General features: G+C 44.2%; 5 protein-coding genes and 1 non-coding gene across 8 annotated transcripts in view; 2 read left to right on the top strand and 4 right to left on the bottom strand.

Moving 5' to 3' along the window:
- smo (smoothened, frizzled class receptor) overlaps nucleotides 1–4179 on the bottom strand; it is a 174668-nt gene extending 170489 nt beyond the window's left edge. The window contains exons 1-2 of the mRNA XM_080268125.1: nucleotides 3958–4179; nucleotides 1828–1953 (exon numbers count right to left, since the gene is read on the bottom strand). Coding sequence (XP_080124251.1) covers nucleotides 1828–1953; nucleotides 3958–4179 — 348 coding nt within the window. The remainder of the gene's footprint in view (nucleotides 1–1827; nucleotides 1954–3957) is intronic.
- A 42474-nt stretch (nucleotides 4180–46653) lies between these two features.
- Nucleotides 46654–123299, bottom strand: Surf6 (Surfeit locus protein 6). Of its 3 annotated transcripts, none has more exons than XM_080268031.1 (9): nucleotides 123137–123299; nucleotides 110960–111346; nucleotides 104685–104784; nucleotides 97329–97391; nucleotides 84017–84070; nucleotides 66233–66403; nucleotides 62305–62477; nucleotides 50913–51011; nucleotides 46654–47119 (listed from the first exon to the last, which is right to left on the bottom strand). In XM_080268031.1, the coding sequence occupies exons 2-9, from the start codon at nucleotides 111323–111325 to the stop codon at nucleotides 46898–46900; spliced, it is 1248 nt and encodes a 415-aa protein (XP_080124157.1). In that variant the 5' UTR covers nucleotides 111326–111346; nucleotides 123137–123299; the 3' UTR covers nucleotides 46654–46897. The 3 variants fall into 3 exon arrangements, with proteins under 3 accessions (XP_080124157.1, XP_080124156.1, XP_080124159.1); XM_080268030.1 differs by having other exon boundaries at nucleotides 123131–123299; XM_080268033.1 differs by lacking the exon at nucleotides 123137–123299 and adding an exon at nucleotides 112324–112365.
- On the bottom strand, nucleotides 115595–117418 carry LOC145394147 (uncharacterized). Its single transcript, XM_080268126.1, has one exon. The coding sequence runs from the start codon at nucleotides 117416–117418 to the stop codon at nucleotides 115595–115597; it is 1824 nt and encodes a 607-aa protein (XP_080124252.1).
- A 4087-nt stretch (nucleotides 123300–127386) lies between the features above and the next one.
- LOC145394148 (dynein regulatory complex protein 1-like) lies at nucleotides 127387–188423 on the top strand. Its single transcript, XM_080268128.1, has 15 exons — nucleotides 127387–127524; nucleotides 130013–130080; nucleotides 133616–133808; nucleotides 140260–140464; nucleotides 141949–142142; nucleotides 152013–152225; nucleotides 154827–154997; nucleotides 155391–155573; nucleotides 173434–173511; nucleotides 174443–174511; nucleotides 179189–179356; nucleotides 184496–184587; nucleotides 185704–185804; nucleotides 186184–186417; nucleotides 188332–188423. Exons 1-15 carry the CDS (start codon nucleotides 127387–127389, stop codon nucleotides 188421–188423), a joined length of 2199 nt encoding a protein of 732 aa, XP_080124254.1.
- Nucleotides 188424–257108: 68685 nt separating this feature from the next.
- Nucleotides 257109–257435, top strand: LOC145394149 (protein FAM200B-like). Its single transcript, XM_080268129.1, has one exon. The coding sequence runs from the start codon at nucleotides 257109–257111 to the stop codon at nucleotides 257433–257435; it is 327 nt and encodes a 108-aa protein (XP_080124255.1).
- Nucleotides 257436–259763: 2328 nt separating this feature from the next.
- Nucleotides 259764–259882, bottom strand: LOC145394258 (5S ribosomal RNA). The gene has a single exon (XR_013896345.1). It is a non-coding gene; the product is annotated as a 5S ribosomal RNA (ribosomal RNA).
- Between the last annotated feature and the right edge of the window lie 28476 nt (nucleotides 259883–288358).

The following is a 288358-nucleotide window of genomic DNA, read 5'->3' on the forward strand; positions in this document are numbered from 1 at the left end:
TGCACACTTCTCACAACGTTAGGTATTTTTAAAACCTTCAGTGTCCTCCCCCAGTGCACACTAATCACCAAGATATACAACACAAACATAGAGAACAACACCAAACACTGGCTTGCCAACTGTTTATATGGTAGACAAGCACGTTAAATTCCAAGGCATGTCATAATGAATATGAGACTTCCCTAAAGGAGTTCCTCAGGGTACCATTCCCTCACCCACTCTTCAGTCAAAACATGGATGACATTCCCACACCCAAGCTGCCCACAAACACTTCCCCATGTGCAAATGACATCACCGTAACAATCGCACACCACATTGCAGACACTGCCTGCACCCTGTAACCGGACTGTTTTTACTTCCACATACTGCAGACTTGGGTAACGATAACAGGCTGACAATCACCCCAGTCAAATCGACCACCACACTCATCACCAACAGAAACATGAACACTACACTCTCTTCACATCAAACTTAACAAAGTACATGAGCCACTTCCTCTTCCACCAAGATCCTTGGAGTGACATGTAACACCAGACTCACCTTCAAGAACCTTATACATGACATCAAGAAGCAATGCTCCTGCAGACTCCATGCACTCAGGGCAACCACAGGACCATACTTGAGGCCAACAGAAAGAAACTCTTCTTACTTTACAAATAATACATTAGATCAGTGATATCCTATGCCTCCCTGGCATGGGCTCCCACCCTATCTAATACTCACTACAACGCCTTGCAAACTATAAAGAACAACATCCTATGCATCACCACTGGCTGCACCAAAACCACTTCCACATCTTACTAACATTCTGAAATTAAAGTCCTCCCTGTCAGAGACTACCTTTATAGGAGAGGCACATGGTTTCATGCAGAAGCCTGTGCCAATACACAACATCCCTGCAGAGACACACTACATGCATAAGCACATAAAACAATCACCAAACAAACATTATCAAACCTTCTACAAGAATATCCAACCTCCAGACATTTTAACACTAGCAATGATGAAACACCAAGATACCCACTTCACAAACAGTGTAATACAATACCTCAAGTGAATACTATATCACAGACCCCCTTCCCTGACATCCAACCACTGGAGATGACCTTAAACAGATATGATCATGTTCATGTAGCTAGGTTTGGATCAGGACATCACCCAGCCCTCCTCTGCTACCAGCTTAGATTTGGGAAGAATGGAATCACAGATGACATGTGCTTTCTCACAGAACAGGCCCACACAACAAATATAATGGATCTACTACACAGCATATGCTGAACAAAGACTCTGTAAGGGCAATAGCATACCTATGGTCGACAGGTCTGCTCAATCAGATGGACCAGGGTTGTGTTACAACATATAATAGATGGTCATCTCTGACTCCCTCTACAGGCACACTATGCTTAGAAATAATTTTCTGCACATTCCACCACATAACTACACTCACTGTACTCTCAGACATTCTCTAAAAGCACCCTATGCTCTAGAAATTATTTTATGCATCCTGCACCACATAATTAGTTACACAATGTGCTCCTTTTAAAAACTCTCTACAAATGTTGTATCCCCAAGTAATCATTTTTTGCACACTCCATCCTCACATACTCAGTGCACTGGCAGTGTTCTTGAACAAATATGTTGTGTGTGTGTGACAAGTTTTTTACTCTGGTGACCAGGATATTTCCTATGAATATTAGAGGGACATCCAAAACTGTACCAATAACAGAAACAGTAGACCTTTCATGAATCACTTTGAAAATGCTACAGTGAACAAATGGTCAGACCATACTGTACAGCTAGTAGCTACGTGCTAGTACAAGTAATTACCCTAGCAACAGACTGTGATGGTAGTCCTGTGAGGATGCGGGATGTGTGAGAGTACGGCAGTGGTACACCCAAGCATGTGCGCTCCTCCAGCACCTCACACTCACCCTGGCGCTGGCATGGATCCATCTGTATGTATCAAGTGATACATTACATGAGCATCATCTAATATATAAAATGTGATTAATGTTTTTGCATAAAACAGTGAACCTTCATTATATCAAACCCTTCTATACTAATTTGAGGATATACTGTACAATATCAAACTCTGAGCCTACAAAACAGTCTTCTCATAACCCAAACATAGGTTGGTTTATCATGATGACACTGCCCACCAGTTCAAAAAACCAAGTGAGCAGCTAGTATGCAGGCCACTAGGCAGGAGGCAAAACTGCAGCGCCTCAAGCTTGCTCTGCCCATCACATTTTGAACATTGTTGCCACTGCCACTTTGCCACTTACCAAGCTATTTCTTTCAGTATTGTAGTTTATTATGGGTGCTCACCATCCACTCACTTGATGTTGTGCTGCTTTGGGTATCTGTCCTCTCCTCTCTTCCTTCCTCTTCTGTCTTTCTTTCCTTCATTCTTTCCTCGTCCTTCTGCCTACGAATGACTTTACACTTCCTCCTCTGTCTTTCTTTCCTTCATTCTTTCATCTTTCTTCTGCCTATGGGTGACTACACTGAGTGACAAGCCAAATGCTTTTGTGTACACCAGGAAACCATTTACTATGCTGGGTGGTAACCACATAACCAAATTATGGTGCCTGGTGGTTTAGTGGGTAATTAAGGCACTCCAATCGGATTGAGCCTGTGTTGGTTTATACCCATGGGATGGTTGGGGTTTATTGCTAATGTACTGCCACTCAGGGATGAGTGGGGCTGGTCACTCTCATCTTAAATGTCAGGACCAACTTGCCTAGTCCCAGGTTCCTATGCTCCTCATGGGGTGACACAGGATTAGATGTTAGATGGATGGATGGATTACTAAATTAAAATTTTTAATAATTACCAATACAGTCTGTTTACAGTATTAAGCAACACAGTTTAAGATCCCACAAAAAAATGAGATAACATAGCCGAGAATTAAGCTTTCATTAGATACCAACCAGACAAAAGTTAGCATAAACTGAACCTGGATAAAGGGCAGCAGGGTAATCATGTCTGTCTACATAAATTAAAGTATTTTGGTGTAAATGGCATTAAAACCTTCAAATATTAAACACTGCTGAGAACAGAACATTGCAAGATATTAGAAAATCAAAAAGTGCTGAGAACAGAACATTGTGAAACATTTTAAAATCTTGTAGCATACACTGATTCAATGTTAAATCTAATGAAAATGTATTAACAGCATCAAAGAGCACAAAATTTAGTGTACAATGAGTCCCTTGGTACAGTTGCCTCAAGGAATTCCAATACCTCCTGTCAAGATGTGGCACTCGCGGTAGTAGTGTAAATATCCATGAATGAACAGGCATTCGTGCTGTAGCGATGGAAGCGAGTGGTGGATATGTATGCCAGACGTCATAATGAGTGGCAACATTATGTAAACAGTATAGTGATTACAACATCACCAGAAACCTTCATGATACTTTTTTTGCCTGCATTTATATTCTTATTGGTACAGTATTCTGTATTAACACACGTGTAATAAATGTTTCTGGTGATGTTTTAATAACTCTCCTATTTACATAATACTGCCAGAAATTAAGACATCTGGCATACATATCCACAACTCACATCCGTTGTTACAGTATGAATGCCCATTTATTCATAGATATTTACACTACTACTGCGACGCTGCCACATCTTGACAGGAGGTAACACATGGGGTATAGGAACTCCTTGAGGCAACTGTACCAAAAAATATCATTAAATATGGTTCTCCTCTTCACAAATGCAGATTTCTCTAATTTCAAAACAATCTGCAAAGAGAGGTGTGACTGGAGGCTATACATCACCCCATTATTTAGTCATATGGTTACCATCTAATTATGCAAATGGTTTCCTGGGTTACAAGAAACCATTAGACTTGTCACTCAGTGCACTTACAGGCAGCAGTACATTAAGTGACTGGATGATGGGCATTCCCACCTCTATCGTTTTAATACAGTGAAACACAGTACTTACAATCTGACTCTCATTAAAGCTTCCAGCTAATGTTCCATCTGGTGAGAATGCAAATGATTCTACATCAAATCTCTGATTCACAGCACCATGGCCAGGAATAATATAAGCAGTCTGTGGGGCAGGAGATGAGGTCTGTCTTGACTCTGGCTGACCTTCTTCTCTGTCAACTCTTGAAACCTGGGTGGTACTAGCTGGAGTAAGGTCTGATGCAGCTGGAGTCATGTTTACATTTTGTTCGCACATTCCAGTATCTCTTACTGACATCAACAGCACAGCAACGACACACACATGCAGCCTCATCTTCCTGTAAGGTGAGATTATAATACAGTACCATTCTTTGGGAACATTATAGAAACATTTGGGAGAGAAAGGCATGGAAGAAGATGCTACAACAAATTTTTCAAAGATAAGGAAACACTGACATACAAGCATTAAATGTGCATTATACAGTATATATATACACACACACACATAGACAGATAGATAGATAGATAGATAGATGGATATATATATACATATATATATATATATATATATATATATATATATATATGGATACTTAACACTTTCCACAATCCTTGTCTATCCACCCTGTCATATGAAGACGAAGGGGAGCTGCAAGGCTTGGTGGATGAGTTTGGGAGAGTGTGTAAGAAACGGAATCTAAAGGTGAATGTAGGGAAGAGTAAAGTGATGGTCTTTGAGAGAGGTGAAGTCAGTGAATGTACAGCAAGGTTGGATGGTGAGGAATTGGAAAATGTGAGTACGATTAAGTACTTGGGCAGTGTGATGAGTAAGGATGGAGGTTTGGAGGGTGAAGTGCTTGAAAGGGTACAGCAGGGAAGAAAGGTTGCTGGTTCTTTGAAAGCAGTGATAAGAAACAGGGAAGTGAGGATGGAAGTGAAAAAGTTACTACATGACAGTATTGTGATTCCAACTCTAACGTACGGAAGTGAAGCTTGGACGTTGTTGGAAGGACACAAGTCAAGAGTGAGAGCAGTGAAAATGAGTTTTTTAAGAGGAGCCTGTGGAGTCACATGGAGAGACAGGCTGACGAATGAGGATATAAAGGAGCGTTGTGGTGTGGATGTGGATGTGATAGGAAGCATTATGAGGAACACACTGAGGTGGTTTGGCCATGTGGAGAGGATGGAGGGTGAAAGACTGACGAAGAGAGTGTATGTGAGTGAGGTGGAGGGGGGGAGAGGGAGGGGGAGGCTGAGGATGAGATGGAGGGATGGGTTGGAGAGGTATATGAGAGAGGGGGGTGTGAGTTGGGAGCAGGGGAGTGAAATGGCGGGGGACAGGGCGACTTAGAGGCGATTTGTTTGTGGCCACCCCAAACGGGATTGAGGCGTCTGGCAATAGATAGATAGATAGATATATCGTTTTGTTTTTAAAGGCTCCAACATGCTTGCATGCGTCGGCCCCAGTCACCTAATGGCAGCACTCCATGCTGCATGATCTAATGCAGCCTCCCTGTTCAGTCCCTTAACCCTGAGGTCGCACTTAATGACCTCGTGCCACGTCTTTCTCGGTCTACCCCGCATAACCCCACCCCAAATACAGTATATACAATTCTCACCTTCCTCATCCAATTATCATCCTCCATCCTTTCCACATGCCCAAACCATCTCAATCTACCCCTCCTCATCACAGCACCAATACACTCCAGTCCCATCCTACCTCTCAACTCTTCCATCTTAAACCCAGCCCCCCCAGACCTTGGTCACAAGGACAAACTACACGTCCACCTAATCATTGTCATTTCTGTGTGTCTGAGCCTGCGAATATCCTCCTCCTTTACTGCCCAGGCCTCACTACTATACAGCATTACACTCCTAACACATGCTGCATACAAAGACCCCTTAGCATGTAGGAAGAGTCCTCTCAAAGTCAGGAGAGGCAAGAGCTCCCTGAACTTCTTCCAACCACTTCTCACCCTAGCCACAGAGCTAGCTCCAGCCCCATTTCCAGCACACATGTCTCCCAAATAACAAAACTCTTCCACACACTCAAGAGATTCATCACCAAGTTCAATCCTTTCATGCCTGGCAATTTCCACCTGCTCTCCCCGACACGCCGTGCACATAAAATCAGCATTATCTTGCAGTCTACCTCTGATACCATTACATCTCTTGTGCACCCATTTATCACAAACACCGCACAAGATGGAATTACTTCCCATGTCCTTGTGGCAAACTGCACATGGCCACTCTCCCTTGTCTTTGACAGTACTGCCACCAACCCTAGATATTTATGTATATTTGGTGGGAAAGGAGGTCCGAATGCTATGTATATATACACTGTACAGGTATATATGTATATACAGTGCTCGTCAGAAGTATTGAGCGCCCTGTGTCCCTCCTACGAAACAAACCTTTCAACATTGAAAAAACATATAAATAATGCATTTTACTTACCTTTAGTGCTTCGTAGGGTATCCTTTACGCTTCTTCCGGGACCTGAGACGTCTTGGAAGTGAAAAGGCAAGGTTCCTGAGGTGCTGGAGGGGTATTTTGTCCCAGGAAACACGAATGGCGGCTTCCAGCTTAGGCATAGAGCTCACATCCTTCCCTTGGAGATTCTTCTTTACGAGGTAAAAGAGGTTCTCAATCGGGTTGAGGTCTGGGCTATTTCCTAGCCAGTCTTTCATGAATGATACCTCGCAGTCACGAAACCAATTGGTGACCGATTTGGCCTTATGAGCAGGTGCACTGTCCTGCTGAAACACTCGTGCACCTGTTAGCTCGAATGACTCAGGTAAATGATCACACAGAAGCTCCAGATAAACATCCTGATTCACTCTGCAGTTCTTGGGAAGCACAACAAGCTTCCCCAAACCTTTACCAGAAAAACAACTCCATACCATGAGTGAATCAGGATGTTTAACTGTGCTTTCAACATACCGTGGGTCAACTGGGTCACTAACTTTGCGCTGGTACACACGTGCTCCTCTGTTACAGGTTACACTAAACGTTGCCTCATCAGACCACCACAACACTGACAACCATTGCTCCTCACCCCAATTAAGGCATTTGTTAGCAATGGCAAGCCTACGAAGTCGCTGGTTGCTAGAGTGAAGAGGCTTTCTCACAGGCCTGTGACTTGTGTAACCAAGTTCATGGACCCTTCGAGACACTATGCACACAGAAACCTCACCAAACACTTCCGGGTTGCTCTCCTTTATTCTCCTTGCACTCACACGAGGATTGGACTCCACTGCACGTTTTAAAACATTAACAGACCTCGGGGAAGTTTTCCTAGGCCTACCAGACCGCGGTTTCTTTGTGGGAACATCACCACTGTTTTCCACTCGAAAACGCACGCACCACCTACGCACTGTCGATCGAGCCACGCCAACCAATTCGCTAATTTCCTTCACTTGGTGGCCTGCCTCCTTTAGAGCAATGATCTGGGATATGATTTCACTCGATAGTTCACGGGTAGGTGCCATAACAAAGTGGTGAAAGCCAAAACACTGAAGGACACTCGGTAAAAAATGGCGCAAAAAGAGAGGGAGACGCGGCAGAGTTCCTCTCTCTCAGGCAGCCCGTAGGCAACTGAGGCAGGAACCAACCAGCGCGTAGGAAGGCCTCAGGGTACCGTGATGTCATGCTAGCGCCGCAAACTTCTGGCTCAATTTTTACTACCAAAAATGGGTGATTCTTTTTTAGCCATACATATTGCGTGCCCGGCCACAGGCACTCGATACTTCTGACGAGTACTGTATGTATGTACAGTATATATATTTATACAGTAAGACCTCACTATAACGGACTAATTGGGGCCCAAACCATTCTGAAATGCGAAATTCCGATAAAAGCGACATCTGGACTTCCCCCTGCTAATCCGGATTTTTTCCGATATATCAGACATTAGTCCAGATCGCATGAAGAGTTTTTAAACTACTGTATTTTGACTACTACTGCAGTACTTTACTGTGTTATAACTTCACTACATTAATCAAATGGTATATTATATATAATAATACAGTACTGTACACTGATATACACATAATTTATTTACATTATTGTGGTGAACATAACTGAAGTGGCCAGGCAGTCCAGACTGCTTCTGGCTTTATCGGACTTTTTCCGATATACAGGTATAGGAATTTAGTCCGGTAGCTCCTCAAGTCCGATAAAAGCGAATTCCGGTCTATTGAAGTCCGTTATATCGAGGTTTTACTGTATATATATACATATATATATATATATATATATATATATATATATATATATACTGTATATATATATATATATATATATATATATATATATATATATATATATATATATATATATATATATATACTGTATATATATATATATATATATATATATATATATATATATATATATATATATATATATATATATATATATATATACTGTATATATATATATATATATATATATATATATATATATATATATATATATATATATATAGCAATTATAAATTCATTGCGAGAACAAGGAGAGAATGAGAACATTGTAACTTTCTCGAAAATATACCCGGTAAAGAGGGAACTGCTAGAGTTAAATTACATAAAGACTCAGAAAAAATTAAGATCGAGAAGGGCGTGCGTCAGGGAGATACTATCTATCTATCTATAGCCCGACGCCCTAATCCCGCAAAGGGTTGCCGCAGACAAAACACCTCCAAGTCACTCCGTCACCCACCATTTGAGATACAATTTCACCAAAATTATTTACAGCATGCCTAGAAAGTATTTTCAAAAAACTAGACTGGGAAAACAAAGGAGTGAACATTGATGGAGAAAAGCTAAACCATTTAAGATTTGCAGATGACATTGCCCTAATCTCAGAAACAGCAGAGGCATTGCAAGAAATGTTAAATGACCTGAACAGAGAAAGTCTGAAAGTAGGACTGAAGATGAATCGAAGTAAAACTAAAGTAATGTTTAATCCACAAACACCAAAGAGCGTCATCAGAATAAGCAATGAAATTCTTGAAGAAGTTGAGGAGTACAACTACGTGGGACAAATACTAAAATTAACGAAAGATCATGATAGTGAAATAAAAAGACGCATTACAATTGGATGGAAAGCTTTCGGTAAACATAGAGACATTATGAAAAGTAGCTTGCCTGTTTGTATGAAACGAAAAGTATATAACGAATGTATAATTCCAGCTATGACGTACGGTTGTGAGACCTGGAAACTTACAATATCAATGGAAAATAAATTAATCCGTTCTCAGAGAGCAATGGAAAGGTCAACGTTGGGAATATCTTTAAGAGACAGGAAAAGATCAACTTGGGTAAGAGAGCAGACTAAAGTTAAAGATATTATAGAAGTTACAAAAGAACAGAAATGGAGGTGGGCAAGCCATATAGCAAGAATAAGGGATAACCGATGGAGCAAGAGGCTGACTGACTGGACAGCAAGATAATGTAAGCATAGCAGAAAAAGGCCAGACAGGAGATGGAGAGATGAGATAGAAAAATTTGCAGGGAAACGTGGAAAGACTGGCTCAGTCAAGGAAGTCGTGGAAAAGGTTGGGGGAGGCCTTTGTTCAGCAGTGGACTAGTTATGGCTGATGATGATGATGATAATATATATATACACATATATATATATATATATATATATATATATATATATATATACAGTGTGTGTGTGTGTGTGTGTGTGTGTGTGTGTGTGTGTGTGTGTGTGTGTGTGTGTGTGTGTGTGTGTGTGTGTGTGTGTGTGTGTGCATACTGACAGCAGGGAAAGAGGCAGGATGCACGTGAGGAAGGCGGAAGGTGTCTAGGTTAACTACTGAATTGCTGAAGGCCTCAGCAGATAAGAGTGAAGTTAGTTGCTGATTTGATACGATTATATATGAATGTGTTGTCCCAAATGACTGGCTAAAGTCTATGATTGTAAATGTATACAAAGGGAAGGGTGATGCCCTGTAAATAGGGAATTTTAGAGACATAAAACTTTCAATGAGATAATGAAGGTAATGGAGAGTTACAGAAGGTATGCTTAGAGGAAAACAGAATAGTGATACGATGCAGTTTGGGTTCATGCCAGGCAAAGGGACTACTGATGCCATATTCATTGTTCAACAGCATCAGGAAAAATAAAAAGGAAAAAAATGGGAGCTGTACTTTGTTTCTGTTGATTTGGAGAAAGCCTTTGACAGAGTCCCTAGGGAGGTGGTGAAGTGGACAATGAGAAAGCTTGGGATCTAGGAGTGGCAGGTTAGAGTGGTTATGGCTACGTATGTGGGTGCTCACATCCAGGAGAGAGTGAATGGAGAGTAGAGTGATGAGTTTTCCATGATTGCTGGTGAGCATCAGGAGTCAGTTTTGCGCCCCTTATTGCATGGTGTTTGAAACCCTTTCACTTGACTTCATAAATGGACTCCTATGGGAGATGTTGAATTCCAATGATTTGGTGTTGATTGCAGAGAATGAAGGGGAGGCAGAGGAATGATTTGGGAAGTGGAGAGTTGGTACTGGGCAGAAGGGCCTGAAAGTAAATGCAGATAAAGCAAAGGTGATGGTATCTAGGGGTGGTGGTGATACTGTCAAAGAAGAGTGAAGCAGTCATGTGCGGTTAGCCACAAGGGCATGGGAAGTAATTCCACCTTGGACAGTGTTTGTAATAAGTGGGTGCCTAAGAGATGTAGTGGTATTAGAGGCAGACTGTGAGATAATGCTGATTTCATGTGTGCAGTGTGTCAGAAGAACATGTAGAGATTGTCAGACATGATAGTACTGATCTTGCTGGCGAGTCTCTTGAGTGTGTAGACGAGTTTTGTTACTTGGGAGACATGTTATGCGCTGAACATGGGGCTGGAACTAGCTCTGAGGCTAGAGTGAGGAGTGGTTGGAAGAAATTCAGGGGTCTCTTGCCTCTCCTGACACAGAGAGGGCTCTTCCTCCATGCTATGGGATCTTTGTATGCGACATGTTTTAGGAGTGTAATGCTGTATAGCAGTGAGACCTGGGCAGTAAAGCAAGAGCCTATTTACAGGCTCAGACATAATGAAATGATACTGATTAGTTGGATGTGCAGTGCGTCCTCGAATGCGTGGCCTGGGTGCACTAGGCTTACAGTGGAAGATCTAAGAGGAAGGATGGGACTGGAGTGTACTGGTGTTGTGATAAGAAGAGGTAGACTGAGAGGGTCTGGGCACATGGAGAGGATGGGGGATGACAATTGTGTGCGGAAAGTCAGAAGTGTGGACATTGGTTGTAGGGTTGCGAGAGGCAGACCGAAGAAGACCTGGGACGAGGTCTTGGTGTGTGACCTCAGGGATAAGGGACTGAATATGGAGGCTGCCAGAGAACAAGCTATGTGGACAGCTGCCATTAGGTGACCAAGGCCAACACATTCAAGCATATAGGAGCCTTTATCAATGAAAACAATATTTATATATGTATACAGTGTAAGTACTATGGTGATATGTACTGTATATACCTGGTATATATATATATATATATATATACTGTATATATTTTTTCATATGCTAGGAAGAAGGAACCAAAGGCCACGAGCCCGGAAAAACTGTTCCTTCTAAGGGAAGAACAAAATACGAGAGAGCAAAATTCAAGATCAGATCATTTCGAGATGTCTGGACACACTGCTTTTGAAAGACTGGAGATCATTGGAAGCTGGAAACACAGACAGAGGGAGACAGTTCCAGAGTTGACCTGTTGCATAAATGAAGGACTGGGAGTAACGCTAACTCTTGCATTAGAGAGTTGGACAGAAAATGGATGAGAGTTTGCTGCTTGACGGGTGCTAAGCGCCCATCGTAGAGGTGGAGCAATGCATGCAGAGAGTTCAGAGGAGCAACGACCATTGAAGCAGTGATAGAAAACAGATAAAGATGCAACAGTGAGGTGAAGAGACAGAGGTTGAAGGGAGCCAGTAAGAGGAGGAGAGTTAATGAGACGAAAAGCCTTTGACTCCACCCTATTGAGAAGAGCTGTATGTGGAGAACCTCCCCACACATGCGAGTTGTACTCCACACAGGGGCGGATAAAATCCGTGTACAGAGTCAACGGATAAAACCCATGTACAGAGTCAACAATTGTTTTTTTCATTCATTCATTGCCAGACGCCATGTATCCCAAACGGGGTGGCCAAGGGCTCAGAGTTAATTGTTTTACAGGGAGGGGCACTAATCCTCCACCAACCCCACCTGACACAATTGTGCAGGGGTAAAAATGGAACAGAGATGGCTTAGCACACCTAACCTCTCAGAAGCAGATTTTACAAGAGATGTAATATGATCTTTCCAAGATATGTCCCAAGTGAATGAAACCTCAAGCATGTTCAAGGATGATGCAGGATTAAGCTGAGTATCATTAAACATTAGTGGGTACACCTGTGGAAGATTTTGTCGGGTTGATAGGTGTAAGAACTGAGTCTTTGATGCATTAAAACAAAAAAGATTATTTTCACCCCCGTCAGAGATACGAGCCAAGTCAGACATTAGGTGCGCCATAGCCTCATCCCTTGTTTGTTAAAATAACTGCTGAGATGGACGTTGTGGGAACCGAATGGAAAGGTGAAGGGTGGAGTCATCAGCATACGAGTGGATAGAGTTAGATGTACAGCTTAGAAGATCATTGATGAATAAAAGGAAGAGAGTTGGTGAGAGGACAGAGCCCTGAGGAACACCACTGTTGATAGATCTAGGAGAAGAACGATGGCCGTCTACAACAGCGGCTACAGAATGACCAGAAAGGAAGCTATAGATGAAGGCACAGATAGAAGGATAGAAACCGTAAGAGGGCAGTTTGGAAATTCAAGATTTATGCCAGACTCGATCAAAAGCCTTAGAGATGTCAACTACAATGGCAAAGCTTTCACCAAAGTCCCAAAAGGAGGATGACCAGGAGTATGAAAGGTAGGTGAGAATATCGCCAGTGGAGCGTCCCTGACAGAACCCATACTGATGATCAGAAAGAAGGTTGTGATAGGAAAGATGCTTTAAAATTTTTCTATTAAGAATTGACTCAAAAACTTTTGAGATACAGGATGTTAAAGCACTTGGACAATATCCGGACCTCCTTTCCCACCCTAGGACAGGGTGGGGTGTATATACACTACTGGTATGTATACATACATGCATATATATCTTACAGGTATTGTATATTTATGATTACATATTACATATAAGTTTATATAAAAATAATTATTTATATATATGCCATATACCTGTATGTATTTATATACCATAGCATATATATATATTTATATATACCATAAACTGTGTATATATATATATATATATATATATATATATATATATATATATATATATACTGTAAACACAGAGAGAGAGAGAGAGAGAGAGAGAGTATACACCAAAAGGAAAAAAAAATTAACTAAATAATGCTGACCACAAAAGGTAGTTGCAGTACAAGAAAGCATCAGTGACGGATCAGTCCACAGACTACAATATTCATTTAATTAGACAAGACATTTTTGTTTATTGCTGTACAGTAATCACTCCAATATCCGGAGTAATAGAGCCATCGGTAGGTTCGGTTATTGGTTTCATCCGGATATTGGGCCCCAGCTTATGGACTTGTACTTATGGACCCTAACTCAGAGAAACACCTATACAACTCCCTCTGGACATGCATAGCACCTATTTAACACCCAAATCACACCAATAAGGCACATAAATGACTGAAATAAATGCAAAAGAAACATAAAATGAGGGTTTAGAAGTATGTTCACACATTAATAAACATTCTGGTACTTATGGACCCTAACCTAGCCTAACTCTGAAAAACACATTCCTACTGCACATGCATGAGGTAAGTATAGTATGGAAAAAAGTACAGTATGAAACATTCTGGTAAGTATAGTATGGAAAAAAGTACAGTATGAAACATTCTGGCTACATACAACAAGTCCCTGGCCACCTCGATGAATAACCGCCTCCTCTCGGACTCTGACAGTAAGAACGATTTCCTGAAGCACTTGCAGTACACTCTTCCTGAAGTCTTGCACTGAACTTAGTCAATAACACACAGAAGTCCGTTCTCTTCACAGTGTTCACTTTAGTCCAAATAATGTTCCATTTTAATTTAGTGTTGCACATTAACTTTTCCCAAGTTTTTTTTATTTTCCAAAGCCAAAACAAAGAAGGTTAGTTACGTTAAATTTCTTTTCTACTGAGTCTTTTCTCTCAACTTGAAAACCTTAACACAACACACCGTTTTTTTCACTGCACAACACTCAAAATTCCCGTGTGGTCCAGTGGAGAAGTTCTTGCTGTTTATTCACTGTCAGAGTCCGAGAGTATCACTGGCAGGCGACCAAGGGGTTCATCGCTGGGTAGTGGTGATGGCGTACCGACTGCAGAAGACTCTCAGGAAAGCCGCAAACTCACATCGAGCGGTGACTCCACTGTAGCTGACGTGCTGGGCTGTGGCTCGGAGCATGAGGGCCTGTCTTGGGGAGGCAACGGAGTGGAGCCAGGGCTTGGCACAGCGGGGGTCACGGGCCTGAAAAAACTGTCAATCGTTGACTGACGCAAGGACCGACGATTCTGGTGATTGATGATGCGCTGCCTGAAAGCACGCACTTCCTCCACGAGTCCCAAGGGCCCCATCTCCCTGTCGCAGTCCGGGTGTTCCAGGTAGTCTAGGACGAACTCTAGATGTTCCCGGAGTGCGCTCAGCTTGGGGATGGCTGGAGTAGTGTCCTGCTGAGAGGAGTCCGCATCATCGTCGCCTTCGTCGTCGGAATCTTCAACTTCGGGACTGACACCAGCAACCGAAGACGTGATCTCGATATCACACAACGTCTGATACCCAGGATCGCCCTCGTCGTCGTCCAACCACTCACGTACATCGTCCACATCAACAACGTCGCCGTGCGTACGTAGCCGTGCATGGAAGTCATCCACGTCAAAGCCCAGAAAATCGTACTCCACATCTGTTCCAAGAAGCAAATGAGACCAACCATTTTCAAGAGTTTTCACAGGGACTTCCTTCCATGCACTAGCCCAGTTGTACAGCACAGACTTGATGTTGTAGCGGCGAAGGTTTTCCAAAGTCCGCTTGCCTCGAGTGTCACGTCCTTCCCTGCGCTCGTCCTCGTCCTCGAGAACAACCATCACCTCGTCCAGGAACTTCCGACGGTACAGGCGCTTTATTGCCACGATCACTCCTTGGTCCATGGGTTGAATGAGAGCAGTCGTATTAGGTGGCAGAAACATGCACCTAATACGGCCATTCTCAGCAACCAAGTCCTTGTCGCATGGGTGGGCAGGTGCATTCTCGAGCAGAAGGAGAGCCTTTACCTGGTCGCGAGGGATTCCCAGTGTCTTCGTCTGGTACTGGATGACCTCCTTGACGAAGTGACGGTGAAACCAGTCTTTGAAAATCACAGCTGTGAACCATGCTTTCAAAGAATGGTACCATACGACAGGAAGGACATCCATCACCCCACGAAGGCACCGAGGCTTCTTTGCACGGCCAACAACAACGGGCTTAAGCCGGTGCATGCCGTTAGCACTGGCACAACACAAAGCAGATATCCGTTCCTTAGAAAGCTTGCGGCCAGGTACACGCTTCTCCGTCTCCTCGGCTAGAGTGTTCGTTGGCAGCGAGCAATAGAATAGGCCAGTTTCATCTGCGTTATAGACTTGACCGAGAGTGAGGCCCTCCCTGTCAATCAAGCCTTTCACCTTGTGCCGAAACTCGTCAACTCCATCCTCGTTAGCCTCCAATGCTTCGCCATGTGCTTTACGGTTAGTAAGGCCATGTCGCAACTTGAACGCAAAGAGCCAACCCTCGGATGCCTTGAAGTCTAGGGCGTCGTGAAGCCTTGCAAACTTCTCTACTTCAGCTCCGTTCCACATACCATCACACCAGCTGCATGTTGCTGTCGGTACCAAATCAACATGGATCGGTCGATTTCTGCAAACTTGGGGGTAAACATAACCTTCCTTTCCACGTTGCGTTTGCTTCTCGACGAGAAGTCAGCCGTGTACTGCATGGGTTTGTCTTGGGAACGTTTGATATCGAACAAAGTCGAGCGGGCCAGGTTATACTCGTGGAGAATGCGTGAAGAAGACCAACCCGCATCAACTTTCTCCAATATCTCCCTCTTCTTTTCCAGAGTCAACACCACTCTCTTCCTTTTCTCAGGTGGCGGGGCCATCATCACACACACTAAGAGGAGGGCCAAGAGCAGCAGGAGGCCTTGCAGCAAGTACGGCACCACCACAAAAGCGAGCACGTGGGCAGCCATTGCAAAGAGCGTAGGTCCAGTCGCGGTGAGAGACAGGCGGGAAGTGGGGAGGATGCAGCGGCGCTCTATCGGACGTCAGAGGAATGACGAACCAAAACAATGCTCTCCCGCGGCGCGCGCGACAAGTTCAAATTACGGACGGCAAAAAAAAAAAAAAAAAAAAAAAAAAAAATAAAATAAAATAATTTTTTTTTTTTTTTTTTTTTTTTTTTTTTTTTTTGAATGTTGGATCCCAGGACGATAAGGTCCGGGTAGTGGGGATGTTCGGTTATTGGGCGTCCGGATATTAGAGTGATTACTGTATTTGTATACTCTGTAGTGTGTTGTAAAAAAGATAAATTTTCAAGAATACAGTATATGAATTGAATACATTTGCACACCAGGAATATTGGTGTTTCAAAATGCACCCATGCAAATTCCCAATTTTCAAAGAGTATAAATTGCACAGGGCAAGATCACTTTTGTATCGTATCATGCTTTGTATCGTGCTTGAGGGTGCGAAAGTTGATGTATGCGGAATAACTGAAACTAAATGGGGAGGCGAGAGTGTGAGAGAATGGGAGTATGGATGGGGTATATGTGCAGGAGTAGGTGAGAATGAGAGGGCAAAAGAAGGAGTATGTACAGCTGTGAGTAAAAGATGGAAGAAGAGCATAGAAGAGTATGGATCTGTTGGGTCAAGGATTGTGTGGGTAAGATTGAAAGTTGGAATACAAATGTGGGCGATTGTGTGTATGCATGCACCAACGCAATATCGTGCAAGCAGAGTGAGAGAAGAGTTCTGGACAAATGTGGAAGTGTGCATGGAAAAGTTTGGAAGGAATGAGAGAGTGTTTTTGATCGGTGATAAGAATGGTAAAGTAGGGAATGTGAAGGTGGATGCAATAGTTGGTGAGTGGGGTGTACCTACTGAGATAGATGAGGATGGCAGTGCATTAGTGGACATTTGTGCTGGGAGGGGGTTGGTGATAGCCAATACCCTCTTCAGGTACAAAATGATCCACAGGTATACATGGCAAGGGATGAGAAGGGTGGGTGGTGAACTGAATGAAGGGAAGGCAATGATTGATTATGTGTGTGTGGATGAAAGGATGGAAAAATTTGTAATGGATGCAAAAGCTTATAGAGGTTGGGGGAGTGGACATTGTGACCACTACTTGGTGGTGGCCAGAATCAAGATCCATTTAAGATGGAGAAATAGAAGAAGGTAAGGACGGGAAGAAGGAGTATTTGTAAGGAGCGTGGAAAGGTTACAAGAGGATGAGAAAAAGGCAGAGTATAAGAGAGAAGTGGAAGAACGATTGGGCAAATATGAATTGGAGCAGATGGAGGACGTGGAAGGTGTGTGCAGGATATTCACAGAAGAAATATGTGCAGCATGTGATGTGGTGTGTGGGATGAAAAGAAGACGGAGGGGTGTGCAAGGAACAGCGTGGTGGAACACAGAGGTGAGACAGGCTGTGGCACAAAAGAAGAAAGCATATAATGAATGGAAAAGAAATAGGGGGATGAAAGAAGTTGAGAGGCGGAAGAGAGAGTTATATGTAGAAAGAAAGAAAGAGATGAAAAGATTAGTAAGAGAGAGTAAGAAGACAGTGGATGAGGAATTTGGAAGGAACTTGAGTGTAAAGTGGAGGGACTGTAAGAAAATGTTCTGGAATGAGGTGAAAAAGAGTAAGACAGGGTGGAGGTGAAGTTAGCAGGGGAGTGAAAGATAAAAATGGTAGATTACTAGTGGAGAAGGGAGAAAAAGTGAGCAGATGGAGAGAACACTTTAGGGAATTGTTGAACATAGAGGATGGAAGTAATGAGAGTGTAAGTGGCTGGGGAATGGCTGGGAGAAGGAGGGAGGTGAGAAGACAGGAAGAAATCAGTAGGATAGAAGTTGTGGAAGCAATGAAGAAATCTAAATTGGGGAAAGCTCCAGGAATTGACGGAGTGTGTGGTGAAATGCTGAAGCATGGGGGAGAGATAGTAGTAGAATGGATGTGGAAAATGTGCAGATTGGCCTGAGAGGAAGGTAGAGTCCTGGAGAATTGGAAGTCAGGTATAATTAGTCCCTTGTACAAAAGAAAAGGGGAAAAAGAAGTGTGTGGTAATCATAGGGGAATTTGCCTTCTTAGTATAACAGGAAAAGTGTATGGTAGGATACTTATTGACAGAGTTAGAGAAAGACCACAGGAATTAGTTGGAGAAGAACAGGGAGGCTTTAGGAAAGGAAGAGGTTGTATAGATCAGATATTCATTCTTAGATTTTTAGTGGAAAAGTTTCTATAGAAGGGAAAGAAGTTGTATGCGGCTTTCATGGATTTGGAGAAAGCATATGACAGGGTGGAGAGACAAGGATTATGGAAAGTATTAAGAATATATGGAGTAGATGGGAAGTTGTTGAATGCTGTGAAGAGTATGCATGAGGGTGCTAAGGCTGCAGTGCATGTGGATGGTGAACCGAGTGAATTTTTCTCTTTGAAGGTTGGGTTGAAACAGGGATGTGTCATGTCCCCATGGCTGTTCAATCTGTACATGGATGGGGTAATAAAAGGGGTACAAGGTAGGGTAGTGGATGTTGGAGTGGCCCTCGTGAGAGAGGGTAGTGTTTCGAAACTCCCTGTACTGTTCTTTGCAGATGATACTGTGTTGTTGAGTGAAGACGAAGGAGAGCTGCAAGGCTTGGCGGATGAGTTTGGGAGAGTGAGTTAGAAACGGAATCTAAAGGTGAATGTAGGGAAGAGTAAAGTAATGGTCTTTGAGAGAGGTGAAGTCAGTGAATGTACAGCAAGGTTGGATGGCGAGGAATTAGAAAATGTGAGTACGTTTAAGTACTTGGGTAATGTAATGAGTAAGGATGGAGGTTTGGTGGGTGAAGTGCTTGAAAGGGTACAGCAGGGAAGAAAGGTTGCTGGTTCCTTGAAAGCAGTGATAAGAAGCAGGGAAGTGAGCATGGAAGTGAAAAAGTTACTACATGACAGTATTGTGATACCAACTCTAACGTATGGAAGTGAAGCTTGGACGTTGTTGGAAGGACACAAGTCAAGAGTGAGAGCAGTGGAAATGAGTTATTTAAGAGGAGCCTGTGGAGTCACATGGAAAGACAGGCTGACAAATGAGGACATAAAGGAGCGTTGTGGTGTGGATGTGGATGTGACAGGAAGCGTTAGGAGGAATACACTGAGGTGGTTTGGCCATGTGGAGAGGATGAAGGGCGAAAGACTGACGAAGAGAGTGTATGTGAGTGAGGTGGAGGGGGGAAGAGGGAAGGGGAGGCCCAGGATGAGATGGAGGGATGGGGTGGAGAGGTATATGAGAGAGGGGGGGTGTGAGCTGGGAGCGGGGCAGTGAAATGGCAGGGGACAGGGCAATGTGGAGGCGATTTGTTTGTGGCCACCCCGAACGGGATTGAGGCGTCTGGCAATAGACAAATAGATAGATAGATCATTCATATTGTTTAAAAAGGCTCCAACATGCTTCCATGCATCAGTCTTGGTTACCTAATGGCAGCTCTCTACACTGCTCAACCTCTGGCAGCCTCCCTATTCAGTTCCTTATCCCTGAGGTCACTCACTATGGCCTCATCCTTGACCTTTTTCGGTCTCTGTCTCTTGCAACCCTACCCCCAACATTCACACTTCTAACTTTCCACTCTCAACTGTCATCCTTCATCCCCTCCACATGCCCAAACCATCTCAATCTAACTCTCCTCATCAACACCGATACACTGCAGTCCCATCCTTCCTTTCAACTCTTCAATCGTAAACCTAGCCCCCCCAGGCATTGCATTCAAGGACGTACAGTACCACACATACTGTACATCTAATCATTGTTATTTCTGTACATCTGAGTCTCCAAATAGCCTCTTCCCTTACTGCCCAGGTCTTACTATCAAACAGTATTACACTTCTAACACATGCCGCATGCAAAGATCCCACAACATAGAGGGAGAGCCCTCTCAATGTCAGGAGAGGCAACTGCTCCCTGAACTTCTTCCACTCATTCCTTACCCTGGCCACAGAGTTAGCTTCAGCCCCACCTCCAGTACATAAAATGCCCTCCAATTAACAAAACTCTTCCACACACTCAAAAGACACTAGCAAGATCAATCTTTTCACACCTGACAATCTCTATATGCTCTCCCCGACACACTGTACACACAAAACATTATCTCGCAGTATACCTCTGATAACCAATACAACTCTTGTGCACCCACTTATCACAAATACTGCACAAGATGTAGTTACTTTCCATACCCTTTGGCAAACTGCATATGGCCATCCTCCCTCTGCTTTGACAGTACCAACATGGTAGGGGGGGGGGGTGAGGAGGGAAGCTATTCAGCAATCACATAAGTTTGTGACACACTTCAAATGAGGCTGAGGTGTTATTAATCAACAATCATGCCAGCTAAACAGCACTGTCTCACCTTAACACTTGCATTCACTCTCCCTTTTATTCTATCATGGGCACTACCTGCAATGGTTCAAACACAGAAAGCCTTTACTCACAGTCATCCTCCAATACTATATACAGTAATTTTCACTACCTGCCACAAGACATCCCAGTCAAATCATCACACTCTTTCTCCTTATCCATGAAGAAGCCAGTTTTTCAATTCATCAGATGGGTTTCAACTATAATTATCCATCCATCATCCAATCCTACATTGCCCCATGAGCAGCGTAGGAGCCCGGGGCTAGGCAGTTGGTCCCGACATTTTAAGATGAGAGTGACCAGCCTCACTCTTCCCTAAGTGGCATTACATGAGCAATCAACCCCAACCACCCCTTGGATATAAACCTTCACTGGCTCAATCCAATTGGAGCGCAGTAATTACCCACTAAACCACCAGGTGTCAAATTTGGTTATAAGGTTACCACCCAGCGTAGTAAATGGTTTCCTGGTGAACCGGTATGGGAAACCATTTGGCATGTCACTCAGTGATGAGTCAAAAGAATGAAGGAAAAAAAGACAGAAGAGGGAGTGTAAAGTTACCCGTAGGCAGAAGGACAAGGAAAGAATGAAGGAAAGAAAGACAGAAGAGGATTCAGCTACAATTATCTTCTGCATAATTTCCATTATCACTCCATTATACATCCTCCCTAGTGTGATTAACTGACAAAATGCTCTCCAGTATATCATAAAGGCTTCAACACACTTGCATGCATTGGCCTTGGTCACCTAATGGCAGCTCTCCATGCTGCTCAAGCTCTGGCAGTACAATCTTTACCATGAATTCTTTTTTGCCTTCCCCTTAGTCAATATAAAAGCACAATATCTGCCCTTCCCAATCTCCTGATACAACCCATATTCTACACTACTCAACAGCTACCTAGACAATACATATCTGCACTGCAAAATGTACTATTGTATACTGTAAACCACTTTTTCATCCCTCTGTTTGAAGAATTTTGCTACTTCACCATCCTTTCCTGTTGTCTTTTCCAGTTCAAGTCTATTTACTGCAGATCTGACAATCATTTACTGTGGCTTTATCCTCCCTCTTCTCTTGTACATTCAGTCCTCATTTAAAGTTGCCTCATTATGGAGTTAGCTACAGATGAATAAACACCTATTGTTCACTTAAAGTTCATTGTGATTCATTATAAAGTTACTCTGATGTCAGAAATGAACATTTTTTATGCTTTTAACATTGCAGTCATGAAGGAGAAACAGGTCTCATTTTGCCTCCACACATCCAAGTCTTTACTGTTAAACTGGTATAAATGGGCTGTGTAAAGTACCGGGTATTCCCAATAACTTTCATCTATCATTGTCTTAATCTATTGCTTCCCCAGCTACCGTACATTTCAAGCTTTTCCAATGCAGTTTTTTCCATAGGAAAAGTAGTCCCATGTACTCTCTCTCCACTTTATGCTGGCAAAAGTTAATACTGCCTTCTCTCCATCCTGAAGGCTGAGCTGTAACAAGAGACTGACATTAGAACATTGTGCTAGACATAAAGAAGTACTATGGAAAGGATACAGGGTTGTCATATTATGGTACCTTGCTATTCCACTGAGCTACAGTAACCAAGCTGCAATAGGACAAAAATCTCCACCAAATTACATTTATGAACTGTAACTGTACTATGTTATCCAATACTATGAAGATCATCTACAGCACCTCTCTCATATCCCACACAAACTCTATCAGCTTATCTAATGGTGTACAACTATTTAAAGAAATATACACATTCATAAAAAGCCAAAAAAGGGTGCTGCATGGAGATATAATACCCTCAGCAGGTGAGGAAATAAACCATGCTGTTCTTATCCTTTTACTTCAGCAAAGTAGTTCATATTTTATGATGCTTGCATATGGGTCACATTCCCTCTGTGATGGATATTGCTTGACTCAATGCTGGGTTTATTTGCATAAATGTTTTTTCGCCATATTTGTTTGACACTAGAATGAGATGTGCATCATGTCAGGATTGGCTATTATCCATCCTTTGCAAAGCTCAAGAAGCAATTTAAGCCTCAGAAAGCACGTGTCATCAACCACTCATTTACTTGAGCCCATCTCGTGGCCCGACATGCTCTAACTTACATATATGTGAAAGATTAAGATGCGTTTACATACCAGTTGGAAGTAAAGAATTTCCTGACAAAGCTTAAACATACCTCGCAATACAATGCTTTTGCCTTCTTCCTTTACACCATCTTCGCTTAATGCAACAATTATTGTCCTTCTAGTGAATGATAAACACAAAACACTAACCTTGCTCTTAACTGACGCCTATGGAGACCCACATATTCAAGCCAAGAGAGAAATGACTCAGATTTCTTTTTGACTGAGAAGCGGACCACACACATCGTTTTGTTTAGAGTTCGAAGACGATGATATCACGTGGATGTAGGATGATATTTTTCATTATTTACCTTTCCAAGGTGCCTATGATTTCCTTGCCTCTTATGTAAATTTATTTCAACTTTCAAGCTACTAACATAAAGATAAAATCCGCAATTGCTGAAACACCAAAGCCAAAAAAACATTTGCGAAGTCATGATGCAGCATTGAAACTCTTTGATGTTTACCACCCACATGCTGACCGACGAACAGAAAACGGTACAAGAAATTGGTAAACTAATGTAATATCAGTTTACTCAATTTCCCTCGGAGATTTGGCAAAATGGACGGTACGACAGTATTATATTTTATCGCAAAAATATGGTATATGAAGATCAATGTAAGAAAAAGTAAAAACATAAATAAATGGGAAGCGTGAGTGGAAAGAAGTAATCGGAACAGCATAGGATGGTGGTGTATGTTGGATAAGAAACCCTATGAATATGGGCGTTGATTTTTTTTTTTCTTAGTGAGTGTAGTTTAGCGATGACATTACGGTGTCACATGCACCAAGATCGTGCACATCCAAAATACCCAATGCTCAAAGTGCTTAGTGCTCTACTGGGTACCTTTTGCAAAAAGTACTCCATACCACATTCTCATATCTTTGGGCGTATACTAAGCCACTAAGCAGAGGGGAAATTTGTATGTAGTAATAAGAATATGTAACTAAAATGCAGTATAATATCACCGAGGGCAACCCAACACCTCCAGAAGGAGCCCACAGACGAGCATATACAGCGCGCCTGGACTCCGGGCGACAGGGACATAAGTCCGCCCGGGCTGCGCCCCTATGACCCGGAACTCGCCCGCCGCCACCATAGCAGGAATACGAGACTACCTTCCGGGCAAGCCGACCACCGACAACCACGGGGTGGAGCTGTTACGCCAGCTCCAGTCAGCACCCCTGAGACAGCCAGTAGCCGCTCAACCCTCCTACAGGAGACAGCTTGCAGCTGCTCTGGAGGTAACAAGGAGACAGCTGGTAGCCGCTCCCGCCTTCGTCAGGAGACGGCCAGAAGCCACTTTGAAGGTGCCCCTAACGAGACAGCCAGTAGCCACTCAACCCTCCTACAGGAGACGACCTGCAGCCGCTCCGGAGGTAACAAGGAGACGGCCAGTAGCTGCTCCCGCCTTCGTCAGGAGATGGCCGGCGGCTGCTCCAAATGTGCCCCTGAGTTGGCCTGTAGCCACTCCCTTCCCCAGGCCATGGCCAGTAGCCAGGCCTTAGCAATGGTCGGTAGCCGCGCCCCTAGAAGGCCACGGCCAGTAGCCGGGCCCTACGGTAGGAGATGGCTGGTAGCCACTCCTCCATCAGGTACTGACTTCTGACCACCAACCTACGACCCAGAGGGAGCCCCCAGCCTAGAGGAGTACTGGAGAGGCCCCGTGAATACCACCGGGCTCTTCTCCCTGCAGCCAGTTCCTGAGAGGACTCATCTGACAGACCCCAGTGTAGGCCGATGCCGCAACCCCCTCCTGACAACGTCCCCGACCACCGGAGACCGCAGCCCCTGGGACCTCCAGACCGCCCCCAGGATCCCCAGACGGGACCTCCCTACACCCCGATGTCGGAGATCTTTGTCCTCCATCAGGTGCCTGAGCGAGAAGTTCAGGCAGCTATTCGGCCCCAGCCCTGAGGGCCAGACTCCTGCCTCAAGCCCTGAAAGTGCGGGACCCTTCGTCGCCAGCAGCCCCGGACGAGAAAGGACGCCCCTACACGTGATCCCGTGGCCCCTGAATACAGAGGCCCCCAGCGGAACTCAGCCCCGTCAGCAGTGAGGCTGTCACCTCCGCCGCCCTTGTACCTGACCACCACTACGCCCAGACCCGAAAGTGAGTGATAGTGAAAGCACAGTGTCCGTGACATAGTGAAGTAAGGGCAGAACAGTCAGTTAACAGTATAGAAGTCAGTGAGAAAAGCATCAGTAATAATATAAAAGAGTGGTGGAATAAGCAAGGTAACAGTGATACAGTGAACACGGCAAGGCAGTGAAACACGGGTCTATCTCAGTGAACACGCTACCAGATGGTAACACCGCCTCACACTAAGATCATAAGGAGGCCGCAGTGCAAAAGTAATAATTAACGACCCGACCAACAAACCCGTTAGCCTACCCGCAGTGAAATAGTGCCACCACCTCCACCAGTGCACAGAACCTAGACTTTCCTACAATAATAGTGCATAACCTCTCTGCCCTAAGTGCTATTCACCTTACCCGATCTTGTCCTGAGTAGTATCGTGCGCGATACTAACACCGCATATCTAGGCCTTAGAATCATAATTGTCCAGTATACCTGTATTTGTGACATCTGCCCATTCCACTGTAGAATTTAGCAATACACATGTAAAGTTGTTGCCTTGAGTTTTTGTGTCCTGCCTCTCTCTTTATTTGTCTAAGCTCCGATCTAGAAAGAGAACCCAGCTGCACACTAGGCATTAGAGGGACGGGAAGCCGACCCTAAAACACCTAGTATTACAGTAACTTTATCTTTTTGGGCAATCACTTATTTAGGATTATATGACCAAAGACCAGGGATATGGTGTACTGAGATTCTTTGGTGCATTGGGCACATTGTGCATTCACGAGCTTTGCCTGTGAAAACAATAAGCATGTGCATCTCTTACGGGTATTATAGGCTGCAGGTCTCACCCACAAGTTTCCGTCTTTAACCAAGCATGCACTCATGACGGAAAGACACCTCAGCATTCCAGAGTTTATTTTGGACACACACATGACCTTTTCTCAACACACAAATAACATAAGTGCAAAGGCCTCTCGTAAAACCGATGCCTTGAAAGCATTCACATGTAATTTTTGGATAACGGAAAGAATTCATTTAAACTGTTAGAACAGCCATAAGCTGTCAGTCTAAACTGAGCCCCAAACTTAACCAGTACAGACATAGACTGAAATATCCACCCTAAGGAGAGACCACAGGGAGGCGTGTAAAGGGCCCCTCTTCCCCTCAAGCCAGACCAGCACTCGCCAGGATCGGGGTGGGACTTGTGTACTCACAGTCCCACGTAGGACAGTGACGACGCCCATCGTGCTCGTCAGGGAGGGAACGTCCACCGTACTTCACTCACCTACAAACTCAAGCGGGATCGAGACGACGCCCATCATGCTCGTCGGGGAGGGAACGTCCACTGTACTTTCCTCACCTGCAGCCCCCGCTGGGAGCAGGACCACGGCGACGCCCACCGTGCTCACTGGGGAGATGATGTCCACTGTACTCCTCTCACCTGTAGTCCCAGGGTCTAGTGAACCACGGCGGCACCCACCGTGCCCACCAGGGAGGGAACGTGCACCGTACTTCCCTCGTCTGCAAACCCCCACGGGGAGCAGGACCGCAGCAACACCCACCACGCTCGCCGGGGAGAGGACGTCCACCATACTCCTCTCACCTGCAGTCCCAGGGTCTAGTGGAACCGTGGCAGAGCCCACTGTGCCTGCCGGGGAGGGGAACGTCCATCATACTTCCCTCATCTGCTACCCCTGTGGCTTCCTCCGAGGGCAATGCCCCTTGCTCGCCTCACTTCTCCGGAGGTCAAGTATGGGACGCTCCTCTCACTCCTCCCCACACCCCAAGGGGTGGAGCTAGCTCCCTAGCAGAGTCCCTGTTGGAGAGGGTCTGGAGTGGCCCCACTGTGAGCCTGGGAATGCACTCACTGCAGCCAGCACCCTGACGTCACCAGTCGCTGCTGGACTCCCAGAGGAAGAGACGCTGCAGGCAGCCCCTGGCGGCCTCTCAACTCAGGCAAGGCCGCAGCCCCCAGCCACTGAGGGATGCCCCCAGAATTCCCGGCCGAGACCTGCTCAGACCAGCCGGCGAACCGTCCTCCCCCAGGAGTAGGCGCAGAGCAGCGAACTTGCTCGCCCTATTAGGCCGCAGTCCCGAGGGCTGACAAACTCACCGAGGCCCTTACTCTACGCCGCCCCGTAGCCCACACCAGATGATCCAGCCTATTACAGTGGTCCTGCGCCTCTCTCGAGAATGCACACTTGACGGGACGCCTCCCACACTTTGGCGACACCTGCAGCTACCCTATCACCTGTAGTCACGACTCCTTTTCCATGTGACCTGATAGTGTGTATAATCTGTTATACTGTGCTGTGCCCTGCATCTGTATATTTATATGGTAATATACGTGTAAGATTGGTTAGCCTGTGTTTTTGAGCCTTGTTCCTTTGGTTGCATGCTCTAGACCCGGTCTTGGAAAGAACCCAAATCAGTTGCTCGTACTCAGGGACAAAGAAGTCGAGCTCTGAGCACGTAGCATAACAATATCAAAATAGAATGACTGGGATTGGAGTTAAGAAATTTTAGAGTGGCTGAAATTAATGAAAAATTTTCATGCCTAAGTCATAGCTGAGGTCCCATATTCCTGGGCTGGATGGCGGCGCCCTTGTGTTTGGTGGTGGCGGTGCGGTGGTGGTTGTTGATATGGGAGGTGAGGTCGCCGGGGGTTTGTGGGGGGTCTGTGGGGAGGATGTGGAGTTGGTGAGGGGCATGGTGGGGGACGTGCGTGTGGAATGAGGAGTGAGTGAGGATGAAGAGCGTGTAGGTGTGAGACAGCACACGTATGAATTAATCACGTTGGCGGGGGAGGTGAGTGGTGGTGCGGCTTGCTGGATGGGATAGTGGGTGCGGTGTGGTCGAGAAACAATAGGTGAGGTGGGTGGTGAGGGGTGGAAGAGACGCACGTGGCCATTCCGATTTGTGCGTGGAGTGTTGTGATGTTGGATGGTTACCTGCTAGGGGCTTGGAACGTTGATGATTGTGTAGAGTCCTGAGAATCGGGGTGTTAGTTTGTTAGGGAAGGGTAGTTTTTTTTTTTTTATGCGAGGAAGAAGGAACCAAAGGCTGAGCCCACATGAACGCTCCTTCCAAGAAAGAAAGGAAAAAAAACGGAAACGATACAAAAGACAGCCAAATTCAAGATCCATTCACTTCGAGATGAATGGACACACTGCGTTTGAAAGACTGAAGATCATAGGAAGTAGAAAATACGGACAGAGGGAGACAGTTCCAGAGTTGACCTGTTGCATAAATGAAGGACTGAGAGACACAGTTCTCTCTTGCATTAGAGAGCTGGACAGAAAAGGGATGAGAGTTTGTTGCTAGACGGGTGCAACGCTCCCGTCGTGGAGGTGGAAGGATGCAAGCAGACAGTTCAGAGGAGCAGTGACCATTGAAGTAGCAATAGAAAAGAGATAAAGAAACAACAGTGCGGCGAAGAGACAGAGGTTGAAGGGAGCCAGTAAGAGGAGGAGAGTTGATGAGATGAATAGCCTTTGACTCCAACCTACTGAGAAGAGCTGTATGTGGAGAGCCTCCCCACACATGAGAGTTGTACTCTAAACAGGGGCGAATAAAACCCGTGAATAAAGTCAACAACTGTGCAGGGCTTAAGAAGGAAGGGAGTCGGCTTGGCACACCTAATCCCTTGGAAGCAGATTTTACAAGAGATGTAATATGATCTTTCCAAGATAAGTCCCGTGTGAATGAAACCCCAAGCATGTTCAAGGATGATGCAGGAGTAAGCTGGATGTTATTAAACATTAGTGGGTACTCCCGTGGAAGATTTTGACGGGTTGATAGGTGTAGAAACTGAGTGTTTGATGCATTAAAAACAAGATTATTTTTGCCCCAGTCAGGGATACAAGCCAAGTCAGACATTAGGATTGCCATCGCCTCATCCCTTGTTTGTTGAAGTAACTGCTGAGATGGAAGTTGCAGGAACCGAATGGAAAGGTGAAGGGTGGAATCATCAGCGTACGAGTGGATAGGATTAGATGTACAGCTTAGAAGATCATTGATGAATAAAAGGAAGAGAGTTGGTGATAGGACAGAGCCTTGAGGAACACCACTGTTGATAGATCTAGAAGAAGAACGATGGCCGTCCACAACAGCAGCCATAGAACGACCAGAAAGGAAGCTAGAGATGAAGGCACAGATAGAAGGATAGAAACCGTAAGAAGGCAGTTTGGAAATTAAAGATTTATGCCAGACTCGATCGAAAGCCTTTGAGATGTCAAGTGCAATGGTAAAGCTTTCGCCAAATACCCGAAAGGAGGATGACAAGGAGTCTGAAAGGTAGGTGAGAAGATCGCCAGTGGAGCATCCCTGACGGAACCCATACTGACGATCAGAGAGAAGGTTGTGATAGGAAACATGCTTTAAAATTTTTCTGTTAAGAATCGACTCGAAAACTTTTGAGACACAGGATGTTAAAGCAATTGGACGATAGCTAAAGGGTTGGGAATGGTCACCCTTCTTTGGAACTGGCTGAATAAGAGCAAACTTCCAGCAAGAAGGAAAGGTACAAGTTGAAAGACAGAGGAGAAAGAGTTTACCTAGGTAGGGTGTAAGCACAGAAGCACAGTTCTTGGGCCACCATAAATGAGTTGCCAGGCTTGTAGGGATTGATGAGGGTGATGTCAGGTCTTGTTGGTTTTGTATGTGATGCAGTTGGCGCCTGAGGCGGTGAAGGGGGTCGGATGTAGGAGACGTGGAGGGGGACTGTAGGTGCTGTAGGAGTGGTAAGAGAAGGGGAGTTTCTCCGAACACTCGTTCATGAGGGGTAATGCTGTCTTCCCTGGGACAGATGTTCATCCCCCACTGCACAATTTTTACGTGGGCTGGCCAGTCTTCGTTTTGTGTTTCCTCTATTCTGGCTTGTACTTGATAGAGGAGGGTACAGTGACTTCCTTCTTATATCCCATTTCCCTGTGGCCAGTATGGGGAAGAGTGAGAGAGCTTGTATCCGAAGTTGGTGGCAAGTTCTTCCCATATTGTGCTGGTAAACTCAGGGGGCATTGTCAGAGTGAAGGGCCTGGGGAATGCCGAAGTAGGGAAAACAGTAACAGACGAGGACGTCGGCCATGGCAATGGCGTGGTGCTCCTTGGCCGGGCAAGCAATCAGGAATTTCAAATAAGTGTCCACGAAAGTTATGATATACTTGTAGCCTGCTTTAGGAGGGAGGGGCCCGACTACGTCTATTGACAAAAGTTGCCACGGCTTGTGAGCAGTGATGTTTCCTGAAGGGCCTGGCGTCCGTGTCACGTCCTTTCCTAGCGCACAAGCACGGCAGGCCTTTATGACTTGTTTGGCCAAGTTGGAGGGGCCGGGTGTCCAGTACATACCGTTAAATACTTGCAGGTGTTCTTGGTCCCCTGAGTGTGAGTCATCGTTTCAATGGCAGTGTCAGGATCGAGAGCTGTATGTCCAGTGTGGGTGAATAGGTGGTTGCTCTGTCGGTGTAGCTTGGAGAATATTTGTGGTGGTATCCAGTCGGGGCAATCTTTGCTTTGCCATTTTGTAGGAGGCTGGTGGCAGTACTGATGGCTTTGGTGGGCAGCCGGGACAAGGCTTCGGCGTTTGTATGTAATATGCCAGGCCGATTTGCTATATCGAAATCAAATTCTTCAAAGGTTTCTCTCCACATGATTAACTGGGCGTTGTGGGTCTGAGACTGGCATAGCCATTGCAAAGATTGGTGATCTGTTATTATGGTGACGTGAGTGCCCACTAGATAGGCCTGAAAGTGGTTCAAGGCCCAGATGATGCCTAGGCATTCTCGTTTGGTGGCAGCATAGTTCTTTTCTGCCTGACTGAGAGTATGACTGGTGCAGGCGATGACGTGTTCTTGTCCTTCCTGGACTTGGGCAAGGACGGCGCCAATTGCTACTAGGGGTACGTCAATACACAAGCGAAAAGGCAGTGTGTAGTCAGGGAATGCGATGATCAGGGCGGTGATGAGCTTGGTCTTGAGGGTGTGAAAAGAGTTGATGCAATCATCTGTCCAGGTGAAAGGTTTGCCTTTTTTAGTCATGTCATGGAGGGGTTTTGCGATGTTAGTGAACTCTTTAACAAAGCGTCGGTAGTAGGACGTGAGCCAGATAAAGGCACGGACTTCGTGGACATCTCGTGGTAGGGGGAGGTCTGCAATAGCACCCAGTTTGTCAGGATCAGGTGTTATGCCTTCCTAGGAAATGACGTGTCCTAGGAAGGAGACAGACCGTTCAGCCAGGACACATTTCGACAGCTTGAGCTGAAGCTCTGCCTGTCGGACACAGATGAGGACTTGTTTAGGCGCTGGAGGTGGTCGGCCCAGGTTCGGCTGAAGATGATAACGTCATCTGGGTATGCAAAGCAGATTTCCCAGGTGAGGCTATTGAGAACTGATTCTATCAATCGGGAGAATGTTGCAGGGGCATTGCAGAGTCCAAAGGGGAGGACACTGAATTCGTAATGCTTTCCGTTGCTGGTCGAGAAAGCTGTTTTTGCTCTGTTCTTTGGGTGCACAGGGACCTGCCAGCATCTCGATTGGAGATCCAAGGTGGAGAACCGGGATGCTCTGTACAAGGAGTCGAAGGAGTCATCTGTCCTGGGTAGGGGGGGTGGCATCCTTTGTGGTCACGTCATTAAGTCGTCGGTAATCCACACAGAAGCGCATGGTGCCGTCTTTCTTTTTTAACTACCACGACTGGAGAGGACCAAGGGCTGGTGGACGGAGATACAACAACACCATCAAGCATTTCCTGGACCTGCTGGTCTTCCTCAGCCGCTGATTAGGGTTTTTCCTCCAAGACGGTTGGCGAATCGGTGGGCCTGTGGTGTGGATTTCGTGTGTCAGGTATGTGGTGTGGCCGATGTCCGCAGGTCCTGATGAGAACAGGTCTTGAAAGCCCAGGAGGAGGCGTTGGAGGCTGTCGGCTTGGTGCAGTGTCAGGTGTTCAGGTAGAGGGGGAAGGGTGGCAGGGGAGGAGTGGGGGGTGCACATGGTTTGGCTTCTTCCATCTCTCCGACCACTAATCCTTTAAAGAGGGTGAGAGGGGTAGTGGAAATGTAGGCAATGCATACCACCCCGAGGTGGGGGGGGAGAAGGAAGGTGCAGACGGAAGACAGGAGGAGATGGTTGCAGAAGGCAGGTTTGGGGAGAATAAGATAGAGGTACCGGTGGCCCTGTTAAGGTGGAGCCAGGCCTCGTGCTGGAGAGGGATAGTAAAGGAGGAGGCGATGGAAACGGGGCAAATGGTATGCAGAGGAGCGGGAAGGGTAGGAACAGGGGGAGTAAGGTAGAAGACATAGCGGAAGGAGAGTGGGACGAGGGAGAGGGTGTGGGAGTGCACGTGCAGTGTGGCTGGGGGGGGGGGGCTGGAGACTTCTGGAAGTGGAGACGTCGCTTGTGACAGTCGATGCTGGTGTGTACTTTCTGCATGAGGTCCAGTCCTAGGTAGCCATCATAAGCACGGCAGGCTGAGTCAAAAATGATGAACTGATGTTTGGCTGATATTTTCTGGCGAGTGTCGGCTCGCAAAGCCCAAGTTTCCCCACGGATAGGCAGGGAGCCATCTTCTGCATCTACGAGATGAGCTGAAGTGGGGAGAATAGTGGGCCAAAAGCCGAGGCATGGCATGAGTAAAAACGGTAGTAGAGGCAGGATCTGGCCATTCCCGTGTCAACCAGTAGCTTCGCTTTCACCCCATGGTGAGGTGGTCCCCGCCACCATGGGGAGGTGCAAGGATGGTCCTAAAATTCCAGTTGTTGTGGGGCGTCTTCTTCATCCGCCTCTATTTCACCAGGGTCGGAGTACTCGGCGGAGGGTGCGTTGTCCTCGCTGCAATTGTCATCTATAGAGGAGACCTTGCGGCGCCCTTGGGTAGGTGTTTTTCGTCAGGCAGCTTTAAGTTGTTCCCATATGTCATGAATGGGGCACCAGTGAGTACATGCTGAAAACTCCCACGGATTTATGGAGATCAGGTTGGTATTTTCCTTAGGAGGGGGGCGCATTTTGGTGGGAAGCGCCCTGGGCATATGGGTGGCGTTGGTAAAACTGTGCAGGTGAGGGGCATCCGTGGTTTTGGTTGTTGTGCTTTATGCGTCTGAACTCTGCTCACTGCGCTGATGTGTCGTGGGGCGGTGAGGGCGGCGAGAAGACGCCTGACTAGTTGAATGTCTCTGTCAAGGTCTCCTGTTGGGTCATAGATTGTGAAGTGTTCTCTTACAGTGCTGGGGAGGATCCTTAACAGAGTGTCGAAAATATGTTGTTCCTGGGTGGCTGCGTCGGCTTCAGGGTAAGCGGCGGTGACTAGTCTCCTAGCCTTGTTGAGAGTGTCGTCCAGGTTCCCGTTGCAGGTGAGGGCATCGAGCTGGGACAATGCTACAACTCTTCCCAGTGATGGTGTGACTGCTTGTGTAACGATTCGTGTAAATCGTGCACATGTCAGCTCAGGGATGATCGTGACAATGCGTGAGACTGCTTTTCCCGGGTGGGGTAGTGTTTACAGCTGTCTTTTCCTTGTCGTGTTCAAATCCATTGTCCAATAGTGGTTTAATCATACACATGTATAGTATGTGTCTCTATCGCACTGTTCAGGGTCAAATTTTGGTAATTGTACATGTGGTTTGGCTGCCATTTTGTCAGAGTTTCCCTCTGCGTTCCTAGTTGCTCTCTCGATCCTGACCGGATCTAAAACCACCGCTGCCACCAGTGTTATGCCACGTACTCATAGATCAACTTCTTGCTCTCTGATATTTAGGTCTAATATTGGGTTCTTTCGAAGATTAGGTCCAGAGCATGCAACCAAAGGAACAGGGCTCTTAAACACAGGCTAACCAGTCTTTCACGTATATTACTCACAAAGAATACAGTGACAACACATTACGATATGACAGACTATACACACTATAGGAAGTATAAGGATCTGAGTCTGAGACTACTGTAGTGGGGTGATAAGATAACTGCAGGTGTTGCCCACGTGTGAGAGGTGTCGCATCAGGTGTGCACTCTCTGAAGGGGCGTGGGACCACTATTGTACTCCGGATCGTCGGGTGAGGGCTGCTGGGTGGTGAAGAAGGAGGCCTTTCACTGGAGGGGCCTCTGTTGGTGTGTCAGCCCTTGGGACTGGGGCCGAACGTGTCAGGTAGGCACGCTTCCTTGCGCCTGCCCTTGGTGGAGGACGGTTCGCCAGCTTGTCTAGGGAGGTCTCGACCGGGAGTCCTGGGGGTGTTCCTCTGTGGCTGATGTCTGCGGTCTTGCCTTCGTCGGGAGTCTGACAGGGGCTGCCTGCAGTCTCTCCTCCTTCGGGAGTCTGACAGTGGCTGGTGACTTAGGGGCACTGGTTGTAGTGAGTGTACCCCTGGACTCACTATAGGGCCACTCCAGACCTTTTCCAACAGGGATTCTGCTGGGGAGCCTGCTCTGTCCCTGTGGTGCAGGGAGAGCGAAAGAGGCATCCTGCTCGGCCTCTGGAGGAGTGAGGCAAGCAAGGGGTGTGACCAGCTCGTCCTCTGGAGAAGTGAGGCGAGAAAGGGTCGTGACTCTCTGTAGGTGCCGAGGGTTCGGTAGATGAGGCCCACACGGTGGGCGGGGCCTCCCCGGCGGGCACGGTGGGCACCGCCGTGGTTCTGCTAAGCACTTGGACTGCAGGCGAGAGGAACACAGTGGGAGTCGGTGGGGGCTGCAGGTGAGGGAAGCACGGTGGGCGTTCCCACCCCGACGAGCACGGTGGGTGTCGTCGTGCTCCTGCTGGTGGCTGTAGGTGAAAGAACAGTGGGCGTCCTTTCCCCAATGAGCACGGTGGACGTCGTCGCGGTCCTATAGGAGGCAGTAGGTGAAAGGAGCAAGGTGGGCGTCCTTTCCCCGACGAGCACGGTGGCCTTTGTCATGGTCCTGCTTGAGGAGTCTGCCAGAATACAGATCCTGCCCCGATTCTGGTGAGCACTGGTCCAGGTAGAGGGTAATGCGACAGAGCGACGGAGTTGTACCTCTCGTGGATTCCGTTGAGGGGAAGAGGGGCACGTGGTGGTCGGGGACGTATGTCTGTCTTGTCCTGGTTGTTTGTTCTCTTCTCGCACTTGTATGTGGTCTCCCCTTGGTACATATTTCAGTAATAAGGGAAAAACATTATTTATTTATATACTATTAGGGGGCCCCAAATGATCGCTTGTATCACTAGTACCCAGAACCAACCCTGAACTGACCAGAGCTTGATTGTAATTAACCTTATACCCCTCACAAAATGGGAAGGAGGAGATTATACCTGGGGTTTCTTATCCCCTTGATTCATGTCTTGCTGTAGGTAATCTCCCTCCACGTTTGCCAGTGCAACTTGAGTCTCGGTCCCCGATTGTTTACATTACCCAGCGTCGGATCTATATTCTCTTTTCAAGAGCCAAGTAGGCATTGGAAATAGAATATGATAGGACTTCAGGGTGAGAAAGGCTGCATGTGGCATGCAGACAGGTTGGGGGACCTACAATTTTCAAAATCAAATTTTAACACAGACCTAATGTGATTGTAAAACAGCACAACTCAAGGATTCCAAAGTCTTGATATGTAAATGAATGTGTGGCCCTTCTAATTGGGTATGTTGTTGATATTTATTTAAATATATTTTCTGTTTCCTTTTTCTGAATCTTACTTCACCCCATTATTTGGTACAAAAAAAGATTAGGATGATGATACTGACCACCACCAATGGCTGAAAACTAAAAAGTCTCAGTCTACAAGGTTTCTGCAAGAGGGTCAAAAACTGTTCCTGGTCACATCGGAAGGGCACCAACATACTATCAGGCCTAACTGAAGGAGAAGCGTAGCAGGGCATGTACTTATACCCAAATGGATCTTGAATTTGGCTCTCCGTTAACTTTTTTTTTTTTTCTTGGAGGGAACAATCTTGCAGGCTTCTGACCTTTGGTTCCTTCTTCCTTGCATTAAAAAAAGTTAAAAACACTTTTGAATCACCTTGTCCCTTGGGTCTTTAGGTTGTTGAGTTTTGAACCACTCAGGGATGAGTACCGTAATTGGTCCCTTCACTTATAGTGTCTGAACCGGATAGCCTAACCCTAGGCTCTTACACTTATGATGGGGCAACACAAGATTGGATGAAGGTTTGATGGATGGATAACACCTGTATAGCAAAAGAAAACAGGAATAAGTGCAGAATATACATGGGAAGTGAGATGCTTGGGAGAGCTGGTAGCTGCTTTGACATTGTGTATAATGGCAAAATGGTATGGGAAGTGGATGAGAGATCATTTCATGGGAGAACTTTCATGCCCAGATAAGCCTGGGGTTGCAACAATACTACTATTACTACTACATACCCAGTCCCTTAACTTGATGACACATTTCAGCATCAATTGTCAACTCTTATTAAGTGTAAGTATAATTATTCCCCTGTACAAAGGGAAAGGGGAAAAAGAAGTGTGTGATAATCATAGGGGTATTTGTCTTCTTAGTGTAATAGGAAAAATATATGGTAGGATACTTATTGGTGGAGTTAGGGAAATAGCAGAGGAATTAGTTGGAGAAGAATGGGGAGGTTTCAGGAAGGGAAGAAGTTGTGCAGATCAGATATTCATTCTTAGATCTTTAGTGGAAAAGTTTCTAGAGAAGGGAAAGAAATTATATGCGGCCTTCATGGATTTGGAGAAAGCATATGACAGAGTGGATAGACAAGGATTGTGGAAAGTATTAGAATATATGAAGTAGAGGGGAAGTTGTTGAATGCTATGAAGAATATGTATGAGGATGCTAAGGCTGCAGTGCATGTGGATGGTGAACTGAATGAATTTTTCTATTTGAAGATTGGATTGAAACAGGGATGTGTCATGTCTCCATGGTTGTTCAATCTGTACATGGATGGGGTTATAAAAGAGATACAAGGTAGGGCAGTGGATGTTGGAGTGGTCCTAATGAGAGAGGGCAGTGTTCGGAAACCCCCTGTACTGTTGTTTGCAGATGATACTGTGTTGTTAAATGAAGACGAATGGGAGCTGCAAGGCTTGGTGGATGAGTTTAGGAGTGTGTGTAAGAAACGGAATCTAAAGGTGAATGTAGGGAAGAGTAAAGTTATGGTCTTCGAGAGAAGTGAAGTCAGTGAATATACAGTGAGGATGGATGATGAGGAAATGGAAATTATGAGTACATATAAGTACTGTACTGTCCTTGGGTAGTGTGATGAGTAAGGATGGAAGTTTGGATGGTGAAGTGCTTGAAAGGGTACAGCAAAGGAAGAAAGGTTACTGGTTCCTTGAAAGCATTGATAAGAAACAAGGAAGTGAGCATGGAAGTAAAAAAGTTACTGCATGGCAGTATTGTGATACCAACTCTAACATGTGGAAGTGAAGCTTGGACGTTGTCGGAGGGACACAAGTCAAGAGTGAGAGCTGTGGAAATGAGTTATTTGAGAAGAGCATGTGGAGTCACATGGAGAGACAGACTGACAAATGAGGATGTGAAGGAGCATTGTGGTGTAGATGTGGATGTGATAGGATGCGTTAGGAGAAACACATTGAGTTGGTTTGGCCATGTGGAGAAGTTGGAGAGTGAGAGACTGATGAGGAGTGTGTATGTGAGTGAGGCAGAGGGGGAGGGGGAGGCCAAGGATGAGATGGAGGGATGGAGAGGTATATGAGAGAGGGGGGGGGGTGAGTTGGGAGCAGGGCAGTGAAACGGCGGGAGACAGGGTGACATGGAGGCGATTTGTTTGTGGCCACCCCGTATGGGATTAAGCGTCTGAGAATAGATAGGTAGATAGACTTAACTCACCTTGAATGAGGGGTGTGATGTTCTTTTATACGAAGCAACCTGTTTATATATTTCAGCACAATCATCCTCTTTAGGTTGTGCATCCATGTATGCTACAGACTATTTGTTTTCACTCATATCATCATCATCACCATCAACTAGACTTCCTTTCCCACCCTTGGGAGGGGTGAGATAGGATCCAGAGAACCAGGGAAATCTTGATACAATGAGATACTGGCCAAGTTTGCACAGCAGAAGGGGTCATACTTCCATTCACCCACCACTGAGGCTCCCAGAATCCTGGCTTCACCTGACAGGATAGTACAGCTTATTCCACATACAGAGTCACATCCACCCATTTGACCATTAATATGATGACTGTCAAGTTAACAAAGGGTGCCAAACTTGGGTCATACATTCCTCCACACAAAATTCAGCTAGCCAGCTCTCTTTTTGGTTCCCTAGCTTCATCAGCTTTCATACCTCTCTCACACAACTCATTACCATATCTATCCACCTTCTTATAGCCCTACCATTCTTCCTCCCACCTTCAAACTCACACATAAACCCCTTCCACTACTCTGTTCAAACTCATTCTCTCCATATGACCATACCAACTAAGGTCACTTTAACACTGGTGTCCACAGACATCCTTACTTGATATCTTTCATGAATTAAATTACTTTTTATCAACTCTCTGCACTCCACACACATTCCTCAACATGCCCATCTCCACTGCTCTTACTCTTGACATTTCTTTTATGTCACACCAGTCTCATGCTCATATGATAAAAAAGTGGATACTAAAACTCCTCCATGCAGGCCTCTTGCAGTCACCACACTCAGATCTCTGCATCATATCAGGGCCTTCATAGCACTAGCAATTTTCCTTCGCTGAGTCATTCTACCTCCATTCCTTTTGCACATTTACCATTCTTTCTAGTCATTGTATCCAGGTATGGTACTTAAACTTTACCATCAATTCAAGTCACTTTCCATTCATTTTAACATCACATCATGTCACCACTCTCAACAACCATCACTACTTGTACTCATGCCTACATTCACTTTTAAGGCACAACACTCACACACATCTACAAAACTCTGCACTACTCGACCAACTTCTTGTCCACTATCTGCAAGTATCACTGCATCATGGTGGTAGGTGGTGGTGACCATCATCCACTCACTTGAAGAAGTGCTGCCTACTTCTTCATTCCTCTTTGTGATTATGCCTCTGTGTCTGCCCTCCTCTCTCCCTACTTTTCCCATTCCTTTCTATCACTTTTTACTACAATATTTTCTTTCCACTGCAGGTGGTTCTACCCAGGAAACCATGTACAACACTGGTGTCAGTATCATAACAATCAATCAATCAATTGCCAGACGCCATAATCCCGTAAGGGGTGGCCATTGACTTTGAGTTATTTGTTTTACAGGGAGGGGCACTAACCCTCTACCAACCCACTTGTTGACAAGTATGGAGCACATATGGTTTGGTTATATGGTTACCACCCAGCATTGTAAATGGTTTCTTGGCTTACAGGAAACCATTTGACTTGTCACTCAATGTAAAGCCACCAGTAAAGGAAAGAAAAGCAATAAGAAGAGACAGGAAAGATGGGAGAAATAGGAAGAGAGAAGGGCAGCCACAGAATAAATAAATAAATAAAGGCTAAGGAAGAAGTAGGCAGCACTCCATATCATAACACTATACATAATTGCTAGTAATGTATATATGTAACACAGAGGTTAGATGAAAGTCATACTAGGGCTAGAGAAAGTGGCATTTGCATTCTCAGGTAGGAATGTCACACACAGCAAGGTGTGACGCCTGATTGGACAGTCCCCAGGCTCAGGAAGGTTCCACACAATCATGCCTTACACATGACACAACCAGTCATATCCAGGGGAAATGAGAGAAACAGAGTAGAAAGGGTTTAGGAGAGAAGAGAGACGGTGAGGAGAGGCAGGAAGGAGCGCAGGGGGTTAGCATGCATAAACTGCTCTCACCTCAACATACTGTGAGACTGTCTATTACTCAGTATTGTATTACTCATGAGATATTCCCTTTGAAGAAAATAAACTGCAATCAACCCAGGCTCATTTTTATCTTTCTCCTGCCATCTACGATGAGTACAACGAACAGTCTCTTCTTTCATAAAATCCCAACAAATCATCTCACTGTTACAATAGCTTGGCGACAACAACGATATATCTACAATTGTGATATATTATATGGTGGTAGCAAGCATATGAACCACGTCTGCGAGTCTACAGTTGATTCTACATTGTCAAGACAGAAAACAAAAAAACATTATAAGTTCAAGCCACACGACGCCTCACAACTTTATACTGGCAGTGGTTTGACAATATATTGTTACAACCAACCTTCCAATTTCTACATCAATCAACAATCAGTGAACCAATGAACTACAATACAATCTACTTACGCCTCACGATTTTATCAACATTCAACATTCAGCTACAAGCTTCAGTTCTACGATTCACGATAAACTACAAGTATCTACGACTGCTACAAAACAAGCAGGCGAGATGGTAACCTACATCATCTTCAAGTTCACACCATTAAGCAAGAAACTACAATTAAACGATGTACAAGATCATCACAAGCATCTCAAGAAGCCTACAAATCTACGATCAAGTTACTACAACCACTACAAGTTAAGAAACAGAGCTGTAGGGAGAGCACTGACTCACAACCCACAACCACATCGACCCCCACCTGACCCCACCCTGCTCCCCAACCACCCTCCATCTCCACCACCATCATAACTACCAGGAGGCGCTGATCACCCTCGGAGACTCAGTGCCATCATGATGGATCAGAGTTGATTGACGTGTTATGATGTTCTCAGCAAATGCTGGCACAGTGCAAAGTCGACTTCTCATTCTGGTAGCTTTAGTGGTGAATGAGGAACGATGAGTAATGGTGAGTGGGTAACGATGAGTGAGGAGTGGTGAGAGCGGTTTATGCTTGCTAACCCCGAGCGCTCCTTCCTGCCTCTCCTCACCGTCTCTCTTCTCTCCTAAACCCGTTCTGCTCTCTCTAATTTCCCCTGTATATGACTGGTTGTGTCACGTGTAACGCATGGATGTATGGAACCTTTCCGAGCCTGGGGACTTTCCGATCAGGCATCACACCTTGCTCTGTGTGACATTCTTATCTTAGAATGCAAATGCCACTTCCTCTAGCCCTAGGCCTGACTTTCATCTAACCTCTACTGTATATTACATATATATGTTACTAGCTACTATGTAGTGTTATGATATTAACACTGGGTGGCAACCACATACCCAAATTACTGGGTGAACTGGAGCCTGCTATGGTGCCTCCATTTAGTGGATAAAGGGACCCAAATGCTGCATCCATCCCGGTACCAAACTTTCATATTATTCACTGTGTCTCGCTGAGGCAAGGTGCTGTTGTCCACAAGAAAACATCAGTTCACTACATGGAGCAGCCCTGCAGGGATGATTCCTCGCTTGCGGCTGATGAATCTGCAAGACAAGACTGACTGGGGCTGTTCAGCAACAATAATGACAGTTATGGCAATGATGATGTGCATCTTTGTGATAAAATATGTATTACAATATTGTACTAATGCATAACCTTTCCTAACACATCCTTCAGTCACCTTCCAATAACAATCAACCCTGGTATTCATTAGCAATTCACTGAATCATTCACAGGACCAGAGTCAACTTCCCTATTCAGGACACCCACTATGAACTCTACAACTTGCAGACATCTGTCCTATCGCTCTATTCAGCTGGTTCCTTAACCGGCCTTTTTCTTCCTCAACCCTATCATTGCAGGGTAAATACACAAGCCATTACCACCTTCACCTCAAACTGGAACTAGACATTAGTACATCTCAAGGTGACACATTTGTAATCAATCTTCACTCCCCTCTGCCTGTCATTACTAATACACAGTACAACTGCTTCCATACATTATATGTGTGGGCATCCTTTTTTTTAACTTGACAGTCATCTGACTGCCAACATGATAGTCTCCTCTTGAACTGAAACATTGCCCATATTCTCTTTCGCTGACAACTACGCATCTACAGTAACAAACAGCCAAGTCAAATAATACTTATCTGCATTATCACTCGGCCCATTTTTCCTACTTAAAGATTAGCAGGAAGTAGGAAAAAAAAAAAAAAAAAGTGCAAGAGTACTAATACTAAAACAATAACAGTCTGAGGTGATTCCAAAATTTTATTTTACCCATAACAATGTACTCACCATTAAATCTGTATTAAGAATACTCTATCCGTTGTTTCAAATAAATACATCTATTGCTTTAACAGCAGGCTATTTCTGAGCCATTAACATGATTATATAAATTTCTGAAAGTACCGGTATGACACCTTCATGACCTCTTCACTTGAAAGAAATTTTTTCATTCAAAAACTTCAAATTATATATATATATATATATATATATATATATATATATATATATATATATAGGATTGGATGATGGATGGATGGATAATATATATATATATATATATATATATATATATATATATATATATTCAGACTTTAAGAAACAAGTTCTTGCCAACAGATGGGATCATCTGGCACAATAATACTGTCCATATCAGTTATCAATCTCTCCCCCTCTCTTGCCCACACACACATTCCTTAACCTTTCCATGGATTGTTAATGGCAAAATGAAAATAAGGGATAGAATAGTAGAGAGACAGAAGGCGAAGTAATACATAAAAAAGGGAAGGGGGAATAAGTGAAATACTGAATGTTAAGCTATAATCAATATTTGTAATGAAAGTGGATCTACCAACTGATTGATATAGTGCAGTGAACCAGCAACATAATGGACACTATATTATGGACCCCTCCTTTTACAGACAATTTTAGCATTTCAACAACATATACAGTAGTAATTTGAGATACCTGCTGCTTGGCATCAAACTGTCTCTTGTTTACAGGCAGCCTTCCTTTGTGGCCTGCCCAAACAAACTGCACCCTTGACCTGAAATCTGTTACAACACTGAACTTCTCAATTACCATTTTGTGCTTTAACTTCGATTTCTGCATTATTTATTTTTTTTTCATATTACCCTATAATAGTGCTACCTGTGGGTTTTGCTTCCTCAGCACACAAGAAAACTAAGAATTAGCATACAGTAATATATTATGCATAAAGCTAAAGGTGACAGAAAAATATGACCATAAGTAGTGCACACTGTGGTTGTATTGTAATTGACCTTTGGCAATAACAAATATGATTTCCATTCGATTACAGTAGTTTTTTATAATGAAGGTTCACTCTTATTGTTGTTGATCAATCCATGTCTGGCTAAGTAGACCCATCAATCACAGACAAGCAACTGCCTCTGCAGGGTTGTCCCATGCAGCGAACCAATGCTCCCTTGTGGCTGACAGCATCTCACTGTGGTGAGGTGTGGGTAAAAGTGTGGAGGTTTGATTCCTGGGTGGATGCCGCATGTGTCAACACCTTGTTAAAAGGGGCACCAAAGTAGTCTCCACTTCACCCCGTGATCTGGTTAGGTGGTTACTACCCAGTGTTGCATATGGTTTCATTGGTTACAGGGAACCACTGGACTTATGTAGAGTCACCTGAGGTGATGTGAAAACAAGATTAATAAACAGTGACAGGTTAGAAAGGGAGAAGTAGGAAGAGAAGAGAGCAGATACAGAAATAGAATGATAAAGTGAAGGAAGAAGACGTCAGCACATCAAGTGAGTGGATGATGGATGCCATTACGCAGTATGGGGGGTTCCCTGTAGCTGAAAATGATATGCTACAGTTAATAAAAGATTTGGATAATAAAAAGGCAGTGAGACTAAATACAGTGGCTGGATGGATTCTGAAAGAATGTGCAGACCAAGTGATATTATGTGCCTGATGGACAGAGGAAAAAGTATACTGTTAGTTATCGGCTGGTATCCCTCACCAGTGTTGTTTATTAACTTTGTGAAAATTTTATCACAAAATAATAGATTTCTTTTCTAAAAGCTAATGAGGTAGTAACAGCAAAACAGTTTAGATTCAGGAGGGGATCATCCCATATCACTATAATATGAAGTTTCTACAGCAGAGTGGTGGATACTGTACAAGATAGGGGGAGCTATGTAGACTGTGTCTTCCTGGATATGAGAGATGCATTTGTTACGGTGTCACACAAAAGACTGTTCTGAACACTTGAAAACTACTGGAGGGATGTAAGGGTAATTCCTGAAGTAAATGGAAAACTATCTGACAGAAAAATAAATAAGAAGTTATAATGGACTTTAGTATTCTGAACAGAGGCATGCAACTAGTTGAGTGCTTCAGTGTCAGGTTAATATATGCTTTATACATGTACATTTGTGGTACGTGAGGTCACTCACCATCCACTCACTCGATGTAGTGTTGCTCTCAGGTGCCTGCCCTTTCCTCTCTTCCTTCCTTCCTATTCTGCCTTTCTTTCCTCTTCCTCCTGTCCACAGGTGACTCTACACTGAGTGACAAGCCAAATGGTTTCCTGTACTCCAGGAAACCATTTCCTAAGCTGGGTGATAACTATATAACCAAATTATGGCACCTGATGGTTTAGTGTGTAACTGAGACACTCCAGTTGGACTGAGTCAGTGCAGGTTTACATCCAAGAGTGGCTGGGGTTTATTGCTCTCGTAATGCCACTCAGGGATGAGTGAGGCTGGTCACTCTCCTCTTAAATATCAGGACCAAATTGCTCAGCAGGCTCTTACGCTTCTCATGGGGCAACACTGAATTATATGATGAGAGAGAGAGAGAGAGAGAGAGATGCAATTAAAGGGAAATATGTGCTCTAAAACAAGTTGAATAAATGCAGAAATGGAAACAGCATAACAGTAGCTTCATTCAGGTCAAATGCACTACACATGTGCATATGTGTCCACGCACGCACGCACAGCATAACAGTAGCTTCACTCAGGTCATGTACACTGCATATGTGCATACGTGTCCATGCACGCATGTATGTGCGTGTGCGCACACACACACACACTGTCTTGTACTATCATTCACTCACATACAAACCCTTATATATCCCATACACAGCATCATCATCCCGACATCTTTTCTTACTGAAAGATGAGGTGAAGTTGGGTACAGAAAGCAAGAAAAGCTTTACAGAGGGAGAACTATCAAAAGTACTGCCCAAGTAACCAGACCACACCCACATTCATTTACCATTCAAGCCCCCAGAATCCTCCACCTCATAAGCATTAGCATCCCTCTAATTCTTTGCCATCATGCGCATTACCAGTACTCATAATCCCTATAAGATGACTTGGGCCCTTTGACCCCTTCAGGCTGATGGCACATTCTTTTGTTCATTCTTGGAATCACCAGACAATTATGTTCAAACATGGAAAGATACTTTTTGACTGGAAAACTAGATAAAGCTTTCATTTGCCCCTTCACTGCATGATAAAGAAACTTTTAGGAATGGAAGAGTTAAATTAAGCTTTCATTTATCCCTTCACTGTAAGAAATGGAAAGACTTTTTGGATTGGAGGAGTTACCATAGATAAAGCCTTCATTTACTTCATTGGAAGAGCTCCCCCCCAAGTTGATACAGTAGTCATCTGGATGTAACAAGAGTAAACAATAAAATGCCACCCAAGCTAAAGTAGTAGAAGTCGTCCCCCAGACAGTCTGGCCAAACCGCCCCAAGTCCCTAAGGAAGGCCACAGCTGAGACCTGGCTCTCCCATAGAGCTCTCAAGAAGTGTATGTTGTGTTGCTGGCACAGGTGACTATGTGCAATGCAGTCTTCCATAATGTGCTTAATAGTACAGTATGGGATGCTGTGATACATGCTGGACAGGCATAAGTGACAGAGTCATCCAGCCTCTTCTGAGCTCTTCAGCTCAAAGACTTTTATTTATTCTTGTTGCTACCAGAATCTTACCTACCTTAACCCTTTGAGATTCCAACGACACAATTTAGCATTATCATAAATCCAACCGTTGAAATTCTGATGACTCGAATTAGAGTCATAAGAAACATTATTATTTTTTTTCATGTTTTCCATCTCCTATCTGGCCTTGTTCCACAAACACTATCCTGTTTACCCTTTTCCAACTATATGTTTTTGCAGTGACGAGTACATCAGGCAGATATGCATGGATATTTGCCAGCATGATAATGAGAGCTATCAATTTTCTCTGTGAAAACTAACATAAATTTCTATAACCTATATATCAATAGAAAGGGAATCTACTGTAGATTGACATGGTGCTATCGAATTTCACCTAACTCAAATGCTTTTTTTTTTTTTTTAACAAATATTTATCTACAGAAGGGTTTGCAATTTTTCCTTTTCGGCTAACTTCTACTTGCCCTATTAGCCTTTTGGCTATCGTACTTACCTTTTTCAACCATACTACGATAAAGAGCAACTACTCAGGTTTAAAACAGCAACACATTCATTAGCTTACCATAAAATGTTAGTGTACAGTGGCCAATTAAGTACAAATATCGCTGCATGACGGTGCACTGTGTGTGTGCCCAGCTGAATCTGGCACACGGTGCACTGCGTGTGTGCCCAGCTGAATCTGGCACAGACACAATCAGCGGAAGGCCGAAAATCTCAAAGGGTTAATATAGCAGCCTTCTAGTGAAGTGGTTAATGAAGGCTATACAGTAATTAAAACTCTCCAATTCAAAGTCTCAAACTGAATTTTTAAAATCTGGAAAGAATAAAACAAAAAATATGTCACCGGATTGAAAGGATATGATTCCCCCCTCCCTCCTAAACACCAACAGATGATTTATTCAGCTGAGGGATGCACTCCACTTTATGAAGAATCATGCCTCTAACAAATGAGCCTCCTATGGTCGGTGTAATTCCAGTATTTTACTCCAGCCAATGTGTGGTTATTCAGCAGAGTAAGTGAAGAAGGCATGGAGTGTTAATACTATCAACAATAACCCTCTCATGGTCAGAAAAACACTAGTATTCTGTTCCAGCAAAGGTTAGACAATTTTCTTTGACATAAGAGCCTGACAGAGTTGGCCTCTAAACAACAGTTGGAGCTCTGTGGATTATCTGGCTTCTGTTAAATAAATTTACTCAGCTGCAGGATAATCAAACTAACAGACAACCTTAAACCCTTGTGAATGTTTGCATAAAATTAATTCATACAGGAAAAAGTAAAATATCTTCAGCATTTGAGAACTGGGCAAAAATAAAATTGGGTCAAATTACTGCAATTTCTTACTGACAATAAAAATATTCCTTACATGTCTCAGTACTTAAAACCCTGGTACAATATGCCCCTTCTTCTTCATTTTGCCCATTTTCTTCTTTAACTTTGCATCCTTTCGTGCCCCAAGGTTCTTTGCTCTGGCAGCTTCTCTGTCTAATTTCTTCTGCTCAACAGCTTTCATTCTCATCTCCCACTTCTTCTGGCTGGCCTTCTTGCGTGCTTCCTTCTTCTTGATGGAGTGTTTCAGCATCTCAACATCATCTCGTACCTGAGGGGTACATGAATCTTAGGAAAGAGACCAAAAGAATGTAGATTAAAGAAAATAACAGAAAAAAATTGTCATCATAACCCTATCCTTCAAGTAATAAAAGATGTCTAAGATCCAGAAATATGGAAAAAGAAATACAAAAGCAAGGTAACTAGGGGCATACTCAGATATTGGGCAGGAGGATTTCCAAAAAATTGAACTCGGTGCAATATATAAAACTGAATCCTACATTACTCTCTTCAAGGTGTAGAGGCCTGAGGGTATGCTACCAAAGTTCGGCATTAACCCCTGCTGAGCTGTAGACCTTATATGAGACACAATGAAGGTCTGCATGAGCCATAATGCAAGCCTCATATGAGGTACAATTTACATTTGTAATGAAAAAAATGACTCAGATGAGGTAAACTACCTTTCAAAGAATCAGCATGGCAGAGGTAAGAGCAGAAAACCAGCCAATTTCCCCTGATGGCATTGTATGACTAATAAACCTCCACTCACCTCTTGGGGATCAAGTCTATGTGCATGGCTAGACCATCACTCCCAGTGGGATGCTCTAACCATTCAACCAATATGGGACAACCTATCTATCTATCTATTCGTATCTATTGCCAGACGCCTCAATCCTGTTTGGGGTGGCCACAAACAAATCACCTCCAAGTCGTCCTGTCCCCCGCCATCTCACTGCCCTGCTCCCAACTCACACCCCCCTCTCTCATATACCTCTCCACCCCATCCCTCCATCTCATCCTCGGCCTCCCCCTCCCTCTTCCCCCATCCACCTCACTCACATACACTCTCTTCGTCAGTCTTTCACCCTCCATCCTCTGCACATGGCCAAACCACCTCAGTGTGTTCCTCATAACGCTTCCTATCACATCCACATCAACACCACAACGCTCCTTTATATCCTCATTCATCAGCCTGTCTCTCCATGTGACTCCACAGGCTCCTCTTAAATAACTCATTTCCACTGCTCTCACTCTTGACTTGTGTCCTTCCAGCAACGTCCAAGCTTCACTTCCGTACGTTAGAGTTGGTATCACAATACTGTCATGTAGCAACTTTTTCACTTCCATGCTCACTTCCCTGTTTTTTATCACTGCTTTCAAAGAACCAGCAACCTTTCTTCCCTGCTGTACCCTTTCAAGCACTTCACCCTCCAAACCTCCATCCTTACTCATCACACTACCCAAGTACTTAAACGTACTCACATTTTCCAATTCCTCACCATCCAACCTCGCTGTATATTCACTGACTTCACCTCTCTCAAAGACCATCACTTTACTCTTCCCTACATTCACCTTTAGATTCCGTTTCTTACACACACTCTCTCAAACTCATCCACCAAGCCTTGCAGCTCCCCTTCGTCTTCACTCAGCAACACAGTATCATCTGCAAACAACAGTACAGGGAATTTCCAAACACTATCCTCTCTCACCAGGGCCACTCCAACATCCACTACCCTACCTTGTATCTCTTTTATTACCCCATCCATGTACAGATTGAACAACCATGGAGACATGACACATCCCTGTTTCAACCCAACTTTCAAAGAGAAAAATTCACTTAGTTCACCATCCACACGCACTGCAGCCTTCGCACCATTGTACATACTCTTCACAGCATTCAACAACTTCCCATCTACTCCATATATTCTTAACACTTTCCACAATCCTTGTCTATCCACCCTGTCATATGCTTTCTCCAAATCCATGAAAGCCGCATACAACTTCTTTCTCTTCTCTAGAAACTTTTCCACTAAAGATCTAAGAATGAATATCTGATCTACACAATCTCTTCCCTTCCTAAAGCCTCCATGTTCTTCTCCAACTAATTTCTCTGTTCTTTCTCTAACAATGTCAATAAGTATCCTACCATACACTTTTCCTATTATACTAAGAAGACAAATGCCCCTATGATTACCACACACTTCTTTTTCCCCTTTTCCTTTGTACAAGGGAATAATTATACCTGACTTCCAATCCTCTGGGACTCTACCTTCCTCCCAGGCCAATCTGCACATCTTCCACTTCCATTCTACTACTATCTCTTCCCCATGCTTCAGCATTTCACCACACACTCCATCAATTCCTGGGGCTTTCCCCGATTTAACTTTCTTCATTGCTTCCACAACTTCTATCCTACTGATTTCTTCCTGCCTTCTAACCTCCCTCCTTCTCCCAGCCATTCCCCAGCCACTTATACTCTCATTACTTCCATCCTCTATGTTCAACAATTCCTTAAAGTGTTCTCTCCATCTGCTCACTTTTTCTCCCTTCTCCACTAGTAATCTACCATTTTTATCTTTCACTACCCTGCTAACTTCACTTCCACCCTGTCTTACTCTTTTCACCTCTTTCCAGAACATTTTCTTACAGTCCCTCCACTTTACACTCAAATTCCTTCCAAATTCCTCATCCACTCTCTTCTTACTCTCTCTTACTAATCTTTTCACCTCTCTCTTTCTTTCTACATATAAGTCTCTCTTCCGTCTCTCAACTTCTTCCATGCCCCTATTTCTCATCCATTCATTGTATGCTTTCTTCTTTTGTGCCACAGCCTGTTTCGCCTCTTCTGTCCACCACGCTGTTCCTTGCACCCCCCTCCGTCTTCTCTTCCTTCCACACACCACATCACATGCTGCACATATTTCTTCTGTAAATATCCTACACACACCTTCCACATCTCCCATCTGCTCCAATTCATATTTGCCAAATCGTTCCTCCACTTCTCTCTTATATGCTGCCTTTTTCTCATCCTCTTGTAATCTTTCCACTCTCCTTGCAACTACTCCTTCCTCTCGCCTTTCCCTTCTTCTATTTCTCCATTCTAATTGGACCTTGATTCTGGCCACCACCAAGTAGTGGTCAGAAAGTCCACTCCCCCAACCTCGATAAACTCTTGCATCCATTATACATCTTCGCATCCTTTCATCCACACACACATAATCAATCATTCCCTTCCTTTCATTCAGTTCATCACCCACCCTTCTTATCACTCGCCATGTATACCTGTGGATCATTTTATGCCTGAAGAGGGTATTGGCTATCACCAACCCCCTCCCAGCACAAAAGTCCACTAACGCACTCCCATTCTCATCTACCTCAGCAGGCACACCCCACTCACCAACTATTCCATCCACCTTCACATTCCCAACTTTACCATTCATATCACCAATCAAAAACACTCTCTCATTCCTTCCAAACTTTTCCATGCACACTTCTACATTTGTCCAGAACTCCTCTCACTCTTCTAGCACGATCTTGCGTTGGCGCATACACACACACAATCGCCCACATTTGTATTCCAACTTTCAACTTTACCCACACAATCCTTGACCCAACTGATCCAAACTGTCTTATGCTCCTCTTCCATCTTTTACTCACAACTATACATACTACTTTCTTTGCCCTCTCATTCTCACCTACTCCTGCACATATACCCCATCCACACTCCCATTCTCTCACACTTTCTCCTCTCCATTTTGTTTCAGTTATTCCACATACATCCACTTTCGCATCCTCAAGCACCTGGACGATCTCTCTCTCTTTCACCTCATCATTCGCTCCTCTTACATTCCAAGTACCAATTACCAAGTCCTTTGTCCGGTCCTGGGTCGTCATTGTTTGGTCAGTCCTTGTCCGAGGCTTATTGTTTGTTTTTTTAGTTAGTTGTTTTCCGGGGAGGGGCACTAACCCTACGCCAACCCTTTTAGTCGCCTTTTACGACAAGCAGGGATACTGGGGGAGTATTCTTGAAAAACCCCCCTACCCCCAGGGAAACAGTGACTAACCTTAACACCTTCAGCTTTCTGTAAGGCACTTGTCCATGCACGTTTCTCCACCATATCAACTGCAGCATCCTTCAGTCCCTTTTGCTCTAACTGCTTTGCCTGAAACAAAATAATTATCATCATAACAAAAGTATCATAAGTTCATAAGTCAGGGAAAAAAAAAAAAAAAAAAAAAAAAGGGGGGGGGGGTGGGGGGGTCACCAGAAGAGGTCACAGAATGTGACTTCAGGGATAAGGGACTGCATAGGGAGGCTGTCAGAGATCAAGCAGCATGGATGGCCACCAAGGCTGACCAACGCAAACATGCTGGAGCCTTTACAAAAGAAATGAAAAATACATGGAATGATAACAAAATAGCAACCCACGTAATTTCTTACATTAAGCACTTACCATACCATAACGCATCTAATGAATCTGGATTCATAAATTACGATGATTACTATGATGTTCCTTCTGAGAACAACAACTGGATGACTGCAACATTACTCACTGAAGGCAAAACATTTTTGGAAATGCACAACTAACTTTAGCTCCCTACATAATGACCACTCCCTTCTACTATGACTACATAGCTTTTGCATATCTGTTAATGTTTACCCAACCTTTACCCTCCTCCCCTCTTCCAAGTAACTCCCATGGTACTAGTGGTGTGGGAAAGTAAACAATGAGAAAACAACTGACATTGATGCAAAAACTGAACAAAGACTTTCTGATGGCAGTGATGAAGAAAAAGCAGGAAAAAGCAGCAATCACTGCTCTGAAACCTCTGTGTGACATCGACCTTCTCTTCCTCCCACCCTCATGCCTTTTGGTCTCACATCTCATCACTACATCAACAGTGCCACTTTCATGTCATTGCCAAAGTCCAACCATGGTAAGTACATGATTTTTTTTCTGTCAGACTTTAATATTATCAAAACAGGCCAACACGTATAAAAGAAAAAATGTATTTTAAAAATGACTCATACCCACATCTGGGACATGGACAAGATCAAAGGTGTCAAACAGTTAATGAACTTTCATATCTGATGTCCCTCTGTTCCCTCAGTTAGTCTGTCATACATGGGGTTTACTGCACTATACTAGAACGTTTTGACCATGAAAGGGTAAATGATACCATTTTTAACACTTTCAGGCCCCTATAAGCTCTCAGCTGAATAAAATTATCATCAGTAAGAGAAGAATACTGTAGCTGTCCCGAACATGAGAGGATCAACTTCTCATTTTTACTTTTTTTTAGTTTTATGCCATGTCCCCTTTTTTCGATAAGGGCTAAGACATCGGTCCTGGGTAGTAGTTCTTCCCTAGGCAGCCTGGCCGAACACCCCCAAGTCCTTTAAGAAGGCCATGGCCGAGACCGGGCTTTTCCACAGAGCTCTAAAAGAGTGTATGTTGTGTTGTTGGTGTAGGTGACTGGGTGCAATGCAGTCTTCCAAAATGTGCTTAATAGTATGGGGTGCTGTGTTGCATCCTCGACAGGCATCAGCGACGGAGTCATCCAGCTTCTTCTGGTAGCTTAAGAGGGCTGGATGGTGCCCACATCTCAGCCTGGCCAGGTGGACCCTGTCCTCACGAGGAAGATAGGATTCAGAAGGGTGGATGTCAGGAGGCCGTGCATGCAGCTGTGTGTTGTCTTTAAGTGACTGAATGGAGTGGCAAGTGATCTGAGTGTGGATATGCTTCTGGAAGCTGGTCTGAGGTGAGCGAGAGGGGAGAGATGACAGTATTTGTGTATGGTATCGTGTGCTGGGTGTTGTTTTGATGTTCCTTGGTGTGGGTGGATGTGCTGCCATGTACTGTAGTGGATGTTGTGGGTTTGTGGAGGCTGCAGCAAGAAACTGGGAGCCTCTCATGTCTAGGTGATCCTTGACTTTGAGGACTTTGGTTTCTTAATGTAGGTGGTCTGTGGGTGTAGTAGCTGTGCAGCCTGTGATTATTTTTAGGGCCCTGTTCTGTATGGTCTGTAGAGTGTTGTAGTGTGTTTTGGTGAGGTTAGAAGCCCAGGCAGGGCTTGCATAATTCATCACTGAACGTATGTATTGTTTGTATACTGTGGTGGTGGGTTCTTTGTTGTGTCCGAATGTTGTATGGGCAAGTGACCTCAAGGCATTGAGTCTTGGTGTTATTTTATTTTCAATGTTTGTGATGTGTTGTTTAAATGACTTTGATGTACTGTATGTTACACCAAGGATTTTGGGTGTGTGTGTGTGTGGTAGGGGAGTGTTGTTTATGGTGAGATGTGGGATATGACTGTTCTGCTTGTCCAGTTTGTGAGAAGAGTCACTGTAGATTTGGCTGGGGCTATTTTGAGCCTGTTTGTGGTGAACCATTCGTGCAGTGTGTTGCGGTACGGTTGAATGATGTGTGCAGCTGTGTTTGCGTTTTGGTGAGTACATGTAAGTGTTATATCATCTGCATGGGAAGCTATGTGTATCTGTGGTGTGTGGGGTGTGGGTAAGTCGTGCATGTATAGCTTAAAGAGTGTAGGGGACAAAACAGATCCTTGGGGGACGCTGTTTGTGAAGTTTCTGATGTTAGAAGACTGACCTGCAAATGTTACGTGTGCACATCTGCCTGCTAAGTAGTTTGCCAGCCATCTTTTTGTGTTATTGTGCATGTTTATGAGGTTGTGGTGGGGGATGGCATCAAAAGCTTTCCTAATGTCTAGTGTGATTAGGATTGTTGTGTGTGGTGACCTAGCTGAATTCATGCCATCAAAAACTCTCTGTGCAAGGTCTGTAAGAAGGGTGTTTGTGGAGAGTAGTGGCCTAAAGCCATGTTGTGACTGGGCTAGGGAAATGTGAGGTGTGACTAGTTGTAGTACCAGTCGTTCAGTGACTTAGAGGGGGTACAGAGGAGTGTGATGGGGCGGTGTGAGGAGGGTAACGTGGGGTCTTTGTTGGGTTTAGGGGTAGTGATGATATTGCCATGCTTCCAGATGCTGGGTATTATGTTGTGTGAGTAGCTGTAGTTTGATATGTTGGTGAGTGCTTGTATGCCTTGTGGTCCTAGGTGTTTAACCCGCGGCGTCCCGTCGACGTGAATTAATATCCACACATTTTGTCACTGCCAATCCTGTCGACGTACATAAACGCGAATTAATTGCAAGGTCCCTAATTTGCACAATTTTCAATTTTTGCGAGTGATTTTTGGTACATATACATGGGACACCTTCCTCTACAAGATGCCAGGCAGGGACAATGCCTTACCCAGCATGACCTCCTCCCCCCCCTGCATGCCATTGTCTCAGCAATTCACCTGTTATCAGTGACCTGGCCAGTAAAGCCGTGTCATGCCACGGTACGAAATTCAGGGCCAGAGTGATTCCCCAATCGATGACAATATGGAGGACAAACATTAGAGGAAGAAACAGTCAGAAATGATGATCAGATAATGTGGCAAAAAAAGGTCAGGTATGGTGATGAGTTAGTGAGTGAAACAATGCTTATAATGCCTATATTACTGTTTGAAAACCAATATACTCTCGTACTACATATAAATTCGTACCAAGTAAATAAATAAATACCGTTTATGAGTGGTGTGAAATAGTTACCCTCCCACAGAACTCGTTTTCTTTGGTGCCAGCCTGTTAGAAAACCCAGTAAGGTAAGGAGGTAGTCCTACCTGGATCGAGTATTTTAAACCTCAGGTGAGTGATTTCTCTATGAATTTTCGATGTTTCTCACCAAAAGTGGAGGTTTGAGCCAAAAAAAAAAAAATTTCCAAAAATGGTCGGGACTGGGGGGAGTCAGTTGTGGAAAAGTGGTCGGGATGGGGCGGATTTAGGTGAATCTTGCTTATGTTGTCTGGTCCACAGGCAGATGAGTGCTTGAGGTTGTTAATGATGTGCTTTGTCTGGTTGTAAGTGAAAGGTGCGTAGTCTGGGTCTGTGGGGAACAGTCTCTTACATCGGATGATACGTCGGTCTTCGGGATGGGGGTTTAGATGGCTGACTTGTGAAAAGTGATTGATGAGAGTGTTTGCTTGTTGTTTGTTTGCGGGTATGGTGTCTGTTGTTGTGATGGCAGTGTGTGATTGTGTGGTGTTGCTGCTGGAAAGTGTGATGCTGTTTAGTGTATTGTAGAGTTTGCTGATGTTTGTTTTGTGGTCAAGTGTTTGGAGGTAATTTTTCCAGTTTAGTGTTTGCTGTTCTGATATTTTGTTGTTTATCTGAGTGTTGAGTTCTTGTATTTGTTGTACGGTGTCTTGTGTATGGGGTGTTGGGGAATGTCGCAGTGTGTCCAGTTGTCTGATGAGGCCTTGAATTTCTGGTGTGAAGTTGGGGTTGTGTCTCTTTCTGTTGCCTCTAGGGATGTCTTTTGTCTGCGTTTTGACAATTGTATTGAAGGTGTGCACAGCGGTGTTGATGTTCGTGATGGGTGTACTGTTTAGTGTTTTGAGATGTTGTTTCAGTTACAAAGGACTCCCAGTTGGCTTTCTTATAATTAGCGTGTGTGTTTGTGGCCAGCTGAGGTGATTCTGGTTTTGGTAGTGATGATGATTGGGAGGTGATCAGAGCCTAGGGTTTTGACCACTCTCCATGATGTAGTGGGGGCGAGGTTTGGGGAGCAGCAGGTGATGTCTGGAGATGATGGGAGGAAGAGGGATTAGTGTGGGATATGGGTATGTTGGTCTAGACTATTTAGTATGAAAAGGTGGTTTGTCTGGGATTGTAGTACCAGCCCTCTGTCTGCGTCAGGGTTGTTGACATGCCAGGCCGACAACCTGGCATTGAAATCACCACCCAGGATGATGTTGGGTATGTTAGTGATGTGGTGTATCTGTGGAAAGTAATTGTGTGGTACTGTGGGGGACGACTGGGGGGGAATATATGTGTTAGCAATTGTTATGTGTAATTTGTTGCCAGTGCGTATTTTAACTGATTGTATTTCTGTTGTGGTGTCACATGGGGGGAGAAGTGACTTTGTGTGTGCACTGGTATCTACAAAGTTGATGGATTTGTGTACCAGGGTGATGAGTCCACTGCCACCGCAGTTGGCCCGGTTTTGTCGAATGGTGGTGAAGTTATTAAATGTCGGTGTTTTCTGTTCTTTGTGTAGTTTTGTTTCTTGTAAGATGGCAATGGGTATGTTCTGTTGTTTGATGAATTGTGTGAGTTCTTGTTTTTTGGTGTTTATGCCATCTATGTTTAACTGAAGGATGTTTATGTTGTGTGTGCGATGTGTGTTGGCTGCTGCAGCACGGGGGGGAGGTGATGTGGGAGGAGGGGAAGGGGTAAGAGGAGGTTGTGATGGAGGTAAGAGTTGAGGTGGATTAGGATAGGTTGGAATGGGAGGAGTTGGGGGACTGGATGGTGTGGGAAGGGTCGGTGGGTTTGGCTATAGAGGTGTGAAGGAAGTAGGAGTAGGATTGGAAGGGGGGTTGATGGGTGGGGGGAAGGAGCATAAGGAGCAGGTCCAGGTGTTTGTTTAATGTTTTCTGGATGCAAGTGTTGTGCAAGTGTAATGGGTCCAGTTCTTGCAGGAATTGCACTGAACTGAACCCTTTGTCTGTCGGCTAGACGTGATAGGTTTTGAGCATGTTGGACATATGTATTTGTTGGTGGGTCCTCGCCCCTGGGTAAAGGACTCTGGTTTTGGAGCGAGTAGCACTTTATGACTGGATACCTTTCCTGATGTCTACCAATGACCCTCGGGTGGCCTGTAACCTACGACCCTTCAGTCAAAGTGCTCTAACCCATTGAGCCACAGCTGCTAAAATATATATTAAAATACATATACAGTGATCCCTCAATTATCCGGATGCTGGGCCTTGGCTCTATTAAACCATTATCCGAATTTGCTTGCTATTATCTGGACATAAAAGTGCCCAAGAACTTTGGCCAGCCAGCCAACATGTCCAAACATTCGGCATTATGGCCACTGGGCTCGAGCTGTGAACGGGAAGTAGTCTGTAACCCACAACCAGAGCTAAAATGTCCGTCTGACCCTGCACTGAATAGTCAAAATCGCGCTCTTATCCTATCACTCCCAATGAACCTTCAGAACCCAAGTAATACGACTGTAACCCACAAGCGGTGTCAAGACATCCATGCGCATTCCTCACTGAGTGTCTAATATCACGCGGCCACAGGGTCTAAGTCTTTCCCAGCCACCACCTCCATTGAACACAGACCACAAGCCACAAGTACATGTTCGGCAACAGTGGCAGTCTGCCTCTCTATCAAAGGCTGATAAGTTTATGATCTTCCGATCTCGATGTGTTGTGTTTCCACATGGACACTCGGCGTCTAACAGACTGCAAACCCCAAGTAAATGTACGACAAAAGCACCCGTCCGCCTGTTGACAGAAGAGGGAGAATCTTGCCCACAGCCTCACCTCTCCCCCTTTCCCTCCCCTCCTGGCTCCCCCCTCACTCCATCAGTCTTTACCCTCTTCCGTGGTGATTGCACTGACTCGTGAGTTTTCAAGGTTTTTTGCAATTTATTCAACTACTATTGGCCCTATGGAATTCCATGAAAAAGGTCATGAAATTCTGCATCTAGACATATGCTTAACTCTTGGAAGATGCGACAAAATTTTGAATTAGGATGGTGGGAAGTTACATGAAGGTAAGTTGTGAGGTGGTGTGTGGGGTGAAGAGAAGACAAAAGGGGGTGCAAGGAACAGCATGGTGGAATGAAGAGGTGAGATAGGCTGTGGCACAAAAGAAATAAGCATATAATGAATGGATGAGAAATAGGGGCGTGGAAGAAGTTGAGAGATGGAAGAGAGTTATATGTAGAATGGAAGAGAGAGGTGAAAAGATTAGTAAGATTAGTAAGAGAGAGTAAGAAGAAAGTGGATGAGGAATTTGGATGGAATTTGAGTGTCAAGTGGAGGGAATGTAAGAAAATGTTCTGGAAAGAGGTAGGGAGAGTCAGACAGGGTGGCAATGAAGTTAGTAGGGGAGTGAAAGATAAAAATGGTAAATTACTACAGTACAATCCCAGTTAACCGGGCGGCTTGGGGAATTCACCTTCCCGGTTACAGATTTTTCCCGTAGTTCTGATATTCAAATCTATACAAAGGCGATCATTATCACAGCAGTAAATACAATTCAGGTACTCACCACTCACATCAGGGGGCACACCAAGAGATTCCACCAGAAAAATTGCCTCGCAAACACACACGATGGTCATAGTGGACGTGCATGCAATGCCTTGCAGTACCGGAACTGCAAAATGCACAAGTCCATTCTGTTAACTACCGAATAATTTCTTGTATGTACTGTACTCATGTGGAAAACTAAAGAAATAAAATTCTGAATATTTATTGGTAAATTATCACGACACCTGTACCCCCACATCAGCTTTGTTTACGATCCCGGCCCCAACTGACCGCCACCATTCCACCACTGTTTTGCACCATTGTTAACTACCGAAGTATTCGTTGTATGTACCGTACTCATAAAAGTGGAAAAATAAAGAAATAAAATCTTGAACATTTATTGGTGAAATGATGTTAAGACTGCACTGTAGAATTATCACACCTGTGCCCCCACACAAAGCTTTGCTTACGGTCCCGGCCCCGACTGACCTCCATCATTCCACCCTTCACCTGCCGCCAATCAGCTGTTTTGCACAAAATAAAATACATGATGTACTTATGAAGTGCAAGCATATATGTTTTTTTTTCTTCCAACAAAGTAAACCTTCATTCCTATTAACATTTTTGTTTTTTTCATCTCTGAAAGCACACATGCGTTCTAAGATGAATTTATGTGGTGCAAGTTAGATTTGGTCCGTTAGGAAGAAAAACACCGGCGTTTGCTGATTTGCTCTCTCCCGAGATGTCTGGCTTACAAATTCCATGCCTGTCTTTGAAACGATTTAACCATCCAACACTGAAATCACATTCGACTTCTGTATTCATTTTATTGTGAAACTCTCTTGCTTTTTCTTCGATAAGAGGACCAGAAATAGGTGCTCCCCTAGATCTTTCTAAGCAAAACCACTTGAACGATGAAGAGTATACCTTTTTTCGATGGACTTACTTGTCTCGCTTTTCATGAAAAATTCATTGAGCTTAGATGCTGGGTCTTTATATAAATCGTTGGATTTCCTACATTATATTTGGTCATCAGTGTTTTATGTTTGCCTTTTTCAAGTCTATTGCATATGTCCAGCTTCTGTTTCAAGGTAGGCACGACATGCTTACGTTTAGTTTGCTCTTTAGGCATTTTGGAATGTTGAAATTACCGTCCATCAGAGCAACACAACAGCAAGAGAGCTTGTTTACTGTCTGGTGGTAAAAAGCAGACTGGTGATTTGTGGAAATTGTGGAGGGTGTGGAGGATGACTGAATTCAAGTAGGGGAAAGAGGGAGGAGGAGGGCTGGTTAAGAGGATTTACTAGGGATTTACATTAGCCAGAAATGCCTTCACCTCGCTTAGTCCGACTTCACCCAGCCTCGCGTGACATGATAAAACGGCGATTTGGCGGTCCATTCAAAATGGCGCACTGTTATAACTTACTGACGTTTTTACCAGCCCTTGAATTTTCCCATTTTTCTGAGTATTCCATTTGTCTGGATACCGGATAGCTGGGATTGTACTGTAGTTGAGAAGGGAGAAAAAGTGAGCAGATGGAGAGAACACTTTAATGAATTGATGAACATAGAGAATGAAAGTAATGCGAGTATAAGTGGTTGGGGAATGGCTGGGAGAAGGAGGGAGGTGAGAAGACATAAAGAAATAAGTAGGATGGAAGTTGCAGAAGCAATGAAGAAAGTCAAAATGGGGAAAGCCCCAGGAATTGATAGAGTGTGTGGTGAAATGCTGAAACATGGAGGAGAGATAGTAGTAGAATGGATGTGGAAGATGTGCAGATTGGCCTGGAAGGAAGGTAGAGTCCCGGAGGATTGGAAGTCAAGTATAATTATTCCCTTGTACAAAGGGAAAGGGGAAAAAGAAATGTGTGGTAATCACAGGGGCATTTGTCTTTTAAGTGTAATAGGAAAAGTATATGGTAGGATACTTATTGACAGAGTTAGGGAAATAATAGAGGAATTAGTTGGAGAAGAACAGGGAGGCTTTATGAAGGGAAGAGGCTGAGTAGATCAGATATTCATTCCTAGATCTTTAGTGGAAAAGTTTCCGGAGAAGGGAAAGAAGTTGTATGCGGCCTTCATGGATTTGGAGAAAGCATCTGACAGGGTGGATAGATGAGGATTGTCGAAAGTATTAAGAGTATATGGAGTAGATGGGAAGTTGTTGAATGCTGTGAAGAGTATGTATGAGGGTGCTAAGGCTGCAGTGTGTGTGGATAGTGAACTGAGTGAGTTTTTCTATTTGAAAGTTGGGTTGAAACAGGGATGTGTCAAGTCTCCATGGTTGTTCAATCTGCTTATGGATGGGGTTATAAAAGAGATACAAGGTAGGGCAGTGGATGTTGGAGTGGCCCTAGTGAGAGAGGGCAGTGTTTGGAAACCCCCTGTACTGTTGTCTGCAGATGATACTGTGTTGTTAAGTGAAGACGAAGGGAAGCTGCAAGGCTTGGTGGATGAGTTTGGGAAAGTGTGTAAGAAAAGGATTCTAAAGGTGAATGTGGGGAAGAGTAAAATTATGGTCTTCGAGGAGGTGAAGTTAGTGAATGTACAGTGAGGTTGGATGATGAGGAAATGGAAAATGTGAGTACGTTTAAGTACTTGGTAGTGTGATGAATAAAGATGGAAGTTTAGAGGGTGAGGTGCTTGAAAGGGTACAACAAGGAAGAAAGGTTGCTGGTTCCTTGAAAGCAGTGGTAAGAAACAGAGAAGTGAGCAGGGAAGTGAAAAAGTTATTACATGACAGTATTATGATACCAACTCTTAACATATGGAAGTGAAGCTTGGACCTTGTTGGAGGGACGCAAGTCAAGAGTGAGAGCAGTGGAAATGAGTTATTTGAAAGGAGCCTGTGGAGTCACATGGAGAGACAGACTGACAAATGAGGATGTGAAGGAGTGTTGTGGTGTGGATGTGGATGTGATAGAAAGCATTAGGAGAAACACACTGAGGTAGTTTGGCCATGTGGAGAGGATGGAGAGTGAGAGACTGACGAGGAGGGTATATGTCAGTGAGGCGGAGGGGGAGAGAGGGAGGGGAGGGCCAAGGATGAGATGAAGGGATGGAGTGGAGAGGTATAAGAGAGTGGGTGGGTGGGGGGGGGGGTGAACTGGGAGCACGGCAGTAAAATGGCGGGGGACAGGGTGACGTGGAGGCGATTTGTTTGTGGCCACCCCGTATAAGGGATTACGGCATCTGGCAACGGATAGATAGATAGATAAAAGTTTTACTCCTTAACACTTTATTCCTGCTTGAATTTCGCACTCTTACCTGTCAGTTTTATGTGTTTTTATTAGCTTAGCTTATAGTATAAACACCAAGATGATGGTAAATGATCTATACCATCCATCCATCATCAAATCCAATATAACTAAATTTACAGTGGCATATTAGGCCATGGAATTTTTTTTTGAGCCCCATGAGTAAACACTCGTCACAGGCAACAGATTTCGAAACCGTCATCAGTTTTTTTGTGGATTTTTGTTGTTTATCCATTGTTTTCATGATGTTTAGCATTAATATGGATAATCATGTGTGCTTTGATGTCTAAATATGGTAGACTGACCTGAAAACAGTGCCAAAATTAGGAGGGGTACTGTACATGCAGTCGTCAACAGGTGGGGTGTTTTTTGGTTTTCTTTTTTTTTTTTATGGTTTTCTTGGTGTTTTGCATTACTTTGGATATTCCTATGTGTGTTTTGATGTCTAAACATGGTAGAGTGACCTGAAAACATTGCCAAAATTAGGCGGGGTTCTGTACATACAGTAGTGTATAGGTAGGGTGTTTTTTGGCTTTCAGTGGTCTTCTTTCATGGTTTTCTTGGTGTTTAGCATTACTTTGGATATTCCTATATGTATTTTGATGTCTAGATGTGGCAGACTGACCTGAAAACAGTGCCAAAATTAGGTGGGGTACTGTACATACAGTGTATAGGAAAGGTGTTTTTGGCTTTCAGTGTATTTTTTTTTTTTTTTAAGGTTTTCTTGGTGCTTAGCATTACTTTGAATATTCCTATGTGTGTTTTGATATCTAAATATGTCTGAATGACCAGAAAACATTGCCAAATTATGCATACGTACTGTACAAATAAGTTAGGTATAGGCTGGAGGTGGGTATACAGTAGGTAGGGTCTGGGTGTGGTAGGGGAATAGCGTTCATTATCCGGATGTTGCCACTATCCGGACATGCCTTTGGCTCTATTATGTCTGGATAAATGAGGGATCACTGTATACTCAAGTTTTAATTTTTCAGCATATCGTACCAAAGACTGCTGGAAATAAACTTAAGAAATTCAATCTACATATAATTACCCAGCAACAAAACTTAACTGAGATCACCACATACCTTTTCTTTCTCTTTCAGAGCTTTAGAGAGCATCTGCTTCAGGTCTTTTGGTTTTGGATCATCATTTGCATCCTGGCTATTTTCTGAGAAGTCAAACTTGCTGAAGACCAACTCTCCATACTTGTTATATATAGGCTTCTGGGGTTTACTTGTACCGGGTTTAACTGTATTATCTGAAAAATTCAAATACTTCACAGTTGGATTAAGCCAAAGAAGTAACACTTCCCTTATCTTACCCACTTCTGCTGTACCAAATGGGATGTGCAAGATCAGACAGAAGGAAAATATAAACACAAAAGGAGGCACATTATTAACACAGTGTTCAGGGAAATCATCCATACATCCAACTGTATTCAACATTTTTGGCTGCAATATACAGATAAATATAATCTATGCCACACTGTGCTGGTATACAAGCTGAACTGCCACACCGTTAATCTCAAATTTTAACCCGCGGATTGTGAGCCACAGCTCAGGCTGGGTGGCATCGTGTTGCAAGCCACAGCTCAGGCTGCACCGGCTATGCATCACCATAACTTGACCCCTACACAAACTTACCCATGGCGCTACACAAAGATGGAAAGACGGAGAGAGAGATTTTTTTCTTTTCACCAGATGATGCCCTGGATGTTTATCTTCAAGTTTATAATAATAATAAAAAAAAAAATTCATTTTTCCACTACTCCCGTAAGGAAACTTACGCATGGCCCTACACAAAGACGGAGAGAGAGATGTTTTCTTTTCACCAGATGATGCCCTGGATGTTTATCTTCAAGTTTACAATAAACAAAAACTAAAAAAAAAAAAAAAAACTTTACTTCCTTCGTTTTTTGTGCACCACAGGGTGGGACAAAAAAAAAGAAAAGGTAATTGCACATGCCACAGGTTAAGAACCCTTCAATACAACAACATATTATCTTATTGTACTGTTGCCATTATCCACATTCTATTGAGTTTATAAGAGCACCACAGTATTTATGGGGCTAATGAAGACTATATTTAACTCCTTAAGCTCAAACAGACTCCTCTAAGCTAAAAAAAAACAATCTGAAGACAGGAAAAATTAAAAAAAGAATCAAGACTAATGAGATATAAAAGTAAGCAAACTCTGAATTTCTTACTCATACTGTATTCTATTTGTCTATACTGTACATAATATATATGGGCAAAACAAGCTGAAAACCTCCACAGTATCAATAAAAATGATCCAATCACCATAAATATATTGTACTTTAAGCAACTACTGTATATACTTACTCCTGATCTATCTATCTATCTATTGCCAGACGCCTCAATCCCGTTTGGGGTGGCCACAAACAAATCGCCTCCAAGTCGCCCTGTCCCCCGCCATTTCACCACCCTGCTCCCAACTCACACCCCCCTCTCTCATATACCTCTCCACCCCATCCCTCCATCTCATCCTCGGTCTCCCCCTCCCTCTTCCACCCTCCACCTCACTCACATACACTCTCTTCGTCAGTCTTTCACCCTCCATCCTCTCCACATGGCCAAACCACCTCAGTGTGTTCCTCACAACGCTCCCTATCACATCCACATCAACACCACAACGCTCCTTTATATCCTCATTCGTCAGCCTGTCTCTCCACGTGACTCCACAAGCTCCTCTTAAATAACTCATTTCCACTGCTCTCACTCTTGACTTGTGTCCTTCCAACAACGTCCAAGCTTCACTTCCGTACGTTAGAGTTGGTATCACAATACTGTCATGTAGTAACTTTTTTACTTCCATGCTCACTTCCCTGTTTCTTATCACTGCTTTCAAGGAACCAGCAACCTTTCTTCCCTGCTGTACCCTTTCAAGCACTTCACCCTCCAAACCTCCATCCTTACTCATCACACTACCCAAATACTTAAACGTACTCACATTTTCCAATTCCTCACCATCCAACCTCGCTATACATTCACTGACTTCACCTCTCTCAAAGACCATCACTTTACTCTTCCCTACATTCACCTTTAGGTTCCGTTTCTTACACACTCTCTCAAACTCATCCACCAAGCCTTGCAGCTCCCCTTCATCTTCACTCAACAACACAGTAATCCCCTTAAATCTAGGTACAGTAATGTCTATAAAGGCTCCAAATGCTTGAATACGTTGGCCTTGGTCACCTAATGGCTGCTCTCCATGCTGCTCAATCTCTGAAAGCCTCTCTATTCTGTCCCTCATCCCCGAGGTCACACTCCATGACCCTATCCCAGGTCTTTTATGGTCTGCCCCTTGCAACCCCACCCCTGGGAAATCACACCTTTCACCTTCCACACCCAACTGCCACCCTCCAGCCTCAACATGCCCAGACCATCTCAATCCATCCCTCCTCATCATACTATAACACCAACACATTCCAGTCCCATCTTTCCTTCCAACTCTCTAATTGCTTTCCCAGTCCCCCTACTCCCCCTCAGGCCCCCTATTCAAGAATGCACTACACATCCATGTAATCATTGTCATTTCTGTACGTTTGAGCCTATGGATATCTACTTCCTTTACTGCCCAAGTATCACTAACATACAGCACTACACTCCTAACAGGCAACATTTGACCTGACTTATTACATTATTGCATATTAATGGAGAACTTGCTAACTGACTGAATTTCATGAGATTCACTGCTCACTATCCAATAACATACTTCCATAACATTTTAATTGCAGATGGAATACAGTACTGGTACTCTCATGCTTGTTCTCCTGGTGGTTACGTTGGAGTAAATGTACTTTTCAAACTTATGATATGTGACAGTCCCATATCAGACATGCCCATGCCCTTCAACTCCATACTCAAGGGTTAACTACGAATCACCTCCACTACGGTAAGTTAGAATGCTTCACACAGTTTTTATTACTATCAGAATACATTTTATTCACATCTCTAGTACACTTCCACGGATAGCTAATGCTGTTCTTCAGTTTGGTAAATCACTTACCAACTTACCATACTACAAGCTGGTTGTCTTTCTTTTATATTTCATCAACACAATGACTTAATTTCATCATCATCACTGTCATCAACTTTTTTCTTACTTAAGAATTGGGTGAAGTAAATTCAGAAAATAAGAAGAAATAAGGAAGAAGGGAGATGTAACAATGGCATGCCTGGCGAAATGAGCAAAACATTCATACATAGATCACTCAAGCAGTTATCAATCCTAGCTACGAAGCTGTTGAATGGACAGAGTATTTGAAACCTTGTGGGCAACTGGCACCAACTGATTCAGGTGCTTGTCCATCCTTTAATGAGAAGCAGATAAAATGAGCACTTATGGCAATGCTTGCTGGGAGGTAACTGTGGTACCTTGGATGATGCAGTTGCCTTGCACCCTGGAATACTGGCAGAATAAACCACCACATGCTCAAAGACCTAAGTTACAGAGATATGCATCATGGCTAAGTACCTCATTGTGTCCACCTCCACTTTCAGCTTTCTTATCTTAGTGATTTATTTTGAATTTTTGGCCCAGAATTCTCTCATCTTTTGCTTATGTCTCTTCTGTGGTAACTGACAGCTTAAATCATTTATAACAGACCAGTGATTTGCTGTATGCAGAAATAAAAGGAAAAGGAACACTCACAAGGGAGCCTCATTAGCCAATGAAAATACAGGAATGCCTCATTATAAGCTCAGGGATGCTCAAAAACACAACTCAGTGAATACTGTAATTTTAGGGAAATTTGCATACAGACTTTATAGGTTGCAATGAAACTTTAAAGTTCCTCTAGTGAATAACTACCAAAAAATACATGTAAGTAAATGAAGAAACAAATAAATAAAATAAAAAGGGCATTACAATGAAGATTTACTGTACTGTGGAAACATTTGTTGGTGGTCAGTAAATAATACTAGGCTACAGTGTATTTCCTAAGTTCTACAACTTTATCCAAAATGGTTAGATAGTCTGAGATCAACTTACTTTTACTAGAAGTCTTCACACTCATGGTATCTCCTCCAACAAAATTATCAGTGAGAAGATTTGACTGCCTTGCTCTTCTTTCAAATTGTTTATTTATATTTCTAAGCTTTTTATTCAACCTTGTTTCTTTTCTTCTGGATACTACATCCCATGGCTTCGTTTTCCTTGACTCTGCAAAAAAAAAAAAATAATTAATTAATTAATTAATTGCAGCTGCACAGATGAGCTGCATGACAGTATTAGAACCCAATGTATTACCCATACTCTATCTGGGTGTTGTTGCTGAGACCCCAGGCTTGACCAGAAAACATATGTGGGCTGTGTGTATGGAAGTACAACTGTCACATACAACATTAAGTACCAGCACTAATGATGATGCAGTATTTAAGTCATGCACTTCCATCTTGCTGAAGGACTAAGGCAATACCCATTTAGAAAACTTTTGTTGAATTGTGTTGCACTTCACAACCCAACGACCACTGGACTGTACAGGACTGAATACTTGAACTATGGCTAATAGTGTGTGCTCTACCCATTAGACGTCAATGGCCAACAAAAAGGAGATATGATTAACCCTTTCATTCTGTGAATGTATTTGTTTTATATTACTCTTTCTGTCACTACATGACTATAATCAGGATGGAGTAAACAGGTCAATGATGGCTATATCAACCCCCTACATATCTAACCTCTCCAGTTGGAAAATCTCCTGAACTGGAGATTGCAAGAATAAATTATAAATTAATCAAGATGAAGGAAATAATAGGCAGGAGACAGAGCTTAGCTAGGGCCAAAAATGGATATATGTATAGTAAACCCTCAATATAATGAACTAATTGGGAGAAGGGGTGGGTCGCTATATCCGAAAGTTTGCTATATACAAGGGGTCGGTATTTCCGAGGGATTCCTGAACTCAGTTCGCTATATAAGGGCGAGTCATTCAGTCCCACATGCTCAAACATAATCTAAAGTAAATCTATGACATTCTACAAGGAGAATTCAATGGTTTATGAAGTTGTAAATGTAAATACAATAATGCATGAAGTTGTACATAGAAATACAATACAGGTAACTCGCACGGAACACGAGGGTTTCGTTCCTACTGTGCCGTGTTAGGTGCGAAATCGCGTATATTTAAACTACTCCGTATTTTGCTCCCTAGACCCCCCAAATGTGTTGTTTTGCTGTTATCTGTCACTAGAAAGCACTTTAAGTGGTTAGAAGGTTTATTTAATGTTATAACTCACAAATAGTGTACTCCTGAGCAAAACTTCAACACACAAATACTGTACGTAAACACAAGGAAACATTCCGCCGCCGATCATAGGTAATAAATTAGGTTAACTGGTACCAGTGCTTTAACTTACAAGTACATACCAGAACAGTACATATTTAACTTAGAAATGCAGTACTGTGATATCGAATGATTTCAGTACATAATCTGTTAGGAATGGCTGGAAAAAAAAAAAAAGTTATGAATACATTTTCACCTTTTTGATATATGTTTATGGTAGTTTCGAGTTATTTTTTATGTTATCGTTGTGCCCATGCTTGGAAAAGGGAGCGAAAGAGTTGAATTTTCAGTCCTAAATGAGAAAACTGCACGTCCTCCAAGGCTAGACTCTGCCACGGGAGAATAAAGTGGAGGGTCAGTCCGATTAGCAATAAGGAAGTTGTGTCACAACTTCCAGCTCCCACACCACGAGAATGACTAAAAATAGAATCGTAATGCAGTTTCAGAACTAACAATAAGTCTAATTATTACGAATACAGATACAAAGCAGAAATAAATACGTTTACAGACAGGGAAAACGTATTTCTTCCGTCATAACATGTTCATCTTTCTCAATCATTTTACGTTCATCTTTATCATTTTACCTTGTTATTTTCGCAATATATATTGCTGTCTCGTAAACAGGGTGGTTGTTTGTGTTTTGCAAGGGAGGAAAAAGGTTGTATTTTCTGTCTGGGTCGAGATAATGGGTGTAACTATGTGTGGTTAGGCATGGCCACGAGCGAAAAAATCGTACATCCACTCATCACGATAGCCGGTGATGAACTGACAGATGATACATGAGATGATGAAGTCAAGGTCATGTCCCAGATTTTCGTTCACTTCCCGAAAGTTTTCACAGTTTTCTACAAGTTGCAAACCATTACAGCAAACCTGAGCAAATAGGTAAAGATACCAAGACAAAAATGTATTTTTCTCTTATTATAAGTCTTTAACGAACAAACAAAAAAAAAGGCAATATTCCGACGCCGATCATGGGTAATCATATAAATCAGGTTAACTGGTTACAAGGCTTTATTTAATGCTTTAATTGCTTACAAGTACATACCAGAACAGTAAATATTTAACTTACAAATACAGTACTGTAGAAGAGCAGTACAGTAAGAGTTTAACGAACAAACAAAAAAGGCAATATTCCGACGCCGATCATGGGTAATCATATAATTCGGGTTATCTGGTTACAAGGCTTTATTTAATGCTTTAACTTTATTTAAGTGCTTACAAGTACAGTACATACGAGAACAGTAAATATTTAACTTACAAATACTGAACAGCACTGTGGAAAAAACGAACAAATAAAAAAGGCAATATTCTGACGCCTATCAGGTAAACTGGTTATAAGACTTTATTTCTTGCTTTAACGTTATTTAATAGTACTTTAAGTTGCACATAAACTTACCAGAACAGTACAGTACTGTAAATATTTAACTTACAAATACTGTGCTACTGTACTCGGGAATGTCTCACTCGCTGAATAATTTCCCGCCTAGATCGTCACGTAATCAAAACAAACCGCGCGCTGCGGTGACGTTCGAGGATTTGATCTTTCAAAGGCCTCTCCTGCGTTAATTTGTAGTTTTCATAATGGTTTTTTAATCTTACGTTGTCTTATATGTATCCCAGCCCTTACCGTGTATAATTGCGAGCGCGTTCCGTGAGATCGTGTTCCGTGCGAGTTACCTGTACTTATAATAAGAATACAGTCACTACTCGTTATACGATGGGGTTACGTCAGGCCATACCTTAACCCCTAAAACGCGGCTGTGTACGGCCGATCCCCCCGCTGTGGCGGGGTTGTAGCGGGGTCTGAGTACCTGTGGGAAAATATTTGCCAAAAATCATAGATTAACCCTAGAGCATTAAAATTTTTATGGCATATAGTACTTACATTCAGCTTTCTCCTGAGCCACATGTTGAGCCTTCGTTGACTACCCAAGGACTTGTGGAGACTTGCAAAGTTGGGTAACCAAATCTTCACTTTCACACCTCCAGCAACCCGGTTTCCCCTCTACCACAGCCTCATTCTGTCACAGTAAACTTTATACTACAACGTAAAGGTAGTTAGGAATCCGTATTTGTACAATAAGCACTGAAAATAAGGCTAAAATCAACGGAGCGTACGGCCGACATGCACTGTGGCGGCGGTCTTCCCATCACTCAACAAACATTTCCATTTTCACAGCTAAAAACATGTATACTACATTATTTTCAATCATATTACTTCCCAAAAGATCACCACGGCGCGCTTTTTATTCTGCCTTACGTCCGCCACTTTATTCTCGTTCCTGTCGGCCGCTTGCACTGACTGGGAAGAGCTAGAACTCGCCATAATCTCACTTTGAAAGCCTGCAGTAAACTGACGCTAAACAGAGGCAAACCGTGAGAAAAAAAGCTAGTGTTACAACTGGGGAAACAAGCGTTTCCTAGTAGCATAAACTGCTTGTGAGAGGAGATCGCAGATTTACAGTTCTGAGCGCTCAGAGCGCTGCCATGTATCACAGCCAGGCTGGCCGGGCCGTGGTGGGGGGGGGACGGGGGGAAAACGCGATATTTGGCAACAATTGAGGTCAGTAGTACAAAGGTAAAGTATGCTAGTCGTAGCTAGAGGGTGGTGGTACTGATAGACAATACCAGCTGGAGCCTGCTTGCCCGCGGTTATTCAAAATTTACTAAAATCGCAAACGCGACGACCCGCCGTTCTGCCCTTATGGCCGAGCGTCGCAAACGCAACGATCCGCGTTTTAGGGGTTAACGTATAACAAGTTTATCGTTAACCCCTAAAGTACGCAATTCGCTCAGCAGGTCTGTCCCTCCAACCGCAAAACAGGGTCGATTTTTTTACTTTCACCAAGGTAAAAATTTTTCTTCCATATTTCAAGAGACTGAATTTACACACCTGAAAATGTATGTTTCAGCCAGACTGACCAAATAGTTATTGCACAATTGCCCATCAAAGATGCAAAAAAGGTTACCGATCCCCCATGGGTGAAAATAGACAATGTACAGAAAATGCATTATTTACGGTAAATAATTATACATACATAACTAATGTCAATGTGAAGTTGGCAGGACAAGCTGTCAGTGTGACATACGCCCATAGCAACAAAACAAGCCAGGCGAAAAGTGGAGGAGGAGTGTGTATGGCTGGAGGGGGGAGAAGGATGGAGGGATAGGGGAGGGGGGAGAAGGATGGAGGGATAGGGGAGAAGGGATAGGGGAGGAGGAAGGGGAGAAGGGTTGCTATGCACACACACCGCTGTAAGGGGTATGTTGGGGTATGGTTGGTTGGGAGAGGACAATGTGGAGATGACGAAGTGGGGCTGAGGGAGGTAAAGTGATGGTGGTGGTGGGGGGTTCCTTCTGCCCCACCTTAGGGGGCCAATCATGCCATACCATCCCAGACACTCTAGCTCTCATTGGTCTGATCCCATATACATCACCAAAGGAGTGAGGTTACCCTCCCCTAGCTTTTTGTGTGTCTTTAGTGATTGTGCGGGATAGGCTGGCCTGTTAAAATACACAAAAGTACGATCGCGCGGCATTGGTCTTGAGGGGTTAATCAGGAGATTGAAATACATCATGAAAGGGGGGTTACATCAACTCAACTTCCCAAAGTCACCAACCCAAGACTGAAACAAAAATGAAGGCCCACCTTAATCACTTCCTGTGTCGGTCCAAGTTGTCTCCTAGACCAAAACAAACACTATCACACCAATACAGGCAGTGTTACTCACGTACAGTAAATCGTCGCAAGAACACAACAGTCACACTTGCATAACGTTGGCCTGGTGCCACAGGATGTACAGGCCTACTGTAGCAAGATGCTTGGCTGAGAGGTGACAATAGCAGGGGGGAACACGTGAACAAGTGGAAAAGACGGCTTTGAAAGGGTGGTGGGAACGCAACTGAACCAAAACAATGCTCTGCATGCTGGGGCCACCATCTTGCCTGAGACAAGCGACGGTTGCCTTACGTGTGCCTGGCACTTCGTATGAAATTTTCCAAGAGCAATATTGTTATAGTGGGAAATTCATCATAAATCGGATTTTGGGGTGGAACTTTTCTGTAATTGTTGTAGCGAATTATCGTGTACCGGATCAACGTATAATGAGTAGTAACTGTACAGTATAATGTAGTACTGTTACAGTACACTTACTGTGCCAGGAAGGGATGCTGCTGAAGTACACTTACTGTGCCAGGAAGGGATGCTGTTGAAGTACACTTACTGTGCCAGGAAGTGATGTTGTTGTCACTATGGGCTGATTTCCAAACTTCCCCCTCATTTAGAGACCTTTGTTCGCAAAATCCAGGGGGAGTTCGTTCGTGATTTGGCTGTTCATTTTATCCGAAATTCACAATACCAGGGTTCGTTATATCAAGGGTTTACTGTGTGTGTGTGTGTGTGTGTGTGTGTGTGTGTAAAAATATATATATATATATACAGTGCTCGTCAGAAGTATGGAGCGCCCTGCGTCCCTCCTGAGAAACAAACCTTTCAACATTGAAAAAACATATAAATAATACATTTTATTTACCTTTAGTGCTTCGTAGGGTAGCCTTTACGTTTCTTCACGGACCTGAGACGTCTTGGAAGTGAAAGGGCGAGGCTCCTGAGGTGCTGGAGCGGTATTTTGTCCCAGGAGTCACGAATGGCGGCTTCCAGCTTAGGCAGAGAGCTCACGTCCTTCCCTTGGAGACTCTTCTTTATGAGGTACCAGAGGTTTTCAATCGGGTTGAGGTCTGGGCTATTTCCTGGCCAGTCTGTCATGAATGATACCTCACAGTCACGAAGCCAATTGGTGACCGATTTGGCCTTGTGAGCAGGTGCACCGTCCTGCTGAAACACTCGTGCACCTGTTAGCTCGAAGGAGTCTGGTAAATGATCACACAGAAGCTCCAGGTAAACATCCTGATTCACTCTGAGGTTCTTGGGAAGTACAACAAGCTTCCCCAAACCCTTCCCTGAGAAACAACCCCATACCATGAGTGAATCAGGATGTTTAACTGTGCTTTCTACATACCGTGGGTCAAGTGGGTCACTACCTTTGCGTGCTCCTCTGTTACAGGTAACACTAAAAGTTGCCTCATCAGACCACAACACTGACAACCATTGCTCCTCACCCCAGTTTAGATATTTATTAGCAAAGGCAAGCCTACGAATTCTCTGGCTGCTAGAGAGAAGAGGCTTTTTCACAGGCCTGTGACTTGTGTAACCAAGCTCATGCACCCTACGAGACACTGTTCTCACTGACACCTCACCAAACACTTCTGGGTTGCTCTCCTTAATTTTCCTTGCACTCACACGAGGATTAAACTCCACTGCACGTTTTAAAACATTAACAGACCTTGGGGAAGTTTTCCTAGGCCTACCAGACCTCGGTTTCTTTGTGGGAACTTCACCACTGTTTTCCTCCCGAAACCGCGCACACCAACGACGCACTGTCGATCGTGCCACACCAACCAATTCACTAATTTCCTTTGTCTGGTGGCCTGCCTCCTTTAGAGCAATGATCTGGGATATGATTTCACTCGATAGTTCACGGGTAGGTGCCATAACAAAGTTTTAAAGGCCAAAACACTGCGGGACACTCGGTAAAAAATGGCGCAATTTGAGAGGGACACTCGGCGGAGTTCCTCTCTCTCAGGCAGCCCGTGGGCGACTGAGGCGGGAACTAACCAGCGTGTCGGAAGGCCTCAGGCTACCGTGACGTCATGCTCGGAGCTCAAACTTGTGGCTCAATTCTTACCCCCAAAAATGGGTGATTCTTTTTGGGCCATAAGTACTGCGCGCCCGGTGGACAACGCTGAATACTTCTGACGAGTACTGTATATATATACTGTATATATATATATATATATATATATATATATATATATATATATATATAAGTAATCCCTCTAATATCCGAACGCCCAATATCCAAACATCCCCACTGACCGGACATAATCGTCCCAGGATCCAATATTCCCAAAATGGCCAAAAACCGCAAAAAAAATCGAAAAAAAATCTGACTTTTTTCCCACCCGTAATTTGAAATTCCCGAGTGGCGCCGAACAGCTGTTACACCATGGTCCCTTCACCCCTTCCTTCCTCCCCTGTCAGGGTTGCCATTTGGTATTTTTCATTACCAAGTGTGGGCCAATTTGGTAATGAATCAGAATAATGCATTACCAAATGGATTTTTCACATGTATGAGGATACACAGGATGGAGATGGTGGATTGTTTGCTCCCTCTGATTAATTTGGTAGCCTATATAGAGTGATAATAATCAACATGCTGTTAATTATAAGAAGAGTGATTACATGTATTTCCACTTGTGTATATAATTAGTGAAGAATAGATGCTAGCTTTACGAATTTGGTAATGAAAATTAAAAATGGTAATGAAAATTGAGGAGTTTGGTAATGTGGCCGTTGCGATCTGGCAACACTGTTACCCCGCCATCATCAACAGTCACAGCCTAACTCCGATCGAGAGCAGATGCTTATAGCAGTGCAAGCCACAGGTGCTTGTTTTTTGTGAATGAACAGTGAATAAACTGAAATACCTCGCCACTAGAACACACGGGAATTTAGTGTGTTGTGCAGTGTTAAGAAATTAGAATTTAGAGTGCAGAGGATTAACTGTGGGCTGCAAACTGGTGGTTCAAACCAGTCCAGGAGCCAGGGACTTGTAAGTACCCAGAATGTTTAATATTGTATAAACTCACCTCTAAAACCTCATTTTATGGTTCTTTTGCATTTATTTCCTTCTTTTATGTCCCTTATTGGTGTGATTTGGGTCTTAAATAGGTGCAATGCATGTCCAGAGGGAGTTGTATAGGTGTTTTTCTGAGTTAGGGTCCATAAGTACAAGTCCAGGAGGCTGGGGCCCAATATCCGGACAGGATCACTATCCGGACATGCCTTTGGCTCTATTACATCGGATATTGGAGGAATTACTGTATATATATATATATATATATATATATACAGTAACCCCTCCAATATCCGGATCAATAGAGCCATCGGTAGGTTCGGATATTGGTTTCGTCCGGATATTGGGCCCCAGCTTATGGACTTGTACTTACGGACCCTAACTCAGAGAAACACCTATACAACTCCCTCCGGACATGCATAGCACCTATTTAACACCCAAATCACACCAATAAGGCACATAAATGACTGAAATAAATGCAATAGAAACATAAAATGTGGGTTTAGAAGTATGTTCATACATTAATAAACATTCTGGTACTTATGGACTCTAACCGAACCTAACTGAACTCTGAAAAACACATTCCTACTGCACATGCATGAGGTAAGTTTAGTATGGAAAGAAGTACAGTATGACACTTTCTGGTAAGTATAGTATGGGAAAAAATACAATATGAAACATTCTGGTAAATATAGTATGGAAAATAGTACAACATGAAACATTCTGGCTACTTACAGCAAGTCCCTGGCCACCTCGATGAATAACCGCCTCCTCTCGGACTCTGACAGTAAGAACGATTTCCTGAAGCACTTGCACTACACTCTTCCTGAAGTCTTGCACTGAACTTAGTCACTAACACACAGAAGTCCGCTCTTTTCACAGTGTTCACTTTAGTCCAAATAACGTTCCAGTTTAATTTAAGTGTTGCACATTAACTTTTCCCCAGTTTTTATAATTTTCCAAAGCCAAAACAAAGAAGGTTAGTTACGTTAAATTTCTTTTCTACTTAGTCTTTTCTCCCAACTTGAAAACCTTAACACAACACACCGTTTTTTTCACTGCACAACACTCAAAATTCCCGTGTGGTCTAGTGGAGAAGTTCTTGCTGTTTATTCACTGTCAGAGCCCGAGAGTATCACTGGCAGGCGTCCAAGGGGTGCATCGGTGAGTCGTGGTGATGGCGTACCGACTACAGAAGACTCTGAAGACAGCCGCAAACTCACGTCGAGCAGTGACTCCACTGTAGCTGATGTGCTGGGCTGTGGCTCGGAGCATGAGGGCCTGTCTTGGGGAGGCAACGGAGTGGAACCAGGGCTTGGCACAGCGGGGGTCACGGGCCTGAAAAAACTGTCAATCGTTGACTGACGCAAGGACCGATGATTCTGGCGATTGATGATGCGCTGCCTGAAAGCACGCACTTCCTCCACGAGTCCCAAGGGCCCCATCTCCCTGTCGCAGTCCGGGTGTTCCAGGTAGTCTAGGACGAACTCTAGATGTTCCCGGAGTGCGCTCAGCTTGGGGATGGCTGGAGTAGTGTCCTGCTGAGCGGAGTCTGCATCATCATCACCTTCGTCGTCGGAATCTTCAAGTTCGGGACTGACACCAGCAACCGAAGACGCGATCTCGATATCAGACAACGTCTGATACCCAGGATCGCCCTCGTCGTTGTCCAACCACTCACGAACATCGTCCACATCAACATCGTTGCCGTGCATACGTAGCCGTGCATGGAAGTCATCCACGTCAAACCCTAGGAAATCGTACTCCACATCTGTTCCGAGAAGCAGACGAGACCAACCATTTTCAAGAGTTTTCACAGGGACTTCCTTCCATGCACTAGCCCAGTTGTACAGCGCAGACTTGATGTTGTAGCGGCGAAGGTTTTCCAAAGTCCGCTTGCCTCGAGTGTCACGTCCTTCCCTGCGCTCGTCCTCGTCCTCGAGAACAACCATCACCTCGTCCAGGAACTTCCGATGGTACAGGCGCTTTGTTGCCACGATCACTCCTTGGTCCATTGGCTGAATGAGAGCAGTCGTATTAGGTGGCAGAAACATGCACCTAATACGGCCATTTTCAGCAACCAAGTCCTTGTCGCACGGGTGGGCAGGTGCATTGTTGAGCAGGAGAGCCTTTACCTGGTCGCGAGGAATTCCCAGTGTCTTCGTCTGGTAATGTATGACCTCCTTGACGAAGTGATGGTGAAACCAGTCTTTGAAAATCACAGCTGTGAACCATGCTTTCAAAGAATGGTACCATACGACAGGAAGGACATCCATCACCCCACGAAGGCACCGAGGCTGCTTTGCACGGCCAACAATAATGGGCTTAAGCCGGTGCATGCCGTTAGCATTGGCACAACACAAAGCAGATATCCGTTCCTTAGAAAGCTTGCGGCCAGGTACACGCTTCTCCGTCTCATCGGCCAGAGTGTTCGTTGGCACCGAGCGATAGAATAGGCCAGTTTCGTCAGCGTTATAGACTTGACCGAGAGTGAGGCCCTCCCTGTCGATCGAGCCTTTCACCTTGTGCCGAAACTCGTCCACTCCATCCTCGTTAGTGTCCAATGCTTCGCCATGTGCTTTACGGTTAGTAAGGCCATGTCGTAACTTGAACGCGAAGAGCCAACCCTCGGATGCCTTGAAGTCAAGGGCGTCGTGAAGCCTTGCAAACTTCTCAGCAGCAGCCTTCAGCTCCGTTCCACGTACCATCACACCAGCTGCACGTTGCTGTCGATACCAAATCAACGTGGAGCGGTCGATCTCTGCATACTTGGGGGTAAACATAACCTTCCTCTCCACGTTGCGTTTGCTTCTCGACGAGAAGTCAGCCGTGTACTGCATGGGCTTGTCTCGGGAACGCTTGATATCGAACAAAGTCGACCGGGCCAGGTTGAACTCGCGGAGAATGCGTGAGGAAGACCAACCCGCATCAACCTTCTCCAATATCTCCCGTTTCTTCTCCAGAGTCAACACCACTCTCTTCCTTTTCTCAGGAGGAGGGGCCATCATCACACACACTAAGAGTAGGGCAGAGAGCAGCAGGAGGCCTTGCAGCAAGTACAGCACCACCACAAAAGCGAGCACGTGAGCAGCCATGGCGAACAGCGTAAGTCTTGTCGTGGTGAGAGACAGGCGGGAAGTGGGGAGGATGCAGCGGCGCTCTATCGGACGTCGGAGGAATGACGAACCAAAACAATGCTCTCACGCGGCGCGCGCGGCAAGTTCAAATTACGGACGGCAAAAAATCGATTCTTTTTCCAATTTTTTTGGATTTTCGGACCATTTTGGGAATGTTTGATCCCAAGACGATAAGGTCCGGGTAGTGGGGATGTTCGGTTATTGGGCGTCCGGATATTAGAGTGATTACTGTATATATATATATATATATATATATATATATATATATATATATATATATTCATTCATTCATTGCCAGATACCATGTATCTCAGATGGGGTGGCCAAGGGCTTAGAGTTAATTGTTTTACAGGGAGGGGCACTAATCCTCCACCAACCCCACTTGACACATAGGGAGAATATAAAATGCATTTAACTTTAGGCAAAGACTTAACAGCCTGTTGCTTAAGGCCCAGCAGTCCTCCACATACACCACCACAAGTGTCAACTTTAGCATTAACACCCACTGTCCAAAATGATTACTGTACATGCTAGGGCTGTCCCATACCCAAACAATGTACTGTACAGTAATGCATTTGGTATGTCACTCTTCACTATAATGATCAGTGAAAACTCATACCCAGTTTCTGCCTAACGATCACAAAAATTGCTTATACAGTTTCAGCCTAATGATCACAAAAAATTTTATATACAATTTTGCAATGGTGTGTACAATGATCCCATGTGGACACACTGCCACCCAATCATGCTAACAGTCATACACTTGAGCCAAGACGGTCGCCCCATTTTTACATGTGCAGAACCTTCTGAGGCCTCTGTATACACGTCCTCCTTCCTGCCACTTCTTGAAGTACCCGTGTTGCTCATCCACTCACTCATGTATCCTACTGCTGTGATCATCTCCCTTCCATTCCGTTTTACATAAGGGGGCGTCCACACGTGTGCTCAAACATATGTTGGCAACACAGCTGGCAACATGTTCGGGAACATGCTTGCAGCAGTATTTGGAAAGATGTATGCAAACATGTTTCAGTGCAGTTTCGAACACTGGCAGCAGAGGTGATGGGATAAGTGTGTCCATATGAGGCAGCTGAGACTTCATCATGATGTTGCCAACATGATCTGGACGCTGCTGCTCCCAACATGTTTGCAGAATGTTCATTACTGTGTTGCTTACATGTTGCCAACACTTGTTTGAGCACATATGTGCCCTTTGTCTTGCATGTGCAAGGCCATCAAAACACTATTGCAATCACAAAATAACAGAAAAAGCGCACAATAAATGTAGAGACATTTTTAGCGCGTGAAATGCTGAAACTTGAGACATGGAAAACGTGTCAAGTAAGAGTGCTAACCTCAGTGGAAAGTGTGGTGCTACTGAGGGCACCAAGGGCAGGCCAAAAAGTACCATAAGGATGGGCATGGGGTTAATAGGATTGCAGATGCCTTTAAGCTGCCCCAGTTCAAGGTCCACAAAAAAAAAAAAAAAAAAACTCATAGCTGCCTCACCACATCAATTCTCCCACTGCCTAATCGCATAGCTCCCCACCTCCCACACTGTTTTATTCTCCCTCAACCTCACCTCTTTGCTCTCCCCATCATTCATCATCTCCTCCTGACGACCTGGAGTGATCGTTCAGGTCCTCCAGCTGTCCCCCTGTCTCGGAGTGGGGAGTGGGGGACAACTTGGATTGGCCTACGACATACCTCAGGTGGGTGGCAGAAAACATTTTCTGAGATTTTTGGGTTATGTGGCCCTTGAACCCAATACATTCCCAATGGACCCATGTTAAATTAACTCATTTATGATCAACTGGTATGCAATTGATTCTTACTTGACGTAACTTAAATAAACATCTGGTTGTTATTGTATTGGTTATTACAGGTGTTTTTACATGTAGGTGGGTATTATTATTGATCACAACAGTCTGTTATACAAAATTCATATACTTCAACTGTTCCCCACCCATATCAGGAATTGAATTTGTACTTGTTAAGACACAGGGTGGGATGAGAGAGAGAGAGAGAGAGAGAGAGAGAGAGAGAGACCTACTGATTTACCCACAACCTCCATGGGAAGCTAATTATGGATTTTATGAGTAAGTTATTTTCACTTCCCTACCACCTTTTCCCTTACAGTGAGAGAGAGATACAAGACTAGATTCTGCCAATATTACTGTAGTTTACTGGAGTTTATTAACAGGGCCAGTATTACCAGAATTAGCCTATAGAACTGGAACTGGACCAGACTAGGTTTTCAGTTTAAAGATTAACAAGGTCACCAGACCCAATCATATTTTCACTATGACTGCCCTGCTATTTTAAATCTTTTTCATAAGCAATATCACACAAACAGAACAGGTATGATTAGGGTAGTGAAAACACTTAACCCCCAAGGCGTAGCGAAGGAGGGGTGCAGAGGAGGCGGCCGCCCTTCCCCTGAGGGTCTTGAAATCGTATAGGGCTAAAAAAAATAATAAATCTTTACAAATAAATAAATAAATCACTTGAGAGAGAGACAGACAGACAGACAGAGAGAGAGAGAATCATGGTGAGTCAGTGTCATACAGACATAATTTTGGATCAGTTCTCAGAGAAAAGCAAGAAGATTGAACCTATCTACCTATATATTGCCAAATGCCTCAACCCGTTTGGGGTGGCCACAAACAAATCACCTCCAAGTCACCCTGTCCCCCGCCATTTCACTGCCCTGCTCCCAACTCACACACCCCTCTCTCATATACCTCTCCACCCCATCCCTCCATCTCATCCTCGGCCTCCCCCTCCCTCTTCCCCCCTCCACCTCAATCACATACACTCTCTTCGTCAGTCTTTCACCCTCCATCCTCTCCACATGGCCAAACCACCTCAGTGTGTTCCTCATAACGCTTCCTATCACATCCACATCCACACCACAACGCTCCTTTATATCCTCATTCGTCAGCCTGTCTCTCCATGTGACTCCACAGGCTCCTCTTAAATAACTCATTTCCACTGCTCTCATTCTTGACTTGTGTCCTTCCAACAACGTCCAAGCTTCACTTCCATACATTAGAGTTGGTATCACAATACTGTCATGTAGTAACTTTTTCACTTCCATGCTCACTTCCCTGTTTCTTATCACTGCTTTCAAAGAACCAGCAACCTTTCTTCCCTGCTGTACCCTTTCAAGCACTTCACCCTCCAAACCTCCATCCTTACTCATCACTCTACCCAAGTACTTAAATGTACTCACATTTTCCAATTCCTCCTCCTATGAATATACAGTACTATAATGGCATGCAAAATTGCTGACAGCATATATACAGTATGTCTCCAGAATTTTTTTTTTTTTTTTTTTCACTTTAGCTGATATAGCAGTTATAGATTACCAGTATGAATGAAACTAAATTTATTTGTCTGAGTTCGACAATGTCTTATGTTTTTGTTAATCGGTGTTTCCTTCCAATTTAATTAATCATAACTATGTTTTCTTGAGGAATATCTGTTCAAAGTATGAAAACCATCAGTGCTAGAGTGCTAGAGCTTTTATTGCCTGTGATCAGAGTAGAAATCAGGTGTGTATGTATATACTGTATATAGCAACTCCTTGTTATATAATGTCTCATTATACGATATTTCGCTTATACGATGTCAACATTTTAGTACCCTACGCTCGCTGTCCGATGGGAACGATTCGCTACAACGATGGATCGTCCATGGCTCAGTGAACAGCAAACGCAGCGCAAACATCCAAAACAGTCGGCGCTGGACAACACACACTCGTCCACTAGTCCAGCCTCATCAGCCAGCCCTGCCCAGCCAGCCAGCCAGTTCTGACAGTGATGAGTAAGGGCTGTGAGGCCCTTACTGTCCCTTAGCCTTGGAGTCAGGACCATTAGCCGTCAAGTCAATTCGCCATCAGGACGATTCCCCGTCATTTACATACATATCAGTTTATTCAGCAAGTACACTAGTTTTTGATTTATAAGAGTTATAAATGTGATGGTGGTTTATTGTTTTTATAATAAATGTAAAGTATGGCATCAAATAATGGGTATTAACTGAAAAAAATATAAATATACTGAAACACGAATCAGGCGATTTACGATCTTTCCTTCATCGTTTAACATAAAGCTACCTACCAGACATTGGCATTTCTATAAATGCCTAATGACCTTAAGTGAACGACATACTTTGGAATCATACAAATAATCTTCATATTACGTCTATACAAACATTTCGGGACAATTCGCCATCAGGGCTTTTCGCTGTCAGGATGATTCCCCATCGTTTATTTACATATCAGTTTGTTTAGCAAGTACACTACAGTAGTTATTGAATACTTGTACCTCTTCAAAGTCGTTTTAATACATACCCAGGATGTTTTAGTACCAATGAAAATTAATGAAGACAGCTATGGGTGATGCTACAATATAATTCAAAGTCAACTACAGCAAGGTAGAAACAAGTTAATTATTGTCTAAAAGTGCAATTTATAAATGATATCCCAAGCCTACGCTATTGAATGAACATAGACTTCGATAGATCCCCCTGAAAATTAGTTATCAGAGTATCAATTAATTAATAATAAGTACTGTATATTTATAGAATGACGGGGAATTGTCCTGACGGGGAACTGTCCATATTCTGACGGTGAATTGACTTCACGGCGAATTCACTCAGAACCACATCAACAACCCTACTTGCTTCAGTAAAGGTACGAACTACTGTATACCAAAGTTTTCATGTTTTTCCTCTTTATTCATTATTAACGCGTTACTTTAAATGTTTAAACATACGGATATTTCATGTATTTGAGTGCTAAGGTGTGTGTATGAGGGAGTTAAGGCAGGTCTGGGAAAGTATCCCCATTGACTCCATGTTATAATGGGCTCACTATACGATGGGGTTTTCAGGAACGGTACCCCATCGTATAACGAGGGGTTACTGTATATACACTATATATATATATATATATATAGTTTAACCAAATGGGTAGACTTCCAATGCAGAGCACATTTATTATTAAGACTGATGTATGGATTATGGAAGTGGTTCTTAATTATGTGATACTTGAGTCTTGAGATACCAAGAGATCTGTGAAATATTTAAAATCATATTGCTTTCCTTTAGAATACAATAATACGTTTTTGTTACCACTTTTGTCAGATTAACTTTGACATTTCCAAGATCCAACTAACTTAGCTAAGATTATTATGCTCTCAAAAGCGAGGACAATGCACGTGAGATTCCCAAATGCATAATTGTTCTTTTATTCCATAAGGATAACTAAAAAAGCTTCTTTTGTCAGCCACAATCATTTTCTTGCTCTATTTTTCGCCATTTTCACTATAATGAGTTATCATCTGAATACTGCAATACATATTTTCATAGGCCTCAGAAAACCCCTAAAAGTACTTAATTTTCAAAAAATTTCCTGGGGGGGCTCAGCATCCCCCGTAAACCCCCCAGCTGTAGAGGCTCGTTTCGCTCGCCTCCCACCACCTTCTCAAGAATCTAGACATCTTTCTGCAACCCACCCTTGTGAACTTTCTGGCTACGCTCCTGCTTAACCCTGTAAATCTATGATAATTGGTCTTTTTCTACAACCAGATGATTCTATTTAGCTTAGAAAAGCCCTCAAGCAGTAAAGGATTAAATGAACGCAATATTTAACTTCCCCAATTTTAAAAGTCTCTCTAAGCTGAATAAACTCATCTGGGGATAGCAAGAATTAAAACAGATATCATATTCAAGAGGTTAAGTGCAGCAGATGAAAGGGAAGATGTGGTAAGCAAAGCTGACAGCATATCATACATAAAAGGTGACAATGCATGGTGTGGAATCTAGGCTAGCAAAATAATACACAACTAAATGATACTGATGACTGAAGTTTACCAGATTTACATGGTAAGGTCAGTTTCTCTTTGTTATCTTGATGGTCTTGGACCGCACTAGGTCTTCCCTCAAGATGTGTATGCAATTTGTGGATGTTGTTACCCATGAAACAAAGTCAACACTTTTGAAGGTATGAAATGACAGGTAAGACAGAGATATATTTGGTTAAAACAGAGCATTAGGAATTCTGCTGGTACTTGGATAAGATTAAGATAAAATTAATTACCCTCTGCATTTAAAAAACAAAAATTATGCAAGGCATTATGCCCAAATGAGCTTACAATACCCAAACTATATATTAGGTTATATTAACAACTACCTCACTGTATACACAACTTTTTAATACCTCATCACAGGTCAGCCCCATAAAAGCCCAATTATTGTATGCTAGGTGGTGGGTGGGGGGGTCAGCATAAGAAACTCTTGATTTTATTCTGGCCAACAACTGACTACTGTTAAAGCACACATCCACAGATCACAGGCACCAGACAGTATCTCACTTACCATCATACTACCCTGGATATCTTTTTAGTTTACATGGATTTTGTAACACCACTGTGCTGCATGGTGTAAAACATACCAAAATACAAAAACAGTGATCACTCTACTAAACTAAATACCAAACAAGACTGATACAAATGACAGTAAGTTGTCCACATTTCCACAACATTACTCAATCTTACAGTGCCAACATTCACAAATGTCAGATCCCTAAAACTCTCAACTAGATATAACTTTGAATCTTGGTATTCAATGCCAACACATTGCCACTTACTTTGTAAGGTTTCCAAATCTTTCCTAAGCTTGGCTTGTAGTTCCTCCAGTTCACCTGAGGATGAAGAGACATTATTTCAAAATCAGAATTAGCAACTGCTTTCCAGCCAGGACTTGACAATTGCCTAAATGCATATATGAGAAATTTGTAATAATGTACACTCATGGTCCCCCTAACAAGGGTTGAAAGGAAGTCAGTCAGGGCTTCCACTGAAAAATGACTTGTTGTCGGCAGTATGATGCCTTTTCACACTGCCCAAGCAACAATGTCATTGTTAAACAAACATTCAAGTACAGCACTGAACTACTGCCTTAACACTTGACAGTAAGTTTTGGTTAGGTGTGAATCTCCAACTATGACTTCCCTCCAGCCAAGGATAGTAACAGAGAGTGAGCAGAAACCATAACTCATAACTGTAAATACTTGTTCCATCTCAAATAACCAACTCCAACTCATTAGTCATGGGTTTTAAGTGTACACTCAGCCACTATAAACACCTTTTAAAGAACAGTGTAAAAAAGGAGTTCTAATGTAAGATGGAGTGAATATATTAAGACACACATGAGATTATCATCACCACCATCATCCCAAACTCTGTCCCATTTATGGATGAGAGAGGTATGGTCCAGAAAACAATGAGAGAAACAACGACAGAGGGAGAACTATTCACAGCATTTCCAATGAAATGGGCCAAGTACTAATTCACTCACCACTAAACCCTGGGAATCCTGCTCCTACCTCACGGGCATAACCACCTGCACTTGTTTTAAGTACAGCTACCACAAATTGACTTAGGACCTCCCCCCCACATGGTATTAAAAAAACACAGAAATCATAGTATATCATAATGTTTGTTCATGAAATGCCATTCATTAATATGAAATCATGTTTCCCTTGTTTTTCAGGACCAGTTGGAAGGGTTTTGGCATGGAATAACTTAGATCTCTAAAGTAATCTAAGGACATTTCTTTGCATCAAACATTTGTCAATTCAGTCTTGAGGTTGTCCAAACTGGGTATCTTCTTCTCTACCATGATTTGCTTCATCTTTGCCCAGCAGTTTTCTGTCGGATTCAGATCCAGATTGTTGCCAGGCCAGGCGAGGACCTCAATCTGATTATCCTGAAGCCATTTTGTCACCTTTCTTGACTTGTGACATGGAGGTGAATTGTGCATGAATAAGTCACACCCATGAATAGCAAAAAAGTATAACAAATGATCTTTCAGAACTTGAATGTACCAGCCACCATTCATGACCAAGTTCTTAGGAAGTAGATGCCTCCCCTTCCCATTTCACCTGAGAAACACTCCCATTGATTGTGGGTACTTAATAGTCGGCACAGTGTAAGCAGGGTCATATCAACTACGGGAGGCAAGGCAACGAACCTTGGCAGAATGCACCTGGAACACTTGAAATGTGCTTTCATCGGAAAACATAACTTTTCTCCACTCATCTGATTTCCAGTAAGCATACTTCTTGGCAAACTGAATGCGCTGCTTCTCCATGCGGTCAGTGATAAGCAGTTTCTTTGCTGCAGTGTGGCTTGACAAACCCAGCTCCTTCTGCAAGTGGTGTCGGATAGTTTGAATTGAGACGTCTTGTAACAGCTGGGGATGCATTCTCTTCAATTCTGTTGCTGTCAGTTGAGGATTCTTGATTAATTCCTTCTTCAGAAGTGTATCTGTACCTCTAGAAGTCGTCCTCTTCTTTCCACCGCCATGCTTGTGCTCTGGTATGATATCAGGTGGCAGGCCGCACGCTGCAGCAAGAATCCTCATGAAGATCGACGTTGTGCGTCCAGTACGTTCACAAATCGTGTTGATAGGGACATTATCCTGCCTTCATGCACTGATATGGACCCTCTCACCCCTTGAGCAGTACTTTCTAGGCATGACAACTTTACTCTAGGAAAATAACAGAGCAAACAGTAATGCATACGAAAAAAGAGGGAGGTGCAAGCTTGGAGCGACGGGACCATAAACTCCCACTCTTGCTTCTGGGCAAGCACTGACGTGCTGAGTGTTTCACCACCTCCCGCGAACACCAGAGGAGTTGCCAGTTACTTCTTAACCAAAAAATTCACTTGGTAGAGGTGGAAACAAAGCACTCTCCCATAGCAATTATGTGCGTAAGTTCTAAGTTAATTTGCGGTGGGTGTATATTTACAGACTCCCATGTCACATCTGAATACTTACCCCTTACTGAGACATTTCTCTGGTGCAAGGAGATCAAGGATAGGCATTCATGCTGCATGCTGATGCAGTAGCCCTGCTGCTACTGCTTGCCAAATTTGATCTTTAAATGCCTGGCGATCTAGTGAGTGAAGATACTTCAACCATTTGTGGCCCATAAGGATCTACTTACAAAGGGTAGTTCATATTGTATTACTTACACAGGCTCCAACATGCCTGCACGCGTCGGCCTTGGTCACCTAATGGATGATCTCGGTAACTATCTCCATGCCATAAGCTAGGGTCTATTACTCACGGAATGCCACTTGAGGGAAAATGGCTGGTAACGCCTTAAATGTCTGGACTGAGTTGCCTTACCCAGGGCCCCTAAGCTCTTGGTGAGGCACTATGGATTAGATGATGGATTACTTGAGGCCCTCTGTGATGGAAGGTATGAATATGCCATTATCAGAAAATGCAAACAAACTTGGGCACTCTTCAAATAAGAAAAACTTAGTCATTTTTATTGATATTCCCTTCATTTTTCTTTACATAAAGCATTTGCTGTGTACTTTCTAAATAACTAAAGTAGTTGTCACAATCACAGACTTCATCACAGCTTTGTAAATACAAACGCATTATTACCCCCCTTTGTTTGCTGCAACCTTTACCATTCCATGAATGCATTTTTGGACCTTACATGATAGATTTCATCAGAAGTAAACACACTATGCTTGTAGGTGTGGTGATAGTTGATGAATGCATTGGCTGCATGGTCTGATGGATATTGGTACCTTACATTACAGAACTTTGCCAGAACATCGGGGCAGCATGGTCAAGTGGGATATCCGGACCTACCATTGTTAAACTTTACTCCATGGCTTTGGAATGGGGAAAAGACTTTCACAAATAGGAAAAGATTCTCAAGTCAGTGCAGCTAAAAGAAGACAGGTTGGAATTACATTTGCTGCAATAAAGTGCATTTCAGAAAATGTGGTTTGCTGGTTCTTTCTATTGTACAGGGCCTCACTTAAAGAAGTGCTTCACACTCCCTGCTAGATATGCATCAATCTGCTATCAAGTATATATATATATATATATATATATATATATATATATATATATATATATAAAGTTAAACTGTAGTTATATGCTCCTCTGTAGATAATTTATCCAAACAACTCAATCTCCAGTCAGTTTCCTTGCTACATTAATTTTCACATCCCCATTTCTTAAAACTCCTACACCATATCCATCCACTCTCTTCTTGTTTGCCACACCTCCTCCCAACTCCACATCCATTAAGTAGTAGTTGGATAGTTACCATCAACCCTTGAATGTGCTACTATGAGTGATATGTTACAAAGTTACAGAGTTGATAACTATCCACATAATTAGCATTTTCATGAAAGAAATATTCAGCTACTAGTAAATGAAGTCCAAGCTGAGACTCCAACTACTTAACACCATATTACCCATTTTAAATTACTTTTTTCCCCAACAGTTTCCAGCAATGGCTGGGAAGTAACTGGGTCATATCAACATCCAATCTCTCCTTGCCATCTAAGCACATACTCTTCTATGCAAATTCCTATTATCAATATAATTCCTTACCCCGTATCTTTCACAAATCTATCTATCTATCTGTCTATTGCCAGACGCCTCAATCCCGTTTGGGGTGGCCACAAACAAATCGCCTCCACGTCGTCCTGTCCCCCGCCATTTCACTGCCCTGCTCCCAACTCACATCCCCCTCTCTCATATACCTCTCCACCCCATCCCTCCATCTCATCACATTATCAAATATATCATCCCACCACTCAATGCCGTTCTATACGTGTTACTCAACAATACTGCTTCCATAAATGGCAAACAGAAAAATTTGATACTTATGATAATATCTCAAAAATAAATGTAAACTACCCTGAAAATTGGACTCTATAATGAAAAGCAGTGTAAAAATTAGTAATGACAGTGAAAGGGTGTGAAATGGATATGGGATGGGAGTGGATGGCAACCATCAAATGGAAGCGGAATATGGAGATGGAATGAGTATCTTGAAAGGCTTATGAAGAGGAATGACGAGAAAACGGCTAGGTACACAAATCTGGTCTTGGTGGTGCACAATGAAGAAATGTGGTGCCAGAGCATAAGAATAATTCCGTGCAATGGATGAAGAATGAGAAAGCAGTCAGAGGTAATGAGAAATAGACTGAGATACAGTAATCAAATGTAAGGGAAAGTCCATCCATCCAACTGTCTGTCTTACAGTGTATCTGTGTATCTATGCATCTATCTATCTGTCTATTTGTTTTTTCATTGTGAGAGTGTCAGGTTTGGCTGACGTGCCATCAGTGTCACAGTAGTGGAAGGGGCGAGAGGGACCAGTTGGAGCTGCCAGCCCCACGGTTTTCACACCCAGTTCGGCTAGGGGCCGTATTACACCTACATTACTGATGTCAGGATTTCCTGACTTTGAGACAGCTCCCTGTTTGTAAATCTATTTATTTAAGTGGCAGGTGGGGACGCTCACCATCCACTCACTCGATGTAGTGCTGCTCTCAGGTGACTGCCCTTTCCTCTCCTCCTTCCCTCTTTCCTTCCTTCCTCCTTTCTTTCCTCTTCCTTCTGTCTATGGGTTACTCAACACTAAGTAACAAGCCAAATGGTTTCCTGTACACAAGGAAACCATTTACTATGCTGGATGGTAACCATATAACTAAACTATGACACCTGGTGGTTAAGTGGGTAATTAAGGTGCTCCAACCAGATTGCACCTGTGTAGGTTTATATCCAAGGGGTGGCTGGGGTTTATTGCTCACATAATGCCACTCAGGGATGTATGAGGCTGGTCACTCTCACCTTAAATGTCAGGACCATCTTGCTTTGCCCCAGGCTCCTACGCTCCTCATGGGGCAACACAAAATTAGATGATGTTTGTATTGTATGTATGTATGGTACGTATGAGAGTGTGGGATGAAATGTTTGTTGTAAACATGGCAGAAAGTGTGGATGAATGGAGCCATACCAGTGGAGTGGAAAATGGCAGAGCCTATGCCGGTGCACAAAAGTAAAGGTGTTCAAGGCGAGTGCAAAAATTTATCACGATGCACGTCAGCCGAATGCTGCTGGAAAGTATACAGAATACTGTGTGGTCCTTTATACTGTCTTCCAAGTGGGACTCAACCTCTCCATTATGGATAGTTACAACCAGGAAACTTTTCCACAATGGCTTAGGAGATGCACAAGAAAGATGTGGGGTACCACTAGGAGAGTTGGTGTCTGTCTGCACATGATAGTAGTCTGTAATTTCTCCCCCCCACAATATGACCTGCCTAGTTTATTTACTTCCATCCAGGCACTGATGAGGAGCCTTCACATGATGGCACTGTCTGTGCACCCTGGATGGAACTAGGCACATCCATCCAAGGGCCAATCTTTGTATTTCCCTGCACCTCACTACAGGGAAGGACCCTCTGGTCCAATCCTGGCGAGGTGGTCTGCCACAAAGGGGCACCAGTTCCCCACACAGCGTAGGTACTGTACTGTATCTATAGGAAGGTCCCTGTGGTCAATGGAGCTGCTTGGCCAGACAAATTGGTTAAGCAACAACTTCCAAATCTCTATTTCAGTTCTAAGTACAAAAAGACTGGGGCAAAAGGAGGCCCTGTGTAAAGGTCCCGTGAACAGACAAGAACTCATACTCTGGACCCCTCGCTTAAGGTACGCATACTTCGGTTACATCACTGCCACCCCAGGAAAGGTATAAAGAATAATAATTCAAGAGAAGAAGAGAAACGTACCAGAATGTCAGGTGAGTAAAACTGGGTGTTTTAGAAGTGATAGGAAGTGTATATTCTATCTATCTATTGCAAGACACGTTAATCCTGTAAGGGGTGGCCACAAACAAATCGCCTCCATGTTGCCCTGTCTCCCGCCATTTCATTGCCCTGCTCCCAGCTCACACCCTCCTCTCTCATACACCTCTCCACTCTATCCCTCCATCTCAACTTTGGCCTCTCCCTCTCTCTCCCCCCTCTCCACCTCACTCACATACACTCTCCTTGTCAGTCTCTCACTCTCCACCCTCTCCACATGGCCAAACCACCTCAGTGTGTTTCTCCAAACGTTTCCTATCACATCCACACCACAACACTCCTTCACTTCCTCATTTGTCTGTCTGTCTCTCCATGTGACTCCACATGCTCCTCTCAAATAACTCATTTCCACTGCTCTCACTCTGTCCCTCCAGCAAGGTCCAAGCTTGACTTCCATACGTTAGAGTTGGTTTCACAATACTGTCATGTAGTAACTTTTTCACTTCCATGCTCACTTCCCTTGTTCTTATCACTGCTTTCAAGGAACCAGCAACCTTTCTTCCCTGCTGTGCCCTTTCAAGTACTTCACCCTCTAAACTTCCATCCTTACTCATCACACTACCCGTGTACTTAAACGTACTCACATTTTCCATTTCCTCCTCATCCAACCTCACTGTACATTCGCTGACTTCACTTCTCTCGAAGACCATCACTTTACTCTTCCCTATATTCACCTTTAGATTCAGTTTCTTACACACTCTCCCAAACTCATCCACCAAGCCTTGCAGCTCCCCTTTGTCTTCACTTAAGAACACAGTATCACCTGCAAACAACAGTACAGGTAGTTTCCAAACACATCCCTCTCTCACCAGGGCCACTCGAACATCCACTGCCCTACCTTGTATCTCTTTTATAACCCCATCCACATACAGACTTAACAACCATGGAGACATGACACAGCCTTGTTTCAATCCAACCTTCAAACAGAAAAATTCACTCAGTTCACTATCCACACGCACTGCAGCCGTAGCACCCTCATACATACTCTTCATGGCATTCAGCAACTTCCCATTTACCCCATTTATTTTTAATACTTTCCACAATCCTTGTCTATCCACCCTGTCATATGCTTTCTCCAAATCCATGAAGGCTGCATACAACTTCTTTCCCTTCTCGAGAAACTTTTCCACTAAATATCTAAGAGTGAATATCTAATCTACACAACCTCTTAACTTCCTAAAACCTCCCTGTTCTCCAACTAATTCTTCTGTTATTTCCCTAACTCTGTCAATAAGTATCCTACCATATACTTTTCCTATTACAAAAAGAAGACAAATGCCCCTATGATTACCACACACTTCTTTTTCCCCTTTTCCTTTGTACAGGGGAATAATTACACGTGACTTCCAATCCTCCGGGACTCTAGCTTCCTCCCAGGCCAATCTGCACATCTTCCACATCCATTCTACTACTCTCTCCCCCCCATGCTTCAGCATTTCACCACACACTTCATCAATTCCTGAGGCTTTCCCCATTTTAACTTTGTTCATTGCTTCCACAACTTCCATCCTACTGATTTCTTCCTGTCTTCTCCCTCCTTCTCCCAGCCATTCCCCAGCCACTTATGCTTGCATTACTTTCATTCTCTATGTTCGACAATTCCTTAAAGTGTTCTCTTCATCTGCTCATTTTTTCTCCCTTTTCCAGTAGCAATCTACCATTTTTATCTTTCACTCCCCAACTAACTTCTTTGGCACCCTGTCTAACTCTCTTTACCTCTTTCCCGAATATTTTCTTACATTCCCTCCACTTTACACTCAAATTCCTTCCAAATTCCTTATTCACTCTCTTCTTACTCTCTCTCTCTTACTAATCTTTTCAACTCCCTCTTCCTCTCTTCATATAACTCTTTCTTCCGTCTCTCAACTTCTTCGACGCACCTGTTTCTCATCCTTTACAGCCCAGGTCTCACTACCATACAGCATCACACTCCTAACACATGCTGCATACAAAGACCTCTTAGAACGTAGGAAGAGTCCTCTCAATGTTAGGAGAGGCAACAGCTTCCTGAAGTTCTTCCAACCACTTCTCACCCTAGCCACAGAGCTAGCTCCAACCCCACCTCCAGCACACAACATGTCTCCCAAATAACAGAACTCTTCCACACACTCAAGAGATTCACCAGCAAGTTCAATCCTTTCACGCCTGACAATCTCCACCTGCTCTCCCCGACACGCCGTACACATAAAATCAGCATTATCTCGCAGTCTACCTCTGATACCACTACATCTCTTATGCACCCATTTATCACAAACACTGCACAAGATAGAATTACTTCCCACACCCTCGTGGCAAATTGCACATGGCCACTCTCCCTCGTCTTTGACAGTACCGCCACCAACTCTAGATATCATCACTTTTGTTTTATCTGCATTTACCCTTAAGCCCTTTTGCCCCATACCATCTCTCCACTTCCTAAACCTTTCCTCCGCCTCCCTTTCATTCTCTGCAATCAACACCAAATCATCAGCATACAACATCTCCCACGGGAGTCCATTTCTAAAGTCATGTGAGAGGGCTTCCAGTACCATGATAAACAACATGGGTCTCAAAACTGACCCCCGATGCACACCAACATTCATGGAAAACTCATCACTCAAATCTCCATTCACTCTTACCTGGGTGTGAGCACCCACATACATAGCCATAACCACCCTAACCAGCTACTCCTCCAAGCCAAGCTTTCTCATTGCCCACTTCACCACCTCTCTAGGGACTCTGTCAAAGGCCTTTTCCAAATCAACAAAAACAAAATACAGATCCCCTCTCCTACCAATATATTTTTCCTGAAGCTGTCAAACAATGAATATGGCATCAGTGGTCCCCTTACCTGGCATAAACCCAAACTGCATTTCATCAATATTCACTCTTTCTCTAATCATACTTTCTAAAACTCTCTCCATTACCTTCATTGTCTGATCAAAAAGCTTTATACCTCTATAATTTCCTCTTTCCAGGGCATCACCCATCCCTTTATACACATTTACAATTACACTCTTCAGCCAATCATCTAGGACAACACACTCATAAATAATTATATTTATCAGGTCAGTGACTAACCTCACCTCTATATCTCCTCAGGCCTTCAACATTTCCGCGGTCAACCCAGACACACCTGCTGCCTTCCCCACCTTCATCCTGCCTATTGCCTCACTCACAGTAGCAGCATCAATCAATGGCCAAGGGCCAGACACTGGATCTGCTGGCTCCAAACCTTCCCTGTCCCAGTCAAACTCCTCATTCAACAACCGGCTGTAATGCTCTCTCCATGCATCTTTAATATCCTCACTGTTCACCACTATCCTTCCTTCATCATTCTTCACACACTGCTCACCTATAATATCCCGATTATCCCTCTTCATCTGATTTGCCACCTTAAATATCATATTTTTCCTTTCCCCTCCTCCACTTCCCATTTACATTTTGCCTTTTTTCCATCCTCTTGTAACTTTTCCACCCTCCTTGTAATAACTACTTCCTCTTACCCTTCCACTGTTCTATTTCTCCACTTCATTTGGACTTTGATTCTGACAACCACAAAGTTGTGGTCCGAAAGTCCACTCCCCCAACCTCTATGTACTCTTGCATCCATTACACACCTTCTCATCCTTTCATCCACACACACATAATCAATCATTGCCTTCTGCTCATTCAGTTCACCACCCACCCTTCTCATCACTTGCTACGTATACCTATGGATCATTTTGTCTGAAGAGGGTATTAGCTATCATCAACTCCCTCCCGGCACAAAATGTGTAAAATAATAATTTAAAGTAAGACAGATAAGTTACTGGATACAGCACGTCTGGACTGTAATATATTTAGAGCATTTACAGAACTTGAAAAAGCTTATGTCTATCCAAAAATAAAAATATTATACGAATTTTACATATATATGGTGCAGATGCTTAACTGTGGAATACTTTGGAATGTTCTGTTAATGATAATTTCAAGTAAGACAGATAAGTTAGAGGATAAAGCACGTTTGGACTGTAATATATTGAGAGCATTTATAGCACTTGAAAAAACTTATGTCTATCCAAACATAAAATGACTACTGGAGTTTTACAAATATATGGTACAGATGCTTAACTGTGGAATACTTTGGAATGTTCTGATGGTTGTGAAGAATTTGTATGAGTACCATACGTGGATGTTTAATCCATGGATTGCGAGCCACAGCTCAAGCTGGGCAGCATCATGTTGCAAGCCAGAGCTCAGGCTGTGCTGGCCGTGCGTCACCGTAAACAACTTAACCACTATGCAAATTTACGCATGGCGCTAGGCAAAGACGGAGAGAGACAGATTTTTTTTTCTTTTCACCAGACCATGTCCTGGATGTTTATCTTCAAGTTTATTTAAAAAAAAAAAAAAAAAAAAAATCACTTTTTCACTTACTCCCGTATGTATACTTATGCATGGCCCTACGCAAAGACGGAGAATAAGAGATGATGCCCTGGATGTTTATCTTTAAAAAAAAAAAAAAACTTTGTTTTTTTTTGCATACCAATCCACGGGTTATGGGAAGGAGACTGCAGTGACGTTCATATTCATTCGATCTAGCTGCTTTTCTTATATGTGGTGTGGGGTTATTTAAATGACGAAACCTATAAGTTTCATTCAATTTGGTTCATTCGTTTTCTCAGAAAAAAATTAAACAGGTAAAAAAAATACGTAAACAATGTAACTGTAAAGGAATAATTGGGTCACTAAATTTCACCTGATTTCACTGAAAATTGTTCCTCTTATTAACCAAACCACAGCTATAATTTCCTTTTTTCTGTCTGTTAATAGCTAGTTTCACTGCTGGGGAAAAAAAATCGTACCGGTAAGATCATTTTTTTTTTAACCCAAACTTTGACGTTAAAAAATGTAATGCACAGTCAAAAAAATAAAGGAGAAAAATTTTCTCCTGCCATTTCTTTATGTTGACATATCTTCACATTTATGATGCTTCAAACAGAAATGTCATGATTATGGCTAATAAGTGTGATACCTTTAGTTTTCAGATATCAGCCGTTTTCTATGAAAGCGCAATATTATTGAAATTAGATGCACAGAAATAAATACTGAATAGCGATGATATGATAATCTACTAGTTATGATCAGGGTTGGTTTTGAATGTCAAAACCAATCCTAATTAGCACCTGGTCCCCATCTGTAATGACCTAATTACAGAATATTATCACACGCCCATGGGGTTTCAGAAGGCATCACCATCCTCTTTGTAGCCATGTGTTGGATCCAAGAATTTTGATGTCAGAACTACATTCCCAGCATGTGTCTATGACATGAACTCTTGCAGCTGTGATTTTGTCAGGATGTTGCGTTCTTCGTCCTCTGGTGGCACATCAACATTCCCAGTAAATAGCCAAGTTCATAACTTTAGTTTTGTCTGCTCAGGTGCAGCAACTTCTAAGTTGGTGACGCTGCAGTAGCTGATGTCAACGTAGAATGTGCAGATGAGGTTGATAGCTGTGGTGGTGAAGAAAGTCAGTGAAATGATGGTGGTGATGATGTCGAACGACAAGGTGGTACTGGTAGTGTGGCGAGTTGTGTTGTGTCACTCACACTACTCCCATCTTGCTGTGCTCTTCTCAGTCTCTGACATTCCAGGAGACTTCTCATAGTCTCTCATTGTTTTTTAATATTCTTAGAAGGTCATCCCATCTTGTATGAACTTCAATATGACAGTAGAAGTCTCTAAAGACTGGGAAAGGGTTAAGCACCTGTAGTGTTCTTCCTCTCTGTGTGACAGTTGGGCCCTGGCTGCATTCTTCCCTCCCCCACCTACCCTCAACCCTCTACACATCCCGTGAGTTGCTATTTGTAGAAGAATGCATAATTTTATATATATATATATATATATATATATATATATATATATATATATATATATATATACACATAAAACTTCAGACCTCCTTTCCCTCCCCAGGGCAGGATGAGAAGTAGCAACAATCCAGACAGTCTAAGTTTGCCCAAGTCAATGGGCCATGCTTCCTCTGAGTGCAGAAACCGCAAGAAACTTAAATGAACGTGTGTGTGTGAGATTTTAGTGTGCCATGAAAATGGAAAGTCATGAGTAAGAGCAATGGAAAAAGGATTATTTACCAAATGTGTGTGAAATGCAAACACTGGACAGGGTAAGATAGTGTGATTCATTCAAGATGTGGCCTAAAGAAGTCGGCTGACAATATGGGTGAAAACTAATAAGATGGTATAGTCATATACTGTGAAAAGATGTTTATACAATGGCAAAAAGGAGTATGAGTAAGTCAGAAGATGGGAAAAGGCATGGTAGGCCACGTGGAAGGTGGATGGATATGGCAAATTAATGTAAGAAAGCAAGATATGGAAGCTGATGAAGCCAGAGAACCAACAGGTGATCATGCTAGTTATATATTAATGAGACAACTCAGGACAATTATTTGGTACCCCCATTTAACTCAACAGTTGACAGAATGACAATCTGGCTTTAAGTTGTAAATGAACCTATACAAAAAAAAAAAAAAGTGCATATGGCCAAGCCTATGAGGTAAATCCCTGACTCAAAGGGCTTGAATGGTGAGTAAATGAATACAAGGCCCAGATCTCTGGGTACACTGTTGATACTTCTTCCTGTATTGAACTTTTTCTTTCCTTGCCTTCTGGAATATACCTCACCTTACCCTTAGGAGAGGAAATGAGGTCAAAATTATATGATGATGAGTTAATACTCTACAATGACACTATCCTCAAGATATTTATGTATTGCATCTAAAAAAAAAAAAAAAAAAAAAAAAAAAAAAAAATAGAGAGAGAATTAATACTGTACAATGGCACTATCCTCAAGCTATTTGTGTACTGCATGTATTTAAAAAATACATATATATATATATACACAGAGGGTTTTTACCAATGAGATGGAATCATAATGCTGAAAGTCAGAACAATGAGTGAGAGTGGTCTAATCCACTGTCCACTCTGCTAATAGTTTCCTACTTTTATACTTTCTCTCTCCTATTTCTTAATTTTACACATGCCATTCTTTTTAGTGTGAATGGTGATGATGATGGTGATGGTGATGGTAATGATGATGATGATGATGATGATGATGATGATGATGATGGTGATGATGATGATGATGGTGATGATGGTGATGATGATGATGATGATGATGGTGATGGTGATGATGATGATGACTGATGATGATGATGATGATAATATTATCCCAATTCCTCAACACAGACATTTCCAAACTCCAAACAATGTTATACTCACTGGTGGATTTCTTAGCTGTAAGTCTTGGCGTTGTTTTAATGTCACCAGTCCTTGTCACAAACTCTGTAAATATAAATAAAATTTACAATTCTGCATCACCAATCCCCTGCTAAAACTTTCCAAAAGTACAATACAGTACAGTATGGTGGGTTCACCCACAACGTGCTCTTCTTAACACCGTTTGTGTTTAGCATACACACACACTTATTGGGTTGAAAATGTTTTCATAACACAAACAGAATGTACATAATGTGTGAAGCATGCCCCTAAATGATCAAATGACATTTCTGGCCATTACATGTACCCCACCTTCCCATAGTGTATGGCATGTGATTATTCAAAAGCCCATTGCACACTTCCCTCATCCCTCACACCCAACCTGATTTATTATGGGTCATGTAAAGTACAGTAAGTGTACTTATACATAAGTATTCATCATGCTTCCTTTTGCATGTTCACTGCTTTTAAGGCCAATTTTGGAAATGTTAGTGTAGGTTTATGGGGGACACTAACCCTTAAATGTTGGGGTACGCCATATGGCGTCGTTTAGAGCGTGTCGGGATACACCATATGGTGCTGTTTAGAGCATGTCAGGATACGCCATATGGCATACTGAATTTACTTTCACTGTTTTGAATTTGAATGACAGTCTTGTGTCTCTAGGGTACATATATAAATAGCAAAACATTTTTAAAGCATGCAAGATGTGTCTGAGCGACTGAAAAGCCATACCCTTCCCTCCCTGCTCACACAAACACTGCCTCACAACCATCCACTCAGCCTGATTTGACCACCTCTGTTCACACCGCCACTGCAGCCACACTATATGTCCAATGAAGCTCATTCAGGTCTCACCTGAAAGTTGAAGGTTAGTAGTTTGTAATGGTATTTTCATTTCTTCTCTACTTTTAATAGTTACTAAATTACCTATTATCAAAATTAGACAAAAAACAGCAAATATGCCCACATGACATGGGAGGCATTCAGACTAGGGCCAACATCAAAGGGTTGAGGGTGACGCTGGGGAAAGACGCAAACCAAATTCCTTTTTTCCAATTGGCTCTGTCTTCAGTAAACACCATTTTCCATCTTCTTCAGTATGCTGCCGATTAAAATACAGCATTATAGGCAAGCCCAGTGTATTACTAAATTCATAAATTTACATCTACAGTCAACACATGCAAGCAGGCTTTCTCAGTAAGTTATATACAGTTTTAAAGTGTGTGGTTTCATGGTATGTAACTAACATGTGCGTAAAGTTTATTGTGTGAGACTTGTACTTTTTATTCTTGTTTTAATTTTATTCTTACTATGTGGTAGCACAGCCTTTGACGTTACAATACCAGGATGAAGTACCGTAATGAAACATGCAAAATAATTTCTACTCCAATCATCACCCAAATTATGGTAAGTTACAGCTGGGCAACACACAAACCCAATTTCTTCTCACCCCCCACCCCACTCCTGCCTTATAAGTGCAACTGCAGACATAGATGTCAATCCACTGCATTACAGAAAATACTGGGTAGCATGCAACGACTTCAAAGTCCAGTGATAATCTTCAGAGGCCAACAAACTTTTCAGATTATTAACCCCTACACCGCGGGCTTGTTTACCAATGACTTGCATGTGCCGCGGGGTTATTTGGGCTCCGACAGACTCTCAAAAAATATTTGCCAAAAATCAGTTATTAGTCCTAGAATAATAAAATTACATATGCTTATGGCACATACCTTCAGCTTTCTCCTGGAATGATTGTTGAGCCTTCGTCGGTTACCATAGGACTTGTGGAGACCTCTGAAGTAGGGTAACGAAGTCTCCACTTTACACTTCCCGACAACCCGTAATATGATTACCACAGCCAGATACAAACACTATAAACACTATTCTACAATTTTCAAGTAGTTTGGGATCCATACTCAAAAAGAAAAACACTGTGAAAGCAATGGAAATTACGAGCGCGTCTGATCGTCGCACTGGCACTAGTTCGCTCTTGGTAGTCTGTCATTTATTATTCATAAAACCCCTCACACTTTATATTTCTATTACAATATAACACTTATATATATCTACAGTCTTTATCCATAAGTTTCCTACAGTAGTATTAGTTTATTGTCACTGTAGGGATTCAATTTCTTTCAGTAAAATACGTAGCATTCACTTTCTCGTCCTGTATACTGGCATTGAGAGTGAATGTCACTTTCATCTTCACTCTCATAACTCATAGCATTCAGACATGCTAGAGTGAAACTTTCACTTTCATTACTCCTAGAGTATATACTCGTATTCTTATAATACTACTCATTTACATTTCTATTTACGTTCTCTATTTTATTTACGTTATTTACATTTCTATTTTATTTACACTGTGTTGTGCACTGTCACTTGAAATAACTTATAAAACTATTTTCCATTGTTCACGTATATTTACATTCATTACTTTCACTTGCTGTTTACACATTATTTACAATTCCACTTGCACTGTTTTACTCAATAGAAAGATCGTAGTCACTCTTTTATCAATTGTCAGCCCTTTACCTCTTTCCACACGAGGTTTAGTAGGGGGTAAAGGTCACAGGGCCATTTGCATGGGGGTGAAAAAAGGCCTTGAAGTCAGCAAGAAGAAACATACGTACTCTCACTTCGGAAGATGAGAGTGAACTGATAACGGAGGACCAGCGTGGAGGCCTGCTAGGGGTTATTCAGAGTTACCAATATTACTTCTTGAAACAGCTAAGTCTAGCACTGATATGATTGGCAGGAAATCTAGACAATACATTATAAATTTGGTAGTTCCAGGTGAATGTAAATATCACTTAGGCTTCTCCCTTCCCTCCTTACATGTATATTTATTATGAAAATAGATTAGAGGCCTACTTAGGAGATATATATTCAGAGCTACCAATGTTAAATCTTGAAACAGCTTTGTGTAGCACTGATATGATTGGCAGGAAATCTAGACAATACATTATAAATTAGGTAGTTCCAGGTGAATGTAAATATCACTTAGGCTTCTCCCTTCCCTCCTTACATGTATCTTTATTACGAAAATAGATTATACGGCATATTTCAAGGGGAAAAAAACAGCGAAAATTAGCGAACGAGTCCACGTGAGGTGTTGTCAGGTGATAATTAGCCAATTCCAGGTGTATGGCACTCTCACTTACCTTATTTCTTTCTTGTATATATTATTTGGTATAAGAATAGGACATAGGGCTTATTTCAATGGATGAAATCAGTGAAAAATTCCAGGGAAGATTTACTTAGCGTAGCACGGCCGGGCAGGCGAGAGGATAGGGTAATGGAGGGGGGGTAGGGAGGGGAGTCAAGAACGGGGAGAAATGGCTAAATTGTCAACAATGGATGGGAGTACAGATGAGATTAGGAGTGCTGACTAGTGTTGGACATTGGCAGTACTGATAGATGATACAAGCCCCCACTTGGAAGCCCGGGTGAATTCAAAATAACACAGAATCACAAAAGCGACGCCCTGCGGTATGATCCCTTGCTCCCAAGCGTCACGAAAGTGACGCCCCGCGGTTAAGGGGTTAAGCAAGAGTTTCATGTGTCTATTTAAACAAAACAAAACAAAAATGATAGCATTATCTGCAACTTGGGTGGTACCAAAATGACTGCAGCTTGCCAAATGCTCCGCCCACCACTTTAATCCCTCACCCCAAAGACATAATTTTAGTTTATTCCTGCTATCTACAGATGATTATATTCAACTTAAGATATAATGTACTTTTCAAACTGGAGAGGTTACATATGGTATTCATTAACCCCTTCAGTATGAGAAGCATTTCCTAAACTGAGCAAGATCATCTGCAGACACTAATAATAAAGTAAAATATACTTCACTGGATTCAAGTGGTTAACACAAAATGGACAGCTTGTGTTAGCTTACTTACATTATCATCAGTTTACACACACACACACACACAGGGTACTATACGTCTATGAATCCATGGAATGATTATTGTTTCTATGGCTGACAGCCATCGGAATGTGCCTTGTGCATTATGGAGATTATTCTCTCAAGCATGCAAGTATAGAGTCCATTCTCTTATCCTGTGACTAATGAAAGAAGAAAAAAAAAAAATGGTTTAATAACTTTTTTTTATATAACAGAACAGAGGAAGGAAAAACAAATGAATAAAAAAAAAAAAAAAAAAATCCATGCACCAGATTACTGGTGTCCTCTGTTCATAAAATATCTGTAATAGTTAGACTTGAACAGCAGCAGGTTGAAGTTTGGAGGGAAACAACTCTGGGGAAACGAGTTCCAGAGAGATGCAGTTCGGAGAATGAAAGAATTCTGATACAGTGACCAGCCTCACTCATCCCTGAGAGGTATTACATGAGCAAAAAACCCCAACCATCCCTTGGATATAAACCTTCACTGGCTCAATCCGACTGGAGCGCCATAATTACCCACTAAACCACCAGGCACCAAAATTTGGTTGCTGGCATACAGGAAACCACTTGGCTTGTCACTCAGTGTAGAGTTACCCATAGGCAGATGGAACAGGAAAGAATGAAGAAAAGAAAGACAGAAGAGGGAGTCTAAAGTCATCCATAGGCAGACGGATAAGGAAAGAAGGAAGGAAGGAAAGACAGAAGAGGATGGAAGGAAAGAAGGATGGAGGAGAGGAAAGGGCAGACACCTGAGAGAAGCACTACATCGAGTGAGTGGACTGTGAGTGCCCCCACCCCAAGAATAATAATAATAATCATAAAAATAAATTTTAGGTCACTGGAAACCCCTCAAAAAATATATATATACTGTATATTTTATTCATGATGTTCTCATTCCCTTGGATAACTGCCACAGCCATGAAGTCTGATTAGCAACTCCTGGCAGACAGTTCATGGTACTATCACAAGCAATAGCTCACCGATAATCCCCTGCCAGCAATGTGTCCATCTGTACCCTCGATAAAAAAAAGTGTCGATATCCTCTCAGTATCTGACATTATGATACATGGACTACGATTTACAGGAAATGACACAGTCATGTCGGTTTGTACCCTTCATCTCTGTTGTTATCTTATATTTTACAGATATATACTGTAGCTGGATTCATCATAGCAACATTGTACTACATGGCAACTCAACCATTTTAGTGAATTACACAGGCATGCCAACAATATTGATTGAACCAGAGACGACGCATTTCACATCTTATCCGGCCCCAGGGTGCCGATACTTTTTTTTTTTTTTATCGAGGGTACATAGTTTTCATTTTTCCCAGAATTCCAGAAAGTAAGAGGCATTCACCATCCACTCACTCAATGTAGTCCTGCTCTCGAATGACTGCCCGTTCCTTTCTTTCTTCCTCTTATGTCTTTCTTTCCTTCATTCTTTCCTCTTCCTTCTGTCTATGGGTGACTACACTAACTGGCATGCCAAATGGTTTCCTGTTGTTTCCTGTACACCCGGAAACCATTCACTACACTGGGTGGTAACCATATACTGTACAGGTATACCCCTAGATGTGATACCTTGGCTTAACAATAAGGGTAGAAATACCACCATACCCCACCTAACGATGGATAAACCCCAGTTTAACGATGGGTTTTGATTTTCTTTTACCAAAGCAGATATAACAAGTGACGATATCTAGGGTTGGTGGTGGTACTGTCAATGACGAGGAAGAGTGGCCATGTGCAGTTTGCCACAAGGGCGTGGGAAGTAATTCCATCTTGTGCAGTGTTTGAGATAAATGGGTGCACAAGAGATGTAGTGGTATCAGAGGTAGACTGCGAGATAATGCTGATTTTATGTGTGCGGCATGTCGGGGAGAGCAGGTGGAGATTGTCAGGCATGAAAGGATTGAACTTGCTGGTGAATCTCTTGAGTGTGTGGAAGAGCTTAGTTATTTGGGAGACATGTTATGTGCTGGAGGTGGGGCTGGAGCTAGCTCTGTGGCTAGGGTGAGAAGTGGTTGGAAGAACTTCAGGAAGCTGTTGCCTCTCCTAACATTGAGAGGAATCTCCCTATGTTCTAAGGGGTCTTTGTATGCAGCATGTGTTAGGAGTGTGATGCTGTATGGTAGTGAGACCTGGGCTGTAAAGGAGGAGGATATTCGCAGGCTCAAACATACAGAAATGTCAACGATTAGGTGGATGTGCAGTGCGTACCTGCGTGCAAAGCCTGGGGGGGCTGGGTTTACAATGGAAGAGTTGAGAGGTAGGATGGGACTGGAGTGTATTGGTGTTGTGATGAGAAGAGGTAGATTGAGATGGTTTGGGCATGTGGAGAGGATGGGGGACGATAATTGGGTACAGAAGGTGAGCTGTATTAATACTGGGGGTGGGGTTGCAAGGGGTAAACTGAGAAAGACGTGGGACAAGGTCATTAAGTGCGACCTCAGGGTTAAGGGACTGAACAGGGAGGCTGCCACAGATTGTGCAGCATGGAGAGCCGCCATTAGGTGACCAAGGCCAACGCATGCAAGCATGTTGGAGCCTTCAAAAACGAACACAAAACGAAAAAGAATTTTGATTAGACTTAAGTTTTGTGTTTGGGCTGATTTATAAACTGTTGTTAGACTTAGCTTAATGTGCTTTAGTCATAGGTGGAGTGAACATTGTTATTCTGGGATACAGTTTACTATGTGTGATTTTTTCCAGACTTATATTTAACAATTTTCAGATTTTATTTTGGGATTTAGGTGAGTTATAAACTGCTTTTAGGCTTAGTTTAGCTTGTTTTAAAGCTATTTGGGGGTTTAGGTTAGCTAAAAACTTGTTTTTGGACTCATTTCGGTGGGTTTAGGACTTGGCGCGTAAACACAAAGCTCAAAAACGCATCCCTACACTTTACATATTAAATCTATCCAGAAATACGATACCCCACCTGGCAATGGGTTTTTACTTAAACAACTGCACTGTTAAACCGAGACAACTGTAACCAAATTATGGCACCTGGTGGTTTAGCGGGTAACTAAGGCGCTCCAATCAGATTGAGCCAGTGCAGGTTTATATCCAAGAGGTAGTTGGAGTTTATTGCATATGTAATACCACTCAGGGATGAGTGAGGCTGGTTAATCTCATCTTAAATGTCAGGACCTACTTGCCTAGCCCCAGGCTCCTATACTCCTCAGGGGTAACACTGGATTAGATGATGAATGAATGAAAATTTCCTTCTCACACTCTTTTGTTGGGTGGTTCATATTTTATATTACATTAAAATCATTCATATAGCTACAGTAAATAACATTTATTACCACTGTAAGTAAAGGAGTCTTAGTCTCTCTGTCTCTCTCTTGATTTTCCTCATGAAAATACATGTACCATACATGCTGGAGAGGTTAGGTTAGGTTAGACACTGAAATACAACACACAAACCCACCTACTGCTTCTTCTTCTGTTTTCTCATCTGCTTTGGGGACAGGGAGCCAATTCAACAAACTAGACACAAATTTGCTTTCTTCCAATATAACAGCCTCAACCTGAAACGGAAAAAACCTTGGTACAGTAATTAACACTGAGGCTCCCATGACTTGCTCTGATGTGGATAAAATTGTCTGATGGTGACCCAAATAAAATTGAGTAACTGTACTACAGCTGACACAACCAATATAGGGTTAATGGAAAAAGCATCAACACTTTCAGGCTCCTATGAATATGCTACCCTCACCTGAAGAAACTCATTTGGTGTCACCCCAAATTAAATGCAGTAAAGCATTAGGGTCTGAATGACCAGAAGAGGCTTAACAACAGTTATACTTCAGCAATTTGAAATAGTCTGTGTGTTTCTTCTGCCAAATGTGCTACCATTTGCTGCTGTAATTTCGTAACTGATTGGTTAACCATCGACAGTTTCTTGAAGTTATGCAAATCTATCCTTCATGGTAGATTAAAAATATCAATATACAGGCAGTCCTCATCATAAGCATGGGATGAATTCTAAACTATCATAACTTCTTCAGTACAATTAGGCAACTCTATAAATAATGGAAAACTGATAAATCAGCTTTACAGATAAGTAGCAGGCACTTTTCTTTCCATATCAAACAGCAAGGACTTAAACACAAAATAAACAAACAAATAAATACATAAACATCTACCTATAACATGGAATGCCTCTACCAATACCAGTTGCTAAATTACAAAAGTAACCTTTGGAGTCTGTACTCACGTCCATTGTGAAGGCTACCTAACACTCTTCCCTACCAGTTTATTTCTACATAAAGCACATCCTAATTCTCTTGTATATTTTTTATGCAACTTATATGTACTGTATTTTAAGTGGGGTTGCGGAGTCAGAGTCATGGAGTCATCTGTTTTTGGTTGGAGTCAGAGTCAGAGTCAGTAAAATTCCAAACACTCTGACTCCGAACTCTTGGTTCTGAAGTGGTATCAATAACATCTTTTCAATACTTTATTCAGTTTATTTTATAATCCTGTATAACACTTTATTTATTATGCAAGCACTACAAGTAGAAAATTAAAGATTAAAGAACTGCATATATCAAAATTCATGAATATTATTCATCTACCAGCATCATGACAAAGTGCCACATTTTTAGAACTGTATAATGCTTAAGTTGGTTTCGGAGTGGTAGTTTTAAAATTTCTGGAGTCGGAGTCAGGAAATACTATCACCAACTCCATAACCCTGATTTTAAAGCATTCTGTATAGTTTAAAATACAGAAAGTAGTAACTTGTTGTATGCAAAACTGCTTAGAAAGAGATACCGAACATGAACAGACTAAACCGATGAAAATAAGGCCCCGGGTCTCATTTAAATCATTACAAGTGAATAAAAGTTAAATGATTAAAAATATTCAGCAATATATTTAGATCAAAACAGTATACAGTAAAACCTCGATATAACGGACTTCGACAGACCAGAATTCGCTTTTATCAGACTCGAGGAGCTACCGGCCTAAATTCCTATATGCTGTATCGGAAAAAGTCCGATAAAGCGAGAAGCAGTCCGGACTGCCTGACCACTTCAGCTATGTTCACCACAATAAGGTAAATAAAAGACATGTTTATTAGTGTACAGTACAGTATTATTATATATATTATACCATTTGATTTCTGTAATGAAGTTGTAACAAAGTACAGTACCACAATGGTAGTCAAAACAGTTTAACCCCTACACCGCGGGCTTGTTTACCAATGACTTGCGTGTGCCGCGGGGTTATTTGGGCTCCGACAGACTCTCAAAAAATATTTGCCAAAAATCAGTTATTAGTCCTAGAATAATAAATTTACATATGCTTATGGCACATACCTTCAGCTTTCTCCTGGAATGATTGTTGAGCCTTCGTCGGTTACCGTAGGATTTGTGGAGACCTCTGAAGTAGGGTAACGAAGTCTCCACTTTACACTTCCCGACAACCCGTAATATGATTACCACAGCCAGATACAAACACTATAAACACTATTCTACAATTTTCAAGTAGTTTGGGATCCATACTCAAAAAAAAAAAACACTGTGAAAGCAATGGAAATTACGAGCGCGTCTGATCGTCGCACTGGCACTAGTTCGCTCTTGGTAGTCTGTCATTTATTATTCATAAAACCCCTCACACTTTATATTTCTATTACTATATAACACTTATATATATCTACAGTCTTTATCCATAAGTTTCCTTCAGTAGTATTAGTTTATTGTCACTGTAGGGATTCATTTTCTTTCAGTAAAATACGTTGCATTCACTTTCTCGTCCTGTATACTGGCATTGAGAGTGAGTCACTTTCATCTTCACTCTCATAACTCATAGCATTCAGACATGCTAGAGTGAAACTTTCACTTTCATTACTCCTAGGGTATATACTCGTATTCTTATAATACTACTCATTTACATTTCTATTTACGTTCTCTATTTTATTTACGTTATTTACATTTCTATTTTATTTACACTGTGTTGTGGACTGTCACTTGAAATAACTTATAAAACTATTTTCCATTGTTCACGTATATTTACATTCATTACTTTCACTTGCTGTTTACACATTATTTACACATTATTTACAATTCCACTTGCACTGTTTTACTCAATAGAAAGATCGTAGTCACTCTTTTATCAATTGTCAGCCCTTTACCTCTTTCCACACGAGGTTTAGTAGGGGGTAAAGGTCACAGAGCCATTTGCATGGGGGTGAAAAAAGGCCTTGAAGTCAGCAAGAAGAAACATACGTCCTCTCACTTCGGAAGATGACAGTACACTGATAACGCAGGGCCAGCCAGCCTAGAGGCCTTTTTAGGGGTTATTCAGAGTTACCAATATTACTTCTTGAAACAGCTAAGTCTAGCACTGATATGATTGGCAGGAAATCTAGACAATACATTATAAATTTGGTAGTTCCAGGTGAATGTAAATATCACTTAGGCTTCTCCCTTCCCTCCTTACATGTATATTTATTACGAAAATAGATTACAGGCCTACTTAGGAGATATATAATCAGAGCTACCAATGTTAAATCTTGAAACAGCTTTGTGTAGCACTGATATGATTGGCAGGAAATCTAGACAATACATTATAAATTAGGTAGTTCCAGGTGAATGTAAATATCACTTAGGCTTCTCCCTTCCCTCCTTACATGTATCTTTATTACGAAAATAGATTATACGGCATATTTCAAGGGAAAAAAAACAGCGAAAATTAGCGAACGAGTGCACGTGAGGTGTTGTCAGGTGATAATTAGCCAATTCCAGGTGTATGGCACTCTCACTTACCTTATTTCTTTCTTGTATATATTATTTGGTATAAGAATACGACATAGGGCTTATATCAATGGATGAAATCAGTGAAAAATTCCAGGGAAGATTTACTTAGCGTAGCATAGCCAGGCAGGCGAGAGGATAGGGTAATGGAGGGGGGGTAGGGAGGGGAGTCAAGAATGGGGAGAAATGGCTAAATTGTCAACAATGGATGGGAGTACAGATGAGATTAGGAGTACTGACTAGTGTTGGACATTGTCAGTACTGATAGATGATACAAGCCCCCACTTGGAAGCCCGGGTGAATTCAAAATAACACAGAATCACAAAAGCGACGCCCCGCGGTATGATCCCTTGCTCCCAAGCGTCACGAAAGTGACGCCCCGTGGTTAAGGGGTTAAAAACCGTTCATGCGATCCGGACTAATGTCTGATGTATCAGAAAACTCCAGGTTAGCAGGGGGAAGTCCGGGCGTCGCTTTTATGAGAATTTCGCATTTTTCGGAATGGTTTGGACCCCAATTAGTCCGTTACAGTGAGGTCTTACTGTTTATACAGTGATGTACATAGTACAGATGTAGTAGCAGTAGTAATAATTGCAGTGCCAAGTTCATTTGAAATGTTATACCAATGGACTACAGACTGATGTAATGCTTCATCAACAGTCCATCTTCCCCCTTACAGGGGTCAGGAAGAATGCTGAGGGTCATCAGTGTATCAATGCAACTGCATGACGCTGTCCCTTTCCAGCATCACATACACAGTACAGTAAAATCTCATTAAAGAATACTGGAGCAAATGGGACAACCCATCTAATGAAAAATGCAAGTTTCCACTACAGTACATCCAATTTTTCTTAGTACAGTAGACCCTTTTTATCCGCGGAATTTGCATCTACGGATTTAAGTTTCTGCAGAACAAACTTATTTTAATACTGTGCTATACACTGTTACTTAATCTGAAATTGGTGTGCAACTCGCACTTCTTTTATGGCTACAGTTAGCATACCCGCACCCACGGGCATTCCCGCCATTCCGCCAGTCTTATTGTAAACTCCAACCAGTTCGTTACTTACGTCATCATCATCCATCTCGTGTTTACAACTCTACTGTACTTCATTGTGTAAGAGAAAAATGGCTCCCAAGAAACAAGTAAAGGATAAAAGCAATCCTTCTAAGCCAGAGACAGAGCATAAGGTGTTATCTGGTGTCCTGTCAGAAGGGTCAGACTAGACTCATAGTTTACCTACAGTGCTGCCACACATCTCGTCGCCTCACCACATTGGCACTGTAGGAACTGCACTACAATCATCGCCGTCATCATACAGCAATCATTGTCATCCATACAACAATCACCATCATCATACAGCAATTGTCATCACTGTACAAAGGTTATGAAAAGAACACACAGACTTTTGGTGAGTGTTAACATGTATCTGCAATATTTTACAGTTTTTATTTTTTCAAGGATGTGCTTATGTGGAAATAATATGCCATTTTGTGATGATGACTTGAGTATCCGCAGAATTTGCCTTTCGCAGGGGTCTCTGGAACCTAACCCCCGCAGCTAACTAGGGTCTACTGTACTGTACAGTAATCCTTCTATTGTCCAGACAGCAATTACCCGGACAGGCCATTACCTGAACGCCGTGATCTGGCTGTTCGAAACCATTACTCATAAACTTTTTCAAAATATCTAGAACAAATGCTTGTATCCGGGCGGAAGTATGACCGCATGAACATTTGTCGCCTGGTCGGGGGGAATTGCCCGGCTGCATCGTTCTGTCTGGCTGGGTAGTTCACCCTGCGACTGCTAGAGACCCCTTCAGTCAATCTCAGTTCCCGTGCGGCGACAGTGTAGTAAACATCTCTTGGATAGTTGTTATGGCAGTGCATGTGGTGGCTTTTGTGGTTGTTTCATGCCTGCTTCAGGCCTTCCTATTCCTTGCATGCCTCTTCCTAGGGTGTGTGATGATGGCCCCTTCACCAGGGAAAAGGGAGAGGGTAGTGATGACTCTGGAGAAGCAGGAGATCCTGGGTAAGATTGATGCGCGATGGTCGAATCGTGAGTATTGACTTTAATTTTATTTTTTGCTTACTGTACTGTAGCATGATTTTATTCTCCTCTACCATTATGTTTTGTGTGCCCACTGCTTTTTTTTTTTTTTTTTTTTTTTTTTTTTAAATGTTGCTGCAGGGTACTGCCCTGCAGTGGTGATTGCTTGTCTATGGTTGATGGGTCTGCTTGACCATGATAATTGCTTGGCTGTGAGTTATAGGTCTACTTGACCAGACAGAGCAGTGTTAAACAACAGGAATAGGTGTTGTACGATGTACTGCAGTGGCTTTTTACACTGGTTTTCAAAGTTTGGCTACATATGAAGGGAGGACAGGGGAGAAGTCCATTATCCAGACAGAGCCATTACCTGGGCGTGCCTTTAGCTCTTTTACATTGGATAATCACGGAATTACTGTACAATGAAGCTAGAGACGGGTACCTTTGCATGGTGGCACCAACAACCATGCAGCTCCACTTTTCAATTATTCAGAAATCACTCAATTTGCTCCTTATCATCTAGAAAATGATAATGGGCTTCAGCCTGCAGTCAGCTGGGTTCATATTCAGGTGAAACTGAGGGCGAGAAACTTACTGCTAACTGATATATCAAACTACAGCTCATATAGGAGGAAGAAATCCAATACAACCGCAAGAATCTAAAATCCTAAGGAGAAAAGTACTCTATACTGGTTCATAGTAAAACAATGCCGGACACAATTGGACAACAAAATAATAATTTTCAAAAGCTACTGTGCTCTTGGTTCAGGGCATTATCAGAATCATAATCTTGCCCCCCCCCCCTTTTTTTTTCCCAACAAAGGATGGGGTAAGGAGACAATATAAGCAACAACTGATATATTAAATGAAAAAAAAATAAAAATCATATCTTACCTGTGGCCAGTCTGTTAGTTCTCCCATATCTACTGGTGCATCAGCAATGCAACCACTATCGATACTTTCTGCAGCATCCTCCCCCTCTCCCTCTTTACTTGACTGCGATGCACCTTTCTGAATATCCAGGGGTTTGCTTTTTTTGTTCTTTTTCTTCTTTTTACCTTTTAATGTCCCAAGACCACTGACTACCAGTCCACTGTTTTCTCCATGACTAACAGCTGGGATAGGCCTACCCATGTCTACAGTTTCCAAGCACTGTTGCGCTGCACCAGTTTTAAGTACACCATCACCAGGAGTCTTCTTCTTCCTTTGCTTGGTTAAGTCTTTCATTGACATTACAGAGCTGCAGCCATTTTCCGTCATTACTGATGACCAAAATGGAATCTGAAAACATAAATGCAATAAAAACATCAGCAAACTGCTACTTGCTACACATTAAATCTTCATTTACAGTTACGGTACTGGTTTAACAAGCAAGCATCTGAAATACCACATCAGCCAAAACAGTATTTTCTGTGAAAGTACATGAATAACATGACTTAAACTTCTGACCCCCCAAAAAACTCCAAGTCTTGAAAGTTAAGGTGACACCAAAGTGGTAACGAAATTTTAACAAGGGTCAAGAGAGATCCAGGGGTATCTTGACTTTAACAGTTTCACATTTTGGTATTACTGTTGTGGCACCACACTCATTTGGACATGAAACCATGACTGAAGGCTGATGCTTTTTTCCTGAGGTCTGACATCCTCCTTTAAGGGGACTGGAAAGATGTTGGACTTGCGTACAAGAGTAGCTCCGCTACCTCATTTTTGTATGTTGGTGCCAACATGTGAGGGCATCCCTCTCCAGCACTTGACTTGTGATACTACTTTCACTAATCTTAATACTGACTTAGTATGTAAACATACCTCAATCCATACTGTTCCATAACACTGTATACTACAGAATACAATGTATGCCATTTTGTGCAGAAATCAATCAATCAATCAATCAATTGCCAGATGCCATAGTCCCGTAAGGGGTGGCCATTGACTTTGAGTTATTTGTTTTACGGGGAGGGGCACTAACCCTCCACCAACCCACTTGTTGACACGTAGGAAGCACGTATGGTTTGGTTATATGGTTACCACCCAGCGTTGTAAATGGTTTCTTGGCTTACAGGAAACCATTTGGCTTGTTACTCAATGAAAAGCCACCTGTAAAGGAAAGAAAAGCAATAAGAAGAGACAGGAAAGATGGGAGAAACAGGAAGAGAGGAGGGCACCCACAGAAAAAAAAAAATAAATAAATAAAGGCTGAGGAAGAAGTAGGCAGCATTACATCAAGTGAGTGGATGATGGTCGCCACCAGAAATGCTTACCAGTAATTCATTGTGACATGGTGTCTTCTAAGCAAAAGTGCAATATTACTGTACTTCTCAACCTCTCTGAGACTAGATGGAAGCCTCGAGAAAGTAAATCAAATGACCCTGACTTTCTAAATTCTGCAAAAAATACAACACAATTTGTGTACATTACACAATTATTTCCATATACTGTATTTGCAAGTACAATATGGTAATCTATCCTTATTGAAAGTTGTTTCATTATTATGCTGCTGATAAATTAATGCCTTTTCTTAACTTAAAGTTTCTTGCAATTAATCATAAAGTTGCTCTGAAATCAAAAGGAACATTTTAACCTTTCGTACGCCAGGTGAAAAAACGTAACCCGGAACACCATGCGTAGTCTCCAAAGACCCCAACTTAACTTTCGGATTCCTGTCATATGCACAAAGTTACAAATGTTAAAACTTGTCCATATGTTGTTCAGGACAAGGTATGTGTAGCCAGTCCACCAGGTGTCCTTTTTGTGATTTTTAATGAAAGTAAAATTTTTATAATTTTCTTCAAAATTTTTGAAAGTCTGCACCTGAAATGAATAATGTGGCATTTATTTTTAGGTTACATCATTCTTTTTCATTCAGTATGCCCTTAACATATTAAAATAAATGTATTATCAGTTATAATACCATAGAAAAAAAAATCATCATCATCATCATCCACTCCTACATTGCCCCAAGAGAAGTGTAGGAGCCCAGGGCTAGGCAAGTTGGTCCTGACATTTAAGATGAGAGTGACCAGTCTCACTCCCCCCCCCCCCGAGTGGCATTACGTGAGCAATAAACCCCAACCATCCCTTGGATATAAACCTTCACTAACTCAATCCCACTGGAGCACCATAACTGCCCACTAAACCACAAGACACCAAAATTTGGTTATATGGTTACCACCCAGCATAGTAAATGGTTTCCTTGTGTACAAGAAACCATTTGGCTTGTCATTCAGTGCAGAGTCACCCACAGGCACAAGGAAGAGGAAAGAATGATGGAAAGAAAGCCAGAAGAGGGAGTGTAAAGTCACCCATAGGTAGAAGGACAAAGAAAGAATGGAGGAAAGAAACACAGAAGAGGATGGAAGGAAAGAAAGATAGAGGAGAGGAAAAGGCAGACACCGAAGAGCGGAACTACATCGTGAGTTCATGAAAATGAAATTACCCAAAAAAATTGGTTGAATATATGTTCAGAACGAAACAAGACTGATATTTATGGCTATTCAGAAAACCCCTGAGTGATTTACAAATCAAGTACAGTAAATATAAAAATAAATAAGATTACCAGTAACATATTTATAATCTGAAAACCCTTGAATGATTTTAACATCAGATAAATCACTGCAGGTGTTATTATCAGAAATGGGAGGATCTTCTACGATTCTCCCCCACTGGCTGTAGAATATCTCAACAATCAGTGACATGGTCAATAATATTCTGAACATGGGGAAAAAAAAAAAAAAAGTTACACAGAATTCTAGATGGGGTACTGGACAACCCCCCAATGAAGTTTGTGCCCTCCTGACTCCTGAACTATAAGAGCCTTGCCAAGTTCTATCTATCTATCTATCTATTGCCAGACGCCATAATCCCGTAAGGGGTGGCCACTTGACTTTGAGTTACCTATTTTACAGAGAGGGGCACTAACCCTCCACCAACCCACTTGTTGACACGTAGGGAGCACGTATGGGTTGGTTATATGGTAACCACCCAGCGTTGTAAATGCCAAGATACCATTCAAATATTGTGTGCTTATACACTAGCCAAAGACAAACAGTCAGGTTTGCCAGATCCCTAAAACAATAAGTGGCTGAATGGCATCATTTTAAAAAAATGTTGGGGTCAATCTGACCCCACATGGCACACGAAGGGTTCATGTGCATCAATCAATCATATATATGAGAAACCTAATGATCCAGCCTAAAGCAACATACTCTAACCTAGTTGATTCTAACCGGGGGCATTGCCCCCACACACCCCCACCCCAATGAGTCTGTGCCCTCCTGACTCCAGAACTACAATATAAGAGTCTTTCCACTCAAATATTGTGTGCTTATACACTAGCCAAAGACAAACAGTCATGGTTTGCCAGATCCCTAAAACAGTAAGTGGCTGAATGGCATCATTTTAAAAAAATGTTAGGGTCAATCTGACCCCACATGGCACACGAAGGGTTCATGTGCATCAATCAATCATATTTATGAGAAACCTAATGATCCAGCCTAAAGTAATGAATCCTACCCTAGCTGATTCTAACTGGGGGCATTGCCCCCACACTCCCCACCCCTCATTTCAACCACATAGGATTGCCACTTAACCTAACCTAGAGTTCCTAAAATACCTATCAGACCTAATCCCAATCTGAGTCCTAACTAACTAAACCTATCATTACCCAGCCTATTCTAACTTAACATAGCCTATCCTATCATATTCTAACCTAACCAATCCTCATTAAACTGAAATTATCCAAAGCTAACATTCATTTCATTCATTGCCAGACGCCATGTATCCCAAACAGGGTGGCCAAGGGCTTAGAGTTAATTGTTTTACAGGGAGGGGCTTTGAAGTTATACCGGTAATGCCAGAAGTAAGAAGTACATTAGAAGAATTTGGCAGCAAGTTTTGTTCTGGGTGGTAACTTCATCAAGATGACTGTATGATACACAGTACTGGTAAACAAGTCTTTCCATATTTCAAAGGTAATATTTTAAAACTGCCCATTATCTATGGTAATCTAAGAAGCACTACAAATAATCTGTCAAACGATTGTTTCAATACGAAATATGGAAAGGTAATGCCCATGTGGTAAAGAATTAATAGGTAAGGTAGTTACTGGGTAAGTTTGAAAATGGCACTCCAAGATGGCCGTCATGAGGTTTGGTAAGGACTGGATAACAAGGCTAGCTTAGGATAATCTAGGCTAGATTAGGTTATGGTAAATCAGGCTAAGGTCATAATAAATCAGTAACATACAAAAAGAAGTTACATCAGTGCCTAAATGGTGGTTGGATTCCTTCAGTGTCACTTGAAGAACTGCAATTGTGAACAAAGACTGCTATTCAAACAAGATTCACTAATTAGAAAAGAAATAATGGTAAATGTTTACACAATCATAACACCAGATTCCTATGAAATAATAACAGACCAATATTTTGCACAGTTGTAACTTGTAAGTCAAGTCTTGGTTCTTGGTGTTGAGTTAGGGTTTCGTTTCCGAGGGGGTCGGAGGATCCCTTCCGGTGGCTTATGGAGATGTCTTGGCTAGATGCGATGCAGTTGCCTGGACTTCCTTAAGAAGACACACACCAAGTGAATGACATGATACCTTAGGGGATTGTTTAGACCCACACCTCCAAGGAGTACTGGAAGAGTGAAGTCTCGTACACCTAAGATAGACAGACGATCCCTCAATTCTGTGTGCATGGAGTGAAATCTTGGACAGTGCAAAAGAAAGTGAGCAATTGTTTCCTCTTGATCTCTGCACCACTGGCAGTAAGAGTCCAGCGCCAGGCATAGGCGGTGGAGATGGGAAGCCAGACCAACGTGTCCAATGCGCAGTTTGGTGAGTGCAACGTCCAAGGCACGAGCAGTGGTACGGGCCCAAGGGTGACAAGAGGAGTCCATGCGGTAAGCCCCTAAGGTGGAGGAGGGGAGCTCTGCTGCCAAGTCTGGGTCCCAGGCCTTTCCACTAGCAACCATTAGAAGCCTGCTACAAGTTGCCTCTTGAAGTGGGAGAGTCTCCACTGCTGCTGAGGTCAAAGCCAGCCTTTCAGCCCAGTCAACAATCTCATTGCCCCTGATGCCCACATGAGATGGTATCCACTGTAGGCGAAGTACCCAATTCTCCTGGAGAAGTTGACTCAGCAGGGTCTCGATCTCATAGAGGAGTTGTCTCGCTGACTGTGCCTTGGGGGACACAATAAGGTGCAATGCTGCCAGACAGTCTGTATAAATGACCACCTTCTGGGGTTGGAGATGTGCCTTGATGAAGGCCAAGGCCTTGAAGAGGGCGAAAAGTTCTGACGTGACACTATCATGAAATGCAGCCAAGCGCCATGTCTGGCAGAGGGAAAGGTCCACTAAGTATATTGCCGCGGCAGATGCTGCGGGTGTTGTGGTGTGTGAACCGTCAGTAAATACTGCAAAGTATCCCGCATACACCGTGTCCGACAGCTCCCTGTACAATGCTGGTGCTAGATGTCCATCACAAGATTTGTCAGAAGTCTCCGACAGGCAGAATGATACAAGAGGTGAGAGGTCCCTCCAAGGCGGTGTTGGGGGCACTGAGGGGAGGGGATGACGGTGTGGTGGTGGCAGCGAGAGGGACCTGTACGCCCAGAGAGCCCTGATCAAGAGTGGCTGGCGGGACCTCACAGGCCAAGCAGGATGTGACAAACTGACACCTGCCTCCTCGAAGAGCAATGGCAGAGGGTGGTGGCGGGAGGAGTGTTGTATGGCCTGGTAGCGGCAGAAAACGAGCTTCGACCTGGTGACATGTAGAGGAGGGACACCACTCTCTGCCTGCAAGGACAGCACGGGGGAAGAACAAAATGCGCCCAGGGCAACGTGTAGGGCAGCGTTTTGTATCGGGTCAAGTTTTCGCAACTGAGTGGAGGATGCTGAACCATAAACTGAGCACCCGTAGTTGATCTTTCCCAAGATGGCAGTACAGTAGTAGCCTAAAAGAAGGTCACAGTTGGCACCCCATTTAGACCCTGCTACGCCCTTCATGACGTCTAGCCTCTTGGCACAGGATGTTCGAAGGTATTCTATGTGGTGACGCCACGTAAGGATTGGCCCATCCAGACGAAGTCCCAAGAAGGTGTGAGTACAGACTACAGGAGGAGATTCAGTGCCTATCCTGACCACCGGCTGAGATGGCATGCGGCGCAAGGTGAAGGCCATCATGGCACACTTTGACACACCGATCTCCAGATCCCATTGGTGAACCCAGTCCTCTAGAGTTGAGACAGCCGCCTGAAGTCTCCTCTGTGCACCTTCCATGGTGGTGTCCCTGCTAATGATAGTCACGTCATCTGCATAAACTAATGTGGAGACATCCGGATGGTTGGGCAGGTCTGACATCAAAACATTGAAAAGCAAGGGGCTAAGAACTGAGCCTCAGGGCACCCCCCTACGGATGGGACGAGGAGAGGAAATGGTCCCACCAACAGATACGACATAACTCCTGCCTTCAAGATAGTTGACAAACCACGCCAACACTGAACCAGAGACCCCGAGCCGGGAGAGCTTATACAGGATGCCAGTATGTGGCAATGGGTCAAAGGCCCCCTTGATGTCCACAAAAAGGGCCAGCATATATAGCCCCTTGCGGTATGTGTCGTGGATCAGGTATTCCAGCTGGCAGAGTATGTCCAAGGTGCCCCGGCATGGGCGAAAACCACACTGTTCCTCTTTAAGAAGGGATCTAGATTCTAGCCACCATGACAGGCGACGAGCCACCATCCTCTCCAGCAGTTTCCCTACACACGAGAGAAGGGAGATGGGCCTGTACGAAGATGGCATGTTAGGGTCCTTGCCTGGCTTGAGGAAAGGCAGCAGCATTGAGGTCTTCCATTCCGCCGGGAATATCCCCTGGCTCCAGCTGCGATTATAAATGTGAAGGAGGCAATCCTGCAGGTTGGGTGTCAGTCGCTGGAGGAATTCATTAGTCACCGAGTCCGGGCCTGCCGCCCTGCCTGGCCGAAGGGCAGACAAGGCGGAGACAAGGCAGTGAAAAGATTGTCCAGACCAGCAGTTGCAGGGGAAGAACTGCTTCGTTGTATTGCCTCCTCATACACCGTGGAAGAGGGCAAAGCAGATGGATGGCCGAACTGGGTGTCGAGGAATGACGCCAAATAGTCGGCCTTGGACAGGTCATCAAGGAGGCACAGACCATCCCTGCGGAGTGGATAAGTGTGGGCAGTGGGGCGTCCTGACATGGCCCATAAGAATCTCCAAGTGCGAGCCGTGGAGGTGGAGAAGGAAAGGCTGGCACAGAAGGAGGTCCAGGCTTGCCGTTTTGCCAACTTGATGGTTCTGGAGCAGATGGCATTAATCCGACGGTACTTGCGCCCCAGTTCTAGGGAAGGGTTGTGGCTCCACATGTGCCAGGCTCGATGATGGGCCCTGACTGCAGCAGCACATTCGACTGACCACCATGGGACTCCTGCTCGGTGTACACAACGGCGAGTTGAACCCTGAAAGACTCTGCCCCCCGCCTCAACCAAGAGATGTGCAAAATCCTTAGCCGACAGTGGAGGGGAGCCCCAGCTGCCTGGAAAACAGGAAGCCAGTTCCGTCTGGAATGTGTCCCATTTGTCTCCCACCAACTTCCATCTTGGGCGACAGTCTCCTGACTGCAACGTGGAAAGGCCCGGATAATCATAGAAGACTGGTAGATGGTCGCTGCCCATATAGGGACCCACCTCTACAGCTGGACACTGGAAGGCTGCATCTCCAAGGCAGAGGTCCAAGACTGATGGTCGTCAGGAATGGGGGTCATATCGGGTGTACAGGCGAGGAGGTGTGAGAAGACCGATTCACGGGGAGTCTAAGAGTGCCTGAAAAAGAGACGATCCCGATGCATTATTGATGGTTAGTGAAGGATCCCAGAGGTGATGATGGGCGTTAAAATCCCCCATGATGAAGGCAGGGGCTGGCAGCTGATGAAAGTAATGTACTAATTCCTCCCGGGACACATCCTGACATGGGTTGTAACATAACAGCACCGACGCCCATCCAGATCTAAGAGCCACCCTTACCGCCAAGACTTTCATCAGGACACTGGGATATTGGGTAAGAGGCAAACTCACACTCTGGGAAGTCTCCTGGACAGCCAGCAATAGGCCCCCACCCCTCCCTAGAGGGCGGTCTGACCTATAGACTATAAAACCCCCCAGGGTGAGGCAGATGCGGGGTTGTAGCCAGGTCTCACACACCCCTACCACATTTGGTTCCCTTTCAGCCACTAAAATTTTAAAATCCTGTGACTTGTGGACTAGTGAATGAGAATTCCACAGCAGGATTCTTAAGCCACCTGTACCCCCCATGACAGTATTAGGGACAATAGCCGCGGCCAAAGGAGGGAACAGATTTCTATGAGGGACTTCCCCTTTTGGTGTAATGCCAGTGCCTCGGTGAGAAGTGCTATAAAAGAGTTCCCAGAACCTGGACCCTCATCAATGGAAGACAGAGGCTCTCAATTTCATTGATGTCCTGGATGGGTAGAGTGAAGTCTCCATCGGCCCAACAAAGGCAGGGCAGGGATGGGGCCAGAGGAACACTATCGGGAGGTACCATCGTTCCCAAGGGCAGCCATAACCGAATCCTGTGGAGGCACCCCCTAGGCTTGAGGGCTGGCAGTGCGGTGATGGTTGTGAAAAGCAGTGTGGGGAGGTGATGGTGCCTTATTCACATTGGTATCTGCATGGATGATGACCTCTGCCACTGATGCGGGGTGGGTGGAGACTCCCAGTATGTCAGTCAATCCTAGGTCCTCCTCCTGAACATCATCAGCAAGGACTGCATAGCGGTTTGAGGATACACAGTTAGCATAAGTCTTACCTTGCTGAGGGCACTGCGGGGGCACTGCGGGGGGCCTGGGAAGGTGTCAGTCGACCCGACCCACGGGGAGTCAGGGTGCTACGGGACGCAGTGTGTAGTTCACAAAGGCACTTGTTGATCTCCGCAGAGCTGGCTCCTGCCTTCCTCATGGTCAAGTATATATCGCTGGCCTTCCTGTAGATGGGGCAGACCTTGGACACCACCCTGTGTTCATCACTCCCACAAATAAAACACCTGGGGTCTCTGCTGCATTTCTGGCTGTCCTCTGATCTTGCCCTAAAGGGGTGGTAGCCACTACACATGGAGCACCTAACCTTGTTTCTACAAGTAAGTCAGGTATGACCAAACAGATGACAATTATGGCAGCGTAATTCGGGGCGGGTGTACTCACCAACCGGGAACGACAAGTACCCAAAGAAGACCCTGGAGGGAAGGTGGCCACGATAGACGAGTCTTATCCATTGTGACTGGCTGGAAGCACTGGGGGCCAGAAAGCGAACTGGAATCCTGACCTCCAAGAGTTGAGAGGCATGGTTGTCTGCAGGGTGCAGCCTCTCTGCTATCACTGAGATGTCCAGTTCTGGGGAAATCGGCCCAATCTTTCCCACTTTTACTGCACCTCCGGGTTCATAACTGGCGCGCCTGCACACCACAGCCCAAGGTCCCAAGTTCACCATTTCCTCGGGCTGTTGCTGGAGCTTGGTCAAGTTAGCTGAAAAGATTCCAAAGGATAGGCACGATCCATCCCCCAGTGGCTTGGTGGATCCCTCCACAATGTATTTGGCAAAAGGAGATTCATTGAGGGCATCTGTCACCCTCTGTGGGTGACAAAACACTTTGGATCGGTCATGGGTCCGCACTATGTAAGTCACCCTTGTCTGCACTGCCACACCATCCTCTGGAGCTTGTCCACCTTCAGTGACGGACTTGGACTGTGGCAACGTTTTCCTGGCCTTCTCAGTCGATCCCGAAGACTTTTCCTCACCCGAGGTTGACATATGGTGGGGGTCTTTTCCTGTCCTGCCAGCCGGTGTCCATATCTGCTCCTCCACTCTCCCCTTCCATTATTCACCACTACACACACACACACACCTCCCCTCCACACAAGAGGTACTAAACACTCCACCCCGTATAACACACTCTATGGTAAGATGTGATAGCAACGTCACTCCGAGCACCAGGACCAGCAAAACGCACCGTAAGTCAATTCTCTTCTGTGATGTTTCTTCTCCAAATAAGCAAGATATTGATGGGTCTTTAATGTGATGTTACGGTTTTGTAAATATTTACCCCAAACTAGTTCTTTATAATGGTGAAAATAAAGAAACTCACGAATTTCATGCCATTTTAGGCATTAGCCTACCCAAACGCCATTTAACCAAGCCCCCCGTCATTCATGCCCAACCGAGACCAATTTCCAATCTTATCCTCGGTCGACAGAGTACGTCTTGAATCTGGTTTCAAGTATGAACAACAGAAGACACACACTTCCAGCACTCTGACTGGCTGAATAAGGACTATAATGCTATCTATCTATCTATCTATTGCCAGACGCCATAATCCCGTACGGGGTGGCCATTTGACTCTGAGTTATTTGTTTTACAGGGAGGGGCACTAACCCTCCACCAACCCACTTGACACGTAGGGAGCACGTATGGTTTGGTTATATGGTTACCACCCAGCGTTGTAAATGGTTTCTTGGCTTACAGGAAACCATTTGGCTTGTCACTCAATATAAAGCCACCTGTAATGGAAAGAAAAGCAATAAGTAGTGACAGGAAAGATGTTGGAAATAGGAAGAGAGGAGGGCAGGCACAGAAAAAGAATAATAAAGGCTAAGGAAGAAGTAGGCAGCACTACATCAAGTGAGTGGATGATGGTCGCCACCACCTACCACCACTATAATGCACTAGTGAAAAAAAAAAAAAAAAAAAGGATACCACCTATGATCATCATGCACCACCAAGAAACAAAAACACACTGCATTTCATGACTGAAACATGAACAAATCACCAGCACAGGCACATATTAGAGACCCCAAAGCACCTCAATTTTCATTTGTGGAAGAAACATCACAGAAGAAAGTTGACTTAAAACTAAGTAACATACTGATTCCTATTATTTCTTTGGAATCTGGCATTATGGTTTTATGACAGGAAAAGGTTTAGAGGAGAGGAGACAAAATGTGACCTATGTGACAGTATAAAGGAAGATTTGACTCACTTTATTATGTGGTGCCCAGCATACAATGAGGAAAGGAGAAAGTGCATTAGATTACAGCAGCCTTATGAAGAAAGTGTGAAAAATGTTATTGGAAAGTTCTTATTTGAAAATGAAAATATAGATGAAACAAAGGAAAGTATTTATTCTTTTTGGAAGATATGGGAAAAGAAAATGGGACATAAACAAGATTAAAGAAAAGTGTAACCAGACAGCAACAATAACATCAGGGACTGCTGTTAAAACGGCTATACTCCCGAACATTACCTGAACCTGAAATCAAAACATATCAAAACCTGAAAATGCACTTAAAAAAAAAAAAAAAAAGGAATATACTACAGGATTTTAATAAAAATTTAAAAACACTACAAAATAAGGCAGTTTCCTGTCGCATTACCTGTGACTCGGTATATCTGGAAGAGATCTCTAACCTCTTTCTGGCAATCTGATACTAGAGGAAAATTTTAACTGGTAACCTACTTCAGAATTAATTTCGCCCACATAAACAAGGCTCACTGAATTTCAGGCAATTACAACTTCAGTGAAAGTTAGGAGAGTGGTCCAGTTCTCTCAGATGAAAAAAAAACAGCTATAACAAGTGAAGCAGATAGGCCTACTGTACGGTTATTTGGCCATACTGGTACACAGAGTACTGAAGCTTCATCTCACACAGCAACATATAGCAAGGCATGGTGTTTTCATATTCAAAGTGGCTGTCCTTCAAAATAAACATGTCAATTTGAAGGTTTACTTTGTACTTATCCTCCCAACACTTCGCTATTGGCCTAAGTTAATATTTTACCGCCTTGAAATTACCTACATATTTCACATCACTAACATACCATATACGCATGAAATTTAATAAAGCTAACAAAAATTATGTCTTACAAAAGCATTTTCCTTATTCCGAGTACGTAATCTATTACTTTTCCTCTTATTAATGGCATTATTTTGAATACATGATCTATAAATCCACGCGGCGAGTCTAGCTAAGAGTTTCTGCTTCCTTACCACAACCTTACACTGAAGATACCCAGGAATTCTGATGTCACTTTTCCTGTCTCCTCGCCACTATGGTCAGCACTGATGTTTATGTGTAATTTATATGGCCTTTCTTCACTTATAAGAACAAAAACCCGACTAAAAATCGTCCCACAGCATATTCAAGAACACACATGTGTTGTCGCCATCATTACTGCCAAACACCCCAGAACAAGTATTTATATCACATATTTTTGCATTTAATTTCCCACATTTGAGGTTTCCAAAAATTTATTGCAATAATTTAATTTTTAATAAAAAATTTGGCAATAAATATAAAATTATTTTAAAAAATTAGTGGACCTGCGATTGCTGAGAAGTGTAACCATGGCAACGGCGTCACTCGGTGGCTCTGACTGACGGAAGATATGGCAGAGGAAAATCACACTCGAAAAAAAGGGTATGTTGAATAGTTTCTTACTCCAGAACTTGTAACCACACCACACAGCCTATCAGTTTAACCATTCACTGTGATTACTTTTCGTTTATTTTGGCCACCCCAGTGTGCAGTTCAAAGCTTTACGTTTTATATTTCCTTCTCAATCTTTCGTAACATCAGTATATTAGCAACAGTATACCATTATCACTGTATTATACTAGTACATACATGAGTATATTATATTAGCATATATTAGTGTATTATTTATTTCATTATTATAGTTTGCAGATGATACTGTATTGTTCAGTGAGACGAAGGGGAACTGCAATGCTTTTTGAATGAGTTTGGAGTTTGGGACAGTCTGTAAGAAACGGAATCTAAAGGTGAATGTAGGGAGGAGTAAAGTAATGGCCTCCGAGAGTCACTGAATGTACAGTGAGGTTGGATGATGAGGAAATGGAAAATGTAGGTAAAATACCGGGAATAGTCACCGAGGGCATCACAACACCCCCAGGAGGAGCCTACGGAGGGGCAGACAGAGCGCGACCCGACCCCGGACGACAGGGACATAAGTCCGCCCTGACCGCGCGCCCCTATGACCCGGAACTCGCCCGCCGCCACCATAGCAGGAAACGGAGACTACCTTGCGGGCGAGCTGACCCTCGACAGGATCGGGGTAGAGCTACTTCCTTAGCTCCAAGCAGCACCCCAGCGACGGCCAGTAGCCGCGCCCTTTGTGAGATGGCCTGTAGCAGCTCGGAAGGCTTCCCAGAGACTGCCTGTAGCCGCTCTGCCCTGCAGGAGATAGCCTGTAGCCGCTCCTCCTTAAGAGAAACGGCCTGTAGCCAGGTTCAGGTGACGGCCGGTAGCTGCACCCTTTAAAGGCCATGGCCTGTAGCCAGGCCACACGGCAGGAGATGGCTGGTAGCCACTCCTCCGTCAGGTGCTGCTATACCCCCCTAAAGGAACCAGCGACGGCTGGTAGCCGTGCTGGGGAGAGAAGGGCACGTCCCCTCTCCTCCTGTAGTTGCCCCAGAGGACAGGACACAGGCAACGGCCAGAAGCCATGCCCATTGGCAGGAGATGGCCTGCAGCCGCTCCTCGTCAGCACGTCATCCTTCATACAGGGCTCAGACGATGGCCAGTAGCCGCACCAACAGGCAAGTGATGGCCGGTAGTTGCACTTCACCTGTATCCCCATCAGGGAGTCGGGCCCAGGCTACAGCTGGTGGCCGCTCCTACGACGAAGGGACGGCCTGCAGCCGCCCTCATTTCATTGCCCATGGGAACCCAGCGACGGCCAGTAGCCATGCCCGGGAGGAGCACCAGAGCCCCTTGCCCCCTGTGACTCCACTATGAGAGGGCGTTCTGCTATCAGACCTGCAGACTGGCGAGGGCGCAGACGACCCTACTGTCCACCACCAGCAAGGCAATCTTCAGGAGGAAGGCCTCAGCCCTGAGGATCCGTGGAGAGGTCCTGTACTATCCCCAGGGTTATTCTCTGCCCAGCCGGCTCCAGAGGGACCCTACCTGATGTAGGCTGATGCTGCAGCCCATTCCTGACAGCGTCCCCGACGGCCAGAGCCCACAGCCGACGGGCCCCCGAGGCCACCCCCAGGACCCCCGGACGAGACCTCTCCCCACCCCGATGCAGACGGCATTCGTCCTCCTTTAGGTACCTGAGTGAGTACTTCAGGAAACTCTTCGGCCCCAGTCCCGAGGGCCGGACCCCAGTTCCCAGACCCAACAGTGCAGGGCCCTTCGCTGCACACAGCCCTGGACGAGAGAGGACTCCCCTGCAAGTGATCCCATGGCCATGGGACACTGAGGCCCCTGGCGGAACTCGGCCCCCATCAGGAGTCGTCGGGGTGTGAGCTCTCTCGATGCCCTCCACCAACGCCGCCACCCTACCCAGCCCCGACAGTGAGTGACAGTGGAAGTGTGGTGACAGTGAAACAGTGACCCAGGCATCAGGCAGTGTGTTAAAGATATCATAGGGAAACTAAGGCCAAGTTCTATCAGTGCTATAGTGCCAGAAATGCAGACCAACAGTGAAATAGTGACAGAATGAGAGTAGCTGAGCAGTGATAACAGTAACCTGAGCGAGTGTGCATCTAGCCCCTAGTAATATAATTCTTCCGCAACATAAGACCTAGAGGCAAGATGTCTATTCTAACCACAGTGTAAAATTCCCTCAAAGTGATAGTGACCGATCTCCCTACCTAAACACCTTAAGTGTTGTTTATTGTACTATCCTCTTTTATCCAGAACTATTGTCCGAGCAGTATCCTGAGAGATACTACTATCCCCAGTCTCAGTATATGTTATATGATTGTCTAGATTCCTGTTTGCGACATCTACCTGTTCCACATTAGAATTTACCAATATACGTGTAAGGTTGTCGCCCTGAGTTTTTGTGCCCTGTGTCTCTCTTAGTCTCCTAAGCTCCAGTCTAGAAAGGGAACCCAGCTGCAGAAGAGGCATTCAACGGACGGGAAGCTGACCCTTAAACACCTAGCATAGCAGTGAGTGCATTTAAGTACTTTGGCAGTGTGATTAAAATGCCAGAAAAAGTAACCGAGGGCATCACAACACCCCCAGGAGGAGCCTACGGAGGGGCAGACAGAGCGTGACCCGACCCCGGGCAATAGGGACATAAGTCCACCTGGGCTGCGCACCCCTATGACCCGGAACTCGCCCGCCTCCACTATAGCAGGAAACGGAGACTACCTTGCGGGCGAGCTGACCCTCAACAGGATCGGGGTGGAGCTACTTCCTTAGCTCCAAGCAGCACCCCTGTGACAGCCAGCTGCCATGCCCTATGTGAGATGGCCAGTAGCTGCTCAGCTCTTCAGGAGACTGCCGGTAGCCGCTCAGAAGGCTTTATAGAGATGGCCTGCAGCCATTCTGCCCTTCAGGAGACAGCTGGTAGCTGCTTCCCCTTAAGAGCCATGGCCTGTAGCTGGGCTCAGGCAACAGCTGGTAGCTGCGCCCTTAAAAGGCCACGGCCTGCAGCCAGGCCACATAGCAGGAGATGGCCGGTAGTCGCTCTCCAGTCAAGTGCTGCTATACTCCCCTACAGGAACCAGCGATGGCCGGTAGCCACGCTGGGGAGAGAAGGGTACATCCCTTCTCCTCCTGTAGTTGCCTCAGAGGACAAGACACAGGCAACAGCCGGTAGCCGCTCCTCGTCGGCACGTCGTTCTCTATACGGGGTTCAAGCGATGGCCGGTAGCCGCACTTCACCTGCTCCCCCATCAGGGAGTTGGGCCCAGGTGACGGCCGGTAGCCATGCCTATGACGAAGGGACAGCCAGCAGCCTCCCTTGTTCCATTGCCCATGGGAACCCATTGACGGCCAGTAGCCGCACCAGGGAGGAGCACCAAAGCCCCTCGCCCCCTGTGACTCCACAATGAGAGGGCACTCTGCCATCAGACCTGCCAACAGGTGGGGGAGCAGACGACCCTACTGTCCACCACAAGCGAGGCAACCTTCAGGAGAAAGGCCTCAGCCCCGAGGACCTGTGGAGAGGCCCTGTATTATCCCCAGGGTTATCCTCTGTCCAGCTGGCTCCAGAGGGACTCAACCTGCTGGACTCCGACAAAGGCCGACGCCGCAGCCTGCCCCTGACGGCATCCCCGATGGCAGGAGACCACAGCCGACAGACCCCCGAGGCCGCCCCCAGGACCCCTGGACAAGGCCTCTCCACACCCCGACGCAGATAACACTCGTCCTCCGTCAAGCGCCTAAGTGAGTGCTTCAGGAGGCTCCTCAGCTCCAGCCCCAAGGGCCGTACTCCAGTTCCCAGTTCCGACAGTGCGGGGCCCTTCGCAGCACACAGCCCCGGATGAGAGAGGACGCCCCCACGAGTGATCACGTGGCCACTGGATACAGAGGCCCCTGGCGGAATGCAGCCCCCACCAGCAGCCGGGCTGAGTTCACCTGCCGCCCTCTACCCACGCCACCACCGTACCCAGTCCCGACAGTGAGTGACAATGAAAGTGCAGTGACAGTGAAACAGTGACTTAAGTATCGGGCAATGTGTTACGTTACCAAAGGGAAACTAAACCCAAGATCTATCAGTGCTATTTTGACTAAAGTGTAGGACAACAGTGAAACAGTGATGAAATGAGAGAAGCCGAGCGGTGATTACAGTAACCTCCGTGAATGTGTATCTCGGCCCTAGCAGTATAATTCCCCTTGCCATGAGACCTGTAAGCGAGCCGCCCATTCTAAGCAAAGTGTAGATTTACCCCAAAGTGACAGCGACTGAGCGACTGATTCCCCGGCCCAAAGACCCTTAGTGCTGTTCATTGTCCTATTCTCCATTTACCCTGAACTATTGTCCACATAGTGTCCTGCGCGACACTACCACCCATGATTTCAGTACATGTCATATAATTGCCTAGATTCCTGTTTAGTGACGTCTACCTGTTCCACATTTAGAATTTGTCAATATACGCGTAAGGTTGCTGCCCTGAGTTTTTGTGCCCTGCTTCTCTCTTATTTGTCTAAGCTCCGGTCTAGAAGGGAACCCAGCTGCACACTAGGCTTTCAAGGGACGGGAAGCTGACCCTTAGACACCTAGCATTACAGTGATGAATAAGGATGAAGTTTGGGGGGCCAAGTGCTTGAAAGAGTACGACAAGGAAGAAAGGCTGCTGGTTCTCTGAAAGTGATAAGAAATAGGGAAGTAAGCATGGAAGTAAAAAAGTCGCTGCATGATAGTATTGTGATACCAATTCTAAAGTATGGAAATGAAGCTTGGACCTTGTTGGAAGGACACAAGTCAAGGGTGAGAGCAGTGGAAATTAGTTATTTGAGAGGAGCATATGGAGTTAGAGGGACAGAAAAACTGACAAATGAGGAAGTGAAGGAGCGTTATGGTGTGGATATGGATGTGATAGAAAGCGGTAAAATACACTGAGGTGGTTTGGCTATATGGAGAAGTTGGAGAATGATAGGCTACCGAGGAGAGTGTATGTGAGCGAGGTGGTGAGGGGGAAAAGCGAGGATGAGATGGAGGGATGGAGTGGAGAGGTATATGAGAGAGGGGGGGGGGGTGACCTCGGAGCAGGGCAGTGACATGGCGGGGGACAGGGCGACCTGGAGACGAATTATTTTGTGGCCACCCCTTACAGGATCAAGGCGTCTGGCAATAAATAGATAGATAGACAGTGCATAATATGATAGGCGGGGAAGAGCCTTTCTTTACTATCCTTGACTTATTCTAGTAGTTTAGTTACTCTTGTAGGAGCTGCCTAGCACAAGCCAACTGGCCTACTGCATTACTCCTCTCTTTTATGATCTTATTATTATATGCTGTTTCTAACCATTTAAATGTAAAACAGAAGAACAATGAATTTATGTAATAGCCTAAGTGAGTTTGTCGACCGCGTACTTGTGTCCGTCCCACAAAACCGTCGGCTAACATTAACGTCAGACCAATAATAATTCGTAGTATACTGTGATTTGGGGAAAAAAAAATCCCGTGATCAATTTTGGCTTCTCCATATTGATTCTGGACCTTTATATCTACACGAGGCATATACCATAAGTGACCTAAGGTAAGGTTAGCCTACACCCACTGTTAAAAGTTGTTCGAAATGGTCAGTTCTTATCAACAATTAGCCCATTTCTGCCACTTGAGTTCAGTCAGGCCAGTTTTGACCCACAAAGATCACCTCAGAGTCATTCAGGCTGGGTTAGGTCTACTCAGGCCACTTACAGTTCATATACAACCTTCACATCCGATCTAGCCCACTCATATCAACTGAAATCCATGTAAGTCGTTTCAATCAGTTTAGAGCCACTTCGCTAACTGTAAGTCCATCAAGGCACTTCACATCCATGTCGGTCCATTCAGGCATAGTACAATCCACTCGGGGTTATTCAGTTGCAGTTAAGTCCATTTGGTGATGGAGAGGGACTCCTTCACGTGATGGCACCGATATATCTGGATGACTCCGTTGCCCGGTTATACAAATGTCCCTCACCTCCCTCACTGTCCCCTGCAAGGAGGGTGGTGGACTGCAAGAGAAGGCCAACTTCAGCCCAGTCCATCGAGTTCACGTCTAGATGAGCCCGGTGCCACAACAACACTGGGATTATTTAGGCGCAATCATGTTCACTCGGGGCTTTCACATCCAGTCAACCCCAGCCATATCAGTATAGGTTCATTAAGTCAATTTAAGTTTAGTTGGGCCCATTTAGAGAACTTCAGTCCATCCGCATCCATGCAGATAAGCTTAAATTACCTATAGTAATTCTATTTCAGCTCACCTATAGACAGAAACAAGTAGATTTATTATGGACTACTTTAGTTGGTTTATGTCTCTTTAGGACATTGCATATCATTTCAAGTGTATCACATCGACTCAAGTGAATATGTATTGATAAAGGTCATCCCTATGAAGGGTAGGGTAAACAATCAAACCTCTCAGTGAAGTGACTTTTGAAATGTGACTACTCAGGTCTTCCAGGTCCACTCAGGTCTCTTGAGGGCCACCCGATCACTTCACTTCAGTATAGATCACTCCAGGTCATGCATGTGAAGGAGTGTGCGAAAAATGCATTCTCATTAGGACAGTGGTTTTCGAGATGATGCGGTATTTCAGAAATGGGTGGGGTGGGTGGAAGTGCGTGCGTGAGATGAATTGAAATAATGATGAGTGGTGGGGCATGGTAAGGAAGAAAGCACTGTGGAGATGGGTGTTGTGGGAAGACCAGTTACTTGTAGGTGAAAGTCCAAGGCAAGAGAGGAAAAAAAAAAGTGGGATGGGTGAAAGGAAATTGGTAGGATGAATTAAGATGGTGGTGGGTGGTGTGAAGATAGGTGTCATATATGGTGGGCAACGTTGACGGAGAGAAGGTTTAGGTCACTTAGCTTTTTTCTTTCCTTTTTTTTTTATGTACAGTGTAGGTAGAAAAAGAGAGGGGTGAATGGTAGGAAGTGTGCAAAACACGTTGAAATTAAGATGAACGGTGGGGCAGTGATGGAATATGGACTATATGCTGGCCAGTTCGCAAAGCAGTCATGTGTCCAATAATCATCAGAGAATACACACAAAAAAAGGGGGGGGGGGTGATGGTAGGAAAAGGAAGCGCTGAAATGATTGGGAAAGTAGTGAGTGGTGGGGTATGCCAGGGAACGCAGCTATGTCCTAGCTCAAAGTCAGGGATGTCTTCCAAAACACTACCTTTCCATACAACTGCACTGTAAAATCGTGATAGTAAGGTGGCGATTGCGCAGTACTTGACTGAACTACTTCAGGTCAGAAAACGACACTGAGATAACTTCCTCACGTCCACTGGAAGGATAAACTCCCTCCAGGAGTGTGGTAACACGTAAACAGGATAAGAGGGAAAGTAAGCGCACCGATTGTGTAACAAACCCTGGGGGCAAGGCTCAGGTTTTGATCACCCAGTGGGCCAGTGCCTCTGCACAGTCAAGCCTATCTGCCAGTAACACAGACAGCCTTGACCACCACAGGCCTTTCCTGAGTTCTCTAGTTGATGTAAATATTAATGTGAGAGTTGATCTCTGTCTTTCCATAACGTGTGATGAATTACTTTGTGCTGTAAAAGTAGCCAAATCGACCGCTCTGGTCCAGGATGGTATAACTTATGACATGGTCAGTGCTCTCCTTGCCCCTTATTAAGCTTCACTGCTGGATTTATTCTATATGTCCTATGCAGACAGTGAACCGCCCACGCCCTGGAAGACTGCCATCAGAATTCCGATTCCTAAGGGTATTGGTAGTTATCGCCCTATTTTCCTAGTTAGCTATATTGTGAAAGATTGTTGTATAAGACTGAGGACTAATTGTGTTCTAACTTACATAGTTTTCCGAATGGAGTGTCAACGAGTGATGTTATACACTATGGGGTGTAAAATACAGTATAGTATCACCGAGGGCAACCCAACACCCCCAGAAGGAGCCTATACAGAGGAGCATATACAGCGCGCCTGGACTCCGGGCGACAGGGACATAAGTCCGCCCGGGCCGCGCGCCCCTATGACCCGAAGCTTGGCCGCCGCCACCATAGCAGGAATATGAGACTACCATCCGGGCTAGCCGACCATCGACAACCACGGGGTGGAGCTATTACTCTAGCTCCAGTCAGTGCCCCTGAGACAGCCAGTAGCCGCTCAACCCTCCTACAGGAGACACCCTGCAGCCGCTCTGGAGGTAACAAGGAGACAGACGGTAGCCACTCCTGCCTTCGTCAGGAGACAGCCAGAAGCCGCTCTGAAGGTGCCCTAAACGAGATGGCTGGTAGCCGCTCAACCCTCCTACAGGAGACGGCCTGCAGCCGTTCTGGAGGTAATGAGGAGATGGCCAGTAGTCGCTCCCGCCTTCGTCAGGAGACGGCCGGTAGCCGCTCTGAAGGTGCCCCTCAAGAGACTGCCGGTAGCTGCTCGACCCTCCTGCAGGAGATGGCCTGCAGCCGCTCCGGGAGTAATAAGGAGATGGCCAGTAGCCCCTCCCGCCTTTGTCAGGAGGCGGCTGGTAGCCGCTCTGAAGGTGCCCCGCAAGAGATGCCCAGTAGTTGCTCGACCCTCCTACAGGAGACGGCCTGCAGCCGCTCTGGAGGTAACGAGGAGACGGCCGGTAGCCACTCCCGCCTTTGCCAGGAAATGGCCGGTAGCTGCTCCCGCCTTTGTCAGGAAACGGCCGGTAGCCGCTACCACCTTCCCCAGGCCACGGCCAGTAGCCAGGCCTTAGCAACGGCCGGTAGCCAGGCCCCTAGAAGGCCACGGCCAGTAGCCGGACCCTATGGCAGGAGATGGCCGGTAGCCGCTCCTCCATCAGGCGCTGACTCCTGTCCATGAAACTACAACCCGGAGGGAGACCCCAGCCTGGAGGAGTATAGGAGAGGCCCTGTAATTACCCCTGGGCTCTTCTCACTGCAGCCAGTTCTTGAGATGACCCACCTGACGGACCCCTGACGGAGGTCGACACCGCAGCCCACCCCTGACGGCGTCTCCAACCGCCGGAGACCGCAGCCCCCGGGACCTCTAGACCACCCCTGGGACCCCTGGGCGGGACCGCCCTTCGTCCCAACGCTGGAGATCTTCGTCCTTCGTCAGGTGCCTGAGTGAGAGGTTCAGGCAGCTTTTTGGCCCCAGCCCTGAGGGCCAGACTCCCGGGACCCTTCGTCACCAGCAGACCCGGATGAGAGAGGACGTCCCTACGCGTGATCCCGTGGCCCCTGAATACGGAGGCCCCTGGCGGAACTCAGCCCCGTCAGTAGTGAGGCTGAGTCGTCTCCGGCGCCCTGGTACCTGACCACCAGTACGCCCAGTCCCGACAGTGAGTGACAGTGAAAGCACAGTGTCCGTGACATAGTGAAGTAAGGGTAGAACAGTGAGTGTCAGAATATGGAAAGTCAGTGCGCGAAACATCAGTAATAATATAAAGGAAAGGTGGAATAAGTACCACCAAGTAAGGTAACAGTGAAACAGTGAACACGGCAAGGCAGTGAAATAAGGGTCTATCTCAGTGAACCTGCTACCAGATGGTGACACCGCCTCACATTAAGACTATGCAAGAGTATAATTAACGACCCGACCGACAAACCAGTTAACCTGCCAGCAATGAAAATTGTGCCACAAACTCCACCAGTATACAGAACCTAGATTTTCCCAAAATAATAGTGTTTAGCTTCTCTGCCCTAAGTGCTATTCACCTTACCCGATCGTGTCCTAAGTAGTATCCTGTGCGATACTAACACCCGATTCCTAAGCCTTAGAATTATAATTGTCCAACATAACTGTATTTGTGACATTTGCCCGTTCCGCTGTAGAATTTAAAATACACATGTAAGGTTGTTGCCTTGAGTTTTTGTGTCCTGCGTCTCTCTTATTTGTCTAAGCTCAGGTCTAGCAAGAGAACCCAACTGCACACTAGGTGTTAGAGGGACGGGAAGCCGATCCTAAAACACCTAGCATTACAGGTTGATAACTGAAAATTGTCGCAGAGGAAAAAAAAGGGGGGGGGGGAAGGGATGACAATTGTTTTTTCCCACCACTTACAGGTGGTTCACATATTTTATAACCTCCTTACCAACAGAGAGGATGGTGTCGCGACGAGTGAGGCCCACGGGAAAGTGCAGTGGGCGGGCGGGAACGAGGAGGCTGAGTGGGCGGGTGGGCGGGAGGAAGAGGGAGTGGAGCGGGCGAGGCAGTCTGGCCAGGCCCTCACCGACGCCCTCACACAACATGAACACGCCCTACACGCCCTTCTTAAGCACGGATGCACCATGGTTAGTGTCGCCATGATGTGTGTGTGTGTGTGTGTGTGTGTGTGTGTGTGTGTGTGTGTGTGTGTGTGTGTGTGTGTATGCATGGGCGAGCTTGACAGACCATCACATAATACTGTATAATAGTTTAAGATATAGTATGTTAAACAATGTGATATATTTTTATATTTCTCGCTTAGTTTTTGTAGCTCTTGCTCTTATCCTACTGAATTTAGTATTAAAGATTCAGTATGTTGTATTGAGACACATTAAAATTCTTGGTGAAGATAAATAATGCATAATTCTTGAAAATCATCTTTTCACTGGAGGTTATCTTTGAACTCACAACCCTTACGTGCCGATATTCAAAGACAACTACTTCATCTGGATGTAATTATTATCATGGTTGTGAAGCGGCTGAAGAATGGGAAAGCAGCAGGGACTGATGAAATATATACAGAGGTGATAGGTGGAAAAAGTGGAATAAAGTGTTTATTTGAGGTTACGCAAGATGGCGCGGATGAATGAAATTATACCAGCAGAGCAGAAAAAGGTTGTAATTGTGTCCATGTACTAGAATAAAGGTGAGCGAAGTGAGAGCAAAAATGATCTTGGCATGTCTCTTGAGTGTTGTGAGAAAGAATTATAGGCTAAAAAAAAAAAAAAAAGTAAGGGATATATCAGAGTACTTGGTGAATAATGAACAGATGAGCTTTAGGAGTGATAGTGATTGTGTGGATCAAATATTTGCAATGATACAGGTAGTGGAGAAGGCTTGTGAGGAGGCTTATGAAGTATTTATGGTATTTATGAATCTGGAAAAAGTGTACTATAAGACAAACAAAAAAGGATTTTGGAAGGTTTTTCATATGTCTGGCGTGGACGGTAAACTGCTAGGCGCCGTTAAGAGCTTTTACGATGGTAGTGAAACGTGCATTTAAGAGCTTTTACGATGGTAGTGAAACGTGCATTTAAGAGCTTTTACGATGGTAGTGAAACGTGCATTTAAGAGCTTTTACGATGGTAGTGAAACGTGCATTTAAGAGCTTTTACGATGGTAGTGAAACGTGCATTTAAGAGCTTTTACGATGGTAGTGAAACGTGCATTTAAGAGCATTTACGATGGTAGTGAAACGTGCATTTAAGAGCTTTTACGATGGTAGTGAAACTGCATTTAAGAGCTTTTACGATGGTAGTGAAACGTGCATTTGAGAGCTTTTACGATGGTAGTGAAACGTGCATAAGGTAGGTGGACATCTCGGTAAATGGCTGAAAGAGGGGGTGACTCCCAGTGTAATGTTACAATGAATGGAGAGAGACCTGAGCTGGCTAAAGAGTTGAAGTACCTGGGAGCAGCTAAAGAAGTGGAAAGTAGAATGGCAAGGGAGGGAAACTGGATGGTGCTATGAAGGCTTTGATAAGAAGGCAAGGTCTGGGTGTGATGGCTGCGAGAGGCTTGCATAAGGGAGTTCTAACCTACTTTAAAGTATGAGTGAGAGACTATGGTGTGGCATGAAAATGAAAAGTCAAGAGTATCAGTAGTGGAGATGGAACTGTTGAGGAATGTGTGTCGAGTGCAGAGAGTGCATAGGACAAGGAATAATGTGGTTTATGGAAGATGGAGAGTAAGAAATTTTGTGGACACCTGTGTTGAAGAGACCGTGATTAGAGAGTATAGTCAGACGGAGAGAATGAAAGTGAACAGAGCGGTAAAAATGGTATATCTAAGCAAACATGAAGCTGGGAGACGTAGTAGGCCTAGAAGAAGATGTATAGATACGATAAACGGAGTCCAGGACCTGGGTATAGGGGCCTGTAATCATTTCTGAAGGTATAGTGTTTGACAGTTGATTTGAGTATGGGATACCCTTTGCTTCAACAAACTACTGTACTGGGTGGAATTCCGATATTTGTAGGGCAAACCAGAAACCGTCATTTTCCAAAATGGCCACCGCCAAGTAATAGCCAGATAAGAAATGTGTATAGATTTTGATAGGAACGTAACAGGCAGATGATTTGGGTTTCTTATAGGATTTGCAGACTTGCCCGATACAGTAATGCACCAAAAACCATGTCAGACGTTGCATAGATACCGAAAACCCAGGTAGCTGCCAAGCAATGTCCGTCAAACATGAAATATACAGTATTATCACTGCAGAAAGATAATTTTGGTGTTTTTGACCTGTAATAGTTTAAATATGGCATATATTCAGAAGCACAAAAAGTGGTGAAATAGGCTAATAATAAGGTTAATTACTGTATAATAATAAGTTCATTGAAAGAGATCACACAGTACACTGCAAAGGAAAATAAGAGCATCAAAGCAAATTTAATTAACCCTGATCACTTAACAAGGTTATTTGTCGCTACGTGTTAGTCTAATAAACTTAAATTCTCACTCACACAGAATTTTCTTTGCGTACACATAAGTAGTATATTTTAGTGAACCAAATTAACTTGTTTCATTCGGATACTGGATAAACTATAAAAATTAACTGCACTGATCTACCTGCGTAACTCAAGATGTCAGTGACGTAATGTGCTGGCTAATTATTTCGACACACTACTTGTCGTTGTTTGTGAGAAAAGGTCACACAGTTTGCCTTGCATATTTGCATGGACAGTGTTGTGTCACATTATCCCATGCTTTTACAAATGACAAGCATTCCTTGGGGTAGTACATCTTGACATTTTGCAGGCAAGATGTAATTTTCAGTCATCCAGCCATTGTTCACTGGATCTGGAGTCGAGTGGGGTTCATTTGGTACGCACAGGACTTAACGCACAACAAGAAAATCTCTCTTGATATGGGCATGATTGACACTATGTGGGCGGTAGGGCTTCCAGGGGTTTCTGTGTTGCAGGTCGGATATGTCACCCCACTCGAAACTAGGTGAAGGTCCAAGATTCTGTCTTGGACTTTGCACCATCCCAGACGTGAACAAGATATTCCTCAGCTTTCTGCGCGACCTCTTCAGTTAACTGATCTGACTGCAAGATTGGCTAGAAACTTCTGTAGGTCAGTGGAAAGAGCCACTTGTTTTGTTCCAGTGTTACTGAGCGCATCATCGCCAGTGAGAACATGCGCCTTCACGATGACCCTGCACAGTCCCACTTCCAACTTATCTGTCAGATTATGTAATGGTACATTATGCCTATGCTCACCAGAGCCAAACTTTATTCACAACTCTTGAAAGCCCCAGTCGCGCCACTGTTGTGTCTGTACCATTGACATTTTTATCACGGAGAGTTTTAGTGAGGTCCTCCATGATTATATCTGTTGAGAAGCACAAGTGAGATTCATCAACCCTCTGAATTGGACAAAACTGAATTCAGTTGCCATTGTGATCCGTCACAGATTTATTCACATCCCTATTGTATACCGGCACACTATCATCAAGATTCAGGACATATTAGTAATGACGGTTTCAGGCTTGTGCTACAAATTAGATTCTTGAAGTTAGGGGTATCCCATACTCAAATCAACTGTCAAGCTCTATTCCTTCAGAAATAAACTCGGGCCACTATATCCAAAGCCAGGACTAGTGTGAGAGAGAGAAGTGTATGGACTAGCGAGGTTGGGAAATTGATAAATGATCAAGCTGGCTGGGTGGATTTTGTGCTGAGGAGTGTATGGCTAGGGTTTGGCATCCCGTTTTAACTTGGTTGTTGCTGGATTGATATTGTTAGACAAGTGAGCTATGGAACACATTCTACCCATTTCTCCTTTCTCTGAAATCTTCATTCTAGGATATTTCAATGTTCACCACCACCTTTGGCTCTCTCTCCTTTCACTGATCCACCTGGTGAACAAGCCTACATCTTTTCTATAATGACCTAGAGCAGCTTGTACAGCACCCTACCCGTATCCCAGACCGCCTTGGAGAGAGCTCCAGCATACTTGAATTCTTCCTTACAACTAATCCTTCTGCTTACACTCTTAATCTTTTCTCTCCGTTGGGCTCCTCCGATCACAACCTTATCACCTTAACCTGTCCTATCATCCGGTACGGCCTGTGGACCCTCCAGGGAAACGTCGTCTGTGGCATTTTGGGGCCGCGGATTGGGAGGCCCTCAGGCATTACTTCTTTAATTTTCCCTGGAGTGATTATTACTTCCATGGCCGGGAGGCATCTGACTGTGCCTTGCGCATTACGGAGGTTATTCTCTCGGGCATGGAAGCATACATTCCTTTCTCATATCCTTTGACTAACGCAAGAAAGCCTTGGTTTAATCATGCTTGTTCTAATGCTGTCCGCAACAAGGAGAGGGCCTACAAAAGGTACCGGAGCCAACCCACCCCTGAATCACATCATCTTTACGTTTTTCCCCGGAATCGTGCTAAGTCTGTTTTTCGCTCTGCTAAAAATAATTTCATCCATACTAAATGCTCTCAACTCTCCAACTCGAATTCTTCCCACTCCTTCTGGCACCTTGCCAAAAACCTTTCTAACAACTTTACCTCATCATCCTTCCCTCCTCTTTTATACTCTGATGGTTCTGTAGCTATTTCTTCTACTGATAAAGCAGATCTCTTCGCACAGACTTTCTCCTCCAATTCCACCTTAGACGATTCCGGTGCTGTTCCTCCGTCACTTCCCCCCTCTGACTTGCTCATGGCTGTCATTAAAATTTCTTCAGCTGATGTATTTTCTGCTATCACTGGCCTCAGTACTAACAAGGCATATGGGCCTGATGGAGTCCCTTCTGTTGTTCTCAAGAACTGTGCTTCTGTGCTTACACCCTGCCTAGGCAAACTCTCGCCTTTGTTTGTCAACTTGTACCTTTCCTTCTTGCTAGAAGTTTGCTCTCATTCAGCCAGTCCCAAAGAAGGGTGACCACTCCCAACCCTCCAACTATCGTACAATTACTTTAATGTCAGGTATTTAAAAAGTTTTCGAGTCAATTCTCAATAGAAAAATTTTAAGGCGTCTTTCCTATCACAACCTTCTTTCTGATCGTCAGTACAGGTTCCGTCAGGGACGCTCCACTGGCGATCTTCTCACCTACCTTTCAGACTCCTGGTCATCCTCCTGTTGGGACTTTGGCGAAAGCTTTGCCATTGCACTTGACATCTCAAAGGCTTTCGATCGAATCTAGCATAAATCTTTAATTTCCAAACTGCCCTCTTACGGTTTCTATCCTTCTATCTGTGCCTTCATTGCTAGCTTCCTTTCTGGTCGTTCTATTGCCGCTGTTGTGGGCGGCCGCCGTTCTTCTCCTGGATCTATCAACAGTGGTGTTCCTCAGGGCTCTGTCCTATCACCAACTCTCTTCCTTTTATTCATCAGTGACCTTCTAAGCTGTACATCTGGCCCTATCCACTCATACGCTGATGACTCCACCCTTCACCTTTCCATTCGGTTCCCGCAACGCCCATCTCAGCAGTTACTTCAACAAACAGGGGATGAGGCTATGGCACACCTAATGTCTGACTTGGCTCGTATCTCTGACTGGGGTAAAAATAATCTGGTTGTTTTTAATGCATCTAAGACTCAGTTTTTGCACCTATCAACCCGATAAAATCTTCCACAGGTATACCCACTATTGTTTAATAATATTCAGCTTAATCCTGCATCATCCTTGAACATGCTTGGGGTTTCATTTACTCGGTACTTCTCTGGGAAAGATCATATTACATCTCTTGTAAAATCTGCTTTCAAGAGATTGGGTGTGCTAAGCCGACCCCGTTCTTTCTTTACCCCTGCACAATTGTTGACTCTATACAGGGGTTTTATCCGTCCCTGTGTGGAGTGCAACTCCCATGTGTGGGGAGGCTTCTCGTCTCATTGACTCTCCTCCTCTTACTGACTCCCTTCTACTTCTGTCTCTTCGTCGCACTGTTGCATCTTTATCTCTTTTTTATCGCTACTTCAATGGTCACTGCTCCTCTGAACTCTCTGCATGCATTCCTCCACCTCTACGACGGGTGCGTAGCACCCATCTAGCATCAAACTCTCATCCCTTTTCTGTCCAACTCTCTAATGCAAGAGTTTACCGTTACTCCCAGTCCCTCATCTATGCAACAGGTCAACTCTGGAACTGTCTCCCTCTGTCTGTATTTCCTGCTGCCTATGATCTCCAGTCTTTCAAACGCAGTGTCCAGGCATCTCGAAATGATCGGATCTTGAATTTGGCTCTCTATTGTATTTTGTTTTTCTCTTGGAGGGAACTGTTATTGTGGGCTCGTGGCCTTTGGTTCCTTCTTCCTCGCATAAAAAAAAAATACGTGAGGAACTTTTTTTTTTTTTTTTTTTTTTTTTACCAATCAGGTGGAACTAGGATTCCGGGGGTTGAAGGGTGGGTGAATGGTAGTGTAGCTCATTTAACTGGGCAGACCTTGGTTAGTATCTCTTTCTGTTATTTTCTCTGGCTCTCTGGACCCTGCTTCACCCCACCTTGGAGTGGCAAAGGATGAGGGTGATGATGATGATGATGATGATTGTTATGATAATTATTATTATTATTATTACAGGTGGGCAACGTGGAGGTGGCTGCTGTGAGTGGCGAGGTGGTGGCGGTTGTGGAGAGCGAGGCACGGAGGGAGGCGTGGAAGGAGGCGCTGCAGAAGGACGCTCAGGGCACCCAGGACGCATTAGCAAAAATTAACCAGCACTGGGAGGATGTTATTAACCAGAATATACCAGAGGAGCTGCATAAGGGCCTTTGTCAGCTTAGAGGTTAGTGAGAGAGAGAGAGAGAGGGAGAGAGAGAGAGAGAGAGATGAAGGGATAGTAATTCGTTCTAAACTGCCATCTCCTTTTTCTTTCTCTTCCTCATACCTCTCTCTCTCTCTCTCTCTCTCTCTCTCTCTCTCTCTCTCTCTCTCTCTCTCTCTCACACACACACACACACACACACAGTCAGGTGCTAAAGAAATGTGCCAAATAATAATAATAATAATAATAATAATAAGTGCTCGTGGGCCCTTCTGGCCCCTTGCACTTGCTCCTGCGGAGGGCTCTCGCTCTACTATAATATAGTCATAGCTATGAGCAAAAAATTCTACGGAGATCCTATGCCGGGCGCCGGGAGAGGAGTTTTTTGGTCAAAATGTGATCGCTCATTAAATATAGTAAAAGTTTTTCAATCGTGATGGGACCAAGTTTTTTCACATCAGCGAATTTTTTGCGATTTTTGTATCAATTTTGGTGCGATTTGAATGTGTAGTTTCGGCTGCCCAAAATACACACACACACACACACACAGACACACGGCAAGTGCTATAGTATATCAGATAATAGTAATAAAGAAATGTACGATGGACAAGTAAAGGAAGACAGTACATTACAACATGACTCAGTTCAGTAAAAATAAGATTGTGTAAGAAAACACTCGATTTGCTTTATTTTTCTCTTCCTCCTTCACACACTCTCTTCCATCCACTCTCTCACACACTCACACTTCCACCCCTTCCTCTTCCACCTCTTCTCTCACACACTCTCTTCCACCCCCTCTCTCACACTCTCTCTTCCACCCCGTCGCTCTCTCTCTCTCTCTCTCTTTTTTCCATTCCCTCACTCACTCACACACTCCCTTCCACCCCTCACTAACACACTCTCTCTTCCACCCCCTTCAATCACACACTCTCTCTTCCATTCCCTCTCTCACACACACCCTTCCTCCCCCTCTACCACACACTATCTCTTCCATCCCCTCGCTCACACACACTCTATCCACCTCCTCTCTCACACACCCTCTCCCACGCACTCTCTTCCACCCCCCCGCTCGCACACTCTCTCTCCCCACCTCTTCGCCCTCACACTTTCTTCCACCCTCTTGCTTATATGCACTGTCTCCCTCCACCCCCTCACTCACACACTCTCTTCCACCTCCTCCCCCACGCACTCTCTCTTCCACTCCCTCCCTCACACATTTTCTTCCACCCCCCGTTCACACACTCTCTTCCATCCCCTCTCTCCCACGCACCCTCTCTTCCACCCCCCCTCCCATGCACTCTCTTCCACCCCCCTCTCTCACACGGTCTCTCTTCCACTGCCGCTCCCACGCACTCTCTCTTCCACTCCCTCCCTCTCTGTCTCCGTCTCTCTCTCTTTCTTTCTCTCTCACACACACACACACACACACACACACACACACACACACACACACACACACACACACACACACACACACACACACACTTTCTCTCTCTCCCATTCAGAGTGGAGCGAGGAATTACGCGATGAGAAGCTACGTGTTGTTGCTGGCCTTCGCGCTGAGCTGATCACCCTGGACTTCAAGTACAGCACCCAGCTCCTGCAGCAGGCCAGGCAGAGGGGCGAGCTGCTCAGGCGCATCACAGAGCACGTCACGGAGCTACACCAAGCGTACCGGGCCTCGCTTGCTAAGGTCCAGGTGGGAGAGAGAGAGAGAGAGAGAGAGAGGCGTTGGAAATAGTAGCGTGGTTGGGATTTTCTTTTCAGCAGTTGCGCCTGGCGGATTCTGTGACATAGAGACCAGAGAGCCTATTTAAAAGACAGTTTGAGGCCATATTACAATGCAAATTTCAGCAATTGTAAGGTAAATTTTAGATGACTCATTCTACTGTCTTGCCATTTAATTTCTCGAAAGCCCTGACTTTAACAAGAAAAAACTGCAAATAAAAATAATAAAATTCAGGTTAGGCTTACCGGAATGATGCACAATATCCTCTGCCCATTATTCAACACAAAAGCCATTGTGTAATTCCTAGGCTAATATAATAACATATTTTCCATAAAGTATCAGCTTGGCTTCTCATCTATAGAGTATCGGCTGACTTAGATACCTTGATATCACACCACTCCCTCGCAACATTGAAACAGTCTCACCATCTTATACCGTATGGAATGCGTTAGTGAGTTCGACAGAGGGACTTTGGAGTGAGGCATGGAGTGAGGCAATCATTGGTACTGTGACGCCAAAACCGAGGACACACGGTGTCGGAACTATATAGACGGGGAGCTAGCTTGAGTTTAATTACACAATTGCGTACGAAAGGTCTGATGACGGCAATCGATTGATATTAGTCGAGTAACAAAGAAAACCCATTTCTTGAGTTTTGCATTCCTGGCGTTATGGGGTGCGCCACCCCCCAAAACCCCAAAATTTCACCTTCAATTACACTTTTGCGTACAAGTCTGAAATTTATGTCATGAAACTAGTGATTGTCAGTGAATCAAAATATATAACTCAAGAAAAGAAATTGTCTGGGGTTTTTACTTAAGAAGGGTCCTTTTAAGGGGATAAAGGGGTTCAATTACACTTTTGCGTACAAAAAATTCACTTTGCTACTCTTGTCCAATTATACATATATATAACAAAAATAATGCTTAAGAAAGGCTCTTTCCTGGCATTTTCAGGTAAGACTGTGTCTTTTGAACTGACACATGAAACTTTAGGATAAATGGAAAAAATCAAGATAAACTTTCATTTCACTAACAAAACGACTTCATCTTTGGTAAGTTGCTCAGACAATTGATAAATAACCAAACTAAATGGAATTCACTTGCACATAAGAAATACATACTGTTTTATTAGTTTTCTTTGTTTTTAGTAATAAATATTAGGCTAGACGACAAATCAATATGGTTAATTCGGTGATATTGATGAAATGTTCCGAAATACATGAACTTCATTGGTAGCTACTACTAAAGAAAAAAAAGTGCCATACTTATTGCCAATCAAGTAGGTACTGCCCTCTTATCTCCAACAGGAAATATCTTAAAATATTGATAACATATGATAATTGACTAGTAAAAATTGTTTGAAAGACAATTATGTTTCAACAAAAAAATGTATCTTTTACAGTGAATGAATCCTCAGTTACACACAGCTAAACAAACTTTTATCATAATGAACATATAAGAGGTACTGGTTTGATAATGAATGTGTGATGGGTGGGTATCCAATGTCCACTGCATTCAGGCTGATCCTGTCAGGCTAACCTTAATCACTGTCCTCACTATCCTCTTCAGTATAGTAATCTTCTTCATCTTTGCTGTCATCAGCATTTTGAACTGTTTCAGGAACAACAGACTCTGACATCTGTGCCCCATCAAACCATATGATATTATAGGAATTGTTTACCAGTTCCCATCCGAAGGCTGGGTGCTTTGGCAAACTGTTGGTCCAGGCAGCATTCCACATTCTTGCCACAAAGTTTGTTCTGGCAATTTTCTGCTTGACAACAGCCGCACAAGGTGGGATGCCACTAGCATCTATCCCCTTCAACCTTTGGAATGGCTTTGTTGCGTCCCTTGGTCCGTATGCCTTCTCAAATACTCTGAACCGATGATGGTTGATAGGAACAGTTTTCCGTGCACCATACAGAGCGCATGTATAGTCTTCAATTACTCTGCTTGTGATGTCATCCACAGGTCCCGTTGCTACTGCAGAGAATGCTTGCAGGAATCTTTCATCTTTCTCAAGTATGGCAAATGGGCGCTTCTTCCCTTTTCGGACGAATGCTGCAGTGTAGTCACAACCGGTGTTCGCATGAAAACCAGGAAGTGCTGAGCAACACTCAGCACCTTTCCTTGAGGCAATTGCTGAGACATTAACATAACGTCTATTTCCGCGTCCTGATGTTCCCACATCCATCCAGACATTTGATGTGATTCTATGCACGTGGTGTAATAGTATGACCAAAATATCAGTATCAGCCGCCCTAACAACTATGTCACCACTGGGCATGTCACCATCAGCATCGATCATATGAAGACACAGCCTGGTATCTGCTTCTGGGTGGTTACAGTTTAAATGTGCAATCGATTCTCTCTACTCTGCCATTCACCACACAGTACTTGAAGCATTCTCCATCAATACTAGGTAAACCTCTCTGTCACACAATACTGATGCATGATGTTCTGAGGCCCAATCCTTCATAAGGAAGCGAGGAAGCTGTTGCTTGAATGATGGTGATTTGAGAGCTTTTCCGATATCCTTAGGTCGCACTTGGTCTGGACCAGCAATCATGTATATTGTCTCTTCAGCACCCCGACGTTCACGTTCACAGTCCTTTATTGAGGGCTCCTCATAGGCATCGAACACGATATCCACCCTTTTTGATGGATGGGCCAAAATAGTATGCAATACTACACGTGATAACCCGCCATATGATGGAGGTAAATTTGGTGGTAAGCAATAGAGCAGAAAGTTACCATCAATCAGATGTGAGCAGATTTCCTTGGGGTTACCGTGTTCTTGAACCTTTTCTTCCAGCAGAGAGAACAGTGCACTTTTGTCTGTATGTACCATTGTCCCATCAGACCTACATAGTGTGAGTGGCACTGATGTCAACGGATATATAAGTAGGAGCTCTAGATCAACTCGCTTTTTTGTGGCGATGACTGCAATCCGCCCAAGCATATCTCTAGTGCATCGGAGCTGTCTGATGACGGCATCATGTGATCGTGTGTTCTTTGTTCCTTGGTCCACGAAGGTTTTCAGGCTGTTTCTTGGAATAGCCTTCTCAAAGCGAGCTGGGTCATCAGCACATTCCTGAACGAATGCACTGTGCCGTTTCATTCCCTCTTCTTCAGTGCTAAGTAGAGACTTGGATATCTCAATAGTTGCACTTTTCCCAGTATGTATATTTATCAATACTTCAGATTCCAAGTTGAAGGGATCAACAGAAGTCATGATGACGTTCATAACTTTTCTGAGGTCATCATTGTCACGCCGGATACGACTTCGTGATAACTCGGCCTCAGCATCATTGCTCCCTTGCATCCCTGCCATTTCAAGTGCAGCACTAATTATAGCTGCTCTGCTACCCTTGGTGACACTCCAGCAGAGGAAGGCACTGTAGTTGTTTGTGGCAGCAGTATATCCAGTCATACGAGAGGCAGCATCTGCTTTAACAGTTTGTTCCAATGTAAGGTCAACAGGCAGAATACTGAACTGATTACCTGTGCACCGGATGCTGAAAAGTCCAGCAACAAGCATGTTGGTAGCTGTTTATTCTCATCCCTGCTACTGGTTACACATGACTATATATTCTTAGCAGAAATTCTCACTTTATGGAAATCCGGCAGACATCTCAATCACCAATGCATCTGAAAACGATTGACCAAAATGAGTCAGATGTAGCTTGTAACGGGGTGTTCAACATACCCTACACCTGGAAGCACAGCGTGAAGATAATGTGATTATGCTGACATAATAGACCATAGCTATGACCTTTGCGAGGGATATTCGGATATATATTTACCATTTCACTCATTCACAGTGCACTAATACCCATTTGCATTTCATAGACTTATTGTGAGGAAATCAATTAACGCTTTTAACAATGCATTCCCTGCCACATTTTTTTTTTTTCACATAATAGAAGTAGACACAAGGGATAGACCCCTTCTTATCTGAAAATGCCAGGAAAGAGCCTTTCTTAAGCATTATTTTTGTTTTATATACGTATAATTGGACAAGAGTAGCAAAGTGAATTTTTTGTACGCAAAAGTGTTATTGAATCCCCTTTATCCCCTTAAAAGGACCCTTCTAAAGCAAAAACCCCAGACAATTTCTTTTCTTGAATTATATATTTTGATTCACTGACAATCACTAGTTTCATGACATAAATTTCAGACTTGTACGCAAAAGTGTAATTGAAGGTGAAATTTTGGGGGTTTGGGGGGTGTCGCACCCCATAACGCCAGGAACGCGAAACTCAAGAAATGGGTTTTCTTTGTTACTCAACTAATATCAATCGATTGCCGTCATCAGACCTTTCGTACGCAATTGTGTAATTAAAATCAAGCTAGCTCCCTAACTAATATATACATACATACATTTATATATATATATATATATATATATATATATAGAGAGAGAGAGAGAGAGAGAGAGAGAGAGAGAGAGAGAGAGAGAGAGAGAGAGAGAGAGAGAGAGAGGGGCGTGGAAGAAGTTGAGAGGCGGAAGAGAGAGTTATATGTAGAAAGAAAGAGAGAGGTGAAAAGATTAGTAAGAGAGAGTAAGAAGAGCGTGGATGAGGAATTTGGAAGGAATTTGAGTGTAAAGTGGAGGGACTGTAAAAAAATGTTCTGGAAAGAGGTGAAAAGAGTAAGATAGGGTGGAAGTGAAGTTAGCAGGGGAGTGAAAGATAAAAGTGGTAGATTACTAGTGGAGAAGGGAGAAAAAGTGAGCAGATGGAGAGAACACTTTAAGGAATTGTTGAACATACAGGATGGAAGTAATGCGAGTATAAGTGGCTGGGGAATGGCTGGGAGAAGGAGGGAGGTGAGAAGACAGGAAGAAATCAGTAGGATAGAAGTTGTGGAAGAAATGAAGAAAGTTAAATCGGGGAAAGCCCCAGGAATTGATGGAGTGTGTGGTGAAATGCTGAAGCATGGGGGAGAGATAATAGTAGGATGGATGTGGAAGATGTGCAGATTAGCCTGGGAGGAAGGTAGAGTCCCGGAGGATTGGAAGTCAGGTATAATTATTCCCTTGTACAAAGGAAAAGGGGAAAAAGAAGTGTGTGGTAATCATAGAGGCATTTGTCTTCTTAGTATAATAGGAAAAGTGTATGGTAGAATACTTATTGACAGAGTTAGAGAAAGAACAGAGAAATTAGTTGGAGAAGAACAGGGAGGCTTTAGGAAGGGAAGAGGTTGTGTAGATCAGATATTCATTCTTAGATCTTTAGTGGAAAAGTTTCTATAGAAGGGAAAGAAGTTGTATGCGGCTTTCATGGATTTGGGGAAAGCATATGACAGGGTGGATAGACAAGGATTGTGGAAAGTGTTAAGAATATATGGAGTAGATGGGAAGTTGTTGAATGCTGTGAAGAGTATGTACGATGGTGCGAAGGCTGCAGTGCGTGCGGATGGTGAACTAAGTGAATTTTTCTCTTTGAAAGTTGGGTTGAAACAGGGATGTGTCATGTCTCCATGGTTGTTCAATCTGTACATGGATGGGGTAATAAAAGAGGTACAAGATAGGGTAGTGGATGTTGGAGTGGCCCTGGTGAGAGAGGATAGTGTTTGGAAACTCCCTGTACTGTTGTTTGCAGATGATACTGTGTTGTTGAGTGAAGACGAAGGGGAGCTGCAAGGCTTGGTGGATGAGTTTGGGAGAGTGTGTAAGAAACGGAATCTGAAGGTGAATGTAGGGAAGAGTAAAGTGATGGTCTTTGAGAGAGGTGAAGTCAGTGATTGTACAGCGAGGTTGGATGGTGAGGAATTGGAAAATGTGAGTACATTTAAGTACTTGGGTAGTGTGATGAGTAAGGATGGAGGTTTGGAGGGTGAAGTGCTTGAAAGGGTACAGCAGGGAAGAAAGGTTGCTGGTTCTTTGAGAGCAGTGATAAGAAACAGGGAAGTGAGCATGGAAGTGAAAAAGTTACTACATGACAGTATTGTGATACCAACTCTAACGTACGGAAGTGAAGCTTGGACATTGTTGGAAGGACACAAGTCAAGAGTGAGAGCAGTGGAAATGAGTTATTTAAGAGGAGCCTGTGGAGTCACATGGAGAGACAGGCTGACGAATGAGGATATAAAGGAGCGTTGTGGTGTTGATGTGGATGTGATAGGGAGCGTTATGAGGAACACACTGAGGTGGTTTGGCCATGTGGAGAGGATGGAGGGTGAAAGACTGACGAAGAGAGTGTATGTGAGTGAGGTGGAGGGGGAAGAGGGAGGGGAGCCCGAGGATGAGCTGGAGGGAGGGGGCGGAGAGGTAGATGAGAGAGAGGGGGGTGAGTTGGGAGCAGGGCAGTGAAATGGCGGGGGACAGGGCGACTTGGAGGCGATTTGTTTGTGGCCACCCCAAACGGGATTGAGGCGTCTGGCAATATATATATATATATACATATATATATATATATATATATATATATATATATATATATATATATATATATATATATATATATATATATATATATATATCATCCAATCCTACGTTCCCCCATGAGAAGCGTAGGATCCTGGGGCTAGGTAAGTTGGTCCTGACATTTAAGATGACAGTGACCAGCCTCACTCATCCCTGAGTTGCCTTACGTGAGCAATAACCCCAACCATCCCTTGGATATAAACCTTCACCGGCTCAATCCGACTGGAGCACCGCAATTACCCACTAAACCACCAGGCGCCATAATTCGGTTATATGGTTACCACCCAGCATCGTAAATGGTTTCCTGGTATACAGGAAACCATTCGGCTTGTCACTCAGTGTAGAGTCACCCACAGGCAGAAGGAACAGAATGAAGGAAACAAAGACAAAAGAGGGAGTGTAAAGTCACCCGTAGGCAGAAGGACGAGGAAAGAATGAAGTAAAGAAAGACAGAAGATGAAGTAAGGAAAAGAGGGAGGAGAGGAAAAACCATATACCCGAAAGCAGCACTACATCGAGTGAGAGGATGCTGATCGTCCCCACCTAAAACAAATATATCCCATTGGATCCCAGAGCTGCTGGGCGAGGCACCATGCTGGGAGGGTACTAGGCGTACAGCCCTCCGCCTATCGGCTCATAGTCGTGAAGCTCATAGGTCCCTACCCGGGGGTTCCCTGCTTTATTAAGATTTCAAAATTCGCAGCTTTGTCCAAAAGAGTGGACACTGGGCTCCAATGGGATATATATATATATATATATATATATATATATATATATATATCCATCTCATTGCCAGACGCCATGTATCCCAAACGGGGTGGTCAAGGGCTTAGAGTTAATTGTTTTACAGGGAGGGGCACTAATCCTCCACCAACCCCACTTGACACGTAGGGATGCCAACAGCATCTGGTGTTCCCAGGCGGTCACCCATCCAAGTACTAACCAGATATATATATATATATATATATATATATATATATATATATATATATATATATATATATATATATATATATATATGTATGTATATATATATATATATATATATATATATATATATATATATATATGTATGTATATATATATATATATATATATATATATATGTATGTATATATATATATATATATATATATATATATATATATATATATATATATATATATATATATATATATGTATACAAGAAGCATATGCCATTTCAATTGATTCTGGCGTGAATGTCTCCTTAATCTTCCTAAACCCCATCAAGCAATTTTTATTTCGTTCTTGCTACTTCCGTATATTTATTGCTGATAGTACGTCTGAAGGCACAGAGAGGATGGAAGGGAACCAGGATTCCAGGGGCTTGATTGTTTTATGGATGAGTCTGCGGCCCATTTCATTAGACTTGCTGTTTTTAGCTCTCCCAGTCATATACTTCCCCTTTCCCGCCCCTTCCCCACACCCTACACCTGCACTCGGCTTCTACCTTCCTCCGTTTTACTTACATATTCACTCATTTATTTATTACACCTTCATCCTCTACAGGCAGACAAATACTCTTATGAATATTGTTCTATTTTGGAATGAAAGTATTGATTTTGTTCACCAATCTAAAGCTCAAGTTCTGTTTTCGTTTTGCAAGTGAGTTTTCAAAAATATTTTTCATGTCCCTCAAATAAGAACGGTGGTATATTCTAACACCAAATATAAGTAAGGTTAATGCATAGTTTTATGTACACCTTCGAAGAAATAAATGCCTATAAGACATTTAAGCTCAAAACTCAACTACGGTGTTCTAACACAGTTAAACCACAATTTTTTTTGGCTTATTAGTACAATTACTTCCGTCAGTGATGTTGGAAAATATCATATATTCACCCACGTCAATCAGTCTGTATGTTTGTGTACACGATACTTAAAAAAAAAAAAAAAGTTCAGATTTCAATGAACTCTGGTGGATAGATGGGCAGAGGGTCAAGGAACTGTTGCTTATATTTTGAGGTAGATCCGGATGCAGGAATGAATGATAATTTTTGTTGGAGTATGCGGAGGTATGCATCCTCTGAGATTGTGTAACAGGACAGACTAAGACTAGAATTCATTATTTCCGCCAGCGACGTTGGGCTGATGTTGGTTTTATAAATCATAAGTTATACTGACGTTGGCGGAAATATGCGCTGTCTGAGTGCTTTGTAGTTCAACAGTAGTAATTCTAACACTCTGGTTTCTGTTAAATGAATCATTGCACCCTTGAGTGGTTTTTTTCTAGACAGAGTATTTCCCTTGTATGATTTCAGAAAATTATTTGTTTCATCTGGGCCTACGAAGTGCTTGGAGGTGCTGACGATTTGTCATGGCTCTGCCTCTCTTCTTCAACGTTTGATAAAGATCGTGTGACTTAACCTTTGACATTAGAAATGAACTGTAGCTGCAGATGATATGAATTGTTGGTAGAGCCTAAGGGAAAGTACTGCAGACATGTATAAGACGTTGGAAAATGCTGTAGGATATGTTTGCACCACCATTTCCTGGAGTGCAGTTGAGGCCTTTGGGACGCCAGCAATCTGTCACGTACATCAACACGTCAACTGCTTGTAGCATTTTGTTGATAACATGGTTCCCAGACGCTGTTTTTTATTTTTCCACATCAGATTTTAAAAAAAAGTATGAGAAGACATTTGCAGTGCATGGCATCCACAGATCAGGCCTGTCAGATGTTTATTTTACCACATATACGCGTTTTTAGACATCCATCAAGCAATCTGACTGTTAAGCTTACAAATTCACCTATTTATTATGACTCAATTTCAATGCTCCCAAAATAGGAACGTTAGCGCAAACAGCTACAGCTACAAGGTTTTACTTGCCTAATTAGGCTACGATACCATAAATCATATAACTTTGTGATCCTTGTCCCCTGCCAGGCGGTAACAATATTTACCTTCAGTAAGGCTCATATGATGTATAAAGCTACTTTGACCAAAAAAGCTTCCCAAATGAGAGCAGGCTTTTATATTCTTTTCACCTTAACCTGACCAGATTTCCGTCCTTTGGTAGCTTATTTCACGTAACTCAGTGGCAGAAAATACATAATGCTACGGAGCTACAATCTTTCCATAGCATTTCTTCACAACTAGTACCACATTCTCGATGGAGAGGTGGCAATTTTAGGCTAGGTTAAAAAGCAGACTATATGATCATGCTGTTATCTTAATGGTCAGAATGAAGTGGATGGCATGCGTGCTAGACCACGTTAACGTAAATAGAGGATAGACTAAGACAATGCTGTTAGCGTAAAAAAGAGCGCAAGATTAGACAAAGCTGTTAGCGTAAAAAAGAGAATTGGCTAAGACATTGCTGTTTTCTTTATCATCACATCAGCGTAAAGAGACTATAAGATTATGATGTTGTCTTTGTCGTCAGGATGTGGTGGATGATGAGCGAGCGTCGTTGGTGAAGTACTATGAGGGTGTGTGGGAGGAGGCTGTGACAGAACTGAACAAGAAGCTGCACGCCCTTCTCACCCAGCGCCTCCACAACCGGACCTCACGCCTCGACCACATCATTGAGCTCAAGCTGCAGGGAGCCGCACAGCACACCGCCGTCAAGGACCGGTTGGACTCAGACATAGAGAAGGTGCGGGCGTGTTAGGATAAGAGAGTAAAGTCCCGTGTCCTCAATGCCCCAGGAGATATGTAAGAATCTTCAGGAAATTATTCTTTTGAAAATTTTGAGAAAAAAGAAAAGAAGCTATATTAACATGGGTTCAGTTCTCAGCCGTTACAGAGCTACAGTTACTGATGATCCTACAAGTGAATTATGAGTGAAAGCGTTTTCGCCCATAAGGTTATCAGTAATTGTAGCTGTGTAGCGCTTTGTGAATTTTGTGAACTGAACTACGTTGAAAGATAGATAGATAGATATTTAGCTAGCGCGCGCGCGCGCGCGCGCGAGAGAGAGAGAGAGAGAGAGAGAGAGAGAGAAAACGCAACAAAGAAAAAACGTAACCTGATTATCCATCCATCCATCATGCAATCCTATGTTGCACCATGAGGAGCGTAGGAGCCCGGGGCTAGGCAAGTTGGTCCTGACATTTAAGATGAGAGTGACCAGCCTCACTCATCCTTGGGTCTCATTACGTGAGCAATAAACCCCAACCACCCCTGGGATATAAACTTGCACCGGTTAATGACTATAAATAAAACCAAGGGGATATAACAAACCCTAGCATAACTCAAATACTAACAGAAAGCCACTCACTCAGACATCCATCAACATAATAGACTTGGCTACCATCATATCTCTCTTGATTTGTTCGCCAGTTTTCCTTCTACACCACACGCTCTTAAAATCTTCCATAATCCTTCCCTGTTCATTCTACCTTATATATACAGTACTTTTTTCTCTTTATATCCATAAGTGCCATAAATATCTTTCAGTTTTGTATATGCTTTCTCCACTATTTGTGTTACCATACTGGGGACATTTGCTCCTTACATCCCTCACCACTCATGACTCACTAAATCTACTGATATCTTCCATTCTCAGCTCTTGATCTCCCTTATACCCCACAACACTCACTTCCATCACGTTTACTTTAGTACAAAGGTATGATGACATCCTTCACTCATTTCACTTACCTATGTTTTTATTTATATATTTATTTACATTTTTGCCACATACCACGCAAACATTTCCTCGCACTCTACGTTTTTAACACTTCTGTATTTACTGGTCGATACCCAAGGACTACGTTCCTTTTCTGCACACCACCATAACCAATCATATTTCCCACCGAACTCCTCTCAGTATTACCACTCACCAATCTTTGATAATATTCCTTCTATCTGTTTCTCACTTCGCTTCCACCCCGCACATTGTTCACACATTTTCTCACCTGTTGTCTTCCCTTTCTTCATCTGTAAACAATATTTTTCATTTCTTATACTGATATTCTCATGCACTGGACTCCTCTCGTGCATCACCAAACTCAGACATGTTGTATTTACAACTGTTTTACTCTAGTCATTCTCACTCATTATAATTTCTAAATAATTGAATGGCGGCTCAGTGGCAGAGTGCCTGACTGGAGACCGAAGAGTCGTGAGTTCGTGCCGGGCCCCGGTAAGCTGCTTTGCCGGGGAAGGTAGCGCTCTCCTGTCACCCAGCTGGTTGTAACAGCCGTGGCTCAGTGGGTCAGAGCGCTCTAACTGAAAGGTCGGAGATTCGAGCCCACCCAAGGGTCACTAGTAGACATCAGGAAGGGCATCCGGTCATAAAGTGCTACACAATCCAAAACCAAAGTCCTCTACTCAGGGGCAACGCCTTAGCCCTTATTGAGAGAGAGAGAGAGAGAGAGAGAGAGAGAGAGAGAGAGAGAGAGAGAGAGAGAGAGAGAGAGAGAAAAGGACAAGCGTAAAAAAAAAAAAAAAAAAAAAAAAAAAGCTTCCATCTGTTATTTGATAGTATTACTTGATTTCCACTTCTTCTGCACCCATTCCTTCACATTTGCACGTCTGTGTACTGGTGTGGTGTGGTGAGGTGTGGTGTTGTGTTGTGGTGTGGCATGGTGTGATTTGGTATTATGTGGTGTGATGTGGTATGTTGTTTTGTGTTATGGTGTGGTGGTGTTGTTGTGGTATGTTGTTTTGTGTTATGGTGTGGTGGTGTTGTTGTGGTATGGTGTGGCGTGGTGCGGTGTTGTGTTGTTTTGTTTTGTGGTTTGGTGAAGGTTTAAAGGTCGTGCTCTGAGTGGCTTAGAGATCTCGTAACACCTCTTCCTTTGCGATGTATGATTCACATTACACCTCAATATCCTCGTTTATATTACTGATGCAGACTAAGTCGATATTAAAACGATATAAACGTCATCCATGAGAATGTTAAAGTGCATACAGTGAATAAATCGCTAAGGAAGAGGTGTTACGATGCTTCCTGTGCATACTAGAATACGACTCTATGTGGTGGTAAAGGTAGTGGTGGAGGTGATGCGGTAGGCGGTCCAGCAGGTAAAAGGCCAAATCATAATCACCAGGTGTACTGAGGTATGTAAAAGATGTGGGAGGTGTGATGTGTGAGAGGTGTAAGTGTTGTGTGAAAGGTTTAGTGTGATGGGTATAAGAGGTGTAACATTGTACTGAAGTGATACGTGTGAAGACGGTGGTGTGGTGCGGTGTAGTGTGGTAGGATGCAGTGTGAGAGGTGTAGTGTGGTGGAGTTAAGTGTGGTATAATACAGGTGGTGGTGGAGGTGCTGCGTATGAAGGCGGCTCAGCAGGTGGAGGAGAGCCAGTTGCGGTACAGCCATCAGGTGTTGCAGCAGCAGCTCAAGGAAACCACCGCCATGGTCAGCGAGGCAAGACGCACCCTCAACGCACTCACGCCCACACTCAACGCTTACAGGAGGAAGGTGGGTGTTAATACCTCCCACACTCGCTCACTGCACTCACTCCCACACTCATTGCACTCACACCTACAGTCAGTGCACTCCCATCCACACACTCACCCCACACTCGATCATTGGACTCAAATCGCACCCACACACAACACACTCATACCCACACTCATTTAACTCCATACTCCAGCATTACACACACACACACACACACACACACACACACACACACACACACACACACACACACAACGCAGCAGTGTGTAATATGAAGACTATATCGTCAGTGGAGCTATGGAATCATCTGTGCCAACGAAAATATACAGGACCAGGAAAGTGTCAGACTATACATACGCTAAGGAACTGATTGTAACTGGGCAATTATATATGTACTTCAATTACCTTAAGGCGCAGGCATCCGAGGAAAAACGGGCAGCACGTGAGCAGGCCAAGGTGAGGGAGGGTGTGAGGCTTCGGGAGGTGAAGGAGCAGTACCGTCAGCGCCTGGCCCACACCTCTACCTGGTACACTCAAAAAGCACGTCACCTCTCACTCATGCACTACGATAACCTGCACGCCCTCGTTATGAAGGTACGGCAGTTATTTTTCTCTCTTGCACGTATAACTTTTCTCATTTAGGGACAAGACATGCTACTTTCTGAAATACTGAACGAAATGTCTGACACGTTTGATCAATATTGTTGGTTCAATTGTGAAACCGCCAGAAAAAAACTGTAAGCTCAATGTTAGCCGCTAGATGAGTGAGGATAACCGTCAAAGCACATGTTGAAAAACTGGCAAAAAAAAAGTGTCTAACAGCATGCCAGACCCAACAACAGCGATACTGTAAGCTATGGATTAAATGCCTAAGGGATAATAGTCAAATATATTAAGTCAAGTTGTAATACTTTTGTTTCGTTCTCATTCTCTAAGAAATTAAAGTTATGAACTGGCTTCTGCAATGAACAGGGCGACGGTGTCTGCCATACGGTACTGAAGCAATTTTTTTTTTTTTTTTTTTTTTTTTTTTTTTGTAACTGTAGTCTCTTGCAGCTTAGAAATATTAGCCGGAAGAGAGAAGTATGAGATGAAAACGTAATATTAAGCGAACGTTTTAGTTTCTAGCTGTACACCGGCTATCGAATATGTAGCCACATAACTCATCATCCAGAAATTTCTCCAGGCACCTGTTCAACCCTTTCGCTACGTTGTCGTAGTTTACTTTTATTGTTTCTGTCTCCGGATGATTTTTACAAGCAAAAAAATGACCCTTCGAACAGGAGACCTTGCGCTGCTCGAAATCTCCCCTAAACTTAAAAAAAAAAAAAAAAAAAAAATCGTATGGATATTGCGAGAAAAAAAAATATTTCGGGTGTTGGGTTAGTCTGTCAAATCCTTTTCTTCCTCTTCCTTGAATCTCCTGCTAAGATTTCTTACCTACAGGTGTACACACATACGGTATATATATATATATATATATATATATATATATATATATATATATATATATATATATATATATATTGGAGAAACACACAAGTGCGTACATAATTATGAGGAAAGGTTTAACGCTTAAAACCTCGTACACACCAAGACAAAGTCGCGCAACATTGTCTCTGGACTGTCTCGCATGTCTCAGAAAAATCTAAATTTGTCTCGCAACAGTCGCTAGACGCTGTCTCTGGGTCACGTACACACCGAGATACTTTATCCAGCAAAAGTCGCGCGACAATGTCACTAGACTGTTGCACGACTGAATCAGGAAAGTCTAAATCTGTCGCTGGACAGTCGCGCGACAGTCCAGAGACAAGATTTCGGCTGTATCTTGTCTCCCACTAGATACTATGGGAGACAAGATACAAGTTGCTCGGTGCGTAGGGATCTGGCAACGGATGACGATTTTTTTTTTTTTTTTTTAAGTTCGCATTTAAAAATGCACGCCTCCTGCTATAAGGAGTCAGTATTCACGTATTTTTACATTATTTATGCATAACAGTTGTACATACATTGAATAATTATATGTATATAGTTCTCTCCTAAATAATAACAGAGTATTATATACTCTAATTTTGCATAAAAGTTATACATCATCGCTGAAAGATTATACTGTATGTATACGGGTCTGTCCTAATAATAATTATGATATATTTACACGTTTTACATACATCGTTGAAATATGGGTACGTATATGGTTCAGCCATGACAGATATTAGCTTTAGTGATTCCAATGTTAGTTTTGGCAATTATTCATATATATATATATATATATATATATATATATATATATATATATATATATATATATATATATATATATATATATATATATATATATATATATATATATATATATATATATATATATATATATATTCGTCCATAAATGTATATCTTCACATGCACATTTTGCCTGTGACTGGAGTATCACTTCTTGAGTTAAATATGACAAATGTTGGTTGTAAACTGATATTTCCAAATTCACGAGGTGGATGGTTCAATCACGGACGCGCTACAAAGTCGCTGGACTGTCTCTCGATTGTCTAGCAACAGTCCAGCGAGAAAGTAGCAGAAATGTCTAGCGACCGTCTCGCAACAGTCTCTAGACATTCCATAGACAAAGTTGCCTTGTCTCCAGTGTGTCTCTGGACTGTCGCCCGTCTGTATCTGGATTGTCTCGCAACAGTCGAGATACATAGTCACTCGACTGTCTCTAGACTTTGTATCTCGGTGTGTACAAGGCTTTAGTCAGGAATCGAACCCGGGACTCATATATAGGATTCAGGCACCGTGTCGCTATACAACGGCATGATAATAGCTATGTCACATGAATTCTGTGAAGAATCGGGTACATCCATTATGGACGGATATTTCTCAACATGAACCCATATGTGTATATATTCCGTGTATATACCGTACATACGGGGTATGTGTATATATCTATATCTATCTATCTATCTAAATATACAGGAGAAAGAGAGAGAGAGAGAGAGAGAGAGAGAATGGATGGACATTTATAGATACCGCTAGATATAGTGTGTGTGTGTGTGTGTGTGTGTGTGTGTGTGTGTGTGTGTGTGTGATAATTCTGGCTTCCAGATTTTTTTCGAAACTCAGTCCTTTCAGCTTCATGGCGTATTTTTTTCGTTATTCTTGCTGCTACCTGTCGATAATATTCATCCTTGTGGAGACGAATTGTAGTGAAGGTGGTTAACGGATACTGCATCTAACCCCTCCACCTCAAAAAGTCTCTCCAGCTGAAAAAAATGAATCGTTTGAAACAATGCAAGAGCTTCAGGATCCTTCAGTAAATGTCCTTGGTAGTGTGGTGTGGAAGGTTAATTTGTGGGATGTGGTGTGAGAGGGTAGTATAGAGTATTATGTGGTGTGTGGTGTGACTTCGCTAAAGTTTACAGGAGTGAAGCATCTCGTTTCCGAAAACTGTTAGTGATATAGAAGAACATCTAAAAATGTATAACTGGATTAAATTGATCATGAATTGGCTCAGGTCTTGTATTATGAGCTTTACTGTTCACAACAAAATCACGAAATACATAACTGAAATGATTCGCTGGCAAACTGCAACAAAATCAATTAACACAGAAAATCCTATACAAATTTTAAAGTTCATTAACAAACCAAGTTTTTGCACAGATTTAGTATATTACTCATAAAGTTAGCATAATAATGAATGAATTCTTGAAAATAAAAGCTTACCTAACTCATCATCACCATCATCATCACCATACAATTTTGTCACATAAACAGAAGCTCAGGGGCCAAGAGCTAGGCTACTTTGTCCAGACATTTATGGCAACGATGGCCAGCCTCACTAGTCCTTGAGTGGCATTACATGAGCAATAAACCCCAACATCCCCTACATGGAACCCATAAATGGTAAAAGTACTGCCTCGGCCTAGCACTACTCTCCATCCCCCGCATTTTAAACTGGGTAAGAGTGTTTATAAATATTTCTTCTGGGATATTTATGAAGTCCTAAATTTATTTGGAAACAAGGGGCCGGTGCTGGAGAGGGAAGCCTTCATGTGGTGGCGCTGATATAACTGGGCGGTTCAACTGCCTGGGTATACAAACTGCTTCCCTCTCCCCGCAAAAGGAGGAAGATGGAGTGCGGGTGAAGGGGGAAGTTAAGCCTGCAGTCCACCTTGTTCACATTTCAGATGAACCTTGGGGTAAAACTACTACAGCCATTCTACTCTATCTTGGCCTAAAATTACCATCCCTCCATCTTGATTACTAAGCTGAAAGAAGAGATTAACATTAAAGTATGATTTTAGTCAGGAACAGGTGCTATACAGTAGAGAGGACGTAGAGATACTGGATTGTCCCGCTAAGGAGTTACCTGAAATATGCGGCAAAAGGACAGAATTCTAGGTCAGGTTAAAGTAAAACTACAGTGTACTACGGCGCCATCTCTCGCTTGACTTCCATAACGTAGGGAAATAGGCGACATGGCGGTAAATATGGTCTATATAGAGTTAGAGCACAGAGCCGTCTACCGTGTGGCGTGGGAGACTTCATGGCACCTTTTTGTATCTGTTAGGCCCTGTCCACACGAGCGGGCAATGCCTGACGGGCATTCCCCGCTGAGCGTGTATCCCTCGCTTCTTTAGCAGTGTTAACAGATCAAGCAGTTTCTGGTGGCCATTGGTCACTACCGGGCACACTTGTTTTGTTGTCCACACGGCAAGCATTGCCTCCGCAACGGGTAAGGGTGTTATAGATAGTTTGCCAGTGGTTTCCCTGCTTATGACGTCATCTATGCTCATGCCCGCCAGCCACCTTCTAAATGTGTGAATTGGAATGTGACTTGGTATCAATGTTTGCCAGTCAAGCACTGCCCGCTCGTGTGGACTGGGTCTTACGTATATTAAACCCTGATGTTCTCTATGTTATTCTTATTTTTCTAGTATCGGTGTCCTTGGCTTCAATAACGTACAGTATGATTTAAAAAAATAGTGTGATACGCTAAATTAATCGCTGAGGATGAGGTGCCACGAAATCCCCAATGGTGCTAAGAGTGCGGTCTACAGTTACTACTTCATGAGAGAGAGAGAGAGAGAGAGATTCAAACCTATTCTGTCTTCTCAAAACAATGGAGCAATGCAGCTGTGGCCTACCCTTAATACTGACCCATATATACATACCGCCGAGTCAGTTACCTCTAGGCCGATATTCTCGTGGGTTAAGGAAGCTCTTTAACACCTCTTCCTAAGCGATTTATTTTGCTTATTACTCCTTAGTATCCTCACCTGTGTCATTTTGATCATTCCTATACCACCATACTCTGGATTAATAGCATATAATTTGATACTAACCAGCCGTATCAAAAAGTAAATCGCTAAGGAAAAGGAGTTAGGGAGCTTCCTTAACTGACGAGGGTACTATTCTTCCATCAACCTACCCTAACCACGAGCAATGTAAATGCCCGCTAACCCTGATTCCATACTAGTTAGTTCCTCATGTCACGGAACGTACAGTCTCTTGCAAAAGTTCTGTTCCCGTTCCAGTCGTTCAGTAACCCATAACGTCATATTAGCTTGGGTATACTGTAGTTGCACATAGTCACTGTAATTTGTCTCGTTAGCTAAGCACATACTTTTACCTGGTTCACTTAATCACCCTAATTAATACAATAAATAGACTGAGCAACTATGAGGAAGAAGAGGAACGGTAATTTGCAGGCAACTGTACGTGGAGAGATGGAGGCGATATTCAGTTCCACAGGCCAAATTCCGCAGCACACGCACTCATATCCCCTGAACTGTCCCACTCACACGTCATGTCCAATTCAGCTGGAAGGGAAAGATGCTTCTCTTCCTGGTCAGTGGTCGGGTTACCTAAATATTACTGCTCTGAATCCCCTACTCCTGGGTCCGGTACTCGTATATTGTGGATGACTGCTTCTCACAGCCCTATTCTCATCGGTTCAAGGGGTTTTCAACCACCTTTCCGTCACTTGTATTTCTGTACCTGGTACATTAACATGTTCTTTTATGTTATTAAAGCAGTATACCGTGTGTCAATATAAAGCTATAACATAATAAGAAAATATGTCTACGTAATATGCAAAATAATTAATTAAAGAAATGCCATAAAACCTCTTAAGCTGATAAGAACATGGCCCTCAGTCTTCACTGGTGTACCGCCCAGACCTATGATACTGACACAGATGGTTCATGTTAACCACCTCCGGATGCTTCCCTTGGTCCTTTACGTCACATCCGACGGGCATTGCCAAGTGGTTTATGGTTCTTTTCATGAGTTCTGCAGCTTAGGTGATTGGTCTTTCTTCAGCAGAGCATTATACAGCCAGACCTTAACATCACCCTTCTAACAGACCTGCCTTGTTTTTGTATTTTGGTTGTTCTTCATTACTCCTCCCGAGAATTCCAGAGCTACAGAAACTTGGTGGTGGACCTCCATCAACCTTTCTCAATTACGTTTGACATCAGCTGGGGCAGGCATGTACATCTCAGGTGTAAGACCTCTTCAGAAATGACGTCCAGATACTTCTGAAACAGGTGTTCCCAGTTGACTGCTTGGGATTTGTCCAGGCGCTGCAAACTCCCGGCGAATGTCCTGCAAATGATTGTGCAGACCTTTCTCCTGGCTGACCACACTTCTCATGCAAACCTTTCACTGCTGTTCTTTGTCGACCTTTTGGCAAAATATCCTTGCCACTATTTTCTTTGATCGATAAGATAGAATGGCCACAGTGACCGGTGCTTCCATAAACGATGCTTTATGGTTCTTGCCAGCACCGCTCCATCATCCATTATACATTGCTCATTAGGCTTAGCCTCCCAGACAGATACGGAGAGTCCACTTCACCTTGTACTGCAGTAGTATCTAACAACTTGGGGGATATTTCCTGTCTAAGTGCTGTCCCTCTAGAACTTGTACAGTAGGCTTCAGAACATTTGTAACAACTCCCCTTTGACCTACAGCTGCATTAAACCAAGGTTCGTTTAGTACCTGGTAGTAGGAATTCCATGTCCCAGGTGCAAAGGTCTTCCTTATCTGTCATATATACATGTATAGATTTTTCGTCCCCTCCCAGTTTGATGTTGGTGTCCTGTGATTTCCTTGTCCACTCCAAATATGATGTTGGTGTCCATTGATTTTCTCGTCCCCTCCCAACATCAGCTGGTGTCCATGTCCCCTCCCACCTTGATGTTAGTGTCCAGTGGTTTCCTCGTCCACTCACGGTATGATATTGGTACGGTATCCATTGGTTTCCTTGTCCCTTCCCAACTTGGCGTTGATGTCCAGTGGTCCTTTCAGAACTACACAGTACCGTATCCAGTTATCCCACACAGCTGTTACCACGTCTCACACAGGCCCCGATAACTAACCACTTTTGGCCAAACAAAAGACTGTTCTGGACCTGTACTGATCAACAATGGACACTGTATACCGTTCACATTTCCTTCAGCCTGGACACTCGTTGAGGTGGTCGTGTTGCATTTACTGTAGATAAACCACTCTGCCCGGTGACATACGTTATATTTCTTATTTTCCTTACCATTTCCAGACGACCTTATTCAGCTTTGGTGAGACCTTCTGAACGGCAGTGGTTAGAGTATAGCCTTCATTAACTCCTCCGTTACTATAAAACCTTCCTCACGTGAATAAAATCGCCAGGATGCAGCAAAAATTTATAACATCAAAGCAGTTCACGGGATTCAAAAGGTTAATGGTGGGACTCAACACTAGCCATCGCTAGTTTTCCGTTTTGGCAACCTTTTCTTCTTTCTCCCGTTCGGACTCTGTGGACAATCGTGTCCACCATTTCCACACGTCCAACAGTCTCAACTCAGTCTGTGCTTCTCTCTATCCTTCTTCTCTCGCTGTTGTTTGTAGCGGTCCTCCTTTCTTGTGGTTATCTGTTTTGTCCTCTTTGGTCTCGTTTTTGCTTGTAACAATCCTCCTTCCTGTCTTAATTTTTCTCATTGTATCAGCAAGTCCTTTAAACCTCTGTGTCTCTTGTACTAATCCCTTTCCTATCTTAATATCAGAGTTTTATCCCATCCCTGCTTCTGATACATTTTACCCCATGCAGGAGTAAATAATAGGTCTCGAGCCGGCGTGAAAAAGTGACAGACATGACCTAAGTGTGATGTATCAGCAGGGGAACAGCAGGCCAATGTTTGCCCTTCGCTGTACCTCTCACACTTAACGCCCTGTAGAATCCGCAGAGCCTTAGCCCCTTCCTGAATCATCCTGTAGAATATGCAGAGCTTTATTTTCTTCACGAGTCTTCCTGTAGAATCTGCTGAGAATTAGCCCCGTCCTGAGTCTTCCCGTAGAATTTGCTGTGAATTAACCCCTTCCTGAGTCTTCCTGTAGAATCTGCTGAGAATTGCCCCCTTCCTGAGATTTCCTGTAGAATATGCAGAGCCTTGGGCCATTCGTGAGTCTTCTTGTCGAAATCTTCAAGCAACTTCAATAAATGTTTTGTCATTCTCTCTGTTTTTAAATCTTTATTTGCTACTATAGCCTCATATTTAAACTCCTAAAGCTGCTGTGTCTCTTTTCGAAGATGTGTCTGCTCTTCCTGTCTCCCTTTTTCTTTGCTGTTTGCTCTTTGCTGTGCTTTCTCTTATCGTTGCTATCAGCTGTTTTCTTTGTGTCTCTTATTTTCGCCGTCTCCTCATTTCGTTGCTGTCTTCTCTTCGTTGCTGCCGTCTCTTTTCGTTGCTGTGTCTCCTCTTTACTCTCCTGACTTCTCTTCGTTGCTGTCTCCTCATTTTATTAGTGTATCTTTTCCTTTCTTTGCTGTCGTACCTTTCCGTTGCTGTGTCCTCTTTTCGTTGCCGATTCTGCTTTTCCTGTTACTATTTATGGTCGTGTTCTAAGTGGCTTCGGAAGTTTCGTAGCGCTTTCATACTTAGCGATTAATCTGCACATTACGTCAATATCCACTTGTATATTATTGAAGCAAACTATGTCTATGCTAAAGCAATGTAAGTAATATACAAGAGGATATTAAGGTGACCTATGCAAAATAAACAGAGGTGCTGGGAAGTCTCCTCTCCCACTTGGAATACGACTTTCAACATAGCCTATAACCAAACAGATTTCCACCAGTCACAAACACTCTTATGAACAGTGGTATCAAACACCAGTTTTATTTTTCCACCAAGACGTATAAACTCTTATTACCAGTAGCATTATTTAATGAACTGTCAGTATGGTACGCTACTGTCCAGAGGTTACATTTTCTCAACACTTAGGCAATTATACACCTGTATGATATATACCGGTATATAGCCTATATATATATATATATATAACACCTGTATGATATATACCGGTATATATCATATATATATATATATATATATATATATATATATATATATATATATATATTATATAACACCTGTATGATATATACCGGTATATAGCCTATATATATATATATATATATATATATATATATATATATTATACGGGCCACCATTTATTATATGATGGCCTGTATATAGCGCTTCACTAAAAACTCTTCAGGTGCAGTATTTTTTGTGTTAAAGAACGGCTGAGAATGCTGGTATTGGCAAGGATGTGACAGTGGAAGTGGAAAATGCATACCGTATACGATGTACAGTACGGTAGACACTGATTTCGCTAAGATGTCCCCCCAACACAGAAGAAATGACCTGGCTAAGTGGGAGAAGCGTTATTCTCTATATGGGATCCCGTATATATATATATATATATATATATATATATATATATATATATATATATATATATATATATATATATATATATATATGCTTCTTCACAGTTCTTCAGTATAGCCTACCTCCGGAAAGTATGTTTTCCGTCTTTACATTTGAAGCTGTATATGAAATTTTAAAATACGCTCTTCATCTTCCATTAATATAGCAAAAAGTAGGATAATACTGTATATCTAATACACTGTACAGTCAGAAATTTAAAAATAAAAAAGCAAGTGCGTTTACTGAAACCATCGATCATATGAAATGCTTTTTGGAGACAATGTTTAGTGGATAGAAAAATATCTAAACTTTCAAGCTTTACATTCTGAAAGAGCGGACCGAGTGTTTTAAAATGATCTTTTTACGAATGCGTATACCTCTTGTTAACAATTCACAATGAAGAGGGAATTTGATGCAAGAAATACGCTGTCCATCCAGATATTTTTGCATTAGAAAAAGCAAGAAAGAATGAAAGAAACGTGAATACCAAGTACACTCATTGTGAAACCAGGTAGACCTAGTTAATATATATATATATATATATATATATATATATATATATATATATATATATATATTATATATATATATATAATATATATATATATATATATATATTATATATATATATATAATATATATATATATATATATATATATATATATATATATATATATATATATATAAAATCCACTGTACAGTAATGCTCACAACAGTTCCACAGTCAACCAACAACCGAATTATTCCTGGTTCTTTTCCCAGACTACCTTCATAGGCGTATCAGGGAATTGTAAGAGGGAGGGGGTCCAGTATAATAACGAGTGTCCCCTCATACTGGTGACACAGATGGAAGAACAAAGGATGAAAAACAAAGAAAAGACAAATTTATAATTCTCCAGGCACCCTCTTAAAAATATATTCTAACATTTAGAATGCTGTGTCAAAAAGTATAAGAAGTGGTTGTATATTATGCCTATAAGTGGGAAAAGTTGGGGGCTTCCATACAAAACAAGCAGAGAAGTACCAGACAAGAGGGACCAGTATGGGACTTCGCGAAAGTGAAGCACACCATATACAGAACTTCACTAGGGCACCTTGAGTGTTACAATCCTTAGGGAGGAAAGCGAAGTACCATGAAGGACTCCACTAGAGAAGCACAATGTGTGTAAAATTCTTCAGGGAGCTACACTGAAGCACCATATTGGGGTTCGTTACTAAACCACATTGCTCGTGAAAACTGACTGTTCCTCTGCTAGGGCTGATTGACTAGGTTACCCACCCTACATATGATACAGTATACAGTACCCTCCAGGACAGATATTTTCAAACACGCAAACAACTCCCTGCTGTAAATGCATTTTTTTTTTTTTTTTTTTTAGGAATGACCAGGAAAGAGCACAGAAAATTCTCATTGCTCTTGTCCAAAAAAAAAAAAAAAAAAAAAATGCGAGTTACGAGAGGGCATTTATTACAGCTACGTAAATCCAGGTCCCCGAATCGAGTAATAGATCCACCTCCAAAGTTACCTTCCAAAACAAAGACAACATAAATTCTTCTCTCTTACTCTACGGACCTCTAAATAAATACATAAATGGTTTCCTAATTTCTAGATGCAAAAATAATTGCTGCATAAGGCATTATATACTCTCTCTAATTACCATATATCCACAGTTCACATGAAATTAATGAAAACCTGCACAAAGGAATTTTGTAAGAAAATTATGAAAACATACTCTAAACATCTTGTATGTAAAATCCTAAAAGAATTAATTGTCAGAACATGGTTTCACATACCGGCAAACAAATTGCATGTAACTCACAAACTTGCCAAAAAATAATGTGCTACTTGAGACAGAAAATAATATAAACAAACTCTCCTACCTTAATTGATACAAATATTGCCCACATTTACCAATATATTGGTTGCTTAACTGTTGTATTTGATGGGTAAATGAGTAGTAAACGAAAACTTATACAAAAAAAAAAAAAAAAAACTTTTAACTGCCCTAAAACACTTCTTTTTGATAAAGACCAACAATGTATTTAAAATAATGACTACGATATGTTGTAATTATAATACTTTTCCCATTGCTAACATAAAAGATCAACACTTAAACGCGCTTCTTTCTGACGCGCTAAATGATGAACGTTAAGCTGCAATGGCAATATTTTACGTGAAACCTTACTGTAGCTTTGGAGCCATTATTAAAAAAAAAAAAAAAAAAAACTTCTCTTTACTTAACTGAAAGACCAATATTGTATTTAAATGGCAGTACTTTCCAACATATCAGTTGATCCCGCTTTGGAACCCTCAAGAAACACTTCTTTTGATAACATAAACAGTGGCGTCACCAGTGGTCAGATTTTGGGGGGGCTGTAGCCCTGGTGTAGGTAGAAGGGAGGGGGGCGAGCGAAGCGCCCCTATGCAGCTGGGGGGTACGGGGGGGGGGCGCTGTAAGCCCCCCGGAAAATTTTTCGGAAATTGAGCAGTTTTAAGGGCATTTTTGAGGCCTATAGATGAAGAAAAAGTAAAATAAGGTCTCACAGGCTATTAATAAGAAACTTATAGGACACATGAATATTGATGGGCCTAATACCAGGTATCAGTAAGCCTTATGATATACTGTAATGTGTACAAGGTAATTGTATAAAGCTTTTTTGCAGATAATAGTTTTTCTTCAATTGCTAGTATTATGTGGTATCATAACGGTTTCTTAGTCTTACCATATTAAATTTGATAATTCAAAGAAGCTCTTTATTCAATGTATATAGATATAATTGCCAAGATTTATCTTCCATTACGGGTACTATGATAGGAAAACAAAGCCATTCACAAAAAAACAAAAATTATAAAATATTATTCTAAAACAAGTAACTCCAATTCATAAAGCAATTACATTATAAAACCATTTTGATAAAACAAAATTTAAAAAAAAAAATTGTATTCTATAAAAACTGATATCCTCCCATGCAGTGACAATGCAATGTGGATTTTTTTTTCATTTATTTCACAGTATTACTTATCAATGAATGTAAACTAAAATTGCAGTTCATTCTATAAACTATGACCAATCATCATGATTCATGCTCCGGCCCCCATGTTATGCAAGGGACAAACGTCTTTTGGTGGATTCACCTGAGCTTGACTGTGATGGTATTGGGAGAGATGCAAATCTGTCAACTACCAAATCAAGATCAAGTGAATCCACCACAGCTTTTTCGAGATGCAAATCTGTCAACTACCAAATCGAGTGAATCCACCACAGCTTTTTCAACAGAAATTGTACCTAGACTGGTCAGCCGTTCCTGTCCCAATATGGATGCACGAATAAAAGTGGATTGGCGGTAGGGGGTTAGGGGAAAGCTAGGTGGGTCAATGCCGAGCTGCAAGCATACTGTGTTAGCTAGTGATTTTTTATTATTATTATTTTGGGGAGCTGCAATTTACTGGGGGCTGAGTCCTTGATTTGGGGGGCTAAGCCCCCCTAGCCCCCCCCTGGTGACGCCACTGAACATAAAAGATCAACACTATTCAATGGTAATATCTGAAGACATCACTTTTTTTATATTTCTTTCAAACTATAAGGAATCACTCTTCTTTCCGACAACTAAAAAAATTCAACACTATTCAAGTCGCAGTCTTTTACAACAGAACAGCTAAATGTGGCCTTGGAACCAAAAAGAAAAACAAATGGCATCTGTGACGTAAGGAACTATAAACAAAAATTATAACTGGATTAACCTTGGAATCGTACAGTGATAACTGTAACTGTAAACAAAAATTATAATACGAATAACCTTGGAATCATACAATGACAACTGTGAAATAAAGAAGGGCCCATAATGAAAGAAAATCATGAAAAATGGCATATACAGGGACTCAATGAAAAGGCTGTGGCATAAACAATGAACCATAATAGAAATTGGCTACAACTGTGACAAACAAGAAACCATAATATAATGGTGGCACCTGTGACAAAGGAACCATAATATATACAGCTATTCATATATATATATATCAGAAAACTTTAGCATTAACATTAAACAATGACAAAAATGGTGACAACTGTAACAAAGAACCAAAAAGTATATAATGATGGCAAATGTAATATATACAGAAACTCATAAACAAATATGGTAGTATAAAACAACAACTATTATCACCTTAACTTCGATGACGTGTGTATGTATACGATATATATATATATATATATATATATATATATATATATATATATATATATATATATATATATATATATATAGGATCTCTCATAATAAAGATTGTAATTAAGGGTGTATCTAATCCATCCAGTTAAAAAAAAAAAAAATCTAAACAAAATAAATGTACAAAAGGTAGTAAGATATAAAACGTCCCAGGGTGACAGAGTTTGGCAAGACTTAAACGGTCATATTATAAATTGTGTAAGGTGTAGGAGGTTTCGTAATACCTCTTTCTTGGCGGTTTATCATGCCTATTACACCGTGTTCTCTTTTAAGCTATTTATATAATTTTAGTACCGAAAGTTTGCAACAGCATACAGGTGTAATATGCAGAATAAATCACTGAGCAAAATATTACGAAATCTTTAAAGCCACTCGGCGATGGCGGAGACCAGCGTATGCCAAGTCCTGGTTGAGGGGGAAAAGCACCAGGCCATGACATGTCATCCAATAGATAACAGTCACATCCGAAGCCGGACTCACTCCCACAGCCTGGCAAAACCTGTGATAAACACGGAGCAAGTCTTCATTTAACACATGGTCTAATGGGCCACCTGTGATTTCATATCGGCTCTCAAGGAAGGAATTGAAGAAATTCATGTTATCAAAGTAGACAACATTGTCAGACACCGGCAACTGTTCGTATGACTGGTGGCTCTGATCTCTTTTCATTTGGTCACCTTGATCTGTTTCCCCCAACCGCCTGAGACCAACATAAGCATATTTTTGTCCTCTACCATGTCGCCCACCCACTCTGGCGCTTGCTCGTATGCCTTTGCCGCCCAGCAGACGCCCAACCATTACTCGAGAACCAACCGTAAGTTCGTGAGTCTGGCAATATTGTTTGTAACTGTCATAAAACTCAACCGTCGGAACGAGCTGCTTGCTGAGTCCAGTTACCTCATAGTGTTGGGTCAGAAAGGCATTCAAACCTTCCAGAATTTTGGTGGATGTTTTAACCTTTGGATGTTTGTTGTGGATAACCTTAGTACGGGCAGTTGTACGTGACTTTTTTACGACTAATGGTTTGGTGAGGACATCACTGCCAAAGGAAGGGGAAACAATGTTTTTGGGGCTGAGGCCGACAAAAGCGGGTCTTTGTCCCTTACCATTCTTTCCACCCACCCTCGCCCACGCTCTCACACCAAGCTTGCTCAGCAGACAACCAATTTTGAACCTAGTGCAGGCACTATGAGAATTTTGCTGACAGAAGCATTTATACTCACTGTAAAACTGGTCAGTGAGAACACGATCTTCCCTCCGCATCGTCACCTCGTAGTGCTGGGTCAGAAAGGCCTCTAGGCTTTCACCTCCCTTCACAGACTTTAGCTTTTCCATTGGCATAATTATGAAACAATTATCAGAACTAAGACTTAGTGTGGAGTTAGAGCTGGGATTGGGTAGGAATGGAAAACTGTCAAACGAAAACCTGCTCCGTGCGGAGAGAGCCTAACTACCTACAGTCTGCAGACTGCAGAGACTCCTGGGTTATTTTATTTATCTGACAAAAATATATATATATATATATATATATATATATATATATATATATATATATATATATATATATAAAATTTTCCCTTAATCCATTCAGTCTGATGACATTCTCCATTTTATTCTTGCAACTATATTGCGATTTTATTGTTTCAAGGAAGGTACCTTAAGTAGCAATGGGGTTACAGAAGGTCGTTTCAAACAATCTCGTTCAAAAATTTCTCTTAATGAAGCTAAATAAAGTGGTCTGAAAAATGGCAAGAAAAAAATACAATATCGGACTGAAGGAGTTAATAACTGCAGCGTCCGTTGTTTTCTGCAAATATGTGATCTGGATAATCTATCTATTGCCTGCCTTAATTCCGCAAGGGGTGGATATAATAATGGTGGAGTTATCGTGGATGCTGCTTTGTCAAAGACGCCGCTGTCTATTTATGACACACCAGTCAGATGTGGTCTGTAACCTCTCATTCTTGGGGGGGTGGCTGGAGTTTATTGCGCACTTGATTCCGTTTTAAGTCGAGTAACTGGTATGCTCGACTTAATGGCGGGAGTGAATAGGCTTACCCCGCTCTTACGATGTGGAAAGAAGCATATGGCAGGTTGAACACGGAGAGACTGTGGAAAGATGGTGAATGTAGTAAAGAAGGCACGTGTGAGGGTAGGCGGGGAACCCTTGGTGACTGGTTCCTGTGTGGGATCAAATCAGGGATGTGTGATACCACCATGGTTGCTGAATGTACATATGGCTGAAGTGGTATGGGGGGCCAAGGCAAGTACTGGAAAATGGAATAGAAATGGTAAGAAAAGGCGAGAGGTGGGGTATCTCAAACCTGATGGACATGTGATTCAGTGCTGTATGTAAGAAATGAACGAGAGCTGGATAAGTTATGAGCTATCTGAAGGTCTGTGCTTTGATGTCTGAAGATAAATGTGAACAAGAGCAAACTTATGACACTGCAGAAGGAAGGTGAATCATTATGATGGTCAGATGAATGACGAGAGGAACGAGGTAGCTGAGGAATTCAAATACCTGGGTCAATGGTGAAAAAGAAAAAAAAAGTGTGAGAGTAAGAGCTGTGAAGATGGATCTGTTGAGGAGTGAATGTCGTATACGTCTAACGGACAGTGAGGAATAGTGATGTACAGTACGTGACAGGTGTGGAGTAAGAAAGTCGACTGACCAAAGCGTGGAAGAAAGTGCCTTGAAAGTGCATGTCTCTCTCTCTCTCTCTCTCTCTCTCTCTCTCTCTCTCTCTCTCTCTCTCTATATATATATATATATATATATATATATATATATATATATATATATATATATATATATATATATATATATATATATATAATGGTTATGATGCAGGTGGCGAAAAAGGTTTATGTAAGTTAAACTGAAGGAAGGAAGAGGTGTGGGAGGCCAAGCAGAAGGTGGTAGGCCTAAGTGAATAGATGAGAAAACATGGAATGACACTGGATGAAACCAACTAACTGATGCATGGTAGAACTGCGTAGAAGAGGCCTACATGATGCGATGGTGGTGGTGAAATTACTGGGTTTCTCCTCATAAAACCTTAAAACATGGCCTTATAATGTTTATATGGTTGAATACGAAATTCGCCGATCATGAATAGAGCTAATAAGTTTGGTTTCTTTTTTTTAACGTGTGTGTGTGTGTGTGTGTGTGTGTGTGTGTGTGTGTGTGTGTGTGTGAAGATTAGCTAAATATTATTATGGTATATTTCCTTGAATGAACACATAAACATGGGTGCACTGTCACACCTGAATCCCTCAGCGTCGCAAGAAAGCAAAAGCTGCAGTATAGAAGGCTGACGATGAAAAACAGCAAATGGCTCCTCACATTATTATTTTTTTTTTTCACATTACAAATCAAGACAGAAAAAAAAAGAAGTAAAGTTTAAATGAATCATTATTTTGAGACGATATTTGTGTTCAGGCACAGAATCATTCATCCGTTTATCCATACAATACACGTTCAATGCAAGTAGACAACATTCAGGGAGCGCATACCTCCGCCAAAGCCTCTACCAGACAACTCAGATCACCACCAAAATGTAATCAACTCTTCCTTGGCCGATGATCAACATATCCACAAAATTTCATTGAAATTCAACGACAACTTTTTGAGATATTGTTGACAAATTAGCAAAAAACAGTCCTGAACCGGGGCTCGAACTCAGATAACCACCAAAATTTAACCAATTCTTTCTTCGTCCAAGAACCCATGAGTGTTAATACTGGTACAATTAACCCTCCCATCAACGGCACAACTCTAGTATTCTATTCCAGGTATCGCCAGGTGATTTTATTTAGCTGAGAGTGAGTCATAGGAGCCAGATTATTATTACCAGCAGCATTAACGCTGTCTTGGTCAGGACAGTTCTAGTACTTTTTTCAGTTTCTTTGGGTGTTGAAAAGATGCATACAGCACTTGATTAGATAGATAGATAGACGGATACATACATACATGCATACATACATAGACAGAATGAATAATCGACTGATGATGATTGTGATGACGATAATAATGATGATGGTGATGATGAGGGGAAATGAGCTGGCAGGCTCAGTTAGATTCCCCTTTGTGCACCTGTTCACCCATCAGTTTAGTTAGGGATTTGGATGCAAATGTGACTGTTTGGGTCGTATTCTAAGGGAAGATTGTGCCTTAACAAGGATCGTGTTCTATGGGAAGATCTGGACTCACCAATGGCCGTGTTCTAGATAAAAACTGGGACTAAACAAAGATCGTGCTTTAGAGGAGATATGGACTCAAGGGTCGTATTCTGGGGGGAAATTGGAACTTAGCAAAAATCGCGTTTTAGTGGAAAACTAGTACAGTACATAAAAAAGGATAGAGATAACATGAAAGATAATACTGATGTGCATTACTCAGAATGAGGTACTAGACAGCCTCCTACGTTAACGAGAATGCATGCCTAATCCTTCTTCTTCTTGTGTTGAGGTGGTGGACTTGGAGCGCGCCATCCAGCAAGGTGTGTTGGCTCGGGAGTGGGTGGAACCTGACCTGCAAGCCCTCGAGGTAAGCACCCAGACACACAAACAAACTTATGATCAAAACTTTCTCGTAACTTTGGCTTGTGTTTTCGGAAAGATCAAGAGACTTAGGAATATTATCTCACACTCCTAAGCACCCAGATACACAAACAACTTATGATCAACTCTGTCGTATTAGGCTTGTTCAGTTCTGCTTGCAGGAAGATCAAGAGACAGTCATATTATCTCACACTCCTATGCATCCAGATACACAAATAACTTACGATTAGTACTGTTGTAAGTTTGGTTTGTGTTTACGGAAAGATCGAGAGACACATAACTAATTTCTCATTTCTAAGCACCCAGATACACTAACAACGTGTGATAAAAACTCTGTCGTAACTTAGGCTTCCTTTTGTAGAGGAACAAGCTACACAGGAAGAATATCTCACTCTCTTCTTTTCCCTCTTACAAACTCAAAACAACTAATGAGAGGTTTCCTTTTGTAACTAAGATGCATTTTTGCATGAAGAATATGACATGCGAAGATTTTTCACTTACCCTGTCCTTTCTTAAAAAAAAAAAAAAAAAATCATTGTTATAATTGAGATCTGATCGTAAATTCGCGAATCTGCACCAAAATTACCAATTTTTAGCTAGTTAAAGGTCAACGCTATGAAATATATATTCAAAAGTTTATATCTTTGTTTGGCTATATTACAAAGATTTTGGGATTATTTCTAACGATTTCTGGAGTTCTGTGTATATAGCGACATTTTATTATCTAAAAACTTGGACAATATAAAACAATACTATAGGGACTTTGGCATCATTTACTGCGATTTCTGGAATTTTGTGAACCTACATACAACAACATTTCATATAGCTACCTGAGATTTTGTCAGAATTTAGCAATTTTAGACAGAGTCTAGGCAGCGATATTCTAGCTCCCTCTAATTTTGCAACTCCATCTCCAGGACCTGCGCCCGGATCCACACCCGCGCCGCACCCCAGCCCTTGCAGCTGCCGCCAGAATACTCAACCCTGTCATGGGTCAGTGCATGATATTTCACACTCACAGTTAGGCCTATTATACAGTACTACGTTCATTTTAATTTGAACTAAAACGGCTAGAGATTAGGAACATGTTGCTAGTCACGGAGAAATACCATGGAGAGGATATACAGCCACTGAGCCACAGTCAGCTGTTTTGTTCTGTCACTGAGCTACGTGAAATAAGCTCCAACAGAACGAAAATCTCCGCCAAGTTAAGGTGGACAACAGTATTGGATACAGAATAGCAGCAGCTGTGGCATAAAACTGAAAACACTCATCATACTGTCTGACCAAAGGAAAAATTGGTCAGACAAACAGTAGTAATTATGTCACTCGGTTTCACAGTCCTATAAACTATTTAGTTGGAAGAATTATAGCCCCCTCCCCACAAAAAAAAAAAAAAAAATCTTCCTGCCCTCATTTACTCACCTAGGGATAGGATGATGTAGGGTCCAGAAAGTAAGGAAATAGAATGCACGATAGAGTGGGATGTGTCGACAGCATCATAATACACCCTGTAAAACTGGCCAGGTACTCATTTCCTCACCATTCAAGCCCCCGGAATCCTGACTCTGCCTTTCAGACCTATCCATCTGTATACATTCATCAGTTAATCGATTGTCAAGAAAAGAAGTGAGTTCCAGACCCTTGACATGTGCTTCTCCGTACACAGTTTTGTCATTTAACTCGAACTCATGTTAGTTCACACATTAACTTCCATACGTCACTTTCTTACACACTCGTTTACCTTACTCATTCACCTTCTCGGTTTACCACCCCTCCTCCCACTTTCAGACTCATTCACATGCAAAATACCCTTTTCACTATCTAATTTACCTCCATTCTCTCCATCTACAACCAATATCGTCCAAGCCCACGTTACTTAACTTTGTTGTCAACAGACTTCCTTACGACATAGCTTGCACGAATCTTAGCTTGATATTTCTGATCCCATTCTACGGACTCCACACACAAATATCAATAATACTATTTGAACCTGTTTTACTCTTCAGTTTTTGTTCTCCATAATCTTTAAACTATTCCCTGTCTCAGCCGGATTCGAACTTGGGTCCTTTAGTACTGCAGGCCACCTCTCTCCACTGATACAGCCCCATTCATCCAGGCTTTCTTACTTATTTCCAACAAACACATCATTTCACCCTATCTCCACGACACTGAACCGTCTCAGCATACACCTCGTTAACATAAATACTTTCTCATTCTGCAGCTTTTCACCGCGTTTTCCACTGCAACCGATGTCTCATTTTCAAGCACCACTTTCCTTCTCTGCACACCACCACAACCAATCATGTCTGCGACCATTCTTCTTGTTATGCTAGGTGTTTTTAGGTAGACTTCTCGTCCTAAGAACAATAGCTACTAAGCGGGGTCCTCTTTCAAGACTGGAACTAGAACACACAACAAGAGGAACAGGGCATAAAAACTCGGCAGACCAATCTTACACATATATTGCCTCTGATTCCCTTACAATATACAGCAAATATATACTGTATAGGTTATATGGACATTGTAAGGCTTTGATACACATTTATACACACAATATATATAAGTGTAGTCACTGGCAGTCATTACTATTTACCAACAGTACACCGTAGTTGTAAGTGCAGTCTGAGTAGCCCTTACCATACAATCTTAGTGTATTAGAGATGCCGCCAGTTCTCACTGTGTATTAGAGATGCCGCTATGTTGAGTATAGACACTGTCAGTTCTCACTGCACCATAGGTGTGGGTAAGACATGTAACACAGACACTGTCAGTCCCTGTTTCACAATGGTGGCACTGGTATTACACTGCTGGGCTTATTGTGCCACTGAACTGGGCTAATCATAAGTGGCGCTCAGGCGTGGGAGGCTGGTAGTCGGGCGTACCCTCCGGTAGGGGGCACGGAACTACTGCAGGGGGGTGAGGTCGTCCGGTCGTGGCTGCGGACTGGTGTACAGCGAGGCCCTTTCCTGGTGGGGCGTCGACCTAGAGGGTGGCCCTTGGAGCTGGGGCCTGACAGGGTCAATAGACGCGCCTGTCGTCGCCTGCTCCTGGCGGAGGGTGAGGTCATTCGGGCATGGCTGCAGACTGGTGTACAGGGAGGCCCTTTCCTGGTGGGGCCTCGACCTAGTGAGTGGCCCTTGGGGCTGGGGCCAAACAGCGTCAGGAGCTGGACCTGCCTCTTCTTACTCCGGGCGGGGGGCTGGTGGTGAGTGGGTTCAGGGCTGTCACGCCCTGGGGTCCTGGGGGTGTCCCTGGGAAGATGGGGGCTGAGGTCACCTCTGGACTGGGGCGCCGTCAGGGGTTGCCTGCAGCGTCTCGTCCGTGGGGCGTCCGTCAGGGTCGGGCATCGTCCGGGGGCAGGCTGAAGGGCATGGATCCCTTCCTCACGTATCGGACCCCGCCACCACTCCTCAAACAGCAGCTCCTCCGGGGAACCACACCTGGAGGGAGAGACAAAGGGGCGTCGTGCACGGCCTCTGGATGGAGAGTGGGCCGCACCAGAGACCTCCTCCGACGGGAGGATCCTCGGGACCATGGATGAAGGGCATACAGTGGCCGTCCCTTCCCCGGCACGTACAGTGGTCGTCACCGCGGGTCCACAGGCCCTCAGGGCAGCAGCAGAAGGACGTACCGTAGCTGTTCCTTCCCCGGTACATACAGTGGCCGTTACCGCGGTGCTGCTCCTGAAGGAGGGAGAGGCAGATGAGGGACGTACAGTGGCCATTCCCTCCCCGGTGCGTACAGTGGCCATCACCGCGGGTCTGCCTGCCCAATGGGAAGTAGCTGAGGGACGTACAGTGGCCGTTCCCTCCCTGGTACGTACAGTGGCCGTTACCGCTGTGCTACTCCTGTAAGGTGGATGAGGGATGTACAGTGGACATCCCCACCCCTGCACATACAGTGGCCATCGCCACGGTTCCACCTCTCCTGATCCTGCCTGCCGACGTGTGTAAAGTGGCCGTCACGCCGGGGCTAACCCCAGATGTGGCTGCAGCAGAAGGGCGTACGGTGGCCGTCCCTTCCCCGGTACATACACTGGCCATTACCGTGGGGCTGCAGGGGTAAACAGCAGAAGGGTGTACAGTGGCCGTCCCTTCCCCGGTACGTACAATGGCCGTTACCGCGGTGCTGCCTGGGACTGTATCTGGAGCAGTCCCACCCCGATCCTGGCGAAGGTTGGTCTGGCCGAAATGTAGGTGGCCGTTACTGAGATGTTGTGGTTGGGCGTGTTGAGGGGAAGAGGGGCATAGGACAGAGGCGTACCTGTGCCCGTTTCGCCCTAATTCTCCGTCTCGCCCACCTGTCCCACTGTGGTGGCTTCCTGGGGTGGGGTGGTGTTGCGGCTCTTTCCTAGAGGGGAGGACTCCGCGGGGGTGCGCATCTCACTTGTCATCATTCCTATTGATAAAATGCATCAGGCTTTCAAAATATTCCTTTCACCTGCTCCTTGTCTCATTTGCATTTTCTTTCTTTTTAGTATTCCTCCATTCTTATCCCTCATACTTTCACCTCTTTATTCCACCCTTTACTCTGCAATTTTTACAACTCTTCCCCCCCACCCCCACCCCAAAAAGCTTTCTATATCTGACCAAACAACTTTTTCATATATGGGTGTAATTTTCCCAGTCATGTTTACATAGTGCGGAGAGATGTGCGTTCGAGTCTACGTTCAGAGCTATACATTCGTTGCACACATTCTTTAATAGTGCCACCTCCTCATCTTCAATGTCGAGTTGTAGCAATAGATTAACATGGAATATGATGCTAGTCATGAAGTGCTGTGGAAAGATATACAGCCATAGTAGTGTCTCATTCTACCATCGAGCTGCAAGAAGTAAGCTGCAAAGGGATTAATTCCCGAGCTAGACCTCATCAGATCATATACTGTAGCCCTGTTAGGGTTACAGGAGAGCGCTATCCCTCCCAGCGCAGCAGCCATCGGGCCGGACGCGAACTCGCAACCTCACGATTACGAGCTCGACACCCTACCACTGACCTGCCGCACTCCCTAGTAAGCTGCAAAATAATAAAAATCTGAGTCAAGCTAAGGTGAAAGAACTATATAGCACCTTTTCTAAGCCCAGTAATCTTGTCGAATAAGGAGTATATGTAACAACTCTTCCTTGACCCTTTATTTAGCATATTAGACCTTATTGTTCTTTCGTATGTTATTATTCTTTCGTATCAGAGAGAGGTGAGTTGAAGAGAGGCCATCTTAATGAAGAGGACAGGGTGGCATGAAGGTGATATGTTTGTTGGCCACCCTTTACGAGATTAAGGCATCTGGCTGTAGATAAATAGATGTTAATTATATGTTTTAGCGTTATACATTGCATAGATAACACGTCCACCAGAATATAGCAACGTACTATCATAAGTAATAGATCGTCGACAGTCCGTTTTCAACATTGTGTCCTGTCTTCCATATATCTCATTCTTCCCAAACGTCAGTGAGTGTCCTTCCTTCACATACTCTAGTGTTGTGAGTTGCATATTGATATCACGTAAAAGTAGTTCTTGTAGCACCTTCCATCTCCGCAGTCGTCGGAGAATAGGTGATTTTTTGCTCAAAGCTGTAACTAAATCTACTCCCATATTGGCACCCAGATAGGACAGTGGCGAGGCGGGATGAGAGAGGAGGCAGGGATGGCCGTGACGAGAGTGTGAGTGCGGGCAGTGTGAGTGAAGGTGAGGGTGAGGACTCCGGTGGGGATTTGGAGGTGCAGTTCCTGACCCAGCTGGCCCAGGCGGCGGTGTTCCTGCTCAGCACAGACACCGCACACCTCAAGTTCAGCGGACCACTCCTCATGCTTGAGCACATCTTCTGGGTGGGTCTGTCAACAAAGAACGTCTGGAATCGTATTTAGCATGGATCGTAATACATCCAGTCTGACAACATTTTATTTATTTTTTTACTTTATTCTTTTTTGCTTTATTCTTCCTACCTTCAAGACTGTTTTATTCAGCTATGGAGAGACTTTCCAACTTTGAGGGGTTAAATATAACCTTCATTAAATCATTTAATACAACAAATCTTTGCTAAATTGAATAAAATCATCTGGAAATTGTACAAACAGATAAGAGAAATGCGTATCAGACTGAAGAAACTAAGAAAAATTATTACTTATTCCACTTTTTATATTGAAAATTTATCATCACGTAGGCTAGTCATAATCATTAGATATTCGCATGCTCCATACATCATCATCATCATCATCATCAATCAATCATCATCATCATCGTCATCATCATCATCGTCCACAACCTTTTCCCCACCAAATTAGTTGAGGAAGAGCCAAGAGTAAATGGATTTTTTTTTTTTTTTAACATTTCCTCGGAACTATTTTACAGAAACAAGGGTATCTTACTAAGCCTTTCAGCAATATATATGGGGAACGTTTTCTCACTTCATTATTTTACAACCCGTCATTTACAAGGATTATTGACCATGACTGTACAAACCCCACACTATTGCATTTTAAGTACACTTACTGTACAGGATGCAATCTGTATTCCTGGATGATGTTGTTATAAACATTAAAAAAAAGTGTGTGTGTGTGTGTGTGTGTGTGTGTGTGTGTGTGTGTGTGTTCTTACCTAATTGTTCTTACCTAATTGTATCTTTACAGGAATGAGTCAAGCTCGTATTGTCCCGTGTCTTAGACCATATTTATCGTACATATCCTTAAATTTGTGAATTGTTTTGGCACACACTATTTCATTCGGTAGTGCATTCCATTGATCGATTGCTCTGTTTGGGAAACTGAATTTCCTTACGTCTTTATCACCTCTCTTCTTATGCAGTTTTTTGCAGTGTCCTCTTGCTGATGCTTCTCCATATGTTAAGTAATCATTTATGTCTATTTTCTCCTTTCCTGATATGCACTTATATAGCATTATCATGTCACCTCTTTTCCTTCTCTCCTGTAGTGTTGGTAGATTCAGTTTATTTAGTCTTTCTTCATAGCTTAGGTCCCTTAAGCTTGGTATCCATCTTGTAGCGGCCCTTTGAACTTTTTCAATCTTGTCTATATGCTTTTTGAGATGAGGACTCCAGACTACTGATGCATATTCCAGGGTTGGTCTAATGAATGATGTTATTATCCTTTTTAGCATGTCTTCATTTATGTATGTGAATGCTATTCTCATATTTGCAAGCAGTGTATACATGTTCCGTACCTTCTCGCTGATGTGGTCAGCCGGAGATAGTCTGTTATTGATAATCACACCTAGGTCTTTCTCTCTTTCTGATGTGTATAGGGTTTTATTTCCTAACTTATAATCCCAATCAGGTCTTTTTCCGCTTTTACCAAACTTGATTACATGACACTTGTCCACATTGAATTCCATTTGCCATGTACTACTCCATTCATGAAGTTTATTTAATTCTTCTTGTAGCTCCCTACAAGAGTCTGTGCTAGTAATTCTCCTTTGTATTTTTGCATCATCTGCAAACATATTCAGATAGCTCTCATTTCCAGTGTTACTGTTTATATCATTTATGTACACTAAAAACATGATTGGTGCCAGCACCGAACCCTGTGGTACTCCACTAGTCACTTCTTTCCATGATGAGTAGTTTCCTCTTAGTACTGTCCTCATTTCTCTTTTTATGAGAAAGTCTTGCATCCAACAAAACAGTTTGCCTCGAATTCCTCCTTGATGGTACAGCTTCCATAAAAGTCTTTGGTGTGGTACTGTGTCAAAAGCTTTCTTGAAATCTAAATAGATACTGTCCACCCATCCTTCCCTTTCCTGTATTGTGTTTGTTACTCTGTCATAGTAGCTCAACAGATTGGTAACACATGATTTTCCTTTTCTGAAACCAAACTGTCTTTCTGTTATCATACTGTGTTTTTCTAGATGATTTACCCAAGCTTTTCTTATAAGTTTTTCTAATACCTTGCTTACAACACTAGTCAGTGATACTGGTCGGTAGTTGAGAGGATTTTGTCTATTTCCTTTCTTGAATAAGGGGACTATATTTGCTTTTTTCCAAATATCAGGTAGTTTCCCTTGACTCAAAGATTTCTTGAAAATTAAAAATAATGGTTTACTTAACTCATTTGCACATTTTCGTAACACCCAACATGAAATTTCATCAGGACCACTTGCTTTTCCTCTGTCTAATCTACTTAACTCCTCTTGTATTACTTTTTCTGCTATTTGTATATCTGGTAGTATGTGTGGCCATGCGTGTTCCACATAGTCTCTCTCAAAATTTTTTTCTTCTGTAAAAACTAATTGGAAATTCTTATTTAGTGCTTCACAAATATCTTTCTCTTGTGTATAAGTGATTCCCTCGTCCGTGATGGATTGTATTATATCTTTTACTTTGGTTTTGCTTCTGATATAGCTGTAAAACAGCTTTGGTTGATCACTACTTTTATTTATTATATCCTCCTCAAACTGTTTTTGGGCTTCCCTCCTTATTCTTGTATAGTCGTTTCTTGCCTGTTTGTAATTATTATATGCCCTTTCACTATTGTGTCTTCTGTATCTATTCCACAACAAATCTCTTCTTTCTTTAGATTTTTTACATTCTGTATTGAACCATTTCTGTATTTTCTTATCTGCTTCTTTGTGCTGTGGGATGTAATTCTGGACTCCTATTTCATAAAATTCACAAAAATTTTTATATACAGCATTTAAATCTTGTCCTCTAAGCTCATTTTCCCAGTCAACTTCTAAGAAATACTTCTTTAGGTCTTGATAATTTCCCTTTTTATAGTTTAGTCTCTTTTTGTAACTGTCAGTGCTGTTTACTATGTCATATGCTATCCTGAAGTTATAATTTAGTACTGCATGATCGCTTTTGCCGAGTGGAGGGTGATATATTAAACTGTCAATGTCATTTTCTTGCCTAGTAAATATTAGATCTAGCACTGAAGGTACATCAAGTCCTCTTTTTCTAGTGGTTTCCCTCACATGTTGCGTTAAGAAAAACTCTTGTACGAGATCCAGGAGCTTTTGGTCCCAGCAGCTTTCTTGGCTATTTATATCTAGAGTATTCCAATTTATATTTGTATTGAAATCCCCAGTTAGTATAATTCTTTCCGATTTCTCTTCCATTTTATGTAGCAAGGATCTTATACTCTGAATTGTACTCTCTGCTAGGTCCTCATATTCGTCTCTTTCCCATGTGTTTGATTTGGGTGGCATATACAAATTGGCTACAATTACTTTACCTTCAGATGTGTCGATCTCTACTGCAATCAGTTCTACTTGTGATGGTATATCTAGGTTTATTTCCTTGACTTTTAGATTTTTCTTAGTTAATATTATAATTCCTCCTCCTTTTTTTAAATTTCTGTCTCTTCTCCATATATTGTATTCCTCTAAGTTTAGTATGTCATTGGATATCCTTGGTGTTAATTTTGTCTCAGTTAGGCATATTATTTGTGGTTCATTTTCTCTGACATAATCATTCATCTCTAGTAATTTAGATACCATTCCATCCACATTTGAGTACATCAACTTTATCATTTTGTTTATATACTTGTCATGACATGGTTCTACTAACTTCCTCCTTTTTCTTCCATCCTGTTTGTGTACCACTTTCGTACCTGCAATCCTATTACTTTGTAAAAAATTTCTTCTTGTCCTCTTCTGATCTTCCCTCATTTTTTGTTTTTGCTTCCTCCCTTTTCTCTTTCAGTAATTCCAGTTCCTCTTGTGTTAGACATCTTTTTATCCATACATTTTTGAACTCCTCTTTTTCCATAAGATTCTTTGCATTTTTTAGTATCTCTTCCACAGTGTTTACACTCTGGAAAGTCACCTTTAGAGGTCTTGTCTTGCTTTTCTCGTATTTCCCTAACCTTTTGTGTTCCTCTATGTCTTTACTACAGATTTCCTCTGATACTTCTTTCAGTAAGTTCATTACATTTGCCATCTCCTTTTTGTCTCTAGTGATTTTGTTTTTAATTTCTTCCTCTTCTATACCAGTGATTACTATTGATTTATTTATTTCTACTGAATCTCTGACTAACTTTGGATTGTTTTGGATTATTCTTTTCACTTCCTTTTTAATGCTTTTTTCCTCCACCCTTGTTTCCAAGTCTTTCTTTACTTTCACCATTTCAGCATACGTGATTTCTACATCATTTTTGTAGCTTTGCACAGCTTCATTTACCTGTGTTATCTTCTCCTCAATATCACTGCTCTGGTCCATAAGACTGCTTGCTTGTCTAATTGTCTCTGTGTCATTTTTTAACTCTTCCATAACACTCTCGTGATTAAATACTGTACTTCCCATTTCACTCACTTTCTTCCTAAGGGTATTCAATTCCACTGTTAGTTCACTGATGGTTGTGTCTTTCTTATTGGCCTCCTTTCCCAGTTTATCTATCTCTTCCTTTTGCAAGTGCATTTGCTTCTTTATTTCATCAATTTCATTTTTGAAAGCCATTTCTAGATTGTGTACACGTTCAACCAGTCTATTGTGAGTCTCCACTTCAACTAGTTCTTGGTAGAAATCGTCATTTTGCTTTTTACTTTTATCCCTTTTCTTTTCCAAATTTGTTTTACTGAAGTATGTATCCATTTTGTAATACTAAATGAACAGAGTATGTACTTACAGTGTGCACGCTTTCCCGGTCTTTCTGTAGTATAAACAAACCCAGCTGACTCAACGCATCGTGGTTCTTTGTTGTTTCAACCAGTCTTATTTAAACTTATTATTTCTTTTCCTTTTAATAATGACAAATCATTTAGTCTAACCTGGTACAGAGCTTGACTCATTCAAAGATACTTATTTAGGTAATGCCTCTGGCCGTGTTGAGCTTGTATGGAGCGCCGGTACAGACGTCCACATCCGACGATGCCGTGTGTGTGTGTGTGTGTGCGTGTGTGTGTGTGTGTAAATCTTATAAACATAGTATAAATAGGTGTGTATGTACTACAGTATATATGTGTGTGTGAATGTATGTGTGTATTTATGTGTGTATCTACTATGTGTTATGCAGGAGATTGGCGTGCACACTGAAGTAGACGTGTTGCGGCTCCTGAGGCAAGCCAGGCGACATGCGGCACAAATGAACGCAACACCACATGCAAGGTTAGTGCCCGCGCGCGCGCACACACACACACACACACACACACACACACATGCCCGCTAAACCATCCTGTTAAGCTCAAGGACTAATTTTTAAATTTAATTTTTATTATTAGCTACTTATTATTTATTTATTTATTTATATTTCTGGTGCGTGGAGGAGCTCTTCATCCACTTATTTGATGTAGTGTTACCTTCAGGTGAGTACACTATGAAAATACAGACTTTTTTTTGTACCCCAGGAATTTATTAACCTAGATGGGTGGTAATCTCATAACGAAATGAACGCCCGGTAATCTAGTGGATTAAGGTTCTGCAGTCGGATGTGGACGAAAAAAATTTGCATTCGAGGAATGGGTAGGGTTACTTGTCCATATAAGGCTACACAAGAACGGGAGATTTGTCTCTTGCCTTCAGTGCCCTAACTGAATAGTCTAGCCCCGGACCCCTACGTTCCTGATGGGCCAGTATAGGAGTGGAATAAGATTCACAGTATTTTACGTGATAAGAATAAACTTAATTCCCAGTTTTGCTAAAGTATATGAGTATGACCTAGTACTATATACAGATTTACTATCATCAGTCACGAACCACTATCCTAAGCTTGTCACTTCACATACACTGTACCGTTTAATGTGACAATCATTGTGGTTTGTGGGAAGGTGGGGGGGCTGATGTTTTGCTGTATTCATTTATTTTTATGGCTGATTTTCTTGATGTTTGTCGTGATGTTTCCGTGATCTCTCTCTCTCTATATAAGCTGCAAAGTGACAGGAAGGTGCTGCTGTTGCTGTGAATCCCCGAGGGGGGAAAAGGGAACTGAATGTAATCTGAGAGTGGTAGTAAGTAACGGGATGAATGAGAGACGGAAGATCCCTGCCTGTGTTGATGTATACATCGATACCCACGCTTGCCCCAGACTTGAAAGCAACACAGCTGTTGTACTGAATCCTTCACCTAACACTTACTTTAGCCAGAGTACTCAGCTTTGCAATTCCAATGGCCAAGTTGGATCACTGGCCTTCTGCCAACAGTCTTAGCAGAGATGTTACCTTCACTTCGCCACCTTGTGTACTGAAGACGTAGCATGTATTTCAATCAGCTGGCTTTTTGCTTCAGGCACGGTGTGGAAGACAGGAAGGCAGGCAAGGGAGGTGAGGCAGAGGGAGTAGCAGGAGATGAAGAAATAGGCGGCGACAGCGAGGAGGAAACAGCAATTGGTTAGTTAACGTCACGGGCAAATGATTGTCCCATATATGAGGTGTTTCATGTGGTGATAATATACAGAGAAAGTCAATCTCGTTATGCCCATTTTATCAAGTTCACAGTTATTCTAACATGATCTCTCTCTCTCTCTCTCTCTCTCTCTCTCTCTCTCTCTCTCTCTCTCTCTCTCTCTCTCTCTCTCACCAGCAAAGAACGAGGGACAGTTCAGCACCGAAGACGTGCTAAATGTGCTCATTGCCTACTGTTCAGCCAAGTAAGTCAGTTCCACAACCAACAATGTGCTTTTGACAAAATATGTTTTTTTAGTTAACATAAGTACAATAATCCTGTAAATTATCAAATACTCTATTAAAATGAATAATCAGATCAAAGTAACAATTCTCTCACCCTCGTCGTTCTTCCCACCTCCATCTCCTACCCTCCGCAGGGCTAACAACAGTGGCCGACGTGGCAAAGTTAGCGAAGGCGAGAGCGAAGAGCCTTTATATACCCAGGAGGGGGAGGAGACCGCGCGCTGGACGGCCTTTCTGGATAACTTCTGCAAGAGAACCAGGGCGTGGGCTGCCATAAAAGACGCCATGGTACAGTACAGGGACGTCCTCATAGGTGGGTCTCAAGGGTGATCTGTTGATGTTGCACTGAATATAGCTGTGAAGCGCTTCGTTATGCTTTTTTTGGGGGGAGGACTGGGAGTGCTTATTCCTGTATGATTTGGCATTACTGTACTCAGTGCGTGTGTGGAAAGAGATGTCCGTGTCATTTCAGGACTGGAGGGATGTTTATATGAATGTATGTTGGTACTAACTCTGCTATATGAATGTGAGGAATGGCAAAGTGATACGGGCACTCTCCAGGGGCTCAACATATCCATAACGCTTGTGATATCAGCACAGTACACGGCATGTGCACACCAGTCACCGGTCCTGATGCCCTACTCCTAACACTGACACCACATGGTGTTGTGTTGTCAATAGTCTCTGGCTTTCCTGTCAAGCTGACCAACTCACCCTTTACCCACTTCAAAGAGCCTCCCACAATATCGGAGAAATAATGTTATAACATCAGACCCTCATTCCTTTAAAACATTCGCCACCTCTACTGTATTTTCCACAGTGTTCATTCACACCACTCACATTCAACACAGTTATTCGAGCCTACCTAGTTTTAGTGAACCCTGACTAGGCACGGGACCAAGAACCGAGGCTTCTGTAATCTTTTATTGATAGATTACTCAGTGACAGTGGGATGTCCAGCCCAAGGAAGTATATACTTCCTTGATCCAGCTCCTCAACTTCCCTTTTAATCACCTTCATGATCAGCAGGGAATACATGGGTAGTATTCGTTCACGTCTATCTCCAACAATACCTATAAGCGGGGAAATATGTATGTACTCGTGTCTTTGCCAGCAGCCTCGGACATTTGTATATTTTTTGCTAATTTGGACCAAGGTCAATAAGACCTGATAGTCTTATTGGCCTTGATATGGACATCGACTTCTCAGTCCGTTCCCTGAGGTCTGGGAGTTCTACACGCAACAGTTAGCTTCATACACGTCACTGTTTGGGCACTATCCCCATTGTTCACACATAACTGAAGTTGGGGTTATATAATTCAGTACTGGCGTGGTAGCATAGTAGGATATTTCCATGACTTGTCTGTTGATTTTGTACACAAAATTATCAGATTATCATGACACTTATCAGATACTTAGACAGTTCCCTGTTCCAGACCGGAAGGGATCCAGTGTCCTTTTGGCTACCAGGCTATTATTCTGACACTTCATAATCTTTATAGCAGGATCCACGCCTAAATGTAAATAAATGTGTTTTTTAAACGTAAATAAATGTTTAGACTTTCTGGGTGAAGATACCCCTCCCTCCCTGCAACTGAGTGATGTTACTGCAGGAAAGATAATGCTACTGCTCATTTTTATTTCATTAATTATATGTGGTCTTTCGTGTAGATGGTAGCTATATACTCCTTTTATTCTGACTTGGCCTATAATTGCCATCTTTCCATCTTGAATTCAGAACCTTAACGAGACATTAACACTAAAGTACAGTTCTGGTTACGAACCAGTGCTATGGAAAGGATGCAGAGCCTTAGCTGCAGCAGTAACTGAGCTACGTGAAATAATGTACAAAACGACGAAAATCTGGGCCAAGTTAAAATAAAAAGGGCATAGTCACTAAGCACATAATTATAAAAGACTTGCTGCTAGGTTCTTTGCTCCTACTTGGCTTAAAACTGCCATATCTCCATCTTGAATGCTTAGTTACATCAAAAGGTTAACACTATAATATGATGCTACTGAAGTGCTGTAAAATGATTTAGGGCCATAGCATTTCTTTTTTCCTGTCACTAAGCTACGTGAAATAATAAGCAAGAGGACAGAAATGTGGCCGAAGCTAAGATGAAAGAACAATACTACTGCTACCATTATTAACAACAACAACAACAACAACAACAACAACAATAATAATAATAATAATAATAATAATAATAATAATATGTTGCAGAGAGAGCTGAGGAGACACGCAGGGTGGAGAGACTGAGGAGAGAGAACGCTGAGTTGAGGTTCCTACTGAAGGATGTGGTGGGACTCCTCTAAATATACCCCCCCCCCTCTTCACACCTCTCATTTTGCACCTGTCCAGGGATGTGGTTGAAGATGGAAGTCCTCTAAGCATCACATCACACCTCACAACCTATACATCTTCCACATCACACTTCTCACTTTAGCCTACACCTCACAACATATCATATAAGAGTACATCCCACACATCACACTTTTCACCTTACATCTCACAACTTACCATATACTGTACATCTCACACAACACACTTCTCACTCAACATCTACTACCGTACCTCACATCTCACTTTTACTGTCTGGCCACGCACTTCCTACCTGACATCTCATATCGAACCTCACAGCTCGAAATAATTGTCTAACCTCACGCCTTCACTTTTAACTCACGCCTCTCACCACGATATAACTCTTGGCCCAATCTCATGTTAACGCCCACTAAGCGATAAGCGATAATTTGGCCCAGAAATTTAATCAGTAAAATACCTCCTGGACATGGTAAAGTAAGCTGACATAACCTACGCTTTACTACTTCTACATTAATTTGGCCGAGAATTATCTCCCATCTTCCAAGCTGAGTTGTAACACTGAACTGACAGTAGAATAGAGGAAGAGTTATGGAAAGGATGCAGAACTGTGGTATTGTCTCTTTTTGCCACTGACGTATGTGAAGTAAGCTAGTGTAAAATAGCAATAATATAGTGAGCACACATACCCTGGTGTATATTCCCTACCTTGGCCATTCACCCCATTCTTGATGTACCGTGCTGTCACATACAAAGGTCCGTTCGTTTCTTCCGCCCTTATTGCTGGAGCCATGTCGGCGTAAATGGAACGCAGTAGGCAAGATGCATACGATCACCTACAGATCCACTCATGTCACTGCGTCACATTGACTTTTGTAGCTGACTGTATATCTTCCAGGCACCTCACCTTCATTTTTGAAGGTGTCATTGGCTTTTTAACACCTTCAGCCCAGTGACATTATTATTTACCTCTGTCAATAAGGTTGGGTGGAAGTTACATATTCACTACTGTATGTCAGGTTGTGTGTTTGTATTTTGCAGCGTATTATGAGCCCCGACTTCTCGGTCACAGATACGGTGCAGTCCTGGGTTCTTTGTTCCCGACCGGGTCAATGCAAGCAAGGAGGAAAAGTCCACACACCTTTGGTTACAAGGCACACTTATATATTACCAATAGACAAATACACGCGTTCTATGAACAAAACTGAGGAACATTCAATGACTCAAAATAGCTCTTACAACAGTTACTCTCCACCTAGTTCAGTAAATATGACCTTTACACGATGTTATACCTTCCCTGATACAGAGTAATTTATACAGTGTCACAGGTAAATCTCACAGGTACACCAGTGCGTTGTGCTCAGTATACATATATGGACAGTACAGGGTAATGCATCTCAGTATGTCAGACGCGTAATAGGAACGGCAATATATATACTCAAATCCTTAATTATAAGTGGTCGCGTGACAGACGGATTCCTAGTTAAATATATACATCCGCGTGACATGGACAACATCCTAACTAGTCTTATTCAATGGCCGCGTCACTTTGGACGAGAGGGTACATTACCTAGCCATTACGTACGGGGGGGGGGAGGGAAGAGGAGGGAGTCAGACCTGGGGGCGAGGCCGGCCACTCAGGACAGGGGGGGGGAGGGAAGAGGAGGGAGTCAGACCTGGGGGCGACGCCGGCCACTCAGGACGGGGGGGGGGGAGGGATTTGAGACAACAAAACAAGAGGGGAGGGGGGTACACGGGGGGGGGAGATGTTCCGTGGGTAACACTGGGGAGTAGTTCGCATTCGAGGCCAGCCTGTGGTCGGGTATTGCACACTCCGCGTGGGTGATCACGAAGACTATAATTCACTATCACTCAAAGAGGGGGAGGGGGAATAACACTGGGTTCATCCGGGAAGGGATGGGGCTACAATCGCTGGGGGAAACACGACAGCACAATGGGGAATGATAGGGGTCAATTCACTGGGGTGGGGTTCACAGACACAGGGGAGGGGAACACAACCTTAGGGTTTTGTACTCACGACACTGGCGGAGTGGAGGGCGCGGATCACAGGCGCCAGAAGGGCCTATGCCGGAAACCTCAGGTGGCGACTGGGTGTTGGGGGTAGGTTCTCTGGGGCGTAGTACAGGGATGGGTGGTCCGTGTGGTCGCCACAAGTCCTGGAGGAGTTGGTGGGTGGTGTGGAGGGCAGCTCTCTAGCCGCGGCTGCCCGGCAGGAGGTGGGGCTCTCCGGGCTAGGACCAGAGAGGGCCAGGAGGCGTGCTGCACAGCACCGGCCCTTGGTTGTTGTCAGGGTCTTGGGGGCGGACCTGGGGTGGCTCGGGCCTGCAGCCAGCTGTGGAGAGGGCAGCGCCCTGGCCGAGCTGCTGTCTCGTCCTGCGGAGGCGGCCGTCAGGGAGGATCTGCGGCCACCGGGGCTAGGGGTGGTCTGGCTGCGGCAGCAGGCACCAGGGAGACCCGCTGACTCTGGGGACTGCAGTCTTGTTGGCTGGAGGAGGCTGGCAGGATTGGACTGCGGCCTCTCGTCCTGGCGGAGCCCGACAGCATTTGGGGAGAGCGAGGTTGCAGGGACAGGACACCTGGCCTCGGGGACGTCACGCCCGGTCTGGTCTGTGGCGGAGTGCCTGGAAGGGAGCAGATACCACCCTCTCGAGGAGAAAGGCGGGTAGAGGGGTGCCTCGCTCTGCCGCAGGAGGGGTGGGCAGAGCCAGAGATAACCTCCTCTGTAGGAGCCTGGGGACTTGTGGAGGGCGAGCGGCTGGGGGCCAGCTTGCCTACTTGGCGGGGCAAAGAGGCCCTGCCGAAACTCCGGTCTGAGGGGCGCGGGGGAGGTCTGGGAGACGTTCCCTCCGTCATGCAGCCCTGACAGGTGCTGCCTGTGCTCCTACAGGGAACAGGGGTGCACGAGGAGACGGGGGAGGCTCCTCTAGGCACCACAGGCCCTGGTGGTTGGAAGAGTGTGCCCGACAGGTAGTCCCGGCAAAAGCCACAGCTCCGACGGAGACTGCACTCACGCCTAAGGGCCTGGGACTCCTGTCCCGGGGGCAGCACTGGGGGATGGTGATGCTCTATCCCGCCTGGTACCTCTGACAGAGTGTACCCCAGGGCCCGCCCCAATCCTTAGGAGTGCCGGCGAAGGTCGTCTGGTGGACGTGCCGACTCCCGAAGGTGGTTGGCAGAGAGTGGCTGACTGACGGTCCTTCCACCCACAGTATACCCGACAGGTAGCACTGTGCCGCTGCTCTCTTGGGGCAATAGCAACCCTTGAGGTTCCTCCTGAGTCCTCAGTCAAATAGGAGGCCAATCCAGGGGACTCGGTGTCCGAGAGTTTGCTTGGGAACTTGCCACTGCAAGTCCCACACCGATTCTGGTGTGTGTTTTCTCCGCTGGAGTGTAGTGTACAGTTGGCCAAGAAGAAAGTGCAACCAAATATGCTGGTGTGTGGCGATATCTGGCAGCTGCTCTGTAGTAAACACTCGTATTTTTTTAGTGGATCACTCAGAATCTACAACCTTTGTAAGGATGCTCGTGATTGGCTGAAGCGTTCACTATCGGAACAAATGTTTTGTCCCTTATTTATTACTGAATATTAACTATGTGGCAAGAAGTAATGTATACAGATGATGTCATGTACTAAATAAGCTAGCTGTAATTACAGTTATAGTAAGAATAACACGTAGCAATGAGTACCGATTAACTTATGGTATTGTGTTGGCATTGAGGAAGGTGTTTCAGGAGTTAGTTTCGAATGATTTTGATCTTTGAAGCAGCGGAACCTGGCCAAGGCAGTTTCCTTACGAAGTGGGCTAATATGAGATGTTAGGTAATTACACACGCTCTGAAAATTAGTGTAATATATAAGTGATATAAGATTGGCCATTCCAGTTCAACATCACTAGCAATGCATATTTTGTAAATTGTTTAACTAAGTCTTATAATATTCCCTCGGTACGATGTCATTTATAATTACTTCATTTTGGTTACAGAAAGTTAAATTTAAATAATAGAGAATAATTGCCTGCTCAGCTAAAGGACCTACCTTAAGTATTCCCCCTAGTATCATGATTCATAACCGAATACTTGATGCAGTTTAACTACATTGCAACGTGATGCTGACAGCAGCGAGTGTCCACACTATGAATCTGGTAGCACGCTACTTGTAGTGCCCCACCCGTGAGTAGGGGTCTCAACCTCGGGTAAATTACCCCCAGCGCAGTCATTGCAGTCATTCTGCATTTAAACACATTTATCGTTATACAGTATTTACGCTAGGTCCATTGTCTACATAAACGGATGTATTGTTTGTATATATTATGGCCAACGATCCAAACGTATTTGGAATATAAAACACAGCTTAGGTAGGCTGCAATGCCCTAGTAGGTCAAGCAGGGATCAAACTCGCTACCCTAAACCCGTAGCCATTCACCCTTCCTCTATTTCCCCATGTCAGTGCACCTCGCCGCATCACCGGCCATTCGACTACAGATATAACCTGACCACCTTGCATGTTGTGATGTTCGTGTAGAAACTATAAACACCTATTAAATGTTTGGATTTCGATATGATTCAGAGTTGTTTGCTTTAATTTCATAGTATGTCTACTATGGGGAGATTGCTCCAGTCGAATTGGAGGGGCCTAAAAGCGATGCTCGGCATACCTCTTCACACCACACGTTGTTACCATGAATCCTTGGTCCCTTCTCATCTCACTATGGTGTGGAAAGGAGGGATACCTTTAACAATTATATATCCTCATGCCTGTCATTGCACCCATATGTATTACTGCCGGGCATCAGTGTTGTTTTATTTTATTTTATTTTATTTTTGTCAACCATCATTTATTTCTATGTAGTTCACGATACAGTAACTATTTTATGAAAAGGAGGGTAGGAATATCTAGGTAAGAAAACTGTGAAAGACGAAATAGAGACGAGGGAAATTTTCGGCATTTAACCTTACATTATACTGACACATATATGCTGCGTACTGTTAATTATACGAGGCCAGCTAAACTGATATCGTCAGATAGGAGTTTGTGCTTAGTAATTAAAATGCCCGCCGTGCCCGCCGCCGGACCTCCCACCTCACCACCCCCCACCCCACCACCGGGCCGCCACAGCACCACCACCCCAGGAGAACACAACGGTGGGATTAGTGACCCCGATCAAGAGGGTCACCAGGACATCACGATCCTGGGCCCTTGTTCCCCGCAATTGCCCCAACCCCAGGTGACCAGGGAAAGGAAACTACATTGCGGGCGGAGCAATGGTCGTCAGAATAGGGGTGGGACTGAACAAGATTCAGGCCCAGGTAACACCGTATTGATGGCTTTGTTACACCCTCTAGGGCAGGAGGCCCAAGGGCAGGAAGCCCAAGGCTACAGCCTAACGAAGTGTACAAAGGGTAAGGCGACCCAAGGCTCCGGCCTTAGTACACCAGAGAGAGAGAGTTGCCCCAGTGCATCCCTCTCTTGCTGTTCTCCCCTTCAGGAGCAACACCGTGCCGACGGTCTATATACGTGGCGGGGAAGGAGCGGCCTTGTACGCCCTTCAGTTGTTCCTGATCGGACAGATCAGCTTCCGGCTACGGCCAGAGTACGGACCAGGGTAAAGAGCCCCTGCTACCGTACGTGTAGCCCTTCCCTATTATGGGAGCAACACCGGCTGATGGTCTATATACGTGGCGGGGAAGGAGCGGCCTTGTACGCCCTTCAGTTGCTCTCAGTAAAACGGGTAGGCACTCGGCTCTGGCCAGGGCACGTACCAGGGTAGAGAAGCCCCTGAAGGTAGTTTCAGTTCGTACTGGAGAGAGTGTGGCCTCTGTGCCCCTCACTCTGGCTTGTCCCCTACTGCGGGAGCAACACCACGCCGACGGTCTATATATGTGGCGGGGTTTGGCGATATCTGCAAATCCTCACCACCCCCCACCCGTCTGTAGTATGATGTTAGGCCTAGGAAGGCTCTAGTTTCGTGCACGTCACGAGGTAGGGGAATGTCGGCGATTGCACGTAGTTTTTCTGGGTCCGGGGAGATGCCTTCAGCGTTAATTAGATGTCCAAGGAAAGAGACTGATCTCTCGGCCAAAACGCACTTTGTTGGTTTTAGTTTTAGTCCTGCCTGGCGTATACAGTGGAACACTTGTTTGAGGCGGTGGAGGTGGTCGGCCCAGGTATGACTGAAAACGATGATGTCGTCCAGATACGCCAAACAAGTCTCCCAGGTTAGTCCGCTGAGAACTGACTCCATCAGGCGGGAGAATGTGGCAGGGGCGTTGCAGAGTCCGAAGGGAAGAACATTGAATTCATAATGCTTCCCGTTTGATGTTGAGAAGGCGGTTTTGTGTTTGTCGTCGGGGTGTACAGGGACTTGCCAATAACCCGATTGCAGGTCTAGGGTCGAGAACCAGGTCGACCCATGTAGGGAGTCAAGCGAGTCGTCGATTCTGGGTAGGGGCGTAGCGCCTTTGATAGTGACGTCGTTGACTTGGTGGTAGTCTACGCAAAAGCGCATAGTCCCATCTTTCTTCCATATGAGTACAACAGGTGAGGACCATGGGCTAGTGGAGTTGGAGATAACGCCGGCATAGACCATATCCTGGACCTGCCGGTCTTGTTCTGCCCGTTGTTTTGGATTTTTTCGTCGTGATGGTTGGCGAATTGGAGATCCGGTCGTGTGTATCTCATGGCTGAGATAGGTAGTGTGGCCAAGGTCGGTTGGGCTGGAGGAGAACAGGTCCTGAAAGTCCAGAAGGAGTTGTCGGAGGCTGTTGGTTTGGGAAGGGGATAGGTGTGATGGTAGGTCGGGGAGAGTGGGATGGTCGGGGGGTGGTGCTTGGCATGGTTCAACTTCTTCTGTGTCGCCGATGATGAGTCCTCTTGGTAGGGTTAGTGGGGTTGTGGCGAGGTTGGCGATACGGATTTCATGGGCATGTGTGGAAAGGAAGGTGGGGCTTACTAAACAGGAGGAGAGTGGTCCGGTGGGGATGGATGGTGAGAAGAGGACGGAGGTACCCAAAGGTCTGTTTAGTTTTACCCAAGCTTCATGGTGGGGTGGAATGGTGATTGAGGAGGCGATAGTGGCAGGAAAAGATGGGGAGGGGTCCAGATGATGTGTGGTGGGGGGTGGTGATGGAGAGGGATGAAGTGAGGCGTTGCGTGAGGTTGGGTTGGGGTCAGATGTACAGGTGGGTTGGGGCAGGTGAGTGTTCGGGGGTTGTGTGTGCTTGTGTGGTGGGGGGGGGTGTTCTTGCATTTTCTTTGATGAGATTTTTTTTTCTTGTTGATTGATGCTTGATTGGGGCGGGCTGGACTGAAGTGGAGGCAGCGCTGATGGCGGTCAATGGTGGCGTGGAGTTTTTGGAGAAGGTCCAGCCCAAGATATCCATCATATTGATCGCATGTCGAGTCGAATCTGATGAATGGGTGGTTAGTGGATACTCGTTGGTGGGTGTTGGTTTGAAGGGCCCATGTTTCCCCATGGATAGGGAGGGGGCCATCCCCCACGTCGACGAGGTTGGCTGAAATGGGGAGAAGGGGGCCAAATGCAGAGGTGTGGCGGGAGTAGAAGTGGGAGTAGAGGCACGATCTGGCTGCTCCCGTATCTACCAGTAATCGTGCCTTGACCCCGTTCAGCCAAATCTTGTTGTAGACTGGGGGTCTGTAGCTATGTGAGGTGGCCCCCGCCACCGTGGGGAGGTGTGGGTGTGGGCCCAAAAATCCATCTGCTGAGGAGTGGGGTCGTCGTGGTCGTCGTCATCCGTTCCCGAGTAGAGTGTTGGTGGTGCGTCATCTTCCGGGGCGCCGTTGTCTAGGGAGGAGACTTTCTTGCGCCCTTGGTGAATGTTTCTGCGCCTGCTAGCCTTTAGCTGTTCTCTTATGTCGTGCAGGGGGCAGGTGCGACTGCAGGCCGTGAACTCCCAAGGATTAATAGTGATGAGATTGCCTTGTTCCTTGGGGTTGGGGCGCTTTTTCTGCGGGTAAGCCCTGGGCACAGTAGGAGTTGGCTCTGTAGTTGGCTGGTGAGGTGGCAGCTTAGGTTTGGGTGGAGGGTTGTGTTTCGTCGGGAATCTTGTCACTGTGTGGAGTGGTTGTGGTATGGGACGGGTGGCGAGGAGACGTCTGACGAGTTGCAGGTCGTTTTCCATGTCCCCTGAGGGATCATAGATTGAGAAGTGCTCCCTGACTGTGCTAGGGAGAATCCTCAGCAGGGCATTAAAAGTATGTATATCTCGGGCATTTGTAGGTGCCTTGGGATAAGCGGCGCTGACGAGGCGCCGAGCCTGGACGAATGTGTCGTCCAGGTTCCCGTCGTAGGTGAGGGCGTCGAGTTGAGAGAGGACGACAACTCTGCCTATTGATGGCATGAAAGCCTGTCTCACTATTTGTGAGAATTGATCCCATGACAGTTCTGGGACGATTTTTGGTGCGACAGTGGCAATTATTTTTCCCACGTTAGGTAATGTGACTGCAATTTTTTCTCTGTCTGAGTCGAACCCTATGTCTAGGAGGGGTTTGACCATATCTAAGTATACTTCTATGTCGCATTGGTCCGGGTTGAATCTCGGTAATTGGATGTGCGGTTTGGCTGCCATTGTGCAAGGTTCCTTTTTATCGTTCCTCCGTGCTTTTACTCGGATCCAGAACCACCGCTTGCCACCAGTGTTATGCTGGTGTTTTTATGGCGACTTCTCGTCGTAAAAACACTAGCTACCGAAGCGGGGTCCTCTTTTTAGACTGGAAGTAAAGCACCAACAAAGGAACAGGACATAAAAACCAGGCAGTATACCTTAACACATCTATTACCTTAATTCTAACCGTAACAATACACGTAGAGTGATATTTGAGATACAGGGGAACAGAGACACAGAGTTAATATTCAGCACCACAAAATAGAGTTACACTTAGCACACACTACAATGTTCAAACAGGGAGATCTTGAATTATCTATGGTATTGTTTATGTGTCACTTTTAGGCAGGATATATATAGAATGATTCACAAAGGGAATAAACAAGATTGGGAGTCTGTATGGGAAATATTACTATAAATGAGGCAGGCTGCGGATAGCGACACTTGACATCGTCACCTTGTCATGGCGACACTCACACTCAGGCTTTTGACGGGCCCGTGCACCCTTACCTCAGGTGTTCACAGAAAGTTCTCTTATATGGGGGGACTGGGATAATTACAATAAAGTTCATTCTCTGCCCTACCAACACTGAGTTCTGGTGGGCTACTATCAACTACACTGTTCTTCACTTAGTCACTTTTCACTGTTCTTTTTCCCGACTTGTTCTTGACACAGGGGGGGAAAGTCACTATTTTCCTATATCTCCTGGGTAACGTTCACTCTGGGTCACACTCATAGGTGGGGTGCAGGGAGGCTCTCCCGTCTGGGGGCCTCGACCTGATAGGCGGCCCTCATGCTGGGGCCGCGTCGGTGTGGTGTAGGGAGGCCCTCTGGTCTGGGGGCCTCGACCTGATAGGTGGCCCTCGGGACTGGGACCAAACAGCCGGAGTAGTCGGGCCTGTCGTCTTTGGCTCCGTGGAGTGAGGGAACCCGGATCGCCTTCGTCAGGAGCTGGAGAGTCTGGCCTGGGTGTCCTGGGACTGCAGGCACCAAGGGGGAGAGGCGCCGTCAGGACTGGGCTGCGGCAGCGTCTCCTTCGGGGCTCGGGTAGGAACAAGGAACTCCTGGGCGTGGGCGGTAAGTCCGATATCGGGCCTTGCCACCACTCTAGCGTCTCCTCCGGGGCTATATTCCCGGGTGGTGACGAAGGGCTTCCACAAGGGAAAGAGGCTGGAGAAGGACTCACGTCACTCGTGTCCTCTCTAGTACATCCTGAGGCCAGAGCCTTGGGTCGCCATACCCTGGTACGTACTCTGGCTGTAGCCGTGGACTTGCCAGGCGTACGAGGAACAACTGAAGGGCGTACTAGGCCGCTCCTTCCCCGCCACGTATATAGACCGTCGGCGAGGTGTTGCTCTCGTAGTAGGGGACAAACCAGAGTGAGGGGCACAGAGGCCACATTCTCTCCAGTATGAACTGAAACTACCTTCAGGGGCTTCTCTACCCTGGTACGTGCCCCAGCCGGAGCCGAGTGCCTACCCATTTTACTGAGAGCAACTGAAGGGCGTACAAGGCCGCTCCTTCCCTGCCATGTATATAGACCGTCGGCGTGGTGTTGCTCCCGTAATAGGGAAGGGCTACATGTACGGTAGCAGGGGCTCTTTACCCTGGTCCTTACTCTGGCCGTAGCCGGAGCTGATCTGTCCGATCAGGAACAACTGAAGGGCGTACAAGGCCGCTCCTTCCCCGCCACGTATATAGACCGTCAGCGCGGTGTTGCTCCTGAAGGGGAGAACAGCAAGAGAGGGATGCACTGGGGCAACTCTCTCTCTCTGGTGTACTAAGGCCGGAGCCTTGGGTCGCCTTACCCTTTGTACACTTCGTTAGGCTGTAGCCTTGGGCTTCCTGCCCTTGGGCCTCCTGCCCTAGAAGGTGTAACAAAGCCATCAATACGGTGTTACCTGGGCCTGAATCTTGTTCAGTCCCACCCCTATTCTGACGACCATTGCTCCGCCCGCAATGTAGTTTCCTTTCCCTGGTCACCTGGGGTTGGGGCAATTGCGGGGAACAAGGGCCCAGGATCGTGATGTCCTGGTGACCCTCTTGATCGGGGTCACTAACCCCACCATTGTGTTCTCCTGGGGTGGTGGTGTGGCGGCGGGCACGGCGGGCATTTTAAGTTTGACAGCGACAGAGAAAAAATCGCCGTCACACTACCAAGCCTGGGCAAAATTGTTGCTACTATAGCCACGAAAATTGTCCCTGAATCAACATGGGACCAGTTCTCACTTATTGTGAAACAGGCTGTCACGCCTTCACTTGGCAGAGTTGTCGCCCTTTCACAACTCGACGCCCTAACATTTGACGGCAGCCTAGACGACACTTTCGTCCAGGCACGGCTGCTCGTCACCGCCACATATCCCAAAGCAACCACGGCTGTTCAGGACCTACATACCTTCAACACCCTGCTGAGAATTCTCCCGAGCACAGTCAGGGAACGTTTCACTATATATGATCCCTCGGGAGACATGGACCATGACCTGCAACTAGTACGACGCCTCCTCGCCGCCTGCCCCACAACCCAGCCTATCCACGCTGTAAGCAAATTCCCCACAAGCAAGGCGTCGCCACCCAAGCTATGGCTGCCCCCCTCACAACCTACAATGGAGCCGTCACCTGTCGTACTGAGGGCCCACCCCCAGAAAAAACGTCCTAACCCCAGGGAACAATCCAATCTAATTTCTATCAACCCCTGGGAATTTACTGCCTGCAGTCGCAGCTGCCCGCTACATGACATCCGCGAGCAGCTGAAAGCCAATTGACACAGGGCGGCAACACAAGGGCGCCGCAAGGTGTCCTCCCTGGAAGATGATCCCCCACAAGACAACGCTCCACCCATAGTGTTCTCAGATCAAGGGGACAAGGAACCCTACGAGGAAAGCACCGTACAGCAGATGGATTTATAGGTCAGCCCCCGCACTGTCCCACGGTGATGGTGGCCATTTCACACAAGTACAGACCCCAAGTCTACGATAAAATACGGCTGAATGAGGTCAAGGCTAGGCTATTGGTGGACACGGGAGCAGCCAGATCATGCCTATACTCACACTTCTACTCTTGCCACAGCTCCGCCTTCGGCCCCCTTCTCTCCACCTCAGCCAACCTCGTGGATGCGGGGGATGGCCCCCTGCCCATCCGTGGAGAAATCCGGGACCTGTGGACTGAATCCCACCAGCAAGTCACCACAAGACATCCCTTCATCATCTTCGATTCCATCTGCCGTACATATGACGGCTACCTGGGGCTGGACCTCCTACAAAAGCTGCACACAAACATCAACTGCTACAAGCGCCACCTTCACTTCAGTCCAGCCCCCACCCCCAAACCTCCCAACCACCCACGCAACACATACACAACCTCACCTCATACACCACCCACCACTCACCACCCTCAACCTCTTTGCCCCTGCATCACACCTCTCCCATCACCCCACACCTCACCTCCTCACCCCGCTCCTTCATGCTCTGCCTCCCCTTTACTACCTACCCCTCCAACTTTTCCTGCCACCATCGCTTCCGCTATCACCATTCCACCCCACCATGAGGCTTGGTTACAACTAAACACACCCTCCAATACCTCCATCCTCTTTTCCCGCACTCTACCACCCGGACCACTTTCCTCGTGTTTAGTCTCCCCCACGTTTCTTCCTCCCCATGTCCATGCAGTGCGAATCACTAACCTTGCTGCCACACCGCTTACCCTCCCACATGGCCTATTAATCGGTGACATGGAGGAAGCTGATCCTTGTGAAACTCCACCATCTTCCCTCACCACTCTCCCTACTCTGCCTCCTCACCTCTCCACTTCCCAAACTAACAGCCTCCAACAACTCCTCCTGGACTTCCAAGACCTCTTCTCATCCAGACCAGCAGACATCGGCCACACCACCTACCTCAATCACGAAATCCACACCATGGGGCCACCCATCCACCAACCCTCACGATGCAAAAACCCTAAACAACGGGCGGAGCAAGACCGGCAAGTCCAGGACATGCTCAATGCCGGCATTATTTCCAACTCCACCAGCCCCTGGTCCTCCCCTGTCGTTCTGGTTAGAAAAAAGGATGGCACCATGCGGTTCTGTGTTGATTACCGTAAATTAAATTATGTGACCACCAAGGACGCCACATCACTACCCAGAATTGACGATTCCCTCGACTCACTACACGGCTTGTCATGGTTTTCCACCCTCGACCTGCAGTTGGGGTACTGGCAAGTCCCCACCCACCCAGAAGACAAGCAAAAAACTGCCTTCTCCACCTCCAATGGCAAGCATTATGAATTCAACGTCCTCCCCTTCGGACTATGCAATGCCCCAGCCACATTCTCCCACCTCATGGAGTTTGTCCTGAGTGGACTGACCTGGGAGATCTGTCTGGTGTATCTGGATGATGTAATAGTATTCAGCCATACCTGGGCCGACCACCTCCACCGCCTCAAACAGGTCTTCATGCGAATACGCCAGGCCGGACTAAAAGTAAAACCATCTAAATGTGTCCTAGCAGAAAGATCCATCTCCTTCCTAGAACATGTGATCGGAGCCGAGGGCATCTCCCCCGATCTCGACAAACTGCGTGCCATCGCCGACCTCCCCTTACCTAAGGACGTCCACGAAACACGCACCTTCCTCGGACTGACCTCATACTACCGGCGTTTCATCAAAGGCTTCGCCAACATCGCCAAACCATTACATGACCTAACGAAGAAAGGCAAACCTTTCGTGTGGACTGACACCAGAATAGCGGCGTTCAACACCCTCAAAACCAAACTCATCTCAGCCCCCATCGTAGCTTTCCCAGACTACAACCTCCCCTTTCGTCTTTACACCGACGTCTCTCTCATTGCCATAGGGGCTGTACTTGCTCAAGTGCAAGACAGACATGAACATATTATTGCCTGTGCCAGCCGCACCCTAAATCAAGAGGAAAGAAATTACATTGCTACCAAACGCAAGTGCCTCGGAATTATTTGGGCGTTGGATTACTTTCGATCCTACATTTCAGGCACTCACATAGTCGTCACAGACCATCAATCACTACAGTGGGTACGACAATCCAACACCACCAACGCCCAATTGATTTGGTGGCAAGAGGCACCGGAAGAATTCGATTTTGAAATCTCCTACCGACTCGGCAAATTAAACACTAACGCCGATGCCCTTTCCCGCCTCTCCATCAACGCAATCCACACCAAACCCAACCTCCTACAAATGTGGCACGACAAACAATGCCCCACCTGGATCCCACCACGCATGTTTGCCAAACTACATCAACACGGCGACTATCTATTCAACCCGGACGGCCACATCATCCTCGACCCCAGCACTGCACACGATGCCATGCTCCACCTTCATGCTGACAATAGCATCCACCTTGGCACAAAGAAGCTACTCCAAGTCTTCAATGACATATATTGGATGCCAAACCCCTCCACCATCGCCAAAAACATCACACAAGCATACTGAGCCTGTTCCTTGGGCAAAGACATCATACACACCCCTGGACCACCTGGGAAAATCTCTGCCCAAAATCCCTGGCAGCTACTTTCAGTTGATGTGGTTGGACCCCTCACACCTAAAGCAGGTTATAACAACAACATCACCTCTGTCGATGTATATTCAAAGTTCATCATCACCTGCCCCACCATAACGCCGTAACAGTTGCTGATGCTTTAGTCCTCCACTTCTTCCCCTACTTTGGTATTCCCCAGGCCCTACATTATGATAATGCCCCAGAGGTCACAGGCAAGATCTGGGAGGAACTCGCGACACTATTCGGCTATCACATTTCACATTCCTCTCCATACTGGCCACAGGGAAATAGTGTCTGCGAAAGATGCCACAGGTCACTCCTTAACCAGGTCCGAATTCAGATTGTCCAAACAGGCAACGATGACTGACCAGCCCATGTCAAAATTGTGCAGTGGGTCCTTAACACATGCCCCAGAGACAATGGCATAACCCCCCACGAATGAGTCTTCGGAGAAGCCCCGCTCCTCCTGTCCCTCCGCCGACACCTCCAACCTCCTCCCCTACCCTCCACCACTGACCCCTTACACCACCTCAAAAGACGCCTGCACTACCTTCAATCACAGCAAGACCTCCAGCCCGACATAACCCCCTCCAACCCCTACAAACTGGGAGACTCCGTCGTCATAACACGACTATCAACCCCCGCAAAACCTCTCACCGATTCGACGGCCCCTTCACCATCAGCAAAGTCTCTAACCCCTACCAAGTCATCAGCGAACATCAGGGACAGACACGCACCTACCACAACAGACACGTGCACCCCTTCCAACCCACTAACAATAACCCGCCACTCAACCGCGCCACCCACCTCAGCGTCTTCTCAACCCCCCCTCCACCTCACCTACCATCACACCTCCCCCCACTACACCCTCACCTGACCCACCACCGCCTTCCTCCAGCCCTGATACCTCACCTCCGCCTGCCTCTCCTACGCCCACCCCACCTCCTCCAACTCCCACCCTCAATCGCCACCCACTATGCCCACATCACGCGACCCACTACCAACTCCCACCTTCACCACCACAGAAACGACCACCACCACAGACCCGCCACAATTCCACCCACACCCCACCTGCACCCCCCCATGCACCGGCCCACCTCATCCACTAATTCCCCATGTGCACTAATTCCACCTGCCACCCATGCCACTCATTCGTCCACCCCTGTCCACCCCCTACCCACCAATCATCCCCACTACACACGCCACCAACAAAAACCACCCACAGCCACAACAAGACGCCCACACCACCACACGCCTCCACAGCTTCACCACCAACACCAACCCTCATGACCACTACCACAAGATCCGGACGCCTCTCACGCCCAACCTCTAGATACACTCCTACACCCACCTCTACTTCCCCTACTTCCTCACCATCATCCACACACACCAACCATACCCCCAACACCACCCCTATCACACCCCCCCTACACCAAGCACAGTGGAAAGCTCCCAATACCCAATTCCCTCGGGAGACATGTCCTGCCCACCCAGTAGGCTACTCCCCCATAAAAAGCCCAGGACCTCACCCCTCGCCAGCATCCAGCCTTCACCCCTACACCAAGCACCACCACCAGAGATGAGGATCCACAGGATAGTCTGGCGCCCCTCACACCACCCTGCCTTCTGAGTACGAGGAACCCACCAGCTCCTCCGGAACCTCCGCCACACCACACAACCATCTACACTCCACCTCACCCTCAACCTACACCAAGAACCAAACCAAGCAACACACCACTGGACCACCCTTCTCCAACACATCACACCTGCCCACCAGACATCCACCACCAGCACCTACCAGCTCCAGTCATGGGGCCGTGGCTTTTTGACCACAGACGATGGTGAAATACGCGCCTCTGCTGCCGGGCCCCCCACCCCGCCGAGGACACCTGCCCTGCCCCCACCCCAGGAGGACACCACGGCGGGCCAAGTCACTGCGGGATTGGCCCAGAGCAAGAAGGGCACCAGGGCGCCCCTACCTTAAGTCCCTCTTCCCCTCAACCCACCCGACGGCGACAACGCAGGAATGGGAGACAACCCCACGGACGGAGCAGCCCTCACCAGGTTCGGGGTGGGATGCTCCAGGTACAGTCCCAAGCAACACCGCGGTAATGGCCACCATACGTACCGGGGAGGAAGCGGCCACCGTACGCCCCTCAGTTGTTTCCCCTTGTAGCACCGCCACAACGGCCACCGTCCATGTGGGGGAGGGAGCGACCACCGTACGCCCCTCAGCTACAGCCACATCTGGAGATAGCCTCGGTGTGCTAGCTCTTGAGCACACACCGACAGGCAAAGGCAGGAGTGGAACTGCAATAACGGCCACCATATGTGTCGCGGAGGGAATGGCCACTGTACGTCCCTCATCCACCTCCTCCTCCTCCTCCTACGGGAGTAACACCGCAGTAACAGCCACCATACGTACCGGGGAGGGAGCGGCCACCGTACACCCCTCAGCTACTTCCCGTTGAGCGGGCAGAACCGCAACAATGGCCACCGTACATCCCTCATCTGCCTTTTCCGCCTTCGGGAGCAGCACCGCCACAACGGTCACCGTCCGTGTGGGGGAAGGAACGGCCACCTTACGTCCTTCTGCTGCTACCCTCAGAGACTGTGGAACCGCCACAACAGCCACTGTACGTGTGGGGGAAGGAGCGGCCACCATACGTCCTTCATCTGCAGTCTCTAGGGTTCTCCTGGAGGAGAAGGTCCCTTGCACGGCCGGCTCACTACCTCTCGGCTGCACGGGATGCCCTTTACTCTCTCCCTCCAGGTGTGGTTCCCCGGAGGTACTGCCATTACTGGAGTGGTGGCGAGGTCCTATCCCTGCCCTGAAGCCGACCCCTAGATGACGCTGGCCCCTGTCGGAAGCCCGAGAGGAGAAGTGCCGCAGTCTACTCCTGATGGCGCCCCGCTCTGTAGGCCACCGCAGCATCCGGCCTCCCAGGGCCAACCAGCAGGCCCCAAAGCGGGACCGCTCAGGCCTCACTACCCGCAGGCCATCAGCCCAGAGTAAAAGGTGGCAGGCCTGCCTCTTGAAGTTGTTTGGCCCCAGCCCCAAGGGCCATCTACCAGGTCAAGGCCCCCAAACGGTAGGGCCTCCCTGGACCCCAGCTACAAAGCAGGCCCGGGCAGTGACGCCCCCGAGAGCCGTATATTGTCTCCTGTGGGAGAGCTCTGCAAAGGGGCCCCCTCCCACACCTGGGCGCCACCTCCACTGACCCCAGGGACAAATGGTGTAGTGCCGACAGCCCTCACTCCTCCAGTCGTATCAGAGACTAAGTGAATGGACAGAAGTGAAAGTGATCATAGAACTGCGACAACATAATATAAAGTGACCATCCGTGAATATAAACACCAGGGCAGAGAACAAGGGTCAGTAAACATGAATACCAAGGGGACTGTGATATACTAGAGTACCGCATGTAAACCAGTGGCGCCCTGTTCCTTTGTGAGTGCTTACTTCTGGTCCGGAAAAAGGACCCCTGAGGCATTTTTAGGACGAGACATCGGACTAAAAACACCCAGCATAACAATATCATCAGCAGCCATTTAGTGTCCTGAACAAAGGCCTCCCCAAACCTTCTCCATGAATTCTAAAATACCCGCCACCACTGGACGCCCCACTCCGCCACCCCCACCCCACCACCAAGCCACTACCACACCACCACCCCAGGAGGACACCACGGCAGGGCTATTGACCCGGAACAAAAGGGTCACCAGGGCGCCACTGTCCTGAGTCCCTCTTCCCCGCAACTGGTCCCACACCAAGTGAGCAGGAAGAGACAACGACCCTGCAAGCGGGGCAGCCTTCACCAGGTTCGGGGTGGGACTGATCCAGAGTCAGTCCCAAGCAACACCGCGGTACGGCCACTGTACGTGCCAGGGAAGGAGCGGCCACTGTACGCCCTTCAGTTGTCTGCCCCCTGTGACTCCGCCATCACAGCCACTGTACATGAGGGGGAAGGAGCGGCCACTGTACGCTCTTCGGTCACAGCCACCTCTGGAGACAGCCTCGGAGCGTTAGTTGTTGAACACACTACGACTGGCAAAGGTAGGAGTAGTGGGGCCGCGCTCACAGCCACTGTATGTGACAGGGAGGAAGCGGCCACTGTACGCCCCTCATCCACTACCTCCTCCTTCTACAGGAATAACTCCGTGTTCACGGCCACTATACATGACGGGGAAGGCGCGGCCCCTGTACGCCCTTCAGTTACTTCCGAAAGGGCAAGCAGGCCCACGGCTACAGCCGTTGTACGTAGGGCAGACAGGCCCAAGGCTACGGCCATTGTACGTACCAGGGAGGGCGCAGCCACCATGCACCCCTCACCTGCTTTTTCCTCCTTCGGGAGCAGCACCGCCAGCACGGCCACCGTACGTGTGGGGGAAGAGGCGGCCACTGTACGCCCTTCAGCTGCGGGCCCTAGGAGTCACGAAACCGCCAACACAGCCACTGTACGTGTGGGGGAAGGTGCAGCCACTGTATGCCCTTCACTCGTGACTCCGACGGCCCTCCTAAAGCAGGAGGTCCCTTGCGCGACTGACCCTTTACCTCTCGGTTGCGTGGGACGCCCTTTGTTGTCTCCCTCCAGGAATGGTTCCCCGGAGGTGCTGCTGGAGTGGTGGCGTGGCCCGATCCTGGTCCTACCACCTACCCCTGGGAGGTCCCCGCCCCTGACGGATGTCCGACGGAGAAGGCGCCGCAGTTCACCCCTGACGGCGCCCCACCCAGCAGGCGATCGCAGGCCCCGGATCCCCAGGCCTGACCAGCAGTCTCCAGGCCCGGACAACTTGGGCTCCCCTTCTCCCTGGAGTCAGAGGCGACAGGCCCGCCTCCTACAGCTGTTAGGCCCTAGTCCCGAGGGCCACCACTCAGGTTGAGGCCCTCAGACAGGAGGGCCTCCCTGCACCCCACCGACGAAGCTCCAGTACGAGGGCCTCCCCCCCGGGTCGAGGCCCCCAGACGGGTCTCCCTATACACCACCGACGACAAAGGCCCAGGCGGCCACGCCCCTACAGGCAGTGCGTTGCCTTCCATAGGAAGGCTCCCTAATGAGGCCTCCTCTCGCGCCCGGGCACCTCCTCTAATTTAGACCCAGGAAACAAGGGTTTACAGTAACTCTAACGCCTCTTGTGCCGCAAACAGCCGAGACGGGAGTGTATAGTGACAGTGATAAAGTGTGGGCCAGAACAATATAAATGGTAGGTTAGGTTGAGGATTAAATTTGGTTGGATTAGGTCTGATTTCGTAGGTTAGGTTAGATTAAAAAGCACTTTGTTTTTTTATTTTTATTTTGCATATGTCTTCAACCACATACAGGGATTAGGCCAGGTTAGGTTAGGTAAGATGCTTTCACAGTTAATGTAGGTTAGGTTGGGGGTTAAATTTTGTTGGATTAGGTCTGATTTGGTAGGTTAGGTTAGTTTAATTAACCCAATAACTGCTAGGTAAATCATATGAAGAACAGCATGCAACTGCTACGTACATCATATGATCAAACTCTTTTTGTTTTAAAAAGGTACACTACATTTTTCACCCAAATGTCCGCAAATAGCTGTCACGAATCAAATTCGCGACATTTCCCTTTTGTGAGAAGCCACGAACTATTAGTGGAAAACTCACTGTGTATCGCTCAGTTCACCGTTTCTCTCTCCATTTCGGTGGTATACTTTTCAAAACATTCGTCACTGTTTCAAAAGTGACCGATTTAATGCACGTCACTAAGTGCTCTACTTAGCGATACTATTGTTTCTTTATTGTTCAACCCTGCTTGCCTCGACCGTTAGAAAAATGCGGCCTAGTGCTCCGCTTTTGTTTCCCACGACTTATTCAGTCCAGTGTTTGCTCTGACGGAGAGAGGTTCTGTGCTCCAGAAGTGCGAGAGAAGGGGTCGCTAGCACCCAGACTCCACTGAGTACAGTTTCTCCAAGCTCCCACCCCTTGGTGATACACAGCATTCATCGACCAGTATTTCCTTTTTGTATTTTCCTAGGTTTAAGAGTTTAATTAAGGTGTTTTTCCTAGCCGTAAGAATTTAGCTCGTGTGTGAGAGAGTGAGTGCGATCTCATTAATCTGATTTGAAATGTAACGTTAAATTTATTTTTGTAATCAATAAATTTAACAGTTCTTTTCCTTGAGCTTAATGTAATGTAAACTCTTGTTTCATTTCTCCACAATTAAGCTTATTTTCCATATAGCTCCTAGCTTGCATAAACGTTTTGCTATTCATAACTGGTACTTAGGCCAGTCTTGTGTACTAAACTTAAAATCCGTTGTGCCTCCTAGGAGTTAAGCACCAGCAAGAACCTGATACTGTTATTAGTATTAGTTATTTATTGTCAGGGGTGAAGTAACTTTCTCTAGAGGCTACAGTACAAATAAACAGCAATTGAGTGATTAGTCTCTGCTGTGTACTGTCGAGAAAGTTTATAAATTCTCGTTCTTAGAGAATCGTGCGAAGCAAGCTAGCGTAAAGTAATCGTTGCTTGATTTAGTAAGACAATCATTGTCCCTGCTCTTCAATATTATTGGACATTATTATCAATTAAATAATATTTAGCATTTATTTTAAAAACACCGTGACAATTGGCGACCTCATTCCAGGATATTAACTCCTAACTCTAAAGCTATTCACGAGATAGTGCTCACTCGTTCATATTTACGTATTTATAATTAAAGTGTATAGGTACAAGTTTACTGGTGTTTACCGTTAATTTAGCAAGTGAATTTTTGCTTTATTAATCCATAGAGTACTTAACTCTATTTAGTACTTTATTTTTGGTAACACCAGACGATTTTATTCGCTCCTGGGTAGTCGCTGTACCCATTGTGTTTATTATTGAGTCCTCCCAGTCATTTACATTTTTTATTTATTCTTTGCCAGTTAACTGGATAAGACTGGTCACCACTAGCTTGTGTCTGTATTTTTTACTTGTGTTATTAGCATTCGTTTGCGAAGCAGTCAGTACTCAGTTTCGTTTGCTTAAATTGAGCTAGCATCATGGCAGCCAGTGCTTATGTACAGGAAGCCAAAGATATGGGTCTCACAGACCCAGAGAAAATACAGAGTTATGTTCTCTCACGGTTTAATTACGAGCAAGAACGTGAGAAAGATGCTCGTGAAGAGCGTAGAATCCAACGCGAATACGAGCGCGAACAAGAACATGAGCGAGAACAACGCGAATACGAGCGCAAACATGAGCAGAAACAACACGAGCTCGAGTTAGAAAAAGAGCGACAACAGCGCGAACACGAGCAAAAACAACGTGAACTCGAGCTAGTACAAGAGCGAGAACAGCGCGAATACGAGCGTGAACAACGAGACAGAGAACGAGAACATGAACGTGCCGAGCGAGAAGCACATGAAAAACGTGAACTTGAAGTGCTGAAGCTCAAGCGAGATTCCTTGGCTTCAGACACATCTGGTGCAGTTAATCCAAGCTCCACTAGCGCTCTTCCTACACATGTCCTGGCGACCCCACGCATCAAGCTTCCTTCATACAAGGAAAGCGAGCGAATCGAGCCGTACAAAGCTCGTTTTGAGGACATGGCATACATGTATCAACTGGATGAGGCAGCTAAGCGGATCCAATTTCTTAGTTTATTTGAGGGCCCTGCCCTCGATATTCTTCACAGAATTCGTGGACACAATCTCACATATGAGATGATGAAAGCTGCACTCATTAAGGTGTATGGTCTCACAGTAGACGACGCCAAAGTTCAGTTCATGCGAGCTCGTCTCCAAGACAAGGAGACAGCTGTTCAGTTCCTTGATCATCTCACTGCTTACTTAAATGAGTGGATGGAGAAAGATGAAACTCCTTCCACGCGTGAGGGGATAATTGACCTTATGCTGCGTACACAGCTAGAGAGGTCGTGGCCTGCTGAGCTCATAGCACAGCTTAAGATCTGCCAGGTGAAAGATGCCAGCCAAATGGCAGAAAAGGCTGACGCATTCTTTACTGCATACGGGTATCAAACTCGTAAGCAAAACACCTGGAACAGAAAACCTGATAAATCTGGGAAGCCATCTCAGACTGAATCCCAGCACCAAGGCCGTTCTCAGAGTAATGGCCAAGGTCCAAAACCGCAGTGGAAGGACCAGGGGCAAAACACTCAGAAACCTGAGTGGAAGAGGTACAACAAGTACCCTAACCAGCAGCAGTATCAGCCACGCAACCGACCGTCGGGACAAACTTTTTCACCACCAGCTCAAAAGAGGCAGGAAGCGAACACAGCCTTCATTCCTCAGCAGCAGCACGGTGGTCACGTCCCTACCAGTATGGGTACTCCCCCACAGTTCACTAGTCCCACAGTGACAGTGAACCCCCCTACACAGATGGCCAATGTTCCATCTTCCCAATATGGTCCTCAAGGCACAATGTTTGCCGCATCAATTCAGCAGCCTCATGAGTGGCTAGCTGCTTCCTCCACAGGCCCTCCCACAGGTGACAGTACCTTCCTTGTTCAGCCAGGGTTTGTGGGAGACATTCCTGTGAAGGTCCTGAGAAACAATGGTTCCTCAGGTTGCTCTGTCAAGCAGAGTCTAGTTCAGCCTGAGCAGTATACAGGTCGACAGATCCATGCAAACCTTATTGATGGATCAGTGAGATTGTTCCCTGAGGCATGTATCCAGGTGGCATCTCCATTTTATACTGGTACGACACTTGCAGTTGTCATGCCAGAACCTTTATTTGACCTAATTGTAGGCATTCACGGAGTCAAGGATAGTTGCTCCGATGATGGCGCTACTCAGACTTCGGCTGCTGCGGTAACACGAGCCATGACTTAGGCTCCAGACTGTGTCACCCCAGTGATCATTGAATCGCCGCAAGATCTGATGTGTAGTCAACTTGTTGTACAAGAACAACATTCTGACCCGACACTTGCTGCCGTGCGGAACAAACAAAAGGGTCGAGTGATTAAGTATTCACTGGGAGGTCGAGCCAAGTTCCTTTGCAAACAAGGACAGCTCTACCGTGAGTCACAAACACCCGAGGGCGAGGTTCCACTGCAGTTTGTCGTCCCCGCCAAGTACCGCCAAGCAGTGTTAGAATGGGGTCATTGTTCAGCCTCAGGAGGTCACATGGGCAAAAGGAAGACCCAGGGCTGTATCCGAGCTGACTTTTTCTGGCCAGGGATGGGACGGGACATAGATAGTTTTGTCCGTTCCTGCAGTGTGTGTCAAAGAAACACCACCAATCAGGGACATGCCCTTCCTGTGCCATTCGTAACCACACCTGTAATCTCTGAGTCAGTTGAGAGACAGGATAGTGGTGAAATGAGTGTAGACCTGACGTCTCACTTGTTGGCCCCACAGGACACAGTATGTCCAAGGCCTCTACATACATATTATGTACCGTAGGTTAAGGGGAAAGTTCGAGAGAGAACACCGCAGAGGCGACTCGAGGCTATGGAAGACCCGAGTTTGCACAAGGATTCTCAGCTCCCCGATACTAATATAAGTACTATAGGTTAAGGGGGAAGTGAGAACTCTGCCAGGCGACTCAAGGCTATGGAAGACCCGAGTTTGCACAAGGATTCTCAGCTCCCCGATATTAATATAAGTACTGTAGGTTAAGGGGGAAGTTCGAGAGAGAACTCCGCAGAGGCGACTCAAGGCTATGGAAGACCCGAGTTTGCACAAGGATTCTCAGCTCCCCGATATTAAATAAGTACTGTAGGTAAAGGGGGAAGTGAGAACTCCGCAGAGGCGACTTGAGGCTATGGAAGACCCGAGTTTGCACAAGGATTCTCAGCTCCCCGATATTAATATAAGTACTGTAGGTTAAGACACAGGTTGAGGACCCGTGTGCAGTTCGAGGCTATGGAAGACCCGAGTTTGCACAAGGATTCTCAATTTGCCGACACTAATCATGTGCTATAATTAATGGCGACCTCGAATGTACGTCGTAGCACTGACTGCTAGGCAGAGAGAGTAATTATAACATAATAAGAATTTTTGTCTCATTGACACTTTTGATGTTCCACCTTAATTGGTTTTGCAGGTACAGCAATGGGTGTAGCAGTTTTGCTGTGCGGGCCAGCTGATCGTCTGCCGCACGCTGCTGCCTCTTCTCCTCTGCCTTTGTCATCGCCATATTATTATTTACTGTGTCATTTTACACGTAGGTACAGTTACACTACAACTGTCACACCTACACCGTGTATTACATACAGCACGCTACACAACAATTAGTTGTCAGTGTAAATGTAGCAAACTTTCGCTCAGTTTGACCTGAGTACAGGATTTTCACCGTCGTCACGGAGTTTTTCCCTCAAGCTTGCTTCTATTAACGTAAATACGAGTTTTTTTTTCGCTCACTGGCGACTGCGACTTTCTCCTGTAGCAGGATAGCACACACACCACAGTGTGAATCTTGTGTGAATGAGTTAGGATGTGTACATATATATATATATATCCACAAATTTTTTCCCATAAGGAAAAAATTTAATTTTGTAGGGGCGTAATGTCACGAATCAAATTCGCGACATTTCCCTTTTGTGAGAAGCCACGAACTATTAGTGGAAAACTCACTGTGTATCGCTCAGTTAACCATTTCTCTCTCCATTTCGGTGGTATACTTTTCAAAACATTCGTCACTGTTTCAAAAGTGACCGATTTAATGCACGTCACTAAGTGCTCTACTGAGCGATACTATTGTTTCTTTATTGTTCGCCCCTGCTTGCCTCGACCGTTAGAAAAATGCGGCCTAGTGCTCCGCTTTTGTTTCCCACGACTTATTCAGGCCAGTGTTTGCTCTGATGGAGAGAGGTTCTGTGCTCCAGAAGTGCGAGAGAAGAGGTCGCTAGCACCCAGACTCCACTGAGTACAGTTTCTCCAAGCTCCCACCCCTTGGTGATACACAGCATTCATCGACCAGTATTTCCTTTTTGTATTTTCCTAGGTTTAAGAGTTTAATTAAGGTGTTTTTCCTAGCCATAAGAATTTAGCTCGTGTGTGAGTGAGTGCGATCTCATTAATTTGATTTGAAATGTAACGTTAAATTTATTTTTGTAATCAATAAATTTAACAGTTCTTTTCCTTGAGCTTAATGTAATGTAAACTCTTGTTTCATTTCTCCACAGTTAAGCTTATTTTCCATATAGCTCCTAGCTTGCATAAACGTTTTGCTATTCATAACTGGTACTTAGGCCAGTCTTGTGTATTAAACTTAAAATCCGTTTTGCCTCTTAGGAGTTAAGCACCAGCAAGAACCTGATACTGTTATTAGTATTAGTTATTTATTGTCAGGGGTGAAGTAACTTTCTCTAGAGGCTACAGTACAAATAAACAGCAATTGAGTAATTAGTCTCTGCTGTGTACTGTCGAGAAAGTTTATAAATTCTCGTTCTTAGAGAATCGTGCGAAGCAAGCTAGCGTAAAGTAATCGTTGCTTGATTTAGTAAGACAATCATTGTCCCTGCTCTTCAATATTATTGGACATTATTATCAATTAAATAATATTTAGCATTTATTTTAAAAACACCGTGATATTATAAAAACCCCGTGACAATAGCGTACCACAGCCAAATTATGGTAAATAATGAACTCATGTTTGATTTCCTATTCTTTTCCATGCACTCCTTCATTTATAATAGCAAAAATGATTTTTGAGGAAAAAAAAATCCCATTTTTGTGTGCATGGGGGGATCAACCATGAAACCTAATGCCAAAGTTAACGGGTTAAAAAGCACTTCATTCAGTTTTATTTCCCCCCCCTTTTTTTTTTTTTTTTCATATATGACTTCAACCACGCACAAGGATTAGGGCAGGTTAGGTTAATACTAAAAGGTGAATAATTTGTTCGATTTTACAGTTTTCAACTCCTATTTGATTTCAACCCCTTAATGGGAGTTAGGACAGGTTTGGGTAAGTATGTGATCATTTGCAGTTGAAAGTATTGTCAATTATAATCAAAATATGGGTTAATCCTCCCCCAAGAGAAAAAATTAAATTTGTATATAAATATATATATATATATATATATATATATATATATATATATATATATATATATATATATATATATATAGATAGATAGATAGATATAGATTTATTTATTTAGTACCAGTTTAAGGATATTATTAGATAGATATAGATTTATTTATTTAGTACCAGTTTAAGGATAGCCTATTATTTCGAATCTGACTTCACCCAATTACAGGCCTTAGGATTTGTTTGCGGTGGAAATTGTTCTCTAAATCATGCAAAAAAGGGTTTTTCTTACCAATACTGAAAAAAAAAAAAAAAATACAGTGGGCTTGCACAGTACAAGAGTGGATGGGCAGTCCTGATCCTCATGCACTTTGAAATTAAACACTGTGAATACATAATCATATAAGAAAAATTACATATGGACAGTACCCCCTCATACTTTGACACATTTTGACCCTTAGAGACATAATAATGGGAAAATTTTTCAGACATATACTGCAGATATAGCTACAATAACAAATATAGTCAGTCACCTTATGTCACGGGGTTTTTAAAATAAATGCTAAATATTATTTAATTGATAATAATGTTCAATAATATTGAAGAGCAGAGACAATGATTGTCTTGCTAAATCAAGCAACGATTACTTTACGCTGGCCTGCTTTGCACGATTTTCTAAGAACGAGAATTTATAAACTATCCCAACAGTACACAGCAGAGACTAATTACTCACAAATGCTGATTACTAGTACTGTTAGCCTCTGGAGAAAGTTACTTCACCCCTGACAATAAAAAACTAATACTAATAATAATATCAGGTTCTTGCTGATGCTTAACTCCTAGGAGGCACAACGGATTTTAAGCTTAATACACAAGACTGGCCTAAGTAACAGTTATGAATAGCAAAACGTTTATGCAAGCTAGGAGCTATATGGGAAATAAGCTTAACTGCGGAGAAATGAAACAAGAGTTTACATTACATTAAGCTCAAGAAAAAGAACTATTAAATTTATTGATTACAAAATAAATTTAACGTTACATTTCAAATCAAATTAATGAGATCGCACTCACTCACTCACACAAGAGCTAAATTCTTACACCTAGGAAAAACACCTTAACTAAACTCTTAAGACTAGGAAAACGAAAAGAAATACTGGTCGATGAATGCTATGTATCACCCGAATCAAGAGTGGGAGCTTGGAGCTGTAGTCTTGTGGAGCTTGGGTTGACCTCTCACACTGCTGGAGCACAGAACCTCTCTCCGTCAGAGCAAACACTGGACTGCGTAAACTCGTGAGAAAGAAATGGGAGTGATAGGCCGCATTTTTTAACAGTCAAGTGAGCGAAACGCGCCCAAAACAAATCGCTCAGCAGAAGCGCTAATGTCTCACACAAAGACGATCACGTATGACAATGAAAAATTGATTTGACAAAGCTTCCGTCCGAATGAGCGGTTAACTGAACGATAAACTGGGATTCCACTTGAGTTCACGGTTTCCCCAAAAAAGCCAATGTCACTAGCTGACTCGTGACATTACGCCCCATGAAAATTATATCTTTCTTCCTTCAGAAGAAAGATTTCAATATACATAGATAAAAATCCTAGCTCAGTCACACAAGATTCACACTGTGGTGTGTGTGCTATCCTGCTACAGGAGAAAGTCGCAGTCGCCAGTGAGCGAAAAAAAAAACTCGTATTTACGTTAATAGAAGCAAGCTTGAGGGAAAAACTCCGTGACGACGGTGAAAATCCTGTACTCAGGTCAAACTGAGCGAAAGTTCGCTACATTTACACTGACAACTAATTGTTGTGTAGCGTGCTGTATGTAATACACGGTGTAGGTGTGACAGTTGTAGTGTAACTTTACCTACGTGTAAAATGACACAGTAAATAATAATATGGCAACGACGAAGGCAGAGGAGAAGAGGCAGCAGCGTGCAGCAGACGATCAGCTGGCCCGCACAGCAAAACTGCTACACCCATTGCTGTACCTGCAAAACCAATTAAGGTGGAGCATCAAAAGTGTCAATGAGACAAAATTCTTATTACGTTACAATTACTCTCTCTGCCTAGCAATCAGTACATGCTACGAAAAGTACGCTCTAACTGAAAAATACAAGTGACAGCCTAAGCTTCGTACATCCGAGGTCGCCATTAATTATAGCACACGATTAGTGTCGGCAAGTTGAGAATCCTTGTGCAAACTCGGGTCTTCCATAGCCTCGAACTGCACACGGGTCCTCAACCTGTGCCTTAACCTACAGTACTTATATTAATATCGGGGAGCTGAGAATCCTTGTGCAAACTCGGGTCTTCCATAGCCTCGAGTCGCCTGCGGAGTTCTCACTTCCCCCTTAACCTACAGTACTTATATTAATATTGGGGAGCACTCGGGTCTTCCATAGCCTCGAGTCACCTCCCCCTTAACCTACAGTACTTATATTAATATCAGGGAGCACTCGGGTCTTCCATAGCCTTGAGTCGCCTCCCCCTTAACCTACAGTACTTATATTAATTTCGGGGAGCTGAGAATCCTTGTGCAAACTTGGGTCTTCCATAGCCTCGAGTCGCCTCTGCGGAGTTCTCACTTCCCCCTTAACCTACAGTACTTATATTAGTATCGGGGAGCTGAGAATCCTTGTGCAAACTCGGGTCTTCCATAGCCTCGAGTCGCCTCTGCGGAGTTCTCTCTCGAACTTCCCCCTTAACCTACAGTACTTATATTAGTATCGGGGAGCTGAGAATCCTTGTGCAAACTCGGGTCTTCCATAGCCTCGAGTTGGCTCTGCAGAGTTCTCTCTCGAACTTCCCCCTTAACCAACAGTACACGTGTATGTACAGGCCCTGGACATACTGTGTCCTGTGGGGCCAACAAGTGAGACGTCAGGTCTACACTTTTAACTGGGAACCAGGCTGGTCCTTGGATTACTCAAATCTCTGAGGATGCCTATCACGGAACCCACCATACAACAACTGCCCATGTCAGTCAGCAGTTAGCAGGCGAGACATCAGGTCTGCACCTACGTTATCACTTCCCTTGATGTATCTCACAACAAGGTTAAACTTCTGTAAATACAGTGTCCAGCGTGTCAATCTTGCATTAGCCGTCTTGGTCGTGCTAAGACTAGTGAGTGGCATATGGTCAGTTTCCAGAGTAAATGATGCCCCAGATAAATAATAATAATATTTTTTAACACCATCAACCACAGCCAAGAGTTCTTTCTCAACAGTACTGTAAATCCTCTCGGCGGGTTTTAGCCTACGGCTGTGGTATGCCACTGGGAAGATTCCACCTTCCGATTCCTGCATCAATACGGCACCTACTCCATCTTGTGAAGCATCAGTGTGCAGTATGAAAGGTTTGCTGGAATCAGGCAACTGCAAGATAGGCTCCTTGCACAACATATTCTTGAGGGTGGCAAAAGATCTCTCTTGTGCTTCTCCCCATTCAATGGTGTCTGGAGCATATTTCCGTGGCACTTCGTACAACGGTTGGGCAATGAGAGCAAAGTTGGGGATAAAACTCCTATAATACCCCACTAGGCCAAGGAATGCCCTAACCTGTTTCTTGGTCACGGGTCTCGGGGCTTCTCTAACCTTCCTGATCTTGTCACCCTGACACCTGCAGTGACTGTTGCCAACAATATGTCCGAGGAACTCCACCTCACCGTGAGCAATCTTGCATTTGCTAGGCTTCACAGTCATGTTGAAACTCTGGAGTCTACTGAAGACAATTTCCAGGAGTCTGAGGTGCTCCTCCAACGTGGCGGAATGAACGAGGACATCGTCAACGAACATCTCTACTCCTACAATACCATGGAGCACTTGTCTCATAGCGCGATTGAATACTGCTGGGGAATTGGTAAGTCCAAATGGGAGGACTTTATACTGATACAACCCCCTAGGAGTAGCAAAGGCAGTGAACTGACGACTCTCAGGATGAAGAGGAATCTGGAAGAATCCCTTCGCTAGGTTGAGCTTCGTGAAATATCGTGACCCTGCCAGCTTGGAGAAGATGGCAATATGGTCACCCATTGGCTCAGCATCCACTTTGGTGATTGCATTGAGCCTTCTATAGTCGCCACAAATCCTGACTCCACCATCTTTCTTGCGGACTACTACCATCGGACTACAGTAAGGAGATGAGGACTTTTCAATAATGCCTGCAGTCTCCATGTCAGCTATTTCCTTATCTACTGCATCCTGTAGTCGCATGGGAATCGGATATGGCTTAACCTTTATAGAAGCATTGCTGGTCAACTCAATTTTATGACACGCAACCTTTGCAAGTCTAGGTTGGTCTGAGAAGACATCAGCATACTGACAGAGCAGTGACCTTAAGGCATTTTGGTCTCCTATTGCTAAGTCAGGGTTAAGTAAAACATCTCCGACAGTCTCTTCCTGACGGGACTGAGTGGTTAAGGGCTCGTCATCATGGTCATCAGCTGGGATCACCGTGGCTGCCCCGGTTTCTTCCAGTGGCTGGTCACTATCATCAGCTACTCGTAGGCCAGTCTCCTCGGGGTCTGACTCATGATAAGCCTTCAACATGTTAATGTGGAACCTTTTACGAAGATTCCCCATCTGAATTATGTAGTTGAGGTCTGAAATGCGCTCTACTACATCAAATGGACCCTTCCACTGAGCCAACAACTTGTTCTGGGCAGTGGGGAGTAATACCAATCATTTATCGCCTGGACTAAACTTCTGAAGCTTTGCCTTCTTATCGTAATAAGCCTTTTGAACTTCATGCGCCTTGATCAGTTCTTCCTTAGCTAACTCGCACGTCGACTGGAGGCGGTCAGCCAAATCAAGGACGTAGGTGTAGGTGGTCTTGACTTCAGGGTCGGGTTCTTCATCGTCCCATAACTCACAAAGGACTTGAAGTGGGCCCCGGACCGACCTTCCATACACCAGTTCAAAGGGTGAGAATTTCAATGAATGCTGTGGGGCTTCTCGATAAGCAAACAGAAGAGGAGCAATGAACCGTGGCCATTCCTTTGGCTGTTCGGCGGTCATGCGCCTCAACATCTTCTTGAGAGTTCCACTGAACCTCTCACACAACCCGTTACACATGGGATGATACGGCGTAGTCCGTAAGCCTCGGATGGACAGCAACCTGAACGCTTCATTCATCATTGCTGAAGTGAACTGGGAACCCCGGTCGCTTAAGACCTCCTTAGGGATACCTACACGACAGAACACTTCAATTAATGCCTCAGCAACAGTGACGGCCTCTATATTCTTAAGGGCCACGGCTTCAGGCCACCGTGTGCTGAAATCAACAATAGTGAGGATATACTTTGATCCATCACTAGCCCTAGGGGAGATTGGCCCAACTAAGTCAACTGCTACTCTCTCGAACGGTTCAGTGATTATGGGCATTAGTTTCAATGGCGCAGGATGGACACGTCCCCGGTCAGTGGTACGCTGACACACATCACAGGAACGTACGAGCCTCGTTATTTCCCCTCCCATTCCTGGCCAGAAAAAGTCAGCATGGATGCAGTCAGAGGTCTTCTTTTGACCCATGTGACCTCCCATCGCTGAACAGTGACCTAATTCAACCACTGCTCGACGATACTTTGCAGGAATGACAAACTGCAGTCGAACCTCACCCTGGGGTGTCTGTGACTCACGGTACAGCCGTCCTCACTTACAAAGGAACCTGGCTTGTCCTCCCCGTGAATACTTGATCACTTTACCCTCCAGCTTCTTGCGCACTGAGGCAAGTGTCGAGTCAGTCTGTTGCTCTTGGACAACATCTTGACTACGAATCAGATCTTGCGGCGTTGCGGCGGTCAACGGAGTGACGCGATTTGGAGCCTTGGCCATGGCTCGTGTTACCGCAGCAGCCGAAGTCTGAGTAGCAACATCTACGGCGCAACTATTTTTGACACCATAAATGTTTCCTACTATGAGGTCAAATAGAGGTTCAGGCATGACAACTGCAAGTGTCGTACCAGTATAAAATGGGGATGCCACTTGGATACGTGCCTCAGGGAACAATCTCACTGATCCATCAATAAGTCTAACTTGGATCTGTCGACCTGTATACTCATCAGGCCGAACTAAACTCTGCTTAACAGAGCAACCTGAGGAACCATTGTCCCTCAGAACATTTACAGAAACACCTCCCACAGACCCTGGCTGAACAAGAAAGGCAGTGTTGCTGGTGGAAGGGTCTGAGGAGGCAGCAGCCAGTCATTCATGAGACTGCGGAACAACCGATGCAGCAAAAGTGGCGCCCTGGGAACTGGGTGTCTGAGGAGTCGTACTCACCATCTGAGGAGGTGGAGCATTGACTACCTGTAGAGAAGAGTTCATGGTCGGAGGGGGACTTGTGAACCGTTGGGAAGTACCTGTACTGGTAGAGATGGCACCACCGGGTACTTGTTGTGGAATGAAGGCTGCATTTGCCTCCTGCCTCCGATACACTAATTGACCTGCCTGAGGGTTACGTGGCTTGTCCTTGTATTGCTGCTGCTATTTGGGGAACTGCCGCTGGTTAGGGTGTTTGTTGTACCACTTCCAAGCAGGCTGCTGTGTATTTTGCTTCTGGTCCTTCTGCGGTTTGCTTGGACCTTGGCCATTACTCTGAGAACGGCCTTGGTGCTGGGATTCAGTCTGAGATGGCTTCCCAGACTTGGCAGTATCTTTTCTGCTCCAGGTGTTTTGCTTACGAGTTTGATACCCGTATGCAGTGAAATACGCGTCAGCCTTTTCTGCCATTTGGCTGGCATCTTTCACCTGGCAGATCTTAAGCTGTGCTATGAGCTCAGCAGGCCACGACCTCTCTAGCTGTGTACGCAGCAAAAGGTCAATTATCCCCTCACGCGTGGAAGGAGTTTCATCTTTCTCCATCCACTCATTTAAGTAAGCAGTGAGACGATCGAGGAACTGAACAGCTGTCTCCTTGTCTTGGAGACGAGCTCGCATGAACTGAACTTTGGCGTCGTCTACTGTGAGACCATACACCTTAATGAGTACAGCTTTCATCATCTCATACGTGAGATTGTCTCCACGAATTCTGTGGAGAATATCGAGGGCAGGGCCCTCAAATAAACTAAGAAATTGGATCCGCTTAGCTGCCTCATCCAGTTGATACATGTCTGCCATGTCCTCAAAACGAGCTATGTACGGCTCGATTCGCTCGCTTTCCTTGTATGAAGGAAGCTTGATGCGTGGGGTCGCCAGGACATGTGTAGGAAGAGCGCTAGTGAAGCTTGGATTAACTGCACCAGATGTGTCTGAAGCCAAGGAATCTCGCTTGAGCTTCAGCACTTCAAGTTCACGTTTTTCGCGTGCTTCTCGCTCAGCACGTTCGTGTTCTCGTTCTCTGTCTCGTTGTTAACGCTCGTATTCGCGCTGTTCTCGCTTTTGTACTAGCTCGAGTTCGCGTTGTTTTTGCTCGTGTTCGCACTGTTGTCGCATTTTCTAACTCGAGCTCGTGTTGTTTCTGCTCGTGTTCGCGCTGTTCTCGCTCGTATTCGCACTGTTCTCGCTCACGCTCAAGTTGTTCGCGCTCGTATTCGCGTTGGATTCTACGCTCTTCACGAGCATCTTTCTCACATTCTTGCTCGTAATTAAACCGTGAGAGAACGTAACTCTGAATTTTCTCTGGGTCCGTGAGGCCCATATCTTTGGCTTCCTGTACATAAGCACTGGCTGCCATGATGCTAGCTCAATTTAAATAACTAGCGACTCAGTACTGACTGCTACTTTGCAAACGAATGCTAATAAACACAAGTAAAGAGTACAGACACAAGCTAGTGGTGACCAGTCTTATCTAGTTAACTGGAAAAGAATAAAGCAAAAATGCAAATAACTGAGAAAACTCAATAATTAACACAATGGGTACGGCGGCTACCCAGGAACGAATAAAATCGTCTAGCATTACCAAATATAAAGTACTAAATAGAGTTAAGTACTCTATGGATTGATAAAGCAAAAATTCACTTGCTAAATTAACGGTAAACACCAGTAAACTTGTGCCTATAAACTTTAATGATAAATACCTAATTATGAACGAGTGAGTATTATCTCGTGAATAGTCTTAGAGCTAGGAGTTAATATCCTGGAATGAGGTCGCCAATTGTCACGTGGTTTTTAAAATATCACGGGCTTTTTAAAATAAATGCTAAATATTATTTAACTGATAATAATGTTCAATAATATTGAAGAGCAGAGACAATGATTGTCTTGCTAAATCAAGCAACGATTACTTTACGCTGGCCTGCTTCGCACGATTCTCTAAGAACAAGAATTTATAAACTTTCCCAACAGTACACAGCAGAGACTAATTACTCACAAATGCTGATTACTAGTACTGTTAGCCTCTGGAGAAAGTTACTTCACCCCTGACAATAAAAAACTAATACTAATAATAATATCAGGTTCTAGGAGGCACAACGGATTTTAAGCTTAATACACAAGACTGGCCTAAGTAACAGTTATGAATGGCAAAACGTTTATGCAAGCTAGGAGCTATATGGGAAATAAGCTTAATTGCGGAGAAATGAAACAAGAGTTTACATTACATTAAGCTCAAGAAAAAGAACTGTTAAATTTATTGATTACAAAATAAATTTAACGTTACATTTCAAATCAAATTAATGAGATCGCACTCACTCACTCACACAAGAGCTAAATTCTTACGCCTAGGAAAAACACCTTAACTAAACTCTTAAGACTAGGAAAACGAAAAGAAATACTGGTCGATGAATGCTGTGTATCACCCGAATCAAGGGTGGGAGCTTGGAGCTGTAGTCTTGTGGAGCTTGGATTGACCTCTCACACTGCTGGAGCACAGAACCTCTCTCCGTCAGAGCAAACACTGGACTGCGTAAACTCGTGAGAAAGAAATGGGAGCGATAGGCCGCATTTTTTAACGGTCGAGTGAGCGAAACGCACCCAAAACAAATCGCTCAGCAGAAGCGCTAATGTCTCACACAAAGACGATCACATATGACAATGAAAAATTGATTTGACAAAGCTTCCGTCCAAATGAGCGGTTAACTGAATGATAAGCTGGGATTCCACTTGAGTTCATGGTTTCCCAAAAAAAGCCAATGTCACTAGCCGACTCGTGACACCTTAACCCTGGAATAGTAGAGTTGTCAGCATCACGTGCCTACTAGCGATGTCCGGAATCCCGGACAAACTTTGGGGGTAGAAATATACATATAGGAATGGTACAGTTTATTTCAAATATTCCATAATATGCAGTATATGAATCTTGCAGGACATTTATATAGTTTGCACATTATTGAAAATTAACCCGCTGATGACTATGATGCATCATGACAGTTTATTTTATCTATCATTAGACAAGTTTATACGACAAATTAGGAAGGCTCTCTAGAAGTCAAATGGATAAAAATAATTTACGTTCAATCCCTAGATCCCACAATTTCTTCCCAAGCTGAATAAATTATAGTCTGTATGAGTTATGAGCTAAGAATGCTACGATGACTGATGAATTTGACAATTTATACTGGCTAAATTATTACTTTTATTCAGCACAGGAAGAACTTGTTGGAGTTAGGGAGTGAATGTATATTTTTTTATCCATTTAGTTTCTCAAGAGCCTTCCTAATTTGCATGCATTTGATTTATTCCACCAGATATTACTGTGTATTACTCATGAATTTCAACACGTCTATTACAAGTGCTTAAATTTTCGTGAAACGAACCATCAAAAAAGATCAGATATCCACATCTTTTAGACATCTCCAGTGCACATCTTTTCCACATGAAAAATGTGACATATACCCACTGAGTTTATTGATTTCTTTGCAAGGGAGATTAGACCGTGGATCACGAGGAACGTCCCAAGTCTCCTTGAACTCCACAGCTGACTTTGCAAGTAAGCTAGCCTGCTCATTGCCATAAATATGGTAATCACCAGGCACCCAGATCAGCGTGAAGGACTTGTTGCATGAATGCAATTTATTAATGATGCGGCCCTGGATTTCATGACAATCCGTAATGCAAGAAGCGATTGCCTGAAGGGCTGACTTTGAGTCCGAAAATATGACAAAAGATTCATGTCGAGAATTTAGTGCATAGTCTATGGCTCTGTCAATTGCAAAGAGTTTAGAGGTAAACTCAGATGTATGAGTTGGCAACCGATACCCGCGGCCATATTCAGTTGACCAAAAACTAGCAACCACACATTCACTTGACTTGGAGCCATCGGTGTACAACTGGTCGGACCCCAAGTGACGTATAATGATCTTACGAAAAAGGTCGTGGACCTCCGCCTCCGGTGCCTTGGTCTTCGATGTTGGGAGCCATGTAACATCAATGGTAAAGTTGGGTGGCTCCCAAGGCGCTATATTTTTAATCACCAACTTGTCATAGTCACTGAGGTTAACACCACGCTGCTGAGTCAGTAAGCGGAAGCGAACGGTAAGTGGCTGACGAACCCCCTGCTTAAAATGGTGGTGTTGGCTCACGGCGGTGCAGGCCACATTGTCAATATTAATTTTTCTGTAAGTTTTTATGCCATAGGTCAGCAGCAGGTCATTGCGGCGGTTATGGAGGGAAGGTACATTTGCTTTCACTTCCATAGAAGCTTTACGCGTACGCCTCACGGCTCCAAGACATATTCGCAAACATGTATTCTGCAACACATCCAGCCTTTTCAATGTGGCATCAGATGCCGATCCATACACCTCTGAGCCATAGTCCAGCTTAGATCTAATAAGAGACTTATACGCCATTACCAAAGATTTTCTGTCGGCACCCCAAGTGGTACCTGCTAGGTACTTGAGAACATTTAATGGTTTGCAACAACGTGCAAACAAATCATCAATGTGCAATTTAAAGCTCAATCTACGATCAAAATGGAGGCCCAAAAACTTTACAGAATTTTGAAAACGTACTGCCTGATTATGCAAAGTCAGATGCAAATTAGGGATGTTACGAGTCGTAAAAACTACAGCGGCACACTTGGGGGCAGAAAACTTAAATCCCCACTGCAAGGCATACTGATGGATGGAATCAAGGGCAGCTTGAATCCGCCCAGCCGAAAACTGTGCATTACCGGAAGAGTGCCATATTACACAATCATCATCATAGTGTGTGTATTTAACATTCCTTGGGATGGAAGCTGATGACAGAATATCACTAATCATAATACGAAACAAAGTGGGACTAAGTACACTTTCCCAAGGCATCCTGTTTTCTTGGATAAATATATCCGATGTTACGTTAGGGAACAATTTAACAGAGAAAGTTCTGTCCTTTAAAAAATTAGAAATAAAAATAGGCAAATTACCTCTTAAACCATAAGCATAGAGCTTCTTTAGGATACTGTGTTGCCAACTCATGTCATAGGCTTTAGGGATGTCCAAGAACACCCCTATCATGAATCTTTTATGGGCAAATGACTCTGAAATGCAATGCTCCAAATTCACTAAATGATCTAGTGAACTTTCATATTCACGGAAGCCACACTGTTGATCATTTAACAAATTCTTCGACTCTAAAACAAAAAGAAGCCTATTATTAACCATTCGTTCCATGACCTTACATAGATGAGAAGTCAACACAGTCTGACAAAACAAAGTGGGATTCACAAGACAACCAGCCTGATTGGGTATCGGTATGACGTGAGCAAAGTGCCATGAGTCTGGGAAAGTTCGGGACGTCCAAAGCTCATTGTACAATGCTAACAACTTAATCTGGCTGTCTTGATTAAAATGCTGGATCATATCGTACGTGATATTATCTGGCCCAGGACTAGTGTCTTCACAGGGTTTAAGGACAAGAGACAATTCATCTATCGTAAACTCTTGGTTGTACGGGAAGTCTACATCTTCTACAGCAAAGTCTAATATTTGTGGCTCAGCCTCACATTTTTGGCCTTGAAATTGCTGATCATAATTGGCTGAGCTACTTATATTAGCAATATTCCTAGCAAGGGTGTTAGCTGCATCCATGGTATCATCACAGATGACGTTACTTACTTGCTGAGTGGTCACAGGAGTATTACGATGTTTATCATTTAATACTTTAATTGTGGACCAGACTTTGCTTAATGGAGTAAAACAATTCATCGTGGACACAAAAGATCTCCAGGAGTCACGTTTTGCCCTTCTGATTATTCTCTCTAGCTCAGCCTCTGCTTCTTTGTATGCAACAGAATTATCCTCAGTACCCTGACTCTTAAAAATCCTGCGTCTTTTATTGCATTTCCTTAATGCTTGTTGGCATTTCTGCGTCCACCAATGTGCTCTATGCTTTGCAGGAACTGTAGAAGTCTTAGGAATAGCAGCCTCAGCTGCATGTAGAATGGAACTGGTTAAATTTTGGACTTTTTCACCTATGGTCTCCCCAGATATATCTAAATCAACAATCCTTGAGAAGGATCCCCAGTCTGCTTTCTTGCAGTTATATTTTGGAGGTGGAGGATCCGAGATAATGTTGCGTGTATAAGAAAGGATGATGGGTAAATGATCACTTCCCATGGAGTCGTCATGAGGGTCCCATGAGAAATCTTCATGTATACCTGGGGAGGCCAGAGCTAGGTCGATAGCCGAAAAGTTACCAGTTCGATCGTCTACACGAGTTGCTCTACCATCATTCAGAAGACAGAGGTTGGACTTTAATATTAGGTCGGCCACTCGCTTCCCACGAGTATCAATCCTCAAGCTACCCCATAGAGTGTGATGGGCGTTAAAGTCGCCCAACACTAACGTATTTTTATGAAGTTGGTCAAACAGTGAATCGAAAGCATTACTATCAATGGGGTCACGTGATGGACAGTAGAGAGAGCAAATAGACAGATCTGTGTTGTTAAATTTTACTCTGCATGCAACAGCTTCCAAACTAGAATTTAGAACCTCTTCCATTTGTGGGTGTGATTTGTGTATGTATATGGCAACTCCGTGACCTTCATATCTTCTATACGAGCGGTAGTGTTTGAACTGAGGAGGATCAGGGTGATTCACCAAGTGTGTCTCCTGTAAGCAAATAACATCTGGCCTGTGTATAGAAAGGAACATTTCTATACGATGTAATTTATTCGTAAGAGTCCTACAATTCCACTGTACCACATTGAATGCGACGGTTGAAAATTTATTAGGAGAGCCAGTGTGATTAGTTTTTTTATGCTGCCCATCACTAGGTGAGTGGCTACCAGGGGACCTATCCTGGTGCTTGCTAACGGAAACCTCCATATCTTCATCAACTACAGGGCTCACAGACTCCCCCAAGGAAGAGCTAACTCCTCTCTCCCTCGCTGGAGCAGGAGGAACAAGAGGACATGACTGTTTGGAAAGGATAGTTAACCCCTCCGTGGCTGCCGGTGTCGAATGACGTTCTATTGCAGCATGGACGCTGGTGTCGATGCAGTGTGACCTGTAAAAAATGAGAACAATTTTGGGAAGGGAACGAAGGTCTGGGAGATGTTGACAAAGACCTACTCTAGCCTCTAAACCACTCAAACAGTCAGTACATCTCGTGAATCAGTCATGAGTTGATGTCTGTCTTTTGCTCCACTCAAGTGTTGGTGTAAGTAAGAATAAGAATGCAAGTAAGTCATGAAAAGACTGAAAGTGCTGCACCCATTATCATTCTCCTCTCTTTCCAAAACCACCCAGATTAAAAAATCCAACTCCATATAGGAATAAACATTCATGATTATGATATTTTTATTTATATATACACATATGGATGACTAACTGTGTGCATGCCAAAGCAACACTGTGCGAGTAGAGTGGAAAAAGAGTTCTGGGCAAATGTGGATGCGTGCATGGAAGAGTTTGAAAGGAATGAGTGTGTGCGTTTGATTGGAGATGAATGGAAAAGTAGGGAATGTGAAGGTGGATGGAGTAGTTGGTGGGTGGGTGTGCCTGCAGAAGTGGATGAGGATGGCAGTGCTCTAGTGGACATCTGTGCAGGGAGGGAGGGGGTTGGTAATAGCCAATACCCTCTTCAGACACAAAATGAACCATAAGTATATGTAGCAAGTGATGAGACGAGTAGGTGGTGAACTGAATGGACGGGAGGCAATGACTGATTATGTGTGTGTGGATGACAGAATGAGGTGTGTAATGGATGCAAGAGCATACAGAGGTTGGGAGAGACACTTAAGGCTGTACTATAAAAACCCAGAGTTTAGGTGTTTCAACAGTGACGTTCAGTCGTCAGACGTTCCTGAGCATCAGTCATCCTTACTATAAAAAATCTCGACCGTCAGTCTTGGCAAAACCCAGTTCTGGCGTTTGAATGCCACAACAGTCGCTACACTGGGAGAGCATGTACTGTGTGAGCACTAAAAGCTTGCAAATTTTGAATGTTTCTTCTGTTTAATAAACCAGACACTTTGCTAACCCATTCTAAAATGTTATTTTTATGTAGGGAAATAAGTATATTTGCGCTAGAATTGGTAACAAACGATGGTAGGATGCATAAAGAGGATGGATTTACAAGCAAGATACAGTGTACTGTGTAGCCTAGACTAAGAATGACTTATGATTTATCCTCCTTTTGCAGTTATTTGCATGGAAATAATTACTGAGATTATCCAGATTTGAATTCGTACGAGCAAAGTGAATGTATTATTGCATACTTCATAGATTTCCATTTTGTTCCTGGCCAGCTCACGAGTCATGAATTATACAGCAGTTTATCCAGGTTATGTGCACTTTCACTCATGCAGCAGTACATCATGTGTTCCTAACTTTATATTGCAAAATGTAAATGCAGAGTTATTGGAGAATTATTTTTTGCATGGAGACTACTTCTTTACAAAGCTGGTTGAATGGTGACATTCATTGCAGCACCAACACAAGAGGGATACAGTAACACTCCATTCTTTTTCAGCTGCTTCTTTCCACACCTGTCATCCAGCCATGACCAGCAGACCATATTGGAAAATATAGGTTATAAGACGTGTATACTGTAACAGTTGTTCTTCCAATTTCTATATATCTATAGTTTTTTCCCTACATTATTGTCACTTTCCTTGTTTGAGGTATTACTAGTAAATTTCCAGTTTAGCTCAGTAATTATACTACTCTGAGATTCACATTCTTTATCATTACCTTTCCCTTCAAGCAGTATGCAATGATTTCCTAAGTTACATGGTATATACAGTAGCTAATTATTTCTGTCCCAGTCTGCTAAGTAAGATTTCCTTTTTGTTTCCCAGAAATCATTCTACTTCTATAGCACTTTCATCCAGTTCTGATTTATATATTTTCAGACTGTTTACTGTTCTGTTTTCCTAGCTTTCTCCTACTCTGGTCATAAGCTTGATGTTTGTCTCCTTCACTGAATATTTATCTCATTACTTCCTGTTGTTAGTCATTGCTTAATTGCACCTTTCATGCTGTTGTATAACCCTTCCACCCTAACCAATATTCCATACCTTTCCTACACCTAGCTACTCCTCCATTACAATAACTGTCATTTCTATCCAGTTACTGTAACTAGTTTTTATATTATATATGCATGGAAAAGGCCATTTCCTCAGGCCTAAAGCTACTTGTAAGTAAGAAAAGCTCTTGGGATAGAAAGATGCTTTTTTTTTTTTTTTTTTTTTTTTTTTTTAATACAGTAGCTAATTATTTCTGTCCCAGTTTGCTAGACAAGCTTTCCTTTTTGTTCCCAGAAATCATTCTACTTCTATAGCACTTTCATCCAGTTCTGTTTTATATATTTTCAGACTGTTTACTGTTCTGTTTTCCTAGCTTTCTCCTATTCTGGTCATAAGCTTCATGTTTGTCTCCTTCACTGAATATTTATCTCATTACTTCCTGTTTGTTAGTCATTGCTTAACTGCACCTTTCATGCTGTTGTATAACCCTTCCACCCTAACCAATATTCCATAACTTTCCTACACCTATCTACTCCTCCATTACAATAACCATCAATTCTATCCAACTACTGTTACTAGTTTTTATATTATATATGCGTGGAAAAGGCCATTTCCTCAGGCCTGTAGCTACTTGTAAGTAAGAAAAGCTCTTGGGATAGAAAGATGCCTTTTTTTTTTTTTTTTTTTTTTTTTTTTTCCCCACATGAAAAAATCTGCATTTACTAACAAGTTTTGCTTTAAAGCCAACACACCCACACTTAAATCTGAGGGCTCGATTGAAACAGGCAATACTTCAGCCAGCATCCTAACCAACCTATTCACTCAAACCAGTATCTGGTAACCTTACCCAACTATCTTAACTACAACAGCTTATCAATTTATTTTGGTGCAAAAACGAATCACATTTTTCAAGAAAGAAGTGATTGCACATACTTATCGGTGCTGATGAAAAATTTGTGTCCGTTTTATTATCTATCTATCTATCTATCTATTGCCAGACGCCTCAATTCCGTTCAGGGTGGCCACAAACAAACTGCCTCCACGTCACTCTGTCCCCCGCCATTTCACTGCCCCACTCCCAACTCACACCCCCCTCTCTCAAATATCTCTCCACCCCATCCCTCCATCTCATCCTCGGCCTCCCCCTCCCTCTTCCCCCCTTCACCTCACTCACATACACTCTCTTCGTCAGTCCTTCACCCTCCATCCTCTCCACATGGCCAAACCACCTCAATGTATTCCTCCTAACGTTTCCTATCACATCCACATTCACACCACAACGCTCCTTTATATCCTCATTTGTCAGCCTGTCTCTCCATGTGACTCCACAGGCTCCTCTTAAATAACTCATTTCCACTGCTCTCACTCTTGACTTGGGTCCTTCCTGCAACGTCCAAGCTTCACTTCCATACGTTAGATTTGGTATCACAATACTGTCATGTAGTAACTTTTTCACTTCCATGCTCACTTCCCTGCTTCTTATCACTGCTTTCAAGGAACCAGCAACCTTTCTTCCCTGCTGTACCCTTTCAAGCACTTCATCCTCCAAACCTCCATCCTTACTCATCAAACTACCCAAGTACTTAAACATACTCACATTTTCCAATTCCTCTCCATCCAACCTCGCTGTACATTCACTGACTTCACCTCTCTCAAAGACCATCACTTTACTCTTCCCTACATTCACCTTTAGATTGCATTTCTTACACACTCTCCCAAACTCATCCACCAAGCCTTGCAGCTCTCCTTCGTCTTCACTCAGCAACACAGTATCATCTGCAAACAACAGAACAGGGAGTTTCCAAACACTACCCTCTCTCACCAGGGCCACTCCAACATCCACTACCCTACCTTGTACCTCTTTTATTACCCCATCCATGTACAGATTGAACAACCATGGAGACATGACACATCCCTGTTTCAACCCAACCTTCAAAGAGAAAAATTCGCTCAGTTCACCATCCACACGCACTGCAGCCTTAGCATCATCATACATACTTTTCACAGCATTCAACAACTTCCCATCTACTCCATATATTCTTAATACTTTCCACAAACCTTGTCTATCCACCCTGTCATATGCTTTCTCCAAATCCATAAAAACCGCATACAACTTCTTTCCCTTCTCTAGAAACTTTTCCACTAAAGATCTAAGAATGAATATCTGATCTACACAACCTCTTCCCTTCCCAAAGCCTCCCTGTTCTTCTCCAACTAATTCCTCTGTTCTTTCTCTAACTCTGTCAATAAGTATCCTACCATACACTTTTCCTATTATACTTAGAAAACAGATACCCCTATGATTACCACACACTTCTTTTTCACCTTTCCCTTTGTACAAGGGAATAATTATACCTGACTTCCAATCCTCCGGGACTCTAACTTCCTCCCAGGCCAATCTGCACATCTTCCACATCCATTCTACTACTATCTCTCCCCCATACTTCAGCATTTCACCACACACTCCATCAATTCCTGGGGCTTTCCCCAATTTAACTTTCTTCATTGCTTCCACAACTTCTATCCTACTGATTTCTTCCTGTCTTCTCACCTCCCTCCTTCTCCCAGCCATTCCCCAGCCACTTATACTCGCATTACTTCCATCCTCCATGTTCAACAATTCCTTAAAGTGTTCTCTCCATCTGCTCACTTTTTCTTCCTTCTCCACTAATAATCTACCATTTTTATCTTTCACTCCCCTGCTAACTTCACTTCCACCCTGTCTTACTCTTTTCATCTCTTTCCAGAACATTTTCTTACAATCCCTCTACTTTACACTCAAGTTCCTTCCAAATTCCTCATCCGCTCTCTTCTTAATCTCTCTTACTAATCTTTTCACCTCTCTCTTTCTTTCTACATATAACTCTCTCTTCCGCCTTTCAACTTCTTCCACGCCCCTATTTCTCATCCATTCACTGTATGCTTTCTTCTTTTGTGCCACAGCCTGTCTCACCTCTTCATTCCACCACGCTGTTCCTTGTACACCCCTCTGTCTTCTCTTCATCCCACACACCACACACATGCTACCCATATTTCTTCTGTAAATATCCTGCACACACCTTCCACGTCTCCCAACTGCTCCAATTCATATTTCCCCAATTGTTCCTCCACTTCTCTCTTATACTCTGCCTTTTTCTCAACCTCTTGTAACCTTTCCACTCTCCTTACAAATATTCCTTCTTCCCGTCCTTCCCTTCTTCTATTTCTCCATCCTAATTGTATCTTGATTCTGGCCACCACCAAGTAGTGGTCAGAAAGTCCACTCCCCCAACCTCTATAAGCTCTTGCATCCATTACACATTTTCGCATCCTTTCATCCACACGTACATAATCAATCATTGCCTTCCTTTCATTCAGTTCACCACCCACCCTTCTCATCACTCGCCATGTATACCTGTGGATCATTTTGTGTCTGAAGAGGGTATTGGCTATCACCATCCCCCTCCCAGCACAAATGCCCACTAATGCACTGCCATTCTCATCTATCTCTGCAGGCACACCCCACTCACCAACTATTCCATCCACCTTCACATTCCCTACTTTACCATTCATAACACCAATCAAAAACACTCTCTCATTCCTTCCAAACTTTTCCATGCACACTTCCACATTTGTACAAAACTCTTCTCTCACTCTGCTTGCACGATCTTGCGTTGGCGCATACACACACACAATCGCCCACATTTGTATTCCAACTTTCAATCTAATCCACAGAATCCTTGACCCAACTGATCCATACTCTCTTATGCTCTTCTTCCATCTTTTACTCACAACTATACATACTCCTTCCTTTGCCCTTTCATTCTCACCTACTCCACATATACCCCATCCATACTCCCATTCTCTCGCACTCTCACCTCTCCATTTCGTTTCAGTTATTCTGCATACATCAACTTTCGCACCCTCAAGCACCTGGACAATTTCTCTCTCTTTCTGAAACTTAACTGTAAGAGAGAACACTAAAACAGGTGAAAAATACAAACCAAACTAACCATTTACCAATGCTGACCAAACTCTGATATGTGTAATTTCTGACATGTAATATAATATTGCATATGCACTTCTTACACGTCATTAATTCATGATTTTTCATAGGCAAGAAGTGTCACACAATGATGTAGTTGGGCTAGAGGCAGAAGCTTACTGGTTTGCCCTCAAATGTGCTAACTACAGCACTGAGCTAGCTAACACACAAACTATCAAACAGTTGCTGTTTCAAAAATCTATTCAGAAATTACACAAGTAGTCTGAAATAAACTAGAAAGCATAATTTAATATCCTAACGCAATATTACGCGCCACGTCACCACCATAGTTTTTGTTTACTCGTATTCATTACAGAAGCGTTTAGTCTTGTATAATCTTATGAACAGCCTTGTATTTCTCGTATATTTTAGCCTGCTAGGAAAAATTTGATTGCTGAATTATTCAGTTTTTATAAATGGAAAAACCGGTTATCATATTTATGAATATTTAAATTTGTTACACGAAAGGGAGGTCTCTTGTGACGTTTATCCTCCTGTGACATTCCAATACTATTATACGCCATAACCAGGTGACGGACGCCTGGCGTGAACAGAAACTTTATTTATGGTATGAAAAACAGGAACGTCAGACGCTCACATTCGTCAATACTAGCGTTTAGTTTTTATAGTACAGCCCTTAGGGCCATACTATAAAAACTAAACGCCAGTATTGCCGAATGTGAGCGTCTGACGTTCCCGTCTTTTGTACCATAAATAAATTTGCTGTTCACGCCAGACATTAATCGGCTGGTTTTGGCGTAAAATACTATTGGAATTGTTATGCAGTGTGTTCTGGGTTCCGACTTCTCGGTTCCAGACACGGAGCGGTTCTGGGTTCTTTATTCCCGACCGGGTCAGTATCAGCAAGGAAAGAAAACACAAACACCACGGGTCAAAAGGCACACTTATATATTACTAAAGGACAAATACACACACCGTTCTATGAGCAAAATGGAGGAGTTACAATGACTTAAAATAGTGTTTACAACAATCACTCTCTACCTAGCTCAGCAAATATGACCTATACATGGAGTTACACCTTCCTGATATAAGGTTATGTCCACACAGCGTCACAGGCAATATTCCATAGATATGTCAGGCATTTGAAATGCAACATACACAGACAACATAGTACAGTATATCCAATATGACAGGCGCGTGACACATATGGCAATATATATCCAAACCCTTAAGTCTAGGTACCCGCATGAAATGTACAAGGTCCTAGCTAATATAATGTATCCGCGTGACATGGACGATACCCTAGCTAATCTTAGTCTATACACGCACTACATAGGACAAGAATATATAATGTCTTACACTGATAACCAGGGGGGGAGGGGGGGATTAGTGGGTCTAGGGAGGGTATATTCACGTGGGGACGGGGGTTGGGGCCTGGGGAGGGAAGGGAGAGTACACTGGGGAGGATTACACTGACGTCCGTTGTTCTGTGGCGGTGACACTGGGGAAGGCTGTCACTGTAGGGAAACCTACCTGTATGGGGGGGGGGGGGCGATGTCGGGCACTCAGCGCGTGTAGTATCACGAGTAATAGAGTTCACTATGGCACACTGAGGGGGGGGGGGAAATCACACTGGGGAGGGTTGATCAATCCTGGGGAAGCGGCATCACAGGCTCGGGGGGGGGGGATCACACTGGGGAGGGTTGATCAATCCTGGGGAAGCGGCATCACAGGCTCGGGGGGGGGAGAGCCTCAGGGGCTGGTTCACTGGGGGAGGGATCCGGCCACCCTAGGGAAGTATACAAACAGAAAGTCTATTACTCATGATTTTGGTGGAGGGGGGGACAGAGCCCACGGGACAGAAGGGCCTACGCTGGGAGCTTGAGATGCTGGCCGGATGTGGGAGGTGGGCTGCCCAGTGAGTAGTACAGTGACGGGTAGTCCGTGGGGTCGCCACAAGTCCTCGAGGAGTGGGCAAGTGGTGTACTGGGCGGCTCCCTAGCCGTTACGCCCAGCAGGAGGTCGGGATTTCCGGACTAGGGCCGAAGAGGGCCAGAAGGCGCGCTGCTCGGTGCTGGCCCTTAGTTGTCATCGAGGTCCTAGGAAAGGATCTGGGGAGGCCCGTGGCTAAGTCGGACGTAGAGAGGGTGGTGCCCTGGGTGAGCCGCTGCTATGTCCTGCAGAGGTGGCTGTCAGGGAGGGGGTGTGGCCGCCATTGTTGGGGGAGCCTCGACTACTGCGGCACGCACCGGGGGAGGCCTGCCATCTCTGGGGGTTGCGGTCTCGCCATCGGGAGGGGGCCGACAGGGGTGAGCCGTGGCCTCTCGTCCTGGAAGAGTCCTACAACACCGGGGGCTGCAAGGACAGGACACCGGCCTTTGGGGACATCATGCCCGCTCTGGTCTATGGTGGGGTCCCTGAAAAGGAGCAGGAGTCGCCCTCTCGTGTAGAGGGGCGGGGAGAGGGGCACCTCGCTTTGCCACCAGAGTGGTGGTCGGGGCGCGAGGCACCTTCCTCTACAGGAGCCTGGGTATGGGCTGAGGAAGAGCAGCCAGAGGCCGGTCCTTCCGATACTACAGACCCTGACAGCGAGGAGTAGACGCCCAATGGATACGCCTGGCTATCGCCACAGCTCTGATGGAGGCTGCACTCCAGCCGCTGTTCTGGCAGCGGGGATAGGGCACCCGATGGATACGCCTGGCTATTGCCACAGCTCCGACTGAGACTGCTCTCCGGCCGAGGTTTTGGGGGTAGGGAGAAGGTGCTCGATGGATACGCCCAGCTACGGCCACAGCTCCAACGAAGGCTGCTCTCCGGCCCTTGGTCTGGGGGCAAGGAGAAGGTGTCTGATGGATACGCCCGGCTACGGCCACAGCTCCGATGGAGGCTGCCCTCCGGCCCTTGTTCTGGAGGCAAGGAGAAGGCACCGATGGATACACCCGGCTATGGCCAAAGCTATGACGGAGGCTGCTCTCTGGCCTTTGGGTCTGGGACTCCTGTCCTGGAGACAGCACTGGTGGACGGCGGTCTCGTCCGCTACTCCTTAGGGGGAATAGCAGCCCTTGAGGCTCCTCCTGAGTCCTCTGTCAAAAAAGAGGCTGATCCAGGGGACTCGGCATCCAAGGGTCTGCTTGGGATCTTGTCACTGCAAGTCCCACCCTGATTCTGGTGAGCGGTCCCTCTGCTGGAGTGTAGTGTGCTTTTCCTGCACACTGCCGGGTGGTCTGGCTGCGGAGAAGAGAGGCGTCGGGGCGCGAGGGAGATAAGATGCTCTTGCCTGGAAGGTATGACAGGTGAGCCAGCCTCCCTGTCATCTCCTAGTGGGGTGGGTATCCCCCCCCGTACTCTCCTCCTGGGGTGGTAGTGTCCGGCTTACCCCACCACAAGGGTATTTCAGGAATGTCACAGGAGGATAAACGCCACAAGAGACCCCCCTTTTGTATAACAAATTTAAATATTCATGAATACGATAACCTGTTTTCCATTAATAAACACTGAATAATTCAGGAAATCAAATTTTCCTTAGCAGGCTAAAGTATATGAGAAATACAAGGCTGTTCATAAAATTTTAGAAGACTAAATGTTTCCGTAATGAATACGAGTAAACAAAAACTTCCATGGTGGCGACATGGCGCGTAATATCGGAGTTAGGATAATAAATTATGCTTCCTACCTTATTTCAGACTACCTGTGTACCTTCTTAATAGATTTTTGAAACGGCAACTGTTTGAAACTTTCTGTGTTAGTCAGCTCAGTGCTGTAGTTGGCACATTTGATGGCAAGCTAGTAAGCTTCTGCTTATGGCCCAACAAAATCTTTGTGTGACAATTCTTGCTTATGAAAGATCATGAAATAAATGACGTGCAAGAAGTGCATATACAGTATTACATTACACTGCAGAAATTACACATATCAGAGTTTGGTCAGCATTGGAAAGTGGTTGGCTTTGTATTTTTCACTAGCTTTAGTGTTCTCTTTTACAGTTAAGTTGCAGAAATTGGTAATAAAACAAAGGCAACTTTTTCATCCGTACCAACAAGTATGTGCAACCACTTCAGTTCTTTATTGAAAAATGTGATTCATTTTTGCACCAAAATAAATTGATAAGCTGTTGTAGTTAAGATAGGTAAGGTTACCAGATATGAGTGAATTGGTTGGTTAGGATGCTGGCTGAAATATTACCTGTTTCAATCAAGCACTCAGATTTGAGCATACGTGTGTTGGCTTTAAAGCAAAATTTGTTAGTAAATGGAGATTATTTCATGAGAATTATGAAAAAAGAAAATCCTGAGGCATCTTTCTATCCCAAGAGCTTTTCTTACTTGTAAATAGCTACAGACCTAATTAAATGCCATGCACATAAATATAAAATAGTTAATTGGATAGAAATTACAGTTATTGTATTGAAGGAGCAGATGGGTGTAGGAAAGGCATGGAATATTGGTTAGGGTGGAAGGGTTACACAAAAGCATGGAAGGTGCAGTTAAGCAATGACTAACAAACAGGAAGTAATGAGATGAATATTTATTGAAGGAGACAAACATCAAGCATATGACCATTTTGAAAGAAAGCTAGGAAAACAGAACAGTAAACAGTCTGAAAATGTACAAAACAGAACTGGATAAAGAACTAAAGAGGTGGAATGATTTCTGGGAAAAAAGGAAATCTTACTTAGCAGACTGGGACAGAAATAATTACTGTGCCATGTAACTTAGGAAATCATTGCATACTGCTTGAAGGGAAAGGTAACAATAAAGAATTTGAATCTCATAGTAGTATAATTACTGAGCTAAACTGGAAATTTATTAGTAATACCTGAAACAGGGAAGTTGACAATAGTGTAGGGAAAAAACTATAGATAGATACTGTATTTAGAAAGTGAATGAATAACTGTTGCAGTACACTCATCTGATAACCTGTATTTTCCAATATGGTCTGCTGGTCATGGCTGGATGACATGTGTGGAAAGAAACTGCTGAAAAAGAATGGAGAACTGTTACTGCATCCCTTTTGTGTTGGTGCTGCAATGAATGTCACCATTCAATGAGCTTTGTAAAGAAGTAAATTAGTCTCCATCCTAAAAATAATTCTCCAATAACTCTGTATTTACATCTTGCATTATAAATTTATGAACACATGATGTACTGCTGCTTGAGTAGAGGTGCACATAACCTGGATAAACTGCTGTATAGTTCATGACTAGTGAGCTGGCTGGAAACAACATGGAAATCAATGAAGTATGCAATAATACATTCACTTTGCTCATATGAATTCAAATCTTGATAATCTCTAGTTATTTCCATGCAAATAACTGCAAAAGGAGGATAAAACATAATTCATTTAGTCTAGGCTACACAGCACACTTTATCTTGCTTGTAAATGCATCCTCTTTATACGTTCTACCATCATCTGTTAACAATTCTAGCGCAAATATACTTATGTTCTACATAAAAATAACAGTTTAGAATGGGTTAATGAAGGGTCTGGTTTATTAAACAGAAGAAACATTCAAAATCTGCGCACTTTTAGTGCTCATGCAGCGCATTCTCACCCAATCTAGCAACTGTCGTGGCATTCAAACACCAGAACTGGCTTTCGCCAAGACTGACAATCCAGATTTTTTATAGTAAAGATCACTGACGCTCAGGAACATCTGATGACTGAATATCGCCGTTGGACCACCTGAACTCTTTGTTTTTATAGTACCACCCTTAGTGGTGGTGAAAGTCAAGATTCAAATGCAGTGGAAGAACAGATGGAGGGAAGGACAGGAGGAAGTAGTCCATAAAAGGAGGGTAAGGTTGCAAGAGGATGGAAAAAAGGCAGAATATAAGAGAGAAGTGGAGAAGCGATTTGGTAAATATGATTTGAGGTAGATGGGGGTGTGTGGAAAGTGTGTGCAAGACAATCACAGAAGAAATCTGTGCAGCATGTGAGTACGTGTGTGGGGTAAAGAGAAGTCAAAAGGGGGTGCAAGGGACAGCATGGTGGAATGAGGAGGTGAGACAAGCTGTGGTTAAGAAGAAGAAAGCATATACTGTACTGAGTGGATGGGAAGCAGGAGAGTGGCGAAAGTTGAGAGATGGAAAAAAAAAAGTTATATGCAGAGAGGATGAGAGAGGTGAAAAGATTAGAGTGAGAATGAAAAGAAAGAGGATGAGGAATTTGGAAGGAATTTGAGTGTAAAGAAGAGGGAATGTAAGAAAATGTTCTAGAAAGGAGTAAAGAGAGTTAGACAGGGTGATAAAGAAGTTAGTCAGGGAGTGAAAGATAAAAATGGTAGATTACTATTGAAGAGGGGAGAAAAAGTGAGCAGATAGAGAGAACACTCTAAAGAACTGTTGAACATAGACAATGAAAGTAGTACAAGAATAAGTGGATGGGGAATGGCTGGGAGTAGGAGGGAAGTGAGAAATGAGGAAGAAATCAGTAAGATGGAAGTAGTGGAAGCAATGCATAAAGTCAAAATGAGGAATGCCCCAGGAATTGATGGAGTGTGTGGTGATATGCTGAAGCATGGGGGAGAGATAGTAGTAGAATGGATATGGAAGAAGTGCAGATTGGCCTTGAAGGAAGGTAGAGTCCCGAAGGATTGGAAGTCAGGTATAATTATTCCCCTGTACAAACGAAAAGGGGAAAAAGAAGTGTGTGGTAATCAGAGGGACATTTGTCTTCTTAGTCTACCTATCTATCTATCTATTGCCAGATGCCTTAATCCTGTAAGGGGTGGCCACAAACAAATCGCCTCCATGTCGCCCTGTCCCCTGCCATTTCATTGCCCTGCTCCCAACTCACACCCCCCTCTTTCATATACCTCTCCATTCCATCCATCCATCTCATCCTTGGCCTCCCCTTCCCTCTCCTCCATTCCACCTCACTCACATACATTGTCCTCATCAGTCTTTTGCTCTCCATCCTCTCCACATGTTCAAACCACCTCAGTGTGTTTCTCCTAACACTTCCTATCACACCCACATCTGCACCACAATGCTCCTTCACATCCTCATTTGTCAGTCTGTCTCTCCATGTGACTTCACATGCTCCTCTCAAGTAATTCATTTCCACGGCTCACACTCGTGACTTCCGTCCCTCCAAATTGATCCAAGCTTCACTTCCATACGTTAGAGTTGGTATAACAATACTGTCATGTAGTAGCCTTTTCACTTCCATGCTCACTTCCGTTTCTTATCACTGCTTTCAAGGAACCAGCAACCTTTCTTCCCTGTTGCATCCTTTCAAGCACTTCACCCTCCAAATTTCCATCCTTACTCATCACACTACCCATGTCCTTAAACGCACTCACATTTTCCATTTCCTCCTCATCCAGCCTCACTGTACATTCACTGACTTCACTTCTCTCGAAGACCATAACTTTACTGTTCCCTTCATTCACCTTTAGATTCCATTTCTAACACACACTCCCAAACTCATCCACCAAGCCATGCAGCTCCCCTTCGTCTTCACTTAACAACACAGTATCATCTGCAAACAACTGCATAGGGAGTTTCCAAACACTGCCCTCTCTCACTAGGGCCACTCCAACATCCACTGCCCTACCTTGTCTCTCTTTTATAACCCCATCCACATACAGACTGAACAACCATGGAGACATGACACATGCTTGTTTCAATCCAATCTTCAAATAGAAAAATTCACTCAGTTCCCTATCCCCATGCACTGCAGCCTTAGCACCCTCATACATACTCTTCATGGCCTTTAACAACTTTCCACTACTCCATATATTCTTAATACAGTAATCCCTCTAATATCCAAACGCCCAATATCCGAACATCCCCACTAACCGGACATAATCGTCCCGGGATCCAATATTCCCAAAATGGTCCGAAAACCGCAAAAAAATCGAAAAAAAAAAAAAAAAAAAAATTCCTGCCCGTAATATGAATTTGGCGTGCGCGGCACGGGACACCTTTTTTTGTGGCATGTCATTCCTCCGACGTCCGATAGAGCGTCCCTGCATCCTTCCCACTTTCCGCCTGTCTCTCGCCGCAAGTGCACGCTCGTCATCATGGCTGCCCACGTGCTCGCTTTTGTGGTGGTTCCTTACCTGCTGCAGGCACTCCTGCTGCTCTCATGCCTCTTATTAGTGTGTGTGATGATGGCCCCGCTGCCTGAGAAGAGGAAGAGAGTGGTGTTGACTCTGGAGAAGAAACGGGAGATATTGGAGAAAGTAGATGCGGGGTGGTTTTCTTCCCGCATCCTCCGTGAGTTCAACCTGGCCCGATCTACTTTGTTCGATATCAAGAGATCCCGAGACAAACTCATGCAGTACACGGCTGACTTCTCGTCGAGAAGCAAACGCACCGTGGAGAGGAAGGTGATGTTTACTCCCAAGTTAGCTGAAATCGACCGCTCCACGTTGATTTGGTATCGACGGCAACGTGCTGCTTGTGTGATGGTACATGGTACGGAGCTGAAGGCTGCTGCTGAGAAGTTCGCCAGGCTTCACAACGCCCTAGACTTCAAGGCATCCGAGGGTTGGCTCATCGCGGTCAAGTTACGGCATGGCCTTACCAACTGTAAAGCTCATGGCGAAGCTTTGGACGCTAAAGAGGATGGAGTTGACGAATTTCGGCACAAGGTGAAGGGCTTGATCGACAGGGAGGGCCTCACTCTCGGTCAAGTCTACAATGCTGATGAAACTGGTTTATTCTATCGCTCTTTGCCAACGAACACTCTAGCCGAGGAGACAGAGAAGCGTGTACCTGGCCGCAAGCTCTCCAAGCAACGGCTATCTGCTTTGTGTTGTGCCAATGCTAACGGCATGCACCGGCTTAAGCCCGTTATTGTTGGCCATGCAAAGCAGCCTCGGTGTCTTCATGGGGTGATGGATGTCCTTCCTGTCGTCTGGTACCATTCTTTGAAGGCATGGTTTACTGCCCAGATCTTCTGAGAGTGGTTCCACCGCCACTTCGTCAAGGAGGTCATACATTACCAGACGAAGACACTGGGAATCCCGCGCGACCAGGTAGAGGCCCTCCTTCTCCTCGACAATGCACCTGCCCACCCGTGCGACAAGGACTTGGTGGCTGAGAATGGCCGGATTAAGTGCATGTTTCAGTCTTTTATGTGTCTTATTGGTGTGATTTGGGTCTTAAATAGGTGCTATGCACGTCCAGAGGGAGTTGTATAGATGTTTCTCTGAGTTAGGGTCCATAAGTACAACTCCATAAGCTGGGACCCAATATCCAGACAGGACCACTATCCGGACCTGCCTATGGCCCTATTACGTCGGATATTGGAGGGATTACTGTACTTTCCACAATCTTTGTCTATCCATTCTGTCATATGCTTTCTCCAAATCCATGAAGGCCACATACAACTTCTTTCCCTTCTCTAGAAACTTTTCCACTAAGGATCTAAGAGTGAATATCTGATCTACGCAACCTCTTCCCTTCCTAAAACCTCCCTGTTTTTCTGCAACTAATTCCTCTGTTATTTCCCTAACTCTGTCAATAAGTATCCTACCATATACTTCGCCTATTACACTAAAAAGACAAATGCCCCTATGATTACCACACACATCTTTTTTCCCCTTTTTCTTTGTACAGGGGAATAATTATATCTAACTTCCAATCCTCCGGGACTCTATATTCCTCCCAGGCCAATCTGCACATCTTCCACATCCATTCTACTACTATCTCTCCCCCATGCTTCAGCATTTCACCACACATTCCATCAATTCCTGGGGCTTTCCCCATTTTGACTTTCTTCATTCCTTTCACAACTTCGATCCTCCTGATTTCTTCCAGTCTTCTCACATCCCTCCTTCTCCCAGCCATTCCCCAGCCACTTATACTTGCATTACTTTCATTCTCTATGTTCAACAATTCCTTAAAGTGTTCTCTCCATCTGCTCACTTTTTCTCCTCCAATAGTAATCTACCATTTCTTTCACTCCCCAGCTAACTGCTCTGGCATCCTGTATAACTCTCTTTACCCCTTTCCTGAACATTTTCTTACATTCCCTCCACTTTACACTGAAGTTCCTTCCAAATTCCTCATCCACTCTTTCCTTACTCCCTCTTACTAATCTCTTCACACCTCTCTTCCTCTCTACATATAACTGTCTTCCGTCTCTCAACTTCTTCCACGCCCCTGCTTCTCGTCCACTCACTATATGCTTTTCTCTTTTGTGCCACAGCCTCTCTCACCTCTTCAGTCTACCATGCTGTTCCCTGCACCCCCTTTCGTCTTCTCTTCACCCCACACACCACCTCACATGCTGCACAGATTTCTTCTGGGAATATCTTGCACGCACCTTCCACGTCCCTCATCCGCTCCAATCTATATTTACCCAACTGCTCCTCCACTTCCCTCTTATATTCTTCCTTTTTTCCATCCTCTTGTAACTTTTTCACCCTCCTTTTATGTACTACTTGCTCCTGCCCTTCCCTTCTTCTATTTCTCCATTTTATTTGGACTTTAATTCTGACCACCACCAAGTGGTGGTCCGAAAGTCCACTCTCCCAACCTCTATACACTTTTGTATCCATGACACACCTTCTCATCCCTTCAACCACACACACATAATCAATCATTGCCTTCCGTTCATTCAGTTTACCACCCACCCTTCTCATCACACTCCACGTATACCTGTGGATCATTTTGTGCCGGAAGAGGGTATATGCTATCACCAACCCCTTCCCAGCACAAATGTCCCCTAAACCACTGCCATTCTCATCCATCTCTGCAGGCACACCCCACTCACCAGCTACTCCATCCACCTTCCCATTCCCTATGTTTCCATTCATACCTCCAATCAAAAACACTCTCACATTCCTTTCAAACTTTCCATGCATGCTTCCACGTTTGTCCAGAACTCTTCTCTCAGCTTGCACGATCTTGTGTTGGCGCACACATGCACACAATTGCACACATTTGTAGTCCAACATTCAATCTTACCCACACAATCCTTGATCCAACTGACCCATACTCTCTTATATTCTCCTTCCATCTGTTACTGTCTTCTTATTGCATAGGTAGGACATGTATTGACAGAGTTAGGGAAATAACAGAGGAATTAGTTGGAGAAGAACTGGGAAGGGAAGAGGTTGTGTAGATCAGATATTCATTCTTAGGTCTTTAGTGGAAAAGTTTCTAGAGGAGGGAAAGAAGTCGTAAGCAGCCTTCGTGGATTTGGAGAAAGCATATGACAGGGTGGATAGACAAGGAAAGCAGAAAATAATAAGAACAGATGGAGTAAATGGGAAGTTGCTGAATGCTGTGAAGAGTATGTATGAGGGTGCTAAGGTTCCAGTGTGTGCAAATAGTGAACTGAATTAATTTTTCTATTTGAATATTGAATTGAACTAGGGATGTATCATGTCTCTATGGATGTTCAATTTGTATATGGACGGGGTTGTAAAACAGATACAAGGTAGGGCAGAGGATGTTGGAAAGGCCCTAATGAGAGAGGGCAGCATTTGCAAACTCCATGTATTGCTGTTTGCAGATGATACTGTATTGTTAAGTGAAGATGATGAGGAAGTGCACAGCATGGTGAATGAGATTGGGAATGTGTGTTTGAAACTAAATTTAAAGGTGAATGTAGGGAAGAGTAAAGTTAAGGTCTTCGAGAGAAATTAAATCACTGGATGTACAGTGAGGCTGGATAATGAGGAAATGAAAAACGTGGGTGCATTTAAGTACTTGGTACAGTAAAAGTCCTTTAATCCGACACCCGATGGTCCAGAAATCCTGATGGTTCGGACTTTTCAACCCAGGGTCATTTTTAGCTTTTTGGGTACGAAATTGAGATAAAATACGAAAAAAAAAAGAGAACTATCGAAAAATAGCCAAAAGCGGTGCGCCGAACTATCCAATTCTGCACCCAAAGTTTAGTCAACAACCCACGCCGACATTCTGGAGGTTCCGAATCCTCCCGTCTGTATGTTTACCCGGCTGATTGTGCATGTTGTACATTCCATGCGTTGCCTACCGAATATGCTTGTTCTTTTATTTAGTATTTCACTAGAATGGCTCCTACTACACCACCTAGTTCTGGTAAGAAGAGGAAGCAAGTTACAATTACTATTGATAAGAAATCATAAATAATACAACGGCTGGAGAAGGGTGCACTGGTGAAGGACTTAATGCGGGAGTTTAATGTAGGCCAGTCAACCATTTATGACCGCAAAAATAAATCCAAGGAACTGAGGGAATATGCCGCGAGCGGACAGTCTATGAAGGGATGTGAGAAAAGGAAAACTCTTAAGAAACCAGCACTGGCACAGTTAGACACAGTACTTTATAAGTGGTTTTGTGGAAAACTGTGAGGGCAAGCCTATCAATGGGTTAATGATTATTGAAAAGGCCAAACAATTCTGTAAGGAAACTGAAGATTGAATGAATGAACATTTTCTGGTATCTGTCTGACAGTCCAGAAAATCTGATAATCCAGACAGTCTGTGGGCTGCTGCAGTCCGGATTAAAGGACTTTTACTGTACTGTGATGAGTAAGGAAGGAAGTTTAGAGGGTGAAGTGTTTGGAAGGGTACAACAAGGAAGAAAGGTTGTTGGTTCCTTGAAAGCAGTCATTAGAAACTGGGAAGTGAACAAGGAAGTAAAAAAGTTGCTGCATAACAGTACTGTGATACCAGCTCTAATGTATGGAAATGAAGCTTGGACACTGTTGAATGGACACAAGGCAAGAGAGAGTGCAGTGGAAATGAGTTGTCTGAGAAGAGCATGTGGAGTTACATGGATAGACGGACTGGCAAATGAGGAAGTGGAGTGTTGTGGTGTGGATGTGGATGTGATAGAAAGTGTCAGGAGAAACACACTGAGGTGGTTTGACCATGTGGAGGGGATGGAGAGCGAGAGACTAATGAGGAGAGTTCATGTGAGTGAGGTGGAGGGAAGGAGAGGCCAAGAGTGAGATGGAAGGATGGAGTGGAGAGGCATATGAGATGGAAGGATGGAGTGGAGAGGCATATGAGATGGAAGGATGGAGTGGAGAGGCATATGAGATGGAAGGATGGAGTGGAGAGGCATATGAGATGGAGGTTTGACCCACGAGCAGCGCAGTGAAATGGCGGGGGACAGGGCGACATGGAGGCAATTTGTTTGTGACCATTCCTTAAGGGATTAAGGCGTCTGGCAACAGATAGATTGATAGACAGAAGTACATATGAGGCATCTAGAGACAGCAGGCCAAGTACATATAAAGTGTCTAGAGACAGAACAGTGAGGGTGCCAAAAGATAGCTTCAAGTAATGACCTTGAAAGTAAGAGTCGTCATTACTTCCATAAAACTGATTAAAGACCCATGTATTATTTAACATAATGAATGTCTGGCCAAACCAAACACAATTAAAAAACAAAAAAGTGTAAAAATGAATACAGTACTATTACAGGGTACACTGTAAATGTACAGTCATGATTACTAATCTCTGACCAGAGACGCGTGGCGGGCAGTTTTATGACCACACACGAGCCACGTATTCAAACACAGCCTCCGCACTACTGGGCGAGGCAAAGAACTGTAACCAGGTGATCCGAAGCGTTCTACTCCTCACATCTTTGATATTACCATATTCTTATGGTTTCTTCTCCATAATGTAATAATCTGTGTTTATTGGCAGGGGCCGACATTTCTTCAATTGGTCCGCAATTTAGAAATTTCCAAGAAGCAAAAAGCATGAGCCACTATATGTTGGTACTGGCATCATAATTATATACCATAATAACTATTTATGAATTAACGACATTAACTGGCACACATATTGACCAGGGGGGACATGCAGCTAAGACGCCGCATAGGAATAGGGCAACCATTTCCACTGGATGGCAACGGCATAGATATAAATAAGACTAGATGCCGCATCGCCCATTCTTCAGTACAGCGGCGATGCGTCTGTGCGGCCGCCATCTTGGAGCAGTCAAGCTTGTAATTATGGGGCTTGTTTCAGAGTGCATTCAGACAATGAAAATGAATGTTGTTGTACTGTAAGTGGTGATGGTGATTATTGTTGTGGTGGTGGTGATGATGGTTACTGTTGTGGTGGTGGTGATGGTGGTTATTGTGGTGGTAGTGGTGGTTGTTGCTGTGGTGGTGGTGATGGTTCCTGTTGTTATTGTGATGGTGGTGGTGATGGTGGTGTTTGTTGGTGCTGTTGTGATGGTGGTGGTTATTGTGGAAGTGGTGGTGGTTGTTGTGGAAGTGGTGGTGGTGGTTGTGGAAGTGGTGGTGGTTGTTGTGATGGTTATAATGGTGGTGGCTGTTATGGTGGTGATTATGGTTGTTGTTGCTGTTGTGGTAGTTGCGGTGGTGGATGTTGTAGTTGTTGTGGTGGTGGTTGTTGTGATGGTGGTTATAGTTGCTGTTGTGGTGTGGTGGTTGTGGTGATGGTTGTAGTGGTGCTGGTGGTTGTTGTGGTTTTTTTTTGTGGTTGTTGTCATTGTTGCTGTTGTGGTGGTGGTGGTGGTGGTTGTTGCATTGGTGGTGGTGGTGGTGGTTGTTGCATTGGTGGTGGTGGTGGTTATTGTTGTGATTGTTGTTGTGGTGGTTATTGTTGTGATTGTTGTTGTGGTGGTTATTGTGGTTGTTGTTGTTGTGATGGTGGTTGTTCTTGTGGTGGTGGTTATTGTTGTGGTGATTGTTGTTGTGGTTGTTATTGTGGTGGTTATTGTTGTGGTTGTTGTTGTGGTGGTGGCTGTTGTAATGATGGTGGTGGTTGTTTTTGTGGTTGTTGTTGTGGTGGTGGTGGTTGTGGTGGTTACTGTTGTGGTGGTTGTTGTTATGGTGGTGGTTGTTGTTATGGTGGTGGTTGTTGTGATGGTGGTGGTTGTTGTTGTGGTGGTGGTTTTTGTTGTGATGGTAGTGGTTGTTGTGCTGGTGGTGGTTGTTTTTTTTATGTGATCGACTCTGGGCATAGGCTTCACAGCCTGCTTTCAAGGCCCAGTAGTCCTCCTACGTACCGCACACCTCTACATGTCACCACTTCGGCGCTAACACCCACCTTCCATACTGAATACATGCTAGGGCTGGCTCATACAGGACTGGTGTATTGGTATTAGCGGGGGTATTTTTACGACATGTCGGCGGGTCTTCTGGTAGAACAGTAAAGTCTGATTTTATGAAATTTAAATCCTTAAACTGTTCCCTGCACCAGCGGGATTTGAACCCGGGTCCGTTAGGACTGCAGGCCAACTCTCTACCGATTGAGCCACCGCCTGCTGTGATGGTAGTGGTGGTTTTTGTGATGATGGTGGTGGTGGTGGTTGTTGTGGTGGTGACTGTTGTTACTATGGTGGTTGTGGACATTGTTGCTGTTGTGGTGCTGGTGGTAGTGGTGGTGGTTGTTTTGGTGTTGGTTGTGGTGGCGGCTGTTATGGTGGCAACTGTTGTGGTGGTGGTGGTGGTTGTGGTTCCTGGTTCATCTGAAACGTGAACTCGGTGGAATGCAGGCTTAAATTTCCCTTCTGCAACCCACCATCCTCCATTCGGAGGATAGGGAAGCAGCTGAGGGACGTTTGCATAACCAGACAGTTGAGCCGCTCGTGCCATTGGTGTTACCATAGATATATTCTGACGCTTTCTACACCTAAAAGCAGCACAGTGCTGTTGTATTTCTAGGCAAATAGTGGTCAGCTCTGACCGTCTTCAGGAACACGACATCGTTTGCCTCAACCGTTCCAAGACGGCGGCCGTGCAGACGCATCTAAAGCCTAGGTCAAGAGAATTCCCTTGACCTAGTCTAAAGCAGTGTCATGCGGCATCTGGGCTTATTTATATCTATTTGCAACGGAGCCCGTTATCACTAGGGAAAAACATTCAGTTCAAAGTAGTATTAATAGTAAATTTTTGTCAATGATATGGGTACTATAAAGCATTTTTACTTAGAATAAATTATGTCGTGTGAATGCCGGCTGCTGTGGCAATCGTGGATGTTTCTCTGCTATCACCTGCCAACAGCCCAGCTGAAGGCTCGTCTCAAGAAATAGGTCAGTGAAATATTAAACAGATTAAAAAACACAGTATGAAATTCAAATATCATCATGCACTCATTATAGACTAAAAATGACAGCTATAACCAAATTTGTCTATTTCTTCCATCTATCTATTGCCAGACGCCATAATCCCGTAAGGGGTGGCAGTTTGACTATGAGTTATTTGTTTTACGGGGAGGAGCACTAACCCTCCACCAACCCACTTGTTGACACGTAGGGTGCACGTATGGTCTAGTTATATGGTTACCACCCAGCGTTGTAAATGGTTTCTTGGCTTACAGGAAACCATTCGGCTTGTCACTCACTGTAAAGCCACCTGTAAAGGAAAGAAAAGCAATAAGAAGTGACAGTAACGATGGGAGAAATAGGAAGATAGGAGGGCAGGCACAGAAAAAGAATGATAAAGGCTAAGACCATGCATAATTATATTACTTGAGAACGTAATATGTGAAACAAAAGTGCTTCACTGATGCTTAAAAAATTGTTCATTGAAGCACTAAACCTTTCTGGAACAATGGTGGAGTACGTCTGACTGTGTAGCCTATGCCTGGCCATGGCTTTGGCTAACTCTCTGGTCAGAGATTAGTGATCATGAGTGTACATACTGTTATAATTTTTGGAGACAAAACATAATGATATAAAAGGTATAATAGTAATAAAATAACTACATCAACTTTCAGTTTGGATGATAATTACACCTTGGTCCCAATTAGGGCATGATCAAATAGCACGATTCCCAAATAGTGCAAGCTGTTTCTTAATATCCACATCAGAAATTAACAATGCTGGTGAAGCCACCATAACACAAGATGTAATCACTGCAGCATCTACTGACGATGCATTACAGGAGGTAAGACAAGGGGAGGTTAAACCAATGCCAGCAACACCTGAAACACCAGAACTCTCCATGCTGATCAGCCAAATCTTGGCTGCTGTTGATGCCTTAACCATCAGGCTGCGCCGGCCATGACGACAACCTACTGAATGTGCTCAGTGTGGAGAAACAGGAAAAAATAGTGTGGTTTCAACTGGTGTTTTAACCTACTTAGCCTTAATCTTATGAGCTACAATTTTTGTCAGATAAACTTCAATCTCTTTACTATCATTTGCAACAAACTGCATGTCCATAGGCACTCCCAGCCAGGAGAAAGATCTGGGAGAATACAAGGTGTGTTTTGACTGTCTGATGCGGGAAATAGCCCAGTGAGGCAGAAATTTCCACCAAATCACAAGATTTTTTCCCATACAAAACAGGGTTACTGCCACATTACCTTATCACAATAATTACAATAATAATTAACCCTGAAATGCAAAACCTGGGTGAATTTCTCCCAGTCACGTGTTTAGGACGCGGTCATTAAGTGGCTTTGGGCTTGAGAGTAGTGTGTGTCCCTGTAGTCTCCTGACATACTTAGTTGTTGTTGTGAGTGGTAGTTTTCAGTTCCTCCTCCCATTGGTTTACTCTGTACATGCAAATTCGGGTGATTTTCTCCCAGTATTTGTAATAAATGGAGGCTACACCTGGCCCATCAAGTGCAGCCCCTGCTGATGCTGCTACACCTGGCCCATCAAGTGCAGCCCCTGCTGACACAACTACACCTGGCCCATCAAGTGCAGACCCTGCTGACACAGCTACACCTGGCTTATCAAGTGCTGCCCCTGCTGACACTGCTACACCTGGCCCATCAAGTGCAGCCCCTGCTGACACAGCTACACCTGGCCCATCAAGTGCAGCCCCTGCTGATGCTGCTACACCTGGCCCATCAAGGGCAGGCGAGCCACCAAGTCAACAAGGAGGAGGACCCGGGATGACGAGGATGTGCCACCAATTGTAAATTTTCAAGTAAGCACCCTGGCCAATGCATCAGGCTTCAGGTGGAGTTGTTGTCCACAGATTGCCCAAAGAGGAAGAACACCATCTAGAAATATTACTACACCATTTACCCCTGGCCCTACTAGACAGAGGTTTAGCATTTTATTACTCTAAAAAATACCCCTTTTTTTCTAACCTCATGTAGGCTGATGAGTGAGGCCAGGGAAGCAATGGGGGGCCTACCTGAGGGCCACAGGACTCAAGTGTGTGTCAGCCATTGCTGAACTCTTAGAATGGAATATTAGGAATTGCAAGGATTTTTTTGTGAGAGTCACAAGAAAAACTATGTTATTTTACATAGTTCATTCAAGTCATGCCTTTAGTTTTAATATTATAGTTTAAGTTGATGTTTTTGTGGGAATGTACAATAGAAAGGTTGAACTTTTGTACTCCAGTATCAGAACTAATAAATCTTTATTAGAAGTTACATTTTACTGCTTCTGAAAATTGGGTATATTTCACCCGGGTTTTGCATTACCGCTGCAAAACCTAGGTCTTGCATTTCAGGGTTAAGAAAAAAAAAAAACTTCTAGCCAGTCTCGTAATATTTTATCACAATACAGTGGAAGCTCGATTATCCAGGCTCGGATTATCCAGCTTTCGGTATATCCGGGCTGTGACCCAATGGTTCAGTGGTACAGTAATTCATAGAATTATCCGTACGATAGCTCCGGTTTAAACAGGAAGCATACAGTTTCTAGGGAGAGAGGCATGGATAAACCAGAGAGAGTCTTGCTCACCCTGCCCTCACCCACACCTCCTGCTCACAACTCGATCACAAGGGTGGTAGGATGGAGTTTGGTGAGGCAACTGATACTCCTGACGTAGCCTAACCTTGCTTAACTACTTAATAATTTAACCTAATCTAACCTAACCTGGGCTCCAGTTGGGAAATTGGGAAACTAAATCCACTTTTGTGTACGATGAGTTTCATCCATTATGCCCGAAGCAATCGTAGGTACGGCTTAAAGAACGTGATAAAAGAGAAAATCTTTCAGCAAGAGAAGGTAATTTACTACCCTCAAAATAGAAAAACACAGAAAACAAACTGGAGGAATATGAAGTGAATTGGTGAGGTCTTTAGGCTGTATGCTTAGATGAAAAGTAATGGGTTTCCTAGTTTTAGGGAACGAAATGAAACAAGAATGTCTGCTAATCAGAAAAAAAAAAAAAAAATACTCATCTCATATGTTCTCGTAAGTTAGCATTCAGTTCTGCATTCTTCGTTAGGTATCGCGCCTCCCAACACATTTCGGACCAACAGAGCATTGTTATTTCTTCCTCTTACATTTACTGTTCACTCTTTTGTTCGTTCTTAAGTGTACTGTATGTGTGAAAGAGAGTATTAATACAAACAATAATGCATTCCATTAACCCCATCATAGCTGTCAGCCTCGAACAATGCTTTACTGTACCGGTGTCAGGGATGTTGGGTTAGGGCTATAAAAAACTGTGAACAATTATGGGAAGGGAACGAAGGTCACTGGTATGTTTTCACGACCCTCCTCTACCATCTCAAGCAGTCAGGCGGCCTGCCACTTCATCTCAGATGTTTTCGCCGATATGTTTAAATGCTAATGTAACATGCACCCTAATTAGGAGCAAGTTTCTTCCATTATGCCGGAAACAAACGTAGGTAAAGCTTAAGGAACGTTATGATAATAAGAAAACAAACTAGAAAAATACAAAAACAAACTAGAGAATATGAATTGAATTGGTAAGGTTATTAGGCTGTATGCTTGGACGAAAATTTACGAGTTTCACAATTAAAGGGGACGAAATGGAACAATTGTTTACTAATAAGAAAAAATACTTTCATCTCACGTGTTCTCGTAAGGTGGCATTCAGTTCCACATTCTTTGTTCGATGTCGCTTCCCAACACATTTCGGACCGACAGAGCATACAGTTATTTCTGCTCCTTACAGTTAAGTGTACATTTATTGCACATTCTTGTGTTCGTTCGTGTGTGTGTGAAAGAGAGAGTACTGATACAAACAATAATGTATTCCATTAACCCCTTATGGCTGTTAGCCTTGAACAATGCTTTACTGTACCGATGTCAGTAACGTTAAGTTAGGGAGAGCCATAAAAACTGCGAACTCTACCATCCCAAACAGCTCGGCAGTCCTTTCATCCCAGATGTTTTCGCCGATATGTTTAAATGCTAAAGTAACATGCACCCTAACTTTATGTTTAAATTCTAATGTAACATGCCCCCTAATTTTCTTTCACGAATCATAACAAATCACAAGATGGGTTTAGGGAGGAGGGAAAAAAGCCAGGTGTACCAGACGAGTCTTTTCACATCTGTAAGAAAAAGAAACTGACTTTATAACTTTGAAAAAATGGTTTCAAGGTCTGCCACGGGAGCACACAAATTTCTGAACTCACGAACATTGAGTATTTGAGGGGGGTAAACATACGCTTTGCTATAAGCAGTAAAAGCACCTTACCAAATCAGTTCATCCTGATAGTCTGTTATATTTTTCTGATTATTTCTGGGTTGGTAAATAAACATTTCTTGTTAAATCTTTCCCCGCTGTTTTTCTCTGTTCTGGTGTGACGACTCTTTGATTCGTTAGCGTAATGGCAGAAGACACTGTTCTAATCTAAGTGTTTAAACCTGGCCTAACCTAGCTTAACAGCACCTAATAATGTAACCTAACCTAATCTTCAGTTGGGAAGTTGGGAAACGAAGTCCACATTTGAGTATGATGAGTTTCGTCCATTGTGCTGGAAACAATCGTAGGTACAGCTTTAGAACGTGACGATACTAACAGGGAGGAAATCTTTCAGTAAGAAAACGTGATTTACTGAACTGAATATAGTATGAAAAATACTGAAACAAGCTGGAGGAATATACATTGAACTGGAAAGGTCTTTCTGGTACTTAAGTGTACATTTACCGGTAAATAAATCAGTCTAACAGTACAGTACTTGTGTTTCCGCCGGATTAATCGTGCTTTCGGATTAATCAGGCACCCCTTAACACCATATAGCCCGGATAATCGGGCTATCTCTGTATTGCATTGTTTAGCCTAGACTTTAGCGAAACAGTAGTGATGTGAGGAAAATCATTACAAACTTTATAAAACTGCATGAATGACTTTTATTTCCACTTCAATAAGAGTTACTGATATAATGTCATGAATCATTTCACAGCATTGCTGCACAGTTTGCAACCGCAATAATGTTCACTAGCTAATGTACTTGGCATAAGACTTCACTGATTATTGCAAAAATATCACTAAATCACTTATATTTTATCACAATATTTCACAACAAAATATAAAATAACACTTTCAGCCACTCTCATATGATTCCAGTGCAATTTGGGTGCGTATTACTTTGTACCGTTTACGAGAGAGAGAGAGAGAGAGAGAGAGAGGGGAGAGGCAAACCAGTTTAGACCAGCTCATCAAGGGTATGTGTACATGTGTGCCTATATGTATGTAGGCCTATACTATTATTAAAGTACTAGGGTAATTATCAATGTTTAAAAGTTTAACTCCTGAAGTTGGAGTCATCCACCCACCACATGAATTTTCCCTTGTAAGTTATGTGTATCAATTGGTGTGATATCAAACAGTGCATGCTCGCACGTGCACCATAGGTGTGTTACTTGGGACCAAGGTGTACTATTTTTTAAAAAGCTGAATTTGTTTTTAGTCGTGTTCCTATTCTTAATGTATATATACGTATAAAACGGAAAATTATTATAAATTACTAACAAAGCCTGAGAGAATACTCACCAAGCTTGAAGGTTTGATCGAAGGGGCTGAACACAGTGGGGTGAAGCCTTGTTGGCTGCACCACTGTCTATTTTTCTAATCCTCTTGCTACTGATCCACTTATCTTCATGACCTTGCCACTTCCATGTACTCTGGGGACGTTCATCACCACTTTCTTCACTAGAAGAGTTCATTTTGGCACTGTAATCCAAACAAAATTGTGAAAAAATGTTAGTAATCAAAGTAATGCACGTGTGATGCGACAAACAAGAGGGATACTGTCTGGAGGTGGTGGGGGCATGAATGGCCTTGAAGTCCTGTGCAGCTGTCTCTTACTGGCTGAACCACTCACCCTCTGTGCCTCGGACACACAACGCACACAGTCAGACTCTAGCAAAAAAAATAGTGCGACTTAAGCCTCTCGGTAGAGGTACCAGATGGTCCAATATCACAATGACCCTTGTACCAGTACACAGAGGAGGGTTCCGCCTATAACAGCCCATCGAAACCTGAAAATGACCAGACTGGCACCCTTGCCCTTGTGTTTCTAGATGCCTCGTATATTATGTACTGAATTTGTTCATTTTATATACTTCTTGTTTTGCACAAGCATTTCAGCAACGTATGAGGTGTTCTCATGGTGAATATATGGATGTAAAACCTTCCCTTCCCTTCACATTAATTCCCTCGTGCAAGGTGCTAATTGCTAGTCGTATCAAATTTTTGACTGCAGTTTGGCCTGTACACACAAAGAAGGACCCTTCTCTGCTTAGAATCTAAAAATATCACCTCTCGCCTGTTTTTGGACACAAACTAAACCACTCAGACTACATCACCATTTTTTTTTTTTTGGGGGGGGGGGCAGGGAGGGGGCAAAAATATGGATATTTCTTAGGGCAATGATTTTTCACTCGACAGTCACTACTTGTCATATGCTGAACCAGTATACGATACTTTGCTACAACGATAACAAAAAAGTTACACCCCAAAATTCGATTTACGATTACTTTTCCGCTATAACAACATTGCCATCAGAAAATTTCGTACGAAGCTCCTGGCACATGCAAGGCAACTGTTGCTCGTCTCAGGAAAAGATGGTAGCCCTGGTGTGTTAAGCACTGTTATGGTTCAGTTGCACAGTCCTCCCACCCCTTTTGCACAGTCCTGCCACCCCTTTTGCATAGTCCTGCCACCCCTTTTGCACAGTCCTGCCACCCCTTTTGCACAGTCCTGCCACCCTTTCAAAGCCCTGTCTTTTCCACTCGTTCACATGTCCCCCCCTGCTATCGTCATCTTTCAGCCAAGCATCGTACTACAGTATACATCGTGTAGAGGCTGAACACTAGTGCCTGTAAGCACTTGCTGTCCCCCAGCATCCAGGGGGGAGGAGGTACGACTTGGAGATGACTTGGACCAACACAGGACGTGATTATGGTGGGCTGTCATTTTTGTTTCAGTCTTGGGTATGTGACTTTGGGAAGTTGAGTTAACATAATCCCCCTTTTATAATGTAGTTCAATCTCCCGATTTACGATAAACTCATTATAAATTAAGGTATGACTTGACGTAACCCCATCGTATAAACCAGAGATTCTTAACCTGGGGGGCACGCCCCCATTCCAAGGGGGTGCGAGCCCGGGGCAAAAAGTAGAAATTTCTCAACAGATATCAAGATGATTATGAAAGAAATACAAAACATGCATGGACAGCTTTATAAACTGCGAGAAGAAGTAGCAATATTTCTAGATTCACAGCAGAAGGCAGATCTCCATGCCAAGTTCCAGTCTGAAGGCTTTCTGCCATCTCTAGCTTACCTGGTGGACATCTTCAAAGCACTGAATGCAATCAACCTTAAACTACAAAGGAAAAACATCACCATCATCATGCACCACGACACCATTCAAGCCTTCATGGCTAAACTTGACCTCTGGAAATGTCGAATTCAGGGTGGAAATACAGCCAGTTTTAGTAACTTGGATTCTGCTCTCATTCACAGTTAGCCTGATTCTGAGTACAAGAAACAAATAATCACTCAGCTGACTGACTTTAAAGCAGAATAACAAATAATCATTCATCTGACTGACTTGAAAGCAGAATTCATCAGATACTTCCCAGATATAGATGAGAGGCATGAAGCCTGGAAATTCAAAAGGAACCCATTTTAATGTGAAGTAGCTGATTTTCGGATGAAGAGCAAGAGGAGTTTCTTGAGTTAAAGCTCAACTCCTCAGCTGAGGAAGACTTCAAAGAAATGGATCTTGATACATTCTGGGTCAAGTACCTTCCTGTTTACCCTCTGATCTTACATCAAGCTCTTCGGATTCTGACAATGTTTGGCACCACGTATCTTTGTGAAGCTGCATTTTCCATGCTCGCTGCTGTCAAGACCAAGTACAGAAACCGGCTGAACGTTGAAGGTGGCTTACATTGTGCACTCTCTAGCATTCAACCACATATTCAAGAGCTGGTAGCTAAGAAGCAGTGTCAAGTATCTCATTAAATTAGTAAGAAAGTAACCTCATTAAATATGCTGAGTATATTGTTTGCACAGAATTCATGCTCAATAAAAAGACTAAAAACATCCATTATTTCAGTATTTCCCTAAAATCAGGGACAGGAATTTTATCAATTTGGCTGAAGATGCGAGGGGGGCATGGAGGGAAAGACCAACTACTAAAGGAGGCGTGGTAGTAGAAAGGTTAAGAACCACGACTATAAACAGCAGAGACTGTACTTAGTTTTCACCAGAAAGTATGCAGTCATTTGGTGAAATCTTTTGCACTTCATTGTGAAGCACAGGATGGGTCTATCAGTCTTTCTACCTATCTGATGCCAGACGCCTTAATCCTGTTAGGGATGGTCACAAAAAAAAAAATCGCGTCCATGTCGCCCTGTCCCCCCGCCATTTCACTGTCTTGCTCCAAGCTCACACCTCCCTCTCTCATATACCTCTCCACTTCATCCCTCCATCTCATCCTTGGCCTCCCCCCCCCTCTCCCCCCCTCCCCTTCCACCTCACTCACATACACTCTCCTCAACAGCTTCTCGGTCTCCATCCTCTCCATATGGACAAACCACCTCAGTGTGTTTCTCCTAACGCTTCCTATCACATCCACATCCACACCACAATGTTCCTTCACTTCCTCATTTGTCTGTCTGTCTCTCCATGTGACTCCATGTGCTCCTCTCAAATAACTCATTTTCACTGCTCTCACTCTTGGCTTCTGTCCCTCAAACAAGGTCCAAGCTTCACTTCCATATGTTAAAGTTAGTACCATATCACAATACTGTCATGCAATAACTTTTTCACTTCCATGCTCACTTCCCTGTTTCTTATCACTGCTTTCAAAGAACCAACAACCTTTCTTCCTTGCTGTACCCTTTCATGCACTTCGCCCTCTAAACTTCCATCCTTACTCATCACACTACCCAAGTACTTAAACGAGCACTCATATTATCCACTTCCTCCTCATCCAACCCCACTGCATGTACAGTGACTTCATTTCTCTCGAAGACCATAACTTCACTCTTCCCTACATTCACCTTTAGATTCCATTTCATACACCCTCTCCCAGCTTCATTCACCAAGCCCTCCAGCTCCCCTTCGTCTTCACTTAAAAACACAGTTATCATCTGCAAACAACAGTACAGGCGTCATCAGCAAACAACAGTACAGGGAGTTTCCATACACTGCCCTCTCTCATTAGGGCTGTCCCAACATCCACTGCCCTACCTTGTATCTCCTTCATAACCCCATCCATACACATACTGAACAACCATGGAGACATGACATTCCTGTTTCAATCCAACCTTCAAACAGAAAAATTCATTCAGTTCACTATCCACACGCACTGCAGCCTTAGCACCCTCACACATACTCTTCATGGCATTCAACAACTTCCCATTTACTTCATATATTCTTAATACTTTCCACAATCCTTGTCTATCCACCCCGTCATATGCTTTCTCCAAGTCCATGAAGGCCGCATACAACTTCTTGCCCTTCTCTAGAAACTTTTCCACTAAAGACCCAAGAAAGAATATCTGATCTACACAACCTCTTCCCTTCATAAAACCTCCCTGTTCTTCTCCAATTCCTCAGTTATTTCCCTAACTCTGTCAATAAGTATCCTACCATACACTTTTCCTATTACACTAAGAAGACATATGCCCCTATGATTAACACACTTCTTTATCCCTTTTTCCTTTGTTTCATTCATTCATTGCCAGACGCCATGTATCCCAGACGGGGTGGCCAATGGCTTAGAGTTAATTGTTTTACAGGGAGGGGCACTAATCCTCCACCAACCCCACTTGACACGTAGGGATGCCAACAGCATCTGGTGTTCCCAGGCGGTCACCCATCCAAGTACTAACCAGACCCAACGTTGCTTAACTTCGCTGATCGGACGGGAAGCGGTGTACTCAACGTGGTATGGCCGTTGGTTTTGTACAGGGGAGTAATTATACCTGAATTCCATTCCTCCGGGGCTTTACCTTCCTTCCAGGCCAATCTGCACATTTTCCACACCCATTCTACTACTATCTCTCCCCCATGCTTCAGCATTTCACCACACACTCCATCAATTCCTGGGGCTTTCCTCATTTTGACTTTCTTCATTGCTTCCACAACTTCCATCCTACTGATTTCTTCCTCTCTTCTCACATCCCTCCTTTTTCCAGCCATTCCCCAGCCACTTATACTTGCATTACTTTCATTCTCTATGTTCAACAATTCCTTAAAGTGTTCTCTCCATCTGCTCACTTTTTCTAACACCCTATCTAACTCTCTCTACCTCTTTCCAGAACATTTTCTTATATGCCCTCCAATTCACACTCAAATTCCTCCCAAATTCCTCATTCACTCTCTTTTTGCACTCTCTTACTAATCTTTTAACCTCTCTCTTCCTGTCTATACATAACTCTCTCTTCCATCTCTCAGCTTTCTGCATACCCCTCTTTCCCATCCACTCACTATATGCTTTCTTCTTTGTGCCACAGCCTGTCTCACCTCTTCATCCCTCCATGCTGTTCTTTGCACCCCCTTTCGTCTTCTCTTCACCCCACACATCACCTCACATGCTGAACGGATTTCTTCTGTGAACATCTTGCACACACCTTCCGTTCCCCATCTGCTCCAAATCATATTTACCCAATCACTCCTCCACTTCCCTCTTATATTTTGCTTTTTTTCTATCCTCTTGTAAACTTTCCACTCCCCTTGTATGAACTACTTCCTCCTGTCTTTCCTTTCTTCTATTCCTCCATTTCATTTGAACATTAACTCTCACCCCCACCAAGTGGTTGTCAGAAAGTCCACTCGCCCAACCTCTATAAGCTCTTGCATCCATTACATACCTTCTCATTCTATCATCCACACACACATAATCAATCACTGCCTTCTGGTCATTCAGTTCACAACCCATTCGTCTCATCACTTGTCATATATTCCCATGGATCATTTTGTGTCTGAAGTGGGTTTTGGCTATCACCAACCCCCTCCCGGCACAAATGTCCACTAGAGCACTGCCATTCTCATCCACTTCTGCAGGCACACCCCACTCTCCAACTACTCTAATCTACCTTCACATTCCCTACTTTTCCATTCATATCTCCAATCAAAAACACTCTCTCATTCCTTTCAAACTTTTCCATGCATGGTTCTACATTTGTCCAGAACTCTTCTTTCACTCAGCTTGTATGATCTTGCATTGGCACATAAACACACACAACTGCCCACATTTGTAGTCCAACTTTCCATCTTACCCACACAATCCTTGAGCCAACTGATCCATACTGTCTTATATTCTCCTTCCATCTCTTGCACACAACAATACACACTTCTTCTGCCCTCTCATTTTCACTCACTCCCATGCATATACCTCATCCATACTCCCATTCTCTCACACTCTCACCTCTCCATTTAGTTTCAGATAATCCACATACATCCACTTTTGCACCCTCGAGCACATGGACAATCTTTCTCTCTTTCACCTCATCATTTGCACTCCTTACAGTTCATGTCACAATCTGTACCATGTCCTTTGTTCGGTTCTTAGTCGTCACCTATTGGTCAATCCTGGTCCGTGGCTTCTTGTTCACATTTTTGCTTAGTTGTTTTCCTGGGAGGGGCATTAACCCTCCACCAAACCACTTGTTGTCACATATGGAACACTTGTTGGTTAGTTATAAGGTTACCACCCAGCACTGTAACTTATTTCCTGGTTTACAGGAAATCACTTGGCATGCCACTCAATGCACAGCTACCCTAAAAACAGAGTACCGTTACACTAAGTGGGTAGATGATGGGCCCCCACATACGAAGCTAAAAATTGCAATGCCAGGTGCACCAGACATTTCTCTTGAATTTGGAAAAAAAAAAAAAAATTGAAACTTGAAAAATCAGTGACCAGGCCAGCCAATGGGTCCTGACGAATTCCACTGGCTCGGCCATCGAGAGGTTAGATGAATCTTACCACACTTGTCAGACTTCTGTTTAGGCTGCACTGACTGAGAAGCAGCAGCAGCCTGTGAGTATGATGTAATGACAGGAATATTATTAATCAGAGAGTTTGATCAGGCAGGGGGCTGAGATGAAGAGGCTGAGCAAATGGCATGAGTAACAGCAACAAGGTCAGTCTGTGTCTGGATAGAGCTCATCACAGGATGGGACATCATTGCTGAAGCTTCATAGTAAATGCCCTCAGTTGCCTTCACTGTGCAGACCTCTTTCTCATCTTTCCACATGGGACAGTCCCTAGAGGAAGTGGAGTGAGCACCCTTGCAGTGAAAGCAGCATACTGTCTCGGATGTGCAGTGTTCAGCATCATGACCCTAAGCTGCACACTTGTCACACACATTTGACATTTAAAACTGGGAAGAGCAGTAGGGATACAATATATGGCCATACATTAACAATATCATGACCAACTCTGACATGGTCGTAAGCGAAACTTTACCAAAAGTCAAGATAATGGTTGCTGTCTTTGCCCTTATGCCTACTGAAAATCTGGTAATAAATTTAGCATTAATGACATCTTGCTGAGCGAGTTCCTGTATGATCTCATCCTCATTCATCACTATGAGATCCCTGCAAGTGATAACAACCTTGTAGGAATTCGTGGAAACCAGGATCTTCATCTCGACATCATAGCAGTGAAACTTGCATAGCTTTAACAAGTCCTCTACCTGAGAAATAGTAACAGTCTTTACAAGTAAGCCCCCATTAGCAAGTTTTTTCACCTTCTCTGCTTCACCAGCACAGCCATTATTCACCTTCTTAACCCGCCGTGTCCCGCTGACGTGAATAAACGTCCACACGTTTTGTCACTGCCAATCCCATTGACGTACATAAACGCAAATCAATTGCAGGGTCCCTAATTTGCACAATTTTCGATTTTCGCGAGTGATTTTTTGTACATATACATAGGACACCTTCCTCTACAAGATGCCAGGCAGGGACAATGCCTTACCCAGCATGACCCCCCCCCACACACACCCCATTGCCTCGGCAATTCACCTGTTACCAGTGACCTGGCCAGTAAAGACACGTCGTGCCACGATACGAAATTCAGGGCAAGAGTGATTCCCTAATTGATGACAATGTGGAGGACAAACTTTACATAGCAGTAAAGGAAGAAACAGTCAGAAATGATGATCAGGTAATGTCACCAAAAAAGGTCAGGTATGTTGATGTGTTTTGTGAGTGAAACAATGCTTATATTGCCTATATTGCAGTGTGAAAACCAATGTACTCTCGTACTACATATAAATTCGTACCAAATAAATAAATAAATACCGTTTATGAGTGGTGTGGAATGGTTACCCTCCCACAGAACTCGTTTTCTTTGAAGCCAGCCTGATAGAAAACACAGTAAGGTGAGGAGGTACTGCTACCTGTATCGAGTATTTTAAACCTCAGGTGAGCAATTTCTCTATGAATATTTGATGTTTCTCACCAAAAGCAGAGGTTTAAGCCAAAAACTTTTTTTTCCAAAAATGGTCGGGATTGGGGGGAGTCAGTGGTGGAAAAGTGGTCGGGACGGGGCGGGTTAATAATGAAAGGAATAAGACTAGCCAGAATAGTGGAACCAACAGCATGATGTACAGTACACCCTCATTATCGACGGAGATTAGGTACCTAAGATACCCGTCGATGCCTAAAACCGTCGATACCGATTTTCGTCTGGTCAGGTACCCTTTGTTTATATATTTTAGTATCCCTTCAATCACTCGTATGTAATATACAGTTTAGTTTTAGTGTTTCTTGGAAATAAATTAGTTAGGCAATTGAAAAACTGAATATCATAATAAAACTACTTATATTAAGTAAAGAATTATGGAAAAAATAGCATAATCTCTGATGTTGATGCATAGTGGTCGTACACTGGACCTCAACTTGTAATGGCTGCTGTATCATCACTTCTCTCTCCACTTACCCCTCACTCCATCTAAAAATAAAAGGCGAAACCAGCAGTTGTAGCCATCCATACGTTTACATAACCGAGTGTGTAAAAAAAAAAAAAAAAAAGGCAGCAGTGGTGGTCATTCATACGTTCTAATAACTGAGAGTGTGAGGCAAGTGTTACGTTAGATCAGCTGTTTGCACCGATCTTCACAACACACGCGTGGTGCTGCTAGCTCATACCAGAGAGACCACGCTCTCCTATTTACTTTCATTCTCAAGAGCTTCCTTTCATTCTTGATATTCCATTTCTCCCAGACCTAAATTTTCACGACTGTATGGCAGTTTATGCTATCAAAGATGAATCTTAGCCTAGCTTTCGCTAGGATCTTCTTTTAGGAAAATTCAACTCTCCTTATGCTCGTATATTTCATATTTAATCTCTGCTTAACTTTTGCAAGAAATATCCTTTATTGACAAAAAATCCAACTCGTCTTTAACATTATAACAAATGATACAGGAGCATGGGTTTTATCATATGTCCTGCTGCATTACCACACGACAGCACAGACACACGATCTTTTGCTGCTTTAAAGCCTGGCGCACTTTTCTCTGCCTTCAAAATGTACGTTCTTTTAAGCATTTTCTTCCACCACAGGCCTGTTTCGTCCGCATTAAACACTTGTTCAGGCCTGTACCCTTTCTCCCTTATAAGTTCAGCAAAGTCACATGGGTACGATTCTCCTGCTATCTGATCTGCTGAAGCTGCTTCACCAGTCATCCTAATGTTATGTGGACCATACCTTTTCTTAAAATTCTCGAACCAGCCCTTGCTGGCTGCAAATTTCTTTTGCCTAGAAGCACCAACATTACTAGGCCTATCACCATCGTCATTACTTTCATCACCATCATCACTATTTTCACCTGCCTCACTTTCATCACCATTATCTTCACCAACACCACTGCTTTCACCAGCAAACCGAGCATAGAGTTGTTTTGCTTTGTTTCTGATGAACTGGGAGTCTAGCGGCACGTGTCGACGGTTTAAGTCCTCAATCCAAATATTCAGTGCCTTTTCCACTTTCACCAAGGCATCATCTCTCACATGCATCGTTACTTTAGCCGATCCTGGTGTGCACGAAGCCAGAGCATCTTTAATGTCTTTTTCTCTCCGTTTTATGCCACGAACACTGGACTCATTCATGCCATACTCGCGACCAACCGCTGCATAGCTCATTCCACTTCTAAGTTTTTGTAATATTTCGTTCTTTACTTCCAAGGTAAGCACTTTCCTTGCTCTCTTAGCTGCCTTATTTCCAGTTGGAGTGTTACAAGGGCCCTTCGGAGCCATGATGATCACGAAAGCACGATAGATGTGGCTGAACACGATATGAGAACAACAGACAAATGTGTACTGATGCTGTTGTTTGTTGGGTCTGTGGGAACATGCCGCGAGCAGCCAGAGACACCTGGCGGGATGGCGCACAAGCTTGCTAGGAGGTGCCAATACAATTCTTTATTTTTTTATTTTTTTAATAATAATAATTTAACTCCCAGGAGAAAAAAAAAACGTCGATAATCAAATCCGTCAATAAAAAAAAACGTCGATAATGAGGGTGTACTGTACTACAAACAATGCATTATTTACTAGAATGTTGAGGGGTGAACAAGTTTGGGGCCAGCAGGGCTCTTGCTAACTGCCGATGGTTGTGAGCCATTTGGCTCCTAAGGTTTCAGATTTACGAGCCAAATACCGTAAATTTTTAGTAGCCACACTGACTACGAGCCAAAATATTTTACGAGCAATAAATTATTTATTTATTTACACATTGTCTATTTTTAAACATTCACAATGGTAACAAGAAAAGACTTAATAATTGATCTTTTGTTGATTTAAGGGAGATTTACTTATTTTGTAGTTTACTGGGTTTTGAAGTGGATGTATCTTCTCCTCACCAAAAGGCAACTCGCATGTTAAATTCGTTCGCCGAAGAGAAAAAATACTCACATTTGCGAGCTGTGGCTCGCCAAACAAGAGCCCTGGCCAGTCAGTCTGGGGACAGTGAGTCCATGCCACAGTCTGGGGTCCATCAGGACCACCTCCCCCTCTGAAGGGAAAGGAGGTGACAGAAACGTCTACCATAGCAACCACCTTCCCCTTAAGTGGGAAGTGGAAAGAAAGAGCAAAACCGAGCAAGAGGCAATATACCCGGGGCAAATCACCTAAGTCTGGGACTGCCCTCTCAAACCACTCTCGGGAGAATGCCTATACGTTAATTCACATCCCAGAGCAATAAGTGGGGGGTATACTCCAGAGGCAAGTAGGCAAAGGCAATCTCAGTAAATAGATAGACACCTACTATACCTTGCACTGTGGTAGGGAGGAAAATTAGGACTAACCTAAATGCACCCTAGAGGTGAGCAAAAATCTAATGCCAGCAACGCAGCCCTAAGAGCTAGAGGAGAGCTCAGCACACACATCCGCTCTCTCCACGACCATTCATCCAGCAGCTGCATTCCAAGACCATCAGTGTTATCATCTTCGTATTGTTACTATGGTTGTAAGACGTGATGATGTTTGTCATCGTAGTACAGTATTCCTAGTCATGCTCGCAGCACCTTCCAAAGAGACAGCCAGAACATTCGTATATGCGCTACAAACCGGTGATTCTTGCATTAGTTCAGATCCAGATTCAGATGTTTATTTACCATTCTATAGATGTACAAATATAAGCATTCGCATGTAAAAAGTGTGTGAAGATCAAATAATTATAAAATAGTAGCAATTCTTATATAAATGAGATTTATAGTATCTCTGTCAGCTGGTATGCTATTTGATGCAAAACAAACCCACGTCAAGCAAGATGACCAGCATGGAGCAAGCTCTTCCTCTCTCACAGAACCAGTGTGGCTACAATGCTACTTAATTTAACCCTTAAAGTCCTATGGTTGACGATCATGGGAGTCACAAAATGTGCGAAGGTCCGATGGCCGATGATCGTAGAGGTTACAAAAAATTGGAGAGCTGTAACCCTACCTCTTCTGACATAAATGGTAGCCAGCCAATGGGAGGCATGATCCAGCTCCTTCCCCAGGCCATCTCTCCACCTCCCTTTGCCCCATTGAATCCTGTCTTCTGTTTCCCCTCACACCCAAACTATCCCCCCATACCCCCTGTAGACCATATTAGGTGTGTGTGGCAGACATATTCCCTCCCTTTCCCCCCCCCCTCCTGATGCCCCCCACACCCCCTCCATGTCCCTATTCCCCCTTATTTCTCAAGGACATCCATCATTGCTCGTAGTAAGGAGTGAATTTTTTTGTTTGACAGTCAATTGTGTAGAAACCATTAGACATACTGTATGAGAGTGAAATATACATTTTCTGATGTGTAAAATCAGGCTCTTCAAATCTAGAAGGCCAAAATTTACTTTGGCACAATTTGTTTTCCCTCTCTGTGCCCAAGAGGTAACAATTTTTATTTTTTACGTTCTTTGACAGTCGATATTGCAGTAACCATCAGTCACATGAGTGAAATATATGTTTTCAGGTGTGGAAATTAAAACTCTTGAAATATGTGGGAAAAATATTTTAAGTGGGTGAAAATTGAAAAGTAAGACCCTTTCCGTGGTTCGGGGGATGGGAGCGGGGAGATTTGCAGTCTTTTGGGGTTAATCCATGCTGAAACAACCACAGTTATAACTTATATTAATACAGAACAGTATATAACTTTACATATTCCAAATATATGAAATATCTACTGTACTGTGTGAAACCTGTAAGAAAAAAATGTTACATGGGTGAAAGAACCCTTTTCATGGTTCGGGGGATGGGAGGGGGGAGATTTGCGGTCTTTTGGGGTTAATCCATGCTGAAACAACCACAGTTATAACTTATATTAATAAAGAACAGTGTATCTATCTATCTATCTATAGCCCGACGCCCTAATCCCGCAAAGGGTGGCCACAGACAAAACGCCTCCAAGTCGCTCTGTCACCCACCATTTGACTACCCTCCCCCCAACTCACCCCCCCCTCCCTCATATACCTCTCAATTCCATCCCTCCACCTCATCCTCGGTCTACCCCTCCCTCTCCCTCCCTTCACCTCACTTACACACACCCTCTTAGTCAGTCTTTCATTCTCCATTCTCTCCATATGTCCAAACCACCTCAGTGTATTTTTCTTAATCTTCTCAACCACATCCACATCCACCCCACAACTTTCCTTCACTTCTTCAATCGTTAACCTGTCCCTCCATGTCACTCCACATGCTTCTCTCAAGTAACTCATTTCCACTGCTCTCACTCTTGATTTGTTCCCCTCTTGCAAGGTTCACGCCACGCTTCCATACGTCAGGGTAGGGATCACAATACTATCATGCAGTGACTTCTTAACTTCCATACTCATCTCCCTAATTCTCATCACTGTTTTCAGCGAACCAACAACCTTCCTTCCCTGCTGCACCCTTTAATGCACTTCATCCCCCATAGTTCCATCCTTACTCATCACACTACCCAAGTACTTGAATGCACTCACACTCTCCATATCCTCACCATCCAACCTCAATGTACATTCTGTGACTTCATTCCTCTCATACACCATAACTTTACTTTTGTTTACATTAACTTTCAGATTCCTCCTCTTACACACTGTCTCACACTCATTCACCAAACCTTGCAACTCCCATTCATCTTCACTCAACAATACTGTATCATCAGCAAACAGCAACACTGGAATCTTCCAAATCTCACCCTCATTCATTAGAGCCACCCCCTCATCCACTGCCCTACCTTGCACCTCCTTTTCAACCCCATCCATGTATATATTAAACAGCCATGGAGACATCACACAATGCTGTTTCAGTCCCTCATTGAGATCAAAGAACTCACTCTGCTCACCATCCACTCACACCGTAGCCCTAGCTCCTTCGTACATACTCTTCACAGCACTCAACAATTTCCCCTCCACTCCATATATTCTTAATATCTTCCACATACCTTGCCTATCTATTCTGTCATAAGCTTTCTTCAAGTCCATGAAGGCAGCATACACTTTCTTTCCTTTCTCTAGATACTTCTCCACTAAACATCTTAGAACAAATATCTGATCTACACACCCTTTTCCCTTCCTAAATCCCCCTTGTTCTTCTCCAACTAGCTCCTCTGTCATATGCCTAACCCTATCAATGAGTCTTCTACCATATATTTTACCAGTCACACTAAGAAGACAAATACCCCTATGGTTACCACTTACTTCTCTCTCCCCTTTTCTTTTGTATAAAGGAACAATTATACCTGATTTCCAGTCCTCTGGAACCCTTCCCTCTTCCCAAGCCAATCTACACAACTTCCATATCCACTCCACAACAATCTCACCCCCATACCTAAGCATTTCACCACACACTCCATCAATTCCTGGGGCCTTTCCCAACTTGATCTTCTTCATTGCTTCAACTACTTCTGCCCTACTGATCTCTTCCTCCCTCCTCTCATCTCTTCGTCTCCCAGCCATTCCCCAACCACTTATACTCGCACTGCTCTCACTCTTTACATTCAACAAATCCTCAAAGTGCTCCTTCCATCTTCTCAATTTCTCTCTCTTCTCCACCAACAATCTATTATTCCTATCTTTCACTCCCCTACTATTTCCCCTTTCACAATGCCTTACTTTCTTTACCTCTTTCCAAAACAATTTCTTACTCTCCCTTCATTTCACACTCAGATTCCTCCCAAACTCTTCAACCACTTTCTTCTTACTCTCCTTCACCAGTCTCTTCACCTCCCTTCTCCTTTACATATTTCAAATACAGTACAACCTCAATATAACGGACTTCAATAGACCGGAATTCACTTTTATCAGACTCGAGGAGCTACCGGACTAAATTCCTATATATCGGAGAAAGTCTGATAAAGCCAGAAGCAGTCCAGACTGCCTGACCACTTCAGCTATGTTCACCACAATAAGGTACATAAAAGACATGCTTATCAATGTACAGTACAGTATTATTACATATATTATACCATTTGATTAATGTAGTGAAGTTTTAACACAGTACAGTAACGTAATGTTAGTCAAAACAGTTTAAAAACCGTTCATGTAATCCAGACTAATGTCCGATATATAGGAAAAAGTCCGGGTTAGCAGGGGTAAGTCCGGATGTCACTTTCATCGGAATTTCGCATTTTTCGGAATGGTTTGGGCCCCAATTAGTCCATTATAGTGAGGTCTTACTGTATATGAAACATCTACTGTACTGCGTACCCTCAAATAACAACCTAATATATCCTTACCTACATCCCTGGGTCTAAAATCAGGGCTGGTGATTTTTTTTAATTAAAAAAAAAAAAAAAATCAATGATTTTTCAATTTATTTGATTTTTCTGTTTATTATATAGCTAATATTTCAAAAGCAGTATACTGATACCATTAACTTCATGTCCTTCTATCCACTGATGGTTCAGGGTGAAAGCCACTGCCCAGAATCCAGATACATACCTGTAAGTCCTGTCTGTACACTACTAGTTATGGTTGAGTTGCCAGTGGTAATCAAGACAGCATATTCCAAAGCTGATTATATTAGCGCACAAAAAAATCTTAAGCTGATATTATTGTGACATGGCCTTAAGTGACCAAGCATAGTCTACCTAGTCTTATGGCTTTGGTTTTTGATTTATGGCTCATTATTTCAGATGTACAGTACCCTCGTGTCCAACACGCGTTTGTCCAGCACGATTCGCGTCCAGCACAGAGAGCAAAAGATCAGTACGATTTAATACAATTTAATTACTGTAACATGGGTGCATTAGCATAACACGCATGGAGCTCTGAGAAGTGGGCAAAATCCGCAGAGTTCGCCTCTAGCACGATCACCCCCGGCCCAACACGGTCATACTGGACGTTCCTGTGATCCTGACAGCCAATCAAAACTTCTGATCAAGTTGTCTCCCCCACCTGCTATCGTGAAGTGATCGTGATGTTGCCCAATCAAAAATGCTTCTGCTCTCACGTGATGTTTTGTTTAAATTTCTCCCGCCACAGTGCCACTCAGTCGCATAATTAGCATTGGAAGGTGCTTTTTTCTCGCTGCATTTTCTGCCCTTGCAACTGCATTTTATCCTGCTAACGATGCCTAGGAAGCCTTCTGAGAACCCCCAGAAGTTGCGGCACCTCCCTCAGGCCACCAAGCTAGAAATCATCGAGAGGAAGAAGAAAAGGGAGAGGAAAGTGGACATCGCCAAGGCCTACGACATGAATGAAGCCACCGTCAGGACCATAATAAAAAACCAAGACAAGATCCTGGCAGCAGTGAAGGCTTATGGAATGCTAGGACAGGCAGAAGCAGGACTTTCCATGGATGTGGATGAGGATAGTGTTTCTGAGTGTGATTTTGCAGGATTTATGAGGGAGGTTGAGGAGGAGCAGCAGCCATTACCTGCTAGTGACACCTGCAGCCATCCTCCAGTGACCCAGTAGGACTACCTACAGCCTCGGATACCACCTTCCATTCCCAGCAAGCCCACCAACATTATCCTAAAAGGTTAGTTATCATTCATAGTACAGCACCATTTATTATAATTACAGTAGTACCAATATATGTAAAGGTATATGGTAAGTATTTAGGGTGACTTTTCCTAGGGTTGCTGACATAATTCATTTTTCCCCATAAGCTCTGTTGTTTGTCCAACACGTTTTTGGTCCAACACGGGACCTGTGCATGACAATATTACCGTGTTGGACGCGAGAGTACTGTACAAATAATTTCAATACTGTACTTATTTATTCAAATGTAAAAATATTTTTTGTCATACAATGTTGTAATTTCTGATGGCACCATTCTCCAAAATCTGCTGACTTAATGCTTAAGTATCTGAATAAATGAATGCCAGCACAAAGTTATACACAACTTTTATAAACCTTCAGACTTTACTTTTGTAAATTTTTTTATAAAAAATAAAAAAAAATCATTTTTGAAAAAAAATATATATATATATATATATATATATATATATATATATATATATATATATATATATATATATATATATATATATATATATATATATATAAATGATTTAATCAATGCCAACCCTGTCTAAAATATGTAAAGATTAGTCACACCATCTATTTCCACAAGGCAGGTTAGGATAGGTTTATTTTGGTTTAGTTTGACAATAATGGAAAGGGAAGAATGAAGTTGGACACACTAATGAGTAATTAATGTGTGACATATTTCATAGATGATATTTTTTAAAATTCCACATTCACAACAATGATGATACAATGGTATTTAAACACCATACATATTAAGCTGAGCCTACTTAAACCTAACCTAACTTATCCTAGCCTGTCTCTCCCAAGGAGGTTGTCAGAAGCCCATATTAACTGAATGGGAAAGATTAGAGAAACAAGATGGCATGGCTAATTTTTACCTAAAGGTAATCCAAACCATTTCGAAGAAAGTGATGTCCGGACTTCCCTGTTAACCCAAACTTTTTTCAATATATCAGACATTAGTCCATATCACACAAACAGTTTTTAAACTTTTTTCACTACCATTGTAGCACTGTACTGTATTATACATTCATTACAATAATCAAATGGTATAATATACACTCAATCCTCTTAAATCGCGTGTTCATACCTCACAGATTCGTAAATCACGGCTAGGTGGCCGTCAGACTGCCAGCAACCTTAAATCACTGTTAAGTCACAAAAATCGCGGATCTAGGCACCCAAATGGACCTTTTCCGAGGAGAACCATAAACCGTGGCATTCAAACTGAAAATCGCAACCCAACAACCAATCACCGCGTGTCCCTGGTGGCATATGTGCATGCTAATGCCGCCATGTTGTTGTTCTTCTCCCGCCATTCCGTACACTACAGACCGTTGCCGTGGAGTACAATAGTTACCTGCCTTTTTTGTGCAACTACCCCCTGCCTCCTACCTGCCATGGCCCCTCCCGACCCACCGATGAAGCGCTCTAAGCAGTATGGCATCAAGAAGCTGCCGCAGCTGTTGTACAGTCAACGTTTGAAGATCATTCGTCGTGTTCAGAGGGGAGAGAAGTTTTCAAAGCTGGCGAAAGAGTTTGGGAAGAACAAGTGCTGAGAGGTTCTAAGTTCTTCCCAACACCACCCGACTCCATTCACGTAAGCAATTTCGTCATAGGATTAAGGTGAGATCCCTTAACATTGCTTATTTCTATTTAATACATGCACTGAATATTCCTAAATTTGTATGTTTGTGTTTGATGGTGCCTAGATAGGTGTAGGTAGGGTGCTGTGGGGGTGGGTTGGCCAAAGTCCAGACCCAAATTAATTTTTCACATAAGAGTTATTATTCATAAATCACAAATTTCGTAAATCACGGCAGTGGTCCAGACCCAAATTGCCGCGATTTACGAGGACTGAGTGTATATGCAGTGAAAGCTCGATTATCCAGGTTTGAATTATCCTGGTGCGGATCGTGCATGGGGCGATTACAGGGGTATTATAATCAATTACGATTACGATTACTTTGCAAACTTCAGATTACGATTATGATTACAGTAAAAGTAAGAGTAATCAATTACGATTACACAAGAAGTAATCATGCTTACAATCATGATTACATGTACTGTTATGCACTATATAATTAAGAGCACATTTCTTTTATACTTGACACTGATTAAGTAAATAGCTGAAGTTAGTTTTTAAAAGCAAAAACATCGTCCAGTTAATATAAAACTGATATTTTCCAGGGATATATATCTTATATGCAAATCATTTTAATAAGAATTGCCTGCATAAGGAAGAACATAGGGTTAAGCTCTGCAGAACCTATGGTGACTGTTACTATCTATCTAGCTATCTATCTATTGCCAGACGCCATAATCCCGTAAGGGGTGGCCATTTGACTTTGAGTTATTGGTTTTATGGGGAGGGATACTAACCCTCCACCAACCCACTTGCTGACACGTAGGGAGCACGTATGGGTTGGTTATATGGTTACCACCCAGCATTGTAAATGGTTCCTTGGCTTACAGGAAACCATTCGGCTTGTCACTCAATGTAAAGCCACCTGTAAAGAAAAGAAGAGCAATAAGAAGTGACAGGAAAGATGGGAGATATAGGAAGAGAGGAGGGCAGGCACAGAAAAAGAATGATAAAGGATAAGGAAGAAGTAGGCAGCACTACATTAGTCTGGATAAAAATAAACTGTACAGTGCTATGTCCCATAAGTTGTTTCTTTATTTTTTTGCCAATTTGCAATACAAATATGTTTTAATAATTCAAGCACCGAGACTTATCTTCACTTTATCCTTGACCCTTCCATTATATTACCTCTTCTACCAACTGAGATCTTCCCAGGTGATATTATTCTAGCTTAGGTAGGATATTGTATGGAAGCTTATAAGTGATAACCTATAATTCACTTTTGTTTTCATAATACTTATGGACCTTTATGGTGTATATTTGACTGTTTGACACTGAGCTACAGTACAGGTATTTTATTCTTGATGAGTACAGTATTTGTGGAGGAATAACTTATCTGAGGCCTTGTAATCGTAAAAGTACCGGTAACCATGATTAGGATTACAATATGAGAGTAATTGATTATGATTGCAATTACTTTGAAAAAAATGCCTAAGTAATCGATTACGATTATGATTACACAAAAGTCTGTAATCGATTACAATCAATTACAATTACAGTTTATGATTACCCCATGTAATCGATTACGATTACCCCATGTCTGGTGTGGATTATCCAGGGGTCGGTACATCCGGGCCGTGACTGAATGGTTCAGTGGTAGAGTAATGCATAAAATTATCCAGACGATAGCTCCAGTTTAAACAGCAACCATCCAGTTGCTAGCCAGCGAGTCACAGGTAAATGAGCATGTGAGTCTACCCTCCACCCACACCTGCTCACAGGTCAATCCCATGGGTGGTGGGGTGGAGTTTGGTGAGGCGACTGATAATCTAACCTAACCTAGCTTAACTACGTAATAATAACCTAACTTTGGCTCCGGCTGGGAAATTGGGAAACGAAATCTACCTTTGAGTACACTGAGTAAGTTTCATCCATTACCGGTAGCCAGAAACAATCATAAGTACAGCTTAAGGAATGTGATGATAATACGGGAGGAAACCTTTCAGCAAGAGAAGGCAATTTACCACCGTCAAAACAGTCAGAGGAAAACAGAAAACAAACTAAAGGACAATGAATTGAATTGGTAAAGTCTTTAGGCTGCATGCTTAGACTAAAATTTAAGGGTTTCACAGTTTTAGGGGACTAAATGGAACAAAAATGTTTGCTAATCACACAAAAAATTACTCTTTTATCCCACGTGTTCTTGTACATTAGAATTCAGTTCCACATTCTTCATTTGATATCGCTCTTCCCAACACATTTCAGACCGAATGAGCATACAGTTATTTCTGTTCCTTTAAGTTAAGTGTACGGTTACTACTCATTCTTTTGCTCGGTCTTATGTGTGTGTGCGAAAGAGACAGTAGCCTACTGACACAAACAATAATATACAGTGTTCCTATAACCCCTTCATAGCTTCCGGCCTTAACAACGCTTTACTGTACCTGTGTCAGTGGTGCTGAGCTAGGGCAAGCTATAAAAAAAACTGTGAACTGTTATGCTAGGTGTTTTTAGGTCGGCTTCCCATCCTACCAACACCTAAGGTTTATCTGGGTTCCCTATCTAGACCGGAGCTAGGACACAACGGAAGAGGAACAGGGCATAAAAACACTGGGCAACTACCTTACACATATATTACATAATTCTTGAATACAGAGCACACAGACAATTTCACAGGACTCTATACAAAGTCAAGGCTCAGACTAGCAGATATATCACGGGTATGGCGCAGGATACCAGCTGTCTCGAGAGTGGAAGACAGACACTGCACTTAAGTGGAGTTGAGATTATACTTTGATCTGGGGCTGCATATACTTTCTAGTTGTTACATACAGGTCCCATGTTACAATGAATAGAGTATGATGACTGGGCAATGTTTATGTCTCGTTTCACACTCAGTGGAGTTAAGATATTTGAGTACTGTCACTAGCATTCTATACACTGATTGTCAGCTTTCACTTTCACTCCACAGGCATTAGAATCACAGTCACGTTAGGTGTGTGGGACAAGGGAGCGGGCCAATTGTAGGAGGGGGCTGGCGACTCACAGGTGTCAGCCTGGTGTCAGTAGAGTCCCTTCAGGTGTCCTCTTGTCTAGAGGCCACAGGACTACTAGTAGGGGCGTCCTCCTCCGTGGTGGCTGTGGTCAGGTGCGATGAAAGGTCCCGCACTGGCGGGACTGGGTACAGGGGTTTGGCCCTCGGGACTGAGGCCAAACAGCTTCTGCAGGTGCTCTTGTAGGCGCCCAAAATGGGAAGGGCACTACTCCTCATCAGGACTGCAGAGGTTGCGCCCAGGGGTACTAGGGGAGCCGTTGAGAGCCCGTCTGCTGCAGTATCACTCCTGTTGCTTCGCCATCAGGGTAGGGTTGAGGCGTTGCCTACGGTAGGAGTCCAACAGGCACTGGTCTTCCTCTGGTGCCGGCTGGATGGAATGCAACCCCGGGGATAACACAGGGCCTCTCCACCTGTCCTCTACAGGGAGGTTCTTCTTCTGGGGGCTGCCTCGGTCTGGGGAGTTGGAGATGGAACTTACCCTGCCGCTGGTGGCGCGGCTCGAGCAGGGGTCTCCCTTGGGTTGCGAAGTCACAGGGGGCGAGGGACTTTTATGATGTCCCTCCCTGGTGTGGCTACCAGCCGTCGCCGAGCTCCCTTGGGCAACGGGAGGAGGGCAGCTACAGGCCATCCCTTTTTCGTCAGTGCGGCAACTGGCTGTCAGCGGGGCCTGACTTCCTGACAGGACTGCAGACGAAGTGCAGCTACCGGCCATCACCTGCCTACAGCCGCAGCTACTGGCCGTCGCCGAAGTCCCGTATGAGGGGCGACGTGTAGGCGAGGGACAGCTACTGGCCGTCCCCTGTCTACTGGTGCAGCCACCAGCCGTCACCAGTTTCATGCCTCTCAAGGCAACTGCAGAAAGAGAGAGGGCATACCTTTCTCTCCCCACGTGCAGCAACCGGCCATCATGGGTTCTGCAAGGTGGGTGGGCAGCATTATGAGCGGCTACAGGCCGTCCCTTTATGTGCGTGGCTACCAGCCGTCACTAATGCACGGCTACAGGTCGTTGCTTTAGTTGTGGGCTACAGGCTGTCACTGGGGTGCTGCCTGGAGCTAATTTATTAGCTCCACACCGATCCTGGCTAGGGCTGGCTCGGTTGGAGGGTAATGCACCCAGACTGAGATGTTCACGCTGGGTGCACTCCATGGAATAGGGGCGCGCGGCCATATGGGACGTATCCCCATATCGCATGGACATCGCGCGCGCCCTACCTACCCCTCCGTTGTCGCCTCCTGGGGGTGTTGTGATGCCCTCGGTTGCCACGGCTGCTATTTCACCACCGTTGTGGTGGGAAAAGTCACGTCCCTGTGGCTGGAGGTAGTAGGTCATGGTGGTGTTGTTGCTGTAGGCTGGAGTCAGATGTTGGAGGAGGGTGATCCACTGCGTGGTTGCTAGGTTTTCGTTGTGGTGGGGGATGCAGGTTAGGTAGAGGATGGAGGCCTGGGAGGCTGTGTGGAGGATCTAGAGGAGGTGATAAAGCCCGCGGATGCTGCGCTTCCTTCCGTAGGTCGGTGCCCAGGTGGCGCGTCATATCCTCATGGCTGTAGGTGGTCGTTCTCTCGATGGTCTGAGGTGAATGCTGGCGACCGAGGCGGGGGTGGTGGTATTATGCTGGGGAGAAGCGCAGGTGTTTTCCCCAGGGATAGTGGTGGATGGATATTTCAGCTGGGCTTGGTGTAGTCTGAGGGTGATGGGAGTGGTGTTGGGGGTGTGGGGGCTGGGAGTGATCAAGTTTAGAAGGGGAGGTGAGGCAGGGAGGGGTGGCAGTGTACCGGGCGGGAGAGTGTGAGAGGCGGCCAGAGCGAGTGATGGTGGTCTTTAGGGTGGGTGTGGGTGGCGAGGTAGGAATGCTGCCTCGTGGTGCTTTGGTTGTACGTGGTGTTGGGCTGTGGCGGGTGGCGTTGGGTAGTGATGTCTGAGGTGGGGGTTTGGGGGTGGAGGGGGAGGTGAAGTGATGACAGGGGTCAGTGACGTGGGGGTGAGGGTGGCAGGGGGTGGTGTGTGGGCATGTGAGTGCGTGCTGGTTGTGGGTGGTTTTGGCGTGTTCAGGCAGCACGGTGGTGGCGGGGTGACAAGTGAGGTGGTGTGAGGTGTGGGGGTTGAGGGAGATGGTGGTGAGGGGGTGGGGTGTTGGCTGGGGGAAGGGATTTGTGGTGGCAGTGAGGCAGAGGGTGAGGTGGCATGAGGAGTGGAGTGTGAGGGAGCCGGTGGTGAGGGGGTGCAGGATGGTGGAAGGGAGGAGAAGGGTGTGATGTAGCAACTGTAGGAGTCGGGCGGGGGGTCTGGGGTGGCGAGCGGAGGTGAGGCGGTGCGGAAGGTGGGCGGGGTGGGGCAAGGGAAGGCAGTGGTGTGGAATGGGTGCACGTGGTGATTTCTGTATGTTCATGGGGTGTTATGGTAATCTATGGTCACTTGGCAGGGGTTAGGGACGTGGGTGATAGTGTATGGGCCTATGAAGCGGGGAGAGAGCTTATGGGGAATCGACAGTTTTGCAACCATCACGGAATCACCTGGTTTGTAGAGGTTTGAGGGGGTGGCATCGGTTTGGAGGTCCAGGCCATTTTGCAGGTGGTGAAGGCATCTCTTGAGGTGGTGGAGGGGGTCAGACGTGGGGGACATTGGTGGAAGGCTGTAGGTGTCGGCGTAGTGGCAGGAGGAGAGGGGCTTCTCCAAATATCCACTTGTGAAGGGATATACCGCCTTCTTGGGGGCAGGAGTTGATTCCCCACTGGATGATTTTAACGTGGGCTGGCCAGTCTTCATTTTTTGTTTCCTCAATTCTAGTGTGCACCTCATTCATGAGAGTGTGGTGGCTCCTCTCGCAAACTCCATTCTCCTGTGGCCAGTATGGGGAGGAGTGGGAGATGCGGTAGCTGAATATGCTGGCTAGTTCTCGCCAGCTGTTACTGGTGAACTCAGGGGCACTGTCCGAGTGTAGGGCCGGAGGCATTCCAAAACAGGGAAAAATGTGGCGGACCAGGGTGTCAGCCACAGCGATGGCGGATGTTCTTTGGCCGGGCACGCGATGAGGAATTTGGAATACATATCTATGAAGGTGATGATGTGCTGGTATCCCGATTTGGGTGGTAGGGGCCCTACTATATCCATGGAGAGTAACTGCCAAGGCTCGTGGGCAGTCATGCTTCCTGATGGGCCGGCTGTGCGGGTGGCATCCATCCTTTCCTAATGCACAGGCCTGGCAGGACTGGGTGGCTTGTTTGGCCAGGTTAGTGGGGTTGGGGGTCCAGTAAGTGTTGCTGAACACCTGGAGGAGCTTCTTGATACCTAGGTGGATCCCATTGTCGGAGTGGAGGTGTCTCATTGTATCCAAAGCAGTATCTGGCTCGAGGATAATGTGCCCCGATGGGGTGAATAAATTGTCACCCTGCTGGAGGAGTTTGGCGAATAGATGGGGTGGAATCCTGGGGGGGGGGGGGCGGTCCTTCCCACGCCACTGTTGGAGGAGTTCTGGCTCGCATCGGATCGCGCGGATGGGCAGGCACGAGAGTGCGTCGGCATTAGTGTTGAGCTTGCTGGGGTGGTAGGAGATTTCATAGTTGAATTCCTCCAATGTCTCCCTCCATCTAATGAGTTGGGCATTATCGGTGTCAGACTGTTGTAACCACTGGAGCGACTGGTGGTCTGTGATGATCGTGACATTGGTTCCAGATAAGTAGGCCTGGACATGCTCCAAGGCCCAGACGATACCCAGGCATTCTCACTTGGTGGCGGCATAGTTCTTTTCAGCCTGGTTAACCTACCCTGTCCCCCCGACGTACGATGCACGTCGCAACTTTTTTCACGCTCAGTCCCCCCGACGTATGGTGTATGTTTTGCAATTGCAAGGTCCACCATCTGCACATTTTTCATATTTTGCAGATGATTTTTGGTGCGTAGACGCATGACACCTTCCTCTACCCGATCCCAGGCAGGGAAATGCCTTACTCCTCGTTTCCTCCCCCCCGACCCCCACATGCCAATGTCTCGGCAACTCACCTGTTACCAGTGACCTGGCCAGTAAAGATACGTCTCCCCACGGTACGAAATTCAAGGCGAGAGTGATTCCCCAATCAGTGACAATGTGGAGGACAAAGTTTACGTGACGTTAGAGGAACAAACGACAAAAAGTGATAAGCACGTAATGTCGCCAAAAAAGGTGGGGGTTTGGTGAGTGAAACAATGCTTACATCACCTATATTACTGTGTGAAAACCAATATACTCTTGCACTACATAGAAATTCGTACCAAATAAAAAAAAATAAATACCGATTACCGTTTATGAGTGGTTTGGAATAGTTACCCCTCCCACAGAACTCGTTTTCTCAGGAGCTAGACGCCATTGAAAACTTAGCCAGGTGAGGGTACTCTTACCTACAGAGGTATTTAAAACCTTAGGTGAGCGATTTCTCTATGAATTTTCAATGTTTCTCATAAAAAGCGGAGGTTTGAGAGAGAAAAAAAAAAAAAAAAAAAAAAAAAAGTCAGGTTTTGGGGATGGGTTGGGTAATAAAGCGGTCAGTACGGGGCAGGTTAAGGGTGCGGCTGGTGCAGGCGATGACGTACTCTCGTCCTTCCTGGACTTGCACAAGGACGGCGCCAATCGTGATTAGGGAGACGTTGGTGTATAATCGGAAGGGTAGGGCATAGTCAGGGAAAGCGACAACTGGTGCAGTTATGAGTATGTTCTTAAGTTCTTGAAAAGCAGCCCCTTGCTTGTCGGTCTAGGTAAAGGGCTCTCCCTTCTGGGTTAAGTCATGGAGCGGTTTGGCGATACTGGCGAACCTTTTTACGAATCGTTGCTAGTACGAGGTAAGCCCCAGGAAGGCTCGGACCTCATGGACGTCTCGTGGCAGGGGGAGCTCCGCAATGGCGCGTAGCTTGTCGGGGTCGGGTAAGATTCCATCTTTCGAGACGACATGCCCCAGGAAAGCAACAGTCTGTGTGGCCAGGACACATTTGGAAGGCCAGAGCTTGAGGCCTGCCTGGCGGATGCTTTGAAAAACTATCCTGAGGTGTTGAAGGTGATCGGCCCTTGTCTTGCTAAAAATGATGACGTTGTCCAGGTATGCCAAACAGATTTCCCAAGTGAGGCCACTCAGGACGGACTCCATCAATCAGAAGAAGGTGGTGGGGGCATTGCAAAGTCCAAATGGCAGGACATTGAATTCATAATGCTTTCCATTACTTGTGGAAAACGCTGTCTTCCCTCTATCGCCGGGGTGTACAGGGATCTGCCAATATCCTGATTGAAGATCCAGGGTAGAAAACCAGGAGGCGCCAAGCAGGGAGTAGAGGGAGTCATCCATCCTGGGAAGTGGGGTGGCATCCTTGATGGTAACGTCGTTGAGGCAGTGGTAATCCATGCAGAAATGCATGGTACCATCTTTCTTTTTGATGAAGATGACTGGAGAGGGCCAGGGGGTAGTGGAGGGCGAAACAACACCAGCATTGAGCATTTCCTGGACCTGCCGGTGTTCCTCTGCTCCTTGTTTCGAGTTTTTCCGTTGGGATGGTTGACGGATAGGCGGTCCTGTGGTGTGTATTTCATGTGCCAGGTAGGTAGTGTGGTCGATGTTGGTAAATCCTGATGCAAAGAGGTCTTGAAAGTCCAGGAGAAGATGGTGGAGAGTGTCGGCTTGGTAGGGTGAGAGATGCTCGGGTATGGGGGGCAGTGGGATGGGGGAGGAAGGGGTGGTGGTGACACATGGCTCTGCTTCTTCCATTTCTCCTACCACAAGCCTCTTAGGTAGCATGAGGAGGGGTTGTGGTGATGTTGGCGATTCTGACCACCACGATGTGAGGGGGGAGGAAGGTGGGGGATAGGAGGCAGCCTGAGAGAGTTCCAGGCAGCAGGTCTGGGGAGAATAGGGCGGATGTTCCGGTAGGCCTGTTCGCTGGCAGCCATGCTTCATGATGAGGGAGAATTGTGATGGTGGAGGTGGTAGTAGCTGGGAAGGTGAGGCGAGTGGGGGGGGGGAGGCTGGGGAGGGGGTTGGGGGAGGAGGAATAGGCGGGTGGTGTGTGGTGCTGAGGAGGGGCGGGGGAGGGTTTGCAGGTGCACAGGAGTTGTGAGGGATCGGGGGAGGGGAGTGGTGGCTCCTGAAACTGGAGTTGCCGCTTATGGCAGTTGATGGTCGCTTGCAGTTTCTGTAGGAGGTCCAGTCCCAGATATCCATTGTAGGTACGATAAACTGAGTCGAAAACAACGAATTTATGTTGGGTGGAGACTCTCTGGTGGATGTCGGTGCGTAAGGCCTGGGTTTCCCCACGGATGGGTAGGGGGCCATCCCCCGCATCTACAATATGAGTTGACGTAGGGAAAAGTGGGCCAAAAGCCGATTTATGGCGGAAGTAGAAGTGACTGTAGGGGTAAGATTTGGCCGCTACAGTATCGACCAGAAGCCTCACTTTAACCCCATTCAGTCTTATCGCAGACTGGGGGGTTATTTTTATGAAAGGTGACCCCTGTCACCATGCGAAGGTGCGGGGGCAGGCCTAAACATCTAGCTGTTGTGGGATCTCGTTTTCCTGAGGCTCCGTTTCCCCGGGATCGGTGTCTCCGGCTGGTGGGGAGTCGTCCTCGGGGCCCTCGTTCTCTAAAGATGATACTTTGCGTCGGCCTGGTGTGTTTAGTTTGCGCCAGGCAGCTTTGAGCTGCTCCTGGATGTCATGGAGTGGACACCAGGGGCTGCATGCAGAGAACTCCCAAGGGATGATTGTAACTAGGTTCTAGTTCTCCTTGTGAGTAGGGCACTTGTTTGTGGGGTGTGTCCTAGGTAGGTTGGGTGTTGGTGTAGGGCTGGTGTGGGCTGGTGGCAGTTGAGGTTTGCTGGGTGGGGCTGGTTTATTTATAGGAAACTTGCCCACTACATTGATTTGCTGAGGGGTGGAGTGGGAAGTCAGGAGTCGCCGTATCAGCTGAACGTCCCTGTCCAGATCTCCCGTAGGGTCGAGTGTGGTGAAGTGCTCCTTGACCATACTGGGGAGAACTTTGAGGAGGGTATTGAAGGTATGCTGCTCCTGGGTTTCTGTGTCTGTTTCCGGGTATGCGGCGGTGACATGTCGCCTGGCCTGGCTAAGGGTGTCATCCAGGCTCCCGTCGTAAGTTAGGCTGTCCAGTTGTGACAGCACCACCACTCTTCCCAGAGAGGGTGTGACTGCTTGCGCTACTATTTTAGTGAAATTTGCCCATGTTAGTTTGGAGACGACTTTGGGCACGATACTGGCCACTGCTTTGCCCAAAAGTGGTAAGGTGACTGCGATTTTCTGTCTGTTGTCCTCAAAGCCAATATTTAACAGCGGTTTGACTATGGATAGGTACGTGTGGATGTCGTACTGCTCCTGGTAGAATTTGGGCAATTGTATGTGCGATTATGTTGCCATTTCGATGATTTCCCAGTTTTGCTCCTCTCTGTATTCTGCCCAAGTCAAGAACCACCACTGTCCACCAGTGTTATGCTAGGTGTTTTTAGGTCAGCTTCCCGTCCTACCAACACCTAAGGTTTAGCTGGGTTCCCTTTCTAGACCGGAGCTAGGACAATGGGAGAGGAACAGGGCATAAAAACACTGGGTAACTACCTTACACATGTATTACCAAATTCTTTAATAAAGGGCAGACAATTTTCACAAGACTCTATACAAAGTCAAGGCTCGGACTGGCAGATATATCACGGGTATCGCGCAGGATACCAGCAGTCTCGAGAGTGGAAGACAGACGCTGCGCTTAAGTGGAGTTGAGATTTTACTTTGATCTAGGGCTGCATATACTTTCTAGTTGTTACGTACAGGACCCATGTTACAATGAGTAAAGTATGATGATTAGGCAATGTTTATGTCTTGTTTCACACTCAGTGGCATTAAGATATTTGAGCACTGTCACTAACGTTCTATACACTGACTGTCAACTTTCACTTTTACTCCATGGGCATTGGAATCACAGTCACATTAGCTGTGTGGGGCAAGGAAGCGGGCTGACTGAGGGAGGGGGCCGGCAACTCACAGGTGTCAACCCGGTGTCGGTACAGTCCCTTCAGGTGTCCTCTCGTCTAGGGGCCATAGGACTACTCATAGGGGCGTCATCCTCCATGGTGGGCCGCGGTCAGGCGTGGTGAAAGGTCCCACGCCGGTGGGACTGGGTACAGGGGTTTGGCCCTCAGGACTGAGGCCAAACAGCTTCTGCAGGCGCTATTGCAGGCGCCCGGAACAGGAAGGACGACGCTCCTCGTCAGGACTGGAGAGGTCGTGCCCCAGGGTACTAGTGGTGCCGTTGAGAGCCCGTCTGCTGCGGTATCACTCCTGTTGCTTCGCCATCAGGGTAGAGTTGTGGCATTGCCTACAGTAGGAGTCCGACAGGTGCTGGTCTCCCTTTGGTGCCGGCTGGATGGAGAGCAACCCTGGGGATAACACAGGGACTCTCCACCAGTCCTCTATTGGGAGGTTTTCCTTCTGGGGGCTGCCTTGGTCCGGGGAGTTGGAGGTGGGACTTAATCTGCTGCCAGTGGGGTGGCTCGAGTAGGGGTCTCCCTTGGGTTGCGAAGTCACAGGCGGCAAGGGACTTTTATGGTGTCCCTCCCTGGAGCGGCTACCGGCTGTCGCCGAGCTCCCTTGGGCAACGTGAGGAGGGCGGCTACAGGCCGTTCCTTTTCCGTCTGTGCGGCAACCGGCTGTCACCGGGGCCCGACTTCCTGATGGGACCGCAGACGAAGTGCAGCTACCAACCGTCACCTGCCTACGGGCACGGCTACTGGCCATTGCCGAAGTCCCATATGAGGGGCGACTTGTAGGCGAGGGGCGGCTACTGGCCGTCCCCTGTCTACTGGTGCAGCCGCAGGCTGTCACCGGTGTTGTGCCCCTCAAGGCAACTGCAGAAGGAGAGATGGAGTACCTTTCTCTCTCCACATGCAGCAACCAGCCGTCGCTTGTATGTGCAGCTACTGGCCATCACTATTGCACAACTACAGGCCGTTGCTGGTACATGGCTACAGGCCGTTGCTGGTGCACGGCTACAGGCCGTTGCTGGTGCATGGCTACAGGCCGTTGCTTTAGTTGTGTGGCTACTGGCCGTCACTGGGGTGCTGCCTGGAGCTAATTTATTAGCTCCACCCAAATCCTGGCGAGGACTGGCTCGGTTGGAGGGTAATACACCCGGACTGAAATGTTCATGCCGGGTGCCCTCCGTGGAATAGGGGCGCGCAGCCATATGGGACGTATGCCCATATCACGCAGACGTCGCGCGACCCCTACCTACCCCTCCATTGTTGCCTCCTGGGGGTGTTGTGATGCCCTCAGTTGCCACGGCTGCTATATCATGAACAAGTACGGGAAGGGAATGAAAGTCACTGGTATGTTTACATGACCCTACTCTACCATCCCAAGCAGTCAGGCGTTCACTTCATCCCAGATGTTTTTGCCGATATTTACATCCTAAAGTAACATGCGCCATAATTTTATTCATTCTTTCATGAATCATAGCAAATCACAGGATGGGTTGGGGAAAAAATAAAAAAAGCCAGGTGTGCCAAACAAGCCTTTTCACATCAGTAAGAAAAAGAAACTGATTTCAGAACTTTGAAAAAATGGTCCCAGGGCCAGCCACAGGAGTGTGCAAATTTCTAAACACATGGCCATTGAGGAGGCTAAACATACGCTTTACTTCAAGCAGTTAAAGCGCCTTACCAAATCAGTTCTTCCTGATAGTCTGTTCTATTTTTTTCATTATTTCTGGGATAGTAAATAAACGTTACATGTTAAATCTGTTTCCCCCTTGTTTTTAGTTGTTCTGCTGTGACAACTCGTTTGATTCGTTAATGTAATGATGGAAGAGACTGTTCAATCCTAAGTGTTTAACTAAACCTGGCTTCACTGCACCTAATAATTTCATTTAACCTCCAGTTGGGAAATTGGAAAACAAAATCCACCTTTGAGCAGTTTGAGTTTCTTCCACTGCACTGGAAACAATAGTAGGTACGGCTTAAGGAACATCACGATAATAACAGGGAGGAAATCTTTGTGCAAGAATAAGTAATTAACCAAACTGAAAAGGGTCAGAAAAATACAGAAACAAGCTCGAGGAATATGAATTGAATTGGTAAGGTCGTTCTGCTGCTTAACCCGCGCCGTCCCGGTGACGTGAATTAACGTCCGCACATGATGTGCACTCATGTCCCGGCGACGTGAATTAACGCAGCAACATTGCAAGGTCCCTAATTTGCACAATTTTCAATTTTCGTGAGTGATTTCGCGAGTGATTTTTGGCACGTATACACGGGACACCTTCCTCTATTCCTCTACAAGATGCCAAGCAGGGACAATGCCTTACACCGCATAACCTCTCCCCCCCCCCCCTGCATGCCATTGTCTTAGCAATTCACCTGTTACCAGTGACCTGGCCAATAACGACATTCAGGACCAGAGTGATTCCCCAATCGATGACAATGTGGAGGACAAAGTTTACATAGCATTAGAGGAAGAAACAGTCAGAAATGATGATCAGGTAATATATGGGGAAAAAAAGGTCATGAACGGTGATGAGTTAGTGAGTGAAACAATGCTTATAATGCCTATATTACTGTTTGAAAACCAATATACTCTTGTACTACATATAAATTCGTAGCAAGTAAATACATAAATACTGTTTATGAGTGGATAAAATAGTTACCCTCCCATAGAACTCGTTTTCTGTGGTGCCAGCCTGTTGGAAAACCCAGTCAGGTAAGGAAGTACTTGTACCTAGATCGAGTATTTTAAACCTCAGGTGAGTGATTTCTCTACGAATTTTCGATGTTTCTCACCAAAAGCGGATGTTTGAGCCAAAAAAAAAAAAAAAGGTCCAAAAATGTCGGGACTCGGGCGCACCACTGCCCAGAAAACGTCGGGATGGGGCGAGTTAAAGTATACATTTACCAGTAAATAAATCAGTCTAACAGTACCTGTTTTGTTTCTCCCGGATTAATCACGACTGTGGGCTATTCAGGCACCCCTTCACAGATAGCCTGGATAATCAGGCTATCTCTGTAATAACACTGTACTGTACACTGATAAACATGTCTTATTTACCTTATTGTGGTGAAAATAGCTGAAGTGGTCAGGCAGTCTGGTCTAGTTCTGGGTTTATTGTACTTTTCCGATATACAGAATTATTCCGGTAGCTCCTTTTTTCCAATAAAAGTGATTTCTGGTCTACTGAAGTCTGTTATATCGAGGCTTTACTGTAGTTGAAAAGTTGTGAAAAAAAAAAAAAAATGCAATCATATGAGATATATAGTTTATGAAAATAATTTTGCGTAAGGTGCTACACTCCTATTTCACCAAACTTACCTGGCTCAAATACATGGGAGGTTAAGAGACTTACTGGCATGTCTCTCTTAGGGCTCCCACCTATTGACCAATCTTGAATGCGGATCCAACAAAGACATCTTTCAATCATATATGGTATCAATAAAGGCACAAGATCACAATAAACTTCATCATAATCATGCATGGAAAAGTTTCATAACTGTACTACTTATATATAAACAAGGATTATAAGTTGTTGTGTATTATATTTTGAGACAAAATTTCAGTCACAAGCCTTTATCATAAATACAGTACTTATCTATAATCTATATTTTAGTTACTGGAATACCACCAATCTAATCTATCCTTGAAAGCACCAATAGTAGGGGCAGTGACTACTTCCTTGGGAAGGGAATTCCAGGCACAAAAGAAGAAAGCATATAATGAATGGATGAGAAATAGGGGCGTGGAAGAAGTTCAGAGATGGAAGAGAGAGGTATATGTAGAAAGGATGAGAGATGAAAAGATTAGTAAGAGAGAGTAAGAAGGGAGTGGATGAGGAATTTGGAAGGAATCTGAGTATAAAGTGGAGGGAGTAAAAGAAAATGTTCTGGAAAGAGGTAGAGTTAGACAGGGTGGCAGTGAAGTTAGTCAGGGAGTGAAAGATAAAAATGGTAGATTACTAGTGGAGAAGGGAGAAAAAGTGAGCAGATGGAGAGAACACTTTAAGGAATTGCTGAACATAGAGAATGGAAGTAATGCGAGTATAAGTGGCTGGAGAATGGCTGGGAGAAAGAGGGAGGTGAGAAGACAGGAAGATATCAGTAGGATGGAAGTTGTGGACGCAATGAAGAAAGTCAAAAGAAAGCCTCAGGAATTGATGGAGTGTGTGGTGAAATGCTGAAGCATGGGGGAGAGTAGCAGTGGAATGGATGTGGAAGATGTGCAGATTGGCCTGGGAGGAAGGTAAAGCACCGCAGGATTGGACGTTAGGTATAATTATTCCCTTGTACAAAGGAAAAGGGGAAAAAGAAGTGTGTGGTAATCATAG

The sequence above is a fragment of the Coenobita brevimanus genome, chromosome 26, assembly GCF_032717465.1.
Source record: "Coenobita brevimanus isolate Jiangsu-jjx chromosome 26, ASM3271746v2, whole genome shotgun sequence".
NCBI classification, from domain to species: domain Eukaryota; kingdom Metazoa; phylum Arthropoda; class Malacostraca; order Decapoda; family Coenobitidae; genus Coenobita; species Coenobita brevimanus.

Bases quoted from the DNA above. Each gene is read 5' to 3' on its own strand.
- Surf6 (XM_080268031.1), bottom strand. From the start codon at position 111,325: ATGACGGAAAATGGCTGCAGCTCTGTAATGTCAATGAAAGACTTAACC. The intron at 97,392-104,684 runs GTGGGTTTGTGT...TTATATTTACAG, and splicing joins AACAGAAGAAGAAGCAGTAG to AGTTTGTGACAAGGACTGGT. The intron at 62,478-66,232 runs GTAAGTTGATCT...TGAATTTTTCAG, and splicing joins TGTGAAGACTTCTAGTAAAA to ATAATACAGTTAAACCCGGT.
- LOC145394147 (XM_080268126.1), bottom strand. From the start codon at position 117,418: ATGTCAGACCTGCCCAACCATCCGGATGTCTCCACATTAGTTTATGCA.
- LOC145394148 (XM_080268128.1), top strand. From the start codon at position 127,387: ATGAGAGAGGACGCCCCCACGAGTGATCACGTGGCCACTGGATACAGA. The intron at 142,143-152,012 runs GTGGGAGAGAGA...CTTTGTCGTCAG, and splicing joins CCTCGCTTGCTAAGGTCCAG to GATGTGGTGGATGATGAGCG. The intron at 155,574-173,433 runs GTACGGCAGTTA...TCTTGTGTTGAG, and splicing joins TGCACGCCCTCGTTATGAAG to GTGGTGGACTTGGAGCGCGC.
- LOC145394149 (XM_080268129.1), top strand. From the start codon at position 257,109: ATGATTATGAAAGAAATACAAAACATGCATGGACAGCTTTATAAACTG.